This window comes from Schistocerca nitens, chromosome 1, assembly GCF_023898315.1.
Source record: "Schistocerca nitens isolate TAMUIC-IGC-003100 chromosome 1, iqSchNite1.1, whole genome shotgun sequence".
NCBI lineage: Eukaryota > Metazoa > Arthropoda > Insecta > Orthoptera > Acrididae > Schistocerca > Schistocerca nitens.
This window is the reverse complement of record NC_064614.1, coordinates 1,132,468,894-1,132,757,251: the sequence shown is the minus strand read 5'-3', so window position 1 is coordinate 1,132,757,251 and position 288,358 is coordinate 1,132,468,894. Positions and strand designations below refer to the sequence as shown.

Below are 288,358 nucleotides of genomic sequence, written 5' to 3'. Positions count from 1 at the left end.
CTACATTCCATTATCCTCGTTTTGCTTTTGTTGATGTTCATCTTATACCCTCCTTTCAAGACACTGTCCATTCCATTCAACTGCTCTTCCAAGTCCTTTGCTGTCTCTGACAGAATTACAATGTCATCGGCGAACCTCAAAGTTTTTATTTCTTCTCCATGGATTTTAATACCTACTCCGAAATTTTCTTTTGTTTCCTTTATTGCTTGCTCAATATACAGATTGAATAACGTCGGGGATAGGCTACAACCCTGTCTCACTCCCTTCCCAACCACTGCTTCCCTTTCATACCCCTCGACTCTTATAACTGCGATCTGCTTTCTGTACAAATCGTAAATAGCCTTTCGATCTCTGTATTTTACCCCTGCCACCTTCAGAATTTGAAAGAGAGTATTCCTTTCAACATTGTCAAAAGCTTTCTCTAAGTCTACAAATGCAGAAACGTAGGTTTGCCTTTCCTTAATCATTCTTCTAAGATAAGTCGTAGGGTCAGTATTGCCTCACGTGTTCCAACATTTCTACGGAATCCGAACTGATCTTACCCGAGGTCGGCTTCTATCAGTTTTTCCATTCATCTATAAAGAATTCGCGTTAGTATTTTGCAGCTGTGACTTATTAAACTGATAGTTCGGTAATTTTCACATCTGTCAACACCTGCTTTCTCTGGGATTGGGATTATTATACTCTTCTTGAAGTCTGAGGGTCTTTCGCCTGTCTCATACATCTTGCCCACCAGATGGTAGAGTTTTGTCAGGACTGGCTCTCCCAAGGTTGTCAGTAGTTTTAATGGAATGTTGTCTACTCCGGGGGCCTTGTTTCGACTCAGGTCTTTCAGTGCTCTGTCAAACTCTTCACGCAATATCATATCTCCCATTTCATCTTCATCTACATTCTCTTCCATTTCCATAATATTGTCCTGAAGTACATCGCCGTTGTATAGACCCTCTATATACTCCTTCCACCTTTCTGCTTTCCCTTCTTTGCTTAGAACTGGGTTTCCATCTGAGCTCTTGATATTCATGCAAGTGGTTCTCCTTTCTCCAAAGGTTTCTTTAATTTTCCTGTAGGCAGTATCTATCTTACCCCTAGTGAGATAAGCCTCTACATCCTTACATTTGTCCTCTGGCCATCCCTGCTTAGCCATTTTGCACTTCCTGTCGATATCATTTTTGAGACTTTTGTATTCCTTTTTGCCTGCTTCATTTACTGCATTTTTATATTTTCTCCTTTCATCAATTAAATTCAATATTGATTCTGTTACCCAAGGGTTTCTACTAGCCCTCGTCTTTTTACCTATTTGATCCTCTGCTGCCTTCACTATTTCATCCCTCAAAGCTACCCATTCTTCTTCTACTGTATTTCTTTCCCCCATTCCTGTCAATTGTTCCCTTATGCTCTCCCTGAAACTCTGTACAATCACTGGTTCTTTCAGTTTATCCAGGTCCCATCTCCTTAAATTCCCACATTTTTGCAGTTTCTTCAGTTTTAATCTACAGCTCATAATTAATAGATTGTGGTCAGAGTCCACATCTGCCCCTGGAAATGTCTTACAATTTAAAACCTGGTTCCTAAATCTCTGTCTTACCATTATATAATCTATCTGATACCTTTTAGTATCTCCAGGGTTCTTCCATGTATACAACCTTCTTTCAAGATTCTTAAACCAAGTATTAGCTATGATTAAGTAATGCTATGCGTAATATTCTAACAGGCGGCTTTCATATCTTAGCCCCAATCCATATTCACCTACTATGTTTCCTTCTCTTCCTTTTCCTACTGACAAATTCCAGTCACCCATGACTATTAAATTTTCGTCTCCCTTCACTACCTGAATAATTTCTTTTATCTCATCATACATTTCATCAATTTCTTCGTCATCTGCAGAGCTAGTTGGCATATAAACTTGTACTACTGTAGTAGGCGTGGGCTTCGTGTCTATCTTGGCCACAATAATGCGTTCACTATGCTGTTTGTAGTAGCTTAACCGTACACCTATTTTTTTATTCATTATTAAACCTACTCCTGCATTACCCCTATTTGATTTTGTATTTATAACTCTGTATTCACCTGACCAGAAGTCTTGTTCGTCCTGCCACCGAACTTCACTAATTCCCACTATATCTAACTTCAACCTATCCATTTCCCTTTTTAAATTTTCTAACCTGCCTGCCCGATTAAGGGATCTGACATTCCACGCTCCGATCCGTAGAACGCCAGTTATCTTTCTCCTGATAACGACGTCCCCTTGAGTAGTCCCCGCCCGGAGATCCGAATGGGGAACTATTTTACCTCCGGAATATTTTACCCACAAGGACGCCATCATCATTTAATCGTACAGTAAAGCTGCATGCCCTCGGGAAAAATTACGGCTGTAGTTTCCCCTTGCTTTCAGCCGTTCGCAGTACCAGAACAGCAAGGCCATTTTGGTTAGTGTTACAAGGCCAGATCAGTCAATCATCCAGACTGTTGCCCCTGCGACTACTTTAAAGGCTGCTGCCCCTCTTCAGGAACCACACGTTTGTCTGGCCTCTCAACAGATACCCCTCCGTTGTGGTTGCACCTACGGTACTGCTATCTGTATCGTTGAAGCACGCAAGCCTCCCCACCAACGGCAAGGTCCATGGTTCATGGGGGTAGGCTCGGTGACTAGCGGACAATTTATCGCGCCCTTACCATGTCTATTCTGTTGTGGGCTCGTAACATACTATAATTAATGTCGGTTATCAATTAATAATAAGATAGAACATATGCTGCCCGAGATGCCGTTCCACAGTATCAGTATTGGCTCCTGAGCAAAACAGTTTGACGACCACTGGACTAGAACAATAGAATCTGTCACCTCCACTTCTGTAGTACAAAACATTACTGCGTATGTCCGAATCTCAATGAAGCTATAGGCAGAGGTGGCCTTTTTTCTGGTACTTTATAGAAGAACTTAGTAAACCTCACCTATGTTTTACACTTTCTGTAGTTATGAACTACTCTCTGTGCTCTTCTGCATGATCATTGCAAACACGTGAAGAAGCAATAAAAAGCAGACCTGTAAGCCAATCCATAGGCCCATTTCCCTATCAGCACCGTATCTACTGCCTTAGCCTAACATCCGAGTCGGTCTGTACTGTCTCCAACCATAAAGATTTGAAAAATCTCGGCTTGACTCTGTCGCCGTTTCACTCCTGTACATAGCCGCTCGTGTACTGAGAAATGGATCACATTAAAATCCGCATCATCTCTGATCTCAGCGTGGACTTCTAAGTAAGTATGTCGGACCCACGTCGGCTTACAACACTGTTCTTCAAATTGTACGCCCACCGATTAATTTTCGCAAACTACTTAGTTAAGGCTCCACTACATGCTTCTTTGGGAGCATTGTTCAGGAACTCGTCGTAGGAAGGCGACTCAAAATTAGGTCCACGGATGAATTTCAACAAAACCTTTCCGGTTATGTCACCGGGTAGCGTTATAAAGTTTTTCTGTGTAAGAGATTTCGTCTGGTTTTGCCCACAATTAAATGTAACATGCTTCGGAAAGAATTTCGTCGTGCGGACCGGAGTGGCCGTGCGGTTCTAGGCGCTATAGTCTGGAACCGCTACGGTCGCAAGTTCGAATCCTGCCTCGGGCATGGATCTGTGTGATGTCCTTAGGTTAGTTAGGTTTAAGTAGTTCTAAGTTCTAAGGGACTGATGACTTCGGAAGTTAAGTCCCATAGTGCTCAGAGCCATTTGAACCATTTGAATTTCGTCGTACTACACAGAACCGCTTTAGCTCGGATACGCTGATCTTTCTCGCTCTGACATTATAAGACTAGTCATGTGACTGGATAGTTTCGAATTATTTTTGAAGTGAAAAATGATATGATGAAACAGAAAACAGGAGGATAAATAATAATAATGACAACAGACATCGAACAGATTCAAAGACGGGCTGCTGGGATCGATAAATTTTCAGTGAAGCACATACGAAGTGGTAACAGACATGGTCACGGAACTGAAACGTGAATGTTCGGAAAAAAAGCTATGTCGTACTCTGGTATCCGCGGAAGACTGTGCGACAGTTCCGCAAACACCACTTGTATCTCGCATTCGAGTCTAGAGAATAGGATAAAGAAATCAGGGCGCTTACGGAGACTTATAGAAAATCACATGTCCCTCGTTCCATAGGACAGTACTGACAGAATACGGCTTAGACCTCTAAAGTGAGAACTCAAAAATAGAGTAGCAAATAGCTAGCATCGACGAAACATAGTTGTAACGACCTGTGTAGTGACAACCAAAATTCAAAGTTTTTCGTTCCTCGAATTCCTCATTCAGTAGTAGTTTCTTATAGTGTTTTTAATGTCAAGACAAAGACAAACTACCTCCAGTATAATTATGTATAGCCAAACGCTGTTCAGATTCGCTTTTTTGTTCACCAGTGAAATTGGCTGTGAATGCTGACGGTCCGAACTTGATTCAGGCGTTATTTTATCATGACAGTACAAGACTGCACTTGTTTGGATGACGATCGATTTAAGTTGCTAGATATCGAATGATAATTGCCTATTTTCCATATTTCTCGTGCTTAAAGAACTTACAACTTTCTTCTTCTTCTTGTGGTCCATTACCTAGTGCAAAACATTCTTGGCCGCCGTCTTGGGTCGCTATAATTTATAGTGGCGAGTTTTTTGATGAGCGTCTATAGAGCGCGGGCTACGTTTGTGTTGTTGATGACGATGATATTCATTATGATACTGACGAGAGAGAAATGATATGTGCAACTTGGTGTCGGTACATAGCCTCACGAACAGCGCTATGGGACAGCGAGTGTCACGGCCCCATTAGACGCATGCGTCTCCAATAGTGTTAGATGCCATCTCTCGTCTCTGCGTTAGACATGATGGAGAATTTTAGGATTGAACGCAAAGTCTGATTATCGGAAACCTTATGCAAAACTTACCCACTCTACCCCTCCCCTTCCCCAAACCTCCTGGCTAAACGCTGATAAAGAAAATTTCTTCCACCGCGAGGGCTCGTATTGGCTACTAGTGTCAGAGCACAAGCGTGATTTAGCTATCTCGGCCACGGGTTGTACACAACTGAAATACGCTATGTTACAAACCTCTTGGAAGTCAGTGTAACCAAATTTGCGGCTACAGTATTTCTGCAAGGATTCAATTAGTAGACTAATACCAGGCACAATTATTTTACTCCATCTTCAGCTCCAGCAGTTGGTGCAGAGTGATTTTAACTCTGATGAAATCACTGCAGAAATAAAATTATTAGACTTTCATGGACGATGAATGAGCTGTACCACACTACAGTATCGAAATCCAAGACAATTATTTGTGCTTTACATCGACAAAAAGTTCACCAGGACCAGTGGATAACCCTAAGTGTTATCGTATACACTGGCGCCAGTAGGAAACAATCTGAAGAACAAATGCTGGCCTGTGAACTCAAACATGATATGGTCCATAACAGTTCACACCCGCCTCGCGTGGTAAATGTTCGTCGCGTATGAAGACCCAGATCCGCTAAAGCAACCCGGCGGCTCCGCTTTTGGTGGCTGTCGGGACACGCTGTATGCTCTGGATGACATCACCAATGACAAGGCCGGCTCGCGAAATGTCACGTCATCCATTAAGTTCAGTGAAAAGTCTCATCAGCGAGACCGCAGAGCGGAATCCAGTGTTGCAAAATGAACGGTCTTTGCTCAGAAGAAGTATCACACAGGCATCGTTTCTAGTACATGGGCTGAAGACGCTTCTCTTCCGATCTGCGTTTAGTCTTGTGTCGTTCATTCATTGTCACTTGAATACGGATGGTCGTAAATCCAGTTTTAATTACAAATCTCGCCGTTGCTCAGTTTCCACTACCCATCTCCTCCATGCAAAACTTACGACGATCTCTTCTTCTGTAGTGGTCAATCCAAGGATTGGTTTGCAACAGCTACAATGGCAGCTTGTCTCCATTCTGTGCGTCTTTCAGCTCTTCTCTTCATTTCTTTATAGGTGTTACATCCCACATCTTTCACGATTTGATCCATGTACCTCAGTCGTGGTCTTCCTCTTGGTCTTTTTCCCTCGATATATCCCTCTATGATTGTGTTCAGGAGTCCTTTATGTCTTAATAGATGGCCTGTAAATTGCACTCTTCTTTTAACAATGAAACTCCAGAAGCTTCTCTTCTCACCTGCTCTTTCCAGAACCACTTCGTCTGTGACCTTGTCGATACATTTTATTTTGAGCATGCGTCTATAGCATTTCAAAAGAATTTAGCTTCTGGTCTTCCTCTGTCCCGAGAGTCCATGTTTCACACCCATGGCATGCCACACTCCACACATATGATTTCAAAAATCTTTTCCTGATTTCAAGGCTGATGCTCTTAGATATTAATATGTTTTTCTTCTTGTTAAAAGCAGCCTTTGCTTGAGCTATTCTACTTCTCACTTCTGCCTTGCTCCTTCCATCCCTGGTAATATCACTGCCCAGATAAGTAAATTTATCAACTTGTTCAAGCAGTTCATTGCCTACATGAACTTGGACTTTCACTTGATCTTCTTTGTCGCATGCCATTACTTTTGTTTTTGCTTTATTGATTCTCATATTATATTCTTCACCCATAACTTTATCCATTCTATTCAGTAGGACTACAAGATCTTTTTCACTTTCAGCCAGGACAGCTATATCATCGGCATATCTTATCATATCTATTCGTTGGCCATGAATTACTACACCTGTCTGTGAATTTTCCCTTACTTTTTTCAGCGCCTTTTCAATGTATACGTTAAATATAACAGGGGATAGTGCGCAACCTTGTAGGACACCTTCCCGTATCTGCACCTCTTCTTGTTTTGTCCGTCCACGGATAACTGCTGTCTCGTTTTAGTACAGGTTCCATATCATTTTTCTATCTTTATGGTCTATTCCTACTTTTTTGAGTACCTCAAACATCTTATCCCATTTAACATTATCAAAGGCTTTCTCTACATCTACGAAAGCTATGTATGTTTTCAGGTTCTTATCTAGTCGTTTCTCTATTATTAGTTTTAGAGCAAATATTGCTTCTCTGGTTCCTCTATCTTTCCGGAATCCAAACTGGTCTTCGGAGAGTGTAGCTTCGACTTTTTGTTCTATGCGTTTTAGGATAATTGAGGTTAATATTTTAGAGGCGTGCGTAACTAGGCTGAGCGTCCTATAATTTTCACATCTTGTAGCATTTGCCTTCTTTGGAGTGGGGATCATAATGTTTTTCTCAAAGTCTGTAGGGATTTTACCCTGCTCGTACATGTTGAAAACAAGATTATACAACTCCTGATTCAGTTTTGCTCCTCCAGATTTCAGAAGTTCGGCTGGGATATTGTCTATACCAGGCGATTTGTTGTTTTTCAATGTTTTCAGAGCTAGTTCAAACTCTTCCTTTAATATAGGTTCACCTATGTTGTTTGCATCTACTTCTGTTTCTTCTTCCATGATGTTTTCAGACAGGCCTGGTCCGCTGTACAGTTTTCCTATATATTGTTTCCATCTTCTTGCAACTTCATCATTGTCATCCAACATATTGCTATTTTCATCCATCACAGCCCTACACTTGTTTCTTCTGTCTCCAAAGCAATGTCTCACACATTTATAGGCCTTGTCGATATTTCCCTTGCTCATGTTGTCCTCAACTGAAATACAGAGATCATCAAGGTATTTTTCTTTTGCTTGTTTTGCCTCTCTGTTGATTCTGTTTTTCAGACTCTTGTATTTCTCTTGGTCTTCCTTCTTCACAGAACTTTTCAATTTCCTTCTTTCTTCCATCATATTTAGTAGGTCATTAGTGATCCATTCCTTCCTTTTCTCTGTCCTTTCTTTTCCTATTACTTCTTCTGCTGCTTCTAAAATACCAGTTTTTATTTTTTCCCAGCTGCTTTGGATGTCATTGCAGCCCAGTGTATTTGTTTTCTTGTCTGTTTCTAGTTGATAATGCTTCAGTGTATTCTCGTTTTTCAGGTTTGTCAAATCCCATTTACATGTACTTCTTTTTTTAATGTTCTTGAATTTTAGTTCAGTCGTCATCATAACGAGTATGTGGTCACTTTCCACATCACAGCCTGGATATGATCTCCTGTCCTTAACTTGGTTTTTAAATCTTTGCTTCACTAATATGAAGTCAATTTGATATCTGTTAATGTCACCAGGCATTTTCCAAGTATATCTTCTTCTTGTATGATGATTAAAGAAGGTATTTGTAATGCAAAGTTTATTTCTTTGGCAGAATTCTACAAGTTTATCCCCTCTTTCATTTCTTAATCCTAATCCAAAATTCCCTGGCACATCCTCTTCTTTACCTTCCCCAACAACGGCATTCATATCTCCCATGATGACAAGGTTTTCAGCTCCTTTAATTCTGCCAATTACTTCTTCAAGGTGGTCATACATCATGTCGATTTCATCATCCTCGTGCCTCGTAGTTGGCGTGTATACTTGGATTATGATTGTGTCTTTTGGTTTAGTTTCCAATCGGACATAAATTATCCTCTCACTGTGTTGAACAAATCCTTTTACTCTTAACCCCATCTCTTTACTGAGGATAATTCCCACACCTGCAATCCCGGGATTGTCTTGTGCTGTTCCAGTGTGTATGATTCTGTAATCCCCTGACCAAAAGTCGCCAGCGTTTGGCCATCTCATTTCTGAGAGTCCCAGTACATCAATATCCATTCGTTTCATTTCCATTTTCAAGTTTTCCAGTTTACCACATTTAAGAAGTGAGTTGACGTTCGCCGGCCGCGGTGATCTAGCGGTTCTAGGCGCTCAGTCAGGAACCGCGCGACTGCTACGGTCGCAGGTTCGAATCCTGCCTCGGGCATGGATGTGTGTGATGTCCTTAGGTTAGTTAGGTTTAAGTAGTTCTAAGTTCTAGGGAACTTATGACCACAGATGTTCAGTCCCATAGTGCTCAGAGCCATTTTTTTTTAGTTGACGTTCCATGTTGCTATCCTTCTTACATTAATGCTTTTGGATTTTGGTATCTCTTTAGTTGTCCGCGCCCGGAGATCCGAATGGGGGACTATTTTACCTCCAGAGAATTTAACCAAAGAGCTTTCCATCATAAGCTGTTGATACCTTGGATACCCAACCGGGTCTTTAATGGAGTGGTTTCCCGTTGCCTTCTCCATTCTATGCCGTTGGCCACCTTGTGGCTCCTCCGCCTTTAGGAGCAGTTTCCCACCCCAAGGGCAAGAGAGTGCCCTTCCTTCTAGCCGCTCATCCGCCCTCCTAGAAGGCCGTTGGCAATTGATAAAAGGTAATCTCCTTATCCCGGGAGATATTCGGCTCAGTAGAAGTATAGGTTGGAAATGGAAGACCCCTAGCCATCGAAACCTAATAGCGTCAGGGTCGGAAAAGAACAAGAGTTGGCCGAGGGTGGCCAATTGGAAAGATAAAAGTGAGGAGCCTGGCGACGATAAAGCTTGGAATTTACAACATTCCTACGACTTTCCGGTGTTCAGTCTTTTCCATTAGTAAATAAAGTTATCCAGACAGTGATTGTAAGGAATTAATTATTATAAATGAATTTTTCAAATACTACCGACACTGCTAGAGCATAACGCAACCCCAGAATACTTGCGTCTGCCATTAGGCAGAGCTGTCTCCTACAGGAAACAATGCTTGAACACGAGACATAAAGTAGCTGATAAAAACAACATTATGCATTAACTAGCACACCCTGCATGGGGTGCGCAACCCACGACAGTAAGGACTACAGATTTAGCGTTGTGCTACTCAGCTGCGAGGTATACATGCCCCGTGTGGTTTAACTGCAGCCATGCCAAACAAGTGGACATAACAGTCAGTGAGTCATGTCACATAATCACAAGCTGTTTGAGACCAACACGCTGTCCTGCCTAGCTGGTATTACTCTTCCTAGGAGTAGACGCGATGTGGCAGCGAGAAAAGGAAGAAACTAAACCGTCTACATTTACACTCCACTCCTCTTTGGATACCACCCAGCCCGTCGTTGACTTAAAGCAAGGAGGACTTCCCTCAACACAACAGAAAATCTCATTAATAAATCGTGTAAAAACACAGTAGTAATGTGATAATGTGACAAGAAAACTCCAGATTGATATATACCAAGGGAAGAACTCCCACCAGGACATACAGGAAAGTGGAACATACAAATATCTTTAAACACACTTTATTTCGGAGTTGCAAGAACCGGAAGAAACATTATACATGGATTATCAGACGAGCCGGTGCTGTGCGATTGTGGACACATCATGAAGTGTGAACTGTGCCCAAAAGCCTACACTGTCGAGGAGCTCATGAAGGCTACCCCAGATGCGCCAGAGGCGGCCAGCTTTTGCTCTAAAATTTCCTGACTAAATGACATGTTACATGTTTATACATTATTTTTATTTTCCTTGTTGTATGCAATATTTTGATGTTTCTGATACGATTAAATATCTACGTCTACATATATACTCCACTAGCCATCAAGCGGGTTATGGCGGACGGCACAATTCGCGCCAAAGTCATAATCCCCCCTCCTCTGTTCCACTCCCGGATCGCGCGAGGGAAAATCGACTGTCTGAACGCCACAGTACAAGCTCTAATTTCCCTTATGTTTGAATGGTGATCATTCCACGATTTGAAAGTTGGTGGTAATAATATATGCTCTACATCCTCGGCGAAAATCGGATTTCGGAATTTAGTTAACAGCCCCTTCCGTTTAGCGCGTCGTCTATCTGCAAGTGTGTCGCACTTCAAACTTTCATTGAGATTTGTAACGCTCCCGCGATGGTTAAATGTACCAGTCACGATTGGACCTCCTCAATTTCTTGAATCAGACCCAACTGGTAAGGGTCCCAATAACAAGGGGAAGGCCTCAGACACGGCCAACCGATTGGGCTCAGATTTGGCAGGTCGCTTGTGTACAACCTAAAACGAAGGAATCTAAGATGTTTTTGGTCAACACCCCCGCGTATTTGAGAAAATCATTCCTAAAGGTTATGACGAGCAACCGATTCAAAAATGGCGGGATCGATATTTGTAAATAGAGCATGTTTCATCACCAGGTATGGGGTCCGAAAAGGCATACTTTTCCAGAATTCGAGGTAAGAAACCTTTACAACTGCTACTCTGTACCCTCATGGTAAACGCTTATTTGCCGCTAGCACCGATAGCGTAACGGCCTAGGTAACTGCCTAGGAATTGGAGAACCCGGGTTCGAATCTCGAAGAAACCTACCGGGTGTTTTTCTTTTCGTTTGTATTTTTCTACATCTCAATTGATAGGGATAGGAGGGTTAATAAGGTAAGTAAATCAATAAGGAATGATAATAATAAGGTAGGCAAATAAATTTCTCAAACCTCTTGGGATAGTAAACAACTAAAATGATACTCCAGGTCACTTTACAATAGCTCTTCCAGTCACCGTTACGTGTCCTCACTTTCCTTCGAACAACTAGTTGGATGGTACTTATCATATAAACATTCGAAACAAATATACTCATGGCACCAAAAACATCTAATGAATGCAATCTTTCGACAGCTATACTGTTCCTTCCGAAGAGCTGGCGGCAAACAAACTATGTTTACATTTAAAAATATGTCTCTTTCTGGAATTAATTTTGATGCGTACCACGCATACGATATCATTGCCTGAAAAACCGGTGCTGGAAGTTGGTTATGAATTATGCTGTGAATAGTTATTGCATCCGTGCGGTTGTGCAATTCCCGCTGGGTTTCCAGAAGCACACTGCAATTCTAAAGCCTCGAAATAAAATGTTTAACCTGTCGATAGAAATAAACATCACCCGTTTGGCATACAGGTGTGCAGTTTGGCGGTATTACTTTTACTGTGTACGTCGGCTGACCCTCGCCATCTATAAACATTGTGTCATATACAGTAGTATTGATTTGTCCACTCCAGGAATCCAATATTAGACAAAACTTGGTATCAGAAACATAGGGTTTTAAAACATTCTCAAGAAATGTTCTGTAAATCGGACTCGTCAGTTTCCAGGATTTGGAGCAGGTAATGTAAACATTTTTCAACGAGTCTGTTAAACGATTGACCTCTTCTATAACCCGAGGACCAAATGTAACAGCCGGCCAGGGTGGCCGAGCGATTCTAGGCGCTACAGTTCAAAATGGTTCAAATGGCTCTGAGCACCAAGGGACTCAACTTCTGAGGTCATTAGTCCCCTAGAACTTAGAACTAGTTGAACCTAACTAACCTAAGGACATCACACACATCCATGCCCGAGGCAAGATTCGAACCTGCGACCGTAGCGGTCTCGCGGTTCCAGACTGCAGCGCGTAGAACCACGCTACAGTCTGGAACCGCGCGTCCACTACGGTCGCAGGTTCTAATCCTGCCTCGGGCATGGATGTGTGTGATGTCCTTAGGTTAGTTAGGTTTAAGTAGTTCTAAGTTCTAGGGGACTTATGACCTCAGAAGTTAAGTCCCATAGTGCTCAGAGCCATTTGAACCAAATGTAACATTCGGTTCTTGTAAACACAGGAAAACTTTAGGCAACACTTTTCCAGAAGCTGTGATGGCATATTGCGCCGTGTACGAATGTGTTAGTTTGTTTTTACTACCAACTGTGACAAGGGTTCGTTTTTCTCCATTATGCGATAAATTGCGTCGATTGTTCACCCGATACTCGCATCCTGTTCGATCGATGTTGATCACATAATCACCATTAAAACCGATCATAAGTGACGCCGTTTGCGTGCTGAAAAGAGCCGCCACTTTCTGTATATCTACTATATTTTGTACCTCCTTATGAGACACGTATTTAGTGACGTGCCGTTGACGAATTTTATACTCCGATTTGAAATTTCTAGCCCAAAATGATGATGCAGCAAACGTAAAATCCTTGTTGGCCGTATATTGAAGCGCTGCACTTGCAGCTCACTCCTAAAGTATTCTTGTTGTTACATTCTTCTTACGACAACGAGATTCGACAAATCTGTCGTATGTCCACTTATTTATCGCCTGGTATTTGTCGTATCTTGTCCCTCCTTTAACGATATCACTATCCCACAATTTCAAATCCTTCTTCCTTTTCAGGGCTGTAGTTGCTCCATTCTTTTGCAGTTCCAATGTGGATGACTCCTGGCTAGCGCTACAGCCTTTACTTTTACTTCAAGGGGTATAGCGCCGTAGTCCAATGGTTTAGTAACCGGTTCGTAATACTCATCGGAAACAGATGAAGCACATATTCCCAGTAACGTGGAGATTTCCAAAGTGTTATGACGATTTTGCGATTCACTAGTCGGGATATCTTCCACTGAATCACCTTCTGCTTCGTCTTCATGGTATAGTAGTACTTCAGTATCAACAAAAGTCATTTCGTTCGTCAGCTCCAAAAATCGTTCGACGATAGCCGCTCCTATCAATCTGGAACACCGAGAAACAGAACTGCCTGCTTCCGGTAGTGCACTGATAAGGCATCTGTCTTGCAACACTTTTACAAACCAAAACACAGCATCGTTAACTTCCCGCTTGCCATCGTCTGGGACAGGCTCCCAAGTATATATTACAGCGCTAGTCAAAGGGTGTACATCCTCCATTATTCAGATTATGTACCTGAAAGATATGACACAACAAAAGCGTCGCGCGGTTGTCATCTGTGATCCCTCGTGAGGAATTCGCAGCACTCTTATTCGGAGTTGTTTTCATGTGACAAGGCTTAAAAGTTTAATACTTTACTAACACACGGCGTTTGGGGAATTAGTTTGCCTACCTTATTATTATAATTCCTTATTGATTTACTTACCTTATTAACCCTCCTATCCCTATCAATTGAGATATGGAAAAATACAAACGAAAAGAATAACATCCGCGATGTTTCTTCGAGATTTGAACCCGGGTTTTCCGTTACCTTTTTTTTTTTTCTTACTTCATTTTGTTCGTTGTGTTTTGTCGTTGCGGACGTCACATGACATCCGTTAGAGTTCGTTTTGTTGATCCTCCCACTCAGTTTTTTTATTTCAGAGGCCAATCAGTTCTCTGACCGAACACGCTGAGCTACCGTGCCGGCATTTACCTTGGCCGTTGCGCTATCGCCGCTGTCGGCGAAAATCGTTTACCATGTGGATACACAAGGGGCAGTTGTAAAAGTTTCTTTCCTCAATTTCTGGAAAAGTTTGCGTTTGCGGACCCCATACCTGATGATGCAAAATGCTCTATTTACAATTATCCATCGATCCCTCCAATTTTGAGTCGATTGCTCGTCATAAACTTTAGGGGTGATTTTCTCAAAATTGCGGGGGTGTTGACCCAGAATATCTTAGATTCCTTCGTTTTAGGTTGTACACAAGCGACCTGCAAAATTAGTTGAATCGGTTGGCCGTGTCTAAGGCCTTCCCCTTGTAAGACTGGACGAACTAACGTATTGTAAGCAATTTCCTTTGTTGAAGGACTGCATCGCTTCAGGATTCTACCAATAAACCGCAATCTAGAGTTCGCCTCGCCCGCTACTTGTGTAATCTGATCGTTCCATTTGAGATCATTTCGAACAGTCACAACCAGATACTTGACGGATGTTACCCCTTCCGAAGACAGCATTTATTTTGTACTCGTACATTAATGGAGATTTTCACCTTGTTATACGCAGTAGGTTTCACTTACTAATATTGAGAGATAACTGCCAGATATTACACCACGCATTTATTTTCTGCAAATCCTCATTGATTTGTTCACAACTGTCGTGTGATACTACTTGCCTGTAGACTACAGCATCATCGGTAAACAGTCTAATGGCGCTGTCAAAACCATCAACCAGATCGTTTTGTAAATCGTAAAAAGCATTGGACCTATTACGCTGCCCTGAGGCACACCTGAAATTACGCTTGTTTCTGTTGAAGGTACCCCGTTCAGGACGACATACTGCTCTCGGTCTGTTAGAAAACTTTCTATCCAACCGCATATGTCATCGGACAGACCGTAAGCTCGCACTTTTTGGAGCAAGCGACAGTGCGGAACTGAGTCGAACGCCTTTCGAAAGTCGAGAAATATGGCACCAACCTGGGAGCCGGTATCTAGAGCCTGTTGAATATCACGCACAAAGAGAGCCAGCTGTGTCTCGCATGACCGCTGTTTCCTAAAACGGTGCTGGTTTCTGCAGATGAGGTTCTCAGAGTCTAGAACACAAAATATGTTCCATGATTCTACAACAAATCGACGTCAGTGAAATTGGCCGGTAATTATGTGCATCCGATTTTCTACCCCTTTTATAGATTGCTATGACCTGGGCCTTCTTCCAGTCCCGTGGAACTTTTCGCTGTTCCAATGATCTCTGATAGATGGTGGATAAGAATGGCGCTATATTTGTAGCATAGTCAACATATAATCTTACGGGGATACCGTCTGCGCCAGATACCGTTCTGGCTTCTAAGGATCTTAACTGTTTTACAATCCCAGATACACTAACCACTATGTCAGCCATCCTTGCGTTTGTTAAATTTCTGCGTTGTAATTTTCATCGTGTAATCTACTGTGCATCAGTTTTGAAATGCCAAACTGTGTGGAATATTCTGTAGCACGCAATGACCAAAAAAGAGACGGGAGATATTTTACTGGTACATCTTCGTGTGTAATCTTAAAGCTCACTTACGGTGTGTGGTGGTGGGTACCTCTTGTACCACTATCATTCTCCCCCTCCTCTGTTCCATTTGCGAATGTTGCCGGGGAATAATGACTATAAACTTCCGTCTGAGCTGTAATTCCTCTGATTTCCTGGTCGTAGTCATTTCGTGAAAGACATATGTGGAAGGAAGTAATACGTTGTTTGATTTCTCTTCGAATGGTTCAAATGGTTCAAATGGCTCTGAGCACTATGGGACTCAACTGCTGAGGTTATTAGTCCCCTAGAACTTAGAACTAGTTAAACCTAACTAACCTAAGGACATCACAAACATCCATGCCCGAGGCAGGATTCGAACCTGCGACCGTAGCGGTCTTGCGGTTCCAGACTGCAGCGCCTTTAACCGCACGGCCACTTCGGCCGGCCTCTCTTCGAATGTACGCTCTTGGATGTAACAGAAACCCTCTCCGTGGTACACAACATGTCTCTTGTAGTAACTGTCTTCGAAGTGTGTTGAGCATCTTCGAAGGACTTGCACAGTCTAACCGATTCCGTGATGAAACGTGCCGCTCCTCGTTGGATCTTCGCTATCTCTTCTGTGGATCCTGCTTGGTAAGGGTCCCAGACTGATGAACAATACTCAAAATTCGACCGAAGAAATACATTGTAAGCCACTTCTTTCGTAGATCGATTACATATCTTTAAGGTTCTTCGGATGTATCTCATCGTAGAATCTACTTTTCCTAAAATTAATTTAAATCCTCATATCACTTTAGGCTGCCCCGAACGGCTACTCATAAATATATTAAGGTTGTCATTGTCTGCAGCGGGCTTGCACCAGTAGCGTAACCGAACAGTAATTGGCCCCTTCGCCTTTTGTTTCGCAAATCACACAATGAAGTTGCTACTACTTCATCTATTTATTTTTTACTTTGTTTTTGATGTATGTGATCGCATTTAATAATCTTTTCTGTACACCCGTTTAGCACTGCTTATTGTTAGAAATGTTGCGACAACAATATCAATTTGTCCAGCTCGGCTCGAACTTGTCGGTCTCTGCACGACCAACATGTTCCAAAAATCCGCAAGCGGAAATGCCATTTTTAATGGAGGTCATATCTCGAGTTCTACTAATCACAGAGAAAAGGGCCGACTGTTTTGGATAGCTGTTGGCCTAGTGGCCATTTGTACAGCTATCGGAAGAATGGGCATACTACAGCTATCCCACAGTGCAAGGTCCAAATTTAAACGTTACATACTTCCTCCAGCCTAGGCAAGCTGAGCAAATCAGTTGGTCATTTAGTAGTAGGAGTCGTCTAATGTTGGTACCATATATTCATGGGCGGTTCCTGAGCAAACTCCGAAAAAGTGTAATTTTTTGGTACGAAAAATATTAATTGCGGGGATGGCGGCTTCTATAATTTCTATTCACGGCTTATCGTCGAAATTTTTATCACATGTTCTTAAGGTAATACTCTCGGGGAACTTCGCAACTGTTTTTCGATATCGTTACCCACTTCCGACATCCGGATATATGTCGTATTCCGAGTGGTTTCAGAGATAGAACACATTCAATGTACATAAAACTGCAGAAACCGATTTTAGCCGTTTGGGCTGCTATTATCTAAATAACTAAAGGCTCGAATTTTAATTGTGCGCTCTTCAGACTTCACCTAGAAACGATATTTTCCCGTTTTCGAAAATCTGTTATCAAGGTACACCCGAGAAACAATGACTTTTGAGTAGCAAATGTGCCAGTTGTAGCGATGGCCACTTCTATAATTCCTGTTCATGGTAAATTGTCGGAAGTTTATTACTTGCTCTTAAGAAGATGTTCCCGTTATCGAAAAGGTCTCTGGAACCGTATAGTTTCAACTGATTGTCTGAAAAGCCTTTTTACAATATTTTAGTGAGATAAGAATGGAACTCTGAGCGTACTGAACCCTGTGTTGTGAAAATATAACTTATTTAATTGAATGTTATGAATGACACAAGCAATGATAAGCAGCACCAGGTTCCAACTGACGAAATTTTATCATTTGAAAGTTTTATTTTGCTCTCTGGATGTATAAACAGTTGTCTCAGTAGAACAATGTTTTTGAGAACCATAATGCGACTGACTGCACTAACTTCCCGAAAATTGCGGAAAATGATGTAAGACTGGGGGATACTTCTGACATTTATGGAACACCCATCTTATAGACAGTCCTAATGACAGTTTAATCTGTCAGTAAAACTACCGTGCAATGTGTAACCCTGAGCACTGCATATTATTTTAGCTTATTTCAGGCATTAGAAATTTAATCCGTCATTCATTTCCGTGACGTAGCTCTTCCTTTCTTCACAGAGTATACTACCCGTCTCTTACCTTACGACTCATTATTTTCCAACGGATCCCCCGCACCAAACTTCCTGGAGATCTGAGTCCAACGTTCTATGTCGTTCACGACACGATTCTTACCAAATCCAGCTCCACTTTTCTCACTTACTTTTGTTATTTTCATTAATTCTCGTGAATACCACCTTACCAAGGCAGCTAAAATTGTCGAGTCTTACTGCATTTTACTTTTAAAAGCTATAGAGTTGCTTTAGATGTTAATCACGTATTATCAAATTAAATATAAATAAAATCTTTAGCATTCCAAGTTTTTTTCTGTTAGGGAGATTATCCGTTCTTCAGACCTTTCTCATTATCAGTAACGCAGTCGATATCGATATTGATTTATGACCTCAAAGTCATCTTTTTACAGAAACTCTTTTTTGGCAAGTTATTTTTCACTTTGTGTCTGATCTTCTCTCTGTAACATGTGATTGAAGAGAACTGATGCTTGTCTGTAGCACTGTGTGAGTCCAATTTAACTTCAGTCTCTTTAGACAGTTTCCGATTAATTTCACTTTTGAGGATCTTGCGTTAAAACTTAGCCTACTTTACAATTTCCACAGTTTTAGGGTTTAATTCACATTATATCAAGCAGTACTTCGCGGTCACCTAAATAATATTCATATAGTTTCTCACTACTGCTTCCTCTGAGAAGCACATTAAATGTTTTTTTCGAAGTATAGATTTGCTTTAGAAGCGATCGCCCTTCACTTCACAGCGATGTTTATCAGACTGACGACATATTTGCTCTACTAATTTAACATGGAACACTTTGGAGAGTGTCTTAAGTTACAGTTACTATGAGGTGAATAATGTTTCGTGCACGGATTAAACTTTGCGATTAGATAATTTAACCCTCATTGGTCATCACCGAGCACGCATTGTCAATTTAGCACTGGTAGATTATAAAAAGCATTTGACAGAATTCACAGATATAAGTTTTGCACAATAACGAAAAAAAGAGGAATTCCTAAACATCTGAGCCAAGTCGTAAAAAAACCCATGCAGGGTGTCCCAGGAGGAATGTTCAGTATGACGGGGGCGCTCATTTGAAGCAAAAAGTGCTTACGGATATATGTCGTATTCCGAGTGGTTTCAGAGATAGAACACATTCAATGTACATTTGTTTTTCGCGCTAGTGGCACGCACGAATGTATCTTACTCGTCCAACTTGTTTGACACTTTATTCTAGCCCAACATACACTATGTGATCAAAAGTATCCGGACACCTGGCTGAAAATGACTTACAAATTCGTAGTGCCCCCCCATCGGTAATGCTGGAATTCAGTATGGGGTTGGCCCACCCTTAGCCTCTATGATAGCTTCCACTCTCGCAGGCATACGTTCAATCACAATCAGGTGGTGGAAGGTTTCTTGGGGAATGGTAGCCCATTCTTCCCGGAGTGCTGCACTGGGGAGAGGTATCGATGTTGGTCGGTGAGGCCTGGCACCAAGTAGACGTTGCAAAACATCCCAAAGGTGTTCTGTAGAATTCAGGTCAGGACTCTGTACAGAGCAGACCATTACAGGGATGTTATTGTCGTGTAACCACTCCGCCAAGGGCCGTGTATTATGACCAGGTGCTCGATCGTGTTGAGAGATGCAATCGCCATCCCCGAATTGTGGGAAGCAAGAAGGTGCTTAAAACATCAATGTAGGCCTGTGCTGTGATAGTGCCACGCATAACAACAAGGGGTGCAAGCCGCCTCCATGAAGAACACGGCCACACCAATAACATCACCGCCTCCGAATTTTACTGTTGGCATTAAACACGCTGGCGGATGACGTTCACCGGGCATTCGCCATACCGACACCCTGTCATCGGATCGCCACACTGCGTGCCGTGATTCGTCACTCCACACAACGTTTTTGCACTGTTCAATCGTCCAATGTTTACGCTCCTTACGCCAAGCGAAGCGTCGTTTGGCATTTACCGGCATGATGTGTGGCTTACGAGCAGCCGCTCGACTATGAAATGAAAGTTTTCTCACCTTCCGCCTAACTGTCATAGTTCTTGCAGTGGATCCTGATGCAGTTCGGAATTTCTGTGTGATGCTCTGGATAGATGTCTGCCTACTACACATTACGACTCTCTTCAGCTGTCGGCGGTCTCTGTCAGTCAACAGACGAGGTCGGCCTGTACGCTTTTGTGCTGTAGTGTCCCTTCACGTTTCCACTTCACTATCACATCAGAAAAAGTGGACCTAGGGATGTTTAGGAGTGTGTATGACAAAGTGACAACCAGTCACCTGACCACGTTCAAAGTCCGTGAATTCCGCGGAGCGCGCCATTCTGCTCTCTCACGATGTCTAATGACTACTGAGGTCACTGATATGGAGTACCTGGCAGTAGGTGGCAGCACAATGCACCTAATATAAAAAAAGTATGTTTTTGGTGGTGTCCGGATATTTTTGATCACATAGTGTATGTCGTTGTTTTCAACCTTTTCATTCGGAATGTCTTTCTGACACTAAACTAGTTAGTTGAACGCTCAGTTATCCATGTGTTGTGAGTGAAGTACTACTGCGAGGGATTGAGAGTGCAGAGGCATCGGTTAACTGTGTTCGTACCCACGCTGGTTAAAATTGCCACACGTCCACGATAATAAAGAATATTATGCAGATACGGCGTGTGTTTAAGCTTGTTGTGCTGGTCAGGTTCCTGCTGATGTCGAAGAACATAGTCGGTGCTTTCCGACAAGTTGAATTTCTGATCGTAGAGCGATTAACAGAATTTTCAGCACATTGCATCGAATGGGTATTCTTCCAAGTTCCCATTTTCCTTCTGAAAGTCTAGTTCAACTACCTGTATAGGAACAGCAATATATTATGAAAATGGTGCAAGCGTAGTCCTAAATGTGTTCTATATAGCCTTCGGAATTAGCCGTACGTCCATGTGAAGCTTTTTGCTTCGAATGATCATTCCTGTTATATCGCTGATTACTGACTATTCCTCCTGGGGCAGCCTGTATACGAACTCTAGAATTAAAATTGATGTGGGTGAAAGGATAACACATTAAATACAAACCAAGGAGTACAACAAGGGTGTAGCTTATCACGAACCTTATTCACTACGTATATAGACGACATCAGTAAATAATGGAAAAGAACTAGAACACCATCAGGCATAATTATTGAAAGGAGTATATATAACACCATGTTATTTGAGGATAATCAAGTTATCATACAAGACAGCGTAAATCAAATGGCATTATACAGGGCTATTACAAATGATTGAAGCGATTTCATATATTCACTGTAGCTCCATTCATTGACATATGGTCACGACACACTACAGATACGGAGAAAAACTCATAAAGTTTTGTTCGGCTGAAGCCGCACTTCAGGTTTCTGCCGCCAGAGCGCTCGAGAGCGCAGTGAGACAAAATGGCGAGAGGAGCCAAGAAAGCGTATGTCGTGCTTGAAATGCACTCAAATCAGTCAGTCATAACAGTGCAACGACACCTCAGGACGAATTTCAACAAAGATCCACCAACTGCTAACTCCATTCGGCGATGATATGCGCAGTTTAAAGCTTCTGGATGCCTCTGTAAGATGAAATCAACGGGTCGGCCTGCAGTGAGCGAAGAAACGGTTGAACGCGAGCGGGCAAGTTTCACGCGTAGCCAGCGGAAGTCGACGAATAAAGCAAGCAGGGAGCTAAACGTACCACAGCCGATGGTCTGGAAAATCTTACGGAAAAGGCTAAAGCAGAAGCCTTACCGTTTACAATTGCTACAAGCCCTGACACCCGATGACAAAGTCAAACGCTTTGAATTTTCGGAGCGGTTGCAACAGCTCATGGAAGAGGATGCGTTCAGTGCGAAACTTGTTTTCAGTGATGAAGCAACATTCTTTCTTAATGGTGAAGTGAACTGACACAATGTGCGAATCTGGGCAGTAGAGAATCCTCACGCATTCGTGCAGCAAATTCGCAATTCACCAAAAGTTAACGTGTTTTGTGCAATCTCATGGTTTAAAGTTTACGGCACCTTTTTCTTCTGCGAAAAAAACGTTACAGGACACGTGTATGTGGACATGCTGGAAAATTGGCTCATGCCACAACTGGAGACCGACAGCGCCGACTTCATCTTTCAACAGGATGGCGCTCCACCGCACTTCCATCATGATGTTCGGCATTTCTTAAACAGGAGATTGGAAAACCGATGGATTGGTCGTGGTGGAGATCATGATCAGCAATTCATATCATGGCCTCCACGCTCTCCCGACTTAACCCCATGCGATTTCTTTCTGTGGGGTTATGTGAAAGATTCAGTGTTTAAACCTCCTCTACCAAGAAACGTGCCAGAACTGCGAGCTCGCATCAACGATGCTTTCGAACTCATTGATGGGGAAATACTGCGCCGAGTGTGGGAGGAACTTGATTATCGGCTTGATGTCTGCCGAATCACTAAAGGGGCACATATCGAACATTTGTGAATGCCTAAAAATACTTTTTGAGTTTTTGTATGTGTGTGCAAAGCATTGTGAAAATATCTGAAATAATAAAGTTATTGTAGAGCTGTGAAATCGCTTCAATCATTTGTAATAACCCTGTATAAACTGAGATAAGCACAACCCATAATCCGACTATATCCATAGACAGTTAACGGCCTTGGCGCTATGGTAACACCGGTTCCCGTCAGATCACCGAAGTTAAGCGCTGTCTGGCTGGGCTACCACTTGGATGGGTGGCCATCCGGTCTGCCAAGCGCTGTTGGCAAGCAGGGTGCACTCAACCCTTGTGAGGCGAACTGAGGAGCCACTTGATTGAGAAGTAGCGGCTCCCACCTCGGAAACTGACATACGGCCAGGAGAGCGGTGTGCTGACCACATGCCCCTCCATATCCGCATCCAGTGGCGCCTATGGACTGAGGATGGGACGGCGGCCGGTCGGTACCGTTGGGCCTTCGTAGCCTGTTCTGGAGGAGTATAATAAAACTGAAACCATGGCCGTTTTGGGCATTCACCCAGTACGAACAAAAATAGTCCTCAATAATATATCGATAGAAAAGGTAGCCCATGTCAAATATTTAGGATGCGACGTATCATATGATCAAGATATGGATATAGAGAAAAAAATTATACTAAACAGGGTGTGTGTGGCACAACCAGAAGACTTAATGATAAATCAAGGAAAGAGATACAACTGAAATTTTATAAAGCTACCACAGTGCGTAACTTTGTTATATGGAGCTGAAAGTTGCACACTGAAAAATGAAGATTTAAAACTAGAAGCATCAGAAATGAAATTTCTATAATGTGTAAAAGGCTGCAGTAGGGAAGACAAAATAAGAAAAGAAGTAATGAGGTGAGAGTTAAGGATGTAAGCAATAATTCAAAAGGCAATCCAGTACAAAGAAAAATGTAGAGAACATGTACTTCGTATGCCACCCCGAAGACTTCCTAAACTAACAGTGAATTTTAAACTGTGGAGCAAGAGAAGTATGGGAAGACCGAGGAAGAGATGCTGAGACTGCAACAGGACCGAGTCTTAACCCTGTAGTTGAAGAACAAGAAGACTGCTTAATAAGATCAAACAATTTAGTTTCTGGGAAAGATGAAAAATAAACATAAGCGCCTTTAGAGTTTGCCTAAAGTGTTGCACTCATACCAGTACTACACGGTCTAGTCACATCACTGTGACGATGGCCTGTATTCGACGTCAACGTGCAATAACCACTCACAGACAGCAGGTGGCAACACTAGCAGTGGAGGGCATAAAAAGCGTGTCAGCAGGACGCGAGAAATTGTGCAGTCGGAAACGGAGCGATTTATCTGACGTAAAAAGGGCCATTATCGTTAGTTTTCGGATCAAGGGTGCAAGCATTCCGAAACGGCTAAGTTTGTAAACTGTTCACATGCCGCCTTAGTTAAAGTATATGAGGGGCGTTTGAAAAGCCCGTACAAAAATAAAAACTACTTACGTGCTTGGAGTAAACCTTTTTTTATTTTCCGACATAGTCTCCTTTTAGACTTTTTAGACTTTTAGACATTCCGTCCAACGCTGTTCTAATTTGTTGATCCCTTCCGAATAATAGGAATTGTCCAAGTCTACAAAATAGCTATTAATTGCTGCAATCACCTCTTCATTTGAAAAAAAATCTTTGTCCTGCCAGCCATTTCTTCAAATTGGGGAACAAATTGTAGTCCGAGGGAGCCAAGTCTGGAGAGTAGGGGGGATGTGAAACGAGTTGGAATCTTATTTCCATTAATTTTGCGACCACAACTGCTGAGGTGTGTGCTGATGAATTGTCATGATGGAAAAGGCCTTTTTTTGCGGAAGGAATATTCTTCGCCTTTTTTGGTGTAGATTGTCCCTTGGTAACCCATTGTTTATATTGTTGTTTGGCCTCAGGAGTATAGTAATGTATCCATATTTTATCCACAGTGGATTCTTCCTGAAGAGCTGCAAACCACCCTTGCAACACTTCACACGATTCCGTTTTTGTTCTAGCATGAGCGATCGCGGAACCCATCTTGCGGATAGCTTTCTCATGTCCAAAAGTTTTAGCAAAATATTATGTACCTGTTCATTCGAGATGCCCATAGCACTAGCAATCTCATGCACCTTAACTCTTCTGTCATCCATCACCATCTCATGCATTTTATCAATGATTTCTGGAGTAGTAACCTCCACAGGGCGTCCAGAAGGTTCAGCATCACTTGTGCCCATATTGCCACTCCGAAAATATTGAAACCATTTATAAACTGTTCTGATCGAATGTGCAGAGTCACCGTAATGTTTATCAAGCTTCTCTTTAGTCTCCTGAGGCGTTTTGTCTTTCATAAAGTAATGTTTAATCACCACACGAAATTCTTTTTCGTCCATTTTTTGATAATCACTCGACTTTCTTGATTCACACGAATGCCAAACACAAAGAAATAGACAAAAATATCTGAAACTTGGTGTGCGTTCTTTCCAAAGATGCTACTATAGTTCAATTCTTTTATCTTGGCGGCTCGCGAATGCCCGCCCAGACGCGGGAGATTGCTGTGTTGCCAGTTGCACACGACGCACGTGCCAAGAGAAGCAGCACCATAGTATAGTATAGCACAGTTCGCAAGCCTATGTTTAGGGGGGAGCGCGCAGTTCATGAAGTAATGCCACCGCGGCCGCATTAAGCCTTTCGCTGCTACAGAGACGTGCTCCCCGCATTCCGCGCTGTGCGCCATTTTGTCACTGCACTGCTCGCCTGTGCAGACACACTTTTGTTGCAGTCGCGAAAGATGGAATATTTCTCAATATTACATACGACACCTATGTGGTACTTAAATTAAATGAGATATTGTTACTCAGTAAATTTTATATGAAATTTAGGTTTCTTGTCCACATTTCACTCTCAGCACTGTGGCAACTAAAATCGACCATACGGAAAGTATACTCTATGGACATTTACCTCTGCAAACTCTTCAAAATTTCGTGCAATGGTTTACTATATTTAATGCTGCACAATAACTGGGTTGAACATCGAAACAAAATTAAGTCATTTATGGGGGGAAGGTATCAGTCAAGAAGATGTGTAAAAATCTAATTTTTGAGCCAAATAGTTTTTGTGAAATCGAATGATAAGTGTGTCAAAGCAGTGAGAACACCATGGGTCTGCACAGGCGAGCAGTGCAGTGATGACAAAATCGAGCACAGCGCGGAATGCGGGGAGCATGTGTCTGCAGCAGCGAAAGGGTTAATGAAGAGACAAATCACTAGAAATTTCAAAAAATTGCATTCAAACGAATAAAATTCGTGAAGTAAGACACTTCGATATTGTTTTTAAATAAAGAAAATAATAAGCACCGCACAAGGTTTGAACTCTACACCTTTCGCTTACTAACCCAACGCCTTTTCTTTTTCTTTTTCTTTTTTTTAAAAAAAATCTCATTTTGTTCGCTGCATCTGCTCGGGGCGGACGTCGTAAGATATCCATTGAAGTTTGTTGTTGATCGATTAACTCAGTTCTTTTTATTACAGAGGGCATGTAACCCACGCTACCGCAACTTGTCCTACAATGCAACACCACGAGGTATCTAACAGGTCACGCAAAACACTAACAAACACTGTTGGTATGATTATGAATTACTCACTTTTCGTCGAATTACAATAGGAAATAAACAATTACCACTGTTCTTTATTGCGAAAAAGCGGTTCGTGAGATTGATACAAACACCTTTCCTTGCTATCGCCTGAATTAGAAGACTTATTGCTTGTTTGGTTTAATTAATTAATAGAATATGAAGCAATTGGTATAAAGAATGCTTTTTCCAAACTTTCTATAAAAGAAAATCTGCTATCAAGACATTGCTTTTGTTCTATTACTTTATTTATGACTGAACGTTTCTAAAAACTGAAGACACTCGTCCGTGCTCATCTCTACAGTCGAGATCTGGCAACGTCGTTCTCTGTTCATTGGCTGACTGTGTTTTGTGACGTCAGATGCGCAGAACAAACCTAAACTCGGCCGCCAACATATATGACGCGCACTTTAACTAAACATGACCTCGATACGCGCCGGTGGTGCCATCTCTCGGACTTTACACGGACTTTTCAAACGCCCCTCGTACTGTGCATGGCAAAAGGTTGATATCCAAAATCGGCACCTAGGCAAAAGCGCCATAGATGACAGCAGTGTACGATGGCTGCGAAGATGTTTACTCGTGAATAGACTTGCAACTGTTGAGCAACTGGCTGCCCAGATGAACCAAGGGGCTACCAACAGTGTCTTCGTAACTACCGTTCAGCGAACGTTGCTGCGTTTGGGCCTCCACAGTAGGTGCCTGGTTCATGCAACCATGCTGTCTCCTTTGCACCGGCGAAGAAAAATAGAATTTGCACGCCAATACCACAGCTGCTGTCCACTGAGTGATGGCAGGTGGCTTGTTCAGATGAGTCACATTTTATGCTCCATAGGATAGATTACTGTTGTGTGTACAGGTAAGGCGTGATACGTCTGAAAGGAAACAGCCATCAACAGTCGTCTGAGTGGTCCATGCCCGAGGAGCGAGCGTCATTGTCTCGGGGGAATGTTTTCGTGGCATTTCGTATGTGATTTCGCCGTTCTGGAAGGCACAACGAATCAATACAAGAAGCATGCACCTATCCTAGGGGACCATGTCCACCCCTACATGCAGTTTATTTTTCCTCGACATGATGGCATTTGTCAGCAGGACAATGCAACGTATCACACAGCTCGTGATGAACGTGCGTCATTCGATGTGCACCAGGATGAATTTACTGTACTCCCCTGACCATCAAATTCCGTGGATTTAAACCCAATCGACAATCTGTGCGGCCACCTCGATTGAGCGTATGCGCCATGGATCCTCAGCCGAGAAACATAGCGCACCTGATCAAGCCACTGGAGTTGACATAGCTGCACACCCCTTTCGTTACCTTCCAGAACCTTATTAGCCCTCTTCTTGTATGTGTCCCAGCGGTTCGCGCTGCAGTAGTTGGTTATTCAGGCTTTTGACAGGTGGTCACCTTAGTGTGACAAGACAGTCACATCTTAAAGTAGAGTGACTGATTCAAATTCCGGTCCTGCAGTTCTCGCTATTACGGCGTGTAGCGGAGCATACTTCTGGCATTGGTGTCATTTACTCCCATCCTGTTCCACTAGTGAATGGCGTCTGGGAAGAAAGATTGCCGGTAACCTCATTTCTGCATGATTCTCCTTGGCACGTACTCTCTAGGAATTTTAATGGTAATCCTCTCTATAATGCACAAAGCATATCTAATACCGTCTGCCACTGGAGTTGATGGGCATCTCTGTAACGTGCTCGCGCTTTCTAAATGAACCTGTAACGAAACGTGGTTCCTCTCTTAATATTACCTGCCAACTATCTTAGACTGTAGAGCAATACTCAAGAATCGGTCAAGTGTTTTGTAAGCTACTTCTCAGGAGTCCAAGTATGGGACTATAGGAATTTTCCATTATTACTCTCTGTAGATGACAAGCAACGTCATACAAACTTGCTGATATTCTCAGTGATACAAATATTGCAAACTCTTTTGCGTTGGTGACAAGAGAATGACTCAACAAACATACCGCTTAAAGAATCATCATCGACGTGTGAGAATACGGGATAAGATGCTGCTTCATATTGACGAAAAAGAATATTGTACTTGCTGAGACAACTGCTGCAGTGTTGCGGGACAAATAACACTGGACTTTTCACCCCGACTTCTGTAGGCCGTATTTGTCAGCTTATCGTAGTCCCTTGTGTTTGCTTGATACTTGCGGGAAGTCGAGTGACGTCGAATGTTAAACAGGCATAGCCAACAGAATATTTCTCATCGCGCCCAGAAAACAGCTCCGACAATGTAAATGAAGGGCGAATGAAACAGCAGTAAACTAGCTTCCTGTGATTTCTTGAGCACTTAAAGACAGATTATAGTTTGTTAGGTAACATAAGTACATCGTTTGGCGATACAATAGAAGCAGTACTTACGTACATTGATTATTACTGTTACTTGGGTCACTTAATCTGAAATGTCACAGTTCTTTCGCAGACCTTGGCAGTCATCGTAGCAGGGGTCGCTACGAACTGGTTGTAACCGGATAGAAAAGTTGTAAAGCATACAGAAAAAACACTAGAATTTGAGATCTGGGAGGGAGGTGGGTGGGAGGAGGAGGGGTGGCATAGGTGCATACATCCATGTCCGTCCTTCGCAATTCATCGGGCGGTGTGATGTGACAGAGGCAACAATGGCCGTCAGTTATTGGCAATTGGCACCCTTCCCTTTTCCTACCGGTTCTCGAATAGCCGGTGACAAGACTATCAGTACCGGTACGTCTCCAGGCAAGTACAAAATTATCCCTTGTTTTACCGTCATGGTAACTCAGATTCATCATGGACGAAGTAATATAGTGTGTGTATCAAAAAGAATCAACCGATTTAAAAAAGCATAACTGTTATGTTACTTGAGATACGTGCGTGAACAACATGCTATAGGAAAGAGCAAACTCTCGAGGTTTACATGGTTCCCGCTAGATAGCAGCATTGTGCGCCCACGTCACTTCTGGTCAAAATTGTGTCGGGACAACAGAAAGCGTTTTGCGTTCTATGTTTTGCGCAGTGCGGGTCAGTAACAACTGTTCAGCGTGACTTTCGCACTAGGTACGTTGTAGATCGACCTACAGGACAGAGTATCAGACGATGGCATGAACAATTACGAGAAACAGGTTGCCTGTGTAAAGGCAAATCGAAGGGGCGTCTCCGAGTGTCTGACACAAATGTCTTAAAGCATCCGCCACAGTTTCACAAGGAGTCCGCAGAAATCCGTAAGCCTTGAAGCTCGACAGCTTAACATGCCCCCAATGCTCTGGCGTGTGTTGCGTCGACGTTTACACATGAAACCATATAACATTGAGCTGCTGCAAGCTCTTCGGTAAGGTGACAAACAACATCATGTGGAGTTCTGTAATTTCCTTCTTGGTAAGATGAAGGATGACAGTTTCATTCTACGCTTAGTGTTTAGTGATGAGACAACATTCCATTTAAATGGAAAGGTGAACCATCATAACGTGAGAATATGGGGTATGAAACAACCGCATGAAGTTCTACAACATAAGAGACTCTCGCAAATGTAATGTGTTTTGTGTAGTTTCATGGGAAAAAGGGGTATGGTCCATTTTTCTTTGCCGAGAACACTGTTACAGGATGTACGCTTGATATGCTTATGAACTTGGTTTTCCCACAAATGGAGACTGATTCGAACGACTTGATTTACTAACAGGATGGGGCACGCCGCGCTGGCATCTGGAAGTGTGGGAATTTTTAAATCAAATCATTACTGAACGATGGATCGGTCGCACTGGACCAAATGATTCAGCCCTACAATAATAGCCTTCAAGGTCACCAGATCCGAATGTATGTGAATATTTCTTGTGGGTTTTATAAAAGACTCCGTTTATGTACCTCCGTTACCAACAACAATGAATGAACTAAGGCATTGCACAACAGCAGCTATGGAATCTGTAACTCAAGACATGCTAGTTGCAGTGTGGGAACAATTTGAATACCGCGTTGACATATGTCGTGCATCTCAAAATGATTCAAATGGTTCAAATGGCTCTGAGCACTATGGGACTCAACTGCTGAGGTCATCAGTCCCCTAGAACTTAGAACTAGTTAAACCTAACTAACCTAAGGACATCACAAACATCCATGCCCGAGGCAGGATTCGAACCTGCGACCGTAGCGTGCATCTCAAGGCGGCCAAATTGAACACCTACGAAAAAGTATGAAAAAAACTTATTGAGTTTTCCATTCATCAAAAAATAAAATTCCGTATATGTATATGTTTACTAGTTTCAGAAATATAGACGTTCCAAATCGGATACTTCTTTTTTATACGCCCTGTATTTCTCGTTTGGTTCTGCAACGTCTGCTCTCGGTATTCTAAGAGGAAATCTTTCCGCAATGCGTAGCTTTCTCACACAACAGCCAGCTCTTGTCTGAAATTTCTTACCTTTTTACTAAAGTAGCTTGGCAAGGCACTCACAGTGTATGTACTTACATGAAATGCCCCTGCTCCCTGATGCTCAGATCCTGGACACGCTCTTGATGAATGCCATAAAAAAAACAGATGTAATCGGCGATAAGAGACAGCGTTTTGCCGGCATGTTCGACAAACTTCATTTATGACAGTTCTACGACGCGAATCAAACAGTAGTGTCGAACAGTACTGCTTCTTAGATTTATTCTTCTGACCCTCATTTATTTGTTGTATGATGTAAAAAAGAAAAACTATAACAGTTTGCCAAAAATAAAACTGAAATAGCAAAGAAACCAAATGGTGGTGATTACACATGAACTTAGTGATCCACTAATGGTTTAAATTTTTTTTTAAAGAAATAAACTACATGTGTGAATGTAGGCTTTCCCGATGTATACTGCTGATGAAATCTTCTCGGGCATCCATCCGGGTAGCTGCGTCGAAAATCCGACACAGCTACCCGGATGGAAGTCCGAAAAGATATCATCATAAACTACATAGTTTTATGTTATGCCACATCTCCCGCTTTCACTGTATCAGTTGGCTTATTTAAATCAAGGCTCAACCGAACCGAACAAAAGTAACATCAACGACACGGTGATTTCATTCGGAAATTCACGCTAGTAGGGTGCACGTTGCAGGATTTGAAGTCAGGCAAGAGCGACGGGCGGCCGGGAAAACGACAAACGAATTGTTTGTCGGAGAAACCCTTAAGTTCAGATAATAAAATGTAGATACAAGTTTATCTCTTGAAGTGCACGATGTATTGGATAAATGATGGACTACAAATTCGATATTATAGAGTGTACCCTTCGGCACTGGCCCACTCTCCCAGCACCAAGTCCCAAGCAACTGAAAAAAAAAAAACCGCAAGTGACTCCCGTACATATGAAGAGTAAAAGAACAGGTCCGCAAAAGTAGAGACCAATCTCTGTTTCTTGCAAAATTCTGTAGTGTATACTAAGTTCGAAAATAATAAATTTTCTGGAGACAAAAGCGCCTATCCAAAAATCGACATGGATTTAGAAATCAACGCTCGTACGAAACACAGACTGCCCTTTCGCATTATATCCTGCGAAACATGGATGAACGGCAACAGGCAGATTCCATATTCTTATATTTCTTGAAAACTTTTGACACCGTATCAGATTCCAGACTGTTATCGAAGATCCGAGCATACGGAATAGATTCCCAGATAATGTGAAGGTCCCGAAGGCTTTTTAAGTAATAGAACCCAGTACGTTATCTTGGACGGCGAATGTTCGTCCGAGATAAACATATCTTCTGGAACTGTGAAAGGATTGCTCTTGTTCTCTACATACATAAAAGATTTGACAGATAGGATGAGCAACATGACTAGGACAGAATATCAGTGTATTTGAATATCTATTTGATAGAACAATGCACGCAATATAAAACCCAAGTGTCGATTCACCATTATCAGTATTTCACTCAGCAATGCGCCAGTCGTAGTACGACTGCGAACACGGGTCAGCAGACTGTGGCTGTGCGTCTAAATGAGGAGGAAATGCTGTTTCTTCCACGCATTTCTGCCTACGGTCAGGGAAGTCAGCGTTTCCGTTACTTTTTCCTTTACTGCTAAATCTGTCCCTTTCTGTGTTGGCTTACTCGACTTTCTGTGGTTTTCCAGTTCGACTTGTGAATGGAGAGCGGTGTCGTGGGCTTTCCAACCGTGGTCTTCGTGACCCATGACTTCAACGTGGTCTTTCCGACCACATATATTTTAGCCGTCGGATTTACGAACGTCAAAGGAAGCTAAAATAGTCGATAGGCTCTTCCGACCTTCACATTTTATTTTCACTGACTCTTTTGTAAGAAACGTCTTTTTATACAGGGTGAAAAGTATTTAAACCGACAAACTCTGGGAGGTTGTAGGGGACATCAAAACAAATATTTTTCCCTAATGTCATTTTTTCCTATGAGGTGTATTTCACCGGGTAGAGGAAGATTTCTCTGGCGGCAAATTAATTAAACCAACAAACACTTTTCCATTTTTTATGACCAAGGGACAACAACTAGGTAGCAGATACGGCCCAATTAAACAGTCCCCAACAACACCGACACACACATTAACGAAGAACCGCACTTGATGAGCGCTAGTAACTGCGGCATGTGGATTATCCTCATTCCAAACATGCGAACTGTGCATGTTGAAGACTCCATCACGCCCGAACGTTGCTTCATCGGTAAACAACACAGAGGATGGAAATATAGGATGCATTTCACACTGTTCCAGGTACCACTGCGAAAACTATGCTCTGGGTGGCTAATCAACTGTTTCCAGGTTGTGGACACGCTGTAAGTGAAATGGACTAACAATTGCTCTCGAAGGACTGTTGTTGCATTCGTCTGATTCGTCCCCATGTGACGTGCAATTGCACGATTGCTGATTGAAGGATCCCGCTCCACACGCTGCGAGACAGCTTCCTCAAATTGCAGCGTTCTTACAGTGCGACGGATCCCTGTCTAGGTAATCTGCTAAATGACCTGGTCTCACGCAGACGTTGGTACACAGCATCAAAGGTCGTATGATGCGGGATACGGCGATTAGGATATTGTTGTTGGTAAACCCGCTGTGCAGCTCGTCCGTTGTGGTGCGCTATGTAGTACGCACCAACCATATCAGTGTACTCACTCCAGATGTATCGCTCCATTAGTAAACAGAGACAATGCACTACTACATTGGTGGACAGCAGTTGCCTACAACTGAAGAGCGTAATACGGTCTCCAACGGTTTAAATAATCCTCGTAGGAAAAAATGACATTAGGGAAAAATATTTATTTGATGTCCTCTACAACCTCCCAGAGTTTGTCGGTTTAAATACTTTTCTCCCTGTATTCCCTGAGTCGTTATAAAGGGTGTTTTAAAAGTAATACACATATTATAAAGCATTATGTTGTAAAAACTGTTCCAAAAATGATACACATAAAGTATTATGTTGTAAAAACTATCAACCGCCGCGCCAAAGCTCGGTTTTTGGAGGAACGAATACATCGTCTAGCTTATATTCATTGCCACTAGATGTCGGCTGTCTTCTGTTTGCTTGCTTACCGTCACGTGTTGCAAAATGGCCACTCAGCAGCAGAAATAATTTTGTTCTCGAGGTTGTGAAGTGTAAAAATGGCTCTGAGCACTATGGGACTCAACATCTTAGGTCATAAGTCCCCTAGAACTTAGAACTACTTAAACCTAACTAACCTAAGGACATCACACACACCCATGCCCGAGGCAGGATTCGAACCTGCGACCGTAGCAGTCCCGCGGTTCCGGACTGCAGCGCCAGAACCGCTAGACCACCGCGGCCGGCTGTGAAGTGTAACTTCGTGGTTACAGTAAAGAGACGTTTCACGTTGAGGTACCAAACTAATCCTCCGAATGGATGGTACAATCGCTGGCCAATTTATTAGACGCACTACAGTTCTTAAGCAAATTTTTATTTATGTCTAACGAATTTTTTTTTTAATACAGAAATTTTGATAAAATGATTATATGTAGTCTGCTTCATAACTAAGGTGATATAACAAATAAGTAAAACGAAGTATTTGTTGAAAATATTTTATTTCAGTAATTACAACAATAATTAAAATATTGCGAAAGTGAAAACACTAGTTTTACTATCTTGTTGAGCCACCTTTTGCAGCTATGAGAGCCTTAATACGACGTGGCATGCTGTCGATGCAGGACTGTACTGTGTCCTCCATATTTGTGGATGATGATATCACACATGGATGATCTTGTCTAAGAGCTGTGTTTTTGTTGTGCTGACATCTTTTGCCATCCCCAATTTGATTTTTTAATACAGAAATTGTGATAAAATGATTATGCGTAGTCTGCTTCGTAACTAAGCTGATATAACAAATATACACTCCTGGAAATGGAAAAAAGAACACATTGACACCGGTGTGTCAGACCCACCATACTTGCTCCGGACACTGCGAGAGGGCTGTACAAGCAATGATCACACGCACGGCACAGCGGACACACCAGGAACCGCGGTGTTGGCCGTCGAATGGCGCTAGCTGCGCAGCATTTGTGCACCGCCGCCGGCAGTGTCAGCCAGTTTGCCGTGGCATACGGAGCTCCATCGCAGTCTTTAACACTGGTAGCATGCCGCGACAGCGTGGACGTGAACCGTATGTGCAGTTGACGGACTTTGAGCGAGGGCGTATAGAGGGCATGCGGGAGGCCGGGTGGACGTACCGCCGAATTGCTCAACACGTGGGGCGTGAGGTCTCCACAGTACATCGATGTTGTCGCCAGTGGTCGGCGGAAGGTGCACGTACCCGTCGACTTGGGACCGGACCGCAGCGACGCACGGATGCACGCCGAGACCGTAGGATCCTACGCAGTGCCGTAGGGGACCGCACCGCCACTTCCCAGCAAATTAGGGACACTGTTGCTCCTGGGGTATCGGCGAGGACCATTCGCAACCGTCTCCATGAAGCTGGGCTACGGTCCCGCACACCGTTAGGCCGTCTTCCGCTCACGCCCCAACATCGTGCAGCCCGCCTCCAGTGGTGTCGCGACAGGCGTGAATGGAGGGACGAATGGAGACGTGTCGTCTTCAGCGATGAGAGTCGCTTCTGCCTTGGTGCCAATGATGGTCGTATGCGTATTTGGCGCCGTGCAGGTGAGCGCCACAATCAGGACTGCATACGACCGAGGCACACAGGGCCAACACCTGGCATCATGGTGTGGGGAGCGATCTCCTGCACTGGCCGTACACCACTGGTGATCGTCGATGGAACACTGAATAGTGCACGGTACATCCAAACCGTCATCGAACCCATCGTTCTACCATTCCTAGACCGGCAAGGGAACTTGCTGTTCCAACAGGACAATGCACGTCTGCATGCATCCCGTGCCACCCAACGTGCTCTAGAAGGTGTAAGTCAACTACCCTGGCCAGCAAGATCTCCGGATCTGTCCCCCATTGAGCATGTTTGGGACTGGATGAAGCGTCGTCTCACGCGGTCTGCACGTCCAGCACGAACGCTGGTCCAACTGAGGCGCCAGGTGGAAATGGCATGGCAAGCCGTTCCACAGGACTACATCCAGCATCTCTACGATCGTCTCCATGGGAGAATAGCAGCCTGCATTGCTGCGAAAGGTGGATATACACTGTACTAGTGCCGACATTGTGCATGCTCTGTTGCCTGTGTCTATGTGCCTGTGGTTCTGTCAGTGTGATCATGTGATGTATCTGACCCCAGGAAAGTGTCAATAAAGTTTCCCCTTCCTGGGACAATGAATTCACGGTGTTCTTATTTCAATTTCCAGGAGTGTATAAAACGTAGTATTTGTTGAAAATGTTTTATTTAATTCATTACAACAAAAATTAAAATATTGTGAAAGTCAGAACATTAGTTTTACTATCTTGCTGAGCCACCTTTTGCAGCTATGAGAGCCTTAATACGATGTGGCATGCCGTCGATGCAGAACTGTACAGTGTCGTGCATTTGTGGATGATCTTGTCTAAGAGCTGTGTTTTTGTTGTGATGACAACATCTTTTGCCACCTCCCTCTTAATTAGTTCCCATACATGGGGTTCATGTCGGGACTATTACCTGGTCAGTGTAACAGAGATATATTTTGTTCTTTCAGAAAGGATTTAACTGCCCTTGCTGTGTGAGTTTCATCCTGCATAAAAATAAATGGTTCCCCATTCGAAAAACATTTTCTGAGTTATGGTAGTATCCGTTTTTGCAGGACTTCCTTGCACTGGTGTTGTCTCATTAACCACGTAAAGACGGACCCTCGCCACAGATGACAGACCAAATCATCACCGTAGTTGCGTGTTTTACGGTCTGAATAATGCAGTCGGAATAAAATTTTTCTCCTGTTCGACGGCGCACTTCCTGAGATTTGTTAGTTAAAATTTCAAATGTACTTTCATTGCTGAAGCATACCTGTAAAAATCAAGAAACATAGTTAATATACTATGAATAAATGCACATAGGTTATATCGTAAATATTAATTTTAAAGATAAATTACCGATCTCCAGATGTCCACATCCTTATCACACCACTGTTTAGCCCATTTCAGTCGCTTTGCTTTCATTGTGGCTGTTAACTTTGGTTTTCTAGCGGGTCGACAGGCCTTGAAATCAATATCCTTCAACTTTCTGCGAACAGTGCGTTCAGATGCATTCACATTACCCTCTTCCAGTGAGATTTTATCTGTTTCGTTGTTGCAAATCTGTTTTCTAGGCAAATTCTTATGAGATATCTTTATGACTTGGGGTGCAACTTTGTTTTCTTCTACATTTATTCTTCCTTCTGGGGCTCAATTCTTCACCTGAATTAACTGTCTTCTTTATGCCCGTCACGCTAGCTTCTGACATTTCCAACCCTCGTGAAATTTCCCGATTGGAATACATTTTCCTATTAACGAGGGCTTTGTCCTCAGCTCTTTTACGTGCTGAAATGGCCTGTCTATTACCTATTTTTAAAGGTCACAATTAGTAATATCTGGCTGTTAAACAATCAGTTGTGATGTCTGTATCACGAAATTGATAATCAAAGTGATCAAAGTATTACACCAGTTACACGCGAGAACGCCACTGAACAGGTCCTTTCCTGTACGCTGTACTCTGCACATTGATATCTACAATGAGTTAACAATCCAATGTCACGTAGCAACAATAGATACAAAATTCAACAATGTAAAAAGTGCCCTTAATAACTGCCATAAATTTTCCGATTAATCGCATTAAATATAGTCCTCAACATGTATTTTTACAAATAACATTAAAAGTGTCAATGCAACTAATAATTTGGCAAGGGACTGTACATTCGCGGAAGGTATCGACAGTTTGTAGACACAGGATGGGACAACACATCTCCTGCTGGTGAACAACTGGTCTAAATCAGCAATGAGGTAGGCTCTGGTCAGGAAGCACACAGTGCAAAACTGCTTGGTCGGCATCTATAAAAGGATCGGTTGCAAAGCACAGGTAGACTGAAGAACCGTGTCCGATTTTTGTTGACAACAGGCAGAGAGAGGGCGACATTGCCTACCTGGAACAGCCTCAGTAGTCGGTCAGTCTGCAAGACCTTAAGCGAGGAACTGAAAAGTTCCTGTTTAAAATAAATCTTGTAATTTTCTAGAATTACTTGCAATTTGAAGCTCTTTGCATGCTACTTATTTTTCGAAAATTCGCAACGAAACTTGGAAGATGACATACGAAAAATTAGAAATACTTTTAGTACAGAGTTCTTCAGGAAGGGATTGTGGTGTTCGTGACCCTCACGCCTCTGCTGTGGGCGTGGTTGTGTCAACATTTCAATCAGCTGCGGGTTGGACTGATGATAAGCATCCCGTTCCAGCCACTTTCGTTGTCCAGAGTCCACGTTTGTCCCGAACTCTAATGGACATGTGAAATGTGTCACTGACGCGCTAGGTGACAAAATGTAGGCCTACTATTCTCTTGTCTGGAGCGTGGCTTCTGAGGAAGTGAACGTTGACGATAAGCAGTTCAGACAAGAAAAGGAGAAAGCTGAAGACTAGATGGATAGATCCGACAACTAATGGGGAGGTGCTGAATCGGACGGGGGAGAAAATAAATTTGTGGTACAACTTGACTAAATGAAGCAATCGTTTGATAGAACACTTCCTAAAACATCAACTAACTGTAATGGAGGTGTGTGTGTGTGTGTGTGTGTGTGTGTGTGTGTGTAGTGGAAAGGGAGGTTGTCAAAAATTGTAGCTGGAAACCACCAAACCTTGGCTAAAATAAGTAGATTCGAGAGGATGTAGTTTGTAGAAGGCATGCAGAGCTGAAGAGACTTACACAGGACAGACTAACGTGGAGAGCTATATCAACCAGTCTTGGTACTGCTTGTCTTCATGCCTGCCAAAATCTACGTTGGCCAACAAGGTCGCTGCATCTCTCCCCAATAGGGAACGTTTGGAGCATTATGGACAGGGTCCTCCAACAAGTTTTGGATTTTGACAGTCTGACGCGCCAATTAAACATAATTTGGCATGTGATCTCTCAGGAGGACATCAAACAACTCTGTCAGTCAATGCCAAGCCGAATATCTCCTTGCATAAGAGCCAGAGGTGAATCAACACATTATTGACTTTCTCAATTCGTGAAATTCTTTCACCTGAATAAATTACCTGATTTTTCTGAAATTGCAATCATTTCTTTGTTTGTACATGTACATCACATCTACCATGTTCGTCCCATTCAGATAATTCCTTCGCGGTGTGTCTTTTTTTTTATCTTAGATTGTACTTCTATGTATCTGCATTTCATCGATAGAAAAAACAGAAAACAATGAAAGAGGGAAGAATATTCTGAGAAAGATATTAGAAACACAAATAGAGAACGATGAATACAATAAGAGAAGAAATGAAGACTGACTAAGAAAACTATAAACTGAATGTAACTGTGAGAAACTATAAACTGAATGTAACTGTGAGAGAACCAGAAATGGCAGTGCACGGACATCTGGTTCGCTTGAATGAAAACAGACTATGCACGAGAAGTTTTGAAGATGTCAGTCAGAAAAAAATCTCCGCCTTGGAAATGTTTTGAGCAAATCAAAAGTGATTTGAAAGAGATAAACATTGACGATGAAGATCAAACACCCACGAAATTCTTGAATAAAGGTTTCAAGTCCCATTTCCATAGATAAAATCAGAAGTTAAATCATAAAATATTAATTTGGTCCATAGCAGACAACAATAATAATAGTAATGTAGCTCATATATTAGTACCAGTGGGCGGGGAATAGGTAGATGTCGGTTTTGCCCTACTGTTAGCTTCATTAGCGTAGAATGCTTCGAGAAAACCATGAGAAATCAAATCAGTGTGGCTTTCACTGCCCCTCAGTTTCTCGTTTATTCTGTATTGTTGCAGTTCATTGTGACATTGTTTGACGGCCAACATTGTTTCGTAAAGTTGCCTGCATTGTTTTGTATTTCACTGATCTGATTTGCTTAAGACATAAAAAGTTGTTAGTTTTCGTCAATAAAATGTTGGAAATTAAAAAGAAATGCAGTTCCAGGTGGTAATCGTAATGGAAAATCCACCGTTACCGTAAGCAGCTTAATTGGTCCTAACTAACGATTCAGGAAAGTCACAACCACGTGAATCGGAGCATCTTGGAAGCCCTCGAGTCCAAAAGAAAAGCCTTTTTACAGTAATTAAAGTTCAGTTACATACAAAAAACGGCAGGTTGCAGCAACTAACTGCATCTTGAAAGAAAAAGAGCGCTATAATCCTAGTACCACGATAAACCAGATTAACGGAAAACAACATCGCAGATACTGGAACTACGTAAGATGAGACTCTCGTAAGTGGATGACCGAAAGTTTCTTACCCTAAATTTGCAAAAAAAAAAAAATCACACAGTTTAATCAGTCGCGATTCCACAGTTAATGAAAAGGTACTGAAAAAGCACAAAAATTTTGGAAAAAACAAAATTCCCAAAAAAAGTCAGTATATTACTTGTCAATGCCAAAAAGGAAAAAAAATTCCAGAAGATGGAGGGAAAGTATCCCACACACAAAAGAAGAAACCAAAATGACATAAGACTGTTGGAACCTTTTAATTTATATCCACTTCCCAAAGAAAAGTGAAGCCCCATAGATTCTGAAACCAGCAGTTGGCCACCTTAAAACTGATTGCGTACATCTGTACAAACTCCGTGAACTAATGGACGTTCACAGTTAACTAAGGAATCATTATCTAAACACATGACTATCTGCATAACAAAGCTTGAGCAAGATTGTTCTTAACTTCACCAAACATTACTTTCATGTGTCCAACTGGAACTGTTGAAAACGCATTCACAGTTTGAGGTAGAAAGCCCTGTGCACTTACCAGCACATTTAAGAGTACTTGTGGGATTGAATCTGTGGTTTTTTCTGAGATATTACAGGAACCTGCTCACGTCGGAAGGATTTGAATGGTAGATGCCAAAGGCTTAGCGTTTGGGACTCCGACAACAAGAGCTAGCAGCTCAATATCGACGTTCAGCATCGTAAATGGTGAAGATACGTGTACTAACTTGACCCAGAGATGAAGCAGTTCATGCGTCATCCGATGCGAAGTGCACAGAGCAAGTGATGTGGGCAAAAGAATGGTGTGTACTTTCACTGTTGCAAATGGACATATCGTCACGATCACGCTAGTACAGAGGCTAGGATGATGGTCATACATTGGTATATTAGACCGTTGGTACGAGGGCAGTTCAATAAGTAATGCAACACATTTTTTTTCTGAAACAGGGGTTGTTTTATTCAGCATTGAAATACACCAGGTTATTCCCCAATCTTTTAGCTACACAACAATATTTTTCAACGTAATCTCCATTCAATGCTACGGCCTTACGCCACCTTGAAATGAGGGCCTGTATGCCTGCACGGTACCATTCCACTGGTCGATGTCGGAGCCAACGTCGTACTGCATCAATAACTTCTTCATCATCCGCGTAGTGCGTCCCACGGATTGCGTCCTTCATTGGGCCAAACATATGGAAATCCGACGGTGCGAGATCGGGGCTGTAGGGTGCATGAGGAAGAACAGTCCACTGAAGTTTTGTGAGCTCCTCTCGGGTGCGAAGACTTGTGTGAGGTCTTGCGTTGTCATGAAGAAGGAGAAGTTCGTTCTGATTTTTGTACCTACGAACACGCTGAAGTCGTTTCTTCAATTTCTGAAGAGTAGCACAATACACTTCAGAGTTGATCGTTTGACCATGGGGAAGGGCATCGAACAGAATAACCCCTTCAGCGTCCCAGAAGACTGTAACCATGACTTTACCGGCTGAGGGTATGGCTTTAAACTTTTTCTTGGTAGGGGAGTGGGTGTGGCGCCACTCCATTGATTGCCGTTTTGTTTCAGGTTCGAAGTGATGAACCCATGTTTCATCGCCTGTAACAATCTTTGACAAGAAATTGTCACCCTCAGCCACATGACGAGCAAGCAATTCCGCACAGATGGTTCTCCTTTGCTCTTTATGGTGTTCGGTTAGACAACGAGGGACCCAGCGGGAACAAACCTTTGAATATCCCAACTGGTGAACAATTGTGACAGCACTACCAACAGAGATGTCAAGTTGAGCACTGAGTTGTCTGATGGTGATCCGTCGATCATCTCGAACGAGTGTGTTCGCACGCTCCGCCATTGCAGGAGTCACAGCTGTGCACGGCCGGCCCGCACGCGGGAGATCAGACAGTCTTGCTTGACCTTGCGGCGATGATGACACACGCTTTGCCCAACGACTCACCGTGCTTTTGTCCACTGCCAGATCACCGTAGACATTCTGCAAGCGCCTATGAATATCTGAGATGCCCTGGTTTTCCGCCAAAAGAAACTCGATCACTGCCCGTTGTTTGCAACGCACATCCGTTACAGACGCCATTTTAACAGCTCCGTACAGGGCTGCCACCTGTCGGTAGTCAATGAAACTATACGAGACGAAGCGGGAATGTTTGAAAATATTCCACAAGAAATTTCCGGTTTTTTCAACCAAAATTGGCCGAGAAAAAAAAATGTGTTGCATTACTTATTGCACTGCCCTCGTATATTAGACCATTCCTGTATACGTTTTTGGGAGGAGTTCAAATGAAGCTGCTAAAGGGAGGCATTGGCGAGATCTTGCCTCACGACAAGTAGTTACGCAGACAGTGGTTAGAACAATTGATAGTTTCGGAAGCCAACACTCTCATATCCACCTCACAGTCAAAAGAAGGAAGAAACAAAACTTAGAATTCATCCTTCCTTCGACGTCGACGTCATTATAGATTTATCAAAAACTCTGTTAGGCATGAGAAGAAGCGTCCATGCTTTGTTTAACGAATCGTCCCAGCATTCCTGTAGTGGATGAGGAGCTTAAGTTGTCAATCTAAAGACGAGTCAAGCCTCTTAATGATGTGCAACCTCTCTCGGCTCCTTACCGCCAAGATACAGTGAAACGTGAGTCCACAAGCTTAGGAACAGCCAGAAAAGCTATGTATGGGGATTTATTTAAATTCTCGAAGTAGTCTTGTCAAATTAGGACGTGTTCCATAGTAACCTGCACAAGGAGGCTTAGTATGCAAATTTCACTACGTGCTCTGAGACAATGTACTAGTGAAAAGCTGTGGAGGATGATCTACTCGAAACTACCGAATACACTGGACGATGGCAGCTGCACATCGTAGCGCCTGTTGACACAAATCATATCTCCCACCTGGGTTCACAGGTCATCCTCGGTTCCTTTTTAGAAAACTGACTCATTTGGTGAAAACACCTAATACTCAATGGCAGGGAAGAAGCTCGGCTCAAGATTTACAGCAGAGTTCATAGAACCTGTTATGACCAGAGGAAACTACAATCATCTGGTCATAACTCTGGGTTCTTTGATTGTCCTGGGAGATGGGTCACTGGATTGCAACAGTGATATATTTGTTCACTTTATTACATGAGTGATAAAAAGATTAACTTGATACAATCCTTTGCCCCACGAGTGCGTGACAGTTCACAACTGTCATTGGCTTTTAAAGCATCATTTGATGCACACAATTACGACTCTTCTCTCGAAGTACAATGTTCAACATTTACGAAAGCACATTTCCATCTGAGACTTGAATAACTCTTTAGTCCTACACTTTGATGTTGACTACTTCAGCTGTCGCGAACTTGGGGAGAGCACTTTCATTCTTGGCTCTACATTGACTTCGGTGTAAGATGTCTTCTTTAGGCTCCCCCATTCGTCGTTATGGATTACAGCGAGACATCGCTAATGTTTGTGATATCGATGTGCGTCGCCGAATGTGCTGTGGCATCGTGATTTTTGGACGAGGCCACAGAACCAATTGTAGTCTCCAAACACTCACCAATAAGCAAGACACACTAACGCACCAGAAGTCCACTCCCTGCTCCCATTCCAAGAATTTGCAGTAAACGCCGAAAGGTGAAGACCTCACCAGATACGAAACCCGAGATGAATGGAGCGTCGTTCATTGTGGTCCTCTGGCTTTCAATTGACTGGAGAGCTTAACCAGAGCCTTAGATGGCTCTACGACGATATATGGCACGGATTTCTTGAGAGTGGGAAAATTCTAGAGCCCCACTCATGGGTCAGGCAGTCACTGCGCACAGAAAACTGCTGATCAGATTGCAGAGATGTGCTCTTATTCATTTGGGTAAAAGGGACCATTCCATATGTCTGGTGACGAATTACATGCTATATCCGGAGACAGAAGCACGTAAGGAAAAGGAGAACATCCGTTCTTGGTTAGCACGACAAAACGTTAATATAGATAGATAGATAGATAGATATTCAGCGATCACAGGCCCTGCAGACCACGCGCTGCTTCCTCAAACTGCCTCCATTTCTTCCTGTTTTGTGCCCAGTTCCTCCAGATGTCTTCAGTTCACAGGGCTGCTAGATCCTTCGCCAGGTCGTCCATCCAGCGCTGCCTTGGTCGTCCAATGGGGCGTTTGGTGTTTGGCTTCCCCGCTAGTGCCATCTTCGTCTGTCTTCCATCTGGCATACGGGCTACATGACCCACCCATTGTATTCTTTTGCTCTTTATCTTTTGTAGGATAGTTGGTTGTCGCATCAGAAGGTAGACTTCCTCGTATGGATTCCGTAATTACTCTCTCTTATTAACGGAAATAATACTCACTTAGTACTAGGAAAATAAATTTCACTGCAATCAGAAGTGAATATTAACGAAATATTTAATTCCGATTAGAATATATGTTTACGTAAATTGCCTGTGAAAGCCTGGAAAAATGCTAACAATTTTCGTAAAGTTTACGCGGCTCTAACTAAAACCCGTGAGCTCTTAGTAGTATGAAAATTGTAGGACGATAGGAGTGCTTCTTGCTGAACATTTTGATATGCAATGAATCACATTTCTTTCCATATTGATTTTATTACAATTTTTGTGAAGATCAGTAAATTAAATGTTCTATTTGCCGTTGAATACTTGGACTCTATGCACTTACTATCTTACTTAGATGCTTGGAACGTTACGTACGCATCAACAACATGTCTACTTTTCTCTAACTCATCAGTACCTGTATTTTTCTTCCTGTTGATGTACGTTAGTGTCTGTTATCTGCTTCACTCCGAACAATACCCTGAAACATTTCAAAAATTTTCGAACCTCTAGCTGAAATAGATTTTTTGTGCATAAAATAAACCTGTCAGAAAATTTAATTCTCAAAATTTTCAATTCGGAGTCATATTTGATCTACGGGACACTTCTGTTGTACCTAATACATACCACCTGCATAATAGTTTTGGTTTACATGTTGAAAGGAGTATACTGGGGCATATTGGTATAAGACCGCAGACCCTGAAATATTGCTTCTGGTCTGAGATTATTATAGTGTTGGGGTAAGAGAGCGCTGGGCGCACAGCTGTAGGTAGCTGTCTGTGAGGGAAAGACGATGGAGCAGGCAGTTTTTGGATGGTGATATGTGAAGCCACGAAGAGTTAGAGTAATGTAGGTATGTCAGTATTGGTGAATATGGAAGCAGAAGTCTTCATGCAAGCAAGGTAAAGATTTTAAATAATTATTATTTCCTTTTTCGTCACTTTTTAGTTATTGAGGTCAGCAATTACTTCATGTAAAACCAGGCCACTGTGAGCCTCAAAGAAAAATTTTTTCACCTTTTAATTACTAAGAAGGGAACCTCCCCATCGCACCCCCCTCAGATTTAGTTATACACTGCTGGCCACCGTAAATGCAACATCCTGAAGGAAGCATCCGAATCAAATGAAATTTACACCATGGGTTTGCAGCGATGAGATATGCAACTGATTAGAATTTCAGCGCAGACGCACATCACGCGCGCCTGTGGCGCCACCTCATAGCGCCATTTAAGGCTTGGCGATTTCGACGAGTGTACGTTCGGCACGTGTGTTTACCTTGTGGTTGTTTCACAAGACGATCAGTTATGCCTCGTAGACAACAGCGAACATCGTTTGATCAAGTACCCGAGTTCGACAGAGGAAGGATAGTGGCTTACCGAGATTGTGGATTATCATACAGAGAAATCGCTAGTCGTGTTGGACGAAACTAAACAACTGTAATGCGGATATGTGACCGTTGGGTGTAGGAGGGTACGACGGACCGACGTGGTCGATCGCATTCACCTCGGTGCACCACTGCACGTGCTGATAGGCAAATTGTGCGCATGGCAGTGACGGATCGCTCAGTGACATCCCGAACCATAGCACAGCACATTGCACAGCAGAGTGGTCTGTCCGCAAGACGTCCATTGCTTCGTCTACCATTGACGCAGAACCACAGACGTCTCCGTCGCCAATGGTGTGATGACAGACGGATGTGGACGGCAGAATGGAATGACGTTGTCTTTACTGGCGAGGCACGCTTCTGCCTGCAGCACCACGATGGTCGGATTCGAGTGTGGAGACACCATGGAGAGAGGATGCTGGACAGCTGCATTATGCACCGCCACACTGGTCTTGCACCGGGTATTATGGTATGGGGCGGTATTGGATATTACTCTCGCACGCCTCTAGTACGCATTGCCGGTACTTTAAATAGCCGGCGCTACATATCCGAGGTGCTGGAGCCAGTTGTCCTTCCTTACCTTCAGGGCTCGGCCACAGCCATATTTCAACAGGATAATGCGCGACCACACGAGGCACGCATTATCCAAAGGTTCTTCGTCAATAACCAGATTGAATTGCTTCCCTGGCCGGCTCGCTCTCCGGATCTTTCGCCGATAGAAAACATGTGGTCCATGGTTGCTCAACGAGTGACCCAGATTACATTCCCAGCTGCCACACCAGATGATCTTTGGCAACGTGTGGAAGCTGCTTGGGCTGCTGTGCCCCAGGAACACATCCAACGTCTCTTTGACTCAATGCCGAGACGTGTGGCAGCGGTGATCTCCAACAATGGCGGCTACTCTGGCTACTGATTCTGGCAGGAACCACATGTCACAGACGTCTGTAAACGTAATCATTTGATACTTGGTCAACATGTTATCTACAAAATAAATTTTGTTGTGCTACCTCTTGTCTTTCTTGGTGTTGCATTAACGGTGGCCAGCAGTGTATGTTGGCACAGTGGATAGGCCTTGAAAAACTGAACACAGATCAATCGAGAAAACAGGACGAAGTTGTGTGGAAGTATGAAAAAATAAGCAAAATATACAAACTGAGTAGTCCATGCGCATCATAGGCAACATAAAGGACTATGTGAGCCAAGGAGCGCCGTGGTCCCGTGGTTAGCGTGAGCAGCTGGGGAGCGAGAGGTTCATGGTTCAAATCTTCCCTCGAGTGAACGCCGGCACGGTTGCTCAGCGTGTTCGGTCAGAGGGTTAAACTGCCCTCTGTAATAAAAAAAACTGAGTTAGTATATCAACGATGAACTTCAGTAAGTGTCATAGGACGTCCGCCCCGAACAAATAGAACGATCAATATCGAACAAAATGAGATTTAAAAAAAAGTGAAAAGTTTATTTTCTTCATTTTCGCAAAGTTATGATCTGTCCGTTCGTTCATAGACGTCTCTGTTCACTGTAATAAGTTTAGTGTCTGTGTTTTGCGATGGGAACCTTGTTATTGAAGTCGCGAGCTATATTTGCTGGATTCATATTGCCCACGGAATACATCTCACGTATTTAATGCACTCTCGTCCAACCTGCCAGCCAGCCAGCCAGCCAGCCAGGGAGCCTCGTTAGCAGGAATTCTCTCTCTTCCGTGCGCTGTAGTCGACTGACGTCGTGTGGCCAAATGGCTCTGAGCACTATGGGACTCAACTTCGGAGGTCATTAGTCCCCTAGAACTTAGAACTAGTTCAACCTAACTAACTTAAGGACATCACAAACATCCATGCCCGAGGCAGGATTCGAACCTGCGACCGTAGCGGTCTCGCGGTTCCAGACTGCAGCGCCTTTAACCGCACGGCCACTTCGGCCGGCCGACGTCGTGTGTTTCGATGTTTGTTTAGGTGTAGCGTCCCCATTCTACAGCGCAGTTACCTCGCATAGGACGGACGGACGGACAGGTCTGAAAATAAAAAACTAAAATTTTCACTCGAGGGAAGAGTTGACCAAAAACCTCTCGTTCCGCAGCTGCTCACGCTAACCACGGGACCGCGGCGCTCCCTAGCTCACCTTATCCTTGATATTGCCTATGTTGCGCATGGACTACTCAGTTTGTATATTTTGCTTATTTTTTCATAGTTCCACACAACTTCTTCCTGTTTTCTCGATTGATCTGTGTTCAGTTTTTCAAGGCCTTTCCACTGTGCCAACTTATAACTAAATCTGAGGGGGGTGCGATGGGGAGGTTCCCTTGTAAGGTCAGCGATTAATTCATGTAAAAGTAGGCCACTTCAAGCCCTAATCATTTTACAGCTGTTAAGGTCAGCATTTATGTATGTGAAACGCCGCTTGGAGCCTCTGATTGATATTTTCTCTACAATTGTTTTAGTTATTAAGATTTGCGTGTATTCCAAGTACAAGGCCACCTGGAACCATTCAATTCTTGATTTTATTGTTAGGTTTTTCTTACGTAATTATGTCTCAAAATTGTATATACAAGGCCGCTGAGAGCCACAGTATAATGTTATGAACCAGTGATGTTCTGTGTAATGTTTGGTTATTCTATGTGTAATTGGCAGCCTGATGTCACTCTTATTGATGTTGTCTTATTCAGAGTTCACTTTCACTTTTGCCTATTCTCTCTGATGTAAAGCATTGTTGCTTCATCCAGTCTGTAATTTCATTAGGATACTGAACATTTTCTGATCAGATAGATTACTCGACATTGACATAGGTAGAAATGGTCATGTTCCATTACTTTACTTTTGCTACTTTTTTGTACCTTTAATTATGTAGTCTTCTACCTCTGTTCATGGTATTGGAGCAGTTTATTACTGGTATTCAAACTTCAACATAGGTGGCTATAAATGTCTTTGCATCTCAGAAGAATCTCCACTATGAAGAGAAGTGATGATGCTGGTCATCATATTACTGAAATGTTGAAAATCGCAAACTATGGTTATTGGTTGCTGAGTACCAGTTGTATCTCTTCACATGACTGAGGAAAATTATATGGAGTTCAGATGTATTGGTACACTGAATGCAATCCACATTGGTCACTACTAAGTTGTTGAACCTGCACAAAACAAAAAGAAATGGACTTTATGATGCATTCACATCAACATGCTCATAAGCTTCAGCCATCACTCTTACTTTCCCTTGCGCAATCCTATACCATTATCTTGAGGTTTAGTATTATATACTGACTTTGCTTTACATAATTTATTTGTGAGCAGCCTTATTCATGAGACAATTTACTCATAATACAGGGTGATTAAAAAAGAATACCACAACTTTAGGAATTTAAAACTCTGCAACGACAAAAGGCAGAGCTAAGCACTATCTGTCGGCGAATTAAGGGAGCTATAAAGTTTCATTTAGTTGTACATTTGTTCGCTTGAGGCGCTGTTGACTAGGCGTCAGCGTCAGTTGATGGTAAGATGGCGACCGCTCAACAGAAAACTTTTTGTGTTATTGAGTACGGCAGAAGTGAATCGACGACAGTTGTTCAGCGTGCATTTCGAACGAAGTGTTAAACCTCCTGATAGGTGGTGTATTAAACGTTGGTATAAACAGTTTACAGTGCAAAGGGAAAAGTTCTGGACGGCCGAGAACGAGTGATGAAAATGTAGCACGCATCCAGCAAGCATTTGTTCGCAGCCCAGGAAAATCGACTCGCAGAGCTAGCAGAGAGCTGCAAATTCCACAATCAACTGTATGGAGAGTCCTACGAAAAAGGTTAGTTATGAAACCTTATCGTCTGAAATTGGTTCAAGCACTGTCTGCAGCTGATAAGATTAAAAGAATCGATTTCTGTGATTTTATCCTTGCTCAAATGGAAACGGGAAAGTCAACCGTCACAATGTCTGTATATGGGGCACTGAGAATCCGCGGGAAACAACTCAGTATGAACGTGACTCGCCTAAGGTGAACGTTTTCTGTGCCATTTCAGCCAATAAAGTTTTTGGTCCCTTTTTCTTCGAAGGTGCTACTGTAACTGGACTACAGTATCTGGAGATGTTAGAGAATTGGCTGTTCCCTCAGCTCGAACAAGAAGCATAACAATTCATATTTCAGCAGGATGGAGCGCCACCACATTGGCACTTATCTGTCCGTAACTACCTGAACGTCAACTACCCGAGGCGATGGATCGGCCGCCATGCAGCCCGTGATAGAGCACTTCATCACTGGCCTCCAGGAAGTCCTGATCTTACCCCCTGCGATTTTTTCTTATGGGGGTATGTTAAGAATATGGTGTTTCAGCCACCTCTCCCAGCCACCATTGATGATTTGAAACGAGAAATAACAGCAGCTATCCAAACTGTTACGCCTGATATGCTACAGAGAGTGTGGAACGAGTTGGAGTATCGGGTTGATATTGCTCGAGTGTCTGGAGGGGGCCATATTGAACATCTCTGAACTTGTTTTTGAGTGAAAAAAAACCTTTTTAAATACTCTTTGTAATGATGTATAACAGAAGGTTATATTATGTTTCTTTCATTAAATACACATTTTTAAAGTTGTGGTATTCTTTTTGAATCACCCTGTATAACCAGATTATGATTCATACTAGTGCACCTGAGCACTATCAGTTCTTTCGAGTTTAATGATGTTATACAGTTAGATAAATTTACCAGACATTTGTTGTACAAGGTACTTCCAAATAAGTGTCAAATTTATTAAACCCCACTGGAGGGTTGTGAGAGGAGAATACTGGGGCACATTTGTACAAGACCGCAGACCCAGAGATACTGCTATTGGTCTGAGATCATTATAGTAAAAGAGTGCTAGGCGCACAGTTGTAGGTAGCTGTCTGTGAGGGAAAGACGATGGAGAGGGCAGTTTTTGGGGTGTGCTGTGTGAAGCTACCAAGAGTAGGTATGTCAGTATTGTTGTATATGGAAGCAGAAGTTTTCTTGCAAGCAAGGTAAGTTCAAATGGTTCAAATGGCTCTGAGCACTATGGGACTTAACAGCTATGGTCATCAGTCCCCTAGAACTACTTAAACCTAACTAACCTAAGGACATCACACAACACCCAGCCATCACGAGGCAGAGAAAATCCCTGACCCCGCCGGGAATCGAACCCGGGAACCCGGGCGTGGGAAGCGAGAACGCTACCGCACGACCACGAGATGCGGGCAAGCAAGGTAAGTATTTTAAATAATTATGATTTCTGTTTTTGCCAGCACGTTAGTATAGATGATGTTGTGGCGTAACAAGCTAGTCACGCCACACTGAGGAGGAAGCCGAAAGGCACGCGTACACACACGCCGACTGGCGTCAAGTCTGGAACAGGATACGTTATGACTGCTATAAAGAAAATACGTAGCTTTGGAATATACTTAACTTTTAATGCTTCCTTTGGTACATCTCTCTTGACTATACAAATGAGACTCGTAAGATACATGCACTGTGACAATTGGCGCCTTGCTAAGTCGTAGCCATTAACTTAACTGAAGGCTATTCTAACTGACTCTCGGCAAATGAGAGCAAAGGCTTCATCAGTATAGTCGCTAGGAACGTCGTCGTACAACTGGGGCGAGTTCTCGTACGTCTCTCGAGACCTGCCGTGTGGTGGCGCTCGGTCTGCGATCACACAGTGGCGACACGCGGGTCCGACATGTACTAATGGACCGCGGCCGATTTAAGCTACCACCTAGCAAGTGTGGTGTCTGGCAGTGACACCACAGATGAGATGGCTGATAATTTGTAATTGTTGAGTAACCCCAGAATGTATGTAAACTATTTTGATAAAAAGGCTAGTTAGATATTTCACTTTTGTAATGCTTCTAACAGGGGAACCTCCCTATCGCACCCCCCTCAGATTTAGTTATAAGTTGGCACAGTGGATAGACCTTGAAAAACTGAACACAGATCAATTGAGAAAACAGGAAGAAGTTGTGTGGAAGTGTGAAAAAATAAGCAAAATATACAAACTGAGTAGTCCATGGGTCACATAGGCAACATAATGGACAATGTGGGCTCAGGAGCGCCGTGGTCCCGTAGTAGCGTGAGCAGCTGCAGACCGAGAGGTCCTTGGTTCAAGTCTTCCCTCGAGTGAAAATTTTACTTTCTGTATTTTTGCACAGTTATTATCTGTCCGTTTGTTCATTGACGTCTCTGTTCACTGTAATAAGTTTCGTGTCTGTGTTTTGCGACCGCATCACAAAACCGTGCGATTAGTAGACGAAAGGACGTGCCTCTCCAATGGTAACCGAAAACATTTGATCACACGGTCATAGGTCAACCGATTCCTCCACAGGAAAACACATCTGATATATTCTATACGACATTGGTGATGGCATGTGCGTCACATGACAGGAATATGTTGTCGACCCACCTAACTTGTACACTTGGCGAATGGGTAAAAAGATTCTTCTACCTTGCCCGATTTAGGTTTTCTTGTGGATGTGATAATCACTCCCAAAAAAGTGATGAAAACATAAGAGTTTGTCACATAAACTGAAAGTAAAAAATTAAAGTTTTCATTCGGTGGAAGATTTGAACCAAGGACCTTTCGTTCCGCAGCTGCTCACACTACCACGAGACCACAGCGCTCACGCGTTCTTAGTGTCCTTGATGTTGCATATCTTCCCATGAACTACTCAGTTTGTATATTTTGCTTATTTTTTCACAGTTCCACACAACTTCTTCCTGTTTTCTCAATTGATCTGTGTTCAGTTTTTCAAGGCCTATCCACTGTGCCAACTTATAACTAAATCTGAGGGGGGTGCGATGGGGAGGTTCCCTTGTAAGATTTTTTAACAAAGCTATATGTAATTTCATGATTTGCATTCATGTCGGATTAGTCCTTTCCTTTCCTTTGGGCCTTTGTTCCGCTTCAACAGGGTCGTTTTACTACGGATTTGGCAGTGTTAGTTGCAGAGGGTGGCCGGATGGCCTTCCTGTCGCCACCTCGAACCCCCTGGGGCGGAATTAGTGTACCCCAGCTGTCTGCGTCTAGTGAAGCCATGAAATAGTGCGAACATTTTCAAATGTCTGCGAGTCGTGTAACTGAAGCGGAATGTGGGGACCAGCCCAGTATTCACCTAGCGGGATGTGGATAACCGCCTAAAAACGCATCCAGGCTGGCCGGAATACCGGCCCTCGTCGTTAATCCGCCGGGCGGATTCTATCCAGGGCCGGCGCGCTTATGAAGGATTAGTGAAGTTAGATAGTGCTTGCTGTTTAAATCTCATTGTGAATCAGTTGTGAGTAATTTAACTTCGACTGTCGGATGTTTTTGAGAAGACAAACTTAACTTGCAACATAATTTCGGAAAAAAACTCAGTGTTAATAATTCACCATAATCAGAACCGCCTCTCTGTCCAGGTCATATATTTTTTAAAGAAATTGTTTTTTTTTTAATTTTCTCATTTATCAGGCAAAAGAATTTCATGTGGATTTTAAGTATTATGGCCAGCATTGCACACTGCATTCATATTTTATCTGATGAGAGACCAGAATACATCGCGTTACTCCGTTTCCGCTCTAGAGGTAAGACAATTTAATTTATTTGTTATATGCATAGGGACCAAAATTATCATTTTTAAGCAGGGCCAGATGATTCAGTGCTTAAGGGGCTGAATGTATTTTGCAATGACTCTATTTCTTTATTGGTATTGAGAGATTCATTGCCCAATTAATTCGTGTAAAATTTTGCCAACAACAACACAGAGTAAGCACGCCACTTGCAATTACAACACGCTACACGATAACTCGTGTTTTGTATCCATTGCACAGTTCAGACAGTCACTCAACCTACCGTAATCTTAAACTTTTCATTATAAAAGAGCCGGCCGGGGTGGTCGAACGGTTCTAGGCGCTTCAGTCTGGAACCGCGTGACCGCTACGGTCGCAGGTTCGAATCCTGCCTCGGGCATGGATGTGTGTGATGTCCTTAGGTTTGTTAGGTTTAAGTAGTTCTAAGTTCTAGGGGACTGATGACCTCAGATGTTAAGTCCCATAGTGCTCAGAGCCATTTGAGCCATTATAAAAGAATATTACAATGTTCCTCATCCTCTCTCTTCCTTTCCTTGCTTCTCGTTGTTAGTTGCCTCAAGGATCCACTTTTCGGCTTTGGCTACTCTCATGGAATCATCTTAAGCAGTGATTGCCCCACTCTGATCCAAGAATATATTCCTGGAAACTCTAGAACTTCACATCAGTCCGAAAACACTTCTTTGGAGGCATCATAACTTTCCATAACGACAGAGTAGAAAAATATAGAAATGCTCGAAATCCAAAGATGTACTAAGGAAAACATAAGACGACGGCAAAGCGTATCTTCCACCTGGACTGTCAACTCGAGAAGCAGCTGTATAGTATATCTTTCTCGAATGGGAGTCTAATGGCAACATTTGACGTGTGAAAACAGCGAAAACGTGGGCGTGTCGCACACTGAAAGATTTTTAAGTTGGTTTTTAAATAACCTCCCGATGTTCAATTCAATTCTTTTAACTACCATTTTATTCAAAAAACTCTAAGCATCATTTTAAGATGAAAAAGCGGATTCACAAGTAACTGACCTTAAAATGATAGGTAGGATGCCAGTAGTGGCGGGGTACAACAATATCTGTACTTCGTACACCGAAAGGAGGACTGTGACAGCTGGAAGTGCCGTTGGCTGTTGCCACCTTTCAACGATGAAGTGTGAAAGGCTGCTGGTTGTACCGAGGCTACGTGACTATCGTCTATAGCAGGGATCCCCAAACTATTTTGGACAAGTGACCCCTTTTCCAAAATGAACTGTTACCTCAGACCCCCATGGCCAAATCACCTACTTTTAAGATCAACCCCCTTATTCATAATGGTCCGCTAACTTAAAACAGCTGTTACAGAGTGTTATTTTTCATTCTGACTTAGGTCAATAGAAGAAGACAGAGTGAGAATTAGCAATGCTTTAAGTTAGCAGACTATTACGAATAAGGGGGCCTATCTTTAGTTTTTTTTCCTATTGATATAAAATACCTAGGTACTAAGGTACCAATTGGAAAACTTTGCACTTGGTTAAGTGAGTAAAGTTGACTTCATTTTCACATCAAAATTTAACAAAATAAAAAGACATACAATTCAGTAAATATCAAGTTTAATTTATAATGATTATTACAAATTAAGTACTTTTAGAATCTTAAGTAGGTAGGAAATTATATTTTAAAAAGTATTAATTCACAAAGAGAAAATAAAACATTCAGTGAGATGGATGAACCTGGTGACTATCTACCAATCTAGCTACATCCTGTTCAATATTGGTGAGTTGCAGCCTTAAATCTCCACGTTCGTTGATTTTCAAACGGTTTCTTTGTTTCGTCAAAATGTTGGTTACCACACTGAAGCTTTTTTCAACTAGATATGATGATGGAAAAGCGATAAGGTATTTTGCAGCAATGTTCCACAATGTAGGATACTGTTTTTCAATGTTGCGTTGCAACCAGAACTTCTGATAGCCTTGGTTGAACTTCTGCTTAAGCTCTTCGTCTGTGCTGATGGTAATCAACTCTTCTTGCATTATCACATTGGCTTCTTGTATGACTGTGGTATTGTACGGATTTATTATCCATTGAGGAATTTGTAAATTTAAAAGATCCTCAAACCTCTCCGTAAAATCCTTGTATAATGCGTCCAAGTGAGTGACATATAATAAAATGTCACCTTCTTGAAGCATTTCTGGTAATTTCGACAAATGCGGAAACTGCGAATATTCTTTTCTGCCTAAATTTTGTTTATAAAGGATTAGTTTACCCACGAAGGCCGATATTATTGATTTTGTTTTAATCAAGTTAAGATCGTCACCGGCAGTTGCAAATTAACTTTGTTGAACATTCCAAAGATATCAGTCAAGTAATAAATATCTGTTTTACAATTGTTCAGATTTTCTTTCAAATTCGGATCTTTTTCTTGTAAAAATTCCAACACAGATTCAAAAATGGCTGAAAATCTTTCTAAGCAAGAGCCTCTTGATAGCCAGCGAACTTCAGTGTGCAGAAGTAATCGAGTAAAGACTTCGTCGTTTTCCTCACATAGCTGAGCAAATAACCGAGAGTTCAAAGAATTGCTTCGAATGTTGTTGATAGCATTTATTACATATTGTAAAGATTTATGCAATCTAGAACTCAGCTTTTTTGCTACTAAATGCTGCCTGTGAATCACGCAGTGAATGACCAGTACATCAGGCAGTTGTCGCTTTTAGTGAGCTATAAGACCACGATGACGACCATCCATAGACGGTGCACCATCAGTCGCAACAGAAACAATGTTCTTCCATGGAATAGCTTTGTCAGTAAAAAAATGTTCCACGGCCTGAAAAATCGATTCTCCTCTGGTAGCAGTCTCTAAATATGTAGCAAAAAGCAGTTCTTGACACATATTTTCATCTTTGGTAAATCGAACATATCCTAACAACAGAGCTTCATTGCCGGGTAATGTAGACTCGTCCAACTAGAGGCAGAATCTCTTGGTCTGTAAGAACTTGCATAAAATGTTTCCCACATCGCGTCCCATCTCGTCTATGCGTCTCTGAACGGTGTTATTGCTCGATGGTATTCTCTTTAAAATATCATGTGCGGGTTTGTGCAATACATTGTTAAGGACCTCCGCAATGGCTGGTAAGATATGCTGCTCTCCAATTGTGTGGGGTTTCCCCGACTTCGCTATTATTAAAGATATATTATAGGACTCTCGTAAACCATCATCGTCTGTAATAGATGATGACGCAAACATCGATCTTATGGATGGCCTTTTGTCTAGTTCTTCTTTAAGTGCTTGAAAAAATGACAAGGGCTTACTTTTTTTGTCAGCATGTACTCTTGATAAGTGGTCATCCATTTTTGAAGGCTTCATGGCATCGTTCCTGAATACTTTTTCACATATGAGACACATCGGCAAGTGTTGATTTGATGGAGATGCAATAAATTCGAACTTCAAGTAGTCCAAACTGTATTGTCTGCATTTTTTTTCGTGTCCGCCATCATTATACTCTCAGTAACCCTGCAAATAAAAAACTACCTAAATAAAAAACAATAATAAACTGTTAAATTTGCACACTATCTTATTTTTATCACACCCAGGTAATGAATTCTTGTTAGGTATTACTGACTTACTCATTTATAAACTTGGATACCTATATTAGGTAAGTAACTATAGTAGGTAATTAGGTATAGAAAATTCGTATTAGGTAAGTAGGTACCTATCAGCATAAGAACGAAAACCAAAACAAACTGAACACTTCAAAGTTTAAGTACCTACCTACTTAACAACTTAAGTGTAAGTAATTTTTACAAATATTTTTATACCTACCTATTTAAAATATGTTGTATGTTGTGTTTACCACTTTTTCAGTCACTTTACTTCACTTAATTTAGCTATGTAATAACTTTGTAATCTCTTGAAATAAATGAGTACTAATATGAGTTATTATCGTTCAAGCTCCAACGAATTTCAAAACGCAAATGAACGTTAAATCGCGTAAGCGTCAAATAGAGAGCAAGTCAAAACGCGCCTGAAAGACGTACGCTCGAACTCATTATCTTGAACAAACTTGTCCACACAGACTTGCCGAGTTTTTCATCTGGTACGAACTTGAGACTTTACATTACTACAACAATGCTACTTCCTACAAAAATATTAATTATTCTTAGTACACATAACACAACATAAACAATACAGTACCTACCTATCTTGAAAGTTTTAAATAAGAACTTGTGTTAATTTAATAGGGGTCGATTTTTAGACCTCGTCGACCCCCAAAATCAGTTTTCGTTTGTCGACCCCCTAGGAAACCGATATCGACCCCAAGGGGCCGATATAGACCACTTTGGGAATCCCTAATCTAGACGATCCCACGCTCTTCTCTATCTCTTCTATTAGTCTTACCTGGGAAGGGTCCCAGAATGATGGACAGTACCCAAGAATCAGTCGACCAAGTGCGTTGTAAGCCACATCTTCCTTGGGTGACTTACATTTTCTTAATATTCGTCCTATGAATCTCAGTCTGGCATCTACATTTCTTATTATTTGTTCTGTGTGGCTATTCCACTTAAGATCGCACCAATTGGTTACTCCTGGATATTTTATGGTAGGTACTGTTTCCAGCAGTTTGTCATCAGCGGTGTAGTTGTACAGTAGTGAATTTTTTCTCCTACGTGTACGCAATATGCAACATATATTTACGTTCAGTGTCTACTGTCAGGGCATGCACCATTCATCAATTCTCTGCAGGTCGTTCTGCAAGTCGATATTGTCTTCTGATGTTGCTACTTTCTTACAAACAGCCACATCATCTGCGAACAGTCTTAAAGAGCATCTGATGCTTTCTACTATATCATTTATTAACTGTAAACAGTAACGATACTATCACACTTCCTAGGGCCACTCATCAAATTAACTTCATATCCATCGATTTTGTTGCTTTAAGAGCGACGTATTGAGTTGTATCTGCAAAGAAGTCAGTCCATTCGGAAATTAGGTCAGTTATTGGGTAAGTTCGTATTTTTTTTACTAAACGGCAGTGTCGGATGCCTTCGTGTAGTCAAGGAACCCGGCACCAACTTGAGCGGCGATGTCTACGGCATTGTGAATGTCATGGAGGAACAAAGAGAGCTGAATTTCACAACATTTCTGTTTGCGGAATCCATTTTGATTTTATAGATGAGATTTTCGTTCTCTGAAGTCTTCATAATATGTGAGCACAAAACATGTCCCATAATACTACAACAAGTTGGCATCAGCGATATGAGTCTATAATTACGTGTCCTACGACCCTTCTTGAAAACGGGAATGACATGAGCTTTTCTCCAGTCGCTAGGTACCCTTCGTTCCTCCAGTGACCTTAAGATAAACTGCTGCTAGAATGAGAGAAAGTTCTTTCGCATAATCTTACAACTATCTCATCTGGTCCTCATGCCTTCCCACTGCTAAGCGATTGTAGTTGTTTTTCTACTCCACGATTACTTATTTCAATATCTGCCATTCCGATGCTTGTACGATGAGTGAAATAAGTGACCACATTACGATCTTCCGCGGTGAAAAAATTTCGAAAGACCGAATTCATTATTTCCGCCTTCTCACTGTCATTTTCCTTTTCGGTGCCAGTGTGGTCACTGAGTGACTGAATGGATTATTTCGATCCGCTTACTGACTTCACGTAATATCAAAATCTCCTAGGGATTTTAGTCAGATCAGTTGGCAAAATTTTATTTTCAACACCACTGAACGCTTCTCTCATTGCTCCTGTAATGCTCATTTTCGCACCGCGCAGCTTTTGTCAGCTAAGTTTTGATGAAGGTCTCCTTGTTTACGTAGCAGTTTTTTTTAAACAGCTGTTAAACCACCCACGCCCGGGTTCCCGGGTTCGATTCCCGGCGGGGTCAGGCATTTTCTCTGCCTCGTGATGGCTGGGTGTTGTGTGATGTCCTTAGGTTAGTTAGGTTTAAGTAGTTCTAAGTTCTAGGGGACTGATGACCATAGCTGTTAAGTCCCATAGTGCTTAGAGCCATTTGAACCATTTGTTAAACCACGGTGGTTCTTTTCCGAAGATTCGTGTTCGTTTGTTCTGAATGTCTGTATTGAAATTTACTTGGAGTATTTGGCTGGAGAACCCACATCTTATACCTCCGCCTGATAAACGGTTCCAGACTTTACTTTACTTATATCTAATATTGTCCGATTACAAGATCTGTGGTGGACATCTGAAGTCTTCAAATGGTGTAAGTCCTTATGGAAAATACTAAGAAGCGATATGAACGAAATGAAATGGGATGATTACGTAAAAGCAATATTAGGGAAAGTGAGTGGAAGGGATTTTGAGAAAATAAGGCATCCATGAAGGAAATCAGATACATCAAATACATCAGTCGAATACAACACCAGTTTTGGAGTGTTGTTCCGGGGTGTGGAGTCGTTACAGAATACGGGGTCAAGTCTAGTGTGCGATTTCAGTTCTTGGCTTTTGAGTTACGTTGTCATGGGTGACTTCAAGAGTGAGATGTAAGCAACCTGTTATTAATTATTATGTGTGGATCTCTTAGTAACTAGCGTAAACCATGCTCTTTATTCCGAGCATGTCGCGATTTCCGAGGGTGTGCTTAGGCAGGAACCTAAGCATACAGCGAGTGAAACGCGTACCAATCATATTTATGATCTTGGTTCGAACTGATATTTAACTGTTTTCTCCGAATATGGCACGATTTCTTTTAGGATTTACTCTTTGATACTCTGTCTACTTCAGGTATATAACTAAATTCATGTTGCCGAGTCCACTTTTCGTTATTTTATGTGATTTTTCACTGGGCGTGCAGTGTTAGAATTTTTTTTTGTATCGTTCTGTACATTTGAGTTATTCTAGTAGCTGATTTCCTAATTTTTGTAATTTTTAACTATTTCTTGTTCCAGTCTGTTGCGTTTCCTATGTTTCACTATTACTGTAATTCTGAGGTTCTTTCGTTACCCGATACTTTCTCCTCACCCACAACTGCGTTTTCCCGTCGTTGTTCCATTAGTTTTTGTATTTATTAATAGGAATTTCCCGCGGTTCTATAATTCGTGATTACATTTCGGCGCCATAGAAATGTTTACGAGTATTGGTCATCATTTTGAACTCATATGTATGTTGCAACATTGCGTCCGGTATCATGTCACTGTTCAAAGCTGACATGTGGAATCGTACAGTGGAATTTATCCCGGATATGCAAGACAACACATCTAGCGAATTCAGAGATGGACTTCAAGGTTCGTAGTAGATCGGTGTAGCCCAGATGAAACTGTAACAGAAATGCTCGAGGAACTTAAACGGGACCCGTTGGAAGCGAGACGCTGTTCTGGCGAAATGTAGTTAGGTGAAATAAGAGAAGCTGTATTCGAAGAAGGCTGTGCAACCATTAATGCCGCCACCATAGTATATCTAGCGTATGTATCACGACAGTACGGGAGATTAGCACGCCTATAGACGCATATAGATAGCCATTTCACCCCGCTCAGTACATGAATGGCACAGGGAAACTGGTACGATGTGCCTTCCGCCTTGCACTGTATAATGTACACTATGTGATCAAAAGTATCCGGACACCTGGCTGAAAATGACTTACAATTTCGTGGCGCCCTCCATCGGTAATGCTGGAATTGGTTGGGTTGGGTTATTTGGGGGAAGAGACCAAACTGCGAAGTCATCGGTCTCATCGGATTAGGGAAGGACGGGGAAGGAAGTTGACGTTGCCCTTTCAAAGGAACCATCCCGGCATTTGCCTGGAGCGATTTAGGGAAATCACGGAAAACCTAAATCAGGAGCCGGCCGAAGTGGCCGTGCGGTTAAAGGCGCTGCAGTCTGGAACCGCAAGACCGCTACGGTCGCAGGTTCGAATCCTGCCTCGGGCATGGATGTTTGTGATGTCCTTAGGTTAGTTAGGTTTAACTAGTTCTAAGTTCTAGGGGACTAATGACCTCAGCAGTTGAGTCCCATAGTGCTCAGAGCCATTTGAACCATTTGAACCTAAATCAGGATGGCCGGACGCGGGACTGAACAGCCGTCCTCTCGAATGCAAGTCCGCTGTGCTAACCACTGCGCTGCCTCGCTCAAATGCTGGAATTCAATATGGGGTTGGCCCACCCTTAGCCCCGATGACAGCTTCCACTCTCGCAGGCATACTTTGAGTCAGGTGCTGGAAGGTTTCTTGGGGAATGGCAGCCCATTCTTCACGGAGTGCTGCACTGACGAGAGATGGATGTCGGTCGGTGAGGCCTGGAACGAAGTCGACGTTCCAAAACATCCCAAAGGTGTTCTATAGGATTCAGGTCAGGGCTCTGTGCAGGCCAGTCCATTACAGGGATGTTATTGTCGTGTAACCACTCTGCTGCAGGCTGTGCATTATGAACAGGTGCTCAATCGTCTTGAAAGATGCAATCGCCATCCCCGAATTGTTCTTCAACAGAGGGAAGCAAGAAGGTGCTTAAAACATCAATGTAGTCCTGTGCTATGATAGTGCCATGCAAAACAACAAGGGGTGTAAGCCGCCTGCGTGAAAAACACGACCACACCATAACACCACCGCCTCCGAATTTTACTGCTGGCACTACACACGCTGGCAGATGACGTTCACCGGGCATTCGCCATACCCACAGCATGCCATCGGATCGCCACATTGTGTAACGTGATTCGTCACTTCATACAACGTTTATCTATTGGAATTCTATTGGAATTCCTGCGATGGTCTGGATAGATGTCACCCTATTACGCATTACGACCCTTTTCAACCGTCAGCGGTCTCTTGTCAGTCAACAGACGAGGTTGGCCTGTACGCTTTTGTGCTGTATGTGCCCCTTCACGTTTCCACTTCACTATTGCATCGGAAACAGTGGACCTAGGAAAGTGTCGCGGCCGGCCGGAGTGGCCGAGCGGTTCTAGGCGCTACAGTCTGGAACAGCGCGACCGCTTCGGTCGCAGGTTCGAATCCTGCCTCGGGCATGGATGTGTGTGATGTCCTTAGGTTAGTTAGGTTTAAGTAGTTCTAAGTTCTAGGGGACTGATGACCTCAGAAGTTAAGTCCCATAGTGCTCAGAGCCATTTGAACCATTTGAAAATGTCGCGTGCAGACGTATGACACAAGTGACGCCCAATCACCTGACCACGTTCGAAGTCCGTGAGTTCCGCGGAGCGCGCCATTCTGCTCTCTCCTTATGTCTAATGACTACTGAGGTCGCTGATATGGAGTACCTGGCAGTAGGTGGCAGCACAGTACACCTAATATGAAAGTCATATGTTTTTGGGAGTGACCGGATACTTTTGATCACGTAGTGTACATGTAGATGCTTACACATAAGTGTGGCAGGTTGCAGTTGCGTGTTTTATAATTCATCTACCCACTCTCAATTAAATCATAGAATCGGTTTCTTATCTTTTGCAATCCAACAAAGAATTTCGTCGGTCCATTTAAATCTATTAGTCTGCAGGCGTGTCCCTCTCACCTCCATTTCATTTTCATTACAGCCAAAGTTACGTCGTCCGCTCCAGTCTGTTCACTGATCAATTTGCTTCCCTACCTCTCATACTAATTGCAAACTATAAAGTGGGCACGAAAGAGCGTCATATCGTGTTGAAGCACCCTTCCTTGTAATGGAATTAGTGCGAAAGAACAGGTGTGACATTCGTTCGATCTTCGTAACTGACACTTTACTGGCACTTCGGAACAACTCGCTAAATACCTTAAATGTATTTAGAGTTGGCAATATGGACAACCATCAACTGTAGAATGGAACGACGACAACGAAAATTTGTGCCGGACCGGGACTCGAACCAAGTTTCTCAGTTATTGCTAGCGGTCGCTTTACCATTTGGCTATCCGAGCACACTCATAGCCAGACTCAAACTTCCATAGGACGTCATGTATATGTCTGTAACCTGAACATCCATTACGCATATTCCCGTAGACGGTAGACACTATACTTGCAAGCACGATATAGCAGTGCCTGTGGTATTCTGAATTACGATGCAACGTTCCTTCCGATATCGTAATTCGGAATAACACAGGTACTGCAATATTGTAACGTAGCCTCTCGCTGAAGGCTCGACTCGTGGAGTGAGCGGAGCTAGTAGGGAGAGGCCCGCAGTTTAGGGTTCGGGTTGCGCAGGATGTGGGCTGTTGCTGAGGTCCAGTTGTATGGGCCACCCGCTCGAAGGGGGTATCAGGTTGCCAGCTGTTAACCGCTCCATGCAGCTTCCCACGCTTCATTCGCGCTGCCCCTGTTAACTACTTTACGCGGTGGCAGTAGCGCCATCGCGACTGCGTTGTGTGTTCTATCCCTAAGATCACGTAACAACCATGGTCTGGGATTCTATCTAGGGAACATAAAGACTATTCCGCTGCAGACGCACAAAGTACACACGTGGGAGTGACTTTACGACCTATACATGTAAGGGAAGAAACTCAAACTGTTAAGTAACGATAAAGCTGCGCTCAGCACAGTTTCAAACACTTTTTCTCGAAACAATTGTATTTATGCTGCCTCCAGCTGCGCAGTTACTTAGCTAACTACATTTTTATGTAATACGTTTACAAAATACTTCATCATTTTATATGTTTCCAGCAAATGTTCGATACATCGTCCTCCGTTCCTACTTCATCATAAGAATAAAACTGATGTAAACATTACGCCCTGTATTTTTCTGCGTTTATTTGAATATCATTGGATTTCGATTTACGTGGAGCGGAAGCCAAGTACAGTCAAGCAAGATCATGACAATACGTTTTATGCTGCGTTACACACACATAGACCGAGCGATAATGCGGGACAACAGCTTAAACTTGGACAGCACTGGCCAACCAGCTGCTCCAACTAACCTGCAATGATGTTAGCAGTTGCAGTTCAGATGTAAAAAGAGACGAGCAAAGAAACAATATAACTTCGAATGTAATTTAATTTACAAAATGAGAATGAAACAACATTCGGCAAAATTCCAGCACTATCGCATGCTTTTTAGACGACCAGGCGGAAAGCATAAAATGGTCTCGTTCTCACCTAACATAGTATTCTGATTACAAACAAGAGTGATGAAAATTCCTAGATTAAACACAGGTTAATTCTTCGGAGCTATCTATATGCGATGCAAAAGCGTACTGCAGGGATTTCGCCATATTGTTGAATACTGAAGAAGCCACTGAAGGTGTTAACTATAGTTACTCGTCAGGTAATCTCCTTATCCTTCCTTAAACCGAATCCGAGAAATTCATTTAAGTTCTGGAACTATCATCTGCTACATTGATAAAGAGTCGATCAACAATAGAAGCCACCCAGGATTCCCATTTTCTCCTTTTACGACGTGCCGTTCCGTATCCCGCCAGCACTCGGCAGTGGCGTAAAAAAAGCTGCGTGCGTTAGTTCCAGCTGCGTGCGTTAGTTCCAGAACGTCAGACAGCTCGACAGCCTTTTTATTTGCCGGCCGGTATGGCCGAGCGGTTCTAGGCGCTACAGTCTGGAACCGCGTGACCTCTACGGTCGCAGGTTCGAACCCTGCCTCGGGCATGGATGCGTGTAATGTCATTAGGTTAGTTAGGTTTAGGTAATTCAAGGGAACTGATGACATCAGAAGTTAAGTCCCATAGTGCACAGAGCCATTTGAACCATTTTTTGAACCTTGTTATTTATCGGGCCTATACCCTTAACTTGGATACGTATCAGTTCTGTTGGGTTCATATTCTAATGGTGCAGTCGCAAATGTAAAAATGCAGTATTTGTATGGTGCACTCGATGGTGTGAAAATGATTGTTTTTCGTGTTTCTGCGATACTTATCACTCTGATTCGTGTGAAACTACATCTGTGGTATAAAACAACGGACATATTCCAAATAAAGAGTAATTGATTTTTCATTTTCGCCCTAAAAAGTTAGATTGTTAAGTTTTCTTAATTTAAGCATTTATTTACAGTATTTCGTAAAATATCGATGATTAATAATTTATATTTGAAATGAAAACAGGAATTATGCGCTGCACTATATAATTAGAAACAAGAAGACGTGCATTATTCATAAAAAATGATGATGAACTTTACAATAACGAGTTGTAGGTATTTCAAATTAAACGAAAAAAAGGATGATTATGGCGAGACTTCAAACAGCAGTTATTGAATCGCACATGGTTCTCCAAGTTACCACGCTACCGATTATGTTATACATCCCATAAGTTTTTGTATTTCAACTGCATTAAATGCAGTCCTTTGGAAAACTCCAAAGCCGACTTTTTTCTCTAAATTTATGGAAAACATTAAAAATAACTTATTTCTCGGAACTTTTTAACCGAGTTCCACACACATGTTTCACTACATAACTGGAAACAGCCTCCGCCATTTTCTTACACTCTGACTGACACGACTTTTGAAATAAAAACTACATAGCTAAAGCATGATTAAGAGAAACGTTGATGGCTGTTAATAATTAGAAAATCTTAGTTTCATTTAACGTAGCTTAGTAATAAATATGTAATGTGTAAGTAGGACCTTCTTCCAAGAGTGTAACAACCCCAGTGGACTTGTGCTACGGCTTCTGACCAATCATCGCGTTTGTGTTTGCTTACATCATCTCTATTCTAATTGTGATCAGAGTATAATTACAAGTTTTCACTCCAACTGACACAAAAATATAAAATATTTTTATGATTTATGATGTTAGTAACTGATAATTGTGTTCGACTCGTAGTACGTTGTGGAGATACTGTAGGTAAGAAATTCTGTCCGTCCTCGATAAGTTGACGAAGAGCGAGAGCGGCGGTCATCATCGCATTCATAATCATCATCGTCACCATCATCAACGCTTGAGGGTATGGTATTGATAACTTGATAACTTCACCGTTGGCCATTGCCATTATTCCATCTCTTTCCAGTACTCTTGCGCCAGCTGCTGCACATTCGTGTAGTAATCTTGCCTCCAGTCCTGAGCAGTAACTGAAAGCAAAGCAGCATTAACAAGATTCTGGAGTCTTTCCTTCGAACATGTCACCAGTGACATTGTTTTCCCTGAAACTGTGTTTTATTTCGGCCTACGCCAATTCTATCGGATTTAGATCGCAGTTGTAGGGCGGTGGCCTCTTTTCTCAACGACTTTAACTACAACGTACACTTTGACGGGTGATTTGTTTTCCATCATTTCAACAGTTCAGACTTCTTCACTGAGTCGTTGCATGTTATTTGCCCATCTTGCAACCGCTCGAACATCGTAATCCTGAAACCATGTTTATTAGGCATTCTGTCGAACTTTCTGTTGTGGTATGACGCATTTGTCCGTACAGTCACAGAATCGGATGGAATATTACGAACGGCCATATCTGCAACACTCCCTCCCATCTAAGTCCGCTAGTTCCCTGAAATTGAAGAGTTCGCATGAAACTATTTGATAAACTAAAACTGTGTGCCAGACCGGGTACCAAGGTTCGACTCTCGGCACGCCACACAGTAAGGAAGTTTGAAAGCAGCGCACACTCATTGTGGTAACTCGATCAAGCTTCTTTCTTGTTCCTGCAAGTACTTGTCAAATTTGTCTTTTCATGGATGTTCTTCTCAAACTTACAGAGGTTGTGATTGTTCAGTATCGGTGCGGAAGTATCATTGTCGAAAAGTAAATGGCACAAAGACAGACGGGCCGAAACAAACAAACCGTTGCAACCCAATTACCCGTAACTGCCACCATCAATCTAGGAACTGCGTAATGAGTTTACCAATCAATTTGTTTCGCAGAAGCAAAGAAGAACGGCAGTACAGACATCTTTAAATTTTAGCTGTTTTTTAATGTTACCGTAAACATAAATGCATTAAATGTATGATAAAAGTAGTAAATACTGCATACAATAATCGAATATACCGCTACGTATTTTTGTTTCCTGTTATCGGATACGGTACTTGATTATACAATAACCAAGAGATGTTCGAAATTTGCATACGACGCCCTCATAGTTTTTAACCGAAGTGAAGTTCTCTGATTTTACTTAATTGAATAGTGTTTCTTGGTAAAATCTATATGTACAATGGATTAACACGGTGAACAAATAATGAGTTACAAAAAATGAGAGCAGACGGTTTTTTCTTGTGACGTTAGTTGACTTACGTAACCCTGCCTGTCAGTCAAGTAATTCGATTGCTGGTGCTTGGTTACTTCAAGTCATAGAATTTAGAAATGAACCAATAACCACACGATTATTAAAATAATCGAATTCTTTTGTATGAAAGAGCTATAAAGGTCTGATTACTTTACAAATTGGCTAACGTGTTAAGCATGGACGTTAAGCAGTTAAACGAGAAAAGGCTAGAATGTTTGAAGTTATGCTTAAAGTTTGATGGAAGCAGCTAAGTAGGTCTACTCTCATTATCAAACACAGAATGAGTATAGTCTCGTTAATTTTATTTGCACTCCGTTTTAAACAAAAGCCAGTTTTCTACACATCTCGATCATTATGACGTAATTTCATTAACTGTATCGCCCAGTGATATACCGCAATGCGCAGGTAGATTCAGTGGTGTACGTGGATATTGCGATGTTGCGAGTACCAATAAAGAAGTAAAGAAGGATAATAGTAGAGATGTAATAAATTAAAACGTCATGCTGGATGCTGAAGTTTTACTGCATGAACAGCGATAAGGCAGTAAACGAAAATTGTTTCTTCTTTCGCAAAGGTTTGAAATTATATACAGCATGTCCCAAAATTATCTATACAACCCTGTACAAGTAAATTTAAAAAATGATAGTAGGGAAAATGGTGCATCCACCCCCATATAACGCCTTTCTTTTTTCAGGTTAGTTATTGACCAAAATGTTAAAGATGAAACAGTGTGCGCTATTCGCAATTGTGAATATGGACAATCATCAGCTGTAGAATTTAATGATGGCAATAAAAATTCGTGCTGGACCGGTACTCGAACCAGGGTTTTCTGCTTATTGCAAGCAGTCACCTTATGATTTTTTTTTCATTTCGTTCGTTTTTGATCGTTGTGCACGTCACCTCACATGCGTTCAAGTTCGTTTGTTGATCATTCCACTCAGTTCTTTTATTACAATGGTCAACCAGCTCTCTGACCGAACACACTTTTTTTTTTTTTAAATTCTTTGTTGGTCTCATTTTGTTCGTTGTATATGATCGGGGCGGACGTCTCATGACACCCGTTCAGGTTGTTCGTTGAAACCGTTCACTCAGTTTTTTTTATTACAGAGGGTAGCTAAACCCTCTGACCGATCACACTGAGCTACCGTGCCGGCTTTTATGATTTGGCTAGTCGAGCATTAGTCACGGCCACACCAAAAATTTCGTATGTCGTCAACCATGCGTCTACAACCTGTACTCGTTCATCTGTTATGTATATTGCTGTACAGGCGAGACCTTTTATTTTAAAGTCGCTTGCCCGGTGTCGGCGAATAAATACAATATTGCAGTGCCTGTGTTATTTATCCGCCAACACGCGACTTAGTAAAATGTCTCGCCTGTATGGGAACGTACATAATGGATGTACGAGTACAGGTTATAGACATATGGTTGACGACATATGGAACTTTGGGTCTTGCCGTGAGTCGTGTTCGGATAGCCAAATAATAAGGCGACCGCTCGAGACCTGGCCCGGCACAAAAATTTAATTATTGTCATTCCATTCTACAATTGATGGTTGCCCATATTCGCAATCGTGAATACATTTAATGTGTGGAATGGCTGATAGTGCCCAGATCAGACACATAGGTCCAGTGAAACTTCCTGGACTGTTACAGTAGTGCACCACTGTCATGTCTGAACATGAAACAGCGGTACGCGTGTTTCAAGAAATCCGGAAGAATTAAAAAGGGATGAGTTCTGGGTGTCTGAGCAAGTGTGATGTGATGTGGAATGACAGGCATTCATCTCGACACCGGTCGAATCAAACCATCAAGCAGCTGAACAGCTGCAGCTACCAACAACCACAGTGCACAGGGTGATACGCAAGAGAGCCAAGTGCCACACCTACAAGGTGCAGATGCTGGACGTAATTCAGCCTGATGACAGGTCAAAGGACAAAACATTTGCAATTGACATTCTGAGTCCCGTTGACAATGACCTAGATTATGCGAAAAACATTAAGTGCATGGACGAGGCTTGTTTTCAAGTGACCAAGAAGGTAAACTGACACAATGTGAGCCGGCCGGTGTGGCCGTGCGGTTCTAGGCGCTTCAGTCTGGAACCGCGTGACCGTTACGGTCGCAGGTTCGAATCCTGCCTCGGGCATGGATGTGTGTGATGTCCTTAGGTTAGTTAGGTTTAAGTAGTTCTAAGTTCTAGGGGACTGATGACCACAGATGTTAAGTCCCATAGTGCTCAGAGCCATTTGAACCATTTGACACAATGTGAGGATCTGGGACTCTTGAGAACTCCCACTTGGGCTTGGAAATTTTGCCAACAGTCCAGATGTAAACGTGTGGTGTGGTCTGTTTCTTGACCATGTGGTGCTACCGTTTTTCCTTGCAGACTTGTTATCTGGACATGTTCAAATAGTTTGCATTTCTGCAGGTCAGTGAACTGCAATGTGACATGAAGCTGCAGCAGGATGGTGCCTCTCCTCAGTGGGCCTCAATAGTTGGGAAGGCTTTGGATGACACATTTCCTGGTCACTGGATTGGCAAAGGAAGATTCATTTCCTTCCCCACAAGGTCTTCAGACTTCGTTCCTTTACATTTTTCTCTTTGGAACTTTGTGGAGGATTCTAAGACCCAGTCCCCACTACGGGACCTACAGGAACTGCGAGCTTGCATCAGAGCAGCAATTGTACACATTACTGAGGACTTGTTAGACCAGATCTAGGAGAAACTGGAATATTGTTTAGATATCCTGTGTGTATCTTGGCACACGCATTGGACACTAAAACTTTAGATGCATGTGAATACTGTGCCACAAACTGCACCTTTCTGCTTATTCCTATTTCTGAAATATACATGATCAAAGTAATAAAGATCATTTTGGAACACCCTGTATTGAGTTTGTTGGAAGTCACTAAGTATTCTCATTGTCAAAAACTGCGTAAATATAGTCTGAGTAGTTGGCATGCCAAGAAGTACACTGCCTCAAGCTATATATACACAATTTCTAACTGTAATATTTTTTTTTTAGTTTAACATAAGATTATAACATGAGACCATATCTCTTAATGAGTGGATTATGACAGTTTTAAAATTTTTGAATTCAGTTAATAATTACATGAAATACTGAAAATGAAATTTTTGCCCATGGCAGCCATTATACAGGGTGGTCCAAAAGTCCGGAAACACCCTGATAAAATCCAAATGGAGTAGCAAACAAGGAAACAGAGTCCCTACACACGAGAAACGGTAAGGGGGAGACTTTATAGGCTATTCCACCAACATGGTGGCCATCTTGAAAGCCGCCATCTCGGATTCAACTCCAAAATTTCAAATGGGAATGTGGTCATGTGACATATCAAACAGATAGAGAATTTCACCAGAAAAACAATGCCGTTGTTATTTTAAACACAGCTTTATTCATTCTCGGGTTATAGCCAATTACTTCCGGCAGCAGTGGGACGCTCGGCAGCGTGAGTATTACGTACTGAGAAGTCATAAAATGGAGTCTGAAACGGTGCAAAGTGACTATCCCATGCCTGATATGTTACATGTGTTTAACTGTTTGGTATCTTTTACTCATGCTAACGTTTTAATTATTGTTTCCTTATTTACAGGTTACAAAATGTCCTTATCACATGAAGAACGCATTGAAATCATCTCAATATCAGGGGAAAAAAAGCACAGGGGTCACTGCTGAGGATTTCAATAGTCGTCACCCAACCAGCCAGCCCATCACTCACAGCGCAGTTGTCAAGCTTTTGGCCAAATTCCGAGCAACAGGTCCTGTCACAGATAAACCTAAGGCTGGAAGACCAAAATCCGCCACCGATAAAGCAACAAGAGTGAGCATGTTGGCATCATTTAGCAAGAGTCCGCAATGGAGTACTCGTCGCCTGTCACAAGAATGTGAGTTTAACCGTACCTCCATACTGCGAATTTTATCGCAGCACAAATGGCACCCGTACAAAATTCAGCTGCTTCAACACCTGAACGAGGACGACCCAGACCGTCGGGTACAGTTAACAGAATGGGCAACACAGCAGCTGGAGATAAACCCACGTTTCCCCTATCAGGTGCTGTTCAGTGATGAAGCCAATTTCTTTATCAATGGTGAAGTGAACAAGCAGAATCACAGATACTGGTCCGACACTAATCCGCACTGGATTGATGCTTCCAAAACGGTCGACTCACATAAGTGATGGTCTGGTGTCGTGTGTGGGGTACCAAAGTCGTTGGACCTTTTTTTATTGATGGTACGTTAAGAACCAACGGTTATCTGAGGTTATTGGATGAAGAAGTGTTTCCCTCGTTGTTAATGGAGGACGGGACATTTCCGGAATTCTTCTAGCATAATTGAGCCCCACCACATTAAGGGCACAATGTGCGAGCATGCCTGGATGTGCAGTTCACTCAAAAGTGGATTGGTCGTAGGGGTGCTGTGGAGTGGCCACCACGTTCACCAGATTTGACTCCTTTGGATTTTTATCTTTGGAGTCATGTCAAAGCACGGGATCTGCATCATCTAAAGCAGCGCATTGTTGATGCGTGTGGTCAAATTCAGCCAGATGTGCTGGTCAAAGTTCATCAGGACTTGGTTCGCAGGATAGCATTAACAATCCAACATAATGGACAACATATCGAGCCATTCCTATGACTGTTGGTGGTCTCTCGGGACTGTGTAACATCGGCGTAATGTTTCTTCAGCACATAACACACATGCTGCCGAGTGTCCCACCGCTGCCACATGTAACTGGCTATAACCCGAGAATGAATACAGCTATGTTTAAAATAACAACATCATTGTTTTTCTGGTGAAATTCTCTATCTGTTTGATATGTCACATGACCACATTCCCATTTGAAATTTTGGAGTTGAATCCAAGATGGCGACTTTCAAGATGGCCGCCATGTTGGTGGCATAGCCTATAAAGTTTCCCCCCTCCAGTTCCTCGTGTGTAGGGACTCTGTTTCCTTGTTTGCTATTCCATTTGAATTTTATGAGGGTGTTTCCGGACTTTTGGACCACCCTGTATATTCATTGTGCAGTCAGAACTGTGTACCGTAAACCATGAACTAGTTAGCAGTTTGGAAAATAAAGATGTCTGAATCTTGAAAAATCTTGTGATGTGGATATAGGTTTTTAGCTGATTGGGACACTCTGAGTAATGGCAAGGCATAAATAAAAAAGCGTCACACTGCATGGCAGCCATAAAGAGAACTGAGACCACTTGGTGTGGATGCAGTCAGTGGTCAGACAGGTCCTCCTTTTGCAGGGCCCTACAGAGACTCACTCGCCCCTTGTAGTGCAGTGGAATACTTGGTGGGGGGAAGGTAGCCATGATCCATCATTGTGAGGAGATTTTCCTTGTGGTGAGACAGAAGGGTGGTAGTCCTGGATGTGGGCTGGGGAATGGTAGGGGAGCCTGTAACAGGAATGACCACAGCCTTCTGAAGTTGTACTGAGAATGGTGTGAACCAATGGTGAAATGGAGGCATCAGGGTCCATCAACGGTCCAGCAGAGTAGAGGCGACTTGGGACTGTGTCCTACGAGCCATCATAGTTAGGAAACCATTGGATAATAGGCACAATGTGATGGCAGCCAGATCTACATTGCTAAGTAGGTTGTAACTGTGTGAGAATTAACAGGCGCTGCACCTGTATTTCATTTGTCATTTGGCACCACTAGGAAGTCGTCAAATAGTGTAACATGTGGATTGTCTAACTGAAGGTGTTCGATGTCAAGACATACTTTGAAGACGTTGGATGCAGAGGGGTTGGCAGCCACACCAGCCTGTTGTGTAGCCATGGGCAAGACTGTGGCTAAAAGCAGATGATGCATGGTCGACTGAAGTGTTCCACATAAGGTTAATACTGGCTTGAGCGGATTAATCATATGCTTGCCATGAAGCAAGATATCAGATATGTGGATCCCATATTTAAGAACCTTGTGAGCATCTGTGTACAGTTGCTGGATTGCCAGCCAAATGGTATCATTGCAGAACATGACAAAATCAACAGTTGACCAATTCCCTGTGGATGAATGTCTGCAGGATGCTATGTGGCTGTGGAGGGGGCACTATGTGATGTTTGATGAGAGCGAGCTGATCCGTGGCTGATTAGCCTGAAGAGTGCTGGCAGAATGAGTGTTTCACTGTACAGGACATCTGGCAGGGAAGCACCAAGGTCATCTTTGTGCCGATAGGGAATGCCAAACAGTACCCAGGCTAGACCCTCAGTTCAATGATCCCCACGATAAGACAACTTTCGAAGTACAGTGCCAGCATTCGATGAGGTCATTCCTTTGTGGGTAGTGTGTGGAGATAGGGTATCAGTGTTCATCACAGAGGCTGAATAGTTTGTTGAAATGCCGGATCAGACTGCTGATCTTGACTGGTGATTATAGATGTCAGGCAACCATAACAGGACATCCAAGTATTGATGAAAGTCCTGTCTGTTGATTTTGCTTGATTCTTGTAAGGGATATGGCCTCTACCCGTTCTGTGACACAGTTGAAGACTGAGAATATGTATTGGTAGCTGTCAGAGTTGTCTGTGGCACTACCAGGTCAAGGTGTACATGTTGAAAACATCCTTTTGGTATTTCAAACTGACCAAGTGTTGGGAGTGTGTGATGTCCCACTTTGCTCTGTTGACAGGCTATGCACATATGTGTCCACTCTTTGCTATCATTTTTTACATTAGACCACACAAGGCATTCCATGACGAGTCATGTCATTGGGTAGATGCGAGAGTGGGATAATTTGTGAAGCTGTTTGAAGATGGACTTCTGCAGGGCACAAGTTCGGTTTTGCAAAACATAAGAGGTATTTATGTGTGCCCAGATCTGGACAATTTTCCAGCCATAAGTTGGTCACAATACCGTGGAGTAAATCTGTGTGTTGTTGATCTTGCAGCTGGGCCTCTGTGCATTTACTATAGTCTATCAGTGCAAAGAGGGTGCTGATGCATGACACATAGAGTGCAACAATGTTTTCTGTGCTGTGCAGATGTCTTACATTGGTCATGAGCCACACTGTGTAATTGAGGTGGCAGAACCATCAAGAGCAAGTATCCTTTGAAGGGCTGTGGATCGAATCCACTGAAGGTCGATGGTTGGTGTAGATAGTGAGTGATCTGCCTTCCACATCACGTTTGAATTGACGTATCATTTCATACATCACTAGTAGTTCATGGTCGTAGCACTGTGAAGCGATCAGTTTACACAAAAAATGGTGGAGTGGCCACTGTATGCCTGTCGCTTCTTGTTGCAAAATCACTTCTATGGCACTGTCGCTCACATCAGTAGTAATTGTGAGTTGAGAAAGCAGAAGTGAATGTGCCAAAATTGTGGCTTGCACGAGACACTCATTTATTTGCTAGAAGGCATGCTGCATGTAAGGGGTCCATTCAAGCTTATGTTTCCCAGTAGCATTCTTGCCTATGAGAACTTCTGTGAGTGGTGCCTAAATGGTGGATGCATGATGTGCATGGTGATGACAGAAATTAATCATCCTAAGGAAACAGCATATCTTGTAAACGTGCTGTTGTGGCAACAGCTGGCAGATAATGTTGGCTTGCTGTGGTGTAGGGTTGAGATTGGCTGTGTTGATGACATACCTGAGAAAGATGACTTCAGACTGCTGAAGTTGGCATTTCACGTCATTAAGCACTATGCAGTGAACACATCGATTTTGTTGAGAAGCACTTTGTGCCGTTCCTGGGTAAAGGAGAAGATGATAATTCACTACTGGCCATTAAAATCGCTACACCTAGAAGAAATGCAGATGATAAACGGGTATTCATTGCACAACTGTATTATACTAGAACTGACATGTGATAACATTTTAATGCAATTTGGGTGCATAGATCCTGAGAAATCAGTACCAGCCCGCATCTCGTGGTCGTGCGGTAGCGTTCTCGCTTCCCACGCCCGGGTTCGATTCCCGGCGGGGTCAGGGATTTTCTCTGCCTCGTGATGGCTGGGTGTTGTGTGCTGTCCTTAGGTTAGTTAGGTTTAAGTAGTTCTAAGTTCTAGGGGACTGATGACCATAGATGTTAAGTCCCATAGTGCTCAGAGCCATTTGAAATCAGTACCCAGAACAACCACCTCTTTGCCGTAATAACGGCCTTGATACACCTGGGCATTGAGTCAAACAGAGCTTGGATGGCGTGTACAGGTACAGCTGCCTGCGCAGCATCAACACGATACCACAGTTCATCAAAAGTAGTGACTGACTTATTGTGACGAGCCAGTTGCTCGGCCACCATTGATCAGACGTTTTCAATTGGTGAGACATCTGGAGAATATGCTGGCCAGGGCAGCAGTCGAACATTTTCTGTATCCAGAAAGGCCAGTACAGGACCTGCAATATGCGGTCGTGCATTATCCTGGTGAAATGTAGGGTTTCGCAGGGATCGAATGAAGGGTAGAGCCATGGCCCGTAATACGTCTGAAATGTAACGTCTACCATTCAATGCGAACAAGAGGTGACCGAGACGTGTAACCAATGGCACCCCATACCATCACGGCGGGTAATACCCCAGTATGGTGATGACGAATACACGCTTCCAATGTGCGTTCACCGCAAAGTCGCCAAACACGGATGCGACCATCATGATGCTGTAAACAGAACCTCGATTCATCCGAAAAATTACGTTTTGCCATTCTTGCACCCAGGTTCGTCGTTGAGTACACCATCCCAGGCGCTCCTGTCTGTGATGCAGCGACAAGGGTTACCGCAGCCACGGCCTCCGAGCTGATAGTCAATGCTGCTGCAAACATCTTCAAACTGTTCGTGTCTTGCAGATGGTTGTCGTCTTGCAAACGTCCCTATCTGTTGACTCAGGAATCGAGACGTGGCTGCACTATTCATTACAGCCATGCGGATAAGATGCCCGCCATCTCGACTGCTAGTGATATGAGGCCATTGGGATCCAGCACGGCATCCCGTATTACCCTCCTGAACCCACTGATTCCATATTCTGCTAACATTCATTGGATCTGGACCAACGTGAGCAGCAATGTCGCGATACGATAAACCACAATCTCGATAGGCTGCAATCTGACCTTTATCAAAGTCGGAAATGTGATGGTACGCATTTCTCCTCCTTACATGAGGCATCACAACAACGTTTCACCTGGCAACGCCAGTCAACTGCTGTTTGTGTATGAGAAATCGGTTGGAAACTTTCCTCATGTCAGCACGTTGTAGGTGTCGCCACTGGCGCCAACCTTCTTTGAGTGCTCTGAAAAGCTAATCATTTGCGTATCACAGCATCTTCTTCCTGTCCATTAAATTTCGCGTCTGTAGCACATCATCCTCGTGGTGTAGCAATTTTAATGGCCAATATTGTATAATTCAGGTAGGCATAGCAAAAAGAGAGTTTGGACAGAACACTGTCAATAAACCGCTGCCAGGTTTTAGCTGTGTTCTTGAGGCCATATGATATACGAGGGCCGTTCAGAAAGTAACCTCCGGTTGATTTAAAAAAATACACCAAGTTAAATAAAAATATTTTAATATATACATCTTACAACTACATCTTTGCACTATTTTTCTACATAGTCTCCATAGCGATTGAGGCACTTATCGTATCTCTTCACAAGCTTTGAATTTCCTTCTGCATAAAAATCACCCGCTTGTGCCTGGAGCCAGCCTGTGACCGCATCTTTGAGCTCTTCGTCGTCATCAAACCGCTGTGACCCGAGCCATTTCTTCAAATGCATGAAGAGGTGATAATCACTTGGCGCCAGGTCTGGGCTGTAAGGTGGATGGTTGATAACGTCCCACTTGAAGGACTCAAGAAGGGCCGTTGTTCTGCGAGCAGAGTGAGGACGGGCGTTATCGTGCAAAAAAACGATACCGGAAGTCAGCATACCACGGCGTTTGTTCTGTATAGCCCGTCGTAACTTTTTTATTGTTTCACAGTACACGTCTTGATTAATGGTCGTACCACGTTCCATGAATTCAACCAACAACACCCCTTTGGCATCCCAAAACACCGTTGCCATCAGTTTTCTGGCAGAAAAATCTTGCGAGGCTATTCTTGGTTTGGTAGGCGAATTTGAATGTGCCCACATCTTTGATTGTTCTTTTGTCTCAGGGTTCACGTACTTAATCCAGGTTTCGTCACCGGTCATGATTCTGTTTAACAATGGTTCTCCTTCGTCCTCATAACGTGACAGAAAGTCTAATGCAGAGGCCATTCTTTGAGTTTTGTGGTGGTCGGTAAGAATTTTGGGCACCCATCGTGCACAGAACTTACGGTAACCCAATCTTGCTGTCACTATCTCGTACAAGAGAGTCTTAGAAATCTGTGGAAAACCAGTAGACAACTCCGACATTGAGAAACGTCGATTTTCACGAACTTTTGCATCAACTGTCTGAACGAGTTCGTCAGTCACCAATGATGGTCTACCACTCCTCTCTTCATCATGAACGTTTTCTCGTCCACTTTTAAATAAACGTACCCATTCACGGACAACTCCTTCACTCATAACTCTTGGTCCGTACACGGCACAAAGCTCACGATGAATAGCTGCTGCAGAATATCCTTTGGCTGTAAAAAACCTTATGACAGCACGCACTTCACATTTGGCGGGGTTTTCTATTGCAGCACACATTTCAAACTGCCACAAAAACTAAACTAGCGCAGGTACGACGTTCACTCGACTACGGCTTGATACCCACTGACCTGTTGAGTGCGTGAACGCACAGATGGCGTCGCTACTCCCCCCACAACCCGCACTGTGACCAATCGGAGGTTACTTTCTGAACCGCCCTCGTATACAGGGTGAACATTAATAAAAACAACAATTTGAAGGGGCTGATTCCTGACTGGAAATGGAGGAAGAAGGGTCCTATGAACATGCGACCAAAAATTCATCATTACCATGGTAGATGGCACTGACAAATGAAAGTTACTCTGATCTTGTGCCATGTTCCTTGTGTGTTGCAAGCTATGTGATTGACACAGTGTACTGCAAGCAGCAGAATGGTTTGGTATTAATTTCAGAAACAAGCCAAAATGATATTTGTGTATGGCCAAGCAGATGGAAACAGTCATGAGGCGGACCTCAGCTCCCCAAATCTGGTGTATGGACTGTCCACCGCCACCGCCTCCTGTCAGTCTGAACATACAAACACCCAAAAAGGGGTTGAAATGTTGTTTGATATGGTTGGTGTCTGTGATGGTACTTGTTTTATTATTGCTGTGCTGCCTCTTGACCATTTCCACCTGTTTGGCTATACACAAACACCACCTCATCTTGATCCTGAAACAAGCCAAGCTGATATTTGTGTATGGCCACGCAGATGGAAACAGTCATGAGGCAGACCTCAGCTCCCCAGATCTGGTGTATGGACTGTACACCGCCTCCCTGAGTGTTTGTCAGTCTGAACATACAAACACCCAAAAAGGGATGGAAATGTTGTTTGATATGGTTGGTGTCTGTGATGGTACTTGTTTTATTATTGCTGTGCTGCCTCTTGACCATTTCCACCTGTTTGGCTATACACAAACACCACCTCATCTTGATCCTGACATGAATATGGGACCATTCTGCTGCTTACAGTATGCTGCATCAGTCACACAGCCTGCAACACCCTAGGATCACATGTCACGTGGTCAGAGAACTTTCATTTGCTAGCACTATATACCATGGCAATGATGCAGTTCAAGGCACATTTTCATATGACCATTCTTCCTCAATTTCCAGTCATAAATCCGTCCCTGCAGTTTGTCAGTTTTATTAATTTTCATCCTGTAGAGAAATTCATATAAACTTAAAGATGTGATAATCACAGTTTTGTGAATGTCCACACTCATCGGTGAGGAGATATACCTTCTTACAGTCTAAGATGTTGAAAAGGCACCAGCAAGGCAGTGGGTGAAGTCTTGCATGTCATTGTAAATTAATAAATAAAAAAAAATATTTCATACCCCATGGCTAGTGCCTCCCCCCCCCCCCCCCCCCCTACAAATTATCATATGGATGCCCTTGGGTGTGAGATTTGTTTGGTCGTAATTTGCATGGCCTGTGGTGTACAGGAGGGTCTGGGGTGGTGATAGTGTTATGGAACTTTCTTTAGCAAACAGCACATTGTGTAAATAACACCTGTGGTTGTGTGGAGAGCATAGTAATACTTGAAGTTTCAGTGGGAGCAGGGCACAAGAGCAGGACAGTTACTGATCTTGGTTATGTGTGGAGGCTGTGTAGACCCTGATGTGGCCAAGGAGGATGCCATTGACATGTTGAGATTGAGCAGAGGTAGTGTGGCAGAGTTGCTCAAAATGGGCATGAGTACATATTGCATCTGAGAACCATTCAGGTAACATGATGTGGCAATGAGTTCCTCCAACACCTGTCGTTTTCATTCCTTAGACATAATGACTGCAGTCTCATTTCGAAATAATGCAGTTGAAGTGGTTGCAGTTCAAAGAGGGATGCTGTGCATTCCTGTAGGTTTCACTGATGTTCAATGGTTATGATGCTGAGTGTCGTCCGATAGAGATGTAGCAGGAGCATGCCATGGTGTTGGGGCATGTAGCTGACAGTGCCAGTAATTGAGTGGCTGCTGTCCTGATTGATCCGAATACCACAGACCAAGTTCAGTAACAGTGGAAAATGGTGAAGGAAGTTGGTGCCAAGCAATAGATCACTGTTGTCTTTGATAATGAACTTTCACGTAAACAGTCCCCAAGCCTGAGATCCAGGGTGCAAGACTCAGCAGCGTAGATAGTGGTGGAAGGGTCATTCTCAGTGCAGAGCCATATGGTGGCAATGTCACTCGACTCTGGGAGTTGACCAGGAGACAAGAAAGTCACATCAGAACACATGTCGATGAGGAAATATTATCGATAGCTGTAGCTGAAGATGTAGTGTATGCTATTGTGTGGTGACAGTGGTGTGGGAAGTGTTTCTTTGATGTGACATGGAGTAAAATGACTTGAAGGCCTTCACGATCCAGTACACTTATTATAGACTGTGCTTCACTTTTGGGAAGTTGCACAGTGAGCAGCAGTTCTGTCCATTATCACTGTACTGCATGTGGAACTAATAAAACTGTCCCCATACTGGTGAGTCAGTGCACTGCGTGTGGTTGCCAGTTATGCGGATTTTGCTTGGATTGCATTAAGTTCACTGTCCGCTGTGGTGAAGTTGATAATACATTTGGCTGTGGTCAGATGAGCTTGGTCAGGCTCAGCTTTAGCAAGGTGGCATGTGTGGTGAGGCTGCTGGCTGTGAGCTACGTTTGGAGGGATTGTTGTCTGCAGTATGTATAGATTGTCGATGTTGTAAAATTGTAAAGATTCTGTCTGCCAATTTTAACTTGCAATCCACTGATTCCTGATCATGCAAAATCATGGCAAGTTGAACTTGAGGCAGGAGTGTGACAACACAGGGGGTCCACGGAATGTGGTCCTGCATCAGTTTGAAGTCCACTAGTGTCTGTAACTGGAGCCAAGTAGTGAAGGTGTCCTGTCCCACAGTTGGTTGTCATAATTATTGCTCTAGCAGAGCAGATTGGAAAAGAGCAGATTTTGCTGTGAAGTATTTATCAGGTGCTGTCACCTGATATATCATTTGTAGAAAGGACACTCTGATAATTGTGAACCAGATAGTAGGCTGATTTCAGAGAAATGGTGGCAGTACAGGTGGAGCACTATAGCAGAGGATGGTGTCATCAGTAAATGGCCATTCTGACAACCCAGGTGGTATCTGGAGTGGCACAATGGACGAGTACTCAGCGTCTGTATGTGGTGCAGTCACAGGTGTGGTAGCAATGTCCAAAAATTGTCTGGCTGGCTGGGCCACATGGTTCAGAGCAAACAGGTTGAACAAGTTTGAATGCGCATGATAAGTACATCAACAGTGGCGAATACTTGCACATGTGGCTGTTTGAGCAGCTGCTGCACAGTATTTGTCTGGCCTGTGCCTGGATTAGAGTCCAGAATGAAATTGCTAATAAATTGTCTGCAGGATTCCATTATTCAGTACCATTTTTAATTTTGTAGCACAGCACTAATGAAAGTCAGGCTTGTTTTTTATCAGTATGCGTTGTTGTGGAGTTGTTGTTGTTGTTGTTGTTGTGGTCTTCAGTCCTGAGCTGTGGAGTTAGCTGTAAAATATTGCACTGGATCGAAATCACTGTCCTGCCTTCAGAATTGTGACATACTGCAGTTGCACAGTGGATGTAGTGTCGATGCACAGTAACTGAATCAGTAGATGTGGGAGCCTGAAAATGATCTATAGGCAGTAATTGTGAAACAACAATTTTGAATTTTACTCAGAGACAAGATAAGAGTGACAATTAGTAATGACACGGTGCTGATTAGAACATTCCTTATTTACCATATGGCGCCAATCTTTATTTACCATATGATGCCAATACTGAAGCACATCACAGTGCTTGGCAGTCATAGAGTGAACTTACAAAGATATCCTAGGTGAAGATGCTGTGGTGGTCACGTTGGTTCCTCTTTTGTGATGTCTTCACACATTCTTATAGCTGCTCAGGGAATGGATGCTCCAACCATCATTTCATGGGGTAGACATAATTGTGAGTTTCGATGACTTCAACACACAAATATAACTTTTAGAGTGACTATTATCATTTTATTTCTGTGTCACTGCTGTAGCTGAAACACAAAAGTCTCTTGCGGATGGTTAGTTTAGTTCCTCAGTTACACTGTAATGCTCAAGCCACCTTACAATATGTGGCTGGGATACTTCTGGTACCATTATCAACATTACCTTCTTTTCTTCTTCTGTTCACATGTTTCCAAAAACTTTAATTTCTCTGATGTTTTGCCAGATATTTATGGTGGAGTAAGATGTTGTCATACTGTTCTTTGAATGTATGCTCTTGGATTTGATTTTTTTTTACCAGTACGGCAAAGTAAACCTCCTTTTAATGAAAAACAGCTGTCTCACAGCATCTTACACTGGAATTTGATGTGTATTTCTGTAACAGAATTCGTGATAGAACACACCACTCAGCTTTGGATCTTCTCTATTAATCCTGCATGATATCAGCCCCAGATTGGTGACCAATACCATACTCAACAATTGGATGAACATATGTTTTGAAAGCTGCATCTTGTAGGGATGGACCACATTTCCTTGATATTATTCCAATGAATTAATTTTATATGGTCTCATTCTCAAATACTGGATGAATGATATCCATGCTTCTGCACTCTGTCAATTATGCTACTGGCACCTCAAGACAAATGCACAGATTCTACCTGAAATCCTTGTCTTAATGTGTTAAACATTCAGCACAAGATTGAACCTCTTAATGAGCAGACTATGACAGCATTTTAAATTAATAATAAATAATTAATAACAATAAAATGCTAAATGCTACTGGCTTAAATTCAACAGTCTTTTCTCTCCTGGAATTTTTCATACCAATTCTCCCCCTGTCTCAACACTCTTTTCCTCTTTCCCTTGCATTTATTCTCTTTCCTCCTCTCCTTCCTTACCTCTTCGCACTGTATTTCTCTCTATCACTTACATAACTCGTACCCTCTCCCACCCCAAACCTGGTTTTGCATTTTTGTCACTGCAAATGAGACTGTCTGTGTAGAGAGTGTAAACTAAGCCAACTGACAATCATTAATTGCAAGTGTCATGATATCTATCATGGGCACAACTACAATCTGCTTGAACTAATAAAGCAAACATTTGGATCTTACATAATAATCATAAAATCTACTGCCGAAAAACCTTAGTACTCTCCTAGCTAACACTCAGCTGCCATAAATCTATTAGGCACACTTAACAGTTGTATGTGTGAACTGACATCTATTGAAGAATGCTATCTACTACAGTGTCTTCCCCTTTTTTTCATTGTTGGTTCATGGATACGGTATGATTCCTTCATTATTTTGACCAGACTATGATTGTGGTCTGGTGGTAAGTGCTATCAGCTACTGTTCTGGAGATCATAGCTTTCATTTGCAGTGACTACTTTAATTTGTTCTCATGTGATAAGAACAGAAATGGGATCCAATTAACTTTGTGATAACATCTGTGAAGCTGCTTGAATGAATGAGCAGCAACTATATATAACAGTATTAAGAAAGTTTCACCATGTGAAGGATAAGCAAAAATGATGTCCTTCAGTGTATTCACTTTCCATTCTTCGTGAAATACCCTATGTACACAAACCTCAAAACTAAATTTGCGAGTAACATGCAAATTAGGCTCCTCCAGTGTACCTCAGAGTGATACCCTGAATGTTGCTGGGTTGAAGTCAAGGAAAGGGAAGCTACAAAACCAACCACTGCTTCTTGATACTTTGACTGTTGTGTTCTTTCTGGGAAAGAATTCCTAGACCCTTCTTTCTTTCTCATCTCTGGGCTATTATTTTTCCAGACCATTCCCCCTGCTAGCTAATGCATGACACACATTCACACACACACACACACACACACACACACACACACACAGCTCTGGAACACAGAATGTTGGGGAGATGGGCGTATGGGTAGAGGGGTCAGAATTTGGGGGGAAAGAAAGAGTAAGGAGGTATTAGGAGGTTGGGGGTGGGTAGACAGGCAGTCTCAGTTGCAGCAACAAAAATACAAGACAGGGTTTGGGGCAGGATAGGGCAGGAGTGATGTAACTGATGGAGAGAAATAGAGCACAAAGAGGTAAGGAAGGAGAGGAGGAAAGAGAATAAAAGCAAGGGAAAGAGGAACAGTGTGTTGAGACAGGGGGAGAATTGGTATGAAAAATTCCAGGAGAGAAAAGACTGAGTTCAAAGGGAATGAGAAATGTGCAGATGAGGAGGGGCCTAGTGGAGGATTACGTCACAAGGATTTCCTTATGAGAATATCAAGATAAACGCATATCATTTATGACTATGGAAAAACCATTTTGTTATCTATATGTAGTTGGTTTGGTAGGCACTAGACCAGTACTGCCATTAGGCTATTTTTGATAAATGACAACTATTCCCCTAAAATGTATTACAGCTTAAAACAATGGAAACTCCAGCTAGAAATACCAAAAATGCAGGAAAAGACAGGCTGCTACTTACCATAAAGATCACACATTAAGTTGCAGACAGGCACAATTAAAAGACATTTACACATAAGGTTTTGGTCACACAGTTGTCAGAATAAGAGAAGCACACTTCATTCATTCACACCAGTAAGCACACCTCACACACACACATGACAGCTAACTCTGGCAGCAATAACATTCTTCCCCGAACTGCTGGAGTTGGTGATCAAGTGTGCATGAGGCGTGCTTGCTTGTGTGAATAATCGTGTGTGTTTCTTTTTCTCCGAGGAAGGCTGCGGCTAGAAGCTTATGTGTGTCTTTTAACGGTGCCTGTCTGCAACTTTACGTGCAATCTTTATGCTAAGTAGCAATCTGTGTTTTTCCACATTGTTGTATATTGCTTAAAATGTACATAAAAGCACGACATGTGTAAATATATGCAGTATTGTGGCATTTACTTCATTTAACACTGTCGTTGATTAACAAATTATGGATATATGACGTCTATCCTGTTGTTATGATCTCACTAAGAATATGTTTATATACATGTTCATGGTGGGATAGATGTTTGTGACTATGAGTTTGATTACAAAATAATCAAACAATTAACCTGCCAGGACCTCCTGACCAGGGATTTCTCATATCCTAATCTACACTCTGGCTTCATGTTCTGTCTTCCAAATCCCTTTCTAGTGAGTCAAAAATCATTGCTGAGGATTGAATAGCTACTGAAGAAGGCCCTTACCAGATTTGTCATACAGTGCAATGACTATGTGATTGGGATCTCTTCAGGCTTTTTGGCACTTTTAATTACATGTCACACCACTATTATACTGTACCAGAATTTCAGCACATGACCTTCAATAGCACTTCACATCATTAAGTTCAACTCAAAACCTATCATGTAAATCTGTCTCCATCTTTAGTCTAGTACTTGTATTTAAACCCACATTTCACCTGATCCTACAGCTCCTCGAACCAAATTCCATGGTCTCTATCTTGTTTGTTCCATTGTGGCCACTTACAGCACTTTTGCAGAAATATCCTCAGCCTTGGTTGACACACACACTAATATGAAATTGACACACTTGCACTGGGCAAGACAGTTATTCATTTGTTGTATCAAAATGTATGCTGCTGTAGCTTATATGATTAGAGGGATGTATCTGTCATCTGTACATTGGTACAATATTTTTGTTTACAAGCAACCACTTGTCATCACCCATGCAGGTAAAATATTACTCATCATTACAAAGGAATAATCCCTTGCACATTTCTTAACATTCAGTCAAGGCTAAGTGATACAGGTACATAGCATTATTTGTTTACATCATTGCACAACACATATACTACACTAGAGTTACATTAAATTGAGTAACTCTGTAAATATATACTTGGTGTTACCAATATAGATTCTCAGGATTTTTTAAAGGAAATACTTTGCACAAACTGAGAAAACTGACAAAAAAAGGTTTAGTTCTTGATGACAATTTATACATGTAACCTCAATGGTTATGTTTCCTTGTGAAACAATGCAATATATAAAGTGCATAAACATATTTCTATAATTTAAATATTTAACTAGGGTAAAATGAATATCAAAAATATGTCAATTGCATTAGACATTGTGAACCAACATACAGTTACAACTTCTTCTAATACATCTAAAAGTTCTTGAGTCTTTTCAGAGTGTTGTGGTTGATATTGTTCTTCATTTAATACTGAATTTATTTTGGGAGGAAATAATATTTTTAAACTGCATTGTTAATATATGAACAAAAATAAGTGTGGTACCTAAAAAAGGAGAAGAAAGCTGTCAATTTTTATAAGAGGAAAGTTTATGGTAATTACATAATTCATAATTTATGAACAAAAATTAGGAGTTGACAAAAATCAGGTGAAAAATGTAAGGGTACTGAAAAAGAGAAAGGAGAACATTTGTGATAGGTGGAAAAAGAGTTTGCAAACCAAAATGGTTTGACTGTAACAGTAGGATTGGTTTAATTTTATTTACTCTTAGCTTTATTCCACAAATTTGTGTTTCATTCAGTTAAACTATGATTATGAAATTGCAAAATTTCATATTTTATTGAAGTACATTAAATAATGTGTAAGCTGTTATGTACGACTAGATAAATTTCAGCCTCTTATCCTACCTTGGTGCAGTTTATTTCCATGCACATTGGCCAGTTTTGTTAGGATTTCTGCAGCATTTACCTGTTTAAACTGACTAAGTTATGAAATAAATTGTTGCCATGACATCACAAGAGAAAAACATCTTCACATTTATTTATGTCCATTATCTATTTCCCTCATACAAACATGCTTACTCACTCATTCACACGTATGCTATTACCTTTCTGACATTCATATTTCAAATTAGGTAGGACTTTTCAGGTACTTATTTCCTTAAAACATTAATCTCTCTCTCTCTCTCTCTCTCTCTCTCTCTCTCTCCCTACCTCTGTGTGTGTGTGTGTGTTTACAGTGTATCCATTTTAACTGAAAACATTGAAATATCTCAAAACCTACAAATCGCATCAAAAAAAGTTATAATTCCAGTTTGCTTGTCTTGGAGGGGGACATCCAATGATATCACACTAGACCCATCCGCCCACCCAGTGTGTGAGTGGTGGGGGCAACTTTGAAATTTTCAATTCCTCCCTGTTTGCTATACAATTTTTCACCAGTGAAATTTCATCAGTGACTAGACTGCAGATTTTCAGCATTGATCCCCATGAGACACAGGGGGAACAGAAACTGCCATGTTTGTTTTTTACATGCTAGGGTTCCTATATTCCCCATTGAGCTGACACTGAAACCAGTATACAAAGGAAAGAAGAAAATATGTGAGATATAAATGAGACAATAATCAAAACTAAGAAGAGGAGTCTCTGCAATCTATGAAGAAACCTTCATACAGCTAAATTTCAGTGAAACACAATGATAGAAAATGGTCATGGTTAGAAGGTCAATTTGAATCATGGATACCATTATATTCAAATAGTTGGCACATTGTAGAAAACCAAAACATATCACTTCTTCAACAGTTATAAAATAAGATCAAGGCAAAATATATTCACTGGTTGTAGTACAAATAATGCTGGTAAGAGCATAAATACAAACATACACTGGTAAACACACACAAACACACACACACACACACACACACACACATACACACACACACACACACACACACACACACACACCTACTTCTTAGTCATAAGAAATAAAATACTGACAAGCAGTTAACAAATGAGGAAACATAAAAAGTAATGTGTAAAGCTACTAATATTTCAGAACTTGATAGCTCTATGTTCCAGCTGAATACTTTCTATTAAACAAGAAATTTTGAGCAATGTGTAAATAAAAATAAAATGATATTATGTGACAAAATGTACTGCAATTTATCAGTTTGTAATTTGAAATCGCTAAGCTGTTGCAAATATGCATTCTCAAGGGCCATATTGAATAAGGATTGTTCTGAAACAACATGAGGCAATACAGTTAGCTGTTGGAAATTGTTCTCACAAAGTGCAAAAACCTACTTGAAGCTATATTCCTCTTTGCTTTCCTATGCCTTCTTAAGTGGCTCATCTAGATTGTTAATAGGGCTTATAAATTATACATGATATCTGAACCAACATCAGATTCTGTGTGCATAGTTTTGACCTAAAAGGTAAGGCCATTTTTAAGGAAATGTAACATAAACATGTATAGTCTCTAATTCCACCGACACTGGTATGATATCTTCCGTCTTCTGTTCTTCACTCTTAATAACACAAACCATTAAAGTAAGGGTTTCATTGATGTACAGCATGTATGCCATACACTACATCTCAGATGATCTCCTTTGGAACTTCATCTATGTGGTCACCAAGGCTGGCACCAGAAAGAGGCCTAGAAAAAAAGGTTTGAGTTACTGGCACCATATATTTCACAATAAATGTTTTCAGAAGAGTCCAAATGACTTCTTCTTGTTAGTTAGTTTAATGCTCCATGGATCATTTGCTCAATAAACTGTAAGTATGTGGAGTGAGTCATTTTACATTCACATCACAAATTAATTTGTAAATATGATTACATGTTTCTTTTTCTTTTCTTTTCTTTTTTCTTCTTTTTAAATAATACACAGATGTGAGTTAGTAATTCCTACCAAGCACCTTTTACACATTACAATGATAGAACTTGTTCTACAGGATAGTAGGGGTTGTCAAGGAGAAACATTTTCGTTCTGTCTTCAAATTTTACTTTGTTATCTTGCCAGACATTTTATATCACTGGATAAGTGATCAAAAATTTTTGCTGCAGCATTGTGCACCAGTTTTTGTGTTAAAGACAATGGTAGTGTGAAATAATGAATGTCATTTTTTCTTCAGGTATTTTACTCATGTACATCAATGTTTCTTTTGAACTACACTCAGTTATTTACAACAAACTTCACAAGGAAATAAATATATTATGAGTCTAACCCCTTAAACAGATGTCTTCTAGATGATCTTTGATGAACACCATGTATTATTCTTACAGCATTTTTTTGACCAATGAAGACTCTCTTTCTTAAAGATTAATTACCTCAGAACATCATTTCAAATGACATTATTGAATGAAAATATGTAAAATATGTCAACTTACTCATTTGTCTTTCCCTAAGATTTGCAAATATTTGAAGTGCAAATGTGGCCAAACTAAGTTGCTTTGTCCAGTTTAAATTCTCATCAATATGAACATGTCAAAATTTTGAAGTATTCATCCAATTTCCTTGCCGTGTATCATCGGTATAGTACCTCTTGATATGCAGAAATGAATATGTTGTTTCTTTTTTAAATCAAGACTGAGACTATTTGCAGAGAATCAAAGAATGATACTTTTAAGAACATTGTTTACCATTTCTTCCATTGTGGGATGTATGCATGGAATGATTACAATTGTTGTCATATGCAAAAAGAGCTAATTCCGTTTGTAGTGCATTAGACAGAAGGTTAGCTACTCTGGTGTCCAAAATTAAAGCAACAAACCAAAATTTTGCAAGGTTTCTTTTATTTTTTCTGTGAACAGTGTAAGCAGGTGACAGAAAAGTAGAAACAATGTGAAGAATGCAGAATGTAAACAACTGCAACGTGCATAGCAGTAGACAAAAATGTTCTTCATTTTTTCCAACGTAACAGATTTACATACACACTGTGACAACTGTGACCATCTCTGACAGCAATGCAGGCCTGACAGTGATGAAGGATGCTGTGAATAATGTCATCAATGTCATGTTGAGGCAATAACGCCCATTCTTTTTGCAGAGCTGCTCAGAAGTCTTGGAGAGCTGTTGGTGGATGTTGACGTCATGCAACTCATCTTCCTAGTGCAACCCAGACAGGCTCTGTTGTTGTTGTGGTCTTCAGTCCTCAGACTTGTTTGATGCAGCTCTCCATGCTACTCTATCCTGTGCAAGCTTCTTCATCTCCCAGTACCTACTGCAGCCTACATCCTTCTAAATCTGCTTAGTGTATTCATCTCTCAGTCTCCCTCTATGATTTCTACCCTCCACTCTGCCCTCCAATACTAAATTGGTGATCCCTTGATGCCTCAGAACATGTCCTACCAACCGATCCCTTCTTCTGGTCAAGTTGTGCCACAAACTTCTCTTCTCACCAATACTTCCTCATTAGTTATGTGATCTACCCATCTAATCTTCAGCATTCTTCTGTAGCACCACATTTCGAAAGCTTCTATTCTCTTCTTGTCCAAACTATTTATCATCCATGTTTCACTTCCATACATGGCTACACTCCATACAAATACTTTCAGAAATGACTTCCTGACACTTAAATCTATACTCGATGTTAACAAATTTCTCTTCTTCAGAAACGCTTTCCTTGCCATTGCCAGTCTACATTTTATATCCTCTCTACTTCGAACATCATCAGTTATTTTGCTCCCCAAATAGCAAAACTCCTTTACTACTTTAAGTGTCTCATTTCCTAATCTAATTCCCTCAGCATCACTCGACTTAATTTGACTACATTCCATTATCCTCGTTTTGCTTTTGTTGATGTTCATCTTATATCCTTCTTTCAAGACACTATCCATTCCGTTCAAGTGCTCTTCCAAGTCCTTTGCTGTCTCTGACAGAATTACAATGTCATCGGCAAACCTCAAACTTTTTATTTCTTCTCCATGGATTTTAATTCCTACTCCGAATTTTTCTTTTGTTTCCTTCACTGCTTGCTCAATATACAGATTGAATAACATCAGGGAGAGATTACAACCCTGTCTCACTCCCTTCCCAACCACTGCTTCCCTTTCATGTCCCTCGACTCTTATAACTGCCATCTGGTTTCTGTACAAATTGTAAATAGCCTTTCGCTCCCTGTATTTTACCCCTGCTACCTTCAGAATTTGAAAGAGAGTATTCCAGTCAACATTGTCAAAAGCTTTCTCTAAGTCTACAAATGCTAGAAACGTAGGTTTGCCCTTCCTTAATCTAGCTTCTAAGATAAGTCGTAGGGTCAGTATTGCCTCACGTGTTCCAACATTTCTACGGAATCCAAATTGATCTTCCCCGAGGTCGGCTTCTATTAGTTTTTCCATTCGTCTGTAAAGAATTCCCGTTAGTATTTTGCAGCTGTGACTTATTAAACTGATAGTTCGGTAATTTTCACATCTGTCAACACCTGCTTTCTTTGGAATTGGAATTATTATAGTCTTCTTGAAGTCTGACAGTATTTCGCCTGTTTCATACACCTTGCTCTATGGGATTAAAATTGGGAGAGTGAGCAGGACATGCCCTGCGTGCAGTATCTTCCATTTCCATGAAATCATCAACCACTCTTTCTCTATGAGTTCAAGCACTATCATCCAACAGTGCAATGTCTGGGTGCACAGCACCTTGCAACAACCATACATGAGATCCCAAGACTGTGTCACAATCATCATCATCAGTTATCCGCTATATTAGCAGGTCCTTTGCCTCTCCATTTTCTGCAATCCATTGCTTCCTTCTTAAGGATGCTGTATGTTGTACTGTCCATCATGTCATCCAGTATCTGGAATCTCTGCCTTCCTCGCTTCCTTTTCCCTTCTACATAACCTTCTAAAACTGTTTTTATCAGTCCGTCATTCTTTCTTAATATATGCCCAATCCAATTTCTTTTTCTTCTCTTTATTACATCTAGTAACTGTCTTTTCTCTCCCACTCTTCTCAGTACCTCTTCATTGTTTACTCTGTCCATCCAACTTATTCTTTCCATCCTCCACCATGTCCAGATCTCAAAAGCCTCCAGTTTTTCTCTGTCTTTTTTCCTCATAGTCCATGTTTCAGCGCCATATAGAAGAACGCTCCATACAAGACATTTTATGAGTCTCTTTCTGAGTTCTCTGTCCAGACTGCTGCAGAAAATTCTCCTTTTCTTGTAAAATGCCTCTTTTGGCACTGCTATCCTTGTTTTAATTTCTGTGGTGCACTTCCAGTCGGTGTCTATCCTGCTTCCAAGATACTTAAAATTTTGCACCTGTTCTAGTATTTCTCCATTCAGCATAATTTTTATTTCCTTATTTCCTTCTAGTGCCAATACTTCTGTTTTACTTCTGTTAATTTTCATTCCATATTTTTTTCCATTAGTTGCAATGGTGTCCACCAAATCCTGTAATTCTTTTTCCCCTGTGGCTAGGAGGACCATGTCATCAGCAAACCTCAAACACCCTACTCTTCTGCCTCCAATTTCTATTCCTTTGTCATTTAATGAGCATTGGTCAATCATATTTTCCAAGTAGAGGTTGAAAAGAGTAGGTGATAGACAGCATCCTTGTCTTACTCCTTTTCCTAGTCTGATCCAGTTTGTACTTCCTCCTCTCACTTTCACTGAAACTTTTTGATTAAGATATAATGAGTTTCCTACCCCCATGAACCATGGACCTTGCCATTGGTGGGGAGGCTTGCATGCCTCAGCGATACAGATGGTCATACCGTAGGTGCAACCCACAAGGGAGGGGTATCTGTTGAGAGGCCAGACAAACATGTGGTTCCTGAAGAGGGGCAGCAGCCTTTTCAGTAGTTGCAGGGGCAACAGTCTGGATGATTGACTGATCTGGCCTTGCAACACTAACCAAAACGGCCTTGCTGTGCTGGTACTGCGAACGGCTGAAAGCAAGGGGAAACTACAGCCGTAATTTTTCCCGAGGGCATACAGCTTTACTGTATAGTTAAATGATGATGGCGTCCTCTTGGGTAAAATATTCTGGACGTAAAATAGTCCCCCATTCGGATCTCCGGGTGGGGACTACTCAAAAGGACGTCGTTATCAGAAGAAAGAAAACTGGCGTTCTACGGATCGGAGCATGGAATGTCAGATCCCTTAATCAGGCAGGTAGGTTAGAAAATTTAAAAAGGGAAATGGATAGGTTAAAGTTAGATATAGTGGGAATTAGTGAAGTTCGGTGGCAGGAGGAACAAGACTTTTGGTCAGGTGAATACAGGATTATAAATACAAAATAAATTAGGGGTAATGCAGGAGTAGGTTTAATAATGAATAAAAAAAATAGGAGTGCGGGTAAGCTACTATCAACAGCATAGTGAACGCATTATTGTGGCCCAGATAGACATGAAGCCCATACCTACTACAGTAGTACAAGTTTACATGCCAGCTAGCTCTGCAGATGATTAAGAAATTGATGAAATGTATGATGAGATAAAAGAAATTATTCAGGTAGTGAAGGGAGACGAAAATTTAATAGTCATGGGTGACTGGAATTCGAGAATAGGAAAAGGGAGAAAAGGAAAAAAGGAAACATAGTAGGTGAATATGGATTGGGGGAGAGAAATGAAAGAGGAAGCCGTCTGGTAGAATTTTGCACAGAGCATAACTTAAGCATAGCTAACACTTGGTTCAAGAATCATAAAAGAAGGTTGTATACATGGAAGAATCCTGGAGATACTAGAAGGTATCAGATAGATTATATAATGGTAAGACAGAGATTTAGGAACCAGATTTTAAATTGTAAGACATTTCCAGGGGCAGATGTGGACTCTGACCACAATCTATTGGTTATGAACTGTAGATTAAAACTGAAGAAACTGCAAAAAGGTGGGAATTTAAGGAGATGGGACCTGGATAAACTGACTAAACCAGAGGTTGTACAGAGTTTCAGGGAGAGCATAAGGGAACAATTGACAGGAATGGGGGAAAGAAATACAGTAGAAGAAGAATGGGTAGCTCTGAGGGATGAAGTAGTGAAGGCAGCAGAGGATCAAGTAGGTAAAAAGATGAGGGCTAGTAGAAATCCTTGGCTAACAGAAGAAATATTGAATTTAATTGATGAAAGGTGAAAATATAAAAATGCAGTAAATGAAGTAGGCAAAAAGGAATACAAACATCTCAAAAATGAGATCGACAGGAAGTGTAAAATGGCTAATCAGGGATGGCTAGAGGACAAATGTAAGGATGTAGAGGCTTATCTCACTAGGGGTAAGATAGATACTGCCTACAGGAAAATTAAAGAGACCCTTGGAGAGAAGAGAACCATTTATATGAATATCAAGAGCTCAGATGGAAACCCAGTTCTAAGCAAAGAAGGGAAAGCAGAAAGGTGGAAGGAGTATATAGAGGGTCCATACAAGGGCAATGTACTTGAGGATAATATTATGCAAATGGAAGAGGATGTAGATGAAGATGAAATGGGAGATACAATACTGCGTGAAGAGTTTGACAGAGCACTGAAAGACCTGAGTCGAAACAAGGCCCCCGGAGTAGACAACATTCCATTAGAAATACTGACGGCCTTGGGAGAGCCAGTCCTAACAAAACCCTACCATCGGGTGAGCAAGATGTATGAGACAGGCGAAATACCCTCAGACTTAAAAAAGATTATAATAATTCCAATTCCAAAGAAATCAGGTGTTGACAGATGTGAAAATTACTGAACTATCAGTTTAATACGTCACAGCTGCAAAATACTAACGCGAATTCTTTACAGACGAATGGAAAAACTGGTACAAGCTGACCTCGATGAAGATCAGTTTGGATTTTGCAGAAATGTTGGAACACGTGAGGCAATACTGACCCTATGACTTATCTTAGAAGCTAGATTGCGGAAAGGCAAACCTACATTTCTGGCATTTGTAGACTTTAGAGAAAGCTTTTGACAATGTTGAAAGGAATACTCACTTTCAAATTTTAGAGGTGGCAGGGGTAAAATACAGGGAGTGAAAAGCTATTTACAATTTGTACAGAAACCAGATGGCAGTTATAAGAGTCGAGGGGCATGAAAGGGAAGCAGCGGTTGGGAAGGGAGTGAGACAGGGTTGTAGCCTCTCCCTGATGTTATTCAATCTGTATATTAAGCAAGCAGTAAAGGAAACAAAAGAAAAATTCCGAGTAGGTATTAAAGTCCATGGAGAAGAAATAAAAACGTTGAGGTTCGCTGATGACATTGTGATTCTGTCAGAGGCAACAAAGGACTTGGAAGAGCTGTTGAACGGAATGGACAGTGTCTTGAAAGGAGGATATAAGATGAACATCAACAAAAGCAAAACGAGGATAATGAAATGTAGTCGAATTAAGTTGGGTGATGTTGAGGGTATAAGATTAGGAAATGAGACACTTAAAGTAGGAAAGGAGTTTTGCTATTTGGGGAGCAAAATAACTGATGATGGTCAAAGTAGAGAGGATATAAAATGTAGACTGTCAATGGCAAGGAAAGCATTTCTAAAGAAGAGAAATTTGTTAACATCAGGTATAGATTTAAGTGTGAGGAAGTTGTTTCTGAAAGTATTTGTATGGAGCGTAGCCATGTATGGAAGTGAAACATGGACGATAAATAGTTTTGACAAGAAAAGAATAGAAGCTTTCGAAATGTGGTGCTACAGAAGAATGCTGAAAATCAGAGGGTAGATCACATAACTAATGAGGAGGTATTGAATAGGATGAGAAATTTGTGGCACAACTTGACTAGAAGAAGGGATCGGTTGGTAGGACATGTTCTGAGGCATCAAGGGATCACAAATTTAGCATTGGAGGGCAGCGTGGAGGGTAAAAATCGTAGAGGGAGACCAAGAGATGAATACACTAAGCAGATTCAGAAGGATGTAGGTTGCAGTAAGTACTGGGAGATGAAGAAGCTTGCACAGGATAGAGTAGCATGGAGAGCTGCATCAAACCAGTCTCAGGACTGAAGACAACAACAACAACAACAACAACAACATAATGAGTTTATAAGTCTTCTGGTTTTCCAGTCCACTCTCTTTTCCCTCACAATACTGGACAACAATTAAACCTTTCTGATTGACCTGTACAATTTCAGGAACAGGTGTTCGAGTGGTCAACATAATCCCTGCCTACACCATTAGTGATCCTCCTCAATATCGATTTCTTTCCACAATGTTCGGGTCTCAAACTCATGTTCCACATTCCCTTCAGATGCGACTCCATCTAGGCACACTCTTCAGACCAAATTGGGACTTGTCTGTGAAAAGAACACTCTTCGACTGTCCAGGTGGCATGTTGATGGCTCCACTCTAGATGTTCCATTCTGTGAAGATGGATCAGAAGCACACAAGTCTCCAACAATAAACGCCACTCTGTTGAAGCTTTTTCAACACTGTTTGCCTCAATATACCATGTCCAGTGGATGCTGTGAGGTCCAATGCCAGCTGCTGTGCAGTAATAAGGCGCTACTGTTGTGCCCTTACAGCCAAATAATGGTCCTCTCTTTCTTATGTCACACTTGGTTGGCCCTGCCCTGGTCTTTGGGATACAGTTTCAGTCTCTATAAACTAATGCCACATCCAAAAAACAACATAATGATTCACATTAAGCCATCAGGCCATATGAGTTCGTGATTGTCCTGCTTCCATTCTTCCTAAGGCCCTCCATTGCAGAGAGTCTTGTAGGCATCTACCATGCACTATACCTTACTATCTGTGACTGTGTATACAGCGTTTGTGGATGTGGGACTACCAGACAAACACTGCTCTGTGTGACAGGTGCACTGATGTTGTCGTTGGTGTGGTTTTCTGTTGACTGAAATTCCATCTTCCATGCAGAACACTATCACATGGATATCTGTTGACAGTTTGTATGATTATATCATAAATTAGGCACAAGACAGGGAAATTGTGGTTTGTTGCTTTAATTTTGGACACCAGCGTACATAGATGAGGAACAATAGTGGAACAAAGATTGAGTCTTAGGGAGCCCCATACATGATTTCTCCCCAATTAGAAGAATCTCCTCTAACTACTGTGGTTGAACTACTAAGTAAACTTTCTGCAGTCTTTTTGTTAGATGTGACATTGTCCATTGGTTGACTGTCTATTAATCTCACAAAAGAGTTTATCTAAGAGAGTATTGTGATTCAAACAGTCAGATGCCTTAGGTAGGTCATAGATGGCTATTCTCTTATTTAATACTTGTGAAATTTGGTGAGTGAATGTGTAAATGGTATTCTCAGTTCAAAAAGTCTTCTGAAATCCAAATTGTGGTTTACTTAGGTTTTATTGTTGGTCAGATGGTATACTATTCCAAAATACATTGCCTTCTCAAAAACTTTGGAAAATGATGACTATAATGAAAATGGTCACTGGTTATTGACATCTCCCCCATCTCTCCTATCACCTTTCTTGTAGAGGGGGTTTAATAATGACTTTTTATATCACTCTGGAAAAATATTTCAGATAAAACATGGTTTCTTATATGAGAACAAATCTTTAGTACTGTGTTGAAATCACCATAAAATCCAGATGAGATTTTTTTTTTTTTTTGAGATAATATATAATTTTCTTAATTTCTAAAGAAGAAATCTGTGATACATTCATATGACTGAATTTTATGAGAGTTGCTCTTTTAACATACAATGATGTTTTTTTTTCCTTGAACTTTTGTCCCTATATTTTCTGTTTCATTCAAGAAATGATTATTAAATACATCTGCTACCTGTAAATGATCTTTCCATTTAAATCAATGATGGTGTTACCCTGTTAAGTACCTTTTTGTCCTGTCATTCATTTCACTACACTGCATATAACCTTAGTTCTGTTGTCAGAATTACTGATTTCTGACATAATTTGCATGTTCATTGCTTTTTTTAATAACTTCGTGAGATCCATTTTGCTGAATGCAGTTATAGAGTACTCAGCTGTATTTATTAATAACTAGCCTTCTCCCAGTGGCTTCACCCACATATGTGTTCAGCACATACACTGTCCAGTCACATTAATGTGACCACTCACACTCATCAAAAGCATGAATAACTAACTACCTTTTGCAGTATGGATCAATGTGAGATGCACAGGAAGAGAATCAGTGATGTTCTTGAAGGTACCAGTAGGGGTGTGGAGTCGTGCCGATCCCAGTGCCATGGCCAACTGCACTAGGTTTCTCGGTTGAGGATCCATGGTGTGAGCAATCTGATCAAGGTGATCCCACAGATTCTCAATTTGGGTTTCAAACCAGAGGGTTTAGTGGTCAGGGGATTGTGCTAAATTCATCCTAGTATGTGTATGCAGAGAGTTGTGTAACAAATTGTGTTGTCCTGATGGTAGTTGCTGTCATGCCAAGGAAAAACAAACTGCATGCAGGTTTGGATATGGTCCCCAACGATAGGTGCATACTTGTGTGTGCACTGACATGCTTCTATATCCTCCGTTGCTAGTGCTGCCATCTGCTGTCTGCAAATTGTTATTGCACATTCTTGTCAAAAATAGGTGGTGATCACATTAATGTGACAACCATGTAAATGAATGGGAGTTGTAAGGATTCTGAACATGAAATGATAGTAGGGAAACAAATGATTTAAAGGAAGACCAAGAGACAGATGGATCACTGGAGTGAAGGAATATGTGATGAAGAGAAGAGAGAGAAGACTGGGACAGAGAGAGAAACATGGTATGGGAGGACAGGAAAAGATGGAGAGGCTTGTATTCTAAACATACCTAGCTAAGGGCTGGAAATTATATAACATGATGATGATGATGATGATAATGATAATTATTCCTAGTGTGTAAGAAAAGTATTCATTTTAGGTTGTGACTCAGGCAGGAATTGCTTAAACTTGTTGAAGGCAACCTAAAGAATATTTCACGAATTCTGTTGAGAGGCAAAGGGATGGTCTTCTGCCAAAACTAAGGTATGATTAATTGATATGCATTTAACTTTGAAACATCACAGCTCTGTATTTTAGGTTGTGACTCAGGCGAGAATTGCTTACACTTGTTGAAGGCAACCTAAAGAATATTTTTCCCACACCCGGGTTCCCGGGTTCGATTCCCGGCGGGGTCAGGGAATTTCTGTACCTCGTGATGACTGGGTGTTGTGTGCTGTCCTTAGGTTAGTTAGGTTTAAGTAGTTCTAAGTTCTAGGGGACTGATGACCATAGATGTTTACTCCCATAGTGCTCAGAGCCATTTGAACCATTGAAAGAATATTTCATGAATTCTGTTGAGAAGCAAAGGGATGGTCTTCTGCCAAAACTAAGGTATGGTTAATTGATGTGCATTTAACTTTGAAACATCACAGCTCTGTATAATTCTGAGTTCACACAGGGAATTTTGATGTGTCGTTGGTAAAGGCTGGATGTTGCAGTGAGCAATGATGTTGGTTCGTAATTTACATTTTGAACATCAGATCCCCACTGTTTTTTATGACATCAATGCAAGATAGAATCTATGCCAGCAAACTTTATTTTATGCAGAAATGTCACATGCACATAGTAAAATATGCTGTTGCAACTGAAACATTGTGCTTGATTCAGTGATCCTCGGTTCAATTTGTGGTGTAGTGTGATTGTTAGTATGTAGTGGTCAGTAAGCTCCATGAATTGTCAGCCACCAACCTTGCCAGTACGTCAGATCTTTTTGCTGGGAGTATAGACTGTGTACAGTCTTCTGTCTATTGTGAACCTGTTAAGGAATGCAGCGTGCTGCCACTGGTGATTTGATGTAGAGGTAACACTTGCACCGTGTACACTGTCCAGTCACATTTATGTAAGCACCTGTCAAAAGCCTGACTAACCACCTTAACAATGGGGACCCCTGTGAAATGTATAGGAAGAATCAGTGAGGTTCTGGAAGGTACCAGCAGGGATGTGAAGTTATGCACACTCCTGTGCCATGGCCTGTTGTGCTAGGTCTTAGATGGGGATCCATGGTGTGAATAGCCCAATTGAGTTTGTCCCACAGATTCTCAATTAATTTTAAATCTAAGGAATTTGGTCACCAAGGGAGTATAGTAAATTTATCTTGGTGCTCTTCAAACCATGCACATATGCTGAAAGGTATGTGACATGTTGCATTGTCCTGCTAGTAGATGTCATGGTGCTGAGGAGAAAAAAAACTGCATGTAGGAGCGGACATGGTCCCCAAGGATGGATGCATACCTGTTTGGTCTACTGTGTCTACCAGCAAGACAAGATCACCCAGGGAATGCCATGAAAACATTTCCCAGAATGTAACACTTCCTTCTCCAGCATGGAGCCTCCCAACAATTGTTGCAGGATGCTTGCTTTTGGACATGATTCATAAAGATCACCTGTCACCACTCAATGGATGCACTGTTGCGGTATTGTTGTGCAAATTCCATCAGTGTGGGTGCGTAAACCAGGCGCACACTGTGGAGACCTGTACACAGTAACATTTGCTGGACAGTAATAGAGGAGACACTGTTGGTAGCCCCTTGGTTCATCTGTGCAGCCAGTTCCCAACAGTTGAATATCTGTAGTACTAATCTCTGCGGCCATTGTTCATCCTTGTCATCTACAGCCTGTCGTGCACCACGGTTGTCTCAGCACTCGTTTTGGGTAGCATCGTTTTGCCACACATGGTATTCTTTAACCGCTGCAGCACATGGACATTTTACAAACCTAGCCATTTTGGAAATGCTTCCACCCTTGGCCTGAAAGCCAGTGGTCATATAATTTTGGATGTCAGGTAAATTTCTCTGTTACCACATTACGATGATGATTACACTGTTTTCCATGTCCATCCAACATGCATTATATAGCCTCCATTGCTAGTACTGCACCTGCCACTTGTGAATGGTTGTTGCATGTTGACATCAAACACAGGTGGCGGTCACATTAACATGACTGGACTGTATAATATTCCAATACTATCTTGATCTTGTCTTTCCTGTGTGTCTTGGCTTCTCTTTCACTATTACTATCACTGTCTCAGTCCTTGCTCTATCTGTTCTAGTAAGCCCTATTCCACTTCTTTACAATTTCATCTTTTAAGTCTGTAATCAACTCACATGTCAGTATTATGAAGAAAATGACAAATTGACACTTACTTTTCTTGTTCTTCCATATCTTCAATTGTATCTGGTAGTTTTCGATTTAGAGTTTCTGGCAATATCAGCGCCAGAAATGCTGCAGTGATAGACACTGTACCAAATATTAGAAGCGGTAATGGTCGCCATATAGTATTCTGAAACATTCAGAAATCAAGTGCATTAATGTTGTGCATTTAAATGTAAGAAAGGCTCTAATACCTGTTAAAATTTTGAGTGCAAGTTAAATAGTAATATATAAATTAATGAAAGCTCTAATACATATTAAAATTTTCAACACAATTTAAATACTGCTATATAAATTAATAAACAGCTCAGTCACTGCCAAGTTATTTTGATATTTAATAAGTGCATAAAATATTTATGAAGAAAAGCTTTGACTGGAATCACTTTTCATTATCAGTAGTGATCCATAATACACTGTTGTAACATCAGATAAAAAGCTTTCTTTGAAAGCTATATAGAGTTGGTGACTGGATGAAGTATGGAGTATTACCTATTGTAAATATGTGTGGAGGTGACAAAAGTGTTTTTTACCAGAGTAGTGCAGTGACTTCATGTGGCATAGACTCAACAAGTTGTTGGAAGTCCCCTGCAGAAATACTGAGCCTTGCTGATCCTATAGCCATCCGTAATTGCAAAAGTGTTGCCAATGCAGGATTTTGTGCATGAACTGACCTCCCGATTACGTCCCTTTAATTTTGAGTGGAATCTATGTTGGATGATGTGGGTGGCCAAATCATTCACTCAAATTGTCCAGAATGTTGTTCAAACCAATTGTGGTCTGGTGACATGGTACATTGTTGTTTGGGAATATGAAGTCCATGAATGGCTGTGCTGCAAATGGTCTTCAAGTAGCTGAACATAACCATTTCCAGTGGTTCTGTTCGACCAGAGGATCCAGTCCATTCCACATTATTGGCAGCTAACAATTATGTATTTAAAAAAAACAATAGATTAAGTTTTACCAGACGTCAAAAATATAGTACTAGATAGTTAGAACACTGGTTTAATCAAAATGATTAAATTTAAAGGCAATAAAGGCACAACTGATGTGATTTAATGTGAAACAACAAACATCAAAAAAACTTTTAAGTTAATAACACCAGGAGCTTCAGAAATAATTTTTTGTCAAAGTCCTGGGGTATGGTACTTTATTTGTTTCTTATTCCACTGATCAATGTTGTGAGTACACCACAGAAAATAGACTGTGTCAGTTTTCCAAGTTTGTTGTCTTTAAATTCTATGGTATTATGAAACGGTGCTATTCCATTTCATAATGCAGTTTCTGTACTTAAGTTCACAACAGAAAAATAAATTTTGCTGATAAATATTACAGAAAAAATAAATATTACAGAAAATCCCCACACCAAAATACACAGGGTGAATCACCTATAACTTGCACTGCAAATATTGCAGAAATGGAAAGTGCTATTGATGTTTGGTTTTCACAGAATGGATTGGTAGTCATCAGCTCATATTGTTAGGCAATAAACAGTGTATAACAATACTGAGAAAGAGTATTTTTGTGCAAACAAACACTATTTTAAATGGTATGATACCTATTGACATTAAGGGGCTCCGTAAAGGCTCAAAATCATGAAAAGTTCAATTTTTACTTTTTTGCGTTTTCTGAATCTGCAGACTATTACCTTTTAATAGATATATAATTTATTCAATTCCGAAGACTACAACTATTTTTAAATTTTTTTTTGAAATGTGTTCTACATGGGCGTGACCTACTGTGGCGCTGTTAAACTGCTGTCAAATGGTGTTATTATTAACGTCCTTGTTCATCAGGTACATTTTAGTGATGTGAGATAAAGTATGTGTTGTGGCTAACCTGTGATGGTTCAATATATATCGCTGGTGTGATTGTCGATTGTTTCATGTTTATTTACTCTGTCGTTATCTCGAAAATATTCGTAATTAATTCTGTTTCTTGAGTCTCTGTTTTGTTGAAGTATAATAATGAGTAAAAGTAAAGTTATTAGAAATCCTCTGAAGGCTTTTAAGAAAAGGAGAAATGTTGGAAAGCCAAAGGTATGTGTTATTACTGTAAACAATAAAGACGATGAAAATCCCCAACATAGCTTGTGTCCCAAAGAAGAAGACAGTTGGTGTAAATATAACAAAGGATTGCTAACTGGTGAAGTGTACACTCATAAGCATAGTCTGCCTCATGCAATAATGGAGGTGATAAAACCTATTTTCAGAGACTTAGCAGCACCTGAACTGTTGAAAAAGTGTATTCACGGAAAAACTCAAAACCCCAATGAAAGTTTAAATAGTGTTATATGGTCGAGAATCCCCAAGACTGTATTTGTTGGAATAGAAACACTTCACTTTGGTGTGTATGATGCTGTTGCGACTTTCAATGATGGCAACATTGTAAGGTGCAAGGTATTTAGAAATATGGGAATGAAGATAGGTTCTAACATGGTACGAGCGATGTTTGCTTTAGACAAGGAACGCCTTCGGGCTGCAGACAGGGCTGTAAAGAGTCTAGAAATACAAGCAAGAGTAAACAGGAGGAGGAACAAGAGGAAGCTGGAGGAGGAGTTTGCAGAGGATGAAGATAATCCATCCTATGGACCTGGAATGCACTAAAAAGTTAATCCAATCTTTGTCACTCGATTCCCAAAACTTTTATTTTCTCATACTAATTACATGTTTTCTAAGGATCTTCCAAACATATTTGTTTCAAACTTTCAGTAAATGTTACACAGTACCTTCTGCATAATTTAACACAGCCTTTTTCCAAAAAACTGTATATTTTTGAATATATAAATAAAAAATTGCAAAAAAATGTTGTGAATTTTCATTACAATTGAAAAAAAATCATCTTTAATAACTGAACTAAAATTTTGTAAAATCCCTGTGTTAAGTTGTAGCGCATATTCCAATAAATAATCTGTAAAAAGTTCAACTTCCTACCTCAAATACTTTGTGAGGAAAGATGTAATTTATAAGCGTTATTTTAACATTGCAAGTATAGGGCGTACCGGAGCCCCTTAACAAACCAAAAGTAGGCTAAAATAGAATATCAGTGGTGTATGTTGCAGGATTCTAATGCAAGTCATTTATGAGATATCGTGTTTTGAAAAGTTTCCACCCTGACACTTGTTTGTGCCTTCAACCTGCTTAGTTGCTAGGTATGATGTTATTATGTTTGCTTACAGTGTGCTTGTGTGCTCCTTGGTGTATTGCAGCTTGCTAGTCAGTTAGCATGTGACAGTCCAAACAGTAGCTTGTGAGTGAATGATGGGATTTACCGATGCAGGAAAAGCTGACATGCTCAAAGTGTATGGAGAGTGTGGCAAGAATGCAGTTCATTCTTGTATGATGTATATGGCAAGATATTGCAATAGATGTCAACCATCTCGGCAATTGTTTGTCAATGTCTTCAACCGGTTACATGAAAGGGGTAGTGTAACACCTAGACAATGTAACAGAAGGAAACAAGTGATGACAGAAGAGAGGGAAATTAATATTCTTGTTGCAGATGCAACTGATATGCACAGTACCTACTGTGCAATAATATGAGGAAATGGCATGAGTCAGGCCAGATCCTACAAACTCTCCATTGGCATAAATTGAGTCCCTATCATGTCTCTCTCCATCAACAGCTGCATGGAAACAATTATGAGAACTATGTTGACTTCTGTACATGGATATTAAAACAGGATACTCCAGATGTATCAAGCATCTTGTGATGAAGCCATATGGTGTGAGTTAGTGAACCATCAGCCACAATGGTGTGAGTTAGTGAACCATCAGCTCATAGGTCCATTTTTTCATAGACAGAAAGCTGAACGCACACAAGTGTCACTTTCTCCTAACAGATCATCTATCCTGGATGCTAGAAGACATTCCTCTGCAGGCTAGGACAAACTTCTTCTATCAATATGACGGCTGTCCAACAAATTGCACACAAATTACTACAGCACGTCTTCATGAATTGTTTCCAAGTCACTGGACTGGATGCAGATGACCTGTACCTTGTATTTTATTTTATTTTTTTTTAAATTTATTTATTTCTTGTTCCAGTGATCCATGTTGTGACAATATTGCAGGATATGGAATGTGTCATAAATCTCTGGTAGCACATAAAAACAAAAGAAAATGATTTCACAGACAATGGCCGCAGAGATGAGTACACGTAAACAGATATGCAACTGTTGGGAACTGGCTGCACAGATGAACCAAGGGGCTTTCAACAGTGTCTCCTAAACTACTGTCCAGCAACAGTAACTTAGGTTCTACTAAAGAAAATCAATTTTGAGAGATAAATAACTATTACAAAATAATAAATGTTACAGAAAATAAATATAGCAAAATATGTGTTTACAATAGAGAATAGTCAGGATTACAAACGTAGATTTGGGCGTATATCACAAGAAATGCTAAAATCTGTAGTTCAGGAATTCTTCTATTGTTCAAAATGATCCTTGTAATAGGAACTGCCTTAAAGTTTTTTTATTTTTATTTTTTATTTATTTATTTATTTTTTTAAACAGGAACTCATCTTCTACCAAACACTTAATTCTTCAAGGGAGGGTGTTAAAAACCTTACAGCCAGTGAAATGGATTCCTTTCTGTACCACACTTAGATTTTCCTGTTCGTAGTGGATATCGTGTTTTCTTCTTGTCCCATGACTGTGATACTCACTGTTCAGTTTAAAAACTGAGTTTTTCTTTCCTTATGAAGCACATCAAAGAGAATATATATTGCGCAGTGGATGTAAGGATTCCAATTTTCTTAAAAAGATTCCTGCGTGTGGCTCTAGGATGGGCTCCACACATGATCCTTATGGCTCTTTTTTATGCAGTTTGGATTTCAGAAAGTTTGTCACCAGGAGATGCAATATTTGCATTTGCTGGCAGTCTTGGAATCTATCAACAAAAAAATGGAGGTGGTTGGAATGTTTTGTGAGCTAACAAAAGCATTTCACTGTGTCAGTCACCTGATTCTTTTACAAAAAGCTCACATCTCGGTATAAGTGGTCATCAGGGAAATGGTTTAACTCATACCTGTCAAACAGGAAACAGGAAATTGTAGTGGATAGTCAAAATGGCGTCCCATTATCTTCAGAATGGGGTACCATCACATGCTGAGGATATTTTCATCCCTAAGATGCTTAACTATCCTGGCATGCATTAATTTCTCTAAAACCTTTCGAAAACGTGTCAGTAGTGATATTGGTCGATAGTTAGCAGCATCCATCTTATCTCCCTTCTTATATAGCAGTTTTACAACTTTAAGCTTCTCGGGAACTATTTCTTGCACCCGAGGAGTATCTGACCATCCACAATCACTGTGATGCCAAACTCTGCAGAGAAGTGGGTAAAGGAAAGGAAGACAAAAAGAAGATGATATGTTTCTCAAGTTCCATAGTGTCCCTTGCACCTTCTCTATATCAAATGCCACTGTGACATTTACCATTGGAATACTTGTCAATGTTCTGAACTTTTACCACATAAAACCTAAGGATTATATGTTCCATGTGTGCTTACACTTTACTTCACTAAACTGTTTTAGATATTACACATTTGTGTGTGTGTGTGTGTGTCTGTATGTATGTATGTGTGTGATGCTCTTACCAAAACATTGATGTATGGAGCAGTCATGCCCCCCATGCGAGCACATGTTGAACTAGCTCCCAATGCTACATTGCGAACCACAGTTGGAAATTGCTCTGCTGTGAAGATATATATTGTGCCATATGATGCAGTAATGGCCAATTTTCCCAGCATTGCAAATGTGACCACAAGCCAAGATGTGCCTGTAAAAATACAGTATTACAATATAGTATGGTAAGTGTTTGGTCAAATAGAAATTATTTAAGGAGTAAACAAACTCAGTTGAGGTACTCACTAGTTAATAGGCACGTAGGCCACACTGAGAACTTGCTAGCTTCCAGACAAATCCTCTGTCGACATTGCACTGGCACTGCAGCTCAAGTGGGTGAGTCAAACCTACAATGCTAGCACAATGTCATTGGGACAGAGTGTGTGTGTGTGTGTGTGTGTGTGTGTGTGTGTGTGTGAAGGAGCATTTGTCTGAAAACTAGCAACATTCTTGGTCTTGTCTGAGTGCCTATTGATGATTCAGGGCCTCAGTTATTCAACATTACAATAGCTGTATCAAAGAAAAATTAAGCCAAAAAAACTAATTAATTATGAGACAGAAGTGCTGGCTAGTGCTTACCTTAAGGCTCAAAATGTTTAATACTGTTTATAGACAAACATAAAACTAAAATTGACAACACAATCCTATCTATTAACTCCTTCCTTAGGGAGAAGGGAGGGAAAGTTGGTTCCTCTAATCCTGGTGTCTGAGTGGTCTGCCCTTCCTTTTATCACCTGAGCCAAAATACCCCTCTCTTCTCCCCAACAAAGGAAAAAATAGTTCCAAAAGCGAAGATAGTGTTATCACTTGTACTTTTATGTGTTTTATTCACAGCTGGACATTCTATTGATTGATTTTATAATAAATGAAAAGCACCAGTTCTACCAAGAACCGATGGAAAATTCAGTTTGATTTTATTTTTATATGTGTCTTTTGGCCGTACTAAGCACTTTCGTTCCCAAAAGGGCAGCAATTCTGTCTCAAAATTCAATGTTACAATAATTCAAATACAAAAATAGTAGTGGCCAATCTCCTGTTATTCTCATTAACAGTTTTTGTTAACAGGTTTTCTTACAATCTCCACAAAACAAGTCCAATAACAAACACCACATGCAAAAGAAAAAGCAGATGTGGGACATAGATAAAAAAAGATCCATTAGTCTCTAAAAAAAAGTTTGTACAGCTTACATAAAACAAGTAATGATTAAAACTTTAAAACCTACTGCAGTAAACACTTCAAGTAGCCATCAACTATAAACAAAATCTCATATAAAATATTAAAAATGAAAGTCAAGGCCTCAGACTTACTGTAAATTCAAATTGTGTACTGACAAGCTCACAGACACCAAACAAAATCAAACTTATCTGCAGCTAAAAACCATGATTGGGGCAGATGATATAATTAACTTCCTTAATGAGTATTTTGCCACAGCAGAGAAAAAACTAAGTGGAAAAAAACGAATCTGATGAACACAGAAAGACACAGAAACCATTTGTTGAAAAAATGGTATTGTACTTTCTGTGACAGAAGAATAAACACAGGAGATAATAAATAACTTAAAGTCAATAAAATCATTGGAATTATTAGAATTATATTTATAGAAATTAAATCAATTTGCAGGAGGTCTAAGGACATCTTACTCAACCAGTTAACACATCATTTGCAGAAGTAGTGATGCACAACTGCTTGAAGACAGCACTGATAAAACTGATACAGAAAATGAGTATGAATATAAGGCAGAGAATTGTAGACTCTTTTTTTCTGTTAGTTATTTAATGAACGTTTTGGTCACTGCATATCTAATGAAATACCGATTAATCAGTTAACTCGAATTCAGCTTACAGACAGGTAAATTCACTATAGTTTTAACTGTTATGAGTTACAGAGTCACAAGTTTTGGACAAATTTAAAATATACATGTGACACAGTATTTTTGTTTATGGCATTGACCACTGCTCTTATAAATTGTAATGTGGCTGCTTCTATCTTTCTGTTATCTTGGAAACCAAATTGTGCTTCATTAAAGAGGCTATAATTGTTCAGGCAGTTCATTAATCTGTCTGTAATAATGAATTTCATTATTTTTGAGGATGTCAGTAGAGAGACAGGCTTGTAATTTCCATACTTTCTATATTATTTTTCTTTGGTAGAGGCAAAACACTTGACTTCTAAATACTCTGAGCTGAAAGACTTGTTTACTATCTTAGTTAACGGTGCTTGTATATTTTTGCATGTTCTTTGAGTACACAGGGGTACTTCCTTTATACATGTTGTCTCTTTTTCTTAAATTTTTTGCACCCTTTTCCTGACCTCCCTGGGTGGTAAAAACATCACTGTACTTGCTGCATATTTTTTTTCTATAATAGCTACACATAATATTGCCATTTTTGTTGCAATTTCTCTGCTGTACTCAAAATGTATTCATAAAATTTGCTAGTTCATACAGATTCATTGATCAATCTCTGCCTTTTATTAATAAGTTTATTTTTTATTGTCTCTTTTTTTCTCAGTCTTGTTGGGACTCTTGCTAATTATATTATATATTAATGACCTAACATATAATACTAATGGTGGACTCAGATTTTTTTTGGATACTACAATTAGCTTTTTCCAGACAGCACTTCATTATAAAGTGTAATATGAAATAGCTGCACAAATATTCAGTAAGATCTAGATATATTTCAAAGCAATGTAAAGATTGGTAATTTGCTCTAAATGTTGTGAAAGATAAAATGTGCACTTAACAAAACACAGAAATGGAGTATCCAATGGCCACCATATCAGTGAGTCACACTCAGAATCAGCTAATTTATGCAAATACCTGGGCATAAGAACTTGTGGGGATGTGAAATGAAATGATCACATATGCTCAGTTGCAGATAAAGATGATGATAGACTACTGTTGACTTATCGGATACAAGGAAAATACTGTTAATCTATTAGGAGATGGCTTACAGAATGCTCAAGTAACCTAGCCTGCCGGCCGGTGTGGCTGTGCGGTTCTAGGCGCTTCAGTCTGGAACTGCGTGACTGCTACGGTCGCAGGTTCGAATCCTGCCTCGGGCATGGATTTGTGTGATGTCCTTAGGTTAGTTAGGTTTAAGTAGTCCTAAGTTCTAGGGGACTGATGACCACAGATGTTAAGTCCCATAGTGCTCAGAGCCATTTGAACCATTTAACCTAGCCTACAATATTGTTCAAGTGTGTGGGCCCCTTACCAAATAGGCCTAACTGGGAATGTTGGACATATATAAAGAAGGGCAACACAAATGATGACAGATTTTTTTGACCCATGGGAGGATTCTGAAAACCTGAACTGGTGGATGCTTGTAAATAAATGTCAACTACTCTGTGAAAGCCTACTTACAAATTTTCAACAGCCGTACTAGGTGAGGAATGGAGGAATATCCTACTACATCCTATGTTTTGCTCCCTTAGGGACTGTAAAGACAAGATTAGACTAATAATTGCATGCACAGAGGCACTTAAGTAGTCAGTCTTCCTACACTCAATACACAAATGAAACAGGAAGGAACCCTACTGTAACATGTAGTGAAATGGAAAGTATTCATTATTCTGCATTTCAAAGGATTTCTGTTTTTAGCATCATAAATTATTTTGTCACTCAGCGGCCGCAAACAGTAGTTGTGTGTGTGCGTTTTGCTTCTGTGAATGTATGTGTGTTTTCCACTTCAGAAGAACATATTTTGGCCGAAATCTTAAATGTATAGCAATCTTTTCATCATGCCTGACTGCTACTCAACATCTTCTCTATACAGTGAACAGCAATCCATCCTTTTCATATTATCAATGGAGTGATATTCACATATCTTGCGAAAATTGTGTGTGCCAGTCTCTCTCTCTCTCTCTCCCTCTCTCTCTCACTCTGTGTGTGTGTGTGTGTGTGTGTGTGTGTGTGTGTGTGTGTGTGTGGTGTGTGTGTACTGCTCCTGGATGTTAATGCATAGGTCTGGTATGAATGTGTTTTGGTCCTTTATCACTATACTTGCAATGTCAGCAAATGTCATAGTTTTTGCAAAGTAATCCTCTGGCTTTGGTAAGTGGCTCAACAAATATGAGAGCAAAATGCAGTATATTGAAGACAAATATTTGCTTAATGAGAGGGTACAAAGCAATGATTGTTAAACCAAATAGAAGGGCTCTAGAAGTAAGTTTCCTACACTTGGCAAGTAACCTGAAGCAGCAGTTTTGTAGATCACTGTATCCTTCAGTATTAGTGCTTATGCAATAATATATTTGTAATGATGTGCAAATACATCACCAAAGAAATTGCTAGTTTTCCAAAATTGTGGATTCAGATAATTTTTTACAGTCATTTAAGAGAATAATTCTCAGTGTACTATGCATATTCACTTCACATTCTTTTTGTCAATATACTACAATTAATGCATTCCATGATACATAATTATAATTCTTTTAGCAGTGCTAGGGGTTTGCGATGAATCAACTCAGATCTCACTTTCACAACAGCTGTTATCATATTACTTTGTAAATGTTAGTACCACTGAAGTTGGCCACTATGAATACATCCATTCATTCTCTTGGTTCTCAACACTATGACACAGTTGAGATTTTTTGATTGTTCACATATCTCAAGATTCTTCTTTGTGATGAGAACACAACAGATGAATGACTGAGTGAGTCAAGATTAGATTTGTGCATGCCCCCCACCCCCTTTTAAAAAATGCTGTTATTGAAGATATTTTTCATGTGTCCCACTGCCAATCCACTCCATCTCATTACTGATGTGTGTCATACTTTTTGTATAATTTATTACTAACATTTTAAATGGTAAATTGTCACTGAGTATGTCTGCAGTAATATTTATATGTGTGTGGGAAATGTTTCTTCCTGAGTGATTTCACATTTATATCTCAGTACAGTAGTAACAGTGGTAATCTTGGACTCATATTCTGCTGTTTTATATAGAATGAGAAGTAGGTGGCAGATCGCAGTTCTAATATTATGTGTGTGCTAAATAGTAATGCTCATCCACATACAGTGTACTCCTGATTATTTGTGTGTGGATTATTCATGCACAGAGTACCATTTCCATTGTTATCGACTAGCCTGTTCTGTGTATATCAAAAATAAACTCAGTTTTCTGATTTTAATCAGTGTGTGTCAGTGAAGCAAGTTAGAAGAATTTGTAAAAGAGATGATGGAGAAATGAAAGAAACGTGTTGACATTAAAACAAAAATTAGAATTAATTGTCAGACTTGAAAAGGGGGAAACTGCTGCAAACATAACTGCTGATTATGGTATTGGAAAGCAGACTGTTTGGGACATTAAAAAGCAGAAAATACAGCATTTTGGCAGGAAATGTGATTCTAGTTTTTGAACTGAATTGAATTGAATTTTATTTGATCCTGTAAGATTACATTGTGTACAGTAAATGTATGTGTATTATAGGACATGTCAAAGTAGTAACATTCATTATTACTTATTTTTCTACCCCTTTAGCTTACATTTTTACATAATTGTTAATGAATAACAATATATACAAATTTAATGGCATAAGTATTCTGCAACACTGTAAAACTCTTTTTCAATGAGATAGTCTTAAAGTTTCTTTGGAAATTCATTGTCAAGTACACTATCTTGAAGGTTTTTAGGCAGGCTTCTTAGTAGTCTGATACCAGAGTACTGGGGTCCTTTTTCTAGCATTGCCAGTCCATGGGGTATGCTCCGTACTTCATTCTCCTTTCTTGTATTGTGTGTATGTACACTAGCATTTGTAATCCTGTCCTCCCTACCTTTTGTGATGTGCATTATTGTTTTGTATACATACAATGATGAAAAATTTAAGATATCTAACTTCTTGAAACAGTTTCTGCACGTTTCAGAGGTCGTTCTTCTTAAAATGGTCATAATTGCTTTTTTTGTAATGTGAACACTCATTTTGTCTCTTGTTTGTTTGAGTTTCCCCACACAGTCACTCCATACTGTAAGTATGGTTCGAAAAGTCCATGATACACTGTACACAGAAGGTTCTTGTCTGAATACTGTGATAGCTGCATCATTAAGAATATGACAGAGCTCAGTTTCTTACACACATTATTAATATGTTTTTCCATTTCAGTTCCTTATCCACAAGAATACCTAAGAATCTAGCGGATTCTACTTCTTCCAGCCTTGTTCCATCAACCTCTAAATCCATGTCTACAGCCTTCTCCTTGTTTTTAAACACTGCATACATAGTATTTTTTAGATTTATAACCAGTTTATTTTCCAACAGCCATTGAGCTGTGACATTTGCTGATATGTATGCTCTTCTCTCAAGCTGTTCCATATTTTGGTCACTATTTAGTATTGTCATGTCACCAGCATACAATATTTTCTTTTCTTCCTCCTCAACACCTATATCATTAACAAACACATTAAATAACAATGGCCCCATTATCGAACCCTGTGGCACTCCATATTTGATGGGTTTGGTTTCAGACTCGTATGAGTTTCCCAATGATACATACTGGTTGTGGTTGCACAAGTATGATTTTATCCATTCACCTGGTTGCCCTCAAATGCCATAGTTGCCTAATTTTTGTATCAGCATTTCATGGTCAATGGTATCAAAAGCTTTTGAAAGATCCAGACACATTACAGAGACAACCTTTTTTTCATCTAAGGGCTGTAAAATGTATTCTGTTAGACTGGCAATTGTTGATTCTGTAGATTTACCCTTTCTGAAACCATGTTCTGAGGGTATGAGAATGTTATGTTTGTGCAAATAATTAACTAATCTGGTATAGATAAGCATTTCTAAGATTTTCAAGAAACCTGATATAAGTGAAACTTGTCTGTAGTTGTTGGGGTTGTCCATATCCCCTTTCTTGTACACTGGCACCACCTTCGTTATCTTCAGTTTTTCTGGAGAAATTCCATCTATGAAAGAACAGTTTGCTATGTTGAGCAGAGGTGTTATTATCTGCTCACTTACCAGCTTTATTACATGATGATATTTCATCATCACCAGCTGATTTCTTGGACTTCAGTTACTGTATAGTTTTGATACCTTAATACTCTTCTGTTTTTGACTATTTCTTTCCAATTTTAAGTTTTCTAGTACACTGATATAGTTATTATTCAGTATGTTTGCTATTTCCATACCATCTGTGACCACTGTGTTGTCTATTTTTAATTGACCTAATACCTTCTTCTTTGTTTGACCCATCTTTTTCCTTTCTTTCAGCATTAATTGTATTCCAAGCTGCCTTTGCCTTGTTTTTTGAGCTCGTTATGGTGGTGTCAATTGCTCTTGCTTTTGCTTCTCTTATTGTTTTTCTATACTTCTTTTTTAACATTTTATAGTTTTCAGCTTCACCCATCCATCTCAGATCCTGCAGCTTCCTTGGCTGTTCTAGTATTTCACTGGTAATCCACTGTGTTTGATATTGCAACCCTTCTTGTCTCTTTACATTGGGAAATGCTACATTTTAAATGGTATTTAATTGTTGAAATAAATGCATCATATTTTTCATTTACACTCTGGGCCTGTAGGGTTTCATTCCAGGTTTCCTTACTTAACATTGTTCTAAAGGTGTTGATATTTTGTTCACTGATGATCCTAATTTCTTTGGTTGTTGGACCATCTGCAAAGAAACATGAAGAGATCTACATCTGATGAATTAGATGTTGATTCGTTGCAATGACTAAGCTAAAAACAAGCAGAAGGTGTCATTGTTTCTGGCTTGATGTGTGCCAAAAAAGTTAAATTGTTTCATGAGTCTTTAGGATTAGAGGGAGAATTTAATGTCTCATATGGATGGCTAACCAGATTCAAGCAATGTCATGGGATTTATGAACTTACTGCGCAAGAAGAGTGGCTTAGTTGAAATGTTGTGACAGCTGATTACTTCCGGCAAGAGTTCCAGTAATTTGTGGAAGAAGAGAATTTCACACCAGATCAAATTTATAATGCAGACGGTATGAAAATGTCTGCCAACCAGAACACTTATTTTTAAAAGCACATTTTGTACTCCTGGATATAAGTCATCTAATGAACTCATTACAATTTTGAGCACCAATAATGCTTCTTGGAACAATACAGTGAAACTAATAGTGATTAAGAAAAACTAAGTATGCAAGAATATCACAGCTAAACATCTTACTGTGTATTATTACAACCAAAAAGGAGCATGGATGGATAGTGAAGTTTTCAAAAATTGATTTCACACACATTTTCTACCACAAGTTCAGTGATTTCTAGAAGCGGAAGGATTTCCACAGAATGCTTTTCTATTGCTCGATAATCTCTACATCTACATCTACATCTGAAAATGATTGTAAGGTGCACAGCAGAGGGTACATCCCATTTCATCAGTTATTAGGGTGTCTTTCTGTTCCGTTCACGTATGGAGCATACGAAGAATGATTGCTTGAATGCCTCTGTGCGTTCTGTAATTATTCTAATCTTATCCTCATGATCCCTATATGAACAATACATAGAGGGTTATAGTATATTCCTAGAGTAATCATGTAAAGCCATTTCCTGAATGTTTGTTAATAGACTTTCCAGGATACAATAGTTTACATCTGTCTTCAAGAGTCTTTCAGTTCAGATCCTTCAGTATTTCTGTGACCCTCTTCCACAGATTAAGCAAATCTGTAACCATTCATGTGTCCCTTCTCTGTATACATTCAATATTCCCTGTTAGTCCTATCTGGTACAAGTCCCACACACTTGAGCAATATTCTAGAACCAATCACAAGAGTGGTTTGTAAGCAATCTCCTTTGTAGATTGATTGCACTTCCCCAGCATTCTACCAATAAATTGAAGTCTACCATCTGTTTTACCCACAACTGAACCTATGTGATCATTCCATTTCATATCCCTACAAAGTGTTACACCCAGGTATTTGTAACAGTTGGCCAATTCCAATAGTGATGCATTGATATTATAGTCATAGGATACCATATTTTTTTCATTCTTCACAACCTGAAGACAGGATTCTCATATCTGATGATGATCTCATTATAACTAAGTTTTTACCTCCTAATGTGATTGCTATTATTTTGCCAAGTGACCAAGACATAATTGCATCAGTAGAAGAGCACTATCAAGCTTGTCTACTGAGAATGCTATTGGTGAGGATGATTTTCTGGTATTCAGAAAAGTTGACAATTCTATATGCCATACACGGGATTTCTGATGCATGGCAGAAAGTTGAGCCACATATACTATTTCAGTAATGGAGGAAAAATCTTTCAGATATAGAAGAAGGTGCTTTTCAAGATTTCAGTGATGAGTGAATGTGAAAGTAGGGATGAAACCAGTGACCTTGTCAGTCACTGTACCACATAGCAATGTGTTGATACGCTTGATATATGGGCCAGAGTGGATTTCAGTAAATGACATTACTGCTGTAAGAAAGATTTGAAATGCTGTGTGAAAAAATGTCAACTCCTCTCAGAAACAGACCAACATCATGGACTATTTTAGGAAATAAAAAAGCGCTATAGCACCTATCCAAAGCACTTAGATAAACTGTTGAACAAAGGATATGTGTTTGAAAATATCTTGATTATTTGTGATTTTTGATTATTTGTACATGTTCTGCCCAACATTACCCTGAATAATTACACATTTGCAGGTAAATATGGTCACATGCTGATTGCTTAATTTTTTTAAGTACAGTTGTGAGTTAGTATCTCCTACTCACATTGCACATTACAAAAATAGAAATTCTTCTATGGAATAAGAGTTGGGTAGGAAAAACTTTTCCAGTTTGTTTTCAGATGTAACTTTTCTCTCTGTGAGATACTTTATGTGACTGGGTAAGTAATTAAAAATTTGGTGAAAGCATTGTGCATCCCTTTTTGTGCTAAAGACTGCCGTAATGGGGAGTAATGAATGTAACATTTTCTGGTATTGTAATTGTGTACAGCATTGTTCCTTTTGAACTGCTATGAACATTTACAACACACTTCATGAGGGAATAAATACGAGGTCTATTCAAAAAATTCCAGAACTTCATCCACAACATTTTTCTGTGCTTACATTTTACTTATTGTGCATGGTCTCCTTCAAAATATTCTCTTTTACAATTGATACACTGCTCCCAACAACGTTTCCACTTCCGGAAGCAATCTTGCTGTGCCTCTTGCTGGATCACACGAAGTGCTGCCTGCGAATTTTATTTTATCTCATCTATTGTTGCAAATCTTCATCCTACCAATGAGGTTTTCATCTTTGTAAATAAAAAAAAGTCTGCAGGGGCCAGGTCTGGAGAGTATGGAGGATGAGGCAGCACAGTGATGTCATTTTTTTGGTACAATACTCATGTTCCAACAGGGATTAATGTGCGAGTGCATTATCATGATGAAGAGCCGTGAATTGCCTTGCCACATTTCAGGCTGCTCTCACATTTTCTTGCAGGCACTGCAACACATCCCAATAGTACCATTGATTAACAGTTATCCCCTGTTGCACATTCTTCAGAGTCAAAGAAAACAGTCTGCATGGCTTTGACATTTGACCTGATCTGATGAGCTTTTCTTGGTCTTGAAGAACTTTTCCTGACCCATTGTGAAAACTGAACCTTGGTCTCAACATCATAATCATACACCTGTGTCTCTTCACCAGTTATGATTCTCTTAAGGAACATCTCATTCTCATTTGTGCTACCCAAAAGCTCCTCACAGATTGCGAGGTGAAGGTCTTTCTGCCAATTAAAAAAAATGTATTTCCTTTATTTTTTAGTACAAAAACATGTTAAACATTACATTTATATTTGTATTAATTAGTTCATACTGTCCTTTGCGTTCACTAAGGTGATGTACTATGGAACTTCGAGAAGCATGGTGCTACACACAAAGGTACACGACAGTTGCTACACATTATTTTTGTTTTCTTTTCTTTGTTAGTGCTACATTGGCGGCATCTTTTGTTTGTTGTACCTTTTGTAGGGAAATGAGTTCCAACTTTCTCCAGAAAAACTTCATCTGGTACTCCAGACACACCTCTTTTTGGTGTTTGAAAATGAACAGGCCTTCCTCTTCTCTTACGATGTGAGAAGTCAGAGATAAGCTGCCTTGCCAAGTGCAATCTAAATGTTAGCTGGTCTGCTTCTGTCTTCTGTAGCTTCCACATAACGTAGGAATTGACAACTGCCAAATCCACAAGAAAGAAAAACCGTTTGTGCCACCACTTCCATGAATGACGGCCTACAGCATACCATTCACGCAGCTGATCAAATCTATCCACTCCTCCCATTATTTTATTATACTCTGCCACAGCCAATGGGCAGAATACTTCACTTCTGCTTCCACTAACTTACCTTGTAATATTTATGTAATTTTCAGTCAAATCCAGCAAATATACATGAATACTATCTCCCTCTAAAATATAAAAGTAGGTAAATACAACACAAGTCACTTCACACGCAAAAGGAAAGCACACCATCCAAAAAAACACTGCAGTGTTCGAAACAGTTGCCTGTTTTCACGTGGGAACTTCGCTTCTGCATTGATTGACTCAAGGTAGAAATACAACAGCTTTCACCTAACCGTTGACAATCTACACATACTTAGCACACTCTAACAAAGATGGTAGCACAAGTTAGAAGTGGGAACATGGATTACCACTGAACTTACAGCAAAAACAAATAAATGGGAACTATAGTTCCCACTGGTCACTAAAGGGTTAAGCAGACACATTGCTCCTCTAACTCTGCCATCTCAGAATTCGCAAACTTGTGTGATGCAATCTTCTGCTACTAACAGATATAACAACTAACAGATATACAACAATGAAATTTCTGGCAGTTACATAGTAAAAAAAGGCATGAGCTGAGATGCCAACCACATTTTGCTCCGCCCCACCATTGGTATGGAATTCTGAATGTTCCAGAATTTTTTGACCAGACCTCATATACTATGAAGCAATGGTCAGAATGCCCAAAGCCTTAAACAGATGGCTACAAGATGATCGTGTGTGATTACCACATATTATTCTTACACTACGTATTCAAGGAAAGAATACTTTCTTTCATAAAGATGAGTTACCCCAGAACTTTATTTCATATGACATTGATTGAAGATATGCAAAGTATGTCAGCTTACTACTTTGTCTCTCCCCAAGATTTGCAACGATTCTAAGTGCAAATGTGGCTGAGCTAAGTTGTTTTAGGAGTTACAAAATGTGTTTCTTCAAGTTTAAATTCTCCTCAGTACAGGCATTTAAATGCTTGTAGTTTCCACACTACTTGTTACTTCCTCTACATGTGTTACATTTATCAAAGGTGTGTGTATCTCTAGGTGTGCTGAACTGAATACGTTGTATATTTTTTAAATTGAGAGTGAGACCATTTGCAGAAAGCCAGTTGATAACACCAGTACCTTTAAGAACATTATTTACCAATTCTTCTGTTGCTGTATGTATGTTTGATTGATTACAATACTAGTGTCACCCACAAAAAGAACTAATTCTGTTTTTTGTATATTAGATGAAAGATCATTTACAGATATGAAAAAGGATAGTGGACCTAAGATTGAGCCTTGTGGAACTCTATAAGTGACTCCTCCCCAATCAGAAGAATCACTCATGCACTACGTTGTTTGAATTACTAAGTAGAACTCTCTGCATTCTTTTGGTTAGAAATGACATTAACCAGTTGTTGAATGTATCATCAGTTTCACAAAACAAGAATATTGTGAGTCACACAATCAAATGCCTTACATAGGTCACAGAAAATACCAACTGGTGCTATTTTATTATTTAGTGCTTGTATGATTTCGTGAGTGATTGTGTAAATGGCATTCCCAGTTGAGCAACTCTTCTGAAATCCAAACTATGACATACGAAGGATACTATTGTTGCCCAGGAGGAAAATGATCCAAGAATATATGACCTCAAAAAGGGTGGAAAATAATGTTGTAGCAAAGTTAGTCAATAGTTACTGATATATCTCCTATCACCATCCTTTAAACAACAATGGCATATTTCAATCTGCCTGGAAAAATACAGTCAGTTATAGTTTCAATCCTGAACAATGGCAGCTCATGCAGGTTGAGGTACAGGCAGGGATTGCATTGTTGCTAGTTTTAAGCAACAGTTGCTGTACATGCATACATGTGCAGGTATCCTGCAAATTATGCCTCGTGTCGCTTATGCACAATTTGTTGCTTACCACCACCAGCAGTGGTGACACCTTGCAACAGATGGAATAAAAACGCACTAAATAACTTGCTACAATCATATTTAATGCTGGCTATGACGTCCACAGCAGAGCGCTCAGAACATTCCTTAACGCTCATTGGCTGTCAGAGAATCTGTGATGTAGGTGTGTAGAACAAGCCCTCAGTCAACTGCCATTGTTCGTAAGTCCAATTATAGTGATGCATTACAAATATCACAAAAGCAACTACTTATTATATGGCAACAAGTCTTTAGTGCTCTGCTGGAAACACCATCAAACCGAGATGAGCTTTTATTTTTGAGAGAATATATAATTTTTTTCATTCAGAATGAGAAGTAGTTGAGACATTCATACGAATGAATTTTATGTATCTTGCTTGTTCAACAGATTCTTTTGATTTTTCTTCTGAGCTGTTTGTCCCTGTTTGTTATACAACATTTAAGAAATGATTATTAAACATATCTGCTGTGACATGATTTATAGCCCTTCCTTTCTTTAATTACTGGTTATGTTTTACTGTTCTGTGACATGTCATCCTGTCTGTTGTTTTATTGGATTTATTTTGGCCTAAAGTCTGTTATTGGAATAATTGCTTTCTGACATAATTTGCTTGTTCCTTGGTTTTTTAATAACATTTCTCGGTAATTTTGAATGGATTGTGTAGTTGCAACTATGCAGAATCTTCACTTGTTCTTGCCAACAGATAAATTTCCGATTTCCCTATAGTAATCCACCATTTTTACGTGGTTGTTTAGTGTAATTTCTGAGTATCTCATGTAGAATGCTGTTTTCAAAGACTGAAATGAATTCATCATGGAATAGATGAAACTTTATGTCAGCATTTGGTTCATATGAATTTCATCCCAGGTCATCTCTTGTAGACTATTCTTACTATGTTTGTCCAGGAATCATTAGTTATTCTAAGTGATTCCCATTGAGGAGTGTCTGTACTGCAAGGCACCATCTTATTTATCCTAACTAACTGTGCATCATTATCAGAGATAGTATCTGTTCCTGGGTATACAGTTACTTTTCAGGTTTAAGCTTCATCAAAGAAAGCATCATCAATTAGGATCCTTATCCACCTATCTTGGAAGGTTAATTACTGAGACCAAATAGTAGGATACAAATAAGGTTTATAGATCATTTTTCCTATCAGAATCCTTTAAAAGTTGACACTGAAATTACCATAGACTTCTTGCTACTGTCTGATGGATAACATAGTAAGGAATCCACATGCCTCATCAACAGTTCAAAGATTCCCAGTGAGGATCAGTATACACTTAAAATTAAAAGTTATTTACAAAATCTACTTGTTTCAGTGTGTTCTGTCTTAATATATGCAATAATTCCACTTTTCGCCATATTACTTCTACATGAGTAAGATGCTAGACTGTAATCTTTATATTTAATTTCTCTAACCATGTGGTTATGTGGTGCTCAGCTAGGCACAGAATGTCTCTTTTCAGAGCTCTCTAAGTTTGCGGAACAGCCAAGAAGCTCTTCTACCATATTACTCAACCGTCTAATATTATGATGAAATAGTCTAACTTTACTTTTCTGTCAATTCTTAAGCATCTTAAGGGGGCTCTTCTGTTGTTTTAAAATAATGGGGTACTTGATTCCTCGATCAGCTTAAAAATGTACCGCTCTGGTGTCCATAACCACAGGAATCTCGCTTTGTATGAGAGTGGCCCCCAATACATGTTCTGCAAGAAGCTCAACCAACCTATTTCCCCCCTCTTATTGATTTATAGGCTATGTCTAGTATATCCCCATATCCCACCTGTTGTAGCAACAGATACTGCACTCATATGAGATTACATTTCAGTCAGCTGCAGCTTGCTCAGCTGTGTTCACAAGACTTACAGCAGTGTTAAGCCAAGGCTGGTCATGCTACTGCAGGAACTCAACTCCACAACACTCTATTCCATCCAAGTCATCAGTAATGCTGTAATTTCTGTCTTTAGACCAGGCTGTTTCCTGCTTGTAAAGGGACACCCCCCTCCCCCCTCTAGCATTACCTTTCATCAACAGAAGTAATCAATACCAAAAATATTTTTTTGAATTTTGAATAGGTTAACAATGTTGCAGCTGCTTTTCTAAAAAAAAAAAAAAAAAAAAAAAAAAAAAAAAAAAAAAAAAAAAAAAAAAACATATGATTTTGTACACAATGTGTTACAATTCAAGCTAAAATCTGAGTAAATAAATTACTTTATTTTCGTTATTACAATCAATATGTTGTGTTGTTGCGGTCTTCAATCCTGAGACTGGTTTGATGCAGCTCTCCATGCTACCGTATCCTGTGCAAGTTTCTTCATCTCCCAGTACCTACTGCAACCTACATCCTTCTGAATCTGCTTAGTGTATTCATCTCTTGGTCTCCCTCTACGATTTTTACCCTCCACACTGCCCTCCAATGCTAAATTTGTGATCCCTTGATGCCTCAGAACATGTCCTACCAACCGGTCCCTTCTTCTCGTCAAGTTGTGCCACAATTCTATTCAATACCTCCTCATTAGTTATGTGATCTACCCATCTAATTTTCAGCATTCTTCTGTAGCACCACATTTTGAAAGCTTCTATTCTCTTCCTGTCCAAACTATTTATTGTCCATGTTTCACTTCCATACATGGCTACACTCCATACAAATACTTTCAGAAACGACTTCCTGACACTTAAATCTATACTCAATGTTAACAAATTTCTCTTCGTCAGAAACGCTTTCCTTGCCATTGCCAGTTTACATTTTATATTCTCTCTACTTTGACCATCATCAGTTATTTTGCTCCCCAAATAGCAAAACTCCTTTCCTACTTTAAGTGTCTCATTTCCTAATCTAATTCCCTCAGCATCACCCGACTTAATTCGACTACATTCCATTATCCTCGTTTTGCTTTTGTTGATGTTCATCTTATATCCTCCTTTCAAGACAATGTCCATTCTGTTCAACTGCTCTTCCAAGTCCTTTGCTGTCTCTGACAGAATTACAATGTCATCGGCAAACCTCAAAGTTTTTATTTCTTCTCCATGGATTTTAATACCTACTACGAATTTTTCTTTTGCTTCCTTTACTGCTTGCTCAATATACAGATTGAATAACATTGGGGAGAGGCTACAACCCTGTCTCACTCCCTTCCCAACCACTGCTTCCCTTTCATGTCCCTCGACTCTTATAACTGCCATCTGGTTTCTGTACAAATTGTAAATAGCCTTTCGCTCCCTGTATTTTACCCCTGCCACCTTTAGAATTTGGAAGAGAGTATTCCAGTCAACATTGTCAAAAGCTTTCTCTAAGTCTACAAATGCTAGAAACGTAGGTTTGCCTTTCCTTAATCTTTCTTCTAAGATAAGTCGCAAGGTCAGTATTGCCTCATGTGTTCCAATATTTCTATCAATATGTACTAGCTCTGAATGTACATTAGAAATTATTTTCTTTTAGAAACATTTGAAATTGTGAAATATTTGGCCCACTTAAAATTTCTATTATTATTTACACAAATTTGGTCCTATTTACTATGTTAATTTTGGATTTATTTATAGAATAATAATATGAATTAATAGAAAGTAATTTGTGAAGAAAACTTGTAAGCCCTTTGGAATATTGTCAGTGATCGGACGTGTTTTTATTCTTGGGAAGAACACTGTAATTTTCAAATTGTAAAGACAGTGTGATGTAGAAAAATGTGAAAGAATAAAATTTTGAGTAGAACAAAAAATAATCCACAGGCTCATTTCAAATTTATTATGTCAATTGGAAGCATGAGAACCTAGAATGTCCATAATGTCAGCTTCAAGAATCAGCCCCTAGACGTGAAGAACTGGAGCCAACTGCCAGAAAAGAATATAAGTAAAAAGTTTATTGTAAATCTTACTCCTCTTGAAGCTTATTAAAAGAGCTGACCATAAATAGAGTGACACTTAACAAATAATGTGAGTGAGGGTTGGATTACAAGTGGTGTGGGATCAATTGGTTAATAATCTGTTGCAGAAGAAGGGAGAGTGATTTGTGTCATTTGCAGTTTATGTATGAATGGATTTTCAATCACGTGAAGAAAGAAGACCAAGTACTGCCCAACAAAGTAAATTACACCACCAGTGATGATATACTACCAACAGTGACGGACCGGATTGAATGAAAAAGAACTTTACTACTACAACCAGGGACATCAAAAAGGAAAGGTAAGTGCAAACTATTTGTGAAATTAACTTGTTTGTGGAGTCACGTGCTTGTTAACAACATGAATAGAGGCAAGGATAAGAGCAGGGTAGAAGTGAGAGCTATAGGACCCAGTCAGGGCATGTTTGAGCCGAGTGAAATTGTAGTCAGTATAGAAAGAGTAAAATCTTATATTTTGCGGTTAATTTTGGCAAAACTAGAGGAAATGAAGACAGATAACAATAGCAAGTTTAGTGCAGTTAATGATCAATTAACTGAAACAAGAGCTGAAAACGATAGTAAAATGGACAGTTTCAAAGAACAAATGGACCAACTTAGTAATCAAGTTTGAGAGCTAAAAAATGGGTTGTCAGAGAGGTCAAAAAATGTGAATAAAGCAGCTGATGTTATAGAAAATAAATTTATTGTTTTGGAAAATGAGCTATAAGTGGATTGGCAAGACAATCGAAGAATGTTAATGGCATCAGAGTTGGACAGAAGGCAATAGCGGAAAAAGTGGAACTAAACATCTCCAGTTTAGACCAAAAAATTATAAATGTTGAAAACAGTATGCAAACTAATGTAAATGATAAAGATCAAAAAAATTTCAGCCATTCAGGAAAATTGCATTCACAAAAATCTGTTTTCAAACAAGGGTATTGTGTGGTCCAACACTCCAATCGAAAGTTTTCCATCAGACAAATTACATCCAATGTATTTTTTGCACCTCTATAGAGATAGTTTTGTGACAGGCATGAGTGGCAATCAAAAAATTAAATTTGTTAAAAGATGTCTTGAAGGTGAAGCTTTATCATTGGTAAATTTAAATTTACATCAATGGGAAGCATATCAAAGTTTCGAAAAAAGTTTTTTAAATATATTTTGGGTGGAAGCCAAATGGGGGAGAATTAAAACTGAATTCTTGAATGGTCCTAATTACAGGAATATGGACGTTATTTTGAAAGAGTTAGGCAAAATCAACTTAAAAAATTAACATACCTTGACAAACCATTTGGCTGATCCACTTAAAAGGAGATTACCAGAAAGGTTGCAGTGGGGTTTAGTAAGTGGACCTGATGATTGTCTTGAACAATTTTTACAATACGTTGACAGACTGGATAGGGCAGTAGAGAGAAGTACGTACCATAACAATCGGAATGATAGAAACTACAGTGGGAATAACTACAGAAACAAAGGTAATGGTAACTTCTATCAGGACCAAAATGCTAATAGAGAGAGAAATTTTGAACATCAGCAGGATAGGAACAATGGGGATAACCATGGGCAATTTAACAGGAGAAATAATCATAGAACTAACCAATCAGGAAACAGCAGTTTGCTTCAATGAGGGACCACAGTCTTGGGGCAAGGAAACACAACAAGCACAGGACCCCCAAGCTACACTTGCAATTAGACAAAAATGGCAGTGTTAATGATGTGGCACAGGTATCTGAAATTGAACAGAAGGAATATCAGATTTCTCATTTATGTTTGATCAAAAGTTTTGGGATACTATGTTTAATTATGGTGATGTAGGTACTAATCACAAACCAAAATGTGAGGGTAGTGAGAATTTTGATGTAGTATGTACTAATGATTTATTCTCTTGGTTGGAACACAGTATTATCCATGTACGTAAATCAGGTGACGACTGTATTGGATCTGAACTGCGTGGTATTTTTGGCATAGATATGAATGAGTGCTTTGAAATAACTGAGGCTGGTAAGTCTGAGACTGGTAGCTTATTGCAGATGAATGTATGTGAGGTAAGTGACGTTAATGGAGATGAAACTTGTGTTATTAGTGATATTGTTGATGAAGTAATTTTGGAAAAATGTGATGACGATGATGATGAGGATGATTGTGAGTATCAGGTATTTGTGGAGTTTAAGAATAATGAAGTTTCAGAGTTCTTTGTGAATGTTGTTGACAGAACAGGTAAGATAAGTGAGGTATGTGATATTGTAAGTGAGAGTCATGGAATACTAGTCCAGTAAAAACAGTTTTTCATTAATGTCATGCAGAGTATGATCCAAACAGAAAGGGTGAGTTATCTGTGAGCCTAGAGAATAAGGGTAAAAATTTTTGAAGTTTGTTTGAGATTGATGATAACACAGATAAATGTGCATTCTGGAATAAATTAGCTATGGTTAGTCAAAATTTGTATCCAGATTGGTGGAATGATGTTAAAGAAGATCTAAGCAGGAACTGTAATTTTAACAGTAATATATTTTATGTTCCTTCTGTAATAAGTGATGTTAGTGGTGCCATGGAATCCATTCATTGTGTTCAATCTTTACCTGACTACATGAGTAACCAAAGTAATGCTATGATACCAGTAAAGTTGATGAAGCCCTGTAAAGACAGTGTGGATGTAGCATAAAGTGTCTGACTACAGAGAAGATGATTGAGATTTTGGGTGTCCTTACATTAAGATTGATCAATGGGAAGGGAACTGTTTGATTGATACAGTAAGCCTGATTTGTGGTATATCTGAACAATTTAGAAACAAGATCCAGTATAGTAAGAATTTTGTAAAAATGTCCATTGCATGTGTAAAGACAAGAAAAGCTACTAGTAAGCAAATCAAGTATGTAAAATGTCAAGTACTGTTGACTTTGAACATAGATGCATAATGATCTCTAGTCTGGAAGAAAAAATAAATTATGTTTGCACATTTATACTACTATATATTTGTATTGACTGAGTTTAAATCTATGATATTTATAGGTTCATACAACTATGTAATTATGTTTTGTAATAGATTTGTGTTTTAGAATTTGATACATACACTCCTGGAAATGGAAAAAAGAACACATTGACACCGGTGTGTCAGACCCACCATACTTGCTCCGGACACTGCGAGAGGGCTGTACAAGCAATGATCACACGCACGGCACAGCGGACACACCAGGAACCGCGGTGTTGGCCGTCGAATGGCGCTAGCTGCGCAGCATTTGTGCACCGCCGCCGTCAGTGTCAGCCAGTTTGCCGTGGCATACGGAGCTCCATCGCAGTCTTTAACACTGGTAGCATGCCGCGACAGCGTGGACGTGAACCGTATGTGCAGTTGACGGACTTTGAGCGAGGGCATACAGTGGGCATGCGGGAGGCCGGGTGGACGTACCGCCGAATTGCTCAACACGTGGGGCGTGAGGTCTCCACAGTACATCGATGTTGTCGCCAGTGGTCGGCGGAAGGTGCACGTGCCCGTCGACCTGGGACCAGACTGCAGCGACGCACGGATGCACGCCAAGACCGTAGGATCCTACGCAGTGCCGTAGGGGACCGCACCGCCACTTCCCAGCAAATTAGGGACACTGTTGCTCCTGGGGTATCGGCGAGGACCATTCGCAACCGTCTCCATGAAGCTGGGCTACGGTCCCGCACACCGTTAGGCCGTCTTCCGCTCACGCCCCAACATCGTGCAGCCCGCCTCCAGTGGGGTCGCGACAGGCGTGAATGGAGGGACGAATGGAGACGTGTCGTCTTCAGCGATGAGAGTCGCTTCTGCCTTGGTGCCAATGATGGTCGTATGCGTGTTTGGCGCCGTGCAGGTGAGCGCCACAATCAGGACTGCATACGACTGAGGCACACAGGGCCAACACCCGGCATCATGGTGTGGGGAGCGATCTCCTACACTGGCCGTACACCACTGGTGATCGTCGAGGGGACACTGAATAGTGCACGGTACATCCAAACCGTCATCGAAGCCATCGTTCTACCATTCCTAGACTGGCAAGGGAACTTTCTGTTCCAACAGGACAATGCACGTCCGCATGTATCCCATGCCACCCAACGTGCTCTAGAAGGTGTAAGTCAACTACCCTGGCCAGCAAGATCTCCGGATCTGTCCCCCATTGAGCATGTTTGGGACTGGATGAAGCGTCGTCTCACGCGGTCTGCACGTCCAGCACGAACGCTGGTCCAACTGAGGCGCCAGGTGGAAATGGCATGGCAAGCCGTTCCACAGGACTACATCCAGCATCTCTACGATCGTCTCCATGGGAGAATAGCAGCCTGCATTGCTGCGAAAGGTGGATATACACTGTACTAGTGCCGACATTGTGCATGCTCTGTTGCCTGTGTCTATGTGCCTGTGGTTCTGTCAGTGTGATCATGTGATGTATCTGACCCCAGGAATGTGTCAATAAAGTTTCCCCTTCCTGGGACAATGAATTCACGGTGTTCTTATTTCAATTTCCAGGAGTGTATATGCCATGAGACTAAATGAGTAGATGCTTTCACAATTGTGAAATGGGACACTGCCATTAAAGTAGTGAGTTCTCATATCCTGTACTGTAATTATTAAGAATAGTATCTTGGTATATCTGTTTGTATCACCTTATTAGTTCATTTTTTTTTTCACTGCATTTAGCCCTGTTTGTTAAAGTCCTATCTGATGTAAATCCTTTGTACTTTCTTTTAGAATATAAATAGGAAGAGCATATACCATGTGATGTGAGGAAGGAATTAAACAGCATATTTAGTACACAGAATAATGTTTCAGGATTTTATGTGCATGCTAGACAGGAAGTTACCTATCCACTGGACCATGCAATGAGAAATCTAGGAAAGCAACTGAAAGATGTGGGTGGTTACACTCCCACACTACTGTATGGCTGTACCCTGCTGGACCAGGTGACTTACAAGAGATCATAAGTGCTGGGTAATGTGCTCTCAAGCATCTGTCAACTACATGAGTGTTGTGACTGAGACTTGTAAATTGTTAGCCAAGACTCCAAAGACAGTGTTAATTCACATAAATATATTTTTGTCAAGTAGGAGTATTAATTTGCCATTACATTATGTAATTTAAACCAGTACGAATTTTTATGAATTGAAATGAATCTTCTAGGCCTTTATGTATGCAGGTTAATTTGTATGAGCAATTAGCAAATAGTGTGGAAGACATTTAATAGTAGAGACAGCGTAATAAGATGTATACATCTCTGATTTCATACTCTGATTTTGATCCTTCAGTTACTTGATTGTGTCATCATTCTAAGTTATTTAGGACTCTGTTTATCTACGTTTAACCTTAGTACTGCAATATTGTATCTCATTGAAACTTGAGTTGTGGGCAAACTTATGCTTAACTCTGTTTTGGATACCCCTGGTCATCGCAACTGTGTGTGTGTGTGTGTGTACCAAAAGAGAGCATGTAACTATTGATTGAGGCCAGAGGCTTCTTATAAATTACTCTTTACACATGATTTTGAACTTACTGATTCGTGAACTTTATTCATTTTGTTATGTTGAAATATTTTTGCTGGTCTGTATCTGGTGTGGTTTGGATTCATGGATCGGTCCCCATGTCATAAGCTTAGGCTCTAATATTTTTTCATTATTTTGTCCTTTGTGAGTCAACATATCCTTAAATACTCTGGTTTATGTGGATAATTGATTTTGTGCTATATTCCTGCTCATGACTGAGTATATTCTTCTGGTCTGTACTCATCATTGTGAGTTTTTTGAGTCAGCCCACTCGCCATACACTTAGGTTCTGAATTTCTTTTCTCTTCTCTTTTTAAGATTTTGAAGGTGTGACTTTATGGATGTAAACTTTCAATTTGTAATTCTAATAATTTACCTTGTCTCTGCATTTATATCTATAGTTTAGTGTTGTAATGTTGTAGTTTTGACTCTGTATCGATTGTCTTGTGACAGAATGTTTCACAGATCCGAAAATCTGAATGTCATGTCATGATATATGTATAATTTATGACTTGTATAGTAGATATTTTTCTTATGTTTTCTGTAATATATTATGTATTGGATACTTCTCTACATCTGTATTCCATCTTTTGGCATTATTTTGTTCACCGTTTGTAAAATCTAATAGTAAGTCACAAAATATTGGAAACACATTGTTTTCAATTTTTGTGAAGGGGATATTGCAAAGAGACACCCTCCTCTAACATTACCTTTCCCCATTAGAAGTAATTGATACTAAAAATATTTTTTCGAATTTTGAATAGGTTAACAATATTGCAGCTATTTTTCTAAAAGAATTTCATATGATTTTGTACATTATGTGTTAAAGAAATTACTTTATTTTCGTTATTACAATCAATATGTAGTAGCTCTGAACGTACAATTGAAATTATTTTCTTTTAGAAACATTTGAAATTACAAAATATTTAGCACACTTAAAATTTCTTTTATAAACTACGCAAGTTGGCACTATTTATTATGTTAATTTCAGGATTCATTTATTGAATAATATGATTTAACAGAAAGTCATTTGTTAGGAAAATTTGTAAATCCTTTGGAATATTGTTAGTACCACAGAGTGAAGTAGTAGTGGGCAGGCCTCTGATGTGATCAGACATGTTTTTATTTTTGGGAAGAACAGTGTAACTTTCAGCTTTCTTGATGAGGAAATTGTAAAGACAGTGTGATACAGAAAAATGTGAGAGAATAAAATTTTGAGTAAAACAAAAAATACAACACAGGCTCATTTCAAATTTATTACGTCCATTGAAACCATGAGAACCTATAATGTCAAAAATTTCAGTTTCAAGGATCAGCCCCTAGACATTAAGAACTGGAGCCAACTATGAGAAAAGAAGATAAGTAAAACATTTATTGTAAATCTTACTCCTCCCAAAGCTTATTAAAAGAGTTAACCTAAAGACAGTGACAATCAACAAGTAATGTGGGGGAGGGATAGATTACATGGTCCACTTACCGCGATCACCTCATCTTCTTTATCAAAATCCTTAACAAAATTCCCTGCGACCTCTGTCACCTGTCTGGGGTTATCACTTGGCTTCGCAATACTTCTGACCTGGTATTCTGTTCCTAATTTGTATTGTACCACCTGGCCTACATGCCTCCTGTGGCTACTACCTAGCAGCAAGACTGTTTTCTTCCTAATCTCTCTCTCTCTCTCAAATGCAGTTGAAGAATATAAAGAGCTGTTCCCCTTTCACCCATTGCTTGTTACCTTTGCCCAGTTCCCAAGGTCTTCTTCCTCTTTCAATCTATCTAGTTCAGGTTTCACATAATCTAATTCATCCTGAAGGGAATATATGTTCTGAGTTTATATCTCTCCCTTAGGAATTGTGAGGACAAGATTAGATTAAATACAGCACACACGGAGGCATGTAAATGATCTTTCTTCCCACATACCATAAACTAATAGAACAGGAAAAACCCCTAATAACTAGTACAATGAGATGCACCCTCAGCCATGCCCTTCACAGTTTTTTGCAGAGTGTAGATGATGTAGATATTTGATCTAGCATGTATTTTCAGTGACATGATATACCGTATTTACTCGAATCTAAGCCGCACTTTTTTCCGGTTTTTGTAATCCAAAAAACCGCCTGCGGCTTAGAATCGAGTACAAAGTAGCGGAAGTTCTGAAATATGTTGGTAGGTGCCGCCACGACTAACTTCTGCCGTCGAATATATGTAGCGCTACACAGGCATGCTTTGCAGGCACAACGATAAATACTGGCGCCAAAACCTCTGCGCCAGTAAATTAATTTAAAAAAAGGGGGGAAGACGAGCTTTTTTCTCCACCTCGAATTTCGACCACTGCATTTTCATACATTATCCAACGATGTAAATACAAATTTCATATTGTTCATCTTCGAATGTAGCAGCTTTTCAATGTACTACGAAAATCCGACTGGCAAGACTGTTTGCGATGTTTGTCAGTATGACCAATTCTACGTTCTGAATTTTTTCCTACCTGTAAGAAGAGATGGTTGCTAATGGGAACTTTTATGAATTGTGAATCACATGCAGGATTCTCTTCACCGTAAGAATAATACGAATATAAACATTTTGCCATGTATTGTTTCGTGTTTGCTGCTATCTCATTTAAATCCTGTCTGCCTAATAAACTACGAAACTAGAGCGAGACAACAGCAAACACGGAAGTATACACATATCATGTCATGTTTATATTCGTATTATTCTTATGCCTAATACTGATACAGTCAGAAATGAACGGCAATTGACTAGATTTTTAAATCTAATATGACTCTAATTTCTGTGCAGAAAGTAATGTACTAAAGAGGCGTCTGCAAAGATTTTCAAACGGAGAAAAATTTTCGCTAAACTCTTGTTCAGAACATCTTCTATCATACGCAGTTTATTATTTGGTCCCTTGTTGATCATTATCAAAGAAAGCAGCAGTGTAAATAACAACATGTAGCAGTCTCTTGCCATTGTTTCGCTACTGAGACAAATCCTCTTTTTTTTTTTATTGTAAGCGGAGGTAGCATGCACAAAAGCAAACCATGCCGCGAGCGGCGACAAGTCGTAAACACTCATTATCAAAATGCGACAAACAATGCATGACATAGTACAGTAATGCATTTTCAGCTTAGAGTGACGTAAACACCTATAACAAAGAGAATGGCACTTATCAGATCAAAGAAAAATAAGCAATAAATTCAAACCAGACGAAGCACGTGGAAAACGAAGGGTACCCGTATAAATACGGACGGAGCGCCTGACGCATAGCAATGGCTACCTGGTAAAGCTTAACTGCTAAGCTTACGGCTCGAACCAAACTACTGTAGCTGTATCGTCATTCATTCGACCTAAATTGTGTCTCATATTACAATGGACCAACTTTGTTTTGATTTGGAGGTGCGGCCTAAAACTTTTCTTTCCCCTTGAATTTCGAGTCTGAAATTTCAGGTGCGGCTTAGATTCGGGAAATTTTTTTTTTTTCCTTTATTTTGAGTCTCATTTTTCAGGTGCGGCTTAGATTCGAGTGCGGCTTAGATTCCAGTAAATACGGTATCATAATATTTACACATCTAGTGTACTGAGCTCAAAGATGATATAAAATAACAATAACAGCTACTTTGTTAGAATTATTAAACCTTTTCTTCTTCTCCCATTCAAGAATGACAGTATTATAAAAAGTGTTTCTTCCTTAATTTACAGCTACAGCTAAAGATGTCTACTCAGCCATCATTTGCAAATGCTGATATTTTCTGTTGTTCGTTTTTATTTTACTCTGAAGTGGTTTAACTTTAAATTCTTGGACAACATCATCATTTCTGTAACAGATTACCAAATTATTCCAAATGGTCTTTCAAAAATTTCATCTCAGACACTTGAATTCAGCTCTTTCATTACCCCCTGTCTCAACATTCAACTCCATATACAACGAATGAAATTTTGTCAATTTGTACTCACTTAAGTAGTAATAATGTTAATAATATAACTACTTCTGGTAATACCTCTGCAGAAATTATTTAATATGATGATAAACCACAACAAAAATATCATGCATTTTGTAAATCACAAAAAAGTGCGATTGGCCCTTGAGCTGTAAAGTGAACATATTTTAAGTCATTCCTGAAGGCTGCATATTTTCTTACAAAGGATGGATATCAGGAAATGTAACTTAAGTAGATATATTTGAGTTATCCAGCAGACCACAGTTTACAAATTAGCTCAAAAATATTGTAATCACAAATGACTTTGGGAGTATATCAATAGATAGTGAAATATGATTGACTGACCTTGTGGTACAGCAGTTGCAGCAAATAGTGACACTCCAGCGATTATCATAGAGGAGCACAGAATTTTCTTTCGTCCCCATTTGTTAAGAGAGAATAAAAGGAAAGTATATGCTGGCACTTCCACAAAACCAGCTATTAAAAAATTTATGTAATCATTGCCTCCCAGATTTGATGTATTCCAAGAAAGTCCATAATATGTTGCATTATTTGCAAACCTTTTTCAGAAAGAGGATAGAGGATCATTATTTATGTAAAAATGTATTTGAAAAATTATTAAAATAGAAAGAGGATAGAGGATTATTATTTATGTAAAAATGTATTTGAAAAATTATTAAAATATACTGATTGAAAAAAATCATATATTCCCTACACTTCTTCTAAGATCTAAATTCTAAAACTAACAGTATTTCTTTCAGAAATCATATATATATGCCTAGGTCATAGGGTCCAGTTCTACTCATACCCAAACCAAAATATCAGAAGTGATGTCAAGAACAGCTGCAACAATATGGTGCTGCAAGGTTTTGAGATTCTGCAGTAGAGGTGAAACATTAACAAAGAAAGAAAGAAAATCACAAGGTATCAAGACAAGCAACCAGGGTGGCCACTTGAGCAGTGACAGCACGGTGGCCACAACGTGGCCTATCCAGCACAGGGCAAAGTCTCAGTTACATAATCTCATTCAAAACTGTAGAAATGTGGAAGGGCACCATCTTGCTAAAAGATGAAATACTTGCTGTCACTTTCAAGTTTTTGGCATGAGCCACAATTGGAGCATGTCACATTAGGTGATACCATTGACAGTTCCCTTGGCAAAAAAGAATTGCAGAGGCACAATTTGTCATCAAGGCTCTTGGCAGGAGCTGCAATTTGTACAGTTTCACTCTTAATCATTTATGAAGGATTACCCACACTGTTGGCTGAGGGATGTTCAGTTCTGTACCAGCTTGACAAGTAGACTTTGTGGGACTTCACAACATCATGTCCCTTACATGGGTCACTGTTCGTTCTGACATGCTCAAATGTCTTGCATTGCACAACTAACCACTGTACTTGAATTTCTTGTATCAGTTCAGTATGCTATCATTAATTGGTGATGTTTGAGGAACTTGGCATAGAGAGCTCTTTGCACACTCACTGCTGACTGGCAATGGGCAAATTCTAGCACACAAAATGCTGTCATTTACAGCAACTGCTGCTGGTGTGTCCCAGACAGTAGTTTTCCCTACTTTGCAGGCACCACATTAAAAAAAAAAAAAAAAAAAAAAAAAAAAAAAAAAAAAAAAAAAAAAAAAATGTGTTAAGCCATTTGCCTATACTGATCTTTCAAAGTGTTTCATGAACTTCATAATTATGCATTGTAAAAACTACATTAAATTAACTTAAAAGAAAAAAAAGTAAGTACATGGAGTAATAATCTCTTATTTTTCTCTAGGGCTATCCATTTTACACTCAAATTCTGCATTCTATGGTATTCTGTGTTATTGATCAATGGAAGAAATGCCTGATGTTCTGAAATGAATTCATATCAGCATTCATTTACTCACATATTAAATTCTGTAGGTTTTATTAATAAATTTCATTAAAGATAGGTTCATTAAATTATTTCACAAATTCACTTTAAATATCCTATTTAATTTTTTATATGATAAGATGAAAATACACCACTGTCAAAGAGCTAGTGAGTTTTTAATTATACTATTGTCTGTTGTTTATCTATGTATATGTGAGGAACATTCAAAAACTTCTGCAGCTGTTATAATAATTATTGCCTTTTTAAACCCATACCCTTACATTTATCCAAGGTGCCCCCTCAAACATTCCCTGGAGGAAATGCAACATTCTTTTTCAAAAACGCAATTGAGAAAATTTAGAGAACCGGCATTTGAAGCTGACTGTGAACGATTCTGTTGTTGCCAACATATATCGCACATAAGGAGATCATAAAGATAAGATACTAGAAATTAGGGCTCGTATGGAGGTGTACAGACATTTGTTTTTCCCTTTGCTCTGTTTGTGAGTGGAATAGGAGCGGAAATGACAAGTAGTGGTACAGGGTACCCTTCGCTACACACTGTACAATGGTTTGCAGAGTGTCTATGTACATGTAGATGTAGATGTGCAAGACAGCATAGCAAGACAGCATAGTAAAATAAATAATTTTGTGCAGCAACTCTTCCGCAGTGTAAGAGATCAACATATGTAACATGATGTCATCGAAGTATGCAGACAGAATGGTAAAACATGAAAGTCAGTGCTTACATAGGGAAGGGGCATGTTACAGAGAAGGTCTGTAGAGGACATGGAAGATTATCTAACATTTCTGCCCTCTACGTGTCCTCCTTGTAACCTGCCCCTATCTTATTTAAGAATCACCACTTCTCATGTGTTTCACCAGTCTCACTGTGTACTTCCACAATTCTGTAGAGGGCAGAGAGGGCTGTCCACCTTCCTGCCCCATACAGGCCTCCCTGTGACCTGCCCCTCACCTATTTAAACTCTCTTTTTTATATATCACTCTGGCCTGTCTGTGTAGCTCTGTAATGTTAGGCTCATAAGTTTATTTTATATATATTGCTTTCTTAAATTGTGGATGAGCTGTTAAACAACATTATTTATATTGTCTAGTTTGATAGCATTTGTTGTTACTTTTTTTTTCATATGACTTATTTCATTTGTACCGTGTTTTTCAATATTGTTCAGATAATCACTTGTAATTGGCCTTGGTGGCTGAAACTAATTATGGTGTCAGAAAATAAAATCACAATTCTTGCTGATATTTATTTCCAAGTAATTACTACAGTTGTGAGTCCTGTACCATCATGTTCAAAATGTTGGACAAGAAAAGATCTGAATGACTGACTGACACCAATTATCCATAACTGAATTTTTACTCTTCACATACTTATCCTTGGTGCCATTGGTAGAAGAAGCCAAGTTGATTCAGTGTTTCTGTATGTTCAAATAGTTTTCAGTTCAGCACCACATCTGTGCCTTCTGAAGAAAATATGTCACAGTGGAATATCTAACCAAGTTTGCAACATGATCTATAATTTTCTGATAACTAGAACACAGCACATTAGCATACAGTGAACTACAGATGTTAAACTAATATCTAATGTGCACCAGAAGAGTGTAATAGGATTATTCCCAGTTATATATTAATAACTTAGTGGCTGGTATTAGTTACTGCATTCCACTTTTTGCAGATGATATAATTATCTACAAGGGAGATTTATCCAGTACAAAGTTAGATCTTGACAAAATATCAGACTGCTGCAAAGACTGGCAATTAGTTCTTAATGTAGAAAAATTTAAATCTGTGCTCTTCATGAAAAGTAGGAAGAGCGTATCATTTCACTACATGATTAATGTGTCGCAACTAGATGTCAAAGAAAGTGTGTTGAGATGTTTGCTGTTCGTGTTGTATTTTAAGAGTTTTGAAGGCAATAATAACTTCAGAATTTGTGTAGATGATGTGGTTACCTACAATAAAATACTGTCTGAAAAAAACTGACAAATTTTCAGTCATGTCTTGGTAAGATCTTGAAGTGGTTCAGAGATTTGCAACTTCTTTAACTGTTCATAAACATAAAATTGTGCAGTTCTCTAAACACAAAATTGTAGTAACCTGTGTCTACAATATCAGTGATTCACAATTGGAATTACTCAATTCAAACCAATATATGCATGTAACAATTTGTAGATATATGGAATGGGAAGACCACATATGCTTAGTTGCAGATGAAGCTGGTAGCAGATTTAGATTCATTGATAGGATACTGGTAAAATGCAATCACTCTACAGGAAGTTTACCTACAAAACACCCATGTGAATTAGCAAAGAATATGGCTCAGATGTGTGGAGGGTTCCACACAAATAGGACAAAATGGAGATACTGAGTGTGTACAAAGAAGGCCAGCAAAATGGTCACAGGTATGTTTGATCAATGAGAGAACAGCACAGAACTTCTGAAAAATATGAACTGGCAGATGATAAAATACAGGGGTCAACTGTCCCATAAATGCGTACTTACAAGGTTTCAACCATGAAAAATTTGGAAACACAAAAGGTAGTAACCAAAAGTTCCCAAAATACACTAACAAAAATTTCTATGTCTTATAGTTCCCTTGGGAGTGAATACACTGATAACAACATTTATGTTACTTTTTAAATTTATCTTGGAATTCTTTGTTTATCAGAATGTTTAGTACTCTTGTGACTCCACTTGAATATCCTCCACTGCTTCAAATCTTCACCCCTTCAACTTGATTTTTATCTTGGGGAAGAGGAAGAAGTTACAAGGAGCTACATTTTGTGAGTATGGGTGGATGCGAATAAGTGTCACCTTGATTTTTATCAAAATTTCCTGATTAATATAGCCTATACACAGTTGTGCATTGTCACAATGAAATACCCAGTTATGTTCACACCACTTCTGGGGATATTTTTCCTAAGACATCCATCACACAAGATGTTAGAAGGAATATCCACTGCAATGACTGCTGCTTAGTTTGAGAGTCACAGCAATAAATCCAACTTTTGTCACCAGTAACAACCTTTGATAGAAAGTTTTGATTATCTCAAACCAATTGTTTAAGTTCTCTGCAGACTTCTAAGTGATGTTACTTCATATCAACTAGAAACAGTTATGGCACAAACTTCACTGCAGTCCATCTCATGTTCAGTACATTCACATGTACCATAACTTATCCACGAAGTGTTGCAGAGGTCTTCATTGGTCTATTTATGATGTTGCAGAATCAGATCCATCATGTTCTGAAGAACATTTTCTGGCATGATGGCAGCTGACAGCTCACCCAATGTTTGCCAACTTTTGAAATGTTTATACCAGTTGTAAGTCTGTGTCTGACATGAATTGTGATCTCCAACAGTTTGCTTCAACATATGGTGTATTTCTGTAGTAGTTCCCCTAGTTTAATACAAAACTTTATACAAACACTGTGCTCTTTTATATCATCTATCACAAAACCACAAGCTTACTGCACAATTATGCTCAAAAACAACTAATCAAACCACTCAGCTCATAGCTACTGATACAAGAAAGATGTATGTAGAGGCTCCTAGTGGTATATTAGTGCACTCATGACCATTTGCATACAAAATTCAAATTTTGGAAACTTTTGGATACCAGCATACACTATGTATCACTCGGATAGAGTCTGCAAAGACAAGGTTAGGCAGCGTACACTGTGCACATAGGCAAGTAAACAATCATTCTTCAGACCCTAATATGTGGTACAACAAGAATCATCCTCTCCCATGCACTCCTTAGTGGTTTGTAGAGTACAGCCATAAATGCAGAAAAATATCTGGAAGCAACAGTATAGAGACATGAAGTAGGACAACGGCATAGAAACAGCTGCAGGTAAATTCACTGATAGGGTAATGAGAAACAGCAATTTAAGAGACTGCATATGAAACACATGTACAGCTTAAGGGTATGGGGTTCATACCAGATTCATCTAATGGTGGACATAAAACATAAACAATGAAGTGTGGTGCAATTTGTCATAGCCTTGTAAGTGAGCACTAAATATATATATAAAGCATGGTGCAAATGTTCACAGGCTTACGTAACTGGTAAGAGGGTGCAACAGAAATGTTGAAACTCTTAACTGGCGGATATTCAATGAAAAATTCTGTACACATAGCAAGAACTTTTTTAGAGAACGAACCATCTTTTAGGGCAGAAGCTACAGATACTCTTCAACTCATTTCATATCTACCCTGTAGAGATGTTCCTCTCTCTCTCTCTCTCTCTCTCTCTCTCTCTCTCTCTCTCTCTCTCTCTCTCTCTCTTTTTTTTTTTTTTTTAAAAAGAAGAAGGAGGAAACCAGCTTTTCGAGAAGTGTGGAAGACTTCCATCCTTCATACTCCATCCATGAAAGAAGTGGGAAGACACCTTAATTAATGTTATAATTTAATTGGATAGATAACAAAATCTACTCACCAGGTGGTGGCAGAATACATACACATAAAAGAGGGTTGTAATTAGGCAAGCTTTCGGAGCCACTGGCTCCTTCTTCAGGCAGAAGGGTTGAAGGGGAACAAAGAGGAGAGAAGGAAAAGGAATGGAGAGGTCTACGAAAAGGGATAGATTTTTGGAAAGTCACCCAGACCTGCGGGTCAGGGGAGACTTACCGCATGAGATGAGAAGGAAATACTGATTCTTGGGGACTGAATTGGACAAGATTTGAATACCTGAGAGCTTAAAGGTGGAAGACAGGGTAATATGCAAGACAGAGATTACTGCTTAAACATCATACATGTGTATATATGAGCAGGATTTGAAAAGTTCTTGGAACAGAATAGAAAAATTGTACTTACATCACTGAACCTTTTTTTATTTTTCAGTGTAGTCTTCTTGTAGATTAAAGCAGTTGGTCCAATGATGTTCCAGTGCCTTGACCCCATCTCAAAAATGAGTTTCTTTCAGGCATGCAAAATAGCTGTCAACTCCGGCTATCAGTTCTTTGTTTGAAGTGAATTTTCATCCACCAAGAAAAATTTGCAGTTTTGGGAAGAGACAGAAGTCTGACAGAGCCATATTGGGTGAATAGGGTGGGAGTGACAACAATTCATTTCCTAGTTTGTGTAATTTTACCAAGGCGACAGAACGTGTGTGGGTGCGCATTGTCTTGATGGAAGATTACTTGCTTCCTTGCTAAACCTGGCCTTTTTTCATGTATCTTTTGTTTCAATTTGTCCAGGAGGTTAGCATAGTATTCTCCAGTAATTATTTGCCCAACAGGGAGATAATAAACAAACAGAATGCCCTTCACATCCCAGAACAATGATGCCATGACCTTTCCCACCAAAGGAATTGTCTTTGCTTTCATTAGTGGCAGAGAATCAGCATGTTTCCGCTGATTTGACTCTGGGGTGTAGCAGTGCAACCAAGTTCATCTGTGGTCACAAACCAGAGCAAAAAGTTTTCTTTGTTTCTCCTAAAACGGGCCAAACATTGTTCCAATATGTCCATTCTTTTGCATTTTTGATCCAGCCTCAAGAGTCACGACACCCATCTTGCAGGTAATTTGTTCATTTCTAAATCTTCAGTTAAAATGTGATATACCCTTTTAGATGACATCTGGCAAGAATAAGCAATTTCACACACTTTCAATTGGCAATTCTTCATGACCATTTTGTGCAGTTTTACAATGATTTCTGGAGTAGTGTCCAACCACTGTGCAGATCATCATTTAAGCTCTCCTGACCAAACTTAAATTCATTTGTCCATTTGGCAACAGTTGAATATGAAGGAGCAGAGCCCCCAGTGTATTCTGGAAATTGGCATGAATGTTGTTTGATTTCATACCTTTCCTTACGAAGTACTTAATCATTGCTCGAATCTCAATTTTTGCCACCTTCGCATATCACTTCGCAGGAACAACAACAGAGCCACATCACCACCACAGGTCTCTTCCAAGAGCACTGAGGTGCACTTGTTTACAGGCAACAGTCCAATGAATATCAAGTGAACTGCTCGTTGTGCTAGCGCTGACCTCTCATGGTGATTCCGAGAACTTTTCAAACAACCCTCGTAAGAGTGAAAAGCAAAGTACATTTTATGTAACAGGGGTGCTAGAGGGGTGGTCAAAAATAGACAGGTAAGACAATGAAAGATGTAGAGAGTAGTCATTGTGAAGAAATGCTGAGACGGAAGAAATTAACCTAAATTAAGGGCAGGTGGGAGGCGACAACCAAGGACATGTTGTAGCTCTAGTTCCCACCTGTGGAGTTCTGAGCAACTGGTGTCTATGGAAAGAATCCAGATTGCGCGTGTGGTGAAAGAGACACCGAGGTCATGATTTCATGCTGTAGAGCATGTTCTGCAACAGTATACTGTGTGTTGCCATTATACACCCTTTACCTATGCCCAATCATCATAACTGATATTTTGGTGGTTAAATTATTTTGTCAAAAGTAGATTGTTACTGTTGTTAATAAATGTTATGATAGAAGTACTCTCTGCCATGCATTTCACAGAGATTTACAGAGTATAAATTTAGATGCAGATGCAGAAATAAAAATCACATTACGTGTACTCATGCTGGTTTGATAGAATATCTATCATACAAAACTTTAACTTGACTTGAATTTATTATTCACTCAAATGAAATTTATGAACAGTGGGATGAAAAACAAAAATATTAATATTGTCAAGTTTCATAAGTTCAAATATATGTAAATATTAATATACAAAAACTGAAACCATTACTGTATAATTTAATATGATGCTGCTGCTGTCGCATCTTTACATTCCATTGCTCGCTGCAATTTATGGTATAGAGGAGACATTTTAAACTTACGAACATATAATAAATGTGGAAGATATTCCAAAGTTACCTGACCAGCTTAAAATCTGAATCTCTTTTCACATATTACAAGATTTGGAGACTCTTTCCATTTTTGGAAGCCGTATGATCTTTCACACCCTGCTAAGTAAAAGACTTTGATCTTCAGAAGATTTCATATTTCATACTGAAATAAAATTACTTTTCTAGAAATTTATACCTCCTGTACATATTTGGAATACCTTCTCAGTTGTACAAGAAATGCACTCACCATTGATTATAGCATTGTACAGTAACTAACAAATTCATAGACAGCATACACTATGAATACCGGTATCATGAAGACAAGATTATGGTTTAATGTACAGTAACTAACAAATCCATGAATATCCTGAAGACAAGATCATGGTTTAATTCAGACGTGATACATCCAGTGTTAATCACTAAGACAAAAACACATAAGTAAAATTATCTTCCTGAAATTATACAAAAAATATTTCATTATACAAATTTAAGGCCAGTGTATTGAATGCAACATTACTTACCAAATAAAGAAAATATTTAGTGTTCTCCTTCTAAGTTTACTATGCTTCATCATATCAATTATAGAATATTTCTGAGAGTTGTTTTCTGACTGAACTGAACCTTCTCCCATTATGGCTTTGGTCAGCACATCATCTGGAATAGTTACTCCATTTTCTTTTGCAGCTTTCAAAATATATTTCCGGGCTTCTTCCTGTTGACCATTTGCTATTAACCATCTAAATGATTCTGGAATAATCCTACAGAAACAGAAATGTGATTTATAGCACTTCCTCTTTACATATAATAGATACCATCCTTATTATGTATCATTATCTAAGGGTAATGTTGATTACCACTACCATAAACTCAACTTACCACCAGTAGCTTAGGAATATGAGAGATGGCACTGTAATTGCTATTTGTAGTAATCGCCACTCTGGTATAAGGTATGCAAATAGTGCAGTTATAACATAACCAAAGGTGAAGAATAACTGACAAGCAACACCAGCAAATAAGCGTTTCCTTGTACCAACCATTTCCATTGCTAGAAAATATGGGCAGAGTAAGTTTTTGAACAATTTATGGAGATAAAATTAATAATAATACTATCAGTCAATTTAAAAATCAACAGAAAATGTCTTTTTCTGAATAGAACTTGAACAGAAAGATACTGAATAATATAGCTCATAGTGAAATTGATGAAAGAAATGGAAAAGAGTATCTATTGTCAATGGAAAATTAGGTTTCTGGTAAAATTATGCAGGAAACAGAATGATAAAGTTACAAAAACGTTGAGACAAAATTCTCAGAGCTATTAAAACACTATTTATGAAATTATGGATAAATTATTAAAATAAAAAAGTATAATTGTGTGATCTGATGAAAATATGATCTGTTTAAAAGTCCCTAGTGTTAATAAACTACACAATAAATCTCAGAGTGATATTTTGTGCCAATTCTGAACATCATATCAAGAAAATGAAAGTACTGTATCTTGAGAACTGCCAATTAAAGCAGACAAATGTACTGTGAAGATTTTCAAACAACAAAATTCTAGTAGTAGTAGAAGTAGTAGAAGCTTTGTTCATCTGTAGATCCCTTTTTACAAGGCTATAGGACATGTCAAAGTATTTACAAGTTCAGATCAATTTAAAATAAGCTAATTCATATGCACATATATTTACAGACTCCTAGTTAGAGACAATCATTAGATTTACTCCTGGTATACAATACTTTTTTTATAAATAACTTAATAAATAATGTAATGCCACACTGTTCACTCACGTCTCACTATCAGTCATTGCACACACTATACACACATTGTTTCATAACACTTCACTCATACATACACACACACACACACACACACACACACACACACACACACACACACACACACACACACACTGGTGAACTCTGAGCCATTTTCTGTACTGCAACTTCCCATTTGCTATCCTGAAAAACCAAGTCAGCATCCCTCCATAATGAGTGAGATGTTGAGCTCAGAAAGAGGAAGAGGTGTTAGTATTGTGCTATGCATAGCTTGGGGGTAAGTATTTCTAGAAAGGAAAAAAGAAGGGAAAAAAACATAAAGTGAAAGTGTTATGTCGAATGTTGGATGTTTTATAATCATTATTATTATTATTTATTTGTATAACATTTTTTTATCAAACTCATACTCTATTTTATCTAAGTAATCCTTCAATGTATAAAATGTACTGCATAACAGGTACTTTTTAGGTGCCTTTTTAAATAAGTGTATTTTTGCTATTTCTTTAATCTCTTTTGGTAATTTATTGTACAGTTTCATTCCTTTGTAGAAAATGCTGTTATGAGTTTTATACTTATTTTTTCTTGGTGAATGTAAGTTGAATAGCATGTAACTAAAAGACACTGCATGTTACACACTGATGATAGGATTCTAAGGGCATAACATGCTGATGACATTCTGTTTGCAAGTACCTTTGTGTGTTCACACCACTTCAGCTGAGAATCAATATTCATTCCTAGAAATTTTGCATTTGTTACAGTCTATAGAGGGGCCATCTACATTTAATGTAACATTGTCATTTTTCCTCATCAAACTGAAATTCATGGCATTAGTTTTCATGTTCAGTGTTACATTATTGCTTATTGACCAATCATAAATTTCCTTGAGAGTTTCATTTGCTTTCTCAGCAAGGAGTTCTCTTGTTTTCTCAGTGACTGTAATATTGCTGTCATCAGCGAATAGAATTTTTTCATCATGAGTAAGACATTGATGTTTATCAGGAACAGTATTGGTCCTAATTTTGTAATTTAATTATTGTATGTCTCTTCTGTTGATATTTCTCTTTGCAAGTGGTTGTTTTCCTTTATCAGTACTTGGCTGCACTGGGATTATGCTTTGCAGTATTTTATATCTTTACTAGTTGTACTCATCACCTCATTATAGTGAATTTTGGTACTTTATTTGTTGGAACATTATTATACACATTTTCAAAGTGCAACACATGTGCCCAGGTTTGGTAAATGTTACAGATTCCATTCATTGTAGTGGCTTAATTGTGAATGATCCACCTTCATCTGAGTAGCAGGACCTCTAGTATAACATTCCTTTTTTATTTTCTATCAGAAATTCTGTGCTTTCTCTGCATAGCTTGGGGGTAAGTATTTCTAGAAAGGAAAAAAGATGTCTGCTTGTGTCTGTATATGTGTGGATGGATATGTGTGTGTGTGCGAGTGTATACCCGTCCTTTATTCCCCCTAAGGTAAGTCTTTCCACTCCCGGGATTGGAATGACTCCTTACCCTCTCCCTTAAAACCCACATCCTTTCGTCTTTCCCTCTCCTTCCCTCTTTCCTGATGAGGCAACAGTTTGTTGCGAAAGCTTGAATTTTGTGTGTATGTTTGTGTTTGTTTGTGTGTCTGTTGACCTGCCAGCACTTTCATTTGGTAAGTCACATCATCTTTGTTTTTAGTTTTATTATGTTATCATATATTTATGATTCTTTTTATTTCTTTTGCATCTACTATTCGTTACCTAACAACATTTGAAATAACTGAATGTCCTGTAAATACTGAAGTTGGTTCTACTATTTCATTTGCAAGATTGTAATAATCTGAAATTTCATGTATAACATACAGATATATTTCATGTATACACATTTCCATTCTGTTAAAACAATAATTTTTAATCCAGGAAGATAATAATTCAGTGAAATAATAATTTTTGTATCAGATATGTAAAATTGGAGAAAAGAGAACCACTTGTATGAATATCAAGAGCTCAGATGGAAACCCAGTTCTAAGCAAAGAAGGGAAAGCAGAAAGTTGGAAGGAGTATATAGAAGGTCTATACAAGGGTGATCTACTTGAGGACAATATTATGGAAATGGAAGAGGATGTAGATGAAGATGAAATGGGAGTATGATACTGTGTGAAGAGTTTTACACAGCACTGAAAGACCTGAGTTGACACAAGTCCCCAGGAGTAGACAACATTCCATTAGAATTGCTGACAGCCTTGGGAGAGCCAGTTCTGACAAAACTCTACCATCTGGTGAGCGAGATGTATGAGACAGGCGAAATACCATCAGACTTCAAGAAGAATATAATAATTCCAATCCCAAAGAAAGCAGGTGTTAACAAATGTGAAAATTACCGAACTATCAGTTTAATAAGTCACGGCTGCAAAATACTAACGCAAACTCTTTACAGATGAATGGAAAAACTAGTAGAAGCTGACCTCAGGGAAGATCAGTTTGGATTCCGTAGAAATAATGGAACACGTGAGGCAATACTGACCCTACAACTTATCTTAGAAGCTAGATTAAGGAAAGGCAAACCTACGTTTCTAGCATTTGTAGACTTAGAGAAAGCTTTTGACAACATTGACTGGAATACTCTCTTTCAAATTCTGAAGGTGGCAGGGGTAAAATACAGGGAGCGAAAGGCTATTTACAATTTGTACAGAAACCAGATGGCAGTTATAAGAGTTGAGGGACATGAAAGGAAAGCAGTGGTTGGGAAGGGAATGAGACAGGATTGTAGCCTCTCCCAGATGTTATTCAATCTGTATATTGAGCAAGCAGTAAAGGAAACAAAAGAAAAATTCGGAGTAAGTATTAAAATCCATGGAGAAGAAATAAAAACTTTGAGGTTCGCCGATGACATTGACTTGGAAGAGCAGTTGAACAGAATGGATAGTGTCTTGAAAGGAGGATATAAGGTGAACATCAACAAAAGAAAAATGAGAATACTGGAATGTAGTCGAATTAAGTCGGGTGATGCTGAGGGAATTAGATTAGGAAATGAGACACTTAAAGTAGTAAAGGAGTTTTGCTATTTGGGGAGCAAAATAACTGATGATGGTCAAAGTAGAGAGGATATAAAATGTAGAATGGCAATGGCAAGGAAAGTGTTTCTGAAGAAGAGAAATTTGTTAACATCGAGTTTAGATTTAAGTGTCAGGAAGTCGTTTTTGAAAGTATTTGTATGGAGTGTAGCCATGTATGGAAGTGAAACGTGGATGATAAATAGTTTAGACAAGAACAGAATAGAAGCTTTTGAAATGTGGTGCTACAGAAGAATGCTGAAAATTAGATGGGTAAGATGACATAACTAATGAGGAGGTATTGAATAGGAAGGGGGAGATGAGAAATTTTTGGCACAACTTGACTAGAAGAAGGGATTGGTTGGTAGGACATGTTCTGAGGCATCAAGGAAGGGCAGTGTGGAGGGTAAAAATCATAGAGGGAGACCAAGAGATGAATACACCAAGCGGATTCAGGAGGATGTAGGTTGCAGTAGGTACTGGGAGATGAAGAAGCTTGCACAGGATAGAGTAGCATGGAGAACAGCATCAAACCAGTCTCAGGACTGAAGATCACAACAACAACAATGCAAAATTATTATGTAGAAAGTTCTTGAAAAACACAGTCTAATGTCATGACCAATCATTCAAATTAAAAATAGTTCAGTAGATAATAATTGAGAGTCCAGGATGGAACAATGACAATTTTATGAAAAAGGTAGATTGTTACTCACCATATATCAGAGATGTTGAATCACAAGTAGGGAGAACAAAAAGCTTACGTGTTTAGTCTTCTTGTTGTTGTGCCTGTCTGCGTCTCAACATCTCCACTCTATGGTCAGTAGCAATCTGTCCTTTTCATAATATTGTCAGTGGAGTGTAATCTTGGACATGGTTTATAAAGTAATTGGTTATATCAAATAGTGTAACTTGAGCATTGATTCCTTTGTAAATGCTAGCAATCAACATAATTAAGCACTTTATCAGAAATTTACATATCAAGGATTATTCAAAATCAATACATCATGAAATGTTATATAAAGAAGACATTGTATATGAAAACAAACACTAACAATGGAAAATCTAGGGTAGAATGTAACAATATTAGAGAAGGAAAGTTGGTACTCACGATATAGCGGAGATGCTGAGTTACGATAGGAACAACAAAAAGATTCACACAATTATAGCTTTTGGCCAATTAAGGCCTTTGTCAACAATAGTCACACATACACACATGCACAAAAACACTCGCACAAACGCAACTCACACACATGTCTGCAGTCTCAGGCAACTGAAACCTTACTCCAGTTGCCTGAGACTGCAGACATGTGTGTGAGTTGCATTTGTGCGAGTGTGTGTGTGTGTGTGTGTGTGTGTGTGTGACTATTGTTGACAAAGGCCTTAATGGCCGAAAGCTATAATTGGTGTGAATCTTTTTGGGGTGTTCCTATCGTGACTCAGCATCTCTGCTATATGGTTAGTAGCAACAAACACTGTTAAATATTTTATTCATTACTATAAAACTTACTAATATGAATATGTAATTTTTCATCAAAATTTTACAAAAGGTATTAATACTAATGATGAATTTGTCATCATCAGCTGCTATTTTTTTATATAAGGGTCAATATTAGGCCAAAGCAGGCAGTCATTGTAGAGTTGTTGTTGCTGTTGAGTTGTTCTTGTGAGTGGTGGTTGTAAGAAGTTGCATTTTATTTGGTATGCATAAATGAAGAAAGTTAACATGATAGGGGTGTTGGACTTTTTATTTTGGAGAGTAAAAACTTAGAATGGACAAATGGATCCAGCTAAAACCAAAAATACCAACTCTGACTTTAAATGACTTTTGCAGTGAACAAAAATAATTTAATAGCTTGATCAACAATCATGGGAACACTTACTATGTCAAGATAAATATCAAAACAATAGTGTATCATCTCATGTCCAAACTAATTTCCTATCTTTGCAGATAATTCTTTTACATTTTGAGAACAATGCAATGTTTGAAATGATATTTAAATTTACATCTTACATGTGAGCAAGAAAGTTACAGTGTGCACTTGTCAGCTTAACACACTGTTCTTATTCCTTAGTTTCATAGAATGATTTTATAAGCTACTTCTTTGCATTGTCTCAAAAAATAATTACTGTGAGCCAGTTATGAACTTGTTTGGCTGTTGCATTGAGTTCAAGCTATTCATTGGTGTGGGTGTGTCACTGGTCAAAATTAGTTTTCAAACAGCTTTTGAAAGGCTATTTTCATCTGACTACAACCATGGTTGTGGGAAACCAATATATCCACAGCTAGAAGGGTTGACTGTGATGCTCCACTGACTTGTGCCAGGGTTTGTGGATTGTGTGTATGAAAGCACAAGTTGCAGATACGTCTGGTGCAATGAACAACAGGGTCATCAAGTGGAGTACCCTCCTGTAGTGATCACAGGTCAGAGCTCATTGTCTCTTCTGCATGTGTACTGTGAAGTAGAATATTCGAGAATGATCCAGTCTTCAAACTTAGTTTGCATCCAAATGATACATTTCTTAACTTATGTTATATACTAAGTCCCCTCTACAACTTCTAGAAGCCTATAAAAGAAATTGCAAAACATTCCATATAAACAAATGTTTTGGGAAGGCCATGGGAAATGCAAATCATGTTCCTAAGGAGACCTCTAGTTATGTCATTAAGTAGACCAGCATATCAGATTATGAGTTACACAAAGGATACAATCAAGTTACATACTTTAAACTAATAGAAATCGAGTCCTCAGAATTATGTAATTATCAGAATGCATATAAAGTGTGCACATACCAATTACGTATCCTACAAGAAATAGCCCTGAGACTGTGCTTCCAACAAACAGTCTGAATATAATAAACCATACATACTGTGGTGAAAATGAAACCAGTAACCCTGCAATTACTTGCATCACAACAGCTACCATGAAGATTGGCTTTCTTCCATACCTGTAAAAATTCACATAGTTTCCTCTTATATGCATGTATATCAAATATATATTTGAAAAACTGGAAAATGTTAAGTTGAACCATCATTTGTGATTATTTTTAAAATTAAAACAGATCTAATTTATAAAAAGAACTGTGGCAATAGAACAGACAGAAACAGAAAATCATTCAGAATTGTTTAGTTTTCAGAAGCAGACCTTCTGTAAAGTGTGACCCAGAGCCAGCACATAGCTAGATAAATGTGGGAAATCTACCAAAGCCACTCTCAAATTGGCCAGCAATATCACCTTTAAACAGCCTAGACTGAACCAAGGCAGTCCCTGCCTCTTGTTTATCACGTTATTATGAAGTCATGCCAGCCAGACTGCAGAATTTTAACCCTATGAGTGCATGTGGCACTGTGTTACATCCCATGGACTTTAAGAAGGTCCCAATTCTGCCATGTAAAACTGTGCAGCAGGGGAAGGGGTGTACATAGGTGAAGTGACATAAATGACAGGCATGCTGTGAAGTTTATGTTGAGCTGGGAACTGGCATTGTTAAGACCTGGATGAGGAAGTACAGAGAAAACTTGAGGACACTATGTTGGCATGGTTCTGTAAAGATTTGCACCAATCATGACTACAGAATAGCACCAAAAGCAATATCAGACACAGCCCTACATGCCCCACCGTGGCGGCACTGCACATGCAGCTCACAGATGCTGGTTGTTGGCAACCTTGCAAATTCTGTGACCCGCATGCGCAGCACCGCCACGGTGGAGCATACAAGGCTATACCTGATATTGCGCACAACCTTCCTAAACTACAATTATGACCTGAATAAGCTAAAAGATTCTGTGGACGATACACTTGCCCAAGTAAAATATTGGTTTAAGTCAAGTGGTTTTCTCCTGAGTGAGAACAAGACACAAAAAATGTTATTTAGCCTAAGGGACAAAAGCCCTGTTAATGATCCCAGCTATGTAAAGTTCTTGGGGATATACTTAGACAGTAAACAGTCCTGGGAACAACACATAAAATATATTAGTATCAAACTGTCTAGAGTAATTTATTTATTAAGATGTCTTATAAAATATGTACCAGCAGCCTATGTTAAGACTTCGTATTTTGCATTCCTCCAAAGTATTGTGTCATATGGATGTATTCTCTGGGGAAACTCAAGCCATGTTCAAAATATATTACTTCTACAGATGAAAGCAATCAGAGTCATTACATGTTCCCAGCATAAAGCACATTGTAAGCACTTGTTCACCAAACTCAAAATGATGACTGTTATAAATCTGTACATATACCAAGTGTTAATCTATACAAAAAATAACCTACATGAAGTAAAACGTAGAAATAATATTCATGGTCACAACACAAGGAAAAACAAGTCCATATATACATCATACTGTAGACTAGCAAAGACAGTCAATAGCTATGAGCTAGTGGGCCATAATCTATTTAATATGCTTCTGCAGACAGTACAAGATCTTCCAGAGTGTGAATTTAGGAAAACATTAAATAAGTGGCTTGTTGCCAACCCCTTTTATGAATTAAAAGAATTCTTTGACTTGGACATCGAATTGTAAGTCAATAGTGCTTTATTATTCTGCTTATTAATGTAACAATTGCGCTGTACAAAAATTAGTCTATTGTGCAAAAATTTGTCTATTGCTGTTATGGCCTAATGACAATAAAATAATCTTTATCTTTATTCAGTACTATGGTATAGAAAGTAATGTGAATCAACAGTTTGCTAATGTAGCAGAGTGACAAGCAGACTTAAGTGGATCACTGATGGCAAAAAAATTCTTAACACTAGGAATAGTCAACAACACAAGGTTCTGAAAGTAGGAAAACCAATGACAAATAGCAGATTAATTATAAAGTATGAATTAAAAAAACAAAGTGTATTCTGTTGTTAACTCAAGAGTTGACTATTAATAGTCTGGAGGTATGATATCTTAGATATTAAGTTTGAATGTAACATTATTGTTCACTCAGCTCATATATCAGTGTTTTAATAAATACTTCATACATGCAATAGAGGAACATGACAGCATTTATTAGAGCAAAATAAATTGCTTTGAATTTACCCCAGAACCTACCTGCAGAAGGGGAGTAATGATAATATAAAAAAAAGACAAATGAGTTTTAATTATTGACACTGGAATTCTATATTATCACATAAACAAAAATTCTGCATGGCAGGATGGCACACTCACTTAAGCAATTATAGGAATATGTAGCATAGCAACGAAACAGCTAGCCTTAACATTGGTTTATTTCGAATTATGCTGCCTTCCTGTTGAGATCAAGCATGCAAAAAGAGAAACATCTGATCAACAAACATTGATGGAAGCCATGGGGATTTATTGCCCAATTTCAATTTTTAAAATCTGACCAAAGATAGAGAGCATAAATACAATCAAGATACAAAAATTTATTACAAAGTATGATATTATTCTAAGTACCAAATGGATTTTAACAAGGAGAATGTTCTGCAGATACAGTCAACTATTTTGTGGAAAATGTGCACTGGGCATTAGTTTAGAGGAATTGGTAGAGCAAAACAACTCAGTAGAATATATTTCTGTGGTCAAATTAACTGGATTAAATTAGGAGTAAAAATTAAGTTAGAAAGCACATGTTGCATTTACAATTGATATATTATCCAATGCTGTTGACACTACACAAAAACAGCATAGATAATAATGGAAACAGTTATATGCTCAGACTTCATGGTAAATGGGAATGAAAACTGACAATAAATTAAGATGCAAAATATATTCAGTATGCTGTAAAGTTTGCTAAAAAGGAGACTACAGGAAATTTTACTGGAAAAATGCTACTATTCTGTGCAAGAATTCATGCAAGATGTATTGATGATTTGAGAAGCTTGAAATTTTGTGTGAGGTTTATTCAGTAGCTGTTTCATCATTACAGGATGGTACCAACATTAAGTTACTGTTGGCACTATAATATTGATGAAGTTTTATCAGATATTTTTGATGTGTCTTCCATGTAATAATCAAATTACTCAGAAATTGACATTATTAAACTAAAATTCATAATCCACAATATGCAATACTAAGTATACGTTGCAACAAAGTCAACGCACTGGAGTGCCACAACAATATGAATTTCACTGAGAGCTCAGAAGTGAGATGGTGTTCTGATGACTATGTTGATGTATGAGGCACAAAGAACATTAGTGCTACTGACTAATTTTGGAAAATTTTGTCCATTTAAATGATAAAAATAAAACTGCAGCCTTCTGTTCAGTCATATAATATCATATAAAGAAGAATGAGACTCACTTCATCGTAAAAAGAAAAAAAAGGAAGAAGTCACCATACATGTGAAAGTACAAGTAAAAGTTAAATAAAACCTGAGCTATAAACGCTTTACTCACTAACAGGAAATACAACATATGTATTGTCGACCTCAGCCATGTCTTTATATGCTGCAATGTTGAAAAACTTCTTTCTACAGTAGCAATAGATGCAGGTAGACATGCAAATATTTTGTACAGCAAGTGCAAAGTAAGACAGGCAGATCTAGGACGAACAGACAACACTTGCATAACAGAATCGTGATCATTATGGGCATTTATGCTCGTTTGCATGTATAGAAGAATCTCTCCCATTAGTCTCTTTTTAATCACAAAGAGTGATCCTTCTTCAAAGAATGGTAGTTTAGTTAAGCACTGATTCAGTTATGTGCCAGATCATTACTGTCATGTTTCAATAGTTGTGAGGGCAAAAGTATGTTGAATTTTAAATGATAAATATTTTCTTAAGCAAAATGTTCTCTCATGTCAGTCATAACATGGTCCAGTGTGGGAATAAAAACAGTTCTTTTCCAATATGTCATAGCATCATCGTTATGATAGTAGTTTTCCCTGTGTCTTTGTCTGCCTGTTAGATGAGGAACACTCATCTCCATGTCTAAATCTTTCATAACTGACTTTGCCTCTTCAAAAAAATGAGCAAAGTGGCTACCAACATTAGCTCTAATGCCATTGTACACCTTGAGAGTCGAATCTAATTTTGCTTTTGCCATTGTGACATCCAAGCAACGTTCTTGTAAGGTTTTGCTGACTGGATATGTTATGCTCATAATGTCACTCAGTGTAAACAGAGTGATGATAAACTTGCAATTAGAGAGAACTCGAAAGAGAATATTGGCTTTGGCAGCCATTGTTCCATCCCTCCACCTCTGTATTTCTTTAAGAATTTTGCAAACTGTTCCGAGATCACCTACGAATTGAATAACAGCATCATGTTGCTCAACCCATTTCGTTTGACAATGTGACTGCAGTGGGTGTCTTAGGTGACTCTTCAATGTGCTAGACAACTGTAACGAATGCTATGACTTCTTCAATAGTACCAAGTGAGTTTCTCATACATGTAACTTTGCAACTGCAAGTGACAGGAAGGTTGAGCTGATGACTTCGACATGGTGCTACTTGCACAGTGATTGTTGTTGTTGTGGTCTTCAGTCCTGACACTGGTTTGATGCAGCTCTCCATGCTACTCTATCCTGTGTAAGCTTCTTCATCTCCCAGTATCTACTGCAACCTACATCCTTCTGAATCTGCTGAGTGTATTCATCTCTTGGTCTCCCTCTATGATTTTTACCCTCCACACTGCCCTCCAATACTAAATTGGTGATCCCTTGATGCCTCAGAACATGTATTACCAACTGATCCCTTCTTCTAGTCAAGTTGTGCCATAAGCTCCTCCCCAATCCTATTCAATACCTCCTCATTAGTTATGTGATCTACCCATCTAATCTTCAGCATTCTTCTGTAGCATCACGTTTCAAAAGCTTTTATTCTCTTCTTGCCCAGACTATTTATTGTCCACATTTCACTTCCATACATGACTACACTCCATACAAATACTTTCAGAAACGACTTCCTGACACTTAAATCTATACTCAATGTTAACAAATTTCTCTTCTTCACAAACACTTTCCTTGCTATTGCCAGCGTACATTTTATATCCTCTCTACTTCGACCATCATCAGTTATTTTGCTCCCCAAATAGCGAAACTTCTTTACTACTGTAAGTGTCTCATTTCCTAATCTAATTCCCTCAGCATCACCCAACTTAATTCAACTACATTCCATTATCCTCATTTTGCTTTTGTCGATGTTCATCTTATATCCTCCTTTCAAGACACTGTCCATTCCATTCAACTGTTCTTCCAAGTCCTCTGCTGTCTCTGACACAATTACAATGTCATCGGCAAACCTCAAACTTTTTATTTCTTCTCCATGGATTTTAATAGCTACTCCGAAATATTCTTTTGTTTCCTTTACTGCTTGCTCAATATACAGATTGAATAACATCGGGGAGAGGCTACAATCCTGTCTCACTCCCTTCCCAACCATTGCTTCCCTTTCATGTCCCTCGACTCTTATAACTGCCTTCTGGTTTCTGTACAAATTGTAACTAGCCTTTTGCTTCCTGTATTTTACCCCTGCCACCTTCAGAATTTGAAAGGTGTACAAATGCTAGAAACATAGGTTTGCCTTTCCTTAATCTTTCTTCTAAGATAGGTCATAGGGTCAGTATTGCCTCACATGTTCCAATATTTCTACGGAATCCAAACTGATCTTCCCCGAGGTCGGCTACTATCAGTTTTTCCACTCGTCTGTAAAGAATTCGCGTTAGTATTTTGCAGCCGTGACTTATTAAACTGATAGTTCGGTAATTTCCACATTTGTTAACACCTGCTTTCTTTGGGATTGGAATTATTATATTCTTCTTGAAGTCTGAGGGTATTTCGCCTGTCTCATACCTCTTGCTCACCAGATGGTAGAGTTTTGTCAGGACTGGCTTTCCCAAGGCTGTCAGTAGTTCTAATGGAATGTTGTCTACTCCTGGGGCCTTGTTTCAACTCAGGTCTTTCAGTGCTCTGTTAAACTCTTCACTCAGTATCATATCTCCCATTTCATCTTCATCTACATCTTCTTCCATTTCCATAATATTGTCCTCAAGTACATCGCCCTTGTATAGACCCTCTATATACTCCTTCCACCTTTATGCTTTCCCTTCTTTGCTTAGAAATGTTTCCATCTGCGCTCTTGATATTCATACAAGTGGTTCTCTTTTCTCCAAATGTCTCTTTAATTTTCCTGTAGGCAGTATCTATCTTACCCCTAGGGAGATAACCCTGTACATCCTTACATTTGTCCTCCAGCCATCCCTGCTTAGCCATTTTGCACTTCCTGTTGATCTCATTCTTGAGATGTTTGTATTTCTTTTTGCCTACTTCATTTACTGCATTTTTATATTTTCTCCTTTCATCAGTTAAATTCAATATTTCTTCTGTTACCCAAGGATTTCTACTAGCCCTCATCTTTTTACCACAATAATGCGTTCACTATGTTGTTTATAGTAGCTTACCTGCACTCCTATTTTTTTATTCATTATTAAACCTATGCCTGCATTACCCCTATTTGATTTTGTACTTATAATCCTGTATTCACCTGATCAAATGTCTTGTTCCTCCTGACACCGAACGAATGCAAGTTTTCTTTCTCCTGATAACGATGTCCTCTTGAATAGTCCCTGTCTGGAGATATGAATGGGGGACTATTTTACCTCTGGAATATTTTACCCAAGAGGACCCCATCATCATTTAACCATACATTAAAGCTGCATGCCCTCGGGAAAAATTACAGCTGTAGTTTTCCCTTGCTTTCAGCCGTTCACAGTACCAGCACAGCAAGGCCATTTTGGTTAGTGTTACAAGGCCAGATCAGTCAATCATTCAGACTGTTGCCCCTGCAACTACTGAAAAGGCTGCTGCCCCTCTTCAGGAACCACACGTTTGTCTGGCCTCTCAACAGATACCCGTCCATTGTGGTTGCACCTACAGTACGGCTATCTGTATCGCTGATGCATGCAAGCCTCCCCACCAACCAACGTCAAGGTCCATGGTTCATGGGAGGAGGGGAGGGGGGGGGGGGTGCACATTGATAGCTTTCTTTTTTATTGTAGCCACAGCTCCTTTCAACAATTTTGACATATTAACTGAGCAACCACCACAGCCTATACCCAAACAGTTCTCCAGTGACAAAGAAATGGTTTCCATTCTCCTTAGAATTGTAGTACCTAATACTTCACCAGTATCACTAGGCTCTTCTTCTTGATTCTATTGAGGTTCATAGTCAATTTTTCTACCACAATCATTGTCTTTGTGGATGCCAACGAAACCCAAGAATCTTTCATGTAATTTGCTGTCACCATCAACATATATTGCAGCAAAACTCAAGTGGGTGATGTGCACTATGTCTGTAGTCTCATCGAAGATTATGCTGTAATAAAATCAATCTTCAATTTCCTCCAGTTTTCTCGATAACACCACTGTTTCACAGCATGAAATACGTTCATTACGTGTTGTTTTATTGATGTAAGTGGTGTTCATTTCAGTGGTCTCAAAGTGATGTTTTAGTTGCAAGTCTCCAGCGTCAATTATAAATCTTAGAAGAGCTCTAAAGTTTCCCTCATCACTCACTATACTTTAACAATCATTTTTCTAATAGACTCCCATCATCTCTATGCCCCCGCAGAGGAATATTTTGCTTTCCATGAAATACAGGGTTATTACAAATGATTGAAGTGATTTCACAGCTCTACAATAACTTTATTATTTGAGATATTTTCACAATGCTTTTCACACACATACAAAAACTCAAAAAGTTTTTTTAGGCATTCACAAATGTTCAATATGTGCCCCTTTAGTGACTTGGCAGACATCAAGCCGATAATCAAGTTCCTCCCACACTCGGCGTAGCATGTCCCCATCAATGAGTTCGAAAGCATCGTTGATGCGAACCCGCAGTTCTGGCACGTTTCTTGGTAGAGGAGGTTTAAACACTGAATCTTTCACATAACCCCACAGAAAGAAATCGCATGGGATTAAGTTGGGAGAGCATGGAGGCCATGACATGAATTGCTGACCATGATCTCCACCACAACTGATCCATCGGTTTTCCAATCTCCTGTTTAAGAAATGCCGAACATCATGACGGAAGTGCGGTGGAGCACCATCCTGTTGAATGATGAAGTCGGTGCTGTCGGCCTCCAGCTGTGGCATGAGCCAATTTTCCAGCATGTCCAGATACACGTGTCCTGTAACGTTTCTTTCACAGAAGAAAAAGGGGCCGTAAACTTTAAACCGTGAGATTGCACAAAACACGTTAACTTTTGGTGAATTGCGAATTTGCTGCATGAATGCGTGAGGATTCTCTACTGCCCAGATTCGCATATTGTGTCTGTTCACTTCACCATTAAGAAAAAATGTTGCTTCATCACTGAAAACAAGTTTCGCACGGAATGCATCCTCTTCCATGAGCTGTTGCAACCGCGCCGAAAATTGAAAGCGTTTGACTTTGTCATCGGGTGTCAGGGTTTGTAGCAATTGTAAATGGTAAGGCTTCTGCTTTAGCCTTTTCCGTAAGATTTTCCAAACCGTCAGCTGTGGTACGTTTAGCTCCCTGCTTGCTTTATTCGTCGACTTCCGCGTGCTACGCGTGAAACTTGCCTGCACGCGTTCAACCGTTTCTTCGCTCACTGCAGGCCGACCCGTTGATTTCCCCTTACAGAGGCATCCAGAAGCTTTAAACTGCGCATACCATCGCCGAATGGAGTTAGCAGTTGGTGGATCTTTGTTGAACTTCGTCCTGAAGTGACCTTGCACTGTTATGACTGACTGATGTGAGTGCATTTCAAGCACAACATACGCTTTCTCGGCTCCTGTCACCATTTTGTCTCACTGCGCTCTCGAGCGCTCTGGTGGCAGAAACCTGAAGCGCAGCTTCAGCCGAACAAAACTTTATGAGTTTTTCTACGTATCTGTAGTGTGTCGTGACCATATGTCAATGAATGGAGCTACAGTGAATTTATGAAATCGCTTCAATCATTTGTAATAGCCCTGTATGATTGTTTTTATTATATGTACGATACTGTCTCTGTTGTTTTCCATAATTATTTCCATTCACTGTCTTGACATTTGATTGATGACTTCAAGTTTGCAGTTGTCTCATGTCGCCAAAAATAATTTTGCATCTGTTGATGCTTCAACATGGTACTTGAGCAGAGAGTGGGTCTCAAGGTCACCATCTTTACCCGTAAGTTTGGCAAACTTTGTTAGTGGTTCAGTCACAAGTTTCTTGGCAATAATGGATTATTTTCCTCCAACCATTTTATTATTCACAAAAATTGAACAGTTAATTCAAAGAAGTCCTTTTTTAACTTGTGAGAACACCAGCCACAGATACTGTTGAAAATGATTACTGTGCGCTTGTCTGTATTCAGCCCATCCCCTCTTGTTGTGCTTGGAAGTAGGGAAGATATAACCTTTTTCAGGTTTCCTTGGAGCTGTGAGAAGCTTTTATTTTACGTCATCACTAATATTTCCTGACACTAATATATCCAACTAATTGCGAATATCAATGGGATTAAAGGAATCAGTCGTGGAAGTTTCGGCGGAGCACTGGTCTCCACCTGCGCATCTGGTGGTGTTCTTGTGGCTGAAAGATGACCATAATCTTCAGATGTTTCTAATTTTCATTTTCTTATTATATAATGGTCCATTTTATTATACTGTTACAGCATAGGTAAATTAGATGCCAATTATTCTCAAATAAACACTTTGTTCGCACTGAAAAATGCAACACTTGTACACTTAACACTAAAACACACATGGCTACACTCCATGCATTTCTAATATCACTAAACACAACACAGACTGAAGTCCGCAGTAATAGCCAATAATTGCAGTTGTTCACTTTTTATCACTTCTGAGTTATCACGACTATTGTAGCTTTCAAACTGACTACCTGGTAGCGAGTCTGCTTCCCTTATATATGTGGCTCAGTTGTTTTGAGAACATTCACTGCCAGAATGTTCACTTCCAGACTTTCATGGAGTGTGAACAAATAACTACTGTGAAAGCGACAAGCCAATATGTACCTTATGACTTATAAGGGCAAGTTTCCAATGAATCATACAGCAGTCTATATGTGTGGAACTTTTATTGACAATACCGTTCCTTTCTAGTGCATTTGATAGAGGGCCTATATAGTAACAACATGTTTTTATGAATTTTCTCAAAAGTCACTGTTACCGGAAATACATGCAGCATTAGTTTCGCATATTGAACACGTATTACAAGTTAGGTTTGGGAAACTATTGTTACATTATTAGTAAAAATATTGTTGTGAGTCTCATAAAAATATTTTTACTGAGAAATTACTATGAATTAATACTTCACAATCAACAGATCACTCTCACTCTTGATTAATCTTCACACTTGCACTTGCTACAACCAGGGCTTTTTACTTATTCATTCTTCAGTCTTAATATTTCTGCTTCTGAATGTAAACTACCTTCCTATTCAACAAATAGTCCATATTTACAATGTTATGTATCAAAGGTTCTCTGTACAAGAAAACGGTAGAATATTCATGACTTTTCTCGAACAAATGCCAAACAGAATAATGTATTGAGATTGCTAGAATGGCTGTAACTTTTATCTTAGGTATGTGTTAGCTATCTATGTTCCAGACAGAAACATATAAAATATGTTGACGTGGACATGCGTGTTACATAGGAAAGTACAACTACTTGATAACTCGATTCAGTCGAGTTAACTGACGAAAGAAATGAACGAATAGTGTGCAAGCTGACTTGCGGGGTGGCACATGTAGCAATGCAAGCGCGCCCTCCCATACGTATCTGCCACTGACCGACAGGGCATACACGCCCTTGTTTTGGGCTGGAGGAAGGCCATAAAATGGGATGGAGATTATGTGGAGAAATAGAGTATGTAGATGAAACACCATCCTTTCTTGTGTGTAATTCTTATAATGTTCAATAAAGAATTGTAGAAGGAAAAAAAATGTGGTGCATTACTTTCTGGGCAACCCTCATATACACTCCTGGAAATGGAAAAAAGAACACATTGACACCGGTGTGTCAGACCCACCATACTTGCTCCGGACACTGCGAGAGGGCTGTACAAGCAATGATCACACGCACGGCACAGCGGACACACCAGGACCCGCGGTGTTGGCCGTCGAATGGCGCTAGCTGCGCAGCATTTGTGCACCGCCGCCGTCAGTGTCAGCCAGTTTGCCGTGGCATACGGAGCTCCATCGCAGTCTTTAACACTGGTAGCATACCGCGACAGCGTGGACGTGAACCGTATGTGCAGTTGACGGACTTTGAGCGAGGGCGTATAGTGGGCATGCGGGAGGCCGGGTAGACGTACCGCCGAATTGCTCAACACGTGGGGCGTGAGGTCTCCACAGTACATCGATGTTGTCGCCAGTGGTCGGCGGAAGGTGCACGTGCCCGTCGACCTGGGACCGGACCGCAGCGACGCACGGATGCACGCCAAGACCGTAGGATCCTACGCAGTGCCGTAGGGGACCGCACCGCCACTTCCCAGCAAATTAGGGACACTGTTGCTCCTGGGGTATCGGCGAGGACCATTCGCAACCGTCTCCATGAAGCTGGGCTACGGTCCCGCACACCGTTAGGCCGTCTTCCGCTCACGCCCCAACATCGTGCAGCCCGCCTCCAGTGGTGTCGCGACAGGCGTGAATGGAGGGACGAATGGAGTCGTGTCGTCTTCAGCGATGAGAGTCGCTTCTGCCTTGGTGCCAATGATGGTCGTATGCGTGTTTGGCGCCGTGCAGGTGAGCGTCACAATCAGGACTGCATACGACTGAGGCACACAGGGCCAACACCCGGCATCATGGTGTGGGGAGCGATCTCCTACACTGGCCGTACACCACTGGTGATCGTCGAGGGGACACTGAATAGTGCACGGTACATCCAAACCGTCATCGAACCCATCGTTCTACCATTCCTAGACCGGCAAGGGAACTTGCTGTTCCAACAGGACAATGCACGTCCGCATGTATCCCGTGCCACCCAACGTGCTCTAGAATGTGTAAGTCAACTACCCTGGCCAGCAAGATCTCCGGATCTGTCCCCCATTGAGCATGTTTGGGACTGGACGAAGCGTCGTCTCACGCGGTCTGCACGTCCAGCACGAACGCTGGTCCAACTGAGGCGCCAGGTGGAAATGGCATGGCAAGCCGTTCCACAGGACTACATCCAGCATCTCTACGATCGTCTCCATGGGAGAATAGCAGCCTGCATTGCTGCGAAAGGTGGATATACACTGTACTAGTGCCGACATTGTGCATGCTCTGTTGCCTGTGTCTATGTGCCTGTGGTTCTGTCAGTGTGATCATGTGATGTATCTGACCCCAGGAATGTGTCAATAAAGTTTCCCCTTCCTGGGACAATGAATTCACGGTGTTCTTATTTCAATTTCCAGGAGTGTATATTTCTATATGATCTGAGCATTTCTTTCTCTCTCTTTCAAGTAGATATTGGATTATGTAAGCTAATCTCATTTTGTGCACAGTACTACTTTGCAATTTGTGTTACAATGTAGCAGACATAAATCATTTACAAGGGCCTGCTAAAAAATAGTGCCTCAAAATTTTTCTGTGTAAAAACTCTTAAGACTTTTTAAATAAAACATTTGTTACCAGCATTCTTCATGTCTTGATATTTATATCTCAACACAGTCATCCTGGTGACAAATATATTTCTCCCAGTAAAAGACCGGTCTGTTGATATCATTGCAGTAGAATATTTGACTTTGTTGATGGAGTCACAATCTCACCTCTGCTTGCACCGCTTTATCACTATCAAAGTGAAGTCCTCAGAGGTGTTCAATAAGTTTTGCGAACAGATGAAAATTGGATGGAGTCAAGTCAGGACTGTATCGAGGATGATCGATGACAGTAAATCCGACGTATCAAACTGTTGCTTATGTCACAGCACTCATATGTGGTCTGTCATTGGCATGCTGAATGCCAGGGTGCTCCATGTGCGGATAAACTCTTTAAATTTGATATTTGATTACAGCATACTGTTTCTCACACACTTAAACAGTTGTTACACCTTGCTATGTTACAGTGGTATATGGCTGCTAATTTGTGGAATTGAAGAATAAAGATGTAGAATGTTAATAATGTTTATTTTTATTAAAAAAGCTATGGGAGTTTTCACATAAAACATTCACAAGCATTACTTGTCAGCACATTCTCATAAGTTACAGAAAAAGTTTTGTTTCAAAAATGTTTTGAGAGATTTTTTGGCAAGAAATTTTGTTTCTTATCTCTGTCAAATTTGAAGAGAATTTTTCTAAGTCCTACAGTTCTGCACAGGATGGCTTTGAGTTGAATTTCATGGTTTTGGATCTGGGCTCATGGAGGAAGTTCCATTTTCTTGTATTGTCTCTTGATATTTTGAGTATAAGGAACATATATGCGTTTTGTTCAGCATAGGGGAGTTCACATAGGTATGTGCTTTGTGGTGTTAGTATCTACTTGCTTGAAATACTTTCATTCTTATCACTCTTTTCTGTAATCTGTTTACAATAGTACTTCAATAACAGAAAATGACAAGGTTTAGTCAATTTATCAGGACACCATGGAAGAAAACTGTAGAGCCTATTTAAATTTTTAATTTGTAGCTAGGCAATTGTGTTAAAACATTAGGTGACAAATCATATTTCTCAGATACAGCAAAAACATTCAAGAGCAATGTTACATCATTGGCCCTAAAGAGCAAAATGGGTGTAAAGAAAGTGAAAAAGAAATAAAGTGATAGACATTCTTGCTTCGGATCACAATGTGTTGTGAATGTCAGAAATACAATATCCAAGAAATAGAATAATGATGTGTGTTTTGACATTTTCTACTGTTAGTTTCTGAGGAGGCTCTATGAATGGCAAGGACCTAAAAATGAAGTAATGTTTCTGACTGTCTCACTGGTCTTATTAAATAAAACAGATTTCAACAGTTTTATTTGATTTGAGTTTGTAGTCTTATTGAAATTTCTGAACAATATTTTTCCCATTGGTTGCATATGTTCATTGCAGTTTCCACAATTGCAACTTTGGCTTTAGGACATTAACAAGCAGTTCAGATGCTGAAACACAGTAAATGTCAACATGAGTAAGAGAAATAAAATGGATTTGATTCTGTATGGCTCTTGTCAGCTTTCATTACACTCGCCACCATTACATAAGAGGTGCAAATGAGTCTCAAGAAACAGGCTTTGTACTGTCTAAACAGGTGAATATTGTACATTAGTAGATAGTGTACGAGGGTGGTTTGAAAAGTTTTCGGAATGGAATAGAAGAAAAGTAATTACATCACTGAAACTTTTTTTATTTTTTAATGTAGTCTCCTTGTAGATTAATGCACTTAGTCCAACGGTGCTCCAGTGCCTTGACCCCATCTCGAAAATGAGTTTCTTTCAGGCCTGCAAAATAGTTGTCAACTCCGGCGATCAGTTCTTTGTTTGAAGTGAATCTTCGTCCACCAAAAAAAGTTTTCAACTTTGGGAAGAGATGGAAATCTGATGGAGCCATATCAGGTAAATAAGGGAGGTGTGGCAACAGTTCTTACCTTAGTTTCGTGTAATTTTGCCATGGTGATGGCATATGCGTGCGGGCGCGCATTGTCTAGATGGAAGATGGCTTTCTTCCTTGCTAAACCTGGCTTTTTTTGCGTATCTTTTTCTGCAATTTGTCCAGCAGGTTAGCATAGTATTCTCCAGTAACTGTTTGCCCTGTGGGGAGATAATCTACAAACAGAATCCCTTTCGCATCCCAGAACACTGATGCCATGGCCTTCCCTCTGAAGGAATTGTCTTTGCTTTCTATGGTGGTGGAGAATCAGCATGTTTCCACTGCTTTGACTCTGGGGTGTAGCAGTGCACCCAAGTTTCATCTGTGGTCACAAACTGGTGCAAAAAATCTTGTTTGTTTTTCTAAAAATGGACCAAACATTGTTCCGATATGTCCATTCTCATGCATTTTTGATCCAGCATCAAGTCGCAGCACCCATCTTGCAGATAATTTTTTCATTTCTAATTCTTCAGTTAAAATGTAATATACCCTTTCAGATGACATCTGGCAAGCATGAGCAATTTCACACACTTTCAATTGGTGAGTCTCCATGACAATTTTGTGCAGTTTTGCAATGTTTTCTGGAGTAGTGACACATCTTGGCCGACCACTGCACAGATCATCATTTAAGCTCTCCTGGCCAAATTTAAATTCGTTTGTCCACTTGGAAACAGTTGAATATGAAGGAGCAGAGACCCCCAGTGTATTCTGGAATAGGCATGAATGTCCTTTGCTTCCATACCTTTCTTTACGAAGTACTTAACCACTGCTCAAATCTTGATGTTTTCCATCTTCACACTATGCAGGGACAACAACAGAGCCACATCACTGCCGCAGCTCTCTTCCAAGAGTGCTGATGTGGCACGTGTTTACAGGCAACAGTCCAGTGAATCAGGTAGCACTGATCTCTCGTGGTGATTCCGAGAACTTTTCAAACCACCCTTGTATGATACAGACATTTTTACACAACATGATGCCAGTTTCTCAAGAATCATTTCCATATGATATATGCCAATAGTCCTATAAAGAATGCTGACAACAGTTTTACCAGTTCACATTGAGTTTATTTCTCTTATGCGATTTGACAGTTGTGGTGTGATTTAATGGTTGATAGCCAAAATTGAAATCATGGGGTATAGTAAATACAAGTTGTCAATATCAAAAATGTTGCTGTCAGAAAAAGATAGATCTCCTTTAGAACTCAACAGAGTATTGACTTGTAAAATGGGAAAATTGAAATGTGGCAATCTAAGATAGGAAAGAAACCCTCGGTATGAAAGAATTTATCACATTTGCTCAACTGCTTCTACAACATTTACTAATTAGTATTGTACTATTGTATCAAGCTATCGCTGAATATTATAACAGAGGCAGCACATTAATTTATAAGTCAAACTATTCATTAATGACTGTCATGACTTTGTTCAATATATTTCATTTAGTTTCTTACCTGTCAGAAAGCAGACCAAAAGTAAAGGATCCAATAACATCACCAAGCATAAACATGGAATCAGACATGGCTGGTAACCATCCATATGTACACACTAAGTCAAACTGTAAAAAAAATAGTATAGTTTTATAGCAAATCTTTCTCACTTTCATTTAATGAAGAGTTTATTTATTTGCACTGATAATTTCTTGATAGAGTTATAAATATTTACAATTTTCATTGTCAAGCAAATAGTATCAATGACAGGAAACTCACTGAAAAGAGAAGCCAGTTATCAGCAGACTAGCACACAGAAAAGGAAAGTTGCTATATACAGGCAATATCATTCCCAACTAAGCCACAGACTTATTTTCTGTACAATTTCTTCCCGTAATGCAAACAAACCTGCCACCACAGCATACCAGCCAGCGATTTATTACCAAATACAAATACGCAATGAAAATGTTCTTTACCAGGGATATGATTATGTCTCACCATGCCTTGATATGGTGATTATCCCATGAAAAATGACACCATCATCTTTCAAAGTGGTAATTCATCATCCACTCAATCTACACAATTTTGTAGTACCTCTTTATGCTACTCCTATTCTCAGTCATACACCTCTCAAATCATTACATTGTGGGTGTCCTATATGCATACTTGCCCCATATGCCTAATAATTATCTTCTATAAAGGTCAGTTCATAGGCATTTTCTATCCAATTAAATGTAGGGCCACATCATTGACCACCATTACTGGAACTATTTTGAAGTGTTGTATATAGATATCACAACTAACCATTCATCTACACGCAGAAATAGTCACTACCAAACTTTGGTTAAGTGCAAACTCAACTACTTGGCTATGGAACAAATTGTGCTTGTGTACATCACAAAATTCAATTAAGGAAACTAAAATGGTGTGGCATTAAAGACATTCCCTTTACATAAATGGAATCATATCTTAACAAAAGAAAACAAGAAGTCACATTAATAATGATGTCACAGCAACAAGATTATCTTCAGTGAGGCAAAAATTTAATTATACTGTCCCGCACAGTTCACAGCAGTTCATCTGCTCCTGTTCTTGACGAAGATACATGATTTTCTGAGGACACTGGAGAACTCCTGAAAAACCATGATGTTTGCTGATGACACAAGTATACTGATAAAAGGCCCAAAGACATCCATACCAGACACAGCCCAGAGAACTGTATTCATGGCAAATAGCTTATTTTTTATGCTATTTGTACACAGAGCTACTCATAAGAAATGAAATGAAACTGGTAGATGATCTAAATTGATGACAGGTTGTCAAATGGCTGGAAATGCACTTCTACACAGGTACTGCTTGAGTATCTTTCTTGTTACACTTAATATGAGGAGTTTTCAGAAGTTATACATAGCATAATGGTAGTAAATAAAGATTTGTGATTTACATTTACCATAGCACATACTACAACTAACAAATCATGTTAAAACTTAACTTTTTCCTTTCGATAAGAGTGTATATTATCTACATTTATCATAAATTAAAACTATTTTTGAGTTGAAACTTCCTGTCAGAGTAAAACTGTGTGCAGGACTGAGACTCAGACTCAAGACCTTTGCCTTTAGCTGCAGACTGAAAATTTCATTCTATTTTTGAGTTTATCAAGAACTATTACCTCAAAAAAGTTTCAGAAAATTAATAACACTCATCCCAGGTTTTTCTGTTACTTTAATAGAAATCTTATTTTGTGTACTGATAGTTTCAGTTTTTAAAATGGAATTAAAAATATTTTTAGCTTAACAGATCCAGGAGCTATAAGAGAATCAGAAACCTTATTTTATTAAAGTTATTTGTTTACAGTCCCACTGTGAATGCTGTTCTCGGAATGTAGAATGAGATATGTGATGTTCATAAGCAGCTGTGAAACACTGCAGCTACTGTCAGGCTGGAAGCTGCTGCAAATGGGTGTGTTGGGAGAGCTACCAAGAGTCATGAATCAGAGATATGTAAGGTGCCTTATAGCCTTCCTTTTCTGTGCATCCTGTCTCCTCTGCAAGAAGTATAAGATTTGACATTACTTGTCCACTTGACTGTCAGTGCTGTGGCAGTGGTAGGACTAACTGCTAGGTACTGGAGAGACTGGAAATTTGGAGAATTCAGATTGTTACACCCATTCGCCTAACCAACAAATCGGAGGTGCTGTCTTCCAATGAAACCAAAACTGAGCTAGTGATGAGACTTGCTTCACCTGTTGGGAAACTGATGTGTCCTGTGTCAAGAGGAGCCAAATGCAAAAGGGTAGAAGGTTTATTAATTATCAGAAGTTCAATCATGTGACAAATAATGGTACCGATCAGAGAAAAGGCAGAAAGAGACTAGAATACCATCAGTTGCACACAGTGTGTATGCCTGCAGGCCACTTTCAACACATTAAAGAGGCTATTCTGGCAGTAACTAAGGGTGCTGGGTGCAACCAACTGCATATTTTGGCATATGTGGGAATAGATGGTGCTTGTCATCTGGGCTATGAGGTGATACTTGGATCATTCTAGTGATTGGCTGAGAATGTTGAGAAAATTAGCCTCATTCACCGAGTTCAATGTAGCTTACAATTTGTAGCATTTGCCCCAGAACTGATTTTGACTCCCTGGTTCTGAATCAAGTGGAAGCCTTGTGACAAGCTAGCTTGGACTCCCTAAATCTGAAGTATAGGGTTGAGAAGTGTAAGGTCTCCCTATATGGGTCAGGTATGCACTACACACCTGCTGTCCAGGTAGTTGACTGTGTGTGGGGTACATGCAACAGTTTTTTGTAGATTAGGTGACTCCAAATTGAGTATAGATAACAATAGTTGTAGAAGATCCACTACAGTTAATATAAGATCCAAAGAAATGCACAAAGAGGTGAGAGTTTAAAAATATTTGTGTTTACCTGCCAGAGCATTCACAACAATATGTCATAGTTTTAAGTGCTCCTAAACAGCAGTTGAGCTCACCTAATACTAGGTACAGAAAGTTTGTTTAAACCAGAAACTGAAATTGATTTTTGGAGAAAATTTTAGTGTATATAGGAAGAACATGCTACTTGGAAATGGAGGTGGAGTGTTAGTCACAGTAGATAAGAAACTCAAATCCACTGAGACAGAAATTGAAGCAGCGTATGAGATCGTTTAGGCAAGACTCAGTGCCAAGGGCGGGCATAAACTTACAGTTGGATTCTCTGTCAGCAATGAGACTCACCTCCAGATGTAACAGAAAACTTTAGAGTACTGTAAAACTAAGTTCACTAGTTCCTAAGTTCCTAAGCTGTCATCATTAGAGAAGATTTCACTCGCCCAAGAATCAATTGGGAAAACTACAGTTTTATAAGTATCAGGCATGACGAGACATATAAAATTTTACAAAATGCGTTCTCTGAGAACTATCAAGAAGAGAGAGTTTGGAAACCTACACATGATGGAAATATATTTGTGATAGTGGCAACTAATAGAGCTGACCTCTTTGAGGATGTTGATACTGGTAGCAGTGAAAATGATTACCAAAGTACAAAGGACAACAAAAAAAGTGGAAGAATTTACATGTTCAGCAAACATGATGTCACATCTCAATAAGGAACTTGAAATATTCAGCTCTGGTGAGGAAGGTATAGAAGAACTGTAGCTTAGGTTTGAAACAATGGTTGACCATGCACTTGATAGATATGTATCTAGTAGAACAATTCTTCATGGGAGAAACTCTCCCTGGTATACTGCCACTGTAAGAAAACTTGATGTTCTCTGTTCCTTAGGTTGATATTATTTTGGCAAAGCCCTCACAAAGACATTGAAGAGTCCCAGGGCTCTACGGAGCACATTTTGAGGACTGCTGCCAAATTCAAAGTAAAAGCTAGTACAAATTATGCAATTATTGGTGCAGGTAAGTTAGACATACGTTAGAAGAGGTGTAGATGGTACCTGTCTAAAAGGCAAGATCAGTGAATAACAGATTGGTTGCCAGTGGTTACATGTGCACAACTCTTGTCTATTATGAAATGTTCTCTACTTGTACTAGATTTTATGTGAAAGTTGCTTATCAGAAGTACTCTTGTTTTATCTTTAGGAAAAGAATGAACAACATGTTAAAAACACCTTTCCTCTGATGTCAATTTTTTTGTTTCACATTAATCATCTGCTCTGTTAGTCCCCTTCTTAATATTTCTTTTTTACACAAGGTAATGAAATTCTTTGCTTTATATGTCACTTATGTGATTGCTTTCACCTAAGGGCCAGTTCAAGAACATTTTTCCATGCATGCACTGTATCCATTTGGTGCTGCCCATCCCCTCCCCCACCCCACCTCCTCCCCCATCCCTCCCCCATTTTTCCATACAAGCAATGTGTCATTTGGCACCCATACCCTTCCCTCCTTCCACCATATGTTAGTTACCATTCCTATGGCTCTTGGTAAGACCTTCAAAAATAAATCTATGTGTAGTGAGTGGCGAAATTGATTACTTTTCCAACAAATTATGATACAATCTGTGTTCAAATATTGTACTAGAGGCACCTTTGGCACTCCTCTCATCCTGATGCCCCAAGTGGTCATTTGTGTCACTTGAGCCTTAAACAGGCCACGAATCATCCCAATATAGAGGTTAAACTTTATACCACAGATCAGAAATACACCCACTTAAATTGAAAGGGATGCATCGACTTCAGATTAAGTATAGCATCTGAACACTACAGCCTACAGTGGACAGCATAATCTTGTTTACTACCTTGTTTGCATATAGTAAGAGCTAAGAAATAAATTCTGCTATTTTTCTCTATTTGTAACATTTTTCAATTTTAATGTGAAGCACATGTAACTTCTCAATAGCTCTGTTAATCTGATTGTGACACCATTCCACAACATGAATGAATGGTCCAATATCTATAATAGTAAACTATTTTTTTCCTTAATTTTTGGGCATGGGCTGAAAAACGCAGTTTACAAATTGCTTAGTAATGGCTGAAAATTTTAGAGAATTTGCAAATACTGTATCCTGCAGTTTCACCCATAAGAGCGGAAATATGTTTACTGGTACATCACATTTGCCTCTCCTGGCTTGTTCACTTACTGAAGTGCTGTACAGTTCCTTTTGATGAATTACTATGAAATGTATTCAACTGCATGTAGATATACAATGATGTCAGTTTGAGTTAGCAATTTAATTTTAGTATTATACTAGTGCCTGTTCCTTTTGTTTTAAACAGAACATCTCATGGTAACTTTCTAAGGAAACAAAGTGGCAATGATACCATTTGTGTGACCTAAGGCTGGAAAAATAAAATAACAGAATGTTGTTATTTATACTTCATTGAACCCAACAGGTATAGGAAGAAGCTCCTCAAATTAATGTATGTAGGCAAAAAGCTATACATGCTGAAAGAGCACCAAAGTACAGGTCCCATGAAGACCATAATCAACTGGCAACCTCAATCTTTCAAATCTTTCCTTCATAGGAATATACAGATTAAGAAAGAAAGGGGAAGTTATGAGATGTCTAATAGCTAGGTCAAAATTTCTCAGTATCTGTGGTATGAAGGATGATTGTTAGATGGGGGTTATAGGACTAATTTTTTTTGTTTTAAATAATAAAGAATGAAACTTAATCCTTCATTTTTACCTCCATTATTGTACTGCTCTTATAAATACTTTTATCATATATCCACTGAGTGCAGGTCACACTTTCATTAGATGGTCTACCACTGTGAAAATAATCTTCTGTGTAATTTGCAGCCAACATCTGACATGATGAAAAAGCATATTCCCTCTCATCCCATGGGTATGACATATTCAGTATTTCTGGAGGTAGAGTGTATGATGCTGTTTCATTCTCAAATGGCAGCTGACACCTGAAAAAAATATCTTTAGATATCAGTACCAAAGTAGACATTCTCTAAGATATCATTAGAATACAAAGAATTGTAATAGAAAAAACTATCAAAAACTTAAAAATTTAAAAAAAGTTAATAAAACAATGGAAAACCCCAGATGGAATGTAACAATATTTCAGAAGAAAACTTGCTACTCACCATATAGCAGAGATGCTGAGTTGCAGATAGGCACAAGAAAAAGTTAAATAAGTTAATGATTCATAAAAGGTGAAAGAATATGAAAAGCTGAAACTGAACCTTTCAATTAAAACCAGTCTCAAATTATTCTTGGAAAAGCAGTATGTATTTGTTAGTACCAATAATGCATAATGACATTATATCCCATTGTATTTTGGCCAATACACCTAAAGAAAATAAAGTATTTAATCAGCAGAAATGAGCAGTACAAATATTTTGTGTAGTAGATAATGTAATATCTCCTTGCACAGGCCTTTTTAAAAAAAATCTTGGAATTCTTATATTCACTTTTCAGTTCATTTACTCCTTAATTTCATTTATTACTGACAATAAGAAGAGGTTTTAGCTGATCTGTGATTTGCATAATCACAATGCAAGGCATAAAATATAATACCCCATACCTTATTGTTTATGATGTAATGTGGAGTTATGTGCTCAGGATCGTAGGTTTTAAAAAAGCTCCTCTCTAACATAATGTAAATACAATTTTTTTCACACTTTGGGTGCTATTTCAGGGCCAGGATACTGCTTAGGTCCAGAGTGCCCATCGACCTTGATCGTCACATGTATATCTGGTAAACTAGCTAAAGAAATGCTTATAATTTGAAAACATGGAATGCACGCAAGCAAGTAAGTAACACTTTTGCTTACTTTTTATAGTGTGGAATTTGGTTCATTGTTAATTTTAGTTGGGTGCAATTGTTAATGTTGGAGGTCAAGACTGCTGTATGGTTATGTTTCGCATCAGTAATTGTACAAGTTGGCATTGCCCTGGTTGTCATTTGTCATCATTGTGTGCATTAGCTCTTAAATGCAGGCTGCTCAACACGCTGAGTGGCATGAAGCTAAGTGCGCTGAGTCCATGATATGATGCTTTTAGGTACTTCCATTATTTATTACATTTTTGGCAATACAGAAAATAATTTATGAAAATTATAAATGCTGCAAGTCAAAAACAAAGTTGGGTTGTAGTGTTGGGGTTGGAAGGGGGGGGGGGGCACTTAGGAAGAAGCAGAATGCTGAAAACTATTTGGCATATGGCACATCAGTCTGAACATATGGCTCTTGTAATTCTTTGTGTTTTTGCAGCACTCAGTGTTACATAAATTTAGTCTAGTTAGCAAGAAAATTGTTTCAGTCTCAGAGACAGATACAGAGGCTTATAGTATTTTGAGTATAGTATGAAAAGAGATTTTATTTGTGGTATGAGCAAGAGCAACTAGTGAACAGAAAGGTTTGGTGTGTCACTTCATAAATTTTAAGACATGGGCTCTACTTGCTATCCTTGGTCAAACAGGGAGCAGGCAGCCTGTGCGGACCACTGTCTCTGTTGCATGCTGTGGCACCATCACCAAACAAGAGGTGGTAGATTCCGTGCAGAATACCGTGGCCAGTAGATGCGCAGATGACAGGGCACATGTGGGTGCTGTGGGCAGGCACAGCAGGGGGAATGCCGAACACCGGAGGGGAAGTGCAGTTCTAAAGTGAAGCTTTCACTCATATTTTTTGTAAATATTAAGTGGGGCCCCTCCACATCCACACTTGCATAGTGATCATTCAAGAAGATCCATCACTTCTGCTTTGGTTAGCATCTAAAAAGTATTCAGCTCAACTGCAGCAATTTGTTTTCACCTGTCATGGTAACCATTTGTAACTTTAAGAGAAGCATCACGAGTGGTGAATTTTGAGTAAAACCTACACATTCTTCTTGTTGCCATGTCAAAATCCACTTATTTTGCCAAAACATAGTGGAGTTTATATAGTATTACCTTTACAGTATCACCTTTACAATATCGCCTCACTAACACATTGTACGTATATAATTATGAGAGAATGCTGGAACAGTGGTTTATTAAGTGAGAAAATGATGAAAAAGCACATCCCCGGTCAAAATAGACATGCAATCTCTTCACTTATGTTGTCCAAAACCCATGGCAATTCTCTTTTAACTAGTGATCAATGGTCCTTAAAAATTACATTCTTTCATCAGAAAAGTCTGTAGCTAGTGGAATAACATGGCGGATAATGAAGTTCTGCATAATAACCATACAGAAATATACTGTCCTCTTTACAGGCTATTATTTGCCAAAATCTCATTTCAGTACCTCACACACTTTATAAAATATAAGGTATGTTGTGGATATTTTATTCTGGCTTTATCACTGGCATGGCATGATCACAAATGAGTGTGCTACGTCAGATCAGTGTTGTCAAGATTGGTAAAAGACAGAGACTTCCATACAAGCCTAAAGAAAGATTCAATATGTTAGCTAAATTTCATAAGTAGTAACATATTATGTAATATGCACCAAATGCAAAATCATAGCAACCCCAATTTTTCATTGCAAACTTTTTTGAATTTTGCGGAGTGTCTTACTGCCATGTAAATATCACAATAACTATGACTACTAATGAAATGATGGGCACATAATCATGAAACTGACATACAAAGCTACAAGTATAGCAAAATTCTTTTAACATAATAGCTATTGTAAAATCATTTTAGAGAGATTGCAGGATGTATGCCTTGATTCTGTCATCACTGACCAGCCAAAAGATGGCGGACAGTGTTGGCCTCCCCTTCTGAATAAATGAATGATCTTGTCCAGCACTTTGGATGAAAACTGATCACTGTGCATCAGCACCATATCCTGTGCAGACTCTAGCCTCCTTGCTCATGGAAGGCAGCTGATAGATTATTGATTTAGTATGTGCAAATGTATTTTTGTACAATAAGCATACTGCAAACACAAAAATGTGATAAGAAATGTGTCTGTAAGATGGGTGGCCAGCGAGCTGACACTTGAACTGAATGGGTGGCTTTTTACATCTGTGGCAGACTAAACAAGAAAGTGATGTCTTCCTTTCAACAATAATCCCTGGGGATGAAACTTAGGTCCACCAACATCAACTAGGAGTGAAGGTAGTGAGTAAAGTATCTAGTCATTCCTCACCACACAAACTGGAAGTTTCAAATACAGCCAACAGCAGGGAAGATTATTCTGAATTTTTTGCACCATATTGCAAGCATTATATTTCACAATGAACCACTATCATTAGTGCATCACACTTAGACCTCCTAAAAAATCTTCACCAAGCAACTGAATGAAATCACATGGATTGCTGTCTATGGTATTCTGTTGCAGCATGGTATCCACGGACCCATATGACTTGTACAAGAGTTGCAACAGTCAATCACTGATCTGGAGTATGAGTGTCTTCCACATTGTGAAAACTTAACAAACCTTTCGCCAAGTCATTTTCACATATTTGGACAACTTAAATAAGTGCTGGAAGGTAATAAGATCCATTCTGATGAAGAGGTACAGCATACTGTGTAGAAACACCTAAATGGATTTATTTTGGAAATTCAGACACCTTTTAAGTTTTTACAACAGATACTAAAACTTATTTTAAAATTTATAGTTTGAATCTTGCCTTTTAATTAATTGCTACTCTATATTTCTTTATTTAGTTTTTTTATGCTGAAAAAGGATTCACAGTGCATTTTTCCTTCAATCCCCTCTCTACCTGGGCTTCACATTTACTATTTCCTCTTTCAAATGACGGAGGAACTGCTCTGAAAATTCTAAAATCTCGAGATTCGATATCAGTATTTTTAATTTTTTATTTGTAATCTGTCAACAATTTTTGTTTCTGTTTTAGCTGATAAGTAAACATTTCTTTTCTGTGTGCAGCAATGTTAATTATTGACTTATATTGGACATGAAATAAACCGATATAAATTCCCTTGATACCACATTTGTTGTATGATAATAACATATTTCTTGTTGTGGAAAAAGAGAATTTATTTCTTTATTTTTTTAATGTCTTTCTTCCTTTATGACCTTACCTGAAAGTCATTGTTTTCACTTAGTTGTGGCCATACATCTGATTATTAAAATCATTAGAGGACCCCACATGATACTATACGTTTCATCATAAAATACATATGCAAATAAAAATGACATTACTTTACTATTGATTTCAGAACAGGTACTTCGTCTGGTGAATCATGAGAAAAAGGGGTCAGGAGCAGTATTTGTGATCTGGCAACAGCTAATCAGTCTGATCAATCCCTGGGAAAAGGAGGTAGGAAGCAGGCATAGTGATTTGGGAACAGCTACTCGGTCTGGCAAGTCTCTGGGAAAAGGTGGCAGGGAGTAGGAGGGATGGTTTGGGAAGGATGGCTGATGACATGGAGGGAGGCAACAGGTGTGATAGGAATGTGACACTGGCACTGGCACCAATTAGTTCATGTGGCACACAAAGAATATGACATTGACTGGTGGATTTTCAGGGGATGGCAGGTTGTGAAGCAGCTGTTGAAACCTAGCTTGATGTGCTCAAGGGCATATTTCACCATTTGATGGCCAACTCTGCTCTCAGTCACAATTTGGCAGTGACCATTCTTTTGGGTGGTGAGTTGGCTGGCAGCTACACCCATATAAAATGCTGCATAGAAATTGAGGCACAACTGCTATATAATATGGTTGCTTCCACAGGTGACCCTGCTTCAGTTGGATAGAATGAGGCTGTGATGGGACAGGAATAGTATGTACTGGGTGAGTATATCAGACAAATGAGTGATATCGCAAAGGATTGGGAGAGTGTGTGGCACAAGGATGGACCAGGGTACTGTGTAGATTGGGTTGATAATGGAATACCACATTAGGAAGGATGAAAATGATTATGGTTAGGATGTTCTGTATTTCTGGGCCGTATGATAAATAGTTGAAGCCCTGGCAAAGGATATGGTTCACCTGTTCTAGTCTGTGATTATACTGAGGGATGAGGGGGATGCTCCTTTGCAATTGGTTCTTGGTGGAGGGGATTTGAGGCCTGTGAGGATATTGTACAAAAACTTTTTCTGTGGATTAGGTTTGTAAAATAGTGCCTTCCTACAAAGACTTTAGTGCAGCCATCTGCACACTGCTCAAGGGAATTCTCATCATGGCAGCTTTGCCATCATTGGGTGGCCCGTCTGTATGAGTGTGATTTTTGGTGTGTAATTGGTGATAGCTGTCAAAATGCAGGTAATGTTGATTATAAGTGGGCTTTATATAGACAAAAGTAAAGATGGAGCCACCAGAAAAGTGGAGGTCAATATCCACATAGGTAGCATGTTGGGCTGAGGAAGCAAATGAGAGAGGTGTTGAGACTATGGAGAAATGAGGATAGAGTGTCTTGGCACTTGGTCAAGATCTTTCAGGAGGCTACGAAGATTTTCTTCAAATGACCCATAAAAAGGTTGACAGAGGATGGTGCCATGCTGTTGACTAGTGGTATGAACTGGGAGAGGCAAGGTTCAGTGTTGGGATTAGGCTGCATTTGCTTGAGGGATTGGGAGCCAAAAAATTTTCCCTGATTTCCTGTGGGAAAAGGATGTGGGTTCATGGAAAGTAAAGTAAGGGTACTCGGCTGCATACTATAGTTCAAAAAAGAATTCATCCAAAAGCTAGTGAAGATTTTAGTCTAGTTTATGTGCCTGTTGACAGCTCAACTCCTCTGCTATTCAGTGAGTTGTTAACTTTACTCCTAAGTTATTTACATTCTACCAGAACTTTACATTGCCACTATTTATTAACTATTGTCATATAATTATAATTGTTTTACTATGGAATGCAGTTCATGAAATCTACATCACAATGACTTGACTAATTTCATTTACTATTTCCTCATCTGATTTTTTTCTATGATTTATTGTGAGTTGATGTTTCCCTACCCTGATTTGCATGCACTAGTGAGTTTTATACAAATATTAAAATATCATATAGAAAATCCTATCCTAATGCTCTGCAAACTATTGTTTACTAGATCATGAACTGTCTTTTGGCTTCTTACACCATTGTCACCAGACAAATGCCTAAGAATTCAAAAGTCACTTCAAAATCACATAAATAATATTTAGCAGAACACCAAGAAAGTGTTTCCTGTTTAATATTGTTGTCATGTTCTGTCAAGCAATCGAAAATTCAATTAAACATCAAAATAGTACATACCGATAATTCACACTAGCTTGCAAAAAAACTCCTACAAGTTTATGTAGAGCTCCTGTAACTGCTGTCAAGCATAGAAGCACATAGATTCTCTTCTGATAGCGACCAAATTGTCCAAGATATGGAAACAGGTTTTCAAAAGCCATAACTGTTTATTGTAGCTTGCAGATAAATCTGTAATCAAATGAACATATTTACAACACAATTGAAATGCAAACACTAATTAACAGAGAAGAAAATTACAAAATTTTGTGAGGAGTTGAGTACTGAATATTGCACTCAGGTGCAGGTTAATTGTTCAGAATGTAAACTCAGGAATTAAAAACTGGCCTGTTAAAATTCTCTCACCCAAAACCCCACTTAAAGCTGAAATAATGTAAAGTATTATTAGCTTCTGAATGAAAGACTCAGGCTAAGATTCATTAGATGCATGCTGAATGTTCAGTTCTTCACACAGTATCTCCCTCCTGACTTCAATAATCTATTCTTGTCTCTAACATTTTCAATTCTTTTCCTTTACAAAACTTGTTTTTCCTCACTGTCTATTAAAAAATAAACTGTAATTCTTAAACCTGAACACATAATATGTGTTTTTTGCTGGTGTCATTATGGTCATGCTCTTGTAAAATATTATTATGTCTTCAAAATAACTGTTTCTCATGTGAGACAGTCTACTATGAAAGAATCAGATGGATGACACAAGATAAGCAATGTGGAATTTTAAGAATAACTGAAATACTGTCAACAAGCAAATCTTAATCTTAATCTTTCAGAAAGAAAGATGTGACAAACTTCCTTTAATCTGGAGACACTAAACCACAATAAGTTTATTCATTTCAATTTTTTTTCTGTGTCTCCTTTAGTTAATATTTTAACTAAGGCAAAAGAGTAATCATAAACAAACTTGAATGTAAAATGGTAATACCATTTGAAATACAATATGATGTGCTATGAAGAGAAAAGGGTACTTTAATCTGTAATTCAGAAATTAAGGAATACTATAAATATATCTTAGTAGCAAAGAATATACAATAAGGACAAAATCTTGTTATGTCAAAGAGTAAATTTAATACTATCTGGAACCATTATTGAACTGCAAACAATCACAGTATTACTTGAGAGAAGCAGTCTACTTATCTGTGACACAGTGAATTTTTTGTCACTTTGGCTGGAACTTATTGTTCAGGACAGTCACCCAATACAAACGTAATTGCAGTATATTAGGTCTACATAAATTGGATATACATTTTATGAGAAAGATGGTCATCACACACAAAACTATACAGCAAGCATCACTTCACTAAGAACAACTAGTTTATTTTGTTTCACCATTATATAAGCCAGAAGTGAATAGAGGTTGTCATATGTATGGGAAAGAATGAAATAAAAATACACTATGTAAAGCGAAACAGACGATCCTGTAAGTTTTAGTCAAGGTGCCTTTACATTGCAGCATTTAACAAAAGAAGTTCTGGGAGCATTCTACCCAATTTGGTTTAATTAAAGCCCTCAATTCTTTGGTTGATTCTGGTGTAGAATTTTCTATTGCCTTGGCGACTGAATCCATACACAATTATGTGTTATGCTTTGAAGGAGAGGTGGACTCAGTGTGGCAGTGCACAGTGTGATGAAACCTTTCATGAATTGGCCTCTAGAACTACTGTTAAGTACCAGTTATTCTTAATACCAGTTGAAATTACTAACAGTCAGGATCACAATGTGATCAGAAGTGAACAGCAGTAATATATTAAACTACACCTGGAACATATATTGTCAAGGAAGATGAGGCTGTAGGTGGTGCCATGGTTATTGCTGCAAAAACCTTTATAATCTAGCAAGTTATTACAGATTCTGAATATGAAAATATCTTCAGTGTGTAATAAAAATTGAAAGACACATTCCTCACATGTAGATGAAGAAATTATGTTATATGGATATTGGTCTAGAAATGCTTTGTTTCCATGTTACAAATCATTTTTCTCTAGCTCATAAATAATGGGAAACACACAAGAACAGAACATTAGAGTCATGGGGAACATGCACTCATTGTGACATAAGCTTGTGTTTTGCACCACCGATGACCATTCTACATGTCCATGTTGCTGTGTGACATATGTCAGTTCTTGTTTACAGGGAAAATCAACTGTTCCAGTAATCAGTATGGCCCTTGCAAGCACACGGATTACTACTAGAGTTAATTACAGACTTGGCTTGTGCAATGGCAGTGTATAGAAATGCAGAAATGGCACATGCCCATTTGAAGTATGGCTTAGTTGATGGCAACAGCGCTCACACTCAATGTTTGTACCAGGAGAGATTTCCAGGATGTCTGAAGCCATTGATCATTGTCTTAGGGAACATGAGGAATGTAAGACTGATACTCGTGACTGGCAGAGGAATAGAAGGATGAGGACACATAATGGGAGGAGGCAATAGCTCATGCTGTTGACAATAAAACTAGCATCAGTACAAGACAAGTAGCTGCATTACTGAATGTTGACCAAATGACTATCTGGTGAGTGATACATGAGGACCAGCTGTATCTGTACCATTTACAGTGTGTGCAGACACTATTAACAGCTGATTTTCCTTCACGGGTACTCTTCTGCAAGTGGTTTATTCAACAAAGTGTCAACCCTAATTTTAGTGCAAAAGTACTGTTCACAGATGAGGCATAGTTTCAATGAGATAAGACTGTAAATTCTCACAATTGGCACATATGGACAGATGTCAGTCCTCACACAACTGTTGAAGCAAGTCATCAACAAAGACTTTATGCCAATGTTTGGGCAGGCTTTGTTGGTGACTGCTTGGTAGGGCCTCATTTTCTTCCACTGAGGTTCAATGGACAAAGTTATCATAATTTCATAGAGAATATTCTACTTTATCTGTCAGCAGATGTGCCTTTAGCTATATAACAAAACATGTACTTCATGCACAATGGACCACCCCCTCAATTATGTGTTAATGTCTGTTGTCTTCTAAGTAACACGTGTGGTGACAGATTAACAAAGAAAGATGGACCACTTGCCTGTCTTTATTTGTGCGGGTATTTGAAAGCTCTTGTGTATGGAACCCCAGTGCAAGATGTTGAGAGTCTCCATGCCTGTGTTATTATGGAAAGATGTAAAGCCATACCCAATACTCCAGGGATACATCAGCACATCCGAGGTTCACTGTGATATTGGATTGATACATATATCAATGCCCATAGGAGGCATATCGAACATCTCCTGGGAGAAAGAGTTGCATGCACTATGCTGGTGTGTTCTGTTCATGTGTGTTTCCCATGATTAATGCGTTGGAGAAAATGAGTTGTAAGATGGAAACAAAGCATTTCTATGCTATGTTCATGTAACATAATTTCTTTGTGTGAGAAACATCTGCAATTTGTGCCGCACATTTTTGTTACATGCTGTATAAAAGGAAAAGGGAAACACTACCTAGCATTTGGAAGTAAGTGCCCCTTCATTGGAGACAGGAGAGGGCTACGTTGAGGAGGGGTAAAATGGAAGGGCAGGTTACTCAGACCCACCTGAATGAGGACAAGAGTAAACAAAGAAGAAGGGCGAGGTGCTGGAGGAAGTAGGTCAGATATGATACATTGGTAAGTATTGTATAAGCTTCAGTCCAGATGACATGGACAGAGTGAGAAGAAAAGATAGATTAAAGCGAAGAGAAATGAATTGTGAAGTTAAGTATTAGAATGGAAAAAAAGACTTTACTGTAAGCAGAGGTGGGTCAAACATAGTAATTAGATGCTGTTATATGACACCTGTCTATGGAGTTAAAATGGCAGAATGTTTCCAAAAATCTTACAGCATATTCAATATAAATTTCCTGGTCATGCTTTGAGAATAGTGGAAGACTTCAACTTTTCAACTACTGAATAGCAGAGTCACATGAATAAAAAAATCCAAGTGTCACTGACAGGTATATAAGACTACTCTGAATGCCTTTTCTGAAAATTAGTTTCAGCAGTTAAAGACTCCACTCATGAGGGCTAAAATTTAGGTCTAGTAGAGGCTGGACCCAAGGTTTTTGATTCAGTTACAGTATAGGAGGTAACCAGTGACTATAAGGTTGTTGTAGCGTTGGTGGCTAGAGGTGTTACAAGAAATATTAACAAATGGCAGGAAAGTATATTTGCTTAGCAAGTGTGACAGAAATGAGTGGCATATAAGCTGAGCAATCAATATCAAACATTCTATTTGGAGATGAAGATGTGGAGTATCAAGGAATAATATGTACATATAAATGTGTCGAGCTAGGTTGTCAGGGATTGGAAAGACCCACCATGGTTCAATAGTCATTTTAGAAAGTTGCTGCAAAAATATAGAGAGTTTCATCACAAATTTAAATGAATTCAATGCTGTATTGATTAGCAAAAGCTGAAAAATATCAAAATAAGTGCAATGGAAACATAGGAGAAATTTCCAATAAATTTGAAAGTAAAGTTTTGTCTAGTGATTTTTTTTTTTTAAAAAAAAGACCTTAATAATTTTTGATCTTATGTGAAGTCAGTAAATGGTTGAAAATTATCTATACAACACCTCAGCAATCATACTGGCACTGAAACAGAAGATAACAGAGAGAAGTCTGAAATACTGGATTCAGTTTTGTGACATTATTTCAATATGGAAAATCAATTGTAACATGATTGCTGAAATGACAAAAACGTCCTCAAAGACTAGAAAATTGATTACAGTCACGTAACAGAGGAAAGGAAAGTAGACATGATGAGATTCCTACACCATTCTATTTTATATTAAGTGAAAGAACTTACTCCCTTTCTAATAGTTGTCATCTGTATGTCACCAAAGCAACAAGTGATTGTAAAGAGGCAATTTTTATACACATAATTATTGGCCTACAAACTAATATCAATCTGTAACACATTTATGGAACACAAGAACATGAGATTTTTATACTACAGAATGCATCCCTTCCTAGCTATACTAGACTGATAGAGATGCTATTTTCTTGCCATTTGACCATCATGACCAGACAAACCATTTTGTATCTGATTTGATAGGATTTCTGTTGTGGTGCTGCCTCAAATGAATTTCTGAATCTAAACACAAGCAAATAAACTAGTCCTTGGTTGGAGAAAACAAAGAGTCCAAAACTCTTTAAGTCACCTTAGTGGAAAAAAATATTCAAATTAAAGGTAAGAAATTCAGATGTCAACCAAGTGAGACAAATCCATTTGATAGTTGTAAGTCCAAGAAAAGTCAATAACACTTGTGCTATCTTTCATTAAAGAAAATAAATATATGTTAATTATTTCAGTGGTACTGAATGAGCAATAAAAAATGAATAAATATCTTGGTTCTATTCTTTAGATTTGAATTTCTCTAACGACTTTATCTCCTTGACAACACATGCAGACCTGCAACTCTCTTATTGCACATGCAGATCTGCAATCTATGTCTGCATGTTTATACATATGAACATGTTAGGTAACTTATAAAAATACATAGTACATGTTTCACAATAGCAGTGGTTGCTTAATATGTAGACATCACAAATTCTAAAACAGAAAACATGATTAATTGAAGGAAAAAACAAAACTTTTGTGTTATAATTGTAACTTGGCACTGCAGTTTAAATAGGTTACTGAGTAGGACTAATCATAGACTTGACTTGTGCAATGTCAGTATACACAAATGCAGAGGTGCAATGTCAGTCTACACAAATGCAGAGATGAGAGACGCCCATTTGATGTAGGTATTAGCTGACGGCAAGGGTGCTTGCACTACACGTTTGTACCGGGAGAGATTTCGAGGATGAATGTATCCTGACAGGAAAACATTTGAAGCCACTGATCGTCAACTTAGGGAGCATGGGGCATTTAAGCCTGATACTCAGGATCAAGGGAATTATAGAAGGACGAGGACACTGGTGTGGGAGGTGGCAGTTCTTCCTGCAGTTGACAAGCCTAGTGTCAGTACAAGACATGTAGCTGCTACACTGAAAGTTGACCACATGACTGGTGAGCGTTACAAAAGGACCAGCTGTATCAATACCATTTACACTATTAGCAGCTGATTTTCCTGTCCAAGTACTCTTTTCGAATTTTTTTTTTTCAACAAAGTGTCAACTCTAATTTTAGTGCAAAAGTGCTGTTCACAGATGAGGTGTAGTTTCAATGAGATAAGACTGTAAATTTTCATAATCACAATCAGCATATATGGGCAGTACCCTGAAATGAGAATGAGAAATGTCCTGCCCACTATCCCCCCCCCCCTCCCCTCAACAGTGGTATTTTGTCATCCATCGAACCTACACAATATACTCATCCATCCTTACACAGCCCTGCTCCCCACCCCTTACCTCATGGCAAATACCCCTGTAATAGACCTAGATGCAAGACCTGTCCCATTCATCTTCCTGCCACCATCTACTCCAGTCTGGTCACTAATATCACCTATCCCTTCCTTCAAAGGCAGGGCCACCTGTGGAATCAGTCATGTGATCTACAAGCTAAGCTGCAACCTCTGTGCTGCATTCTATGTGGGCATGACAACCAACAAGGTGTCTGCCCACGTGAATGGCCACCAACAAACTGTGGCCAAGAAACAAATGGAGCACCCTGTTGCTGAACACGCTACCAAATATGACATCCTTCATTTCAATGACTGCTTCACAGCCGGTGCCATATGGATCTTTCCCACCAACACCAGCTTTTCTGAATTGCGCGTGTGGGAACTTTCCCTGCAATACATCCTACATTCCCGCAACCCTCCTGGCCTCAAACTTTGTTAGTGACTGCCCTCATCCATCCAACCCCTTCCCTGTTCCCATTCCAGAACTAAACAGCTATCATTCCACCATCACACCCAGTCTTTTTACTTCCCTCCTTTTCCGCTACTTCCCCCATACACCACTCCCATGCTCTCCGTCTAATCTGCAGCACTTCACTGTCTGCGACATGCACCATGCTATCCCCCTCATCCCTGCCCCATCCCCCTCCTTACCCTGACCTAGTCGTCATTCCCATGATGCATTGGTCCTGCAGTTCGCAGTGTGGTTTCAGTTGCCTGTGACTGCAGTCGTGTGTGTGAATTGTGTGTGTGTGTGTGTGTGTGTGTGTGTGTGTGTGTGTGTGTGTGTGTGTGTGTGTGTATGTGTCATCTATTGTTGTCAAAGGCCTTAATGGCTGAAAGCTTTATTTGTGACAGTCTTTTTAGTGTGCCTATCTGCGACTCAGCATCTCTGCTATATGGTGGGTAGCAACTTGCCTTTTCATAATATTGTTATTGTTACATTCCATCCGGGATTTTCCATTGTTTGATTTTAACCATAAAGATCAATTTTATCTGCTTTTCACTTGAAAAACTTTCTCTCTGTATTGATTTATGGACAGTATTGTTAGTGTACTTTCCATGTATTCACTCAATCCTGTGATAATCTCCCATGGCAGTGAAGCTGTGGTCAAAAGAGAATTTGTTTGTAGAAGCATGCAATAAAAGTATTGTGTAAAGTCAATAACAAAACATACCACAGAAGAAATTTCTTGTGACTGTTAAGCTTACATACCTAAACATTTACTCCCTAATTGCATTTATGGTTAATAAAATGTGTGCTTTTAGGATGAACTTTGAGATTCACAACCACAAGTTATACATTAACATGTTAAAAGCACATCTCCCTTCCTTCTTCTGTCAATCATGATCATTTCTACCACTCGGCAGTATTAGGCAGCCACCCAGGGCAGCTAAATTTTAGGGGCAGCAGGGGGCAGAAAATTTTAATCAAGAGTCAGACACTGAAAAACTTGAACAAATGAGGAGAAAAAAATTAAAAAGAAACAAAAGTAAAACATGGAACAGCTAATTAAAAGTCTGTGCTTACTTTGACAAAAATGGATGATGAAAAAGTTTAGATTTGTTCCTTGTTTTCAAAATGTAATTAAAACAGAAACAAAATAACACCATGATTATGTAGATTGGATAGTTTTATGCTTCAGGATGTCTCCATCAGTATAACATAATTTCTAAATTGAAGGAAAAATTCATCACCAGAAAGTAGTTCCATACCTGTATTGGTCTTTTTTTTTGCAAATAAATAAAATAGGTAATTGATACCACATTTGGTTGCATTGATATATGCAGTTGTGTTCTAATTTGAAATATTAAGCACATTCTTCCTATGTCAATTATTTTAGGAAATTTCAAAAATGAGGACAAAAAATTCGAAATTGAGAACATTTGCTGACCTCAATCATTTTTAAAGGAATAGAGGACAAAGCATGAAAACTGAGGACTGTCCCCAGAAAATAAGGACGCCCTGGTCACCTTGTTTAATGAGTAAAAGTATAATAGGAGATTTTCATGTTGTGTTGTTGGATGTTGGTGGTGGTGGGGAGGGGAGAGGGGGGGAGGGGATATCAGGGAGACTTATGGTAGTAAAAAAGAGAGGGTGTCATTTTTCAGTTCTCACCTAGGGTGGCAAAACAGCTAGCAACAATCCTACTGTCAAGTATTTTAAAACCATCTAAACTAGTGCTAATCTAATGAGAGGAATCACTTGTGGACTATGTTGTTAATTATTATAAATCAATATATTTCTCAATCTGTAGGAAGTGAGTAAACATGTTCACACATGGCAGATGATGCCTCCCCCTGCACTAACATCCCCAATGCCCATGGCTTTGCCACTCTTGAACACTACATTTCCCAACACCCAACTAACTCCAAACCTACAACTTCTTCCTTGCCATTATGACCAACTACATCCTTATCCACATTTACTTCTCTGTGACACAGCAATAGGCACCCACATGGCATCATCCTATGCCAACCTAATCACAGCCATTTAGAGGAATTCTTCCCGACTGCCCAGAATCCTGAACCACTCAACTGATTCATTCATGACATCTTTGTGATCTGGACAAAGGGTGAAGACACCCTGTCGATATTTCTCCAACCTCAACATCTTCTTCCCCATTCACTTCATCTGGGCCTTATCCCCCAAAGAGTCACTTTCTTCAAAGTTGACCTCCACCTCACGGATGGCTAAATCAGTACCTTTATCCACATAAACCTACCAACAACAGCTCCACTTTGACAGCTCTGACCAACTCCATACCGATAAATCCCTTCCATACAGCCCAGCCACCTGTGGTAGTCTCATCTGTAGTGATGAGCAGTCCCTCTCCAAATAAGCCAAAAGTCTCACTGAGGCTTTCACAGATTGAGATTACCCTCCCAAGCAAGTTCAGAAGCAGATCGCCCATGCCTTTTTCTCCAGTCACCAACCATCTTCAACATATCCACTTTCTGGCCCCAAAGGAGCACTCCTCTCTTGACTCAGCACCATCCAGGACTGGAGCAACTGATTCTCATTCTCCGCTAAGGTTTTGACTGCCTCTCACGATGCCCTGAAATGCAGAATATCCCCCACACTATCCTCACCAACCCTCCCATAGTAGCATTCTGCAGCACACTGAACCTACGCAATATCCTTGTCCAATCCTATTCCACCCCTACTCACAGCCCTTTGCCACATGGCTTACATCCCTGCAATGGATCTAGGTACAAACCTGTCACACAAATCTCCCATTACTATCATTCCAGTCTATGACTGGCATCTCATACCCATGGCCACCTGTGAAAGTGACAATGTGGTTTATAAATCACTGTGCTGCTTTCTACAAAGGAATGACAACAAATAAGCTGTCTGTATGCATGAATGTCCACTGCCAAACTGTGCCCAAGAGATATTTTGGATCACCCAATTGCTGATAAGGCTGCCCAACAGAATGTGCTTCACTTTAAAGAGTGCTTTACAGCCAGTGCCATCTGGATTCTTCCTACCAATACCAGCTTTTCTGCCGGCCGCAGTGGCCGTGCGGTTCTAGGCGCTGCAGTCCAGAACCGCGGGACTGCTACAGTCGCAGGTTCGAATCCTGCCTCGGGCATGGATGTGTGTGATGTCCTTAGGTTAGTTAGGTTTAAGTAATTATAAGTTCTAGGGGACTGATGACCCAAGATGTTAAGTCCCATAGTGCTCAGAGCCATTTTGAACCAGCTTTTCTAAACTGCACTGTTGAGAACTCTCCCTACAACATATCCTGGCCTCAGCCTTCACTATTCCACCACCTACCTATCCCTTCCCTGTACCCACTCCAACACTATACTAGCCTGCTGTCTCCCTCCCTCCCCACCCCATGTCTCCCCAATAGCCCCCTCACTGCCCTAGCAGATTGGTACTCACATCAGATGCAGTCGAATTCGGGTTCCAATGCCTGGAGACAGCGGCCATGTGTGTCTGAATTGTGCTTCTGTGGATGTATTCTATTTCCGAAGAAGAACTTTATAGGAAATGATAATTATTTTAGTACTCCTTTTCATTAGGCCTGTCTGTGATTCAAAGCCTCCTCAATGTGGTGAATAGTAGTCTGTCCTTTGCATATTGTTGTTATTTTATCCTGGAATTCTCTTGCTTGAATTCCCTTTTACAGAACTCAACCTGGGCAGTCAATAACATGTTGTTGTCAGAAAAGCGGGACAGTGATCTGTATAAGCTACCTTCTTACATACTTTGAGAAGAAGAAAAGGATGGGAAAAGGCTTTCTAATTACAGATCACTCGCATATTTCCATTTTTTTAAAAAAAATAGATATTACTATTGTATTTATCGGTCTTTTGGGAAATACGTCTTAACTGGAATGAAATTCTTTAAACGGATGCTACTATTGTATATTCCACTCCTCTGTAAAATAAATCTTAACTAGAATAAAATTTTCACTCTGCAGGGGAGTGTGCACTGATGTGACACATCCTGAGAGGTTGAAATTGTGTACCAGACCGAGACTTGAACTTGGGAACTCTGCCTTTCACAGGCAAGTGTTCTACTAACTGAGCTTCCTAAGCACCACTAATGAGCCATTCTCACGGCTTTACTTTCGCTCGTACCTCATCTCCTACTTTCCGAACTTCACAGAAGCTGTCCTGCGAACCTAACCACACTAGCATACCTGGAAGAAAGTATATTGCACAGACATGGCTTAGCCACAGCCTGAGGATGTTTCCAGAATGAGATGAGGTACTGGTGGAAGTAAAGCTGTGAGGGGGGTTCGGAAGGGTAGCTCAATCAGTAGAGCACTTGCCCATGAAAGGCAAACTTCCTGAGTTCGAGTCTTGGTCCAACACAAAGTTTAAGTCTGCCAGGAAGTTTCATATCAGCACACACTCCATTGCAGAATGAAAATTTCGTTCTGAAAACATCCCTCACGTTGTGGCTAAGCCGTAACTCTGTAATATCCTTTCTTCCAGGAATACTAATGTTATAAGGTTCGCAGGAGGGATTCTGTGAAGTTTAGAGGATAGGAGACGAGGTAGTTGTGGTGTCACCGCCAGACACCACACACTTGCTAGGTGGTAGCTTAAATCGGCCGCGGTCCATTAGTACATGTCGGACCCGCGTGTCGCCACTGTGTGATCGCAGACCGAGCGCCACCACACGGCAGGTCTAGAGAGACGTACGAGCACTCGCCCCAGTTGTACGACGACGTTGCTAGCGACTACACGGACGAAGCCTTTCTCTCATTTGCCGAGTGACAGTTAGAATAGCCTTCCGCTAAGTTAATGGCTACGATCTAGCAAGGCGCCATTAGCCCTTTGTAACATTGCATGTACCTCAAGATAGAGTCTCACTTGTATCATCAAGAATGCTGTATACCAAAGGACGATATAAAAGTTAAGTGTTCTAGTAGCTACGTTCTTTTCTTTATCACATTCATAACTTATCCTGTTCCAGACTTCACGCCAGACGGCGTGAGTTGACGCGTGCCCTTTCGGCTACTTCACTGTGGACTGGCTGCCTTGTCAGTCCACTACAGTAGTAGCGGTTGTAAAGCTGTGAGTATGAGTTATGAGGCATGCTTGGTTAGCTCAATTAGTAGACTTTTTCCTGCAAAAGGCAAAGTTCCCGAGATCGAGTCTTGGTCTGGCACATAGTTCTAATTTGCCTGTAAGTTTTACGTCTTAACTGATTACAAAGATAAATCAAGAGGATACTATCAACACATTACAAATTTTGGTATTTTTGGATAAAACATCACCATAGATGAATTATTGCTTATCAGTGACCAAATAATTTTTGTACTGGACATGCAAAAAGCAGAACATCTAAGCCCAATATGTTTACAGAGCCAAATCTTCTTTGTAGGAAAGCAAGAACCGCATCTTCATCCTATGCATTTGTCCGGTAAGAAGCCGTGTCATACTGATGTATGTCCTGCATATACACGATCTACTGGTCTCTATAAATCGCCAAAAACAATTTTCTGTTGATGTCAGGGCCAGTTTAAGGCCCAAGCAATACAAGCCGCCGCTTTGGACACCAAGCTGGGAGGAGCGCCACAACTTTGTAACATTTCCGTATATGATTTACCACGATTAGCAGCGGCCTCTTGGGGCCTCAAGTTGAAAGGGGAGAAATGGTAGCGACAATTGACACGGGCTGCCAAATGAAAAGTCACTTTTGTGGAAAAATGTTCTCGAACCTGCTCGGCTTTATGTTTCTGGCGGATGATATTTCCTTTGATTCTATATTAAAGTGTGTAGAAGAAAGATTCAATTTTGTCTCACAGTAGCTTCAAGCAACATTGCTTATGAAGCAGTAACAGGAAGGAATTGATGTAAAACAGGGCGGACGCAGGGCCCCATCACCCTCCCCCCCTCTTCCCCCCTCACCTTAAAAGACTGGCGCATATACGACACAGCAAACTTACAATGTATTGACCTCAGGCTGTTGTCTGTTGCATAATTGCAAGCACTTGGATCCATGAAAGGCCAAGAATGGAAAAAAGGTTGAACAAATATGAGGCGTGTATTTTAAGTAAGTACCGTTTTGAAATTAAAAAAAGACGTGCTAACATATCTCAATAATTTTATTTTTACGTGAAAGCCTGTACCTCAATCTACGCACTGGCGCCTTACAGTCTGATTCTTCCTTGTTTACTTTGTGTACTGAGTGTTTAAGATGCCTCCGACAATCGTGAGTCCCGGCGACTTTAAAGTACGGGCTGTTATAAGATTTCTTAGTGCTAAAGGCCTAAAAGCGATCGATATTCATCGTGAGATCTGTTCAGTTTACGGAGAAAACATTATGAGTGATGCTATGGTAAGAAAATGGGTGAGAGCATTTAAAGATGGCCGCACAAATGTGCATGATGAACAACGGAGTGGACGTCCTTCGGCCGTTAATGAAAGTTTGGTGCAGGAAGTGGACAATAAGGTCAGAGAAAACAAACGCTTTACGATTTTGTATGGCATTGTTACCGAGCACTTGAATTACCTAAAATTGTGCGCATGTTGGGTACCGAAAATGTTGACGGATGTGCACACAACCAAACGTTTAGGCAGTGCATTGACTTTCCTTGAGCGGTACCACAGCGACGGTGATGATTTCTTAAGCCAAACTGTTACGGGCGATGAAACAGTGGTGGCCTACGCCATACCAGAATCAAAGCAACAGTCCGTGGAAGTTGAGCAAGGGCATTGTTTTGCTGCAAGACAATGCCCGTCCGCATGTGGCGGATCAGACCAAAGATCCCATCACATCTTTTCAATGGGAAACTCTAGATCATCCTCCTTACAGCCCCGATCTTGCGCCCAGTGACTACCATCTGTTCCTGCACTTGAAGAAACACCTGGGCGGTCAAGGCGATGGCGAAGTCACAACAGTGGTGATGCAGTGGTTAACAAGTCAGGCGGCAGACTTCTATGAGGAGGGTATTCAAAAACTGGTACAAAGTTATGACAAGTGCCTCAATATTGACGGAAATTATGTAGAAAAGTAGATTAAGGTACAGGCTTTCATGTAAAAAATAAAATTATTGAGATATCTTAGCACGTCTTTTTTTAATTTCAAAACGGTACTTACTTAAAAAACACGCCTCGTATATTCGAATTACCAGATGAGATTCGGGCTTGAGCCACTTCCAGAGATAACACCCCTGCGGTGGGAACAAAAAAGATAAACCGCGGAGCGGTCGACCATCAATTAGAGAGGAACAATGCAGTTACGTCGCAGCGTTTGTGAAAAATTCACAAAATAATGAAGTTGACAGGGAAAAGATCAGCAAATGTGGTTGTGCCACAGTCAGTTTTACGCAAGCATACGAAAGAGGACTTATAGTTATGTGCACATCAACCAACATCTGTTCATGTCTTCGGCACAATTCCAAAGCGAGGCAAAGTGATCTTTAGCGAGGAATACGTCATTTATCGAAGTTCCTATTCACGGGACGTCGTCTGTTAGTTCAGCAAGATAGTGCATCACCCCATTTTGCTATTTCGGTGCTGCGTATCTAAATTAAGTTTACCCGGTACGCTGGGTTGGCCGTGAATCACCTGAACCGAGGGTTCTAAGAAAAACTTACGTTACCAGCTTCACTTGTCTGGCCACCTCGCAACCCCAACCACCCATCATGTGACAATGAGATCGAGTGTTTTATCTAAACATTTTTGCAGAGCAGCGATTACTGACCTGAAGATAGCGTGTATGTTTATAGAAATGCATTAATACGACTATCATCATTGAAGTGACAGTATCTGGATACAAGAAAAGTGGGCTTTTACCTGTCGAATAAAATACTTCGAGAAATTCATGACCGCACTTCTAGCAATTCCGACTATTTATTTCTGGATTACTGAAGAAAAAATTAATTAATTAATTAAATACACTGAAGTGATAAAAGTCATGGGATTCCGCCAAATATCGTGTCGGACCTCCTTTGGCTTGGCGTAAAGCAGCAACTCGACACAGCATGGATTTAACAAGTTGTTGGGAATCCCACGCAGAAAATCGGAGTCATGCTGCCTCTATAGCCCTCCCTAATCGAGAAAGTGTTGCCGGTGCATGGTTCTGTGCACGAACTGACCTCTGGGTTATATCTCAAAAACGATCGATGGGGTTCACGTTGGTCGATCTGGGTCGCCAAATCATTCACTCGAATCGTCCTGAATGTTCTTCAAACCAACTGCGAACAACTGTGACCCGGTGACATAGAAAGGCATTATTACGACTATCATCATTGAAATTCATTATCATTCATAAAAATTCCATCGTTGTTTGGGAACATGAAGTTCATGAACGGCTGCCGATGGTCTCCGTACCGTACGTAACCATTTACAGTCAATGACCGGTTCAGTTGGTCCAGAGGACCCAGTCCAATCCACGTAAAACACAACCTATACCATTGTGGAGCCACCACCAACTTGCACATTAACTTGTTGACAACTTGGTTCCATGGTTTCGTAGAGTCTGTGCCACACTCGAACCCAACCATCAGCTCTTACCAACTGAAATCGGGACTCATCTGACCAGGCCATGGTTTTACAGCGTCTAGGATCCAAACGATAATGGTCACGAGCCCAGGAGAAGCCCAGTAAGCGATATCGTGCTATTATCAAAGACACTCGCGTCAGCCATCTACTGCCGTAGCCCACTAACGCCAAATTCCGCCCACTGTCCTAATGAATACGTTATTTGTACGTCCCACGTTGATTTCTGCGATTATTGCACGCAGTGTTGCTTGTCTTGTCATCGACAATTCTACGCAAACGACACTGCTTTCGATCGTTCAGAGAAGGCCGTCTACGTTGTCTGCGGTGAAAAGTAACGCCTGAAATTCGGTATTCTCGGCACACTCTTCACACACTTGATCTTGGAATATTAAATTTCCTAACGATTTCCGAAACAGAATGTCCCATGCATCTAGCTCTAACTGCTATTCCGCGTTCTACGTCTGTTAATTCCCGTCGTGCGGGTGAAATCATATCGGAACCATTTCCACATGAATCACATGAGTACAAAAGACACTGCCCTTTGATACCATTCGTACGCGATACTATCGCAATTCGTATATGTTTATATCGCCATACGATGACTATTGTCACCCCAGTGTATGTTCGTGCGAGATTTGCCTATTTTGAATGTCCCGGACTTCCACTCGAGAATTCTTCAGGAGAAATGGCTGATGAAATTCGTTGTTTAACTATACATGACCGTCACATTAGGATTTGTAAAACGGTTGTGATGACAGGCATATAATTCCCAGAAGCTCTTTATGCTGCAGAAACTACAGTGATTCATGGTCATACTAAGATCAGAGCGTTGAAAAGCAGGAAAGAAAAATTCTGAGGAAAACATATGGACCAGTGTTTCGCGAAGGAATTTGCATAAAGAGGCCAACTAGAGAGATTTACAAAGACATAGAAAGAATAACAGACACCATTAGAAAGAGAAGGATGAAATTTTATGGACTCATCAGCAGGATGACAAGACAAAACTTTGAGATAGTGAACAAGAGCAAAAACGAGACAAAGTGGATCACTGAAGCAGAAGAAGACATTAAAGAACTGGGGATCATACAAGACAACATAAACAATAGAGAACAGTTTAGAAACCTCATACAGAAACACACACTTAAACAAGAACACACGGAGAACAGAACGGGAAAAAGATGGTCGGAAGAACGCAAGAGAGAACGTATGAAGAGAATTTAGGAAAAACGAAGAAAGAAGAAGAAATCATGACTACTCAAGTTCAATCGCTCTCTCAAAAGGGAATAATCGAAAATAATAATATATAAGAGGGAGAGAGAGTGTTTTTTTACGTATTTGGTGGTTTTGTACGATACATTGTATTTAGTACACACTACTACATTGCAATTTGTCTCACTTTTTTACACGTCCTACATCTCAAACTCGTCTACATCTGTTTTTGTAATTTTTGTTCATAGTATTACGCCATTTTTGGATTATTCTGCTATGTACATGAAATCATTTATACTACAGTAACAGTATCAAAAATGTTTTGAGAGACTTTTTTAATTTATTTGCATTGTATATCTGTCTCAAGTATGAAGGAAGTTTTTCAAGGGCTTTTGGATTTCATGGTGTTATATACGGCTTCATGGAAGACGTTCCGCATCCTAGTGTCATGGTTGTGCTAGGGCTTGGTATCTTGAGTATCGGATACATATCTAAATTTTGTCCAGTACAAGAGTTCACAAAGTTAAATGCTTGGTAATGTTAGTACTTTGAGTGCTTTGAAGCTGACCGACATGATACTCTCCACTTAAGGTTGGCTATTATTCTTTTTGCTAATTTTTGCGTTTTGAATATTCTATTTAGGTTTGTTTTGGAGGTGTCTCCTCACAAAATTATGCCATAGATTAATGTGGAATGAATTAGTGAGTAGTATGTAATTTTCATAATATTTATGTCTTTTAGGAAGCTGAGTTTGTGGAGAACATATAGGTTTGAGCTGAGATTTCCACTTACATAGTCTATGTTCTTGTCCCAGCTTAAATTTTCATCAATTGTCATCCCAAGGAATTTTGTGAATTTGGAATTTTCTGCTAGGCTCCCATCTATACAAATGCTGATATCTTCAATGTGTTGGTTTCTTAATCTGAAATTTAAACGAAGTGTTTTAGCAATGTGGTTATGCAGGTTTATTTCAGCAAAGCTTTAGATAACATTACTTATTTCCAAGTTGGCTTTTATTTCCAGATTTTCTGTGTTATTTTCCTTCAATAATCAGTATCCATTACATGCTCTCGTTTTCTCCAATCCAAGTGACAGTTGCACGTCGTGCACAACTTTGCGCTTGAAGAACGATGATAATTCGCAACAAATCAAATAAAAATTTACTAAATAACTCGCTAAGATCATGTTTAATGCTCGCATTGGCTATGACATTCACATCAGAGCGCTCAGAACACTACCGAATGCTCACTGGCTGTCAGACGATGAGTGGCGTAGGTGCACAGAATAAGCTCTGCGTGACTTCTAATGGGCTATTCCATATTAGAAAGAGGTGTTTGGATATTTTTGATGATATATCGTATATTTGCGAGACAACTGCTAGATAATTTCGTTAGTGTGGGAGTGTGTGGCCAATCAGTCCGTTAAATTGTGCGCATTTCGAGCAATTTTCCCCTGGAGATAAGACTGATATGTGGCATCCTGAGTCATTATCTCCGGATTATACAGATATCCAAGCCATCACACTTATTTGCAAGTAGCTTCAATAGGAAACTGTGCTACTAATGCCTATGAAAAGGATTATTTACAATACTGATTTCAGTTTCTCTTCAGATGGACAGTGATTAAAAAGATAGTACCAGAAAATAAGAAAAACATGAGTATTTCGTTTCTGAAAAGTATTGGAATGTTCGATAAATCGATAATGCTGATTTCCTAGTTCCAAATTCTAAATTTTTCGGGATACTTTCACCTTGATGTATTGGGAAGCCATTTCACAAAGTGACCTCAGGATATTAAAACAGAGTCGGAGGTAACTCAATATAGTGCAAGACGAGATATAAAAATAACAACAGGGATCTTTCTTTACATTTAACTTTCTCGCAGAGAAGCGAAATGCCTTTTGAGTTTATTTCATCAAAGTTTCACGGGAAGTTTATTCTAGATATCGAATGCAAATTACTAAGATCTACATGGTTTGCATGTACAAAATTCACGATAATTTCGAGCTGGATTTTTCTCTACTAGCTAGCAATGCATCTGCATTCGGAAGCTGCTGACCGCTTACAGGTGAACCTTACTCCATAGCCGCGTGACTTTGGACACAATGTATGTCTCTTCTAAGCATGTGGACACCTACTGCATATATATTCCTACTCTCCTGAAGCCGGCCGCGGTGGCCGAACGGTTCTAGGCGCTTCAGTCCGGAACCGCGCGGCTGCTACGGACGCAGGTTCGAATCTTGCCTCGGGCATGGATGTGTATGATGTCGTTAGGTTAGTTAGGTTTAAGTAGTTCTAAGTTCTAGGGGACCGATGACCTCAGATGTTAAGTCCCGTAGTGCTCAGAGCCATTTGAACCATTTGAACGCTGCTGAAAAAAAAGAAAAAAATGAGTTCGTACAAATTTTGGTTCTGTTTTGCACGTTTTCAGTCTGCGGAATAGTTCTCCGCCTTGCAGACGAAAGGAAATAGCGACGAGAGGACGCGGAGTCGTGTAGCTGTCTACACCAGAAAACTTCACGCACATATAGGGCGTGGACAAAAATATGGAAAAACTAAATAAACACACACATTACCATGCCTGATACGGTTAAGGTAGGGTGTCCATTCGTCCCGTTTTTCCCTGGACAGTCCCGTTTTTTACCAAAATGTCCCGCTGTCCCGAAAGTTTTTTTGGGGACGCTCAAATGTCCCGTTTTTTTATGATTCCGCTTGGGAAGAGTATTTTACGTTACTGGTTGTTTGACTTGCTATTAACTGCGCAATTATTTACGTTAGGAAGCGTGTGATGACTTTTAGCATACCCCAAACATGTACCGAACTGTCAAAAATCGCAAGTAATTTTAAACGCACTATAGGTTACGAATAACAACGGTGATTCTTCTCTTCTAAATCGATCCACTGAATCCGTCCTTTCGGTCCAGATATACTCTACACCACTGATACTTGCTCTCTGGCTTTCGTCACCACACTGTTAATGTTTTTCACTGTGCAATAACTGTTTCATTATGCCAAAACGAAAGTGTAATTTTACCAGCAATATAAAAAGCGAGTTTCCTTTTATGACTGGTAGTGGAGAAACTGTAGAATGTACGTTGTGCAAATCAAAATTTGCTATTGGTCATGGTGGAAGGTCTGACATTGTGAATCACATTAAGACGAAGAAACATTGCATGAGTGATCAAACGAAAAGAGCAAATAAATGCGTGAGTGACTACTAGGTAAACTTAAAATCAGCAACAGAAATGGATAGGCAGTTGGCAGCACAAGAAGCTACGTGCAATGCATAACCATAGCTTTAAGTCAATCGACTGTACTACAGCAGCTGTTAAAAAACTTTTCAATCCTAAATTCACATGTGGACACACAAAATGTAATGCAATCGTTTCAAATGTTATTGCACCGTGTGCAACTCAGCAGGTTTTAAATGAACTGAAAAGTGCTCGATTTATTTCATTAATGATAGATACATGGAATCATCTGGATTTGAAGCTGGTTCCTCTCCTTATCAGGTATTTTCACCCTGAAAATGGTATCACGGTGAAAGTGCTCTAATTGGTTAATTTAGCTGGAGAAACTTAAGATTTACTTCAGAATTACGTGCTGGAGGTTTTAAAGAAATATGATCTTGAGGGAAAGGTGATTGCAGTTTCTGTAGACAACACTAACACCAATTTTGGTGGTAAGCAGAGGAAAGGAAAAAACGATTTGTTCTATAAACTGCAACAGAACACAGTGAATAATGTAGTAGGTGTTCGCTGTCCAGCACATGTGGTGCACGTGCTGGAGGTTTTAAAGAAATATGATCTTGGGGGAAAGGTGATTGCAGTTTCTGTAGACAACACTAACACCAATTTTGGTGGTAAGCAGAGGAAAGGAAAAAACAATTTGTTCTATAAACTGCAACAGAACACAGTGAATAATGTAGTAGGTGTTCGCTGTCCAGCACATGTGGTGCACAATTCCTTACAAACTGGCTGTAAAATATTTGCTTATTTCAAAAGTAAAAACATTAACATGAAAAACATGATTCATTTGGTGGAGTTTTGTCTGGCAATTCCTGGGTCAAATGCTGTTGTGGAACGTGTGTTTTCGTTAGTGAACTCTTTGTGATCAGATGAAAAAAACAGAATGAAAGTTGAAACAATGAGGACCTTACTCATTGTCAAAACACACTTTAATGGTGTATCGTGTACTGACTTTTATGATACAATTTTAAACGAAAATGCACTTCTTGATAAAGTACATAAAAGTGAAAAGTACGGTGATAGTGTGGCAGAATAATTGTAAAAAGTGATTTGGGATCATCTGAGTGCACGTTCTAAAGGTAAACTTGTATGTATATTAAATTTAGTCAATACAATATTTATGTCCCGTTTTTTTTCTTCACTGACCCAGGTTTTTCTCTAATTTATTTTAAATGTCCCCTTTTTCAATGAAAATGAAATGGGCACCCTAGGTTACGGAAAACAGCTGGTACTGACAACAGGTTCTATTGGTCTGGATAAATACAGATTTTTATGGTTTTCAAGAAAATCTTATATTATTATTCCCGCAAAATAGTAACAAATTGAAGTAACAATAATGGAGCTGGATAGCGATCACGGACCCTTCTCTTCAAATGGTTCAAATGGCTCTAAGCACTATGGGACTTAACTTCTGAGGTCATCAGTCCCCTAGACTTAGAACTACTTAAACCTAACTAACCTAAGGACATCACACACATCCATGCCCGAGGCAGGATTCGAACCCGCGACCGTAGCAGTCTTGCGGTTTCAGAGCGAAGCGCCTAGAACCGCTCGGCCACAGGGACCGCCACTGGATAACAAACATTGTACCATGGGATAGGCCTAATCAGCCAAAATGGCCACATAATCTTGGTAGTAATGCGACCCCGCGGAATAAGAATGGCACCCGTGGGATACCACGGTATGGCTGCACAAATCATCACAGAACCCCCGCCATATTTCGCTTTTGGGATGTAAGCCCTTCCAGAAGTTGGTAACAGTGTGAAACGAGACTCATCCGACGAAATGACTTTCTTCCAGCGCTCCTACTCCAGGTTTTATGGCTTCGACACTACGCTTACTGTGAGCGGGTTTGAAATTCCAGTTCGTCCTTCAGTTCCCTGCTTATGGAGCTGCCTTCGTATTGTTTTGGTGCTGACAGGGTTCGCGAGTGCGAAATTCAGTTCTGCCCTGATTTTTGTGGCTGTCGTCCTCTATTTTTTGTCACAATCCTTTTTAATGACCGTCCGCCACGATCACTCAACACACACTTTCTTCCATCTTTTCACTTCCTTCTTTTCCTGTATGCGGCATAAATCTTCGATACGGCGCTTCTTGAAGCACCAAAAACTTCGGCTATCTTGGTTGTGGAAGCATCCGCCATACGAACACCAACTATTCGCTCATGTTCGAATTCACTTGGATCGACGTAATGCACAGACTACTGTTCTAATCACGAGTAACACTCGCCAATATATTGAGGAGACTCAACATGTGGAGTTCGTGGTGAAATACAATCGCACACCCTGCAGGTTTGTCTAGCATCTGCATTTATGTTCAGGTACGCATATCTCGCAATGTTTTCATGCTTGTGTCCAACGCCCGTGGGCCATGTGACAAACAATTCTCTTTTTTTCAGTATCTTATATTTTATACTGACAGCGAAAATTTTGCATATATAAGTCTCGCAACAAGGACTGCTATAGGTAAAAATTAAACTACACTCATGCTCATAAATTAAGGATAATGCTGATATATGGTGAAACAACGGTCTGGTAGGCGGTTTGCGGGTTTCAATAACCTAGGGGGATGACCATGCGGTGTATTTGACCTGCGGTCGTTGCACGGTGGCGCTGGCAGCGGTCCACATACGCAGAGGTTTGTTGGTGCATGTCAGAGTACGGTGCAGCGAGCAAGTGCGCAGACGTTTTCAGACGTTCTAATGGTGACTGTGTGTTGAAAATGGCTCAAAGAACACATACTGATGACGTTATGAGGGGTACAATACTAGGGCGACTGGAGGCTGGTCAAACACAGCAGGTCGTAGCGCGGGCCCTCCGTGTGCCACAAAGTGTGATCTCAAGATTATGGCAACGATTACAGCAGACAGGGAACGTGTCCAGGCGCTACAGTACGGTATGTCCACAGTGAACAACACCTCAAGAAGACCGGTATGTTACCATCAGTGCCCGCAGACAGCCACGGATTTCTGCAGGTAGCCTTGCTCGGGACCTTACTGCAGCCACTGGAACAGCTGTCTCCAGACACACAGTACACAGACGACTGAACAGAGATGGGTTATTCGCCTGGAGACCTGCAAGAAGCATTCCACTGACACCTAGTCACAGGAGAGCCCGTAAAGCCTGGTGTCAAGAACACAGTACATGGTCATTGGAACAGTGGTCCCAGGTTATGTTGACGGACGACTCCAGGTATAGTCCGAACAGTTATTCTCGCCGGATTTTCATCTGGCCCGAGCCAGGAACCAGATACCAACCCCTTAATGTCCTTGAAAGGGACCTGTATGGAGGCCGTGGTTTGATGGTGTGGAGTGGAATTATGATTGGTGCACGTACACCCCTGCATGTCTTTGACAGAGGAACTGTAACAGGTCAGGTTTATAGGGACGTTGTTTTGCACCAGTATGTGCGCCTTTTCAGGGGTTCAGTGGGTCCCACCTCCCTCCTGATGGATGATAACGCACAGCCCCACCGAGCTGCCATCGTGGAGGAGCACCTTGAAACCGAAGATATCAGGCGAATGGTGTGGCCTGCCTGTTCTCCAGATCTAAACCCCATCGAGCACGTCTTGGATGCTCTTGGTCGACGTATCGCTGCACGTCTTCACACCCCTAGGACACTTCAGGAGCTCCGACAGGCACTGGTGCAAGAATGGGAGGCTATACCCCAGCAGCTGCTCGACCACCTGATCCAGACTATGCCAACCCGTTGTGCGGCCTGTGTACGTGTGCATGGTGATCATATCCCACATTGATGTCGGGGTACATGCGCAGGAAACAGTGGCGTTTTGTAGTACATGTGTTACGGGACTGTTTTGTAAACTTATCACCAATACCGTGGACTGCAGGTCTGTGTCGTGTGTGTTCCCTATGTGCCTATGCTATTAGCGTCAGTTTTGTGTAGTGCCGCGTTGTGTGGCACCACATTCTGTAATTATCCTTAATTTATGAGCATGAGTGTATATTCCACCATGGCACATCAGACCATAATGCACGAGAGGCAAGAGATTGTAAGCGTATGGGATCACAAAGAGCTCAGTGGAGATTATGCTGAGTGGAAAAAAAAGAAAAAAACCCAACGTTTTTCGAATGCCGGACATTTGCCACGCCGGACTTTTGCCACGCCGGACATTTGCCACACTTGCCCCTTCGCCAGGTAGCTTGAGTAGCGATCCCTCAGGTAAGGGACGCCCTTCCTCGTACTTCTTCTGTCCGCTTTCAAACCGCCGTCTCCACATCTTACTGGTACAAGCAGTACGTAAGGGACCTTCTTCGTCAACATCTTGGCGAAATACAGAGCTTCTTTTCCGAAATCGAAATATTTATAACTTTTGGAAAACGAAAGCAATACCGACGATTATGTCAGTATGTAATTAGTTCTGCCAAGTTTTAATATAGATTCCTCTGTCTGTACGGTAGCTTCCTTTCACGCTTACTGAATGCGTTAGAAACAATCCATCGCCATGGGAGCAATAAGAATGGAACGATGCAAAGAGAATGCAAATGTACGCTAATCATTTCTTTTTGATCACTGCATTTGGGCCTACTTTAATTACTACAACTGCAAGCCCAAAAGATAATAAGGAACGAAGAAATGGGTATGTGAAGGTTTTGAAAGAAGAACGACATACTCCGTATTAATTTACCCTCTAAAATCCGATATCCCTTGCGGCGAAACATTAGTTAATGATGTGTTGCGGGACAAAGTTCAAAACATGACTGAAAATACGTTCACCAAATAGAGATAAGAACATCTACGATTGATATGTCATCTAAAGTCGACGTATAATTTTAAAATGTTAGAAATAAGGAAATGAAGTATACAGAATGCTATGCTTGTAACGTACATTGTTGTTCTACATTGTTTGCTCTGGTATTTACAGGGTCACAGAGAAAGCGTCCTAGATTGTAATGATCTGCACGATAAAAGAAACAAAAACTTAAGGAAAAATAATGTAATGTGTGTTCCATCTCACAAGCGACATTGAGGGAGATAGTTCCTGTGACTTAGTATGGGCAACCAGAATAAATTAATAACTGGCTCCTTTTACCGACCCCCGGTCTCAGATGACACAGTTGGTGAACAGTTCAAAGAAAACTTGAGTCTCATCACAAATAGGTACCCTACTCATACAATTATAGTTGGCAGTGACTTCAATCTACCTTCTGTATGTTGACAAAAATACATTTTCAGACCCTATTGTAGATAGAAAACAACTTCCGTAATTGTTCTAAATGTTTTTTAATTATTTTGAACAATTAGTTCACGAGGCCATTCAAATTGTAAATGATTACGAAAACACACTTGACCTCTTAGCCACAAATAATCCTCAGCATCACGACGGATACAGAGATTAGTGAACACACAGTCTTAGCGAGGCTCATTTCAGTAACAAAGAAATTCACCAAAACTAAACGCGAAATATATCTATTTATGGAAACAGCTAAAGGTTCTTGACGTCTTTCTAAGAGACAGTCTCCTTTCCTTCCAAACTATGGAAGTGCAGACCATATGTGGCTTAAGTTCAAAGAAATAGTATCAACAGCACTCGAGAGATTCATACCAACTGATCCCCTATGGTACACAAAACACGATAGAAAGCTGCTGCAGGATCAGCGAAAAAGGCACGTATAATTTAGACGAACGCAAAATCTCCAAGACTGGTGAAGTTTTACTGAGGCTCGAAATTTGGTGCGGATTTCAATGCGAGATGCATTTAATAGTTTCCACAACGAAACTCTCTCTCTAGAAATGTGGCGGAAAATCCAAAGAGATTCTGGTCCTATGTTAAGTAAACCAGCGGAAAGGCTCAGTAAGTACCTTTACTGCGCGACAGCGACGATAATGTTACTGATGACAGTGCCACTAAAGTGGAGTTACTACATGCAGTTTTTCGAAATTCCTTCACCAAAGTAGACTAAGTAAATGTTCCAGAATTCGAAATGAGAACAGCTGCAAACATAATATAAGAGGAGGAGGAGGAGGAGGAGGAGGGGGAGACAAGGGATCCAACCCTTTGGAGCGGGTAAAATCGTGGCAAATGTCCGGCGTGCAAATGTCCGGCGTGGCAAATGTCCGCACACCACGTTTTTCCAACCTCGGTAACGAGTTACTGACAAGGGAACCTCCCCATCGCACCCCCCTCAGATTTAGTTATAAGCTGGCACAGTGGATAGGCCTTCAAAAACTGAACACAGATCAATCGAGAAAACAGGAAGAAGTTGTGTGGAACTATGAAAAAAATAAGCAAAATATACAAACTGAGTAGTCTATGCGGAAAATCAGCAACATCAAGGATAATACGAGCTCAGGAGCGCCATGGTCCCGTGGTTAGCGTGAGCAGCTGCGGAAGGTGAGGTTCTTGGTTCAAGTCTTCTCTCGAGTGAAAAATTTACTATCTTTACTTTCGCAAAGTTATGATATGTCCGTTCGTTCATTGACGTCCCTGTTCACTGTAATGAGTGTCTGTGTTTTGCGACCGTACCGCAAAACCGTGCGATTAGTAGACGAAAGGACGTGCCTCTCCAATGGGAACCGAAAACATTTGATCGCAAGGTCATAGGTCAACCGATTCCTCCACAGGAAAACACATCTGATATATTCTATACGACACTGGTGACGGCATGTGCGTCACATGACAGGAATATGTTGTCGACCCACCTAACTTGTACACTTGGCGAATGGGTAAAAAGATTCTTCTACCTTTCCCGATTAGGTTTTCTTGTGGATGTGATAATCACTCCCAAAAAAGTGATGAAAACATAAGAGTTAGTCACATAAACTGCAACAGTTTCACAGTCGCACAGTTTTCCCTGTGCTCTGTCAAAACATATGTTTTTAACGTTTTCAAATTTTTCCGTGTGTAGACCGTCAAATCCTGCATATGTCCAAGCAAATCTGAACATGTCCTGGAATTTTGGAGAGCGAAGTTGATTTTGTGTGAATGCCTGAACTTCGATAATAGTCTGAAAATAAAAAATTAAAACTTTTCACTCGAGGGAAGCCTTGAACCGAGGACCTCTAGTTCCCCAGCTACTCACGCTAACCACGGGACCACGGCGCTCCTGAGCTCGTATCATCCTTGATGTTGCCCATCTTGCATATGGACTACCCAGTTAGTATATTTTGCTTATTTTTTCATAGTTCCACACAACTTCTTCCTGTTTTCTCGATTGGTCAGTTTTTCAAGACCTATCCACTGTGCCGAGTTATAACTAAATCTGAGGGGGGTGCGATGGAGAGGTTCCCTTGTGAGCAGTTTTTACGTTGCGTTTTCTCTCCGTTGCTTGACTATGGAACTTGACCCTCCTGCGGTTGGTGAGAATTGCGAACAGTAGGGGCGTGCCGGCGTCCGCCGTTGTATTTGGTGGGCTGTCCAGGTGAGTCAGCAGCTCGGGCGTCGCGCCGCCGCCGCCTCATATCGCCGTGGAGCGGTCAGTGCCCTCGCTACCGCCGCACGACTCACCACGCCGCGTCGCCCGCACACAGGTAGGGCCGCCGAACAACCGGCAGCAGCACTACAGCTAGTACTTAAGGAAGGGCTAACTTTTTTAATGTACGATGCGCTGATGAACCAAAGCATTGTGACCAACTACTTAAAAGCGTGTCGGTCCACCTTTGGAAAGTAATACAGCACCAATTCTCTGTGTCATGCATTCGATAAGTCATTGCTAGGTTTCCGTAGAGACGTGGCAGCAGATGTGATAAGCAAGGTCACGCTGTTCCCGTAAATTACGGGCAGATGGATTTTGGGCACGGAGCTGGCGCCTGATAGCTTTCTCATTGGAATGATCATATAAAGTTGATCGTCGGTAAAGCAGATGCCAGACTGAGATTCATTGGAAGAATCCTAAGGAAATGCAATCCGAAAACAAAGGAAGTAGGTTACAGTACGCTTGTTCACCCACTGCTTTGTTCACCCACTGCTTGAATACTGCTCACCAGTGTGAGATCTATACCAGATAGTGTTGATAGAAGAGATAGAGAAGATCCAACGGAGAGCAGCGCGCTTCGTTACAGGATCATTTAGTACTCGCGAAAGCGTTACGGAGATGATAGATAAACTCCAGTGGAAGACTCTGCAGGAGAGACGCTCAGAGGCTCGGTACGGGCTTTTGTTGAAGTTTCGAGAACATACCTTCACCGAGGAGTCAAGCAGTATATTGCTCCCTCCTACGTATATCTCACGAAGAGACCATGAGGATAAAATCAGAGAGATTAGAGCCCACACAGAAGCATACTGACAATCCTTCTTTCCACGAACAATACGACACTGGAACAGAAGGGAGAACCGATAGAGGTAGTCAAGGTACCCTCCCGCCACACACCGTCAGGTGGCTTGCGGAGTATGGATGTAGATGTAGATGTAGATTCCGATCAGGCGAATTTGGTGGCAAAGTCGTCAGTATGCACCTTCAACTACTGTAACAAGATTCTGGCCTAGTGACACGTGTTGTTATCCTGCTGGAATATGCAATTACTACCACACGCCCTATGGAAACCCACACGAATGTTCCCCATATCATACTTCTCCATATCGTATACTATCTGGCCAAAAGTAACCGGACATATGTTAGTGGATGTTAATAAGGGATGTTTTGGGATATGTTGGGGCCCAAACAGTGTTCTAACCATCACGAAGGTTGAACAAGCCACACATTAATATGGTTTGGCGTCCCAGCACTGTTCAAGTCGTCGTAAAGCCGAAGGTGAACGCACCCCATATTAATATCCACTAAACATCGAGTAAAGATTTAAGTGTCAGGAAGTCGTTTCTGAAAGTATTTGTATGGAATGTAACCATGTATGGAAGTGAAACATGGAAGATAAATAGTTTGGACAAGAAGAGAATAGAATCTTTCGGAATGTGGTGCTACAGAAGAATGCTGAAGATTAGATGGGTAGATCACATAACCAATGAGGAGGTATTGAATAGGATTGGGGAGAAGAGAAGTTTGTGGCACAACTTTACTAGAAGAAGGGATCGGTTGGTAGGACATGTTCTGAGGCATCAAGGGATCACCAATTTAGTATTGGAGGGTAGTGTGGAGGGTAAAAATCGTAGAGATGAATACACTAAGCAGATTGGCTCTATAGTGACACACGAATTCATGTGATTTGCTACACTAAGCAGATTCAGAAGGATGTAGGTTGCGCTAGGTGCTGGGAGATGAAGAAGCTTGCACAGGATAGAGTAGCATGGATAGCTGCATCAAACCAGTCTCAGGACTGAAGACCACCACCACAACAACAACAACAACAACCGGTGTTCGGATTCTTTTGATCAGATTGTGTATACATTCATTGTCACAACAGCTGTTTCTAGGGTTTTCCCCGAGAGGAGACCAAGCGGATACTATAACACATAGAATGTTGTTGTGGTCCTCTTTCTGAAGACTGGTTTGGTGCAGCTCCCCCTAACCTATGCGAGCCCCTTCTCTTTTAACTACTGCAACCTACATGTTTCTAAATATGCTGACTGTATTCATCTCATGGTCTCCATCAACGATTTTTACCCCTCCCTCCACATTGCCCTCCAATACTAAACTTGATCTCTCAGAAGGGGTGACCTACCAACCGATCCCTTAGCTTCTAGTCAGGTTGTACCGCAAATTTCTCTTCTCCCCAATTCTATTTGGTACCTCCTCATTAGTTATTTGATCTATCCACCTAATCTTCAGCATTTTTCTTTAGTATTATATTTCGAAAGCTTCTATTCTCTTTTTGTCTAAACTGTTTATTGTCCATGTTTCACTTCTATAAATGAGTACACTCCAAACAAATACCTTCAGAAAAGATATCCCAACACCCAAATCTATATCCGATGTTAACAAATTTTTCTTCTTCAGAAATGCGTTTCTTGCCATTGCCAGTTTACGTCTTATATCCTCTCTACATCGGCCATCTTCAGTTACTTTGCTACCCAAATCGTGTAGTCTTGACGCCTAATCTCATTCTCTTAGGATCACCTGATTTAATTCGACTATATTCTGTTTTCCTTGTTTTAGCTTTTGTTGATTTGCATCTTATATCTTCCTTTCAAGACGCTGTCCATTCCATTCAACTGCTCTTCTAAGTCCTTTGCTGTCTCTGACAGAATTACTATGTCATCGGCAAATCGCAAAGCTTTTATTTCTTCTCCCTGAACATTAATTCCCACTCCAAATTTTTCTTTGGTTTCCTAACACATGGAAGGTTAGTTCATTTTATTACAACACAGATAATAAGACTTACCTAACTTGTGCAATCCACTTCTATAAGAATAAAATGAGTATTTACAACCGTCTCTAAACATTGATGTATTACTTGGTACAGACAAAATACAAGTCTCTCACTCAGAGTACATTTAACAATAAGCAGTGTTATGCCTAATACACTCATCACACAGCAAGGCTACTTCGAGACGATGCTGTGGTCTTAGTCAATGATCACGGACTGGGGCCGAGCATTTCTGAGCTCGGCCGTAAGCAGAAGAGCAGTTGCAGCGGCGTAGGGAAACGTTTCTGAGCTTGGCTACTCCGGTACCACTCGCTTGTCGATACGGCTTGCACCGACTACGAAATGCGACAATAAAATAATGAGACTGATATGAAAAAAAAAAATCTTGCTTACCGTTTTAGTCAAGTTCAGTGTTGTCTCCTTCAAAGCAGTTCCCTTCTGATTGCACACACTTTTCCAGCGCTTCTGCCATTGATGGTAACATTTCTGGAACTCATCTTCTGTAATATCCTCCAAGACCCTCGTCACAGTTTTTGGACATCTTGTGTTGTTTGAAAATGGTGTCCCTTGACCGCCGTTTTGACTCTTGGAAACAGAAAAAAGTCGCACAGAGCGATATCTGGTGAATAAGGTGGCTGTGGTAGTACTGAAATTTGTTTTGAGGTTAAAAATTGCTGTACTGACAGAACAGTATGGGGTGCCGCATTATCGTGATGCAGAATTCAATTAGCAGCAATGTTTGCACGGACACGAAGAACTCTTTTACGAAGTCTTTCTAGAATTTCTCTGTGGTAATATTGGTTAACTGTTTGTCCAGGGGGCACCCACTCTTTATGAACAATACCCTTCGAATCCAAGAAGCACACAAGCATGCACTTCACATGTGACTTTGACATGCGAGCTTCTTTTGGTCTGGGTGATCCCTTTGAGCACCATTGCGAACTTTGGCGTTTTATCTCTGGATCGCACTGAAAAAAAAAACCAACTTTCATCACCAGTGATCACACGGCCCAACAACTCTGGATTGATTTCCGTTTGCTCTAAGAGATCGGCTGCCACATTTTTCCGTGTTTCTCGCTGTTGTGGTGTGAGATTTTTTGGGACCATTTTTGCACAAATCATTCTCATATCAAGATCTTCTGTTATTATTAGGCGAACCGTTTCTCGATTGATGTTCAGTTCTTCTACAATCATTTTCACGGGTAATCTTCGATAAGATCGTACGATTTCACGCACCCTGGCCAAGTTGACATCCGTCTGTGAGGTTGATGGTCGTCCACTGCGGTCTTCATCTTCAACATTCGTTCTGCCTTCACTAAACATTTTATGCCAACGAAAAACTTGAGCTCTTGACATAACCTCCTCTCCAAAAGCCTTCTGAAGCTTACCGTAAGTTGTCGTCGCGTTTTCATCCACTTTAATGCAAAAAGAAATGGCATACCATTGCACAATATTATGTGGTTCTATTTCCGTGACGAGAGACACGAACACGTGTTAACTTATTACTGCACAACTCACGACTGAGCAGTTGCATCAATGTGCTTCTTGGACTAGAAGCAGCTTATAGACCAAGGTCAAAGATATTGTGCCTACGCAAGCCTGCAGGGTTGCCACATCTTGCAAAGAAAATCAGTCTCATTACTTCTTTTGGTCTGGGTGATCCCTTTGAGCACCATTGCGAACTTTGGCGTTTTATCTCTGGATCGTACTGAAAAAAAAAACCAACTTTCATCACCAGTGATCACACAGCTCAACAACTCTGGACTGATTTCCGTTTGCAATAGTCGCACCTCGTATCTGTTCCTGTGTTTGCGTTGCTAGGTACCAACTTAGCTGTGGCTGCTCGCTCTTTTGGCAACACCACAGTCTGGAATGAAGTCGGCGTTCTGACTCACCCCAAAGGTGTTCTCCTGCGTTCATGCTGGGACTCTCGGCAGACTAGTTCGTTTGAGGAATGCTATTGTCCACAAACCATTGCCTCATAGATACTACTTTATGACGGAATGCATTTTCATGCTGGTACAACCAGTCATCGTCTCCGAACTGTTCCTCTAGTGTACGCAGTACACAATGCTGGAAAATGAGTTCACATCCTTCCGTAATTAGCGTTTTCTCCCGTACTCCTCTACACCGCTCGGTTGGTTCCGGCACGAAATGAATTTCTTTATTGACTTCGGTGTGGTACGTTGCACTCTGTAGCGCGTTGTACTGTAGCGGCACCAGACGTACTGATTACATTCATTCTGTCGGTAGTTCGTAGACTGCAGCCCTTGTGTACGGTACAATGGCGTACTCAGACGGTGAATACGCGGACATGCACCCCTTTTAGACGCAGCAGAAGGCAATGTACGAGCAGCAAAATGACGGTATATGGATATGTTTACAAACAGCACCAAACCATCAGACATCACAGCTGTGGACAGGTGTTTAAGGGTCTATGGTATTCATGATGTGCCACGGTTAGGCCTGCCTCAACTGAATGGAATGACTGTTGCGAACATTTTGGAAATGGTAGATGAAATTTCGAGCATGAGTACCCGCCGTACAAATGCCATTGGAAGGGTTCCTCAACCAGATGTATTGTGCCTGCTTCGGAGACAGCAATTCCACCCATTTCATCTGCAGAACGTAAGTGACCTGACACTTGCAGACTATCCTAGACATGAGAATTTCTGCCAGTGGTTACTGAAGCGCCATGCTGCTGATCCACTGTTCGGTCGTCGGGTAGAGTTTACGGATGAGAGCCTCTTTACCCCTACGGGTGTGCTGAAGGCTCATAACATTCATGTGTGGGCGTATGAGAATCCTCATCATCAACATCGTTTTGCAGTAACATTTGTTGTGTTATAGTGGACAATCCGTTACTCAGAGTGTACGTTATTCCATATGTACATCTGCATGGATACTGCATATCACATTCAAGTGCTTGACAGAGGTTCATCTAACCACCTTCACAATAATTCTCTATTATTCCACTCTCGATCAGCGCGCGAAAGAAACGGACATCTATATCTTTCCGTGCGACCTCTGATTTCCATTATTTTATTATGATGACCGTTTCTCCCTATGTAGGTCGGCGTCAACAAAATATTTCCGCATTCGGAGGAGAAAGTTGCTGATTGAAATTTCGCGAGAAGATCCAGCCGTAACGAGAAACGCCTTTATTTTAATGATGTCCACGTATGTATTATTTGAAGTCTCCTGAGTAAGTTTCAGTGACTTCCGACGGATAGCGTAGCTGCTGGACAGGTTCAAAATGGCGTGTTCTTTGAACTTTCTCGACGTACTCCGTGAATCCCATCTGGTAATGATCCCACACCGCGCAGCAGTACTCCAAAAGAGGACGGACAAACGTAGTGTAGGTAATCCCTTTAGTAGATCTGTAATATTTTCTAAGCATTCTGACAATAAAACACAGTCTTTGGTTTGCCAGCCCCACAACGTTTTCTGTGTGTTCTTTCCATTTAAGTTGTTCATAACTGTAATTCCTAGAAATTTAGTTGCATTTACGGTCTTTAGATTTGACTGATTGTTATCGTGAAACTGAAGTTTAACTGAGTCCTTCATTCGTGTGGATGACCTCACACTTTTCATTATTTAGGGTCAACTGGTATACAGATATCTTTACTATGTCGTTTTGCAGTTTGTTTTGATCTTTTGATGACTTTACTAGACGACAGATGGCATCATCATCTGCAAACAACGTAAGCTGGCTGCTCAGATTGTCTCCCAAATCGTTAATACGGATGAGGAACAGCAAAGGGCCTATAACACTACTCTGTAGGACGCCAGAAATCACTTCTGTTTTCCTCGGTGACTTCCCGTCAGTTACGATGAACTGTGACCTCTCCGATAGGAAATCCTAAACCAATAACATAACTGAGACGATATTCCATAAGCACGCAATTCCACTACAAGCCGTTTGTGTTGTACGGTGTCAAAAGCCCTCTGCAAATCTAGAAATACGGAATAAATTTGAAATCTCTTATCAGTAGCACTCAAAGCTTCTTGTGAGTAAAAAGCTAGTTGTGTTTCACAAGAACGATGTTTTCTAAAACCATGTTGTCTCCGTGTCAATAGACCGTTCTCTTCGAGGTAATTCATAATGTTCGAACACAATATATGTTCCAAAATCCTGCTGCATATCGACGTTAGTACTGTGGGTCTGTAACTTAGTGGATTACTCCTGCTGCATTTCTTGAATATTGGTGTGAACTGCGCAACTTTGCAGTCTTTGGGTACAGATCTTTCGTCGAGCGTGCGGGTGTGTATGACTGCTAAGTATGGAGCTATTGAATCAGCATACTCTCAGAGAAATCTAATTGGTACAACGCCTGGACCGGAAGATTTGCTTTTATTAAGTGATTTAAGTTGCTTCAGTACTCCTAAGTTAATCAAGTTGTCAGCCATTCTTGATTCTAATTCTGAAATGTTTACTTCGTCTTTTTTGGTGAAGGAATTTCGGAAGGCTGTGTTTAGTAACTCTGCTTTGGCAGCACTGTCTTCGGTAGTATCTCCATTGCTACAGCGCAGAGAAGGCACTAATTGTGTCTTGCCACTAGTATACTTCACACACGACCAGAATCTGCTTGATTTTGTGCCAGGTTTCGAGACAAAGTTTCGTTATGGAAGCTGTTATAGGCATCTCGCATTGAAGTCCGCGCTGAATTTCGAGCTCCTGGGAAACATCACCAACCTTAGGGATTTAGCGTTCGTTTAAATTTGGCGTGCTTTTTTCGCTGCTTCTGCAACAGTGCTCTGACCTCACATGTGTACCATTGGGAATCAGCTTCGTTATTTGTTAATTTTTTGGTATAAATCTCGCAATTCCTGTCGGTAATATTTCTTTGAATTCAAGACACATCTGGTTTACACTTACGCTGTTAATTTGGAAGCAGCGAAGACTGTCTCTGAGTATGGCGTCAAGCAAGTTTTTATCTGATTTTTTGAATAGATATATTGTTCGTTCATTTTTGGAGGGTTTGGGAGTTACGGTATTCAGTCTCGCTACGGCAACCCTGCGTTCTCTAATCCTTGTATCCGTCTTGCTCGTTATTAGCTCAGCATTATTTGTTGCTAAGAGGTGACCGGTGTTTTCGCATCCGTTTACTATTCCAGTAGGTTCAAATGGTTCAAATGGCTCTGAGCACTATGGGGACTTAGCAGCTAAGGTCATCAGTCCCCTAGAACTTAGAACTACTTAAACCTAAATAACCTAAGGACATCACACACATCCATGTCCGAGGCAGGATTCGAACCTGCGACCGTAGCGGTCGCGCGGTTCCAGACTGAAGCGCCTAGAACCGCTCGGCCACACCGGCCAGCTATTCGAGAAGGCTCATGAACTAACTGCTCGAAATAATTTGAGTTTAGCACGATTTCGGACGATGTTTTATGTGTACCTTTGGATTTAAACATACTGTATTTACGCCGACATATCGAGACGCCTAACCGGCAAAGTGTATCGACAGCTTTTGGAACATGGACTGGGTGATCTGCTTGATGATGTCCCATTCGCTACACGAACCAACGTATGGTTGTGCACGACAGTGATCCTGCACATTTCAGTCGGGGGGGCAGAAGATTACCTCAGAGTTGCTTATCCCGATAAGTGGACAGATCATGCAGGACCAGTTACTCGGCCCGCCAGATCTCCGGATCTTAACCGCTGGACTTCTACATTCGTGGTCGGCTCAAGGAGCTCGTGTATGCGTTGTAATTGAGAACGTAGTACAACTACAGCAACGAAATGAAAATGGCTGTGCAGCTGTGTAGAATGAGATGTAGAGAGCCTGTATCCACCCCTTGTAGCTGAGTGGTCAGCGCGACGGAATGTCACACCTAACGGTCCGGGTTCGATTCCCGGCTGGGGCGGAGATTTTCTCCGCTCAGGGACTTGGTGTTGTGTTGTGCTTATTATCATCATTTCATCCCCATCGACACGCAAGTCGTCAAAGTGGCGTCAGCTCGAAAGACTAGCACCAGGCGAACGGTCTACCCGACGGGAGGCCCTAGCCACACGGCATTTCCACTTTCCAATAGAGCCTGCAAAATTCCGAGAGCGGTAAGAGGTGGAACAAGTCACTCTCTTCGCCTACATGGACCATTTTGAACATCTCCCGAGGTAGATGTAACGCACGCAGTTGTGGTGAATTTCGGGTCCCTTCGTGTTGTTGGTTTCTGAGAAAAAGTAACTTTGTATTGTTTGTGGTGTACTTGTGGTCCCTACTAAGTTACATATCTCCTGGTCGGACGAGTCTCGTTTCAAATCGTATCGAGCGGATGGACGTGCATGGGTATGGGAACAACCTCATGAATCCATGGTCCCTGTATGTTAGCAGGAGACTGTTGAAGCTGGTGAAGGCTCTGGAATAGTGTGGGGCGTGTGCAGTTGCAGTGATATGGGACCCCTAATACGTCTAGATACTACTCTGACAGGTAACACGTACGTAAGCATCCTGTCTGATCACTTGCGTCCATTGATTTCCATAGTTTATTCCGATAAATTTGGGCAATTCCAGCAGGACAATGCGAGACCCCACACGTCCACAATTGCTACAGAGTGGCTCCAGGAACATTCTTCTGAGTTTAAACACTTCCGCTGGTCACCAAACTCCCAAGACATGAACATTATTGAGCATACCTGAGATACCTTGCAACGTGCTGTTCAGAAGAGTTCTCCACCCCAGTTCCCTCCAGAACTACTTCAGACATTAGGCGAATCCATGCCACGTCGTGTTGCGGCACTTCTGCGTGCTCGCTGGGGCCCTAAACGATGTTAGGCAGGTGTACCAGTTTCTTTGGCTCTTCAGTGCATATAATGACTTTGAAGTGATTTCGGACTGGAATGATTCCCGGATAGTAGTCAAAACGCAGACTTTTACAAAGAAGTCATCCACCGTTACTAAAAATGTATGGCAAACACAAGATGGACTAAATGATTAAGTTTTAATTATCATCATTTTTACAAACATAACCAAATATGGTTTCACCATCGATGGATGAATTGAAAGCCTGCACTTCTTTTTCAGGAATCATTTCACCTCGAAAATCACTTCGACGTCATTATATGTTGTTAGGGGTACAGGTACAGGGCAGGATCACCTCTATACCAGGTGTCTCTTCCATGAGTTTTTAGGCGGTTTTTCCCCTGATGTCTCAGCCGATATGTGCAGTTTCATTTTTGCGGTGTGTAACTATAGTCAGTCTAAATAAATATTGCTCATTGCGTCTTTCACGCTACGTGAAGCATCGTTTTGTTTCCCGTTACAAATAAATTTATTTTTAATGGGGAATTTTACTCTGCTCGATAGAGCGTTCTCAAATTAGTGTAATGCGACATTTTTTATCGATATGTATTAACAGGAGTGTAAAACACAAGAATAACCAGAACGCCAGCAGCGACTGCTACCGTCATGAAGCAACGCTGTTCAGAGGGATCCGGAATGCTGGTGGTTATTCATCGTGTTTTAATATCCCTGTTAAGACATATCGATGAAACAAATATTGCGCTAGACTAATTTGGGACCGCTCAATCGAATGAGCATGTAAAATTCCGCTTTAAAAATAATTTTGTTTGTAACATGAAATAAACCGACACGTTCCGTCGACGCTGGGTGTCGGAGGAGACAGGTAACGAGTAGTGCCCGTTTTGGCTGACTCCAGCTACACACACATTGCAAACACGAAATTTGCAGATATCTGCTGAAACACCGGATAAACTGTGTCTTAGGAGAGTACCATCGTCGAGTTTGATGGTCCTAACACGATTTTTTTCGAGATGGTAATTAGAACTTATTCTTTTTGGCGATCTTGTGTCTCACGCACATTTTTACCAACGATCGATGACTTGTTTATAAAAGTCTTCATTTCGACTGTTTGAAAATTACCCCGTCATCATTCTAGAAATGGAAGCTGTGCAATGGTTTCTTCACCGGAGAAAAACGGATAAAGCCACTTAGTGCCTAGTTAGGAGAATACTGAAGGCGAGGCTACATCAGATAGGCCAAAAAAGCAGCAAGTTCTGTGCAGGAGGCAACCTGGGACGTTGAAGTGCAGCAAAAACACCTGTTTTGAGAGATTCCCGCAACGCTTGGTCTTGACAACATCCAGTAGCCACATCAGAACAAACACAAGTTGTTCACTTCGTCAGGGAGTTTCGATAGTATATCCGTCTGACGGTTTGCCCCTTAGGAGCATAATATGTAATACATACATACATTAATCTTTGTTCCATATATCATGAATACGACATTTCGTAATGATGTGGAACGTGTCACTGTAACATAAGTTTTCTTTACTCAAATTAATTAATTAATTTTTTTGACAGCTACTACTTCATAGCTAAGAACTCATCTATTGAGTAGAAGGAGTTGTCATTCAGAAATTCTTTTAATTTGCTTTTAAATGTAGGTTGGTTATCTGTCAGACTTTTAATACTATTTGGCAAATGACGAAAGATTTTTGTAGCATCATAATTCACCCCTTTCTGTGCCAAAGTGAGATTTAATCCAGAATAGTGAATATCATCCTTTCTTCTAGTGTTGTAGCTATGCACTTCACTGTTATTTTTGAATTGGGATTTGTTATTAATGACAAATTCATAAGTGAATATATGTATTGCGAAGGTACTGTGAATATCCCGAGTTCCTTAAATAAATGTCTGCAAGGTGATCTTGGGTGGGCACCAGCTATTATTCTGATTGCGCGCTTTTGTGCAATGAATACTTTCTCTCTTAATGACGAATTGCCCCAAAATATGATGCCATATGAAAGCAATTAATGAAAATTGGCGTAGTAGGCTAATTTACTGATATGTTTATCACCAAAATTTGCAATAACCCTAATAGCATAAGTAGCTGAACCCAACCGTTTCAGCAGATCATCGATGTGTTTCTTCCAATTCAATTTCTCATCAGTGCACACGTCCAGAAATTTTGAGTATTCTACCTTAGCAACAGACTGCCGTTCATAGTTTATATTTATTAGTGGTGTTATGCCATTTACTGTACAGAATTGTATAAACTGTGTTTTCTCAAACTTTAGTGAGAGTCCATTTGCAGAGAACCACTTAATAATTTTCTGAAAGACGTTGTTTGCAACTTCCTCAGCTGATTCTTGATTCTCAGGTGTGATTACTATACTTGTATCATCAGCAAAAAGAACTAACTTTGCATCTTCATGAATATAGAGTGGCAAGTCATTAATATATATTAAGAACAATAAGGGACCCAAGATTGAACCCTGTGGGACACCATTCTTGATGCCTCCCCAGTTAGAGGAGTCTGCTGGTTTTCGTAGACTATTTGTACTGTTAATTTCAACCTGCAGCATTCTTCCAGTTAAGTATGAATTAAACCATTTGTGCACTGTCCCACAACCACATACCACAATACTTTAGCTTATCTAGAAGAATTTCATGATTCACGCAATGAAAAGCCTTTGAAAGATCACAAAATATCCCAATGGATGATGTTCGGTTATTCATTGCATTTAATATTTGATCAGTGAAAGCATATATAGCATTTTCTGTTGAAAAGCCTTTCTGAAAACCAAATTGACATTTTGTTATCACTTCATTTTTTCAAATATGTGGTGCTACTCTTGAATACATCACTTTTTCAAGAATTTTGGATAAAGCTGTCAGAAGTGAGATTGGGCGGTAGACTTTAGCATCAGATCTATCCCCTTTTTTATGCACCATATCACCCATGTTTCCACTGCTTACTTTGCGCCGTGCGCTTGCAGTAGCAGTTGTTGCTGGAGTGACGTCAGCAGCGCCGACGTGGCGTGACCTACCGTATTGTAGTTAATTGCCTGGCCGGTCTGGAGAAGGGAGCCACTACCCAGTTCCGCCGGGTCACCAGTAATCTATTTGTGTTGACCTGAGCCATTCTCAGACGGCAAAAAAATGAGAGAGGCAGCTGGAGGAGCCAATACGTGGGAAGTAATAGGCCTGGACACGTGGCGTGACACGTGGAATGCTGACGTGGCGGAGTTGTTAAGGGCGCTCACAGGGATAGGCAGTTGATGATACCGCCGCATACTGACTTACGTAACTGTAGCTTGTACAAAAGCAGACCGACATCTGTTTCTGATTCAGTGCACACACCTTCATCCGTTATCTTCACGTCAGCTACGAAAGACATTTTACAGGTAAATATTCATTAGTGAGTAATTAACCAGTATATACTGTTCATCTGATTCGATATAAGTCAATTAATGTCTTCGAGCTACTTGCGTATTTTCAGCTGCCCGTTGTGTGTACTGTTCTTCTTGGGCCATAAAAACTGCAAAGTATTATATCAGTACCGGTATGTTACACGTACTATCACGATAATTGTGGGGAAATAAGGACGATTTAACAGAAATAGATTAGTTTACTACATGTTCAACAAAAATTAAATTAAAATCAGATTTGCCCACGAAATTACATTAGAGTCAGTAATATTATCATTTAACATAAAGAATTTATCAGGAAGGGTCATAGTCTCAGACTATTAGCAGACAAAGCTGCTGTTTACAGAAATTTATCGTCGCTGGGCGATTGCAAGTAACAGCAGAACTACTTACACAATATCCGCGAGATAATGACAATACAAACAGTACGCGAGCAGAGCATTAATGGAAAATTTCTCCAACTTGTCACACAGAGTAATGGCCTATATCACACTTCGGAGTCACATGAAACAGAATGAACGCTTGAAATCAACAATAAGAAAGTGGAAGACTTAACATTTTTTGGAAGAATTCTGAGAAAGTAGGGCGCAAAATCAAATGGCTCTGAGCACTATGCGACTTAACTTCTGAGGTCATCAGTTGCCTAGAACTTAGAACTAATTAAATCTAACTAACCTAAGGACATCACACACATCCATTCCCGAGGCAGGATTCGAACCTGCGACCGTAGCGGTCGCTCGGCTCCAGACTGTAGCGCCTAGAACCGCACGGCCACTCCGGCCGGCCTCGGGTGCATCTGTTAAGGAAAAACCTCGTACATCTATGACTCTAGTTGGGCCTCTCTCAGAATATTACTCCAGTGCTTGGAGTCCAGATCAAGTCTGCAGAAAGAAGACATTGAAGGAATTTAGAGATGCGTTGCTACAATCTAACAGGTCAACGTAGCCCTAACGGAAATTTTACAGAGACGCTAAGAACCATTAAATTTAAATCGAAGGAACAAGTGGAAATGTTTTTCCTCGCTCGTGGAAGATATTAACACAACACAACTTCCGTAACACAGAATACCTGTCCAGGCAGTCGACTCATTAGGTGCAGGTCAATGAGTATGAAGGTAAGTCAGTAAATAACAGGAAGTTCATTATAACTTTCATGCAGATGTATGCATAAGGTATTACTGAACGGTTCTCTCGTAGTCTTCGAAAAGTACAAGTGTACAGGTGAAGGTGGATCCCGAGCAGGATTCATGAGGGTGTGGGCATCTGAAGGAAGTTATTTTGGAAATTAAAGCTTTATTTAAGCGCAGTTTCATGTATTCTGGTGTACGGAATAAAACTAGGCGCGCTCAAGAGGGAATGCCAGACCATTAGCCAGGCAAGAGCATCTTGGAGATACCGGGTTGTTATGATTAAAGTGCAGCTAGTCACAGAGGTCCATTGTGGGATATAATTACCGTATGTCAGCGAATGATGACGATGAAGTCCCATACTCCGTGACGGAACGTAGGGGAACGATGCGGGAGACCCGCACCGCCGTACTAGGCAAGGTCCTAGTGGAGGTGGTTCGCCATTGCCTTCCTCCCATCGTAATGGGGATAAATGATGATGATGAGGACGACACAACAACACCCAGTCATCTCGAGGCAGGAAAAATTCCTAACCCCGCCCGGAACCGAACCCGGGACCCCGAGCTCGGGAAGCGAGAACGCTACCGCGAGACCACGAACAGCATGTCAGCGAAACTTTGAAGAAAATCTAAAGCGTTACTGCGGAAGCGACTTACGATGGTAAAAGTTAATTTCAGTCTTGGCCACCAGGTGCAAATTTGGCACTGTGAACGCAAAAAAAGTATGGAAATGTTTTTACATGTAACGGATTAGTAACGGTACATGGGCAGAAAAGGTCAAACAAGTGAGAAAGCCACAACATTGATTTTATTATTAACTGCTGCTTACACAGTTTGCTCAATATGAGCACCGAAAACGTCGATGATTTGCTATACACCGCCAGATTTGCACATGGTGGCCAAAAGAGGAAATATTTTTTTCAGTGTAAATCGATTCTGCGTTAACGTATTACCATATGTACATATTTTCGCTGCCGAACGATAATTGAAGCCCACACTGGACCAAAGTGAGTAGCTGTAATGTAATTATAACCTCCCATATGTGGTTTTTGTTTCTGAACAACGAAAATATCAGGAGGAAGAGGAGACAGTGCAACAATGTACATCATGCCTAGCTGGAGGCTGGAGGCTGGAGTCAGAGGGAGCGTCGTTATAACTTGGTCCGGCGTTCCAGAAGCCGTCTGGAGTCAACAGGCGCCTTCTCTCCCACGGTCTTCATTGGCTGTTCATAGGCAGCGCGTACGCATAGGGTCTCCTCGGTCACCGCATTTTACGGGAACAACAAGCGCTGCTGAGGTGACTATCCTGTCGGGTCGGAATGAACTGAGACACTGAGAACCAAAAGGGCTCGAAGCACAGACACAAAGTATTGAGAAAGAGAATTAGTTGTGAAAATGATAGGCAAACCACAAGTCTGATACGTTTGACTTGTTTTTTTAATCGAGTCTAAGAACCCTATATTTCCTATAAAATTATGTATCCACTTTATGTTATGAAATTTTGATTGATTAATATTTTGAATTATTATTATTAGTGCTAATCCACAAAATTTTCACATATACGCTAGTGACAATAGTGTCTTTTTGAGTGCTACGGCCGGTCTCGGTGGCCCAACGGTTCTAGGCGCTTAAGTCCGGAACCGCGCTGCTGCTACGGTCGCAGGTTCGAATCCTGCCTCGGGCATGGATGTGTATGATGTCCTTAGGTTAGTTAGGTTTAAGTAGATCTAATTCTAGGGGACTGATGACCTCGGATGTTAAGTCCCATAGTGCTTAGAGCCATTTGAACCATTTGACTGCTATGTAGTCTGTAGTTAATGTGAAACTAGAATCAGAACATAAGAACAGATGCTAAATGCACCACACACAGAATTAGGACCTATCCTAACAATTCATGGTCCTCACCATTTTCATTAAGCACATTCTCAGACTTGAGTTTCAGATAAAACGTCTGTTCGCTTTACGATAAGATCTAGTAGCCTTAGTTTATGTGTTTCGAGTTTAGTCAGGTAGTTTTGTTAAGTCTTCGTGTTCCAAGATTGGTATTTGCCTCCCACCTACGTATCTTTGCACTAGATTTTCCAAGTAGCAAATTGTGGTCTTCTTCGGTGTGACTTGAAGAAAATGGTGGTCTCCCACGACTCCAATGAATTATATACTACTTAAAACAACAACTCATTGACTGTTGCTGTAAAATTTCAGAAATATAGATTGTTACCACGAACTTCAACATTTGTTTGCTTGTGAGGTGGGTAGCACTCGTAACGTTTCTGAAATCTTCGGCGTCCATTTTACAGACTGGAATGCTGAAACAACGGAACGTGAGGTTATGGTAGAGCATTCGTTCAATAGCTTCCAGCTTTTATGAAGAGATGGGCGAATCATATATATACAGCGTAGATGTACAGGACTGACAAAGCTGGTTCTCCAAACAGATCAACGGATATCAGACGTTTGAAAATCGACAGCGGTGTACTTCAGGCCCTCAAGGTTTTCAGCGCATCAGTTGTATTCGAACATTGCAGGCAATTTAAGTGAAAAAAATAGAAACACCAAATAAATTCGCGATACCCCTAGACTACCTACGCGACCTGCACACGAATACGAAACGGGGCAGTAAGGCGTATAGCATCGCCAGTTTCCGTTGACGGGACGAAAAAAAAAAAAAAAAAAACTAGCTCTCTCTTACTTCTTATACTCGTTTCCAGCTATCCATAAGTTTGCAGAGGTGATTCGAGACGTACCACACAGCCATATAAGACAAAAGAACCATCCAAGAATTCGCATTAGCCGATTCAGAGAATCCACGGTAAACCTAAAACTGGATGGTAATGCTAGTCTCTTAACCATTTCGGCACCTCACTTAGTAGATTAAGTGTGTAGAAAATCTCTGTCGATAAACAAGTCAATAATCTTATCCAAAAGTACCTGTGAAGAAATATAATAACGAAAGTCGAGTTATTTAGTGAAAATGATCGCCTTCAAGGCTCCTACAGATAAAAGAGATTCAAACAGAAATGTTTTAACTTAATTCTTATTCTTCTTCTTCTGCTTTTACGGCCTCATTGCACCACTTCAACCAATCGTTTTCTGGTCATCTTCTTCAAAAGTTTCTTTCCGAATTGCCCAGTACCTTTCCATTCGGTCTGATCTTTTTGTAAATCGTCTAGGATTAATTCTAGTTCTTTCATATGCTCCCTGATTTCCTTTATCCATCCTACTTGTTGCTTCCTGTTCCAAAGTTGCTCCATAATTTTAACTGAATTCACTGCAGTAAATTTATTCGATATTGAAGCTGTACTTTTTTTTTTTTTCAAAATACTACCCATGGATACAGAGCAACATATCAATTCGTTGGCACCATACACAATATCTGTACACACATCTTGGGAAAATTCATTCAGCTGTGGTAATAAACCAGACAGTCTCCATAAACTAAAACGCCGAAGAAACTTGTATAGGCACGCGTATTCAAATACAGAGATATGTTCACAGATAAAATACGGCGCTGCAGTCGGTAGCCGGCCGTTGTGGCCGAGCGGTTCTAGGCGCTTCAGTCCGGAACCGCGCTGCTGCTACGGTCGCAGGTTCGAATCCTGCCTTGGGCATGGATGTATGTGATGTCCTTAGGTTAGTTAGGTTTAAGTAGTTCTAAGTTCTAGGGGACTGATGACCTCAGGAGTTAAGTCCCATAGTGCTCAGAGCCATTTGAACTTTTTTTTTTCTGTCGGTAACGCCTGTATAAAACAAAAAGTGTCTGGCGCAGTTGTTAGATCGGTTACTGCTACTACGATGGTAGGTTATCAACATTTAAGTGAGTTTAAAGGTGGTATTATGGTCGGCGCACGAGCGATGGGACACGGCATCTCCAAGGTAGCGATGAAGTGGGGATTTTCCCGTACGGCCATTTCGCGAGAGTACCGTGAATATCAGGAATCCGGTAAAACATCAAATCTGCGACATCACCGCGGCCGGAAAAAATCCTGCAAGAACGGGTCCAACGACCCGACTGAAGAGAATCATACAACGTGACAGAAGTGCAACGCTTCCTCAAATTGCTGCAGATTTCAATGCTGCGCCATCATCAAGTGTCAGTGAGCGAGCCATTCAACGAAACATCATCGATATGGGCTCGTGTAGCCTTGATGGCTGTACGACACAAAGCTTTACGCCTCGCCTGGGCCCGTCAACACCGACAAGATGACTGGAAACATGTTGCCTGGACGTACGAGTCTCATTTCGAATTGTATCGAGCGGATGGACGTATGCGGGTATGGGGTAAACTTGTGAATCCATGGACCCACGTCAGCAGGAGACTGTTCAAGCTGGTGAAGGCTCTGTAATGGCGTAGGGCGTGTGCAGTTGGAGTGATATGGAGCCCCTGGTATGTCTAGATACGACTCTGACAGGTGACACGTACATAAGCATTCGGTCTGATCACCAGCATTCATTCATGTCCATTGTGGATTCCGACGGACTTGGACAATTCCAGCAGGACAATGCGGCATCCCGCGCGTCCAGAATTGCTACATAGTGGCTCCAGGAAGACTATTCTAACACTTCCGCTCGCCACCATACTCCCCAGACATGAAAACTACTGAGCATACCTGGGATGCCTTGCAACGTGCTGTTCAGAAAATATCTCCACACTTGTGTTGTTATGGATTTATGGAGAGCCCTGCTGGATTCATGGTGTCAGTTCCCTCCAGCACTACTTCAGACATTATTCGAGTCCAGGCCACGTCGTGCTGCGGCACTTCCGCGTACTCGCGGGGGCCCTACACGATATTAGAGAGGTGTATCAATTTCTTTGGCTGTTACTACACTACTGGCCATTAAAATTGTTACACCAAGAAAGAATGCAGATGATAAACGGGTATTCATTGGACAAATATATTATACTAGAACTGACATGTGATTACATTTTCACGCAATTTGGGTGCATAGATCCTGGGAAATCAGTACCCAGAACAACCAGCTCTGGCCGTAATAACGGCCCTGATACGCCTTGGCATTGAGTCAAACAGAGCTTGAATTGCGTGTACAGGTACAGCTGTCCATGCAGCTTCAACATGATACCACAGTTCACCAAGAGTAGTGACTGGCGTATTGTGGCGAGCTAGTTGCTCGGCCACCACTGACCAGACCTTTTCAATTGGTGAGAGATCTGGAGAATGAGCTGGCCAGGGCAGCAGTCGAACATTTTCTGTGTCCAGAAAGGCCCGTACAGCACCTGCAACATGCGGTCGTGCATTATCTTGCTGAAATGTAGGGTTTCGCAGGGATCGAATGGAGGGTAGAGCCACGGGTCGCAACACATCTGAAATGTAACGTCCACTGTTCAAAGTGCCGTCAATGCGAACAAGAGCTGATCGAGACGTGTAACCAGTGGCACCCCATACCATCACGTCGGGTGATACGCCAGTATGGCGATGACGAATACACGCTTCCAATGTGCGTTCACCGCGATGTCGCCAAACGCGGATGCGACAATCATGATGCTGTAAACGGAATCTGGATTCAACCGAAAAAAAGACGATTTGTTATTCGTGCACCTACGTTCGTCGTTGAGTACACCATCGCAGGCGCTCCTGTCTGTGGTGCAGCGTCAAGGTTAACCGCAGCTGATAATCCATGCTGCTGCAAACGTCGTCAAACTGTTTGTGCAGATGGTTGTTGTCTTGCAAACGTCCCCATCTGTTGACTCGGGGATCGAGACGTGGCTGCACGATCCGTTACAAAAAAAATGGTTCAAATGGCTCTGAGCACTAAACATCCATAGTCATCAGTCCCCTAGAACTTAGAACTACTTAAACCTAACTAACCGAAGGACATCACACAACACCCAGCCATCACGAGGCAGAGAAAATCCCTGACCCCGCCGGGAATCGAACCCGGGAACCCGGGCGTGGGAAGCGAGAACGCTACCGCACGACCACGAGATGCGGGCGATCCGTTACAGCCATGCGGATAAGAGGCCTGTCATTTCGGCTGCTAGTGATACGAGGCCGCTGGTATCCAGCACGGCGTTCCATATTATCCTCCTGAACCTACCAATTCCATATTCTGCTAACAGTCATTGGATCTCGACCAACGCGAGCAGCAATGTCGCGATACGATAAACCACAATCGCGATAGGCTACAATCCGACCTTTATCAAAGTCGGAAACGTGATGATACGCATTTCTCCTCCTTACACGAGGCATCACAACAACGTTTCCCTAGGCAACGCCGGTCAACTGCTGTTTGTGTATGAGGAATCGGTTGGAAACTTTCCTCATGTCAGCTCGTTGTAAGCGTCGCCACCGGCGCCAACCTTGTGTGAATGCTCTGAAAAGCTAATCATTTGGATATCACAGCATCATATTACTGTCGGTTAAATTTCGCGTCTGTAGTACGTCATCTTCGTGGTGTTGCAATTTTAATGGCCGGTAGTGTACTAATGGGCATGTGCGACTCGCAATAATTTTCTGGGATAAGCTTTCGCAATAAATATTTAGAATTTATCAACCGATGTAGAAAGTTAGTGTTGCTACACAACAAGTATGTAAGTGGAAAGTGAACGTCGTAGACAAGACCGAGCGAGCAGGCGCAGTGGTGAACACTGTTCTCGCAGGATGGCGGTTCAAATCCCCTGTCCTCCCGCCCTGATTCTAGTTTTCCGTGGTTTCCTACATCGGTGGAGGCGAATACCGGGGGCTTCCTTTGCAAAGGACCTCCTTTCAGGTCCTCTCCTAACCGAGCTTGTGCTCTAACCTGGTCGCAGACGGGCCATTGAACCGTAACCTTCGTTCCATCCTTTTCTAAAGCACAAGGGACAAAAACTGCTGCTCTAGAACGCTTTGCTAGGAATAGGCTGAAGCAAATAGTGGTACCCAGCTGGAAAGTACAGAACGATATTTCGTTGCAGTTAATCCAAAAAGACAACATCAAACCTTGACGGCGCAAAAGTTGTCTATCAGCCTCTTAACGTTGAAGTGGATCTTATCATTGCCGATACGATTTTACGTCCCACAAATCGATGTGCGATTGCTCTAAGACGGGCGCACTTAGAGCGAGATTATGGCACTTCAGCGCTAATCAGCAGCTATCTTGTCATGTTCCCACGTCTGCAAAAGTTGCTTCATTGCTGGATTGCTTTCGCATTTCTACACAGTTGTAGTCTATGACTTATTATGTTCATTAATGAAGCGACGCAAATAGTCCATTACTCCTTGAAGTAATTACAGTCGCTAGCGTTCCCAACAACTGAAACAAACTATTTTTCTTTGAATTCCAGTGTAGCGCTTTAAGTCATTGCATTTAGGAGGCGTACGGTTCAAATCCCTGCTGGCCGCGCTGATATACACTCATGCTCATAAATTAAGGATAAATGCAGAATGTGGTGCCACACAACGTGACACTACACAAAACTGGCGCTAATAGCATAGGCACATATGGAACACACACGACACAGTTCTGCAAGCACACGGTATTGGCGACAAGTTGAGAAAACAATCCGAAACACATCTGCTACAAAACGCCACTGTTTCCTGCGCATGTTCCCCGACATCAATACGGATTATGATCACCATGCACAAGCACACAGGCCGCATAACGGGTTGGCATACTCTGGATCAGGTGGTCGAGCAGCTGCTGGGGTATAGCCTCCCATTCTTGCACCAGTGCCTGTCGGAGCTCCTGAAGTGTCCTAGGGGTTTGAAGACGTGCAGCGATACGTCGAACGAGAGCATCACAGACGTGCTCGATGGGGTTTAGGTCTGGAGAACAGGCAGGCCACTCCATTCGCCTGATATCTTCTGTTTCAAGGTACTCCTCCACGATAGCAGCTCGGTGGGGCCGTGCGTTATCATCCATCAGGAGGAAGGTGGGACCCACTGTACCCCTGAAAAGGCGGACATACTGGTGCAAAATGACGTTCCGATACACCTGACCTGTTACAGTTCCTCTGTCAAAGACATGAAGGGGTGTACGTGCACCAACCATAATCCCACCCTACACCATCAAACCACGACCTCCATACAGGTCTCTTTCAAGAACATTAAGGGGTTGGTATTTGGTTCCTGGTCAACGCCAGATGAAAACCCGCCGAGAATCTGTTGTGGGTTGGCAGGAGAGCCAACACCGTATTATTAGAGGAAGCCGAAAGGCACGCGTTTTAGCTCACGCAGGCTGGCGTGAGGTCTGGAACAGGACAAGGAAATTAGACTTTAGAAAAACGGACGTAGATGGTGGAATACTTAACTTTAATACATTAAAGATGAGCGTCGCTTTTGACGGTACATGATTACAGTATCAATAGTAACTGGTACTGGCGCCTTGCTAGGTCGTAGCAAATGACGTAGCTGAAGGCTATGCTAACTATCGTCTCGGCAAATGAGAGCGTATTTTGTCAGTGAACCATCGCTAGCAAAGTCGGCTGTACAACTGGGCGAGTGCTAGGAAGGCTCTCTAGACCTGCCGTGTGGCGGCGCTCGGTCTGCAATCGCTGATAGTGGCGACACGCGGGTCCGACGTATACTAACGGACCGCGGCCGATTTAAAGGCTACCACCTAGCAAGTGTGGTGTCTGGCGGTGACACCACAGAATCACTGTTCAGACTATACCTGTACTCGTCCGTGAACATAACCTGGGACCACTGTTCCAATGTACTCTTCTTTACACCAGGATTTACGGGCTCTCCTGTGGCCAGGGGTCAGTGGAATGCACATTGCAGGTCTCCGGGCGAATAAACCATGTCTGTTCAGTCGTCTGTAGGCTGTGTGTCTAAAGACACGTCCCGTACTGTAGCGCCTGGAGACGTTTCCTGTCTGCTGGAATCGTTGCCATAATCTTGAGATGACACTTTGTGGCACACGGAGGCTCCGTGCTGTGTTTGACCAGCCTTTAGTCGTCCTAGTATTGTACCCCTCATAACGTCATCAGTATGTGTTCTTTGAGCCAATTTCAACACACAGTCACCATTAGCACACTTACTTGCTGCACAGTACTCTGACATGCACCAACACACCTCTGCATATGTGGACTGCTGCCAGCGCCATCGTGTGACGACCGAAGGTCAAATGCACCGCATGGTCACACCCAGAGGTGATTTAAACCCGCAAACCGCCCACAAGAGTGTTGTTTCACCATGTATCAGCATTATCCTTAATTTATGAGCTTGAGTGTAGATTTCCCACGGTTTCCGCATGTTTTACCTTCACTGCATTCCACTCGTGTAAAGAGAAAAGTTTCATTGCGTTTTACGGTTTATACATAAATTTTATGACGCCAGCTTCTACTCAGTTTTACTACAGTTCTGTAATGTTCAACATGTTCCTTTACCAAGCATACTGCATTTTTAATGTTTTTCGTGTAACTTTCTATATAATTTTTTTTCATTGTTCATTTTAAATGTAAATCGCTAATTCGAATAGTGAACGGCCAGGCTAGTGATCCTGCATTCTTCTTTCCGTCAACAGATGGTAGTACTTTTGCCATTCTGGTTTACCAATTTGCTTCCTCCTACTCGTACGCTACCCCGTTCTCTGCGTTCGCCGGTAGCACACCGTGTCTTGTACTCGTCCACCGCGGCGCTCGGGGTCACAGCACCAAGTCTAAGAGTCCCGATATTCATTGCATATTTATTTACCCAGGCAGTGTCCGTAGTACTGTCTGGTGTCACTTGGGCATCGACTCCGGTTTTAAAGCACCTAGCCCGACCGGTGGTTTTTAAACTTTTTAAGGAATTTTTTTTTGTTTATGTGTATTGCTGCATGTAAAATTTATCTCCCGTCTCTTGCTATTTTCAGTACAACACCTGAAGATTGGCGTGTAAGAGCCCGAAACCGGTCGTGTTCTGAATAAAATAACACCTAAATCTTCCCGTTCGAGCTCTGATTTCTCTTATTTTATTATGATGATCATTTCTCCCTACGTAGGTGGGTGTCAACAAAATATTTTCGCATTCGGAAGAGAATGTTGATGATTGAAATTTCGTAAATAGATCTCGCCGCAAAGAAAACCGCCTTTGTTTCAGTGACTGCCACCCCAACTCGCGTATCATATCAGTGACACTCTCAACCCTGTTGCGCGATTACACGTAACGAGCTGCCCTACTTTGCACTTTTTCGACATCCTCCGTCAATCCTACCTGGTAAGGATCCCACACCGCGCAGCAATATTCCAGCAGAGGACGGGCAAATGTAATGTAGGCTGTCTCTTTAGTGGGTTCGTCGCATCTTCTAAATGTTATGCCAACAAAGCGCAGTCTTTGTTTCGCCTTCCCCACAATATTATCTATGTGGTCTTTCCAATTTAAGTTGCTCGTAATTGTAATTCCTAGGCATTTAGTCGAATTGACAGCCCTTAGATTTGTGTGAGTTATCGTATACCCAAAATTTATCGGATTTCTTTTACTACCCATGTGGATGACTTCGCAATTATCTTTGTTTCGTGCCAATTGCCACTTTTCGCACCATTCAGAAATTCTCCCTAGATCATTTTGTAACTGAAATTGATCGTCCGACGATTTTACTAGACGGTAAGTTACAGCGTCATCTGCAATCTAAGGGGGCTCCTCAGATTATCACTTAGATCATTTATGTAAACAGAACAGCACAAGGCCTATGACACTACCTTGCGGAACGCCGGATATCACTTCTGTTCTACTCGATGATTGCCGTCTGTCACTACGAACTGTAACCTCTCTGAGAGAAAATCACGAATCCAGTCACACAACTGAGACGATACTCCATATGCACGCAATTTGATTAATAGTTGCTTGTGAGAAACAGTATCAAAAAGCCTTCTGGAAATCTACACTACTGGCCATTAAAATTGCTACACCAAGAAGAAATGCAGATGATAAACGGGTATTCATTGGACAAATATATTATACTAGAACTGACATGTGATTAGAGCTTGGATGGCGTGTACAGGTACAGCTGCCCATGCAGCTTCAACACGACACCACAGTTCATCAAGAGTAGTGACTGGCGTATTGTGACGAGCCAGGCGTTTTCAATTGCTGAGACATCTGGAGAATGTGCTGGCCAGGGCAGCAGCCGAACATTTTCTGTGTCCAGAAAGGCCCGTACAGGACCCGCAACATGCGGTCGTGCATTATCCTGCTGAAATGTGGGGTTTCGCAGGGATCGAATGAAGGGTAGAGCCACGGGTCGTAACACATCTGAAATGTAACGTCCACTGTTCAAAGTGCCGTCAGTGCGAACAAGAGGTGACCGAGACGTGTAACCAATGGCACCCCATACCATCACGCCGGGTGATACGCCAGTATGGCGATGACGAATACACGCTTCCAATGTGCGTTCACCGCGATGTCGCCAAACACGGATGCGCCCATCATGATGCTGTAAACAGAATCTGGATTCATCCGAAAAAATGACGTTTTGCCATTCGTGCACCCAGGTTCGTCGTTGAGTACACCATCGCAGGCGCTCCTGTCTGTGATGCAGCGTCAAGGGTAACCGCAGCCATGGTCTCCGAGCTGATAGTCCATGCTGCTGCAAACGTCGTCGAACTGTTCGTGCAGATGGTTGTTGTCTTGCAAAAGTCCCCATCAGTTGACTCAGGGGTCGAGACGTGGCTGCACGATCCGTTACAGCCATCCACGATCCGAGATGCCTGTCATCTCGACTGCTAGTGATACGAGGCCGTTGGGATCCAGCACGGAGTTCTGTATTACCCTCCTGAACCCACCAATTCCATATTCTGCTAACAGTCATTGGATCTCGACCAATGCGAGCAGCAATGTCGCGATACGACAAACCGCAATCGCGATAGGCTACAATCCGACCTTTATCAAAGTCGGAAACGTGATGATACGCATTTTTCCTCCTTACACGAGGCATCACAACAACGTTTCCCTAGGCAACGCCGGTCAACTGCTGTTTGTGTATGAGGAATCGGTTGGAAACTTTCCTCATGTCAGCACGTTGTAGGCGTCGCCACCGGCGCCAACCTTGTGTGAATGCTCTGAAAAGCTAATCATTTGCATATCACAGCATCATATTCCTGTCGGTTAAATTTCGCGTCTATAGCGCGTCATCTTCGTGGTGTAGCAATTTTAATGGCCAGTAGTGTAGGAATATGGAATCGATATGAGATGCCTTGTCGACAGGACTCATTACTTCATGGGAATAAAGAGCTAGCTGTGTTGCAGAACAACGGTATTTTCTGAATCTGTTTTGGTTACGTATTAATAATTCATTTTCTTCAAGGTGATTCATAATGTTCGAGTATATGCTCCAAAATACTACGGCAAATTGAGGTCAGTGATATGGGTCTGTAATTGAAATGGTTACTCCTATTTCCTTTCTTTAATATTGGTGTGACCTGTGCTACTTTCCAGTCTTTAGGAACAGACCTTTCATAAGTGAGCGGTTGTATGTGATTGCTAAGGCTGTTGGTGATGTGTGGAGTGGCAACGAGAAGGAACAAGCCAAAACCAGGTAGACCTCACGTACTGACGTACTGACCGACAGGGACCGGCGAGCAGCGCCGAAGTTACTTTTAAAAAATTGAATAAAATAAGTGGAAGGAATCACTTGTGAGTTCCAAAAAGCTACCAGTAGTCCGTCTAGTACAATGACTATGCGTTGTTGTTGTTGTTGCTGTTGTGGTCTTCAGTCCGGAGACTGGTTTGACGCAGCTCTCCATGCTACTCTATCCTGTGCAAGCTTCTTCATCTCCCAGTACCTACTGCAACCTACATTCTTCTGAATCTGCTTAGTGTATTCATCTCTTGGTCTCCCTCTACGATTTTTACCCTCCACACTGCCCTCCAATACTAAATTGGTGATCCCTTCATGCCTCAGAACATGTCCTACCAACCGATCCCTTCTTCTAGTCAAGCTGTGCCACACACTCCTCTTCTCCCCAATTCTATTCAACACCTCCTCATTAGTTATGTGATCTACCCATTTAATCTTCAGCATTCTTCTGTAGCACCACATTTCGAAAGCTTCTATTCTCTTCTCGTCTAAACTATTTATCGTCCACGTTTCACTTCCATACATGGCTATACTCCATACAAACACTTTTAGAAACGACTTCCTGACTTTATACTCGATGTTAACAAATTTCCCGCTGCGCTGGATTATCCGAGCGATCTGAGGCGATGCAGTCATGGACTCTGCAGCTGGTCCCGTCGGAGGTTCGAGTCCTCCCTCGGGCATGGGTGTGTGTGTGTTTGTCCTTAGGATAATTTAGGTTAAGTAGTGTGCAAGTTTAGGGACTGATGACATTAGCAGTTAAGTCCCATAAGATTTCACACACATTTGAACAAATTTCTCTTCTTCAGAAACGCTTTCCTTGCCATTGCCAGTCTACATTTTATATCCTCTCTACTTCGACCATCATCAGTTATTTTGCTCCCCAAAAAGCAAAACTCCTTTACTACTTTAAACGCCTCACTTCCTAATCTATTTCCCGCAGCATCACCAGATTTAATTCGACTTCATTCCATTATCCTCGTTATGATTTTGTTGATGTTCATCTTAAATCCTCCTTTCAAGACACTGTCCATTCCATTTAACCGCTCTTCCAAGTCCTTTGCTGTCTCTGACAGAATTACAATGTCATCGACGAACCTCAAAGTTTTTATTTCTTCTCCATGGATTGTAATACCTACTCCGAATTTTTCTTTTGTTTCCTTTTCTGCTTGCTCTATATACAGATTGAATAACATCTGGAATAGGCTACAACCCTGTCTCACTCCCTTCCCAACCACTGCTTCCCTTTCATGTCCCTCGACACTTATAACCACCAGCTGGTTTCTGTACAAATTTTAAATAGCCTTTCGCTCCCTATATTTTACCCTTGCCACCTTCGGAATTTGAAAGAGAGTATTCCAGTCAATATTGTCAAAAGCGTTCTCTAAGTCTACAAATGCTAGAATCGTAGGTGTAGGGATTTAAAAAGAATGAGGTGTAACAGCCGAGCAGCTTCTCACAAGCCAAACATTTCCCCAGTCAGTGTTAAGCGACGCTTGAGGTGGTGCGAAGAGTGACACCAGTGTATACTGGATGACTGGAAACGAGAAATTTGGAGTGATGTACCAGGCTATATTCTGTTAGATCCTATGGAACTGTTTTGTTTAGGGTGATGCCTTGAAAACGTTCCCTGCCTGCCTTCATGTGTGGTGCCAACAGTAAAGTCCGGAGGAGACGGTGTTACGGTATGAGAGTTTTTTTGTGGTTCCATTATTGTACTTAAGAAAACGTGAAATGTGGAAGGATATGAATACACATTACAGTATTGTTTAGTAAGTATAGTGGAGGAACGGTTTGGAGAGGATGATTGTATCCATGTTGTAACGCCCCAAGGACAGAAAACCCCAATTAACAAACTGTGTGGAAACTTAAAGTAGGGAAGTGAGTCATTTTGACAGTGACGGCAACTATTGACGATAAAATCTACACTGGTAATATTTTAATTAACACCTATATTATTCAAATACTGAGAATATCATACAAAAAGTGGAGATAAAAGGAAAGGATTATCACAGAGTCTTTATCGAACATCTATAGAATAAATTCAAAATCATATGAACGAAGGTTAAATCCAAGAAAGTAATTCAGTCAAAGATAACATTTACCATGGCAGAGAGTTGTAGCCTCATCGAAAAGGAAATTCCATACGACTACAATGTGACTCGGATGTGGAAATGTTCAGTTAGTTAGTTGCTCTTGAGTCGCTCTAGAGTACTTTTGCGATAGTTGCCTGGACGCAAACGCTATTAGATTGTTTCAGTTTTGGGAGTTCGATAATTGGTGAGTTAGAAACTGAAGTATTACTCAGTTTCGGAAGTTTGATAATTCGTGAGTTAGAGACTGAAGTATTGCTCAGTCATTTGATAATGAAAGTTAATCTTTGCCGTTCTCAACGCGGCGTTATAGTAACACGAGCGTTAGACTTCAATTGAGTGATATTGGTGTATCGCACTTAGCCTTCGTACTGATGAACAGTTACAAACCTTGAGAGCAAAGTATCAACGACAGAAAAACAATTCGTAGTCTTGAGTAGGATACGGTAAAACGAAGACACGAAGAAAGACAAGTACGCTGATAAGTCCAAAATTGTCATCAGAGTCACGATTACTGAACTGAACAGAAGTTAATGTTGAATGACATATCGGTGTGCGTGTGTTGTAGGGATAAACAATTAATTACAGAAAGAACAATAAAATCTGAATCAAAAGGTAAATCTTACGTGTCACCTGACTCATTAAACGGACAATACAATGTGTATTAATGCACGTCGATTGAATCTTTAAACATTTTAATTGACTAAGTGAATACATGAATAGTATATAGTGAAGAATGATTAGTTTAAACCAGTATTACGGCGTATTAAAAAAAAATTTACTCCAACAAAAGTTATCTCTGGAGTTACGTCGGACAGTTGTTAATAACTGGACGTAGCAACGGCATAGCAACGGTATAGTAGACAGCAAATTTTCATCCTCGCTATGTACGATGTGAAAAACGACCGTAATGATGAAATCAAGAATCAAGATTTTATTCCATCACAGAACTAACAGGGCATAAAAATAAAAATAAACGATTGCAGTTTAGCAGTTCGCACAAACTGAGAAGACTGTTGCGGACAGATAACAGAATATTTGTAAACCACGCGAGGAGTTGTGATCTTACAAGAGTTACAGGTGGTGTTCCACGTCACACCGACGGGGACGAACATCGTTACGAGTCGCGTCTCTTCCCGGCGAGTGAAGAAGGAGGGAATGGACATCACAATATGACAATGTACCCAGTCGTAAAGTAACATCTATAGTGTGGGCAATAACATTTCTGAAATGGACTGACCTGCCCAGAATCCCGTCCTGAACCAAAAGCAAAACCTTTGTGATGAGTTAAAATGACTCCATACCCGATCTTCCAATAACACCTCCTTCTCTGGTATCGGATCTTGAAGAAGCATGTTTTGCTGCTCCTCCACAGATTTTCAGATACACTGGTTGGAAACAATGATACTTAATTGTAAATGGATAACGAGTGCATAAGTGAATGAAGGGAAACATTATACCATTAAGTGTCTTTCGCGGCTGGAGCTGTTATTAGGTTCCTTGACATAATGAGGAACATCACCTTATAGTCGGGATTTCGCTTCTGTAAAGCCGCTGAGTGATGAAGTGGGACAGAAGAGATTTTGCACTGATGGGTAAGAGTGTTTATGTTATGTTGTTCAGACAAGGGCGTTAAGGTCGCGGAGAGAGGCGAGCACACATTGGTAACACGGTAGAGACGATAGAGAGAAGAGAAATCACTCCGCTCCTCTGCACGTAGCCAGCATTTCTATTTGCATGATAATGAAAAATGATGAAAGAGTCGAACGTTACAGATATATCAAACGGAGGCGTTCATCATTAATTCCAGGCACCGTGAATATTCCTGAGACACACGTTACTGGATAACATCGCTATAGTCAACAATTGAAAGTAAAGGGTCTGTACAACTTTCTTTCCAAATCAAAAGGGAGGAACGTACTATATTTTTGTAGAGCATAGTCAGATGCCGATTCATTTTTGCACACTGCAGCTAAGTGCTCAGCCCATTTTCGCATTTCATCTATAGCCCACAACTTTTTACTGAAGGAGAGAAGTTGATATTTATCCCATTTAGGATTAAAGTTGGTAGTGATTCCCGACATTTCTGGCTGATGAGCCTAGACTGACCAACGAGGACCACTTGGACTGAGCTTTAACCCTACATTCTGTGCCTATTCTTATAGTGCACACACGTTCAAAATGGTTCAAATGGCTCTGAGCACTATGGGACTTAACATCTGAGGTCATCAGTCCCCTAGAACTTAGAACTACTTAAACCTAACTAACCTAAGGACATCACACACATCCATGCCCGAGGCAGGATTCGAACCTGCGACCGTAGCAGTCGCGCGGGCACACACGTCACCACTGCAATTCTCGAGAGCTCTCTTCAGCATTATTGATTTTGTTTTTAAATATAAGCGGAGGTCACCAACCTGCATGTGGTACTTACAGTTGGACAGAACTGATGACACGGCATTGACATATGATGAAAAGAGTCTAGGACCTAATGCTGAACCATAGCAGATGGGTGATACTATCTGTACCCCATTGCGGCTTCATGGCACCTGGACAAAGGTGATCTGTTTGTCAACTCTGGCGTCACATCATTCAAATCCTACCAGAAGGGTCATGGTTCAAAATGGTTCAAATGGCTCTGAGCACTATGGGACTTAACATCTGAGGTCATCAGTCCCCTAGAACTTAGAACTACTTAAACCTAACTAACCTAGGGACATCACACAACACCCAGTCATCACGAGGCAGAGAAAATCCCTGACCCCGCCGGGAATCGAACCCGGGAACCCGGACGTGGGAAGCGAGAACGCTACCGCACGACCACGAGTCATACTATGTTTTCATTGCCGCCACATGGCACCTGGACAAAGGTGATCTGTTTCTGAACTCTGGCCTCACATCATTTAAATGCTAGCAGGCAGGTGATATTATCTATCTCCACTGCAATTTCATGGCGCCTGGACAAAGGTGATCCGCCTCTCAGATTTGACGTCACGTCACTCGAACCCTAGCAGACGGGTGATACTATCTGTCTCCCTTGCGACTTCATGGCACCTGGACAAAGGTGATCTGCTTCTCTGCTTTGACGTCATGTACTCTTTATGCGGGTGCGATTAGAATACCCACCACAAATGCTAGAAAAGCGTAGAACTGGTTCGACACATGCTCAGCACCACTTTTTTCAATGTTGCCTTAAGTTCTATGAATAGGTAGACGTTAATTATCAACACAGCGAGGAAACAGCGCTTGGAACCTCTTGGTCAAGGAAAAGTCGCTCTATAAGTAAGTGGACGACACGTTCGTAGTGCGGCTTCATAGGAACAAAAAAATGATGGACATTAGGTGACGCTCGAACAGCATACACAAAAGCACAAATTTTACCACAGAAGTAAAGACAGTTGTCTACTTTTGTTGGACATTTTAATAAAGAAGAAATGGGATGGTACACTTGAGCTTCCTGTGTACCGTAAGAAAATGCACACAGACCTCAGTCTAAGCACTACAAAATGCCATTATCCAGCACAGCCGTTCTTGGCAGCCACTTCCCTAGTGCACATAGCCCAAGCCGTTTGCGGCAAAGTGGTCTTGCGCCATCAGTTACATCATCTACCGGGAACCGCTACTTGGATGTACGAATAAAACGCGCTCTCAGGACAGGCGACCAGAGGAAAGGAGAGACATTACGGCAAAGGCCTAGCATTCTTAACGTATGCTGCTGGACCGCACACCGCCAAGACAGCCAGGATCTTGGAGAAGCATAATGGTTAGGCGGGTTATCTGCCCTACACGAAAAACTGAAGACATGCTGGGCTCCATAACATATCCTTTAGGACTTAGTACATCTATTGTGTATGGCATCATATATGAGTGTACCCGCCAGTACATCAGTCAAACGCAATGCCACATCTCACAAGGGATGTGTAGAACGCGAGAGCATCATCGTCCGCCTTGGTTGCTCAGAAAAGCACGTGGTAACGGAGCACAGCATCACGGAGGGACTTATGTTCAGCTACGAAGTTGCTACGTCGCGCTGTGGACTTCTTGGATTCTGTAACCAAGGAAGCGCTAGAAATAAGACTGCATGAAAATCTAGTGAACAGGAATAACGGCTTCCTTCTTAGCTCCGCTTGACTAGACGTAGTATCAAAAATTCGGAAGGAGCGTTTCCTGATTAGAGCGCCAGCAATGTACAGGATGCACTTTTGGGCACGGTATATATCGCGTGGCAACTTCCTCACTATCTCTTCCTCCACCAAGACTGGTATCACGGAAGAAATACGTTTCTTTGCACGTCTACCTTAGCAGATTTCAAAACTACTAAAACTAAAGGAGCATTTGATGTTTGGTACCAAGTGTAGGAAACCTCTCAGATGACGAAAAGATAAAACTTTGCACTGATTCAACAACACATTCCCAGGAGAACGCGGTAGTCAATTACAACTTTCATGACAACGTACAGCATCGATCATAAAAATGCGAAATACACACGTGTGTGCATCTCTACAGAAATAAAGGTTTAATCTATCCATACTGCAAAGACCACCTCTTAGAAGTAGCAGATCTGAATCAGCTTCTTCTTGGCTGTTTCTGCTAAACCAGTAATTAGGTTCGACTTCATGATGCAATCGCCAAACTGGGAATTCCCGTCCCACAAGTGTCACGAACCTTGCTTGTCAGCAAAAATCTACAGGGTGTCCGAAAAGTCTTTCCCTGATTACATAAATTGATAACTCAGGCTAGAAGTAAGATACAAATATGAAACTGGTGTCTAATTGTTTACAAACTATCAAAGTTTTTTTCACACATCAGTAAACTTCCACTTCCATTGTTGCCCAATGACAGTACACGTCGATAAGACTTTGCGGTCGAAATGCTATCACGTATTGAGGACGAAGATGATTATCTGACGATTTGCCTTTTCTGACAAAAGCGACATATTTTGTCAGTGGAGTAATGAATCGCCATAATGTGCGCATTTGGGGTTCACAACCCCCTGGCGAGGTCATGGAGTGCACCAGAGGCAGTCCAAAGGTGAATGTTTGGTGCGCGCTATTGCACTATCGAATTATCGGGCCATTCTTCTTCGCTGAGGCTACCATCACATCTGCAGTGTATCTGGACATGTTGCAACTGTATGCTGATCCTCAGCTGCTTCAGTATCACCCCGACGTCTTGTTTCAGCAAGACGGTGCACCGCCTCATTGGGGTTTGGACGTCCGTGCCTATCTCGATATGACCTTTCCTGGGCGATGGATTGGTCGTGATGGGCCAACGTTTTTGGCCTCCAAACTCTGCTGACATAACCCCATTAGACTTCTTTTTATGGGGTTATGTCAAGGACGAGGCCTACCGAATATGTGAACCAGATCTTGAAACACTGCGGCAACGGATAACCACAGTCGTTGAATCGATCCCTCCAGTGATGTTGGCTAATGTGTGGACGGAAATTGAGTATCGCCTAGATGTGCTACGTGCTTCCAAGGGTGCTCATGTGGAAGTTTACTGATGTGTGAAAAAAACTTTGATAGTTTGTAAACAATTAGACACCAGTTTCATATTTGTATCTTACTTCTAGCCTGAGTTATCAATTTATGTAATCAGGAAAAGACTTTTCGGACACGCTGTATATCCACATCGCAAGATACTTTCAAGAGACGGACATTCATCTCTTAAATTTCAAGATGTGAAGATACCTAGCCACAGCAGTTTACAGGTGCACACCAGTAACTGCTACCAGAACAAGAAATCATGTGTAGTCATTCTATAATTGGTTGTTTGTGTGTGTTACTCACTTGCTCAATGTGTTGTTCAATCACAGTGATGTACCTCATAAAACTCACTTCAGTGGAAAATGGTTGCCGATTATTAACATCCTCAGTACAAGAATAAGGAAGTTTATATGTTTGCGTTAACAATATATAATTAAGAAATGGTGAGATATATCGAAAATCCGCTGTTAACATAATGAATTGTGTTATATTAAATATCAATATAATTGGCTAAATAGCTGGGGAACTAGAGGCCAAATAAATACAATAAAATAAATAAATACCTAGCACTGGGGCTTCTCATTTCCGAGCGCTCTTGATTGGCCTGCCTGCTATGACTCCAGAAGATGGAAGAGAAGATCCGGAATAGATAAATAGCAGCATCAGACAGAATGCAGACACTTACGTGTGTATTAAAGGTTCGTCTAGTCTATATCACTTATGGACATAAGTGGTAACGGACTGACAACCAGAGCAAAACAATTCCTGTGGAATATGTTGGTTCTTTCTGCTGTGTTATATAGCTGTAAAATCTGGAGCATGACTGCAGAAACTTACCCATACAAGATAAAAATGTTGCAAAATAAGGCACTAAGAATACTAAAAGACATAACCTGGTTGCTGTAAGTCTATCTCGATACGTGGAACATATGCCACAGTGCCTCGTACTTTCTGCAGTATTCATCTCCTATCATTGGCTCTTTTCTATAAGTTCTCTATGTTCTGTATTATTTTGAATCTTAAGGTTTGCGACACCCCGTATATCACGAACAGTGAGTTGCTTCACTTACGAGAAGTACGACCCTTTAAGAGTCACGTGCTGAGTTCCGTTTACTAGTATATTCTCATTCCAGTCACAAAACTGGAATGGCACGAAACAAGTACGATTTGCAGCAGGGGTTGTGCTCCTGAAGGCGAAAATCGAACGTAGGAAACAAATTTTCGCTGGGGGAGTTTACATTTTAAGGCCTGACTCGATTTAGCTAATCGACCGAATATCAGTTTTAAGATTGTCATTAGTTTTACACTTCCCCCATGAACCATGGACCTTGCCGTTGGTGGGGAGGCTTGCGTGCCTCAGCGATACAGATGGCCGTACCGTAGGTGCAACCACAACGGAGGGGTATCTGTTGAGAGGCCAGACAAACATGTGGTTCCTGAAGAGGGGCAGCAGCCTTTTCAGTAGTTGCAGGGGCAACAGTCTGGATGATTGACTGATCTGGCCTTGTAACATTAACCAAAACGGCGTTGCTGTGCTGGTACTGCGAACGGCTGAAAGCAAGGGGAAATTACAGCCGTAATTTTTCCCGAGGACATGCAGCTTTACTGTATGATTAAATGATGATGGCGTCCTCTTGGGTAAAATATTCCGGAGGTAAAATAGTCCCCCATTCGGATCTCCGGGCGGGGACTACTCAAGAGGACGTCGTTATCAGAAGAAAGAAAACTGGCATTCTACGGATCGGAGCGTGGAATGTCAGATCCCTTAATCGGGCAGGTAGGTTAGAAAATTTAAAAAGGGAAATGGATAGGTTAAAGTTAGATATAGTGGGAATTAGTGAAGTTCGGTGGCAGGAGGAACAAGACTTTTGGTCAGGTGATTACAGGGTTATAAATACAAAATCAAATAGGGGTAATGCAGGAGTAGGTTTAATAATGAATAAAAAAATAGGAGTGCGGGTTAGCTACTACAAACAGCATAGTGAACGCATTATTGTGGCCAAGATAGACACAAAGCCCATGCCTACTACAGTAGTACAAGTTTATATGCCAACTAGCTCTGCAGATGATGAAGAAATTGATGAAATGTATGACGAGATAAAAGAAATTATTCAGGTAGTGAAGGGAGACGAAAATTTAATAGTCATGGGTGACTGGAATTCGTCAGTAGGAAAAGGGAGAGAAGGAAACATAGTAGGTGAATATGGATTGGGGGGAAGAAATGAAAGAGGAAGCCGCCTTGTAGAATTTTGCACAGAGCATAACTTAATCATAGCTAACACTTGGTTCAAGAATCATAAAAGAAGGTTGTATACCTGGAAGAATCCTGGAGATACTAATAGGTATCAGATAGATTATATAATGGTAAGACAGAGATTTAGGAACCAGGTTTTAAATTGTAAGACATTTCCAGGGGCAGATGTGGATTCTGACCACAATCTATTGGTTATGAACTGCAGATTGAAACTGAAGAAACTGCAAAAAGGTGGGAATTTAAGGAGATGGGACCTGGATAAACTGAAAGAACCAGAGGTTGTAGAGAGTTTCAGGGAGAGCATAAGGGAACAATTGACAGGAATGAGGGAAAGAAATACAGTAGAAGAAGAATGGGTAGCTCTGAGGGATGAAGTAGTGAAGGCAGCAGAGGATCAAGTAGGTAAAAAGACGAGGGCTAATAGAAATCCTTGGGTAACAGAAGAAATATTGAATTTAATTGATGAAAGGAGAAAATATAAAAATGCAGTAAATGAAGCAGGCAAAAGGGAATACAAACGTCTCAAAAATGAGATCGACAGAAAGTGCAAAATGGCTAAGCAGGGATGGCTAGAGGACAAATGTAAGGATGTAGAGGCTTGTCTCACTAGGGGTAAGATAGATACTGCCTACAGGAAAATTAAAGAGACCTTTGGAGAGAAGAGAACCACTTGTATGAATATCAAGAGCTCAGATGGCAACCCAGTTCTAAGCAAAGAAGGGAAGGCAGAAAGGTGGAAGGAGTATATAGAGGGTTTATACAAGGGCGATGTACTTGAGGACAGTATTATGGAAGTGGAAGAGGATGTAGATGAAGATGAAATGGGAGATAAGATACTGCGTGAAGAGTTTGACAGAGCACTGAAAGACCTGAGTCGAAACAAGGCCCCGGGAGTAGACAACATTCCATTAGAACTACTGATGGCCTTGGGAGAGCCAGTCATGACAAAACTCTACCATCTGGTGAGCAAGATGTATGAGACTGGCGAAATACCCACAGACTTCAAGAAGAATATAATAATTCCAATCCCAAAGAAAGCAGCTGTTGACAGATGTGAAAATTACCGAACTATCAGTTTAATAAGTCACAGCTGCAAAATACTAACGCGAATTCTTTACAGACGAATGGAAAAACTGGTAGAAGCGGACCTCGGGGAAGATCAGTTTGGATTCCGTAGAAATGTTGGAACACGTGAGGCAATACTAACCTTACGACTTATCTTAGAAGAAAGATTAAGAAAAGGCAAACCTACGTTTCTAGCATTTGTAGACTTAGAGAAAGCTTTTGACAACGTTAACTGGAATACTCTCTTTCAAATTCTGAAGGTAGCAGGAGTAAAATACAGGGAGCGAAAGGCTATTTACAATTTGTACAGAAACCAGATGGCAGTTATAAGAGTCGAGGGGCATGAAAGGGAAGCAGTGGTTGGGAAAGGAGTGAGACAGGGTTGTAGCCTCTCCCCGATGTTATTCAATCTGTATATTGAGCAAGCAGTAAAGGAAACAAAAGAAAAATTCGGAGTAGGTATTAAAATTCATGGAGAAGAAGTAAAAACTTTGAGGTTCGCCGATGACATTGTAATTCTGTCAGAGACAGCAAAGGACTTGGAAGAGCAGTTGAACGGAATGGACAGTGACTTGAAAGGAGGATATAAGATGAACATCAACAAAAGCAAAACGAGGATAATGGAATGTAGTCAAATTAAATCGGGTGATGCTGAGGGGATTAGATTAGGAAATGAGACACTTAAAGTAGTAAAGGAGTTTTGCTATTTAGGGAGTAAAATAACTGATGATGGTCGAAGTAGAGAGGATATAAAATGTAGACTGGCAATGGCAAGGAAATCGTTTCTGAAGAAGAGAAATTTGTTAACATCGAGTATAGATTTAAGTGTCAGGAAGTCGTTTCTGAAAGTATTTGTATGGAGTGTAGCCATGTATGGAAGTGAAACATGGACGATAACCAGTTTGGACAAGAAGAGAATAGAAGCTTTCGAAATGTGGTGCTACAGAAGAATGCTGAAGATAAGGTGGGTAGATCACGTAACTAATGAGGAGGTATTAAATAGGATTGGGGAGAAGAGAAGTTTGTGGCACAACTTGACTAGAAGAAGGGATCGGTTGGTAGGACATGTTTTGAGGCATCAAGGGATCAGAAATTTAGCATTGGAGGGCAGCGTGGAGGGTAAAAATCATAGAGGGAGACCAAGAGATCAATACACTAAGCAGATTCAGAAGGATGTAGGTTGCAGTAGGTACTGGGAGATGAAGAAGCTTGCACAGGATAGAGTAGCATGGAGAGCTGCATCAAACCAGTCTCAGGACTGAAGACCGCAACAACAACATAGTTTTACACGAACGATGTCTGGATATTGGTTGTTAGTTACTAATTTAGATAACAGAATCACTGTTTCTGTTCTATTAACATAGGAAGTGGACAAGTTCCTGCTCAATCTAATATTTTTTCTTCTATTTCGCTGTACAAAGCTTCATTTCGTCCAGTTTAGTCAGCATTTCTAAAAGCACCTGACATCTAGTACGTTTCGAAAATGGTTGGACGTTTACATCGGAGTGAATATTGACTGTGGAAGCCGGCCGGAATGGCCGTGCGGTTCTAGGCGCTACAGTCTGGAACCGAGCGACCGCTACGGTCGCAGGTTCGAATCCTGCCTCGGGTATGGATGTGTGTGATGTCCTTAGGTTAGTTAGGTTTAATTAGTTCTAAGTTCTAGGCGACTGATGACCTCAGAAGTTAAGTCGCATAGTGCTCAGAGCTATTTGAACCATTGACTGTGGAAGAAGAAATCTAGTCGCTAGATCTGAGTTACCAAAATCGTCAGTCAAATGTTTATATGATAAGCAACAAACGGTATTGATAAATCGTTTTACCAACATCGGATCTGGGAGCATCATGTAAACTTAGCGAGTGACTGCTACTCTTGAATAGTTTCAAAGGGGCCAGCTTGCTGAACGTCCCCATTCGGCAAACGGATCACCAATAACAGTGTGACATGATCTCAGCCCATGAGACACTATGCATGAGTTTGGAATTTAATTCAAGACAACAGTGCGCAGTGTCTGGTATCAGAAGACAGAATTTATATGGAAATTGAAGGGGGATTACTGCTATCAGTTGTAGCGGGACATCAGGCGGAATCAGCGGCGACGAGTGAAAATGTGTATCAGACCGGGATTTGAACCCGGGATCTCCTACTTACTAGGCAAGTTCGGTAACCATCCGGGACCGATATCGCAACTGCACGGACTACCTCGGTACGCCTCACGGCCGATTCACACCCTTATCTAGCACCACCTATCCGTAGTCTCCATCCATTACGTCACCATCTCGCCTCCCTTTTACAACTAAAAGTGATGCTAATTTCCTTCATTACCAGGCTTTGCCCTGACTTCTCCCGAGTCGACAGCTACCGCATTAGCATACTTGAGCAACTAAGTGCAGTGATCAGTTGTTGGAACATATGAAAAATAAAATGATAATTAAATAGACACCCTAGCTGCAAACTGGCGTTGATATACTTCACTGGGGACATGTTGAAAATGTGTGCCCCGACCGGGACTCGACCCCGGGATCTCCTGCTTACATGGCAGACGCTCTATCCATCTGAGCCACCGAGAGCACAGAGGATAGTGCGTCTGCAGGGACTTATCCCTTGCACGCTCCCCGTGAGATCCACATTCCCAACATGTCCACACCACTACATTCGTAGTGCGCCTAATAGATGTTTGCCCATCGTACTCATTACTCGTGGCAGATTAATCTACCAAGTCCCATACGAGTTCGGGCATAGCGTGTGCGTTCACACAAGAAGGTCAATGGCCGGGAAGCCATATTTTAACTATATATGACGGTGTCCCGGTCGGGGCACACATTTTCAACATGTCCCCAGTGAAGTATATCAACGCCTGTTTGCAGCTAGGGTGTCTATTTAATTATCATTTCATTTCTAGCAAAGCTGCATGGTCATCCACGGTATGTGTTCTTTCGGGAACAGATACTACCGTCATATATAGTTAAAATATGGCTTCCCGGCCATTGACCTTCTTGTGTGAACGCACACGCTATGCTCGAACTCGTACGGGACTTGGTAGATTAATCTGCCACGAGTAATGAGTATGATAGGCAAACATCTATTAGGCGCACTACGAATGTAGTGGTGTGGACATGTTGGGAATGTGGATCTCACGGGGAGCGTGCAAGGGATAAGTCCCTGCAGACGGACTATTCTCTGTGCCCTCTGTGGCTCAGATGGATAGAGCGTCTGCCATGTAAGCAGGAGATCCCGGGTTCGAGTCCCGGTCAGGGCACACATTTTCAACATGTCCCCAGTGAAATATATCAACGCCTGTTTGCAGCTAGGGTGTCTATTTAATTATCATTTCATTTCTAGCAAAGCTGCATGGTCATCCACGGTATGTGTTCTTTCGGGAACAGATACTACCGTCATATATATGAAAAATAATGAGACAGTGGCGACAGATACTCATGGAGAGGCCTGCAGAGGTAAGCGACGAAACGCCCTTTTCTGTTTTCGCCAAGTGAAAATACAATTAATAGTTAGGAGGGACAGTGAAATCCTTTAAAAGCTCTTTGTCCGCAAGATTTGTACTGTAAGAGAAACGGCGTTCGCTAGAGTAAGGTTATGAAATCAGTATCATATTTTTCTCGTGGTTTGCTGGTCTGAATCGCGATTATGGAAATAATTTTTGTAAGTACTTTTTGTTAACTAGGTAGCCGGGATACAGTTAAGAATTTAAAATAATTATCAGCTCTTACTCCCAACACAATAGGATCCAGGAGGTAATGTATCTAGGACTCGAGCAAAGAAGAAAATGGAATGCAGACATCAGTTTAAAAAAAAAACCGTTAGTCTTTGTTGATCAGCCATCGTAATAGCTTCTTTCCTGTGAAATATATTTATACTATATTTAACTCGTACTTCCGGTCGTTGATCATTTTGTAATATAATCGTATTGTGGATATAAATTAATCTATAGAAAAACAAAGGAAAATCGTTTCTGTTTGGGTCGGGTTTTGGTACATGCTAACGGAGTGCCCAGCGTCGGTGAAATACTGTACAGCGATCACTGTTCTTTGAACACAGTGCGCGGTGCAAATTGCATACCTTTACGGCGTCGATGAAACGGCTGATCGTGCGAGCCCCCACCGCCACAACCAGGAAACTCACAATGACCTCCTGCACAGCAGCCGTCGCGGAGCGAGTGACACAGACCGACGCGCACGGGTTGTTTTTATCTGCCCGAGTCCACCATAATTGGCCAGCTGAGGCGGTAAACACTGCCGAGATGCTATCTGCTGTTTTCGGAACACGTCAGAGTGCTGGCCAACTAAACATCAAACGCGAATTGCAGGTGGAAACGTTCGGCAGTTTCCCGCGGAACGTTTCCTCCTGGTGACTACCGTCGGTAAGTGCTAATTGCGCTTCGCGATAGTGTTACGCGAGAGTAAGGACTGAGATGTTGTAGTTATTCAATGGAGATTTCCGTCTGCTTCACCCCGAAAAGTTCTTAAATGAAAGGCCAGGGCTGTTTTCATCAACGCCTTGGGCGTAAAAGTAAACTTGTTGCCTCCTTCTGCGGCGGCGTAGGCGATTAGTGGTCCGTCAGTCTCCTCATCCATCTTCCTCTTGCGTCATGTGTAACAGTCTAAAGGCGGGCGCGGTATGTACGATCGGTGCGTTTCAGCGAGTCTGTCATAACCTACTGTTGAAACACAAGCCGGGACATACACGTACTCTTAAATATCGAATGGACACTGAAGACAGCTCATCTTAGTTGTTGGGACATATCGGGATATTCATAATCGAGAGGCGACGCAGTACGTGGAGGCCTGGTAAGTTCTATATCCACATTCTGCCAGAAACTGTCCTCTGCATCGCGGAGAGCACTTTGTACCACAGCTAGTCTCTTTCCCTTTGCTGTTCCACTTACAAATGGAGCACGGAGAACTTGATTGCCGGTATGAGGCTGTAACAATGGGAGGTTGTAACGATGGAAAATTGTAGTGAAATGCAGGAGGATCTGCAACGAATTGACCATGTTGCAGGGAATGGCAATTGAATCTCAATGTAGATAAGTGTAATGTGCTGTGAATACATAGAAAGAAAGATCCTTTATTATTTAGCTTGTGGTGTGCATACTGTAAGACCTTCGGTACACACACCATCAGATTATTTGACTTGTCGCTCCAACGAAGTAGGCGAGTGTCAGCAATATGTCTCGTGGTCTTATCGTGGCGTGTTTATCTTCTGCCGTTAGGTCAGACGATAGAAATGCCACTTGCACGCTTACAGTAGCAGATTGACAGTGACCAACTTTAAACAGAACTTGATTAATTTTCACATACATTTATTAAAATAATAAAAAGCATAGACATTACGTAACTTGATTCTGAATGCTGTTTACAATTGACAACCTGCAGTTCCTTTGGTCTTGGTACGGTAATCTTATTCTCACATATCTCTGATAGTTGACAAAGTGTCTATACACTTATCATCATGGCTATGTACAGGAATATGGTAATCTTATTAGGCGCAGGCTGAAACTTGAATATAGACTGGTGCAGACAAATGCAGACTGGTTAATCGGAGATCTGTACACTCGTTATAATCCCTCGCGCGTTCAGGTATCACTGCGCGAGCGTGATCCGTGAGGAGAAAAGGTTCTACGTTAGCAGCAATCTCATTGGCTGCGTTACACATTAATACGCGGATCAGCGGAAGCAGAATTTGGTCCGTCTCTAAGGCAGCGCCATCTCGTAGTGCGGAGACGGACGAGCACTGCGCCTGCGCTGTTGTGCTTAGCGGGGCGCGCTCTAGTGGGAATGTTGTGTACGCGCTGACTTCGGGGAACTATGTACACAACATAGCTACAATATAGCAGGTCAGCAACTGGAAGCAATTAATTCCATAAATTATCTGGGAGTAGGCATTAGGAGTGATTTAAAATGGAATGATCATATAAAGTTGATCATCGGTAAAGCAGATGCCAGACTGAGATTCACTGGAAGAATCCTAAGAAAATGCAATCCGAAAACAAAGGAAGTAGGTTACAGTACGCTTGTTCGCTCACTGCTTGAATACTGCTCACCAGTGCGGGATCTGTACCAGATAGTGTTGATAGAAGAGGTAGAGAAGATCCAACAGAGAGCAGCGCGCTTCGTTACAGGATCATTTAGTAATCGCGAAAGCGTTACGGAGATGATAGATAAACTCCAGTGGAAGACTGCAGGAGAGACGCTCAGTAGCTCGGTACGGGCTTTTGTTGAAGTTTCGAGAACATGCCTTCACGGAGGAGTCAAGCAGTATATTGCTTGCTCCTACGTATATTTCGCGAAGAGACCATGAGGCCACCGTCAGGTGGCTTGCGGAGTATGGATGTAGATGTAGATGTAGATGCCTCTGTGTGAGCCATAATATCTCTTTTTCCTCCTCACGACCCTTACTCCAGATGAACACTGGAGGCATCAGAATCACTCTGCAGTCTGTCGCAAATTCTCGTTCTCTAAAATTCATCAATAGCGTCTGGCGAAAAGATTGTCTTGTTACCACTTAGTATTCCCCTCTAATTTACAGAGCAGTTCCGTAACATTCCGTACCAATCGGTCGGCCGGTAGCAACTCTAACAGCAAATGACTAAAATATATCGATGTCTTCGTTAACGTGAACTGGTGGGGAATCTGAGCATTCGAATAATACTCGAGATCAGTTCGCACAAGCGTTCTGTCCACCGTCTATTGTGTAGACTCTACATTTTCCCAGAATTCTCCCAGTAGCTCATAGACGGCCATTCGCTTTCCCTGTAACTGACATTAAGTGCTCGTTGCATTTCATGTCGAATGTCTCTCCTAATCAGTCACATTAACTTACATTTATCTAATTTAAAATTAGATATGAAACTTAAGAGAGGCGCTCTGAGAACTAACAAACTGTATTTTTCCTTCGCTCCACGTACTGACCCCATGATCGATGATGATTACAGCGACGCTCGATCAGTAGATAGTCGGTTCAGATTATGGGATGTTTTTCCGAAAATTGGGGGGGGGGGGGGCGGGGGTGGTGGCGTGAAGGCCCCGGTAACCAGATTACTTGTCAGTAGCCTGGAATGAACCCCAGATCAGTTCCCAGCGTCTTTCCATGTGAGGTCATATACACTGCTGACAATTATAATTCCATTAGAGGGGGCGTTTTCGCTGGAGATTCTCCCACAGATTTTTTGAGTATGTTATCCCAAGTGCTTTCTCACAGACTTTCAACCTTACTCTTAGCTAATAATCACAATTAAAAACAGCAATACAGTCAACATAAGACACCGTACTTACATTCATATCTTCCAAACAATCAATATCACAATTCGTACGATATCTAATTAGCTATGACGTCACAATAACACGAGTGCCTATACGGTGGTCTAACGACCATTCAGGGCTTCCAGACGCAACACCATACACGTGTTAACAATTACGAGCACAAATTGCCTTGAAATTTTTCTGTAGTTTCCTTAGAATCGCAGAAAAATTTTAGATCAGTTTCTCAGTTGGGCTTTGAGCATTTTGTGATGATACATCAGAATTTTTGCGGCGACTTCTCTCGCTACGAGTTCAGAACTGCAGCAATTCACCCTTTCTATAGGCTGTTAGACTATTACACGAAAGTTAAGTAGAAGTTAAAAGATTCGTTTGAGACTCTCTTCCTAACACACAGAAAAGCCAAATGTTTCCAGCAGTCTTTATAGACAGGAATGTTGCCTTCCGACCGTAGAAAGTCACATGCAACATACATTAAGTGCTCGTAACTGACACGTGTATGGTGTTGCGTCTGGAAGCCCTGAATGGTCGTTAGGCCACCGTATAGGCACTTGGTTATTGTGACGAGCACCTACAGCTCGTTGATGCCTGCCGACGTACACAAGTGACTCAATACGTGTTGCTAATAAACAAACGTAAATAATGACATATTAACGTAGTGACTAGCTGCCGAACGCTTACATAACCTTCATTATAACACAGTCACGAACAAACAATGATAGTCAAGAGACTGCTCAAAGTACGATCTTTTTTATCTTGAATTAGGTGGCCCAAATTACTGCAGGCGAATATGTGGGAGATTTCTTGAATTAAGTCGTCAATGATTTCATCCCAATCTCTTCAAGACCAATGCTCATTGGTATCCAAAATTACGGCAACAAACGGAAATTTTGCAAGGTTGCGTTTATTTTGTCACAAAACAGTATGAACAGGTGGTAGTAAAGTAGAAACAATGTAAAGAATACAGAACGTAAACAACTGCAACACGCATAACGGTAGACGAAAATGTTCTTTGTTTTTTTCGCCGGCCGCTGTGGCCGAGCGGTTCTAGGCGCTTCAGTCCGGAACCGCGATGCTGCTACGGTCGCAGGTTCGAATCCTGCCTCGGGCATGGATGTGTGTGATGTCCTTACGTTAGTTAGGATTAAGTAGTTCTAAGTTCTAGGGGACTGATGACCACAGATGTTAAGTCCCATAGTGCTCAGAGCCATTTGAACCATTTGTTAAGTCCCATAGTGCCTAGAGACATTTGAACCATTTTTTTCCAACTTAACGGATTTGCACACGCATTCCAACAACTGGTCAACGTGCTCAGTATAGGGCGCGACCACCTTTGGCAGCAATACAGGCTTGGCAACGACGGGGCGCATTGTCAATGATGTCATCAATCTCATGTTGATCCAATAACATCAATTCTTCCGCCAGAGCTGTTCGCAAGTGTTGGAGAGTGGTTGGAGGATGCTGACGTGATGCAGTCCATTTCCCTAGTGTATACCAGACATACCCTATGGGATTCAAATCGAGCAGGCCCTGCCATGCGTGCAGTATCTTCCATTTCAAAAAACAAAAAAAAAACAAAACTTTAATCACCCATGTTTTATGAGGTCAAGTATTATCGTCGATCAGTACGAAGTCTGAGCCCACAGCACCTTGCAACAAGTACACATGAGGTCCCAAGATCTTATCACGATACCTGACAGAAGTTAAACCTTGCCGATTCACCTACACAATTTTTTGAAGAGGAGTTCGAGTAGTCAAAATAATCTCTGCCGTCAACATTATAGATCCTCCTTGATATCAGTCTCTTTCCACGATGTTTGGACCCAAAAATCGTTTTCCACGCTCCCCTCAGGTGCGAAACCATTGAGAATCATTCCACAGACCAAATCGGGACTCATCTGTGAAAAGAAAATTGACCCAAAGTTCGACTGTCCAGATGGCATGTTGACGACTCCACTCTAGACATTCCCTTCTGTGAAGACGCATCAAATGTACATATACAGCAGATCTCTGACAATAAATCCCACTGCGTCGAAGCCTTCTGTACACCGTTTGCCACGATACAAAACGTCCTGCGGATGCTGCGAGGTCAGATGCCATTCGTTGTGCAGTTGTAAGGCGGTACCATCATGTTCTTACAGCCAGTTAACGGTCGTCTCTTGCTGACGTCACACGTGATGGACCCTAGCCTGGTCTTCAGCATACAGTTGCGGTCTCTGTAAACTGTCGCCGCATCCGAGAAACAACAGAACGATTCACATTAAGCCATCGGGCCACATCCGATTGCGACTGCCCTGCTTCCCCCGACCGCAGAAAGTCCCGTATGCGTCTTCTCTGTGCCCTACTGCACCTCTGTCACTGTGTACACAGCGATTGTGGTTCAAAAAATGGTTCAAATGGCTCTGAGCGCTATGGGACTCAACTGCTGAGGTCATTAGTCCCCTAGAACTTAGAACTAGTTAAACCTAACTAACCTAAGGACATCACAAACATCCATGCCCGAGGCAGGATTCGAACCTGCGACCGTAGCGGTCTCGCGGTTCCAGACTGCAGCGCCTTTAACCGCACGACCACTTCGGCCGGCACAGCGATTGTGGATGTAGGACCATCTGGCAAACACTACCTTGTTTGTTAGTGCCCCGACACCATCGTTAGCGTGGTTGTCCGTTGTCCAGAATGCCATCTTGAATGAAGAACACGATCATACTGACATCTGTTGACAGAGTGTATAATTATATCGTGAATTAGACCAGGGCGGGGAAATAGCGCTCTGTTGCTTTGATTTTGGACACCACTGTATTTTCACATGACTGATAACTGATGGACATCAAATTCTAACAGAGATCATAGATTACTGCACTTACGCAAATATTTTAGATCTTATATCTTCTAAGTACGGAGCACGGAAAGATGCGAAAAATGTTAGATGTTGGACACCCCCGCGCACTGGTATGGTACACATGAAGAAGACTACTTTTTCCTGTGTTTGGGGGCTGTATCTCCTAAGATGATCAAGGTTATTTACTCAGCTGAGAAATACATATTAAACAGCCTCACTTAATGAACTCTGAATATCAGTCCTTACGCTTGTTTACTGTACTTTGTGTTTCCCACAAGTCATAAAAATAGCAGGGGTGAAGTTCCCAAACTCTTCAACAATCTTGATGAAGTGTGACACAATCACATTCGAGTATACAGTTCGCCCCGATAGCTGAATGGTTGCTGGCAGGGTAGCTCAGCGAGTTCGGTCAGAGCTGGTTTGGCCTCTGTAATAAAAAACTGAGTGGAAGGATCAACAAACGAACTTCAACGGATGTCATCTGACGTCCGCAACGACCAAACCCAACGATCACAACGGAAAAATAAAATGGTCAGCGTGACGAACTGCCGTCCTAAGGGGCAGCGATTCGATTCCCGGCTGGGTCGGGGATTCTCTCCGCTCAGGGACTTAGGTGTTGTGTTGTCTTCATCATCATGTCATCCCCATCCGGCGCGCAGGTCGCCTAATGTGGCGTCGAATGTAATAAGACCTGCACCAAGGCGGCCGGACCTGCCCCGTAAGGGGCCTCCCGGCAAATGACGCCAAACGCTCATTTCCATTTTTCCATTGGAGTATACAGTAACCCACTGTTCAAAATATGTGTAACTGAAAACAAATGTTATGCGTTAAATATTCCTTTATTTCCTGACTAGTTTCCATCTACGAAGTCATCATCAGATGTGTCTAAAAAGAAAGAAAGAATTATAAAGTTATCAATAAGAGCATTACGATAGCGTACAACATTATTGGTAATACCGTTAAAGTGCGTGACGTATAGAAAGCAGCCAAAAGGATAATACACCTGTTTTACTGAATTACTCAACAAAACAGAAAACAGCTTACAGCCAAGGTAGGCATTATCAAAAGAAGAAATAAAACATAACACCGCCAGGGCCTCACATATTATTCACGGATACTCGATGCTATTTCTTAGGACATGAATAATGTCACAACCAGGCTCAAAACTTCTTCTTTATTTTATTCCGTCAGCATACATACTGAGATAAACATAACGGTACGCTGGACACCCACTGTAATAGCCACCAATACTACAGAGATAGACATCTGATACGTCATCCACAGTCGAACCTGGCGAACTGTCTAGGTTGCGTTCAGACGAAAGACTTGGTTCAGCCCATGAGCCGCATGAAACACTTACTGTTACTTAAAACTTAAGACAAATAACAATACAAATCTTCCCAGCCATAGCATCTTCTCATAGCTGTCACCTTGAGTTAACGTTATCACAACAAGAAACTGAATATTCCGCCTTTACTGTGAAACAAGTTACGAGTATGACGGATATAAGAAATAGATAGACACACGCTTCCATGTGCTGTTCTACCAGTCTCAGTGACTGTATTGAGGACTGAATACCATCTATGAAAAGAGTTTTCTGACGATATGACTGCTGGTAAAATCAATGTATTTGCCGTCTGTGTATTTGGAAGCCAGCATTCGTGTTGAATTACACGGGCCAGACACATTAAGGGGAAGCTTACTATCTTTGGCCCGAAAAAAGCATGTTCTTTGAGATTTTTTTTCTCGGGATGTGTTATAGATATCAAATCTGGTCAAAATGTTTGTTGATATTTCCTCTACAAACCGAAATTTTTTTGACCAGAAATTTCGAAGAGCAAAGGCGGAAGTGCCGTCGGAACGAAACAAAATTTCGATGTAGATCTCCACGCGCGGTATTACAGGTCAGCCGGCTCGTCTGAAATCAAAATTGAGTTGACGTTAGCGAAGTATATCAGATTCTTTAGGAGTTTACCGCGCTTAAGTTATTTGGACCATAGGAAACAAAATGGCGGCCATTTAAAAAAGAAATAGGGGTTTTTTCATCGATTTTTCGACTTCGTCGGCCAATTAAAAATATGTATAGCTGATGGATCGGAATAAAAGTGGTACAACTCTAGAGAATTTAGTTAGCTTAGTCGGAAACAAAGAATCATGCCAATCGGTTCAGTAGATTTGAAGTTACCATACCGCGCGATAAAAAAAACACGTCATTTCGAGAAAAGTTTTGACTACATAAAATGCAATATTATGCAACCTACGTTCAATATGCTATTCCGGGTCCATAAAATAGTCCTTCCTCTTCGTCATAGAGGGCGTTCTGCTCGATCTTGGCTATCCTGCGCTGCTCCAGTGCCGTTCGTACGGTCGGTGACAAGCGGTTTTCGGCCGCTTGAATCCGGAGGTCGTGCTTGGCGAACTGCGTCGAATAGAGTCCCAGGAAGACGTCCATCGTTGTCACGGTCTTCAGAATTGCTGAATACCCTTCGTTGAAGCTACTCACTGCCAGGAAAGTCGCAGTCTCCATAGTCATCGCAACAGAATGCAAATGCTTGGGGGCTAACTTCCAAACACACGCGTTCAAACTTTCATTTGAATTTTGTGTTTCCTCCCAAGCACCGGTACAATAACTCGTCCTCCGAAAGAAAAAAAAAAATGGTGCGTGAGAATGGCCGATTCCAGGCAGGTGCATTTTTTCGTTCAACCGCGAATAACAAACATTTCCGTTCCGTATTCGGAAAAACAGTTTCAGGGGTGGATTATAAACACTTTTATGGATCCAAAAATGCAATTTAAAAAAATCGACTTCTGGAATCAGAAGATAATAAACATCCCATTAAATGTTCAAATGTGTGTGAAAACGTATGGGACTCAACTGCTAAGGTCATCAGTCCCTAAGCTTACACACTACTTAACCTAAATTATCCTAAGGACAAACACACACACCCATGCCTGAGGGAGGATTCGAGCCTCTGCCGGGATCAGCCGCATAGTCCATGACTGCAGCGCCCAGACCGCTCGGCTGATCCCGCGCGGCAAAACATCCCATTAATGTGACCACCTGCCAAAAGCCTGAATGACCACCTCTTGCAGCACAGACGTGCAGGAAGAGTGTCAGTGAGGTTCTGGAAGATACCAACAAGGATGTGGAGCCATGTCGACTCCAGCGTCGCGACCACCTGCGTTAGGTTTCTCGGTTGAAGATCCATGGCTCGTTCAGCCCGATCGAGATGGCCCCACAGATACTCTATTGAGTTTAATTTCGGGGATTTTGGTGGCCAGTGGAGTACTGTAAACATATTTGGTGTTCTTCGAGTCGTGCGCGTACTCAACAAGCTGAGCGACACTTTGCATTGTCCTGCTGGTAGATACCATCGTGCTGAGGAAAAAACAAACTACATGTAGGGATGGCGTCCCTGAAGACAGATTCATACTTATATTGATCCATCCGGAATGATGCCACGAAAACATTCCCCAGATCGTAACTCTTCATCCTCCGTTCTGGACCCTTCCGACGATTGCAGTACGCCAACAACCATGTGCCCGATGGAGCATGAAATGTTCAAATGTGTGTGAATTCCTAAGGGACCAAACTGCTGTGGTCATCGGTCCCTAGTTTTACATACTACTTTAACTTAATGCTAAGAACAACACACACACCCATTCCAGAGGGGCCGCGCAATTCGTAACATGTAGCCCTACCCATGCCTCCACTCCACGCCGCGATGGAGCATATAACGTGATTCATCCGAAAAGGCCATCTGTCGCGACGCAGTGGACGTCCAGTTGCGATATTGGCATGAAAATTCCAAACTTCTTTGCCGATGAACATTAGTCAGCATGTGTGCATGAACCAGACGCTGCTGCCGAGGCCCATACGCAGCAACGTTCGCTGAACGGTTGCTGAGGAGACACTGCTGGTAGCCCCTTGATTCATCTGGGCAATTGGTTGCTCAAGAGTTGCAAGTCTATTCGCCCGTACACATTTCCGCAACCGTCGTTCACCCCTATGACCCTTGTTGCAACAGTTGCCGTGGCACCGGTTTTGGGTAGCGCCACTTTACCTGAACGATATACCGGGTGATCAAAAAGTCAGTACAAATTTGAAAACTGAATAAATCACGGAATAATGTAGGTAGAGAGGTACAAATTGACACACATGCTTGGAATGACATGGGGTTTTATTAGAACCAAAAAAATACAAAAGTTCAAAAAATGTCCGACGGATGGCGCTTCATCTGATCAGAATAGCAATAATTAGCACAACAAAGTAAGACAAAGCAAAGATGATGTTCTTTACAGGAAATTCTCAATATGTCCACGACCATTCCTCAACAATACTTGTAGCCGAGGAATAATGTGAACAGCACTGTAAAGCATGTCCGAAGTTATGGTGAGGCATTAGCGTCGGATGTTTTCTTTCAGCATCCCTAGAGATGTCGGTCGATCACGATACACTTGCGACTTCAGGTAACCCCAAACCCAATAATCGCACGGACTGAGGTCTGGGGACCTGGGAGGCCAAGCATGACGAAAGTGGCGGCTGAGCACACGATCATCACCAAACGACGCGCGCAAGTGATCTTTCACGCGTCTAGCAATATGGGTTGGAGCGCCATCCTGCATAAACATCGTACGTTCCAGCAGGTGTTTATCAGCCAGGCTGGGGATGATGCGATTCTGTAACATATCGGCGTACCTCTCACCCGTCATTTCTTCGAAGAAAATAGGCCCGATAACGGTATATGTGGTAAATCCAACCCATACTGTGACTTTCTCATCGTGCAATGGAGATTCCACGACAGTTCTAGGATTTTCTGTAGCCCAAATTCTGCAGATGTGGGCGTTGACAGACCCTCGGAGCGTGAAATGAGCTTCGTCGGTCCACAACACATTACTCAACCAATCGTCATCTTCCATCTTTTGAAACGCCCACACCGCAAATGCCCTCCGCTTCACTAAATCGCCAGGTAACAGTTCATGATGCCGATGGATTTTGTACGGATAGCATCGGAGGGTACGCCTCAATGCCAACCAAACAGTAGTGTATGGAATGCCGGTGCAACGTGCGACTGCACGAGCACTGACTTCCCCATGCTTAGATGAACCCGCTACACTCTCCATTTCTTCCTGAACTGTCTCAGCAGCATTACGCCTCGTGCTCGGTCTATCGTGTGCTGGGTCTATGGTCTAAAAATCCGTGGCTTCGAACTTCGAAATCATTCTCGCCACAGCTGCATTTGTCAACGGACCTTTACCCGTTCGAATCCCCTTCCTATGGCGATCGTAACGCTGAACCAGCACATTCCCCATTCTGATAATACAGCTTCACTAAAAGCGCCTTTTCAGGTAACGTCAGCATGCTGCGACTGCTGGCGCATCTGATGCTCTCTCTTTCTTTTTTTTTTTTTTTTTTCTTTATTGTGATTTCATTCCCCTGCCCGATATAGGCAGGGGACGGCTGTCAGCGGCACAATCCGCCGCTCTTCAGCCGAGAGACACGACAACTAAAACAAGAATAAAATGATACATACATAAGGAGATAAAAAAGGGGAACATAAAACAGAGTAAGGGGAGAAAATGGAGGTAAAAAGACATGGACATGTAGACGTTCATGGGGGACAGTTAAAAAAAAAAGTCACCAGAAAGTTAAAAAACACAGTTGGCGATTCTTGAAACACAGAGAAGACACTGAATGCGAATGCACAGGTTAAAAGTTGGCCACAGTATTAAAAACACTCCGAAACAACACACTTAAAACCCACTTCGAGCACACACGACGAAGAGTAAAACTACCAGGTGGGACCTGCCAAGGGAAAGGTCAGACAGGATGGAAAAGGAGGGGAGAGCATGGGGCAGCTGAGGAAGCGGCGGGATGAAGAGAGGAGGGGCAACCGTGGGTTCACGAAGAGGCAGGAGACACGTGGGGCGGGAGAGGAAAAGGGAAGACAGGGCAGGAGGGAGCGCAGAGACACTGAAAGGAGGCACAAGAGATGGAGGAGGAGTAGGAGGGGAAAGCCGCTCAGGAGGAGGGAGGGGGAGGAGAGGGAGCCCTGAGGAGGAGGCAGGAAGAGGGGGTTAGAGTTGGTAGGAAGGGTAGATGTCAGGGCGAAGCTCATCATCCAGGAGGGGTAGATGGTGGAAGTTGTGTTGGGAAAGGATATGGAGGGTGTGGAGATGGAGAGAGGGAGGGACACAACGGTAAAGGCGCAGCAACTGGTTGGGAGTGGAGAGGATGATTCTCTCTCATTACAGTTCCTTTTATACACGATTGCCATGTGCAGTCACTGACGTTTCGCTGTCCAGCGCCATCTGTCGGACATTTTGTGAACTTGGTTTTTTTTTGTTCTAATAAAACCCCATGTCATTCCAAGCATGTGTGTCAATTTTTACCTCTCTATCTACATTATTCCGTGGTTTATTAAGTTTTTAAATTTATACTGACTTTTTGATCACCCGGTACTTTAACCAGGGCGACACGCGAACGATTTACAAACTCAGCCGTTTCGTATTTGCTTACAACCTTGGCGCGAAAACCAATGATCACCTTGTTTTGGACGTCAGATAAATCGCTCCGTTTCCGCATTACAGCGACTCCACTGTTATCCGTGTCCCCCGATCACGCTTTATATACCCTAGGCTGTACCTGTTGTCTGTGAGTGGTTGTTGCACGATGACGCCGAATATAGACTGTGGTCACAGTAATGTGTCTGGACCGTGTAGTCACCAGAGAGTGTGTTGAGCTCCTTGACATCCACATCGAGTCGTATATCGTCGCCTGATGTCACCTTCTTCCTTTTGCTACAGATTAATCGTAACTGAAAAACAGCAGCACGGTTTACGCAGAGTCAATGTAGTCATCAACAGTGAGAAGCAGCTCATTTGACACTTCATTCAGTTAAGAGCAGAAAAAGGTAATGGAGAGTTCTCTGCACTAGAATTCCCAAAAGGTATGTAAGATTTATACATATGTAGACCCCTTGATGAGTGATGATAACCATAAAGCATGACATGTACGAGGTGTCTTCAGAAAATAACGGGAATTTCTGTTTTCCGGAAATAATTTTATTTATCAGTTTATATCAATGTCATCTCCTTCAAAACAGTCCCAACCAGACATTATACCATTGTGCCAGCGCTTTACAATCCTCATAACACTTCTAGAACGCGATCTTACGGATAACTTTGAGCTCCATCGGGCTGACTTTTTGAATCCATCTGTGCTTGCAAAACGACTGTTCTTTAAGGTTTTTTCTTATTTTTAGGAACAGCACAAATTCACGCTGGCATGCATGCTAAATACAGAGCCTGAGGCATCATTGTTGTTGTTGTCTTCAGTCCAGAGACTGGTTTGATGCAGCTCTCCATGCTACTCTATCCTGTGCAAGCTTCTTCATCTCCCAGTACCTACTGCAACCTACATCCTTCTGAATCTGCTTCGTGTATTCATCTCTTGGCCTCCCTCTACGATTTTTACCCTCCACGCTGCCCTCAGTACTAAATTGGTGACCCCTTGATGCCTCAGAACATGTCCTAGCAACCGATCCCTTCTTCTAGTCAAGTTGTGTCACAAATTTCTCTTTTCCCCACTTCTATTCAATACCTCCTCATTAATTATGTCATCTACCCATCTAATATTCAGCAACCTTTTGTAGCTTCTATTTTCTTCTTGTCCACACTATTTATCGTCCATGTTTAACTTCCGTACATGGCTAAATTCAAACAAACAACAAAGTTTGAGCAGATACTTAACGTATTGCAAAAGTCAGAAATTTTTTCGCAGCAAATCCGGGCGTTTTTTCGAATTGTTCACACAAACGGACTCCTTATTGATCTTTCGACCTTATGGCAAGAACTCGTTGTGCACTATGTCGTTAAAATCGAAGAACACAATGAACATAACTTCTGCGAGGGGCGTTCAATAAATAAAATGCAATACTTTTTTCTCGGCCAGTTTGTGTTGAAAAAAATGCGGAATTTGTTGTGGGATATCGTGGAATAGTCCTGCTTCAGCCCCGATAGTTTCATGAAGTCCCGATAAGTAGTGGCATTATAAATGGTTCAAATGGCTCTGAGCACTATGGGACTCAACTGCTGAGGTCATTAGTCCCCTAGAACTTAGAACTAGTTAAACCTAACTAACCTAAGGACATCACAAATATCCATGCCCGAGGCAGGATTCGAACCTGCGACCGTAGCGGTCTTGCGGTTCCAGACTGCAGCGCCTTTAACCGCACGGCCACTTCGGCCGGCAGTGGCATTATATGTAGCCTTCAAAATGGCGTCTGTAACGAAGATGCGTTCAAGCAGACAGCTGGTTTGGTGGGAAACCAGAGGATCGCAAATATTCGTAAGAGCTTGCACAGTGTCTACGGAGACCTGGCAAGGAACAAAAGCACGGCGTGTCTCTCTCGTCATCGCAACAAAGTCTCGCAAACCTATATCTGCCGCGTGTCGTCAGGCCGTGACTCCTGCAGTGCTGGAACGTGCGGACACTCTCATTCCAGGTGACCGACGGATCACAATCAAACACCTCGCTCCTCAACTAGGCGTCTCTGTTGGTAGTGCTGACACATTCGTCTACCAGTTGGGGTGCTGAAAGGTGGGTTACTCGCCGCCTAACAGAAGACCACAAACAGCAACCAAGTACTACCTGTGCGACTTCAATCTGTTTGGTCTAATGAAGGTTGCATTCCGCGGGAAGCAGTACGTGTATGGTGGGGAGACTATTGATGCAGCAACACGTTAGCTTCAGGGCGCGGCCCCGAATCCTCCCGAAACCAGGTAGGTAAGCAGGTAACAGAACCGAATCCTCCCAAACTGGCACAATGCGACAGAGCATTGCGTGTGCTAATGACAACAGCTGCCTGCGACCACTTCGCAGTTCGCGGCAGATCGTTGTAGAGTGATCATGTCCTCAGACGAGCTTACAGTTTCAGTAAGTAGGAAGGGAAGGAAAACGTTGGTTTTGAAAGATAACACCTTCGGTTTTCAAAAACTGTTGAAAGGTGGTCTAGCGCGATGTTCGTGCAACATTAATGGCTGCAGAAGTTTTGTTAAAACTATTTCTATTGAGGAGTTGGATGTCGTGGAGTGTCAAGAAGAGCACAATCATGAAGAAATTCCTCATAACAAAATTAATTTCTGACCTAAAGAGAAAAGCCATAGAACATATATGTGAGAGACCGTCAAAAATAATTTACCAGAAGTTAAAAGGAGAAGATACGCAGGATATAACTACGAGAGATGTCAACAATTTTCGTAAATTTATTTACAAGCTGTAGTGTCGGCAGACTTGCCAACACTACGTACACTAATTGAAAGAGGCGGCCAAGATGCACGCGCTAACTCACGAAGGATGGAGTGAGGTCTGAAACAGGAGACTTAATGAATGCTATAAAGAAAATATGTAACTTCTGGACTACTTAACTTTTAATCCTTCCTTTGTATACATCGTTCTTGATGAGACATCTGGAGATTGTGGCGATACAAGTGAGACTCTTTAGATACAAGCTATATAAGGCTAATGGCGCCTTGCTAGGTTGTAGACATGGACTTAGCTGAAGGCTATTCTGTCTCTCGGCAAATGAGAGCAAAGGCTTCGTCCGTGTAGCCGCTAGCAACGTCGTCGTACAACTGGGGCGAGTTCTCGTACGTCTCTCGAGACCTGCCGTGTGGTGGCGCTCGGTCTGCGATCACACAGTGGCGACACGCGGGTCCGACATGTACTAATGGACCGCGGCCGATTTAAGCTACCACCTAGCAAGTGTGGTGTCTGGCAGTGACACCACACAAGCTAGGCGCAAAATTCTGCCAAAACTTCCCACGAATGCTGCAGATGTTCATGATGTTATCAACACACTGAATGTGGAAACCATAGACGGGACAAAGTGTTTATTAGAAAATAACACCGAGAAAAAAGTGATCATATTTTGTGACTCTGCAAACCTTAAAACATTAACGCAGTTAATGGTACGTCAAATGCTGTCCAAAGTTTTTTTGTTAGCTGTTGACAATACTTGGGTTAGTTAATGGCCATTCCATTCCATTGGTCTTCTGTTTATTGAACGACAAGAAAACTTCGTCGTATCAGTATGTATTTCAAAGCATGAAGTGCTGAAGCAAATTCAGCTCGATTCTAAAACTGCAATAAAATCGTCGAAAACGAATGAAAAGGAAAGAAATCGCTCACACTTGAAATTTATGGAACAGCAAGTGGCAAATTTCGAAGTTAGTAAAATTTCCAGATTTCAGTATGTAAAATCAGTTTCATACAAAATCAGACCAGGAGCTACACAATAAATAATTGTGGTTTTTAGATGTACATAAACAGATTAGGATAAAATGATTTTTTTGTAAATATACTTAAAAATGCAAAAAACTTCGTGCATTACTTTTTGCATAATGCGAGTACAAACAGGCACGCAGAAGAAACTATAAAAATATTTTTTGCCGTCTCTTGCGCTTCTATAAACCATCTCCTATATTCAGACATCAGACACATATCAATTTGTTGTATGTATAGATTTGCTGGAAATGTAACCATAATACATAAAATGAACACTGAGATAGAATATGTGTTGCGAAATCATGATTTGCTATTTTAATAAATTAATTATGAAGAAATCAAGGATATAAATGATTAAAGTTTCTAAAAATAAATATCTGAATTAGATATAAGATAAATCTTTTAAACATACTCACAATACACGGGAAAAATTTTCCATCTTCTACTGTAACTTCATATGCTTTCCTTTGCCTGATTGGAGTATTCATAACGTTTAGAACTGCTACCTGATTCAAACGGGAGGATTCGGTCCCATCTTTTTTCAGACCCTTGCGGGCTTGGGAGGATTCGGTACCATTTCTCTGACCGCGGGAGGATTCGGGACTGCGTCCTTAGCTCCGACGTCGACTAAGAGTGATACCATGCAGGTACACAGGCCCTCCCAGTAACGTGGAGCAAGGCCATCGCATTGAACGGAGATTAAATTCAAAAATAGAGTTTTGTCGCCAAAAGAGTGGGGAATAATATGCTGTATTGGAATCCTGAATAAAACCAACCTGCTTTCAGAAAAATCTGTGTTGCATTACTTATCGAAGGCCCCTCGTACATTTGATCGCGCTCATCGAGATTTTTTGGATTTTGGCGACACAGGATGCTTCCACTCGGACCACTGAGCCGGTGCAAACCCATGTTTTGTCATCCCACATCGACACGTTTCAGTAGTTCTGCATCTTTACTAACTTCATCTTGTGATCCTGAGCAACTTGCATTCGCCGTTTATTCCAAATTCGATAGCTTTGTAATATACACTGAAGAGCCAAAGAAACTGGTACACCTGCCTAATATCATGTGGGACCCCCACGGGCACGCAAAAGTGGCGCAACACGACGTGGCATGGACTCGACTAATGTCCGAAGTAGTGCTGGAGAGAATTGACACCATGAGTCTTGCAGGGCTGTCAGCTCTCAGAAGAGTGTTCCTGGAGCCACTGTGTAGTAATTCTGGACGTGTGGGGTGTCGCATTGTCCTGCTGGAATTGCCCAAGTCCGTCGGAATGTACAATGGATATGAATGGATGCAGATGGTCAGACAGGATGCTTATGTGCGTTACCTGTCGGAGACGTATCTAGACGTATCAGGGGTCCCATATCACTCCAACTGTACACGCCCCACACCATTACAGAACCTCCATCAGCTGAGGAGTCCCCTGCTGACAGGCAGGGTCCATGGATTCATGAGGTTCTCTCCATAACCGTACATGTCCTTCCGTTCGAAACAACTTGAAACGAGACTCGTCCGATCAGGCAACGCGTTTCCAGTCATCAACAGTCTAATGTTGGTGTTGACAGGCCCTAGGCAGTCATCAATGGTACACGAGTGAGCCTTCGGCCCCGAAAGCCCCTTCGACGATGTTGCTTTGAATGGTTCGAACGCTGACATTTGTTGACGGCCCAGCACTGAAATCTGCAGCAGTTTGCGGAAGGGTTGCGTTTCTGTCATGTGGAACGATTCTTTTGAGTCGTCGTTGGTCCCATTCTTGCAAGATCTTTTTCCGGCCGCAGCGATGTAGGGGATTTGATGTTTTACCGAATTCCCGATATTCACAGTACTCTCGTGAAATGGTCGTACGGGAAAATCCCCACTTCATCGCTACCTCGGAGATACTGTGTCCCATCGCTCGTGCGCCGACTATGACACCACGTTCAAACTTACTTAAATCCTGATAATCAGCCACTGCAGCAGCAGTAACCAATCTAACTGCACCAGACCCTTGTCTTATAAAGGCGTTGCCGAATGCAGCACCGTATTCTGTCTGTTTCCTTATCTCTGTATTTGAATACGGCTGTCTGTACCAGTTTCTTTGGCGCTTCAGTGTATTTTGCTGCCACTTCTTTCGTGTTCAAAACATACTAAAAAATTTCGTGGTATGAGCCAGTTGATGTACCAACGCCATCAGCTACTTCTCCGTTCGTGATTCGGTAATCATGCACAATCATTTCTTTCGTTTTTTTTCACGATTTTATCGGTTGATGGTGTTCTAGAGTGTCCAGGGCTTTCTTCTTCTTCAACGTCCCCATCGCCTTAAACGCTTATACTACTTGGAAACCCTTTTTATACACAGCAGACTCACTAAGAGCATTACTTAACATATCCAAACATTCCTAAACACTGGGCTTGGCCGGCTAACACTACGCACTTACTGTTCAGACATCTTTACCAAGACAAAAATAAATAAATAGTCGCGCGAATTGAGTTAACACAATGTGCGAAATTACAAAATCCCTAGTTTACCCTTGTGTATTTGCCATTCGAGTTTATAGTCAAAGAGGGAGATATTCCAAAATGGAGACGGGGGACGTTTCCTTGATCTGTATTTGCCTTTATTTGGTCTAACTCACGTGATCTGGTGTTTTCATTTTTCTTTTATCCGTAGGGTATTGCCACATTTTCATCATATCTTTCACTATCGCATGAGTGATAGGTCTAATAGTCACTAATACCAGAGCTGGGTTTCGTAAATGTAGTTTCAGTATTGCAGTTGGCTAATTATGCAGGATAGAGGTCAGAAAGAAGGTTATCGAACTCTTGGAGTTCACTGTTACTCCTTCTGGAGATCATTAAGGATGGAAGCTTCCTGGGAGAAGAACAAGCACAGAGATGGAGGTCATCAATAACCGAACAAAGCTTCACGTGATGACGATCGCCTACAGACTTGGTCATGGCCGTTAAAGCTCAGTGTTCCGTCGACATGGAAATCGTTAGTGACGGAAGCAGCCGCTCGGGACACAAACAATATTATTGAGTCAATTGAATCAGATTAACTGAAGTGAAATGAATAGGTTGATGTTTATGAAATCAATGAAGATGCACTGAATTGAAATGGTATGAGTGAACACCGGTAAAATATGAAAATCTGTGTCCAAGAGGGACACAAGAACGGAATACCTAGTTTTAGCAAGCATTCGCTTTAACCATTGGGCTGTCTAAACACTCCTCCACGTCTGGCTTAAACTTTCATGGTCATTGATGTTTCCACATATGATTTCCGTACACTACTAGCAGAGGGTTTACCAGGGGGTATGTGGGACGGATTTAGTGGAGGATCGTGAGCTACTCTGCCGTAAGGCATACATATCAATTGAATTAAATTCGCCAAAATGAAATAAATATACTGATGGAGACGAAAACAAATTGTGCCTGTTGAAAATTTTGTGCCGGTCAGGCATAAATTTTCTTGTCACGACGTATTCGTAAGGTTATTAAGGTCAGGCGGCAGAATCTATTTAAATGTGCCTCTGTATCTATACTCCACGAATAACTCCGGAATGCACACAAGAGGGTACTTCCCACTGAAGCGTCCAGTATACGCTCCATTCAAGAAAGAAGGGTGGAAAGACTGACTGTTTGCCTCTTAGTGAGCTGCAATTAACGTTATCTTATCTTGTCGACGCATTTTGTGCCCTATGTTAGTCTAACCTGACGCTGTTCCCACATTCTCGAACAATACACCCGAGGGCAGTGTAAGCCCGATGCAAGCACCCTGTTTCGTAGACTAGTTAATCACCATGTGATATTTTGGAACTACTGTTTGCGTTTTTAACCCTTTTTTACGAAATGAATACGGTTTCTGTGAACGCTGCCATCGGTAGAACACCACATGCATCTCTTTCCTTATGCTGCATTGATTTTCTGTCAGGCCATAATATGTACATCAACACGTCACTTTGAAAGTTTTAAATGAAGCGCTTGAAGATGAGCAATTACAGCAAAAGTACGATTTCTTGGCGTAAAATAGTGACGCAGAAAAGCAGTCAAACCTGTACCGCATTTTCATGGAAATAAAGCAAGACTGAAGAAGGAGTACAGGAGCCGAAATATGTCTCGGTTTCAAAATGAATGCGAAAAACTAGAAGTTTTGCGGAAGGCAGCGTTGTATAAACCATTGTTCATAGACACATCTGTTCCCATGAGATTGATCTTTTAGTCAAAAACCACTTTGTTTTAATGTTTAGCGAAGTAATCAGTTTTACATTTGTCTACATGCAGAGCCAGTTTCCTGGTCCACTCAGCGGATTGTAAGTTTTTCATAGTAAGAAAGAATGTTTCGAATACATTTCGTCGCACGTTGCTTTATCCGTGAAATGTTGGACATGAAAATGAACACTGGTAAAAAATTATTATTAATAATTTTTTCGTACTATAACCAGTTTCAGGATATCCAATCCTATTCACAAATGGCCACATACATATCGGGAAACTGGTCATTCACGAAAAAATATATAAATGAAGCATATGCGGAAAAAATTTCATATCCAATAACAATACTGCTGCAGACCAAAACTCATCATGCAGAAGACCAAATGCAAAACTTATACTACCTGTGAACATCAGTGGTCCAAGCGTATATTCCTGAAGCGCGATGATGATAATAATTATACTGATCATGCTGATTTCATAGCGTCAACGTCATGTTTATGAGCACCCTTGCTGAACACGAATGCATGCGGTTTGTGAATTGAGAAACAAATTCTTTCCTTGCAAAAATTGTTGCTGTGATGGTTTGCCATAGAAATATGCTAGCAGCTATGTTTGACACTGTGTAGTAGTGTCAACAATGGGCGGCCCCTCTGATCCAGACCTGAGATTTTAACTGAACCCTCCCCAATGCGGTTAAATACTGTATCAGGTTAAACATTATTTTGTATTAGCGAACCTAAAATGCACATAAAAGGTTGCTTTTTAAATAGGCAATTAAAATTATGTATATAATTCAAAACAATACAAATATTTTAAAAAAGGATGAAAATATTCGTTGTTTACTTGCATGTCACGACTGTCGCTCCAGCATTTGCCCTCTGCATTACCACCATTCCTGCGAAGAAGGGGGGCGGGATGCACTGTAATGCTGTCAGTCCAGACTAATGCCATCACCATTTCTGTGCTTTTCTGTTGTTTTTGCTGTTTTGATCGATTAAGCAGCCCTATTTAGTTTTATCTATGTCACCGACTCGTGTCAGAGATCTTAAAATATTGTCGATCGGAGAAAACTGCAGTAACTAGAAACGATTTGCTTCTGTTCTGATTGTGGATCTGCATGGACGTAAAAACAAAAAATACGCTCGGCATTATCAGAATCGCCTTTTCTGTACCCGATATATATAAACAGTTCAAATATTCCCTGCTCCAAAAAGGAAGTGTAGACATCTTGCTGAGCTATATAACCGGCACGGATGTTTGCATTCAAATACTAAAAGTTGTTACCTTAGTTTTAGAAGATTTTCAGCTGCCACCGATTTCCACAAACGAGTAACATTCATCCGCTCATAAGAAAAGAAAATATGAGTTGTTTGCTGACTCTGAGTAGCGGTTTACGATGTGAAATCTCGCAGTTAAATACAATGGGGATATTGTTAACTTAAAATATTGCTTCGTGAAATGAGGTTTAGCACAAAAACTTTTCTGCTGACAGCTGCGGTCATACGCCTCAGTCCGTTACTGACTCACACATTCCCCATATATAAACTGCCATCACGCTCATTTTTGACATATTAGAGATGTCTCCGATTTTTGTGTGTGTGTGTGTAATGTTTTATTATGTATAGAAAAGATAATGAGGGAGTGGAGAAGAGAAGTAGAAGTTCGTTACTGACTCATATCTTCCCCAAACATGAATTTCCATCACCCACACTTTCAACATACAGCGGATGCCTATGATTTCAATAATGAAAACAATAATATATACGTATCCAACCCGTGGCATGCGACCCAAAACAATTATCAATGCGGCCCAAGAAGTGGGCACCTATCACATGATCGGTGAAAAATAATTTCCATACAGTTCAGTTTATGTAAAGTTATGATAAATTGAACATTTTCAATCTGAAACTCCCGCCACACGATACTGTTCTCTCCCTCTCTCTCTCTCTCTCTCTCTCTCTCTCTCTCTCTCTCTCTCTTCCTCTTTCTTTTTTTCTTTCTCAGAGGTTACTGTTAGTAATATTGTTAAGTATATTATGTGCAGTCCAAAAATACTCGTCTTCTTCCAGTGTAGCCCAGGTAGGCTAAAACGTTTACGCCCATATTCGAGAAAGTGATTCTTTGCTATTTTTATGCCGCGCGGAATTAGCCGAGCGGTCTAGGGCTCTGCAGTCATGGACTGTACGGCTGATCCCGGCGGAGGTTCGAGTCCTCCCTCGGGCATGGGTGTGTGTGTGTTTGTCCCTAGGATGATTTAGGTTAAGTAGTGTGTAAGCTTAGGGACCGATGACCTTAGCAGTTAAGTCCCATAAGATTTCACACACATTTGAACATTTTTTTTGCTATTTTTATTTAATAAGCAGTGGGTCTTTCTGTTTCTGTACTGCCTTTTGCAACGCCCTGTGGTTTGCCGAGTCCGCTTGCGTACGCGTCACATTTGCAACAGCTATGGCCAGCCCATGAATGAACGTCTTTCCCTGTTTGGAATGTTTTTTACAGCACGTCAGGCTAAAAGACCATCTGCATACACTGGTCTTCGAGCTATAAATAGGAAAGTGGGTTGTGTGTGTTGAACGTAGCTTGTAATTTTCTAGAACCAGTAGCATATTCGAGACTCATAGTTAGTAATCAGATGTTCTTTAGCGGGGGGTGGGGTGGGGGGAGGGTAGAGCGGGCCTAACGACCCTCCCCCCTCCATAACCCACTCCTCCTCTGATCCGCGCCTTGTTCGAGACACACATGGCCGGCTTAACAAAATAAATAAATAAATAAATGAAGAAGAAGTGAGGAAAGAGCCATCCACTCAAAAGTTTAAAATCTGTTCGCTAACAACACAAAATTTTAATAACCGCAATAGTTGCCCAACCGCTGCTTAAAACAGAGGGTATGTGTCCAGGGTGGAGTGCATCATGCACTACTGGCCGTTAAAATTGCTACACCAAGAAGAAATGCAGATGATAGACGGGTATTCATTGGACAAATATATTATACTAGAACTGACATGTGATTACATTTTTCGCAATTTGGGTACATAGATCCTGAGAAATCACTACCGAGAACAAGCACCTCTGGCCGTTTAACGGCCTTGATACGCCTGGGCATTGAGTCACACAAAGCTTGGATGGCGTGTACAGGTACAGCTGCCCATGCATCTTCAACACGATACCACAGTTCATCAAGAGTAGTGACTGGCGTATTGTGACGAGCCAGTTGCTCGGTCACCAATGACCAGACGTTTTCAATTGGTGAGAGATGCGGATAATGTGCTGGACAGGGCAGCAGTCGAACATTTTTTGTATCCAGAAAGGCACGTACAGGACCTGCAACATGCGATCGTGCATTATATTGGTGAAATGTAGGGTTTCGCAGGGATCGAATGAAGGGTAGAGCCATGGGTTGTAACACATCTGAAATGTAACCATTTTGAACTGTTCGTGCAGATAGTTGTTGTCTTGCAAACGTCTCCATCAGTTGACTCAGGGATCGAGACGTGGCTGCACGATGTGTTACAGCCATGCGAATAAGATGCCTGTCATCTCGACTGCTATTGATACGAAGCCTTTGGGATCCAGCACGGCGTTCCATATTACCCTCCTGAACCCTCCAATTCCGTATTCTGCTAACAGTCATTGGATCTCGACCAACGCGAACAGCAATGAAACGTGATGGTACTCATTTCTCCTCCTTACACGGGGCACCACAACAACGTTTCACCTGGCAACGCTGGTGAACTGATGTTTGTGTATGAAAAATCTGTTGGGAACTTTCCTCATGGCAGCACGTTGTAGGTGTCGCCACCGGCGCCAACCTTGTGTGAATGCTCTGAAAATCTTATCATTTGCATATCACAGCATCTTCTTCCTGTCGGTTAAATTTCGCGTCTGTAGCACGTCATCTTCGTGGTGTAGCAATTTTAATGGCCAGTAGTGTAAGTCGGCCTCTGTGCTGTTGACAGTCTTCCGGATACTGCATATGGAAGTATTCTGTTTAGGCCGCATTGGCAGCGGAACTGGGACGAATGCCTTCTCGGGGCCGGTGCCCTTCTAGTTGGTTGGTGGCTGGACGTTGCCCGCCGTGTTGCTCCCGCCCCGCTGCTAATCGGACCGTTGGGTAACCAAGCTAACTCTAAGTTACTGTTTGGCCCCCTCGTTTCGTGGCGCCGTTATTTTCCGTAAGGAGCTGTCAGAAAGTGCCGCCTCCACCCGCGCTGCCTTTTGGAGGATTCTTCCCTTTGCCTTGCTTACAGCGATCACGGGATCACGGGCCACGGCATGCAGCTCAAGGGCAACGTACGGTCGGGGGGGGGATTGAAATTCAATTCAATTCGATGTACCTGTGGAGGTATCAGGACCAGGGCGTCAGTACTAGTTGCCTGCAAAGGTTTCAGACCTAGAAATATTAGCTGAAACGATCCTAGGCTACTCGTCGTCTGGGTGTGCGCAGTACCCTGCCGGCTCCAGCTCGTGTTGAAGTTAGGGTGTGTAGCTGATCCGTTCTAGGATGCAAAAATTTATTTGGATATTTATTTTGCTTCAGGATTTACACAATAACATAGGTTGAGGAATACTGATTTTGGTCACACATAAGTAATGCAAAGCTGTAATCAGCCCGAAGATTGGTTTGATCACCACAGTGCTCCGGCATGTGAACTGACTGCCGCATTCAGTTCCAGGGGGACCTAAAGTTTAACTTGCACTCCGCGCGTTGATGCAACGCAGTTGTTGCCGTTGTTCTCATCGGATGTGCGTCCATCTTCTTTGATGGCAAGAAAAATCTGTACTGAGGCTGAAATCAGGGAAATATGATGCAAGAAAGAAAAAAATAAATATGTGCTCATAAGACTGGGAGGAGATGAAACAAAGTCACTCAAAACGGCCCATGAAATTGCGCCATTCAAAAGACACAAGAAGCACGGCGAGTGAACAGCGTGAAAAATCAGTACTGATCAGAAAACAAACCTGGCATAAATGGTACTCCATCAAAAAAAGAGAAGGCTTTACCAGCTTCAAACAACGAGGGTGTGAACATAAAGGACAGTCAAAAGTGAGTTTGAAAGAAACCTCCACCACTAACTGAAGAACTCTCCTAAGAGGTAATGCCAGAAACTTCCAGAAAGCATTTAAACAAAGCCTCGAAACTTGCATACCACCTAATATGTAATTCAAAAATGAAGATGGAAAATTAGCTCTAAACAACCAAGAAAACTGCGAAATGTTAATAAGATACTTCAAGAAATTGTTAAATTGTGAGGAACCAATGCAAAATTTCTGGAACAAAATACAGGATGCTCTAACGCAGACCCAGTACTCCCCAGCGTGGACGAAATCCAAAATCTCATTTAAGACTGGAGAATGATAAGGCCCCGGGGAAAGATTCAGTGACTGCTGAAATCTCGAAAATGACGGGTGCTAGAAAGAACAGTAAAGAAGTTACACGGAGTCTTTCTAAATGTCTGAGACACAGAAGATATCCAGAAGATCGGTAAACAGCATTAATTCACTGAATCCACATTAAACGAGATAAAACTGACCCCAGCAACTATAGACGAATTTCCCTCCCTCCAATGACATACAAAACTTTCTAAAGCATTACAAAACAGGCTTCAAAGTCATCTGTATCACATCTGTATCAGCAGTTAAGAGAGTACCAAAGAGGGTTTAGAAAAGAACTATCCAGCGTGTAACAAATTTTAAATCTAAAATTTATAATCAGGTATAGAAGAATGAGATCCAAAAGCATCTGTGAAACATTTGTAGTATTCAGAAAAGAATACGATTCGATTGACAGGGAAACATTATTCAACACCTTAAAAGAGTTTGAAGCTGACAGCAAATCATTGACAGTCATGAAAAAAACACCAAGAAATGCAAATTGCAAAATAAAGTTCTTAAGTGAAACCTCTAAGGCTTTTAAGACCAAAACTGGTGTAAGACAATGAAATTAATTTTCCTCATTGCTGTCCAACTGCGTACTAGACCATGTAATTATGGAATGGAGGAAAAGAAAGTAAGAAGAAGGAATTCAAAAAATCACAATCGGGAGAAAAGGAAATAATCTGAGTTTTGATTGTTTGACTTTTGCAGATGATCTTGCCATCTTAGCTGAATCAAGATTCAACAATGCAAATAAACCTACAAGACACAACTTCAAAAGTAGGTCTATGTGTATCTCTTGAAAAAACAGTATGTGACAGATGCGAAGGAGACATCGAAATACATGGGAACTGGTTATGGAAGAATTAAAAAGACTACATTTAAATATCTAGGTGAAGTAATTCAACCAAATTCTTTAGACTAAGAAGCTAAGTTATCAAGGACGAGGAAACTGGAGGTGGCTTTTCAAATAACAAAAAACCTGTATAACAAGAATTCTATTTCAATAAATGCAAAACTCTTGCACTACAACACCGTTATTAAAGCAGAATGCCTTTATGCTTTTGAATTACTTTCGTTCAATTACGTGAAATAAAAATGAAGAAAAGCAAAATAATCAATAAATTCTTGGGACCAAAATATGAGAATGGGAAATGGACATTAAGGAGTAATCAAGAAATTTATAACAAACAGAGCGAATTTCAGACATAATGAAAAAGATTCGATGGACACCTAAAACGACTAGATGAAAAGACGATAACAAAAATAATTTTTAACGCTTTTGACAAAAACCCACAAACATCAGTGACATGGACCAAAGAAATTAAAGCAGACCTGAGAGAAATGGAAATAACCGAGGAAGAAATAGGAGAAGGAGGAAAGCTCAGAAGGAAAGTAAAAAATTTCAAGGGTTTTCAGGAGAAAACAAAGAAGAATATAGGCGCATCATGGACAGAAGAAGGAAGAGAAAACATAGAGAAAGAATGAAAAACTACTGGAAAGAAGGGAAGGGGAAAGGAAAGGAGACAAGTTTTTTCATATGATCCTTACTAGGCCAAACCACTAAAAAAAAGGATACCTCCCGTCGGTGCAGACTTGCTTCTTACTGATTTCTAGTTCAAATATGTCTAGCAAAATAACTGAAGATCGGCAAGAATATTGAACAATGGGAACACTTTTCACATTATTATTACCACCTCTTCGTCTTTAGCAGTCATCTGTTTGAAATAAGGCTAAAACGTTCTTCCCTATAAGTTGCAAATATAAGTGATCATACGCACTAAATAGTTCTCGCTGTTGGCACTGTCGGTATTGCAATGATTATTCTAAAAGTCTATTGAAAATAAATATAAAAAAGATGAATGAAACTGAAGAACGTTAAGTGAATGGTCGTTTAGGATGCTGATGCCATCAGCGCAAGAATGTGAGCCTCTGTGACGCACGTTGCCACACGAAATTGCTATTAGTTTTTCAACTTTAAAAATGACAAAAGTAATTACAGAAAATCTATTTTCCGAACTTGTTTGTTCGCCAAATTTTTGACATTGTCAATCTCTTCAGTTCAGCTAAAAGGAAGGTCTAATTGCACAGGTGAGTGACAAGTGTTTAGTAACCAGTCATACGTCGAAACATATTTGTTGCCACTGTTTACATATAACATGAATTAATTTTCACAGTACAGTGGACAGTGCGCTGATTTCAAATTCTATGGCACATTAAAACTACGTCCCGAAACAGGACTCGAACACAGAATCTTTGACACTCGTCCCACGCTAACACTTTCGTGTTCGTGAAATGTTGTTTAAATCATTCCCACGAACTTCGGGATCGATGGCGTGGTCCGTTGCCTTGGTGAAGTTAACGTGTTGCGTGCAAGGTGCTGTATGTGTAGACAAGGACACGGTTGTGAATGGACGGACGACCTTTTCCCACGCTTCTAGCGTCCAACAGCGGCATTGCAGTTCCGATGCTGATATCTGCCTCCTGTGACTTTAGGTTATCAGAAACGTAAGCACAACGGACAAAATATTTGTCACATCAAAGGAGGCTTTACGCTGATACCTTGCAACACCGCCTATAGCCTTGATATCGACCTCAGCCCTGCGAGGAAGAGTGCCCAAAAGTTACTTCAAAAGGGAAGTTGCCACTCGCCCTATAGCGGAGATGCTGAGTCGCAGATAGGTACAAAAAAAAGACTTTCCAAATAAAGCTTTCGGCTCTTAAGGCCTCGTCAAAAATGACGACAGACCCAGACAGACACACACACACACACACACACACACACACACACACACACACACACACACAATATACGTATGTTCTCTTGCTGACTTACCTCTTTTGTTTTTACCATTGACAACATGGCTGCCTTTTACATTTTTTAGCCTTTTCCCTTGTATCGTTCTGACTTTTCTGTGATGTCACACTAACGGAATGGACCACATTTGAAACAAGGGACAGGCGACCTTGCTGCTTGGTCCCTTCAACCTCAACCAACCAACCAACCAACCAATATATGTATGAGTTGCGTTTGCGTGTGCGTTTGTGTGTGTGTGTGTGTGTGTGTGTGTGTGACTGTTGATTATTTTTGACGAAGGCTTTGCGGACCAAAAGCTTTATTTGGAACAGTATTTTGTTGTGCCTATTTGCGACTCAGCATATCCCTATATGGTAAGTGACAACTTTCCTTATCATAATATTGTTACATTCCATGCTGAATTTTCCATTGTTTGATTTCAAAGTACTTGAGGTATCCCACAATCAACTAACGCCACCCATCGATGATTAGATCTCGTAGAGATACTAAGTTGCTGAGACGATGACTGCTACGCCACACACTGGTCCTAATAGTACCAGACGTTGTTGTGGGATTAAGATTTGGTGGTTTATCGGGAAGGAAAAGGTGCGATAGGGTGCGCAAGAATCAAACCAGGAAAATCCGCGTGCAGAACTGTGAACAGATGTTGTCAGCTTGGAAGACAGTAGCATACTCACCACGAAGATGTAGAACAAAGAGCACCACTTGGACCGGGAAGGGCGAAATAAACATCTTGATTTAAATGGTCCAGTCACATTAATGTATCCACCTCCTATATCCGACGTCAACGTGCAGTAACTACTTACAGACGGCACGTGACAGTACTGTAGTTGAGACAGCTAAGCTGATCCCTGACAGCTCGTAGCGCTGTTGTCAGTTTTCAGTTGCGAAGCGCAAGGGCTGTAGACGAAAACAGTAGCCTTCTACATAGCTACGACAATGCTCAGGCGTTGCCACAGCAACATGTACAAAATCGCGTTCCGTTATTGGTCGAGGTAGCTCCACGAAGCTACCGCGCCCAGCCAACTGCAACGGTCAGAGATCAACTTAACGCTGACTCAAGCGGTGAAGGCTATATACAGGGTGGTCCATTGATCGTGACCGGGCCAAATATCTCACGAAATAAGCGACAAACGAAAAAACTGCAAAGAACGAAACTTGTCTAGCTTGAAGGGGGAAACCAGATGTCGCTATGGTTGGCCCGCTAGATGGCCCTGCCATAGGTCAAACGGATATCAACTGCGTTTTTATAAATAGGAACCGCCATTTTTCATTACATATTCGTGCAGTGCATAAAGAAATATGAATGTTTTAGTTGGACCGCTTTTTTCGCTTTGTGATAGATGGCGCTGTAATAGTCACAAACATATGGCTCACAATTTTAGACGAACAGTTGGTAACACGTAAGTTTTTTTAAATTAAAATACAGAACGTAGGTACAGTTGTCTTGTGACAGCCAGAGCGAGAGCACCAGCAGCAGCGAGTACTGTTTGTATAAAGCGTTTATTTTGCATGTTGTTTACGACCTTCCACTAAGGAAGGGATTCTATTAGTGTTTATCTGCTCTGCATAGTAACTAACAGTTCTTGATAAAACTTTACGTAGTTTTCGTGTTAGATTTCTTAGTGTTTTCTTGATCGTTTAGAACAGAAAGCGCCCTAAAACCGTCTTTTGTTTGTTTCGCGGCCGTTAGCCACTAGTCACTTGAATCAGCAGTTGTCTTGTGACAGCCAGAGCGAGAGCACCAGCAGCAGCGAGTACTCTTTGTATAAAGCGTTTATTTTGCATTTTGTTTACGACCTTCCACTAAGGAAGGGATTCTATTTGTGTTTATCTGCTCTGCATAGAAACTAACAGTTCTTGATCGTTAGGAGAGAAATTTATTTTGTACTTATTTGCTGCGCTTAGCTTTTAAATAGTTTTTCTGGGAAAACCTAGCGTAGTTTTCGCGTCTCGTATTTCAGTGAGTGTTTCTTGATTATCAGAGTAAGCTCATCAGAAGATTATCTTGGGAATTTGTCGCCGTATAGAGTAGGGTAAAAATAGTCATGTGTAGGGACCGTGGTTGTTGTGAGCGGACGCAAGGAGAATTGGCCACTCTTCGGGGGCAGGTGGAGGCTTTGTCTGTTAGGCTCATCGAGCTCGAGGCGCAGGCGTCGGCTCGTAGTGGCGTTGGGGCAACTGTGGTGAGACCTATGCCTACTTCGGTGGCCTTGGAATCACATGGAACCCCTGATGTCGCTGCGTCTTCCGGCAGTGAGCATCTTACCGGTCAGCCATCACTCCAGGGTGAATGGCGGACAGTGGTGGGCTCGCGCGTGCCTGGCCGAAAGGCGAAGGTGGGATCTGGCCGCGTGGCAGCTGCCTTACCCCTTTCCAACAGGTACGGGGTGCTTCCTAGTGGTGATGACATCGTTTCCGAGCCACCACAGGATGCCTCGACTGTTGGGCCAGTGGCCGATTCTCCGGCAAGGTCCCGACAGTCACAGAGGGCGGGCCTATTAGTTATAGGGAGCTCCAACGTTAGGCGGGTTATGGAGCCCCTCAGGAAAATAGCGGGTAGGTCGGGGAAGAATGCCAGTGTGCACTCGGTGTGCTTGCCGGGGGGTCTCGTCCGTAATGTGAAGGAGGCCCTTCCGGCAGCTATTGAACGCACTGGGTGTGACCGGCTGCAGATAGTAGCACATGTCGGAACGAATGACGCCTGCCGCTTGGGTTCTGAGGCCATCCTTGGTTCCTTCCGGCGGCTGGCTGATTTGGTGAAGACAACCAGCATCGCACGCGGAGTGCAAGCTGAGCTTAATATCTGCAGCATAGTGCCCAGAGTCGATCGCGGTCCTCTGGTTTGGAGCCGTGTGGAGGGTCTAAACCAGAGGCTCAGACGACTCTGCGACTATAATGGTCGCAAATTCATCGACCTCCGTTATTGGGTGGAGAACTGTAGGGCCCCCCTAGACAGGTCAGGCGTGCACTACACACCGGAAGCAGCTACTAGGGTAGCAGAGTACGTGTGGCGTGCACACGGGGGTTTTTTAGGTTAGAGGGACCCCCCCCCCCCCCTTGGGCGAAACGATAAAATACCTGACGGCTTACCAGAGAGAACATCAGCATCGTTGATAAAGAACGTCCGTCCTCAGAGACCAAAAACAGGAAAAGTTAACGTAATATTGGTAAACTGCAGGAGTATCCAGGGCAAGGTTCCTGAATTAGTATCGCTTATTGAAGGAAATAGTGCGCATATAGTATTAGGAACGGAAAGTTGGTTAAAACCGGAAGTGAACAGTAACGAAATCCTAGACACAGAATGGAATATATACCGCAAGGATAGGATAAACGCCAATGGTGGAGGAGTATTTATAGCAGTAAAGAATTCAATAATATCCAGTGAAGTTATTAGCGAATGCGAATGTGAAATAATCTGGGTTAAGTTAAGTATCAAAGGTGGGTCAGATATGATAGTCGGATGCTTCTATAGACCACCTGCATCAGCAACCGTAGTAGTTGACCGCCTCAGAGAGAACCTGCAGAACGTCGTGAAGAAGTTTCGTGATCATACTATTGTAATAGGGGGAGACTTCAATCTACCAGGTATAGAATGGGATAGTCACACAATCAGAACTGGAGCCAGGGACAGAGACTCTTGTGACATTATCCTGACTGCCTTGTCCGAGAATTACTTCGAGCAGATAGTTAGAGAACCAACTCGTGAAGCTAACGTTTTAGACCTCATAGCAACAAATAGACCGGAACTTTTCGACTCCGTGAATGTAGAAGAGGGTATCAGTGATCATAAGTCAGTGGTTGCATCAATGACTACAAGTGTAATAAGAAATGCCAAGAAAGGAAGGAAAATATATTTGCTTAACAAGAGTGATAGGGCACAAATCGCAGAATATCTGAGTGACCACCATCAAACGTTCATTTCTGAGGAAGAGGTTGTGGAACAAAAATGGAAAATATTCAGAAACATCGTCCAGTACGCCTTAGATAAGTTCGTACCGACTAAGGTCCAAAGCGAGGGGAAAGATCCACCGTGGTATAACAATCATGTACGAAAGGTACTACGGAAACAAAGAAAGCTTCATCATAGGTTTAAGAGTAGTCGAATCATAGCTGATAAGGAAAAGCTGAACGAAGCGAAAAAGAGCGTAAAGAGAGCAATGAGAGAAGCATTCAACGAATTCGAACATAAAACATTGGCAAACAATCTAAACAAGAACCCTAAAAAGTTTTGGTCATATGTAAAATCGGTAAGCGGATCTAAATCCCCTATTCAGTCACTCGTTGACCACGATGGCACCGAAACAGAGGACGACCGAAGAAATACTGAATTCAGTGTTCCGAAACTGTTTCACTGCGGAAAATCGTAACACGGTCCCTGACTTCAGCCGTCGCACGGACGCCAAAATGGAAAATATTGAAATAAACGATATCGGAATTGAAAAACAACTGCTATCACTTAGTAGCGGAAAAGCATCCGGACCAGACGAGATACCCGTAAGATTCTACAGTGATTATGCTAAAGAACTTGCCCCCTTTCTATCAGCAATTTATCGTAGATCTCTGGAAGAACGTAAAGTACCTAGCGACTGGAAGAAAGCGCAGGTCGTTCCCATTTTCAAGAAGGGTCATAAATCAGATGCGAATAATTATAGGCCTATTTCGCTTACGTCAATCTGTTGTAGAATAATGGAACATGTTTTATGTTCTCGTATTATGACGTTCTTAGATAATACAAATCTCCTTCATCATAACCAACATGGATTCCGCAAACAGAGATCATGTGAAACTCAGCTCGCCCTATTTGTCCAAGAAATTCACAGTGCCGTAGACACTGGCGAGCAGATTGATGCCGTATTACTGGACTTCAGGAAGGCATTTGATACGATTCCGCACTTACGTTTAGTGAAAAAAATACGAGCTTACGGAATATCGGACCAGGTTTGTGATTGGATTCAGGATTTCCTAGAAGAAAGAACACAACATGTCATTCTTAACGGTTCAAAATCTGCAGATGTAGAGGTAATTTCGGGAGTACCGCAAGGAAGCGTGATAGGACCTTTATTGTTTACAATATACATAAATGACTTAGTTGACAACATCGGTAGCTCCGTGAGGCTATTTGCAGATGACACGGTTGTCTACAAGAAAGTAGCAACATCAGAAGACTCGTACGTACTCCAGGAAGACCTGCAGAGGATTAATGAATGGTGCGACAGCTGGCAGCTTTCCCTAAACGTAGATAAATGTAATATAATGCGCATACATAGGGGCAGAAATCCATTCCAGTACGATTATGCCATAGGTGGTAAATCATTGGAAGCGGTAACGACCGTAAAATACTTAGGAGTTACTATCCGGAGCGATCTGAAGTGGAATGATCACATAAAACAAATAGTGGGAAAAGCAGGCGCCAGGTTGAGATTCATAGGAAGAATTCTAAGAAAATGTGACTCATCGACGAAAGAAGTAGCTTACAAAACGCTTGTTCGTCCGATTCTTGAGTATTGCTCATCAGTATGGGACCCTTACCAGGTTGGATTAATAGAAGAGATAGACATGATCCAGCGAAAAGCAGCGCAATTCGTCATGGGGACATTTAGTCAGCGCGAGAGCGTTACGGAGATGCTGAACAAGCTCCAGTGGCGGACACTTCAAGAAAGGCGTTACGCAATACGGAGAGGTTTATTATCGAAATTACGAGAGAGCACATTCCGGGAAGAGATGGGCAACATATTACTACCGCCCACATATATCTCACGTAATGATCACAACGAAAAGATCCGAGAAATTAGAGCAAATACGGAGACTTACAAGCAGTCGTTCTTCCCACGCACAATTCGTGAATGGAACAGGGAAGGGGGGATTAGATAGTGGTACAATAAGTACCCTCCGCCACACACCGTAAGGTGGCTCGCGGAGTATAGATGTAGATGTAGATATTTGAACATTTTATTTCGGTTGTTCCAATGTGATACATGTACCTTTGTGAACTTATCGTTTCTGAGAACGCATGCTGTTAAAGCGTGATTACCTGGTAATACCACATTAATGCAATAAATGCTCAAAATGATGTCCGTCAACCTCAATGCATTTGGCAATACGTGTAACGACATTCCTCTCAACAGCGAGTAGTTCGCCTTCCGCACATGCATTGACAATGCGCTGATGCATGTTGTCGGGAGTTGTGGGTGGATCACGATAGCAAATATACTTCAACTTTCCCCAGAGAAAGAAATCCAGGAACGTCAGATCGGGTGAACGTGCGGACCATGGTATGGTGCTTCGACGACCAATCCACCTGTCATGAAATATGCTATTCAGTACCGCTTCAACCGCACGCGAGCTATGTGCCGGACATCCATCATGTTGGAAGTACATCGCCATTCTGTCATGCAGTGAAACATCTTGTGGTAACATCGGTAGAACATTACGTAGTGCACCATTTAGATTGCCATCCATAAAATGGGGGCCAATTATCCTTTCTCCCATAATTCCGCACCATACATTAACCCACCAAGGTCGCTGATTTCCACTTGTCGCAGCCAACGCGGATTTTCCGTTGCCCAATAGTGCATATTATGCCGATTTATGTTACCGCTGTTGGTGAATGACGATTTGCCGCTAAATAGAACGCGTGCAATAAATCTGTCATCGTCCCGTAATTTCTCTTGTGCCCAGTGGCAGAACTGTACACGACGTTCAAAGTCGTCGCCATGCAATTCCTGGTACATAGAAATATCGTACGGGTGCAATCGATGTTGATGTATCATTCTCAACACCGACGTTTTTGAGATTCCCGATTCTCGCGCAATTTGTCTGCTACTGATGTGCAGATTAGCCGTAACAGTACTTAAAACACCTACCTGGGCATCATCATTTGTTGTAGGTCGTAGATGACGTTTCACATATGGCTGAACACGTCCTGTTTCCTTAATTAACGTAACTATCCGGCGAGCGGTCCGGACACTTGCATGATGTCGTCGAGGATACCGAGCAGCATACATAGGACACGCCCGTTGGGCATATTGATCACAATATCTATACATCAACACGACATCGACCTTTTCCGCAGTTGGTAAACGGTCCATTTTAACACGGGTAATGTATTACGAAGCAAATACCGTCCGCACTGGCGGAATGTTGCGTGATACCACGTACTTATACGTTTGTGACTATTACAGCGCCATCTATCACAAAGCGAAAAAAGTGGTCCAACTAAAACATTCATATTTCTTTACGCCCTACACGAATATGTAATTAAAAATGGCGGTTCTTATTTTAAAAAAACGCAGTTGGTATCCGTTGGACCTATGGTGCCATCTAGCTGGCCAACCATAGCGTCATCTTGTTTCCCCCTTCAAGGTAGACGAGTTTCGTTCTTTGTAGTTTTTTCGTTTGATGCTTATTTCGTGAGATATTTGTCCCGGTCACTATCAATGGACCACCCTGTATAGTGGGGGGACACGGAAAAAAGTGCAGTTCTTGTCGTAATGTGGAGACGGAGTGAGTTATCTGATGTGTAGAAGAGCATGGCCATTAACTTTTGGATCAAGGGTGGAAGCATTTACGTAACAGCTAAGTTTGTAAGCTGTTCGCGTGCTGCCGTGCTTAAAATATACCGTACGTGGCAAAAATGGGGCTATCCAGAACAGGCGCCGAGGCAATTGTGGTGTACCACGGGTCGTAGATGATAAGGGTGAACGACGGCTGCGGAGATGTGTACAGGCAAATAGATATGAAACTATTGACCCACTGACCATCCAGATGAACAGAGGGACCACCGACAGTGTCTCCTCAACGACAGCTGAGAGAACGTTGCTGCATATGAGCTTCGGCAGCGTGTGTGGTTCACGCACTGATTTCGTCATTGTCAGTAAGATCTCTTTACGACTACTGTTCTTATGTTGTGTTACATGGCTGCGGCGATACACCATTCCTTGTACACACGTTGGATACTCTGCGTCGATACACCAACATATTGGGCAATTCCATTCACGGCACGGTCATGGGCACGCCCGAACACGATAGCTCCTTTTTACTATTCTGCCACATCTCCATGTCGAGCCATCTTATGGCGCTGACATACAACCAACTGGCGCATACGATTTACTCCACTCCACGATATTCGCCAGCGACGAAGGATCACACGATCCCCTGGCGCCAGTTCTAAGCTATCCACACCGTTCCAAAGCGAAGAAACAGAGAACTCTTTTAAGTGCGTGACTAATATTTCGTCGGATGAGCTTACATGTGGTAGTGGAGTCTATTACATCTCATAGCGAGGTTGTGGTTCTGGATGGTATAGCTGCCCGCCAATAGTCCAGTCTCTTTGTAAATTCCCTTATTATTCTGTGCTGAATGATCTTAAAAGTAAATGATTGTGAAACAATTGCTTGCGTGTTGTCGAGCTGGAAAAAGCTAAAAGTTACCAAAACGTAATTATCTGTCACTTACGGAGAAAATGCGATTATATTAAGATTTTATGTGCCGCTGAGTGAATCAGTACCTGAGATAGAGGACAGAGACTTATTCTTCACCACGTATGATTTTTGGATAATATATGTAACTGGAGCAGTTGTCAAACTTGTTTGCCCAAGAGGCAATACTGACATTGTGGGGCGGACCTGAGGCCGCACATGTATCGATCTTCTTATTAATTGCTAACTTACATAAATTAGCGTTTGATGAGCCCCTAATACACCAGCTACAGTAAGGGCGCGATCGTTGGCCGCCTGCCCCCTAGTACCAATCGTTAAAACTCGACAACGTTCGGAACATTTCGTGTCGACTGTTCTCTATTTTAGACTGCTGCCAACTTCAGTGACCCCAAAGTTGTGACCCTGTAATGTTGTTGTGTTGCCTCTCTGAGCGGACATGCATTACGCAACATGAGACACGATCACAATAGTTACTAAATGTTTTGAACGTAATTTTTCTTTTACATATTGCGTTGTATTAAAACTGACTTAATTTAACGATATATTCCTTGTTACAAATATGTAGCGCATCTGAAGATGATCGTCTCTTTAAAGCGCATTCACGAACTCGTGTTTCTTCCGAGTAAAGTATATACCATAGCAGGTGATCGGTGCATCTACATCTATATCTACGTGATAACTCTGCAATTCACGATAAAGTGCCTGGGAGAGGGTTCAATGAACCACCTTCAAGCTGTCTCTGTACCGTTCCACTCCCGAACTGCGCGCGGGGAAAATGAGCAAATTGTTCTGTGCGAGCCCTGATTTCTCTTATTTTATCGTGATGATCATTTCTCCCTATGTAGGTCGGTGCTAACAGAATGTTTTCGCAATCGGAGGAGAAAACTGGCGATTGAAATTTGATGAGAAGATCCCGTCACAACGAAAAACGCCTTTGTTTTAGTGATTGCCACTCCAATTCACGTATCATGCCTGTGGTACTCTCTCCCCTATTTCGCGATAATACAAAACGAGCTGCCCTTCTTTGTACTTTTTCGATGTCATCCGTCAGTCCCACCTGCCACACTGCACAGCAATACTCCAGAATAGAGCGGACAAGCGTGCTGTAAGCAGTCTCTTTCGTAGACGTGTTGCTCCTTCTAAGGGTTCCTCCAATGAATCGCAGTTTTTGGTTTGCTATACCTACAACATTATCCATGTGATCGTTCCAATTTAGTTTATTTGTAATTGTAATCCCTAAGTATTTAGTTGACTTTACAGCCTTCAGATTTGTGTGACTTATCGCGTAATCGAAATTTAGCGGATTTCTTTTAGTACTCGTACGAGTCCCGCACGCCCGTGAGTTGTCAGAAATGGAAGAAAAACCATAAAACATTCTCCCCTACACATCCTCTAACCCCGCAGTATCCACGGGCAACTTTGCTTAGCACACCTCTGAATTCAATAACGTCAATTAAAATTAACCACATCTTAACGTGCTACTATCCCTATAAGTATTTTTGTTTTTTACTGAGCAAAAGAACAACATTCCTAAGAAGCTCTTAAAGTCATTTGACGTTTTTGGATTCGGCTATTAGTTTCTAGATGTATATTATTTTATTTTAAAATACGGATGACAATCACGGGCCGCACGAAATCTTGATTCGACCGCAGTTTGACGACCACTGATATGGAGTGATGATGGTAGCTGTGTGTGACGTAATGACATTTTGTATACGTATTTCAATTCAGAAGGACAGCATATTTTGGTGCCGGATTTATAAACAGTTAGTGGAATCCCTTTTTATTACTCAAGACGCTTGCACCATTAGTCACATTGTCGATTACATGTAATGAACGTTGTTTTCAGCCAAAAAGCGCTACGAGGAGTGACAAACTGCGCGGTTCGTATGTCGCCGATATCAGACCGATGTCTGCTCAGGGTTTAGTGTGGGAATGTAATTCATCCGAACAGCAACCCTCTGATCGTGCTATTCTACTGTAGCGTTAGTACAACATTTGGGTTGAAAAACAACTGCTATCACTTAGTAGCGGAAAAGCATCCGGACCAGACGAGATACCCTTAAGATTCTACAGTGATTATGCTAAAGAACTTGCCCCCTTTCTATCAGCAATTTATCGTAGATCTCTGGAAGAACGTAAAGTACCTAGCGACTGCAAGAAAGCGCAGGTCGTTCCCATTTTCAAGAAGGGTCATAAATCAGATGCGAATAATTATAGGCCTATTTCGCTTACGTCAATCTGTTGTAGAATAATGGAACATGTTTTGTGTTCTCGTATTATGACGTTCTTAGATAATACAAATCTCCTTTATCATAACCAACATGGATTCCGCAAACAGAGATCATGTGAAACTCAGCTCGCCCTATTTGCCCAAGAAATTCACAGTGTCGTAGACACTGGCGAGCAGATTGATGCCGTATTACTGGACTTCAGGAAGGCATTTGATACGGTTCCGCACTTACGTTTAGTGAAAAAAATACGAGCTTACGGAATATCGGACCAGGTTTGTGATTGGATTCAGGATTTCCTAGAAGAAAGAACACAACATGTCATTCTTAACGGTTCAAAATCTGCAGATGTAGAGGTAATTTCGGGAGTACCGCAAGGAAGCGTGATAGGACCTTTATTGTTTACAATATACATAAATGACTTAGTTGACAACATCGGTAGCTCCGTGAGGCTATTTGCAGATGACACGGTTGTCTACAAGAAAGTAGCAACATCAGAAGATTCGTACGTACTCCAGGAAGACCTGCAGAGGATTAATGAATGGTGCGACAGCTGGCAGCTTTCCCTAAACGTAGATAAATGTAATATAATGCGCATACATAGGGGCAGAAATCCATTCCAGTACGATTATGCCATAGGTGGTAAATCATTGGAAGCGGTAACGACCGTAAAATACTTAGGAGTTACTATCCGGAGCGATCTGAAGTGGAATGATCACATAAAACAAATAGTGGGAAAAGCAGGCGCCAGGTTGAGATTCATAGGAAGAATTCTAAGAAAATGTGACTCATCGACGAAAGAAGTAGCTTACAAAACGCTTGTTCGTCCGATTCTTGAGTATTGCTCATCAGTATGGGACCCTTACCAGGTTGGATTAATAGAAGAGATAGACATGATCCAGCGAAAAGCAGCGCGATTCGTCATGGGGACATTTAGTCAGCGCGAGAGCGTTACGGAGATGCTGAACAAGCTCCAGTGGCGGACACTTCAAGAAAGGCGTTACGCAATACGGAGAGGTTTATTATCGAAATTACGAGAGAGCACATTCCGGGAAGAGATGGGCAACATATTACTACCGCCCACATATATCTCGCGTAATGATCACAACGAAAAGATCCGAGAAATTAGAGCAAATACGGAGACTTACAAGCAGTCGTTCTTCCCACGCACAATTCGTGAATGGAACAGGGAAGGGGGGATCAGATAATGGTACAATAAGTACCCTCCGCCACACACCGTAAGGTGGCTCGCGGAGTATAGATGTAGATGTAGATGTAGATGTAAAGCGATACGGCAGAGTTGTGAGCTACTACGGAGGTTAATTTGTAGCGTGTCAGACCGAACATATCTATTCGCCGTGGCAACAGATACTCTCTCTCTCCAACAGAACGATTATCAATAATTTAATTGCCAATCAAAGTATTTACCCTACGCGCAGAATTGTGGAGGCAAACGCCACCTAACAGTTGGCGAGGCAAACTGACAAGTTTATGGAGGTGTACGATCAATGGTTCGTGAATAACGCTGATAGCCGTTGCCTGGGAACTAGGTGGGCATTTGCATTGCTGAGTGTGGGAAATACTGTACCTTCAATACAGTTGTTCGATTAGGTCTGGCAACAATGTGCAGCGAACACGGCTTTTTGTACGAATGTTATTTTAAGTAAAAGATGGCAAGACTGTTAAGAGGTAGTGACCTGTTAGCTTTTCGAAAACCGTTCATTCATTATTTCCACACTTTTGACGACTCTTTGCATTGTGTTGAAGTAACTGTAATCGCCTGCACATATACTGAAACATTCCACAGGCTGTCTTGTCGGCAACAATGTCATCAACTACAGATGAATCAATCATTAAATAGATTGATAAAACAAGGGTCTGCAACCACTATAAAACTTTTGAACAAGAGCCCTGCCGCTTATGGGGGAGTCAGTACATTTATTAGTTGGATGGTCATTTTCAAACTTATCGAATACTGTGACATATGTTGACAGCATTACAACCAAACAAATGGTTCAAATGGCTCTGAGAACTATGGGACTTAATATCGGAGGTCATCAGTCCCCTAGAACTTAGAACTACTTAAACTTAACTAACCTAAGGACATCACACACATCCATGCCCGAGGCAGGATTTGAACGTGCGACCGTAGCAGTCGCCTAGAACCGCTCGGCCACCGCGGCCGGCCAACCAAATAAAATCGGCCTGATTACAACCATTAAACGAAGCCAACAAGTTGTGTCTTGACGACATGAAATGGGCGTCTGCCGAATTTGTTCGCTTGCACTACTTCTAATGTTTGCTTGAAAATGCCAAACCGATGAAATTTCGACAACTAAAAATATGTTGACAACAATAAGAGGTAAATATCATATTGAAAACTATCAATAAATGATAGACTCCTTTCTCAGATCTGACTTTATTCGCTCCTTTTGCTGAAGAAATATGGACCACATCATTGTCAGCAAAAGGAAATCTGCTAACAGGAAGTCTGCCAGCGATAATCATTTCTTCCTTGGTCGACACATTCAGCTGTTATTTCTGTCTGGGAGTCTGAAGATACCTCAGCAGACTGGTTACTTCCGAGGTAGTCAATATCCTTTGCAGGCATATCATCTTCAGGGTCGGTTCCGTCAGGACAATCACTAAATCCATTTCCACTCTCACGACTGAGTTGGTTCAGTAATGTTTCGTGCATTTCATTTTATGATACTGATATATGCCCTATATTCGCAGTGAATCAGTTCTAACATTAATATGGGAAACTATTTGAATGCACAGTGTCTGTTCCTTCGAAAGAACAGGCACCTCGCAGATCCAGTAGCTGTGAAACACCATATGTAAATTGAAGGGGGGTCGCGGGTTGGAATCCTGGTCCGGTACACATTTTCGCTCGTCGCCGCTGATTCTGGTTTAATGTCCCGCTGCAGCTGATAACATTATTTCAAATATTTTATCATCATTGTTTTTGTGTTAAAATAATGTGTCACCATGTATACCATATTGCTTGAAAAGCAACATGTTGGACTGTTGGCAGGCCACAGTCGTCGCTCAGGGATGAAAATAGGAAATAACAATGAAGGAAAAAGGGGTCAAAACAAAGCATTAACCTGATGTCATCAAGTGTGACATGTTGATCGTTCTTTATGGTTCCATTAAATCATCGCACTATTTCAGCCTTGCGACTGAGCAGCGTCCTGTTCGTATTTCATTACGGGCTTTTTATTTCCTAGAATTGAAACTTCGACACCTTCGTGGAAATCATATTTTCTCAAA

The 288,358-nt window shown here is 41.1% G+C and overlaps 1 protein-coding gene across 2 annotated transcripts; it reads right to left on the bottom strand.

Annotated features, from left to right (window-relative positions):
• Window positions 1-86,076: 86,076 nt before the first annotated feature.
• On the bottom strand, window positions 86,077-245,978 carry LOC126199460 (organic cation transporter protein-like). Of its 2 annotated transcripts, XM_049936392.1 has the most exons (12): window positions 245,697-245,978; window positions 194,248-194,377; window positions 176,948-177,118; window positions 170,498-170,726; window positions 164,879-164,982; window positions 148,764-148,918; window positions 142,034-142,202; window positions 141,679-141,915; window positions 132,813-133,027; window positions 105,963-106,144; window positions 100,359-100,495; window positions 86,077-87,984 (listed from the first exon to the last, which is right to left on the bottom strand). In XM_049936392.1, the coding sequence occupies exons 3-12, from the start codon at window positions 177,088-177,090 to the stop codon at window positions 87,924-87,926; spliced, it is 1,632 nt and encodes a 543-aa protein (XP_049792349.1). In that variant the 5' UTR covers window positions 177,091-177,118; window positions 194,248-194,377; window positions 245,697-245,978; the 3' UTR covers window positions 86,077-87,923. The 2 variants fall into 2 exon arrangements, with proteins under 2 accessions (XP_049792349.1, XP_049792341.1); XM_049936384.1 differs by lacking the exon at window positions 194,248-194,377 and having other exon boundaries at window positions 245,697-245,977.
• Between the last annotated feature and the right edge of the window lie 42,380 nt (window positions 245,979-288,358).

Bases quoted from the DNA above. Each gene is read 5' to 3' on its own strand.
- LOC126199460 (XM_049936392.1), bottom strand. From the start codon at position 177,090: ATGGCTTTTGAAAACCTGTTTCCATATCTTGGACAATTTGGTCGCTAT. The intron at 148,919-164,878 runs GTAAGAAACTAA...GAATTTTTACAG, and splicing joins TTTGGTCTGCTTTCTGACAG to GTATGGAAGAAAGCCAATCT. The intron at 106,145-132,812 runs GTCAGTCAATCA...GTATTTTTACAG, and splicing joins TGCAACTGCTGTACCACAAG to GCACATCTTGGCTTGTGGTC.